Genomic DNA, 286961 nt, shown 5'->3' on the forward strand with positions numbered 1-286961 from the left:
CAAGGCTCATTTCTCACATGGGGAAATGGAGACAGAGACAAATGCTCTTCCTGGGAGTCACATAGTGGATTAGCAGTAGAGGTGGGAAGTAGAAGTTTAAGATCAGATTTCCCAGGCCAGTGTTCTCTCTCTCTCTCTCACCTGAAGAAGAATCACATAATGTGGGGAAGGGGCCACTCTGATGTGAACTGGGGAGGTGAGTCGGTACTCCAGAATGGAGCCAGAAAGAAATCAGACAAGGCTGCTGTGCTGAGAGAGCAGAATCCCACTCCCACTACTACACTCCACCCTACCATCACCCCATCCCACCATCACACACCCCCAAGTTCCCAAACACAGCAGACAGGGCTGAGCTACTTTGAAGAGCTCTGATATGCAACGTTTGGCTGAGTGTATTATGTGGGCGAGACGATGGGGCAGGAGATGATTGGGAGCGGATTCAACTTGGACAGACGTCACCTTCTTCCACCTACCATGCCTTCTTTTGCCAATGGAAGGACGGGGCCTGAGATCCTTCCTGCTGACCCACCTTCAGGTGGACCCCAGAGCCATCGAAGGTCCACTCCTGGTACAGAGAGGGAAGTGTGACTTACCGCTGATTTGCCTGAGGCCTCGGGCCCAGCAGCCTGAAACAGTTGCAGGGTTATTTCACTTAGGCTTGTGTCCAGGCACAGGCCACCCACAGCCTCACCCCCAAGCCCTGCCCTGCCCCTAACCTGATTGGTTTACTCTTCCCTGTTCACCTTCAGCCTGACTCATTCTTCCTGACGCTTCTTAGTCTATTCTTAAAAGTCAGGGTTTTTCCGGCTTGTTTGTTTATTTTTGTTTTTGTTTTGAGCCACTCCCCTTACAATCCCTTAGGCTTCCTAAGAGAAGGGCCCCCCCACTCTGTGCTCCCAAAGCCATAAGGGACCCCTGTTGTTGGGTGTGCCTTCCAGATGTTCTTATGGACCGTGAGCTGCTTGAGAACGAAAATTATATTGTGTTTGTCCTTATCTTTTCTCTTTTTTTTAATTGAGAATAACAGTACCTACTTCAGTGAGCTGTTGTACTAAGTAAGATAACATATGTGTACTTAAACCAGTGCCCCCAAACTTTCAAAGGGATCCATAAATGTATTGTATTGTTATTATTAATAATTCTACCCTCTTCCAGGTATAAAGCCTGACACACAATAACCATTTGGTTGATGGGTATGTGTGTGTGAATTAAAAGATAGAAGGCGTTTTATAGCTGATCTGGCCTTCTGCTTGAGTGTCCCCATCCCCCCAGAAAACAAGCTTAAGCCATGAGTACAGTTGTGTGTGCTTTGAGAAGAGAGATGGTCTCCCCATCACCCGTCCCTGAAGGACAGAGGAACACAATTCCCCGGTCAGACTCGCTGTGACAAGAGTTCTGGTTTCAGAACTGGAACCCCTTAGTCAATGTCCGGAACAAGACTGGCCCCTGTGTCCTCTGCACATAGGGTCTGTGCAGAAAGGTCGGTCTCAAGAACCCAGGGTCTCCTCTCTGACTCCCCTCTTGGTGAAGCGAGCAGAGGGAGACAGCCTGGAGAAGTCTGTGTAGCATTGCTTCAACTCTGCCCGACACTGGAACCCTTGGCCCCGATCCCTGGCCTGTCTTTGAGCTTCTCTTCTGTGCTCTTTGCTTCAGTCTTTCCCTGTTTTGTTTTTGCTTTGGTTTGGATTGTCATCTGTGTGGTCCGGTGGGTGTGTTCAACGCTGTTTACTTCACACTTAGCTCCAGAAACAGAGAAGCAACCCAGCTGGGTCCAAACATAACATCGCTAGTCTAAGTAAGGCCTGGTGATCGGTCAAACAGCAGATGACCTAAGCTGAGTCGGTCGCTCTTACTGTATGCCTGTGATATGGATACTAAGACTTGGGGCCATGTCTTCTGTAGCACTCTGAGATGTATGCAACATGGGACTCTGAGAAACATGCTTCTTCAGGAGACTGGAAAACAAGTACCCAGGCTTAGAGCTGCCAGGGGTCATCTTTGCTGCCAGGTGGAGATGCTGTCTGACTCTAAAGCCCACACCAAGAGAGAAATAGTCCACAAAGAGTGATGCAAGCTTGATAAAATAACAAAAATTCAGGGCCTGGAACCAGCTGTTCCTTCCACTTTCCAGAATCTCTTATGCTAAATGAAGATGTATTGAATTTTTGCCAGTGGAGTTCATTTTCACCAAGAGCAAAGCTACAGGGGCGATCACTAAAACATGCCTGTATAGGTCTATGTTTAAACGGCAGAAAAGTCAGACTGTTCTGGCCACTGATAAGGTTGGGAAGCCAGCTATTATTCACAGACTAAAACATAGCCCTAATTAATACAAGAAGGGTGGCAAAGTGCTCTACAGACACAAAGGAAAGGCCTGGGGTTGTTAGCCTGAAAAGGGTAGACACAGTCACCATATCCAGTAAATACAGGGCTAATCTGGGCCAGAGAGACTTATTCTGGCAAAGGAGAGCCAAAGAGCTGGGGTGAGACATATTTTGTGAACTCAAACAAGGAAAATGCTGTGTGTCAGGTGGAGTTTACTTTGGTGGCTGTGGGCTCCTGTTACCAAAGTAGAGACTGGGCAATCATTGAGTGTGTTAGTGGCCTCCAGGTAAAGCAAGGAAGAAGGGTTCAGGCCATCGCATTATGTTCCTCCTATCACTCTCAGATAATCTCTAAGGTCCCCACATCCTTGCTTGTAAAATAGGAAGCTGGGCTTTGGACTAGGACCAAAGATATTTCTAGCAGTCAGCTCAGAGACGCCTGAGACGCACGCAGCACAGAAACCCAGCCAACTGCAAGGCAAGCTGCCCCAGCTAGGTCCCTTGCCAGTCTCTCCGATCTTGGCATGTTTGCGGATGCCAGCTTCATCCTTTCAGGAAAATGCCATGCTCCTCCTCCTGGTTTGGTCTGCAGCTAGTGGGAGGCAGGGGCACCTGAGACAAGAGACCCAGGCTTTAAGTCTAAAACTACTTCTGTATTCCCCTGTGAGCTTAACGGTGTCCCTACCTCTTCTAGGGCCTAAGTTTGCCCATCTGACAAGTTCAGAGTGCATCTCCCAGAAAATCAGGTTCGAGACCAGAACTCGGTGACTGTGCCCCACCGACAGCTTTAAATGTGGCAGCTGCCATTCAAAGCAATGCTAACTACGTTGCTACATCTCTTTGCCCTCCCCAGACCCCCCAGACCCTGCCAAAATAGACTGTACCTCAGGATATCCCCAAAAGGCTGTGAGGTGGACTGAGCCTATGATCATAAGAGAGTAGTCACAGTTGGAGCCACAGGACAAGCAAATGTGTCTAGAAGTCCAGAGGCCTGGAAGATGGGAGTAAGAGATAAATAAATAAATAAACAAATAAATAAATAAATAAATAAATAAATATCTGCCTCTATGGTCCAGGTTTGTGGGCTGGAAGGGAGAAGGCCCCATCACCATGGACAGAATGGCAGCCAGAGCATAGGCCCACCAAGAGTTGAGGAAGCAGGTACCCCAGTTTACCATATCTAGGGGCCAAACTATCTGGTAAGGAAGTTAGTGGGGTGGAGGCCTCTGACAGGAGAGGTGTGACATCTGAAATTTTCTGCGCATAGTCAAGAAGGATCCCTCTGAAAAATAAAAGGAAATAGTTATCCAGAGAGCCAGCGCACGGGTAGTGTGGTGTCCTAGCAAGAGCTGAGTGGAAATCCGCTTCTATTTCCTGCTTCTGTGCTTGCACGTGGGTATGAGGTATGTACAAGACCTTCTTGCGGCCATCTGTGAGGCGGTGCAGGGCAAGCAAACAATGGCCGTCACTAGACAGCAGAGTGTGTCGTGTAGAACGGGGTAAAGGAATCTGAGCCGAGCTCCAGGGTATATTTTTGGGTGAAAAGAATTATGGAACAGTAGTTAACATTTGTGCTTCCGTTGGCTGTAGCTGTTGCTGTTGTTGTTTTGTCTTTGAGACAGGCAGGGTGGTGCTATGTGACCCTGGCTGTTCTAGAACTTGCCATATACAGGCTAGCCTCACAGAGACCCATCTGCTTCTGCATCTGGGGTGCTGAGATTAAAGGTGTAAGCTACCAACCCTAGCTGTGGTGCATTTTTTTTTTTTGGCTAATATATATCTGCATTGGTTTGTATGTACAGCCAAAATACCTGGCAAGCATTCTCCTCACTGAGCGTCTCCCTAGCCCCAAGCAAGACTTTCCATGAGATGCTTTTAAATCCACCTGACTATATTACACATCCAACAACAAAAGAGACAATTGGATCATTTTAGTAAATGAGGCTCCCCAGTGTGCAGGACATTAGAATAATAAATCCACAAGTGAGTACTGGATACTTCCTATGGGACTCCACCCTGAAAATATAGCTGGGGGCTGTGTGTCCTGAAGGTAGGGCATTCTATAGCTAGGTCTAGTGGGTGCCAGTGACTGTCCCCGGGGGGGGGGGGGGGCATCAGGCAGGGAAGCAGGTGTGTCTAATTAGGACCGAGGATCTCCTGTGCTTCCCTGTTCTGTTCCCTGCTTCTGTCTTTAGCTCTCCCTTTCTCTTGGTCTAGACGGCCTTGAAAGCGGTCCTTTTTAGTTTTCTAGATCAAAGATTCCCGTGGACGGATGAAGAGGAGGCTTCTCGGGAGCAGAGCAGCTGTCCCTACTGTCTCTTTCTTCAAACCTCGACCCAGAGCCAAGCTCCTCCAGGAAGCCTGAGTCAGCCTGAGCTCCTTTCATCTCAGAAACAGAGACTGCCCGTGGTGGGGGCTGCGTCTTCCTCAAGCAAGGCCCAAGCTTCCCCCCACCCCCCCCCCATTCTCCCTAAACCCTGGAAGATGAGAGGCAGCCCAGGTCAAGGCCTTAACACATCCACCACAGGCTGCCTCATGAGGAAGACAGTAGAGCAGAAAGGACAGGGACCATGTCTTTTAGGAGTTGGTTCTCTCTTTCCACCACGAGGGTCCCAGGGATCGAACTCAGGTCATCCACACTTGGTGGCAAGTGCTTTTACCCACTGAGCCATATCAACAGCCCCACTTTTTTTTTTTTTTTTTGGACATAGGGCAGAAAACACTCAGCTGCCACTTACAGAAGTCATCACACCATGGCAGAGAGGACTGTGTGTGTGCTTCCTGTTTTCATGGGAGGCTGAGGCTGAGGCCAAGGCACAGTCTGGAGATGAGTGAGTGACCAGGTTACCTCACAGCCCCCTCATGGCGTAAAGCACTTGGCGCGCTGTATGGCTGTCTGCCGAAGTCTGGAAGTTGGGACAGTATCTGAGTTGCCTCTGAGCTCTCAGCCATGAAACAGGACCAATCTAAGAGTTTAGGGGAATTAAGACTTGCTATCAAAACCATAGAAAGTGAAAGACTTTTGACTGGGAATTTGGCCTGAGGCTAGACCTCGGGTTTTCTGCTCAGTCCTCAGTTTTCCCTCTTACAGTGTAAGGTATGCCTCTGTACCTAGAACCGCACATGCCACCAGCGTCCCCACTTCCTTGGCAGTGGAGCAGTTACCAAGCACTGCCAAGAGGAAGTGCGGAGGAAGCTGAGGATCTGGGAGGGATTCTGAGAGAACGTGGGAACTCCGGCCAATTTCCTATTCCACACCAAACGAGTGGATTTCTGGCTGGAGCAAGGATCCGATCCCCACCAGGCAAGTATGGCATCCAGGAGAATCCTGGCTTCGGTCCAAAGATTTCCTGCTCCAAATAAGTACACACAGCATGACCAACAGGTGGCACTGTTGTTCCCACGGATTTGATGGGGAAGAAAGAGGAAGGGGACTAGATAGAATCTAGGGGGGAAAGAGGAGGCAACCTAGATAGAGGAAGGAAGAAATTGAAAATGAGCCAAGAAAAGAGAAACATAAGAGCTGTCACTTGGCTTGAAACAACACTTTTCAAGACCAAACTGGGAGTGGGTACGAGAGTGGGAACTCTTGGGGTGAGCTGAGGAATGTTGCTGGTTGCTGAAGCTTTCCATCCAAACGGTCACTTCTCAGTTCTCCCTTAGGGGCAAGGCACTGGCTTTGGAGTGAAGCCGACCTGGAGCCAAGTCCCGAGCCAGCCATTCACTTTGTGGCTTGACCTGGCTAAATGACTTAGCTTTTAGAAGCCTCAATTTCATAATTTATAAAGAAGATAATCTATGACACTTATAAAAGGAAGCCAGGGCCTGGAGACACGGATCACTGATTAAAAGCGTATACTGCTCTTCCAGAGGACCTGGCTTTGAGTCCCAGAACCTTCATCAGATGGCTCACAACCACCTTGTGACTCTAACTCCAGAGGATCTGATTCCTCTTGCCTCTTTGGGCATCTACAGCCATGTACACACCACAGGGACACACACATACACACACACACACACAAATAAAATAAAAATGCCAATAAGAAAAAGCTAATAATTCTAATCAATGTTGCTGGTATTTTGTTGTGGGGATTTTGTATCTTTCATATGTAAGATTTGACCTCACATGGATATCTTTTGAGTTTAATCATTTTTAGGAGTTTTGTTACTTTGTTCTCTCTCTCTCTCTCTCTCTCTCTCTCTCTCTCTCTCTCTCTCTCTCTCTGTCTCTCTCCCTCTCTCTCCCTCTCCCTCTCCCCCCACTTTCCCGCTCATTTCCCCCTCCCTTCTCCTCCCCCTTCCCCTCTCCCTTATCTTTTCTCCCTCCCCCTCCCCTTCCCTCTCCCTCTCTCTTTGGATCTCTCTGTATAGCCTTGGCTAACTGGCCTGGAACTCACTATGTAGGCCAAGCTAGCCTTGAACTCATAGAGATCCACTACCTTTTACTGGGGTTAAAGGCATGTGCCACCACACCCAACTTTATTTGTTATTAACTCATAAAAAAAAATTTATTAACTTCATCACGTATATTGAATTGGGATACCTTCCATTCTTCTGAATTCTGGAACAATTTATATCTCTAGAAAATAGGTTTCTTGATGGTTTGACATTTTGAGGTAAACCAGGCAAGGTGCCCTCTGTGGGAGCAGCTGAGGAGCTGCCTCTGAAAGGTTTTATCTTCTGTGCTCATACATCTACAGAGCCTAGGAGCCCCATTAATCAGTCAAGCCAGACCTTAATCAAGGTTGATTATTTCTGTGGCTTTGTACATCTGCTTTTTCCCCCTCTGCACCAAGCATCCTTGTCTGTAATAGCCCTTTAAGTAATTTCCCTGTCTCACCTCAGGTCTCTTCAAGCACCATTTACATAGCTTGTGGCTACAAAAGCTCTTCTGAGCATAAGGTTGGCGATATCTTACAGATTTAAAAGTCTATATATTTTGAATTTTTATTTATTTTTGAAAGACACTATTTTTAAATATATAGTTTTCAGTTTATATAAGTCGTCTGTGATAGTAACTCTTTTTTAGCCTAACAGTTTTTTAGTTTGTTTGGTTGGTTGGTTTTGGGTTTTGTGTGTTTGTTTTTGTTTTTTGTTTTGTTGTTTTGTTTTGTTTTGTTTCCAGACAGGGTTTCTCTGTGTAGCCCTGGCTGTCCTGGACTCAGTTTGTAGACCAGGCTGGCCTCGAACTCATGATATCCACCTGAGCGCTGGCATGAGACGCATGCACCACCGCGCGCAGCCCCTAACAGTTGTTCATTTAAATTAAGTTCCCATTGCTTTGGGGACCATGGAGTTGTTTTCATTTAAAAGTATACTACATCAGCCCCTGTATCTTGCAAAATCCTCCCTGTCCCCATACTGTTAGCATCTCCCGGAGGGGTACTTTTGTATGAACTTGTATAAGCCAGGCACACCCGGGAAGGGCCCTCCATTTCGTTCATTATTCTTTCTTAAGTAAACTCAAGTTACATCCAAAGCTCTGGCAATTGCCTGGACGAACTTTTCTGTTGACACATCTGCCAGGTATTTTTGCCAAAGTTGTCAGTTTCCTATGCACTCAGTTTCCCATGCGCTTAGGATAATGTTGGCTTCTTGCGTGATCTAGATCTGCAGGCTTTCAAACTAGCTCCGCACCATCCTAAGTCCAAGGCCGCCCTTCCCCACATCCCAAGACCTCCTAGGTCAGGAAGTGTACTCTGTCTTGAGTACCTTTCCTCCCAGCTCAAGTGAGCAACATGGCTCAGTTGGTAAAGGGCTTGCCACACAAACCTGATGACCTGAGTTTGATCCCCAGATCCGGCGGTAGAAGGAGAAAACTGACTTCCAAAAATCTTCCTCTGAGCTCCACATGCACATGAAGGCTCACGCACACATCATGGCGCACCCACAATGGCGCCCATACATACACACCACACACAACAATAAAGAATTCTCAGTGGTTCATCTTCCTACCCAAACACTTACCCACATGCCGCGATAATGTCCCAGCTTCCCCAGGGGTAACATACTGAACTGAGGAGGTACCTCCCCCTCTCTCATTCCCTAGGCCCCTCCCCCAGGGAAAGCCTACAGAAACACAGCTTTGACGCAACTGCTTCACTGCCAAAGTGCATATTGAGCTTCTCATGTTGAAATAACCATCTTAATTTCAGACGTGTAGTTTCCAAAACAGTCCACCTCCCCTGGAACAAGGAAATAAACAAAGACAAAAGGAAGATACAGAATCCAGGAGGCAGAAGACACAACATAAGACAGAGATGAAGGGATGGTGAAAAGAAATTCCTGAGTGACATCTGCACAGCAGCTGCGGAGAACCACCAGTCCAGACTGGAGCTGGGGGACAGAGAAATCTGGGAGAGCTGCCCCCAAGGAGGGAAGACAGGCAGCGAAAACAACGGTGAATCTCCTCCTACACTTGGTCTTGTGAAAAATTGTACTATTGGAAAGAGAGGGGGAGATTTATCCGTAGATAGAAGCTGAGCAAATAAAAACAGAAAACCAAAGGTAGGTACAGGAAAAGTTTAAAAACTGAGCACACGAAAGTCATGAATTTTATATACTCGCGGTTTAGAAGATAACAAAACGTATATGCTGTACAAGGTAACAACATCAATGTTATTATAAAAATGAATTTAATCCAGAGTTAGTGATTGTGGGGGCAAGAGGAGGAGGAGGAGATTTCAGAGGTAAATAATCAGATGTCATAAGAGAAAGTTAACATTAGAGGTGAGGGTGTTTCCAGTGAAAAAGCACTCAATTGACATCCTCAGGGCCTAGATTTGATCCCCAGCATCACAAAAGGAAAAGAGAAAAACTTCACTTATTACTACTTCAAGAGAGAATATAAGCATAGAAATATATTCCAAAACAAACATATAAGAACTATATTTGGAGAACTGCACTGGAGTTGACGCTAGGGCTAGATGCAGAGCCTTTCAGAGCCGTGCAAGATACCACCTGTGAGCTTCTGATTACTATTTGACTTGTGACATTAAATGATTATTTCAGTTGAACAAAAAAAAATTGAGGGGAAGGGCTTAGAGACAGGGTTTCTCTGTGTATCCTTGGCTGTTCTGGATTCACTTTGTAGACCAGGCTGGCCTTGAACTCAGAGATGCACCTGCCTCTGCCTCCCAAGTGCTGGGACTACAGTTGTGCACCACCACACCTGGCCAATTGAACAATAACTTAAAAGAACTAGAGATGTCACTCAGCAGTGCAGTGCTTGACTAGGGTGTGCAAGACTCTGTTCAATCCCCAGGACCAATAAAATAAACATTAAAATGCACCTTCAGACTAAAATGGTTTCTACTTTTTTATGTGTATGAGTATTTTGTCCGCATGTAAGTGTTGCAGAATATTTGATCCTATTGTGAACCCCAAGATTGTGAACTGCACAAACCTGTTTCTAATTGTGGTGTGGCACAGTCTTTGATCCTAGAGCTTTCTGTTTACTATAAACAAATACTTGTGGTGGGCTAGCACCTAGCACACAATTTACAGAAAGCTCTGTAAACAGAATTAAATTTAACCCTTGGTCAGGAGGTGGAGCAAGAAACCAGCTGACAGGGATTAATCAGAAAAGAGGGTGTTTAAGACAGCATGGAGCTGAGGAGGAAGGTCAGCTGGGTGCTCTCTCTGCCTCTCTGGGCTAGTAGGCTTTCACCTCTGCATCTGGCTCCTGAGTCTTCACTGGTAAAATTGAATGATTGAGATTTTGTTTTAAAATATTATGTATGTATACATATCACCTGCATTCTTGGTGCCCAAAGAGGTTAGAATAGGGGATCAGATCCCCCGGAACTGGAGGATAGACGATTGTCAGCCATCACTTGGGTGCTGAGAACTGAGCCCAGGTCTTGTCTAAGAGCAGAAAGTGCTCTTAATTGCTGAACTACCTCCAGCCCCAACTTCTAATAGCCTTTTCTTTTGATTTACGTGCATGGCTGCTTTGCCTGCCTGCATGTCTGTCTACCATGTACATGCCTAGTGCCCAAGGAAGCCAGAGAAGGGCATCAGATCCCCCGGAACTGGAGTTTGAGAGAGTTGTGAGTGCTTGGCATTGAACCTGGGTCCTCTGGAGGAGCAGTCAGTGCTCTTCATCACTAAGCCGTCTCTCCAGCCCATCTACCTTGAGACAGGGTCCCCACCCCACCCCCCACCCCCGTGGAAATGGAGCTCCAGTTTCAGCTAGCCTAACTGAACAATGAGGCCCCAGGATCCACCCGGCTGCTGGGGTGAGCAAACAAAGTGACACTGGTGACCCCAGCTCAGGTCCTCCTGCTTGAATAGCAAGTACTTTGGCTGATGAGCCACCTCCTCAGCCCATCTCTAGGACTTTTTAATGAGAGAGTTGGGTTACATTCTAGTTTTCAACATCTGCCAAGATGTTAAAAAAAAAAATTTCAGGGTACTATATGACACATGGCTTTCCAGACGGTAAACTCTAGGGAGACATACAGGGTTGGTTGGTTTGTTTGTTTGTTTGTTTGTGTTTCTATTGGGCATGGCATATCCTTGATGCTGTTAAATAAAGACTTTGTCTCAAAAAACAAAAAGAAAGAAAGAAAGAGAAGAAGAAGGAAGGAAAAAGAAAGAATGAAAATAAGTCTTTCTGGGTTTCCGCATCCACACTGCTCTTGCTAGCATCCACCCTCCTGCTCACCTCCATCACCACCTTGTAGCCTCAAACACTGGTTCCTAGTGGAGGAACATCAGACACATCCCGTGAGACAATCTTGTGACATGTTATCCTCTCCTCCGCCCTTCCCCACCCCAAGTAAAGATCAGCATATGGGAAGTTGGAGCAGGAATCTTGGGAAAGGGCAGTTTGGGGGTTGGCACCACAGACCAGGACAAGGTCACAGGCCAAGTCCAAGGCAGCAACTTTGCTGCCCTGTCCTTGGTGCTGGCAGATGGTGAATCAATTCAGTCAGCACTGCTGCCCCTCTCACACAGTCCAGCAGGGGACATAAAATGAGGCTCCCAAGCAAAGCTCAGACTAGGAAGGTGGCCTGTGAATTAGCCTCATCCCTTAGAAGCAGGGCACTTTTGTCTTTTAGGCTGAGCCCCCAGCTTGGGCCCACTGCCTCCCCTTCAGCATGATATGCCCTAATCACTTGAGGTTTGGGGTAAAACGCTGAGTCAGATAATTCAACAGGTCTGTGGTGGGGCCTAAACTCCTGCCTTTCTAGCAAGGATCCAAGTGATAAAGTTCTGTGGACCTCATTTTGAGGACTGGACACTTCCCTTTGCTGAGACATGAAGATTAGATTGATGACAATTAACTGTGCTTCCTTACTCTCAGGCACTGGGATTAGTCTCAAAGATAGGCACTCACCCATCCACACCCCATTTCCTCTCTACCGTCTGTGAGGTGCGCACGGGGCAGATTTTGACAAGCCCGATTATGTGCATAGCTATGTGGAATCACTCCTTGATGGTACTTCAGAAGAATCTACCTGATGGCTCAGAAGTAGATTCACCACATGTCGAAGCCCATGGCCCACCCTCCTCCCCAGCCACTCCCCCAAGTTACCAGCCAATACAACATACCCAGAGAAAGAGTTCTTTGTTTTTAATTAAACTAGCTTTGATTGGAAAATTAGCGATAACCAGATTAATTCTGCGCTTTCCATGGGGTGGGGCAGTCACAGAGGCCCGTTAATCCCCCACCCAGTCAGGAGTCCCTGGTGCCGTGTAACCTAAAAAAGTCTGAAAAATTGTCCTCGGGACCTGGAGCAGAGCTGCCCGATGTGTCTGTGTGGGACAGGGGGTGCTCAGTAAGAAACCAAGGGCAGACAGGCAAAGCCATCGGGGTAAGGAACAAACTTGTCAAAAGTATCAGTAAATGAAGGAAGATGGTGTGGAAGCAATGAACCCAGGAGTCTGACCTCTGACAGGTTGGCAAAACATCAGAGGTGGAGGAGGTGGCTTGGCATGAAAGCTTCCACAGATTGGAACTCACCAAGGACTCTTGGGGCTGGAGTCCTCACTGGTGACCGTCCAGCTCCAGGGCTTGAGATTTGGCACTGGGAGGGTGCATAGGTGGGGTGTACAAGTAGAAGAAGGAACGAAGGCCTCATATTGGAGAGAGCTTCAGGCTGGTGGTGAGATGGTCAGAGTCTTCCTAGGGACGGAGGAGGGCAAGTAAAAGTGTAGCCCGAGGCAAGGCTAGGGGACACAGTGGTGAGCACCACGCTGCACGTCTGCGGGGGCCCCAGAGACAAGCACCCGCTGGAGGCTCCGCTAGGTGCTCCCGCCACGAAGAGCGGCTCACAGGTAGCGCTCCAGCCCGGGCGCGAAGCCAGGCTGTCTCAGGTAGGCATCCCCGGGGCTAAAAGGCCCGAGCGCGCCGACGGGTCCCGCTAAAGCCAAGAGAGGCTCGGCGGGCAGCGGCGGGGGCAGCCCCAGGCGCTCGGGAGCCGGCGAGTAGAGCGGCGGGGGCGAGGTGGCGGCAGCGCAGGGCGGGAAGGCGGCGTCGGGCGCGGCGCAGCAGGGCGGCTCCGGTGCCCCGGGCCCCGGAGGCTCAGGCTGCAAACCCAGCAGGCTGTCTAAGCGAAAGAGGCGCGCGGGTGGCGCGGGCGCGGGCGCGGGAGGGAAGGGCGCGTAGGGGAAAGGCGGTGGCGGTGGCTGGGGCGCGGGCAGCTCTGCGCGCTTGAAGCGCTTGCGGCGCCGCAGGAAACTGCCGTTGTCGAACATATCAGCGGCCGCGGGGTCGAGCGTCCAGTAGTTGCCTTTGCCTGGGTTGCCCGGCTCGCGCGGCACCTTGACGAAGCAGTCGTTGAGGGTGAGGTTGTGGCGGATGCTGTTCTGCCACTTGCGCGGACTGTCGCGGTAGAAGGCGAAGCGCTCGGTGATGAAGCGGTAGATGGCGGCCAGCGTGAGGCGGCGTCCCGGAGCGTGCGCCAGGGCCATGGCGATGAGAGCAATGTACGAGTAGGGCGGCTTCCCGCGCTGTAGCGGCCGCCGGCGCCGCCTCCCCGGGCCCGGAGTCACCGTGGGCTCCGCGTCCCCGCCGCCTGCTGCCTCCTCGGGCTCGCGCTCCGGCTCGGCTCCCGCTAGCGGCGACGGCTGCGGCCCCGACGGCGAGACCGAGGGCAGGGCCGGGAAGCCCGAGAAAGCGACGTGCGCATCCATGTGCGGGGGGGGGGGGGTCCTAGGGATGCGGAGCCCCTGCCCTCGCTCCGGGACAGCGGGAGGTCGCAAGTTCGCCTTATATAGACATGCACCCCCACCTCCCGAGGAAAGGGCCTGGACCTGCCCTATAATTTGTTTCCCCCCTTCCCGGTCTGGCAGCCCACCTCCATTAATCCCCCTCCCTTGGTCTAGTCCCTTTGGGTCAATTTTCTCAGACCCTCCCTCATCCCTGAGTCAGTCTCGGGCCCCAGCCCCATGGAGTATTTGGTGGCACTACACCCCTTACCCCGCCCCCTTTGAGTCAATCCAAATCACAAATCTACCCATTCAGCACACTCTGCTGCCCTCTCCCCATTTATGCCTTCCAGCGGTAGGATCCCCCTCCCCCCTCCCCCTCCCCCTCCCCCTCCCCCTCCCCTGAGCCTTCATTCCCTGCTGGAACTGTCTTTGATAGCCCTCAGCACCCACTGTGGCTGGTCAGGGAGGCATCAGGCTACTTTGGACAGTAGAGAACCAGAGCAAAGGTGACAGAGGACAGCGCAGCCAGGCTGCCTTTGTTGGAAACCCTAACTCACTTCCCTGCTGTACTCTCTTTCATCCTTACCATTCCCTGACTCCAGACCTTGTGGACTTGCTTTGAACCTATAAAAGGTAAAAAAGTACTCCACCTACTTAAAAATGTGTGTGCCCAAAAGGCACATCCCTCCGAACGCTTCCACACAGGAAAGCGCTGAAAGAACTGCTTTCTGAGGATGTAGAGACAGGAGGGTTTTTTGTTAAAATGCCATCCTCCACTACCACAGGGAGGAAGCCAAATGGCCAAAGCCAGCTTCAGGTTGGCCTATAGCCTAAAATGTCATAACCCAAACTCAAGCGTCGCGTTCAGCGGCTCCCCTCTTAGCTCTGTTCTCAGCTGGTAGCATCACAGCCGCCGCCACTGTTCAGCGTTTTGTACTCGGTAGATAGTTTACAGTATTTCACTGGCATTTAAGCTCCCCTAGGAGGTATTATTTATTATCTGAACTTCTTGTCTGAGGGAGCCTGGGCTCTGAGAGGCTAAATAGTACACCTTGCCTCACACAAGGTATACAATAGTGGGGCACTGCCCCATGGCCACTCTTCTAACCCCATTCCTCACAACGGAAGCTTTAGTCGAGTGTGGTGGAGTGTGCTAGCACACATATGTGATCCCAGCACCGGAGAGCCTGAGGCCTCTTAAAGGCCCACGTAGAGCTACTCCACCTGAGAACTAAGCAGGCCTGGGAAGAGGCTGGGTGAGCAAAGTACTTGACATGCAAGTGTGAAGACCTGAGTTCTGAACCCACATGAAACTGGACTCAGCAGGGCATTAATAGTCCCAGCATTCATGTGGCAAGACAGGAGGCAAAGACAAGAGAATCTCCAGACGCTTGTGGGCCGGCTAGCCTACAGTAGGCAGTGGTGAACAAGAGACCATGTCTCAAAGAAGGTGAGAACTGACACCCGAGATTGCCCTCTGACGATGACTCATATGCAACCTCAACCGCCCTATACATCGAGAGAGAGAGAGAGAGAGAGAGAGAGAGAGAGAGAGAGAGAGAATAGACTTTAGAAATAAATTACAGCAGAGTTCCTCCATTTTTCCCTTTAATTGCCAAAGTTACTTCCCAGCTTCTCTCCCGAGCTGGTCACTTCACAGCCATCACTGCACAGATGTCTCAGAACGCCTCAATTCATGTTCCTCTTCTATCAACATTCCAGATCTCGGTAAGTAGCCGTCCCTTCTTTGAGTGAGTCCTAACACCCAGGCCACTGCCACATCCTGTCAAGGCCACACAGATCCCAAATCCATCTCTCCTTCAGTTCTGGACTCGGTTCAGCTGCCTCATTCACCAGGAGTTTCCGAGCCAGGCCTTTTGCCAATGCTCAGGACGAGATAGAAATGAAACAGTCTGGTAGAGAGATGGACAATTGCCCCCCCCCCCCAGCTGAGAAAGGGATGGGGGAGAGGGGAGCTGAGGAAGCAGAAAGGAAGAAGGTGGCACTTCCAGGTCAAGAAACAATGTCCCAAACAAAACAAGGAAGACTGTTAGGACAGACCCTGCTCTCTCTACCCTCGCCAGCATTTCATCCTGTGTGGCGAGCACAGGCCACCTGGAGCACAAGACAGTGCAGTCACATCACTTAGCTCACCACAGAAGAGGGCAAGACAAGCCACCGTGGCTGCCTAGCACTGCTACCAAAGCCACGTGAGCAAGGCTTCCTCTTGTTCGAGCCTGTTTCTTCACCTGCCAAGTGGAAGCAATGACATTTCCCTATTAAAGGATGTCCTACCGAGGGCTTTGGTCAGCATTTTTACCCCTTTGTTAACCAGAAGACAGACATGCAGGCTATCTTTCCAGCTGGTACAGTGCTATCCTGCACCCGGACTCAAACGCAGAACCAGGATTGATGGAGCCTTAGCCTTTCTCCTCGTCGTCTCTTAGGGATGAAGTACCTCCAACAAATTCCCTGCTGTAGCCTCTGTGCCATACCTCCAAGGAGGAAATGGACTGTTACCACATCCTATGGCTGACTACAGGCTTTTGTTTGTTTATTTTTTGTAGATACCTTCAATTTCCCAGGCTATGTGTATAGTCTGGGGCATGATATTTGTTCAATAAATGATCCTGAATGTGTGGTTGGCTATGCTGATTCTGAGAAGAGTAGGGATGAGGAGCTGAGTCAAAGGGGGGTGAGAACCCAGATTTTGCCAGTTCTTTGTCGCTGCCTGCCCCCCTCCATTGGGCCAGCTTCCCAGAGTGGAGCAAGCTTGTGTCAGGGGGGGCGGCCCAAGGGCTAATCCGTGTTTTCAGCGTGGCTGGGCCCTCTTTTCACAGGCCCTGGGCCGGACGTGATGCGGCTGAGCATCCGGGCATAAGACGGCTAGTGAAGGTGGCCCCTTTCTCATGGGCCTGGATTCCAGGCGGCCCAGCGTCTGAGTGGAGCCCCTGGGGCGGGAGGAACACAGTAGCTGGGCTGGGCAGTCCTTTGTCTGACCACACTGGGTGGATATTCGGGCTGGCAGGAGGGATTAATGGCCAGGGATTGGCCCTGGGGCGGGCCTACCCATTGCCCTTTGGAGGCCAAAGGCCCAGGTCAGGGCACAGAACACTGATGGCTCTCCAGATAGGAGTGGAAATTCCCACCCTTGTCCAAAGCGATTTGCACTAGCCTCCAAGACCCTCTGCCCCTTCCCTAGCTTGAGATGCACCACTAGCTCAGACAGACTTGGAGGAAGGAATGGAAGGTGTAACTAGAAGTTACCAAGCACAGAGAGAGAGAGAGAGAGAGGAAGAACTGGGACTGAAAGTCATGTCAAATCCTCGCCCAAGACTCTCACCCCAAAATTGCCCACACAGCACTCTGGAAATTGCTTTATTAACCTAAAAAGATCCCAAGAGTCCAACCTGAGCTGATCCCAGACCCTCTCCTCAAGGCTTTCCAGAATGTTCCTCCCAAAGACCTCTTGTTTGAGATCTGATATTTATTTCAAAGCTCTCTATCAAAACCTGGAGATATCCCATACCTTGGGGGCAGCGGTAAGTCTAAGGCAACCTCAAACTAGCTACCCAGGTGCCTGAGGGTTCCACATTAGAGCTATGCAGGATGTGGCTCATTCCTCAGGCATCAGCCGAGCATCCAGGGGCGGGGGTGGGGGTGGGGCATCTGGAACCACACTGTATTGACACTCTTTCTGACCTGGCTGCTCCTGCACCGGGACTGAGAGCAGTATGCTAGGTGTTGCCTTAAGGCTGCTTCCTAAAGGGCTGAGCAGGCTCTGATGAGCAGCAGTGTGGACCTGCCTGGCAGGAGCACACAGGGGGGGATGAGAAGAAGATGCTTTTCTCTGTGGCTCTTCCCTCCTCAGGCTCCCACTCGATATACCCCAAGGGTACACGTCCAGGCTACCTGGATGCTGAACCCCAGTGAGAAGTCAGACGGGCATCTGCTTTCACTATGCTGAGGAAGGGGCAGCCAGGCAGATGTTCTCTGTGCTTGGTGGTCAGTATCCGAATATGGCAGAGAAGGGGTAGCAGGAACACAAAAGAGCAACCTCACCCAGCCTGGCAGAGACAGGCTTCCTGGAAGAGGTGATGCTCCAGATGGCCAGGTCAGGGAAGAATAGAGACTGGATTAGGAGGAGGTCACTTCACTTAACTGTGTCTTGTCTCCCTTACTGGGCTTTGTGTGTACAGAGGGCACATGCATGTCTCAGATCTGGGCCCTGGTAATTAGCCAAGCGCCTAGAAGAAGAAGCCGATCAATAGATGCCCGTTGGATGGTGAGACCAGGCTGAACACTGCAGTCTGGAAGCAAGAGCACATGGCCCATCCTGGGAAGGGAAAGACTTGGTGTTTTCCTGAGCATCGCAAGAGTTGCCAGACACGTCCTGTTCTTAGAGCACTGCCTGCACACTCTAGGGCTGGGTGACTACTGCCCCTTTAACTGTTATTCCCCCTGATGGCTGGTGTCCAGGGTCATGGGGCTGAGACAGAAGAGGCAGACAGGCCAGGTTGTAGCTGACTTTATTTGCCATGTGAAGGGGACTTTTGAAAAGATCCCAGCATGGTAGTGAGCAGAACTCTGGATCTCTTAGACTCGGGAGGGGATGAGCTTGAAAGGAAGGCCTGCCCTGTGGTGAGGTGTGCACCCAGGAGAGGCAGGAGGGGAGCAGCAGACACTTGGCTCCCGCTAGCTCGCTAGAGAGAGAGAGCCTGGAGCTGTCTATCTTACTTGATGGCGTATACACACCAGGTCACGCTTCCCAGAGGCCACCACCAGCCTCCACTCCTTTCCTCCCTCCTCCTACAGCCTCTTCCGCTGACTAAAATCTGTCGCTTCTGTCACTTCTCAGAGCTTTTTCTCACAAACTTCTTTCTGTGTCCTTCTCTCTCCATCTCAATTTCCGTGTTACCTCTGCCTGCCTCTGAGCGACCTTGCTGGTCTCCCTGCCCCCATTCTCTTCCCAGGAGGAGAGCCATACCTCAGCGGTGGTTGCTAGGCACCGCAGACTGCTGCACTCGTCCGATCTCCATGCCCAGTTCCCTCACAGCACACCCATTGCCACAGAGCCAGATGGAGCTCTTGTCAGTGTTGGAGCCAGGTCCCTTTCCACTCTGAGCCTTTGCCAGACAAAAACCACAACAGCCCAGTTTGGCACCTGAGATATAAGCGCAATGTCACCTGTTTTTCCAGAGAGTCCACAATCTCCTGCCTTCTTCATTGCAGCAAGTTCCATCTTTTTCCACTGAAAAACTTCACCTCTATAGTGTCAGGTCACCAACAAACAAGCCCATCAGAAACCCCCAGGGGCTTCTCACCCGAGGGCAGAGAGAAAAGAGTCACCCTTCCCTCTGCCCTCAGGCCAAGAGAGGCCCTCCTTCCCTAACCCTAACCTGCTAGCATCTTCCTTTTGTCCCCTGAGAGCTACCATCAGAAAATAAGCATTTTGTCTTCTAGAAACCATTTCCCAGGTCCTTTCTCCTTCCCCAGACAACATGCCCAACACCTCTGGCTTGTTAGTATCCAACAAGACTTCTCCACTTGTTTCCCAGGGTAGAAGGCTGCGGGGCTGGAGAGGGGCTGGGTCGTTAAATCTCCAACTGCAGGGCTGAGCAGCTCCTCGGGAAGCATCGGTGAAGCCCTTGCTGAACAAGTGAGTGAAGAAATGACCACTCACGTCCAGACAAATGAAGGGTCCCTGTTTTCCCAGCTAGAAACAGCCCTGCCCTACTGCCTCTCTGCATAGACCTCTAGCCCAAGGGCTGAGACCCCATTACACGGTCCCTGCCTTAGCAGGGTCCACACTTAGCTCGAGCTCAGGCAAAGCTGGCTCAGCCCCGAGGGTGAAAGTCCAGGCGCTCCTAAACCACACATGCAGTATCTGAGATGTGTACAGTCTGTGTCATTTGGTACTGTCAGTATTCTGACATCTACCTGGCCTCTGCAACCCCACAGCCTCAGTGGGTTCAGGCCTCCATGGTTGTCGTTTTTTGGGGGAAGTCTACCAGGCTAGCTGAGCCAGGAGAAAGAGATTGCATGCCAGATTGGAGAAAGGTGAGTTTGAGCTCCCCACCCACCCACTCATCTAATCTGTGTTCCATGCACGTCCTCCACCGTTGCAGCCAATGTCATACCCAGGCTCCCAGCACCTGGCAGACTCCGAGATGATCTAGGCCAGTGATTACCAACCTCCAGGCCCCTTCGCTTAGGGCATCTGGAAGCCACGTGGCTCTAGTACTGCCTGTAAGCTGGATACGCAGTGTGCCCCACACACCAGTACGATTGTTTTCCATATGTAGATGTTGCTGTGATGCACAAATTCAGCCGCATTTAAAAGCTTTGCAGTTGTTTTTTGTTTTGGGGGGTTTTTTTTGTCTTAATTTTAAACCCATCAGTGGATACTGAAAGCACAATGACTATCATATGGTGTAGTGAGGAGGTGGTTTTTCAACCCCCATTCTTAAACTACAACTAGAGTGCAACGTGCCTTCTTCATGATTTTGGACAGTGGGGTCCAAAAAGGGGGAAAGACTTGGCTGAAGTCTGAAAACAAGTCAATGCAAAATCAATAGGCCTAGAGCCCTCTGACCCCCAGAACCTTCTTCCTGCGTGCACATAATCGTCTTTATACAGCATCTGGCTAGTGTGGGCTAGCCTGAGCATGGGAGCAGAAGGTCCTCCCTTATCTTCAGGGGCTGCAGTGGAGTAAGGAGCGTCTAAGAATGAGCAGAAAGGCTGGACAGAGACTTCCTCCTAATCACTAAAGGAAGCAGTAAAGGCTTGCATGGGAAATGTAAGGTTTCCTTTGCACAGCAAGCCCTCGGCTGCCGTGTGGGGCACTGTCTGGAAGTGGTGATCACTTAAGATGGTCTGGCAGCATTCAGTAGGAAACACAAAGCAATTAAAGCTGTAGGGGAACGAAGGAAGAGGTCAGAAATAGGATAGATAGGGTTAGGGCTCTGTCTCAACTTGCTGTTGACGCCCTTGGCTATCTGTTGTGAGCGGGTAGGTCTCATCTTTTGGCTGACACAAGGCAGCTACACCCAGATCTGAAGCTCTTGAGTTCCAGAAGAGAGTTATCCCTTCCATGACTATTTTTCAAGAGAGGGAAAGTTCCCATTCACTGCCCTGAAATGTCTCAATTCCCACTGGTAGATACAGATCATCCTCCCCTTCTTGGACCAATCATAGCGAGGAGGAATGAACGGCTTGTTAGCTTAGGACCTTCTTACACCTGGGACTAGGGATGAGTCATTTGTTCATAAAGAAGGCTGCTGTGTGGAAGAGTAAATAGTGACAAGTGAACAAACACACACACACACACACACACACACACACACACACCTCAGGAAAGAAGAGAAGAGAAGCCCTCAGTGGTGTCTGCTACTGAGGAAGAAAGGAGGAAGCCAAAGGCCACACTAGAATTAACTCAACAGGGAGGTATCTATGGTGCACTCACACCTGTCACATGTGAGGTGTGCTTGCTGCTCTGGCTCACCTGCTTGGCTGTCAGCTTCCTCGGGGGCAAGACCAAGGATGACTACTTGTGACCCTAGGATGGATCCGTGAAGAGGAAAAGATAGCACATGCCCTCAGTAGAAAGCACCAGCTTCTGTTTGGAAAGTGTTCCGAACAGGGACCAGTGACTATGGTCCCCAGCAGTTGTCTAGCCAAGCAGTCACATAGGAACAATCACCCTGACGGTCGAGAGCCTCAGTTCTTCCTTTGGAGAATTGGAAGAGGGTGTTCATCTTGTCAACATTGACCTCTCCCAAAATGATCAAGTCTCTATCACCCTGAAGAGCCCAAAGGGCACAGGTGACAGGAAGGGCTTGGGACAAGGAGAAGGGGCAGAAAGCCAAAAGCCAGTGTGCAAGCCAGCCCCAACTGACCTTGGAGCATGTGTACGCCTGATCTGGGCTTTGCTTTTGGTGACATCATGTCGGCAGTTTGAAATGAATCGCATAGGAGTATTTACACCACAAAAATTGGCAAGGGCTATAAGGCAGGGTGCACAGTTAAAGCCCCAGCTGTTAACTCCTCCCCAGCTCACCCGCTGGCAATGGACCAACCATTAAATTAATCAAGATAAGCTTTCCCCTATCTGGCCTAGCGGGACTCCAGGAGGGAGGGGGAAAGGCTGGAGGAGGGTCCTTCTGGACATGGAGAAGTATACACCTGTCCTTTCTTTGACTGCTCAGGCTCACATTTACAGACAGAGCATATGCTTTACTCAGGATTAGATCAGAACTTTAAGTAATGACTTGAATCCTTTCAGCAGCTCTATCATTCAGGCCTGCCTCTCTTTTATGCCAAATCCTAACGGAGATCTATGACTCCGTTGGTTATGTAATTCCTCCGTACCCTACGTTTATCCTGGGCACACACTCAGTCATATGTGTCCGAGGGCAGTCATCAGTGCCAATTATCACAGAGTGAAGTCAAACCCAGTATTCTGTCATCAGGATGGATCTATCCCTTAGAACATTAGGCAAGCATTATAAAAAATCAAAATCAAAAAACCCTTCTTGCCCTGAGTAGCAGCACACTCTTTTAATTACCGCATTCATGAAGCAGATCTCTATGAGTTTGAGGCTGGCCTGGGCTATCTAGCAAGTTCCAGCTACATAGTGAGACCTTACCTCAATAACTAACAAGCAAAACCAACTACTTTTATTAGTTCTTTGAGAGGCTGTCTCATACTTGATCACATCTGCCTCCTTCTCCAGCCCTTCTAAGATCTGCCCGTGTCCTACCACCCAAATGTGTATACTTAAAAAAACAAAACAACAAAACTTCAAGACTAATTTGTGTTGCACAAGTATTCTTGGATATGCAGTGTTCATCTGGACAGGGGTCTACTTATTAGGGGCTACACTCTTAGACAAAACCGTCTCTCCCTCTCCCAGCAGCGAACAATTGCCCCAACTGCAGTGGGGTGGGGGTTTAGTCCAGCTCGGGTTTGCACAAGTCTTACGCATGATGCCACGGCAACTGTGAATTCACAGGACCGTTGTCCTGCTGTGTCTAGAAGATTCTGTTTCCTTGTAGTCACCCATTGCCTCTGGCACTTACACTCTTTCCACACTCTCTTCCCCAAAGATCCCTGAGCCTGGAACGGGCAGGGGTAATGTACGCTTCCTTTAGAGATGAGCATTCTGCTGCCCCTTGTTCTCTGCACAGTACCTAGTTATAGATCATTGTGTTAATTTCAGGATATGAGCAAATGTGTCATAATAAAACGGTACATGCTAAAAGTAAGCTATAAAAATTATATACATGACTGGAAAAAGGATGGGCAAAATACTACTATGTTTTATCTCTGGCTGATTTTAAATTTTAATTTGCTTAAGGAGTTAAAACTATGAAGAGGAGACTAGGTGTGTAGCTCAATAATACAGTGCTTGCCCAGCATCATGAGGTCCTAGGCTTGATGCCCAGCACTGGGGGGGAAAAAAATCCTCCCTCAAACTATGAACATAATTCATCAAACTGTGAATACGTGAGCAGTGCTACAAAAAGATCCAAAACGCACACACGATGGCAGATACTGAACAAACACCTTCTTCTGCAAAGAAAATGAGGTGATTATTTCACAGTCTACCGGGTGTAGTGACATATTTCTGCTGCCCCAGCCCCCACCCCCAGCCCCACCCCTGTTACTCCAGTGGCTGGGGCAGGGGGCAACCTTAAGCCTGCGAGCCAAGAGCAGCCTGAGTCCCACCGTGAGATCCTGTGTGCCAAACAAAAGGAGGAGGAGGATGAGGAGTGGGTGGGTGGGGAGCTTATCACTGCGCTGCAGTGTTTGCACACCCTGAATCTGGAGTCACGTTTAATTTATACACATTGGAAAATGGCTTGATTTAGGACTGGAGAGACAGCCCACAGTTAGGAGCACATACTGTTCTTGGAGAAGATCTGACTTCAGTCCCCTGCACCCATGTCAAGCAGGTCACAACGACCTCAAACTCCAGCTCCAAGAGATTTGACATCTTCTTCTGTCTCTGAGTTGTACCCACACGTATAACATAGGGACACACAGAGACACACAGGCACATATTTTTAAAACAATCTTTTAAAATGGCTCGTTTCCATTTCCAAAAACACAAATATTAAATACACATTAATGAATTAACCGGGAACGTGTTCGTTTCAAAAAACTATCTCTAATTTACGGATGAAAGTGGAGGTTTATGGAGCTGCAAGGAGCTGGCTAGAAACCTCCAACTAAAAAATGGTCCTGCCTCCTGGCCTGTGCAGGGGTAAGGAGACTAAGTGCATTTAGAGCTTTGACTTGGCAAATCACTGTTTCCCTAGACAATTCCCATTTGACTAACAAAGAAATAGAGAGTGCCCTAGGGTTGAGCCCACATCTTCTGGCCCCCTGGATACCCAGAGCCTTGCTTGGCTCCTGGCTTGCCAGTCAAGCACCTCTTCGACCACTGCCCCCCCTCCCCAGCTGGTCTCTACAGCAGCCCTGTAAGGCAAGGATGACCTGGATGAGATGAGGCAAGCACTTGCTCCAAGGCCTGCAGTCACAGAAGACTAGAACCCCAGGAAGAGTGCAGACGTGTGGGTGGTGAAGAGGGCCCTGCCAGAGGCTGGAGGCAGCATCTGGAACAGCTGTGCCTCCAAAGCAGACACGCAGTCATTAGCAGGGCTTTGACATGTTTTGGAGCCAATAACTGCATGTTGACTCCACCGGCCCACTGTGAGCAGCCACTGCTCAGGATGTAATGAGTGTCTTTCCCACAGGGAGGGGCATGTTCACCCTCCTGCCTGCCCTCCTGCCTGCCTGCACTGTTCTTATGCTGGCTGCTTGTCTGGTTGGCATTAGTGGTGCCTGCCTTCCTATTTTTAGACTTATTCCATAGTCTTAGAACCAGCTGTTACATGCCACTGTGGGTAAGGGTTCCTTGAATGGGATAAGGGCCAGTCTGGTGGGGGAGGGGAGGCACATTCATCCAATCCAGTGCTTTGCTGTGGCAAAACTCACTTCCTTTTCTCTCTCTAAGACTCCACGGGGGGGGGGGGGGCTATTTCTGTCTCTTTACCATCCCCCCTCCAAGAAGCTAGAAAGAAAGGAAAGAGAGCCTGACTGAATAGAGATGAACTTGCAGCATTGTCTTTCTTTCTCACTCTTCCCATCCTACCTTTTCCAGGTAGCTTTCCCAACAGGGATAAGTCTGACATCACCACAGCATCTGTGAGTCCCCCTGTCACAACTGTTGTCACACGAGGTACTGGATGCTTGCTCAGCTCCTCTCCTGCCTTACTGAGTGCATCGTCTAGCAAGAGTCCCAGTGTCCGACATTGGGCCGTGGACAGAAAGAAACAGATTAAATGCCCAACTGAATGAAGAACTTGATGAACGATAAAATAGAGTATTGGGGATTAAAAGGGGTGGGACAGGGCCCTATTGTTTCGCGGAAGCTTAGAGAGGGAACAGAAAAGGTACTGTAGTAATCACGGTTTACGAGCGACAGACACCAACTCAGAGGAACGACTTTGAAAAGTGAGATAGGCACATACATTGGCAGTCCATCAAGGCAAGGATGGAAGTGGCCTTAAGGGTGCGTGGGATGGAGCACTTGTGAGTCCTTGTGAGTCCACATCCTATCCCTTTCACTCTCTCGAGCCCCCGGCTATGAGGGACTCCCTGTTCCCATCCTATTTCTGCAGAGAGAAGAGATGAAAGAGCTGTAGCTTGGGGAAGAGCTCTGAGAGACTCTGAGAGGGACCCACAATCTCCCCTCAGTAGGTACCAAAAGAGGTGGCAGCTCCAGCCAGCTGCAAAGTAGTTCTCCAGAACGCTTGGCAACAGCATAGACACACCCTGTGGGTAGACCCACAGAGACTGGGAAGCGACCATACATGAAATCCACTAGGATCCCTAATGTTCTTCATGCATTTTGCACTCATGAGCTACTGCCAACCACAGTTTATCACAATGCTGTGAGATGGGTGTCATTTCTACCATTATACAGATGGGAAAACCTGAAGCTTAGAGGATAAATAGAAGTTTCAGAAAATTATGGGCTCCTAACAGAACATTTAGTCCCATCTTCTTTGTATATAAATTAAGAAATCACGTCCAGGACAGTCAAGGCTACACAGAGAAACCCTGTCTTGAAAAAAAAAATTAAGAAACCACAGCTTCGGCCAGGCATGGTGGTGCACGCCTTTAATCCCAGCACTCGGGAGGCAGAGGCAGGTGGATCGCTGTGAGTTCGAGGCTAGCCTGGTCTACAAAGTGAGTCCAGGACAGCCAAAGCTAACACAGAGAGACCCTGTCTCAAAAAAGAAAAACAAAAATAAAAATAAAAATAAAAGAAACCACAGCTTCAAGTGAGGTAGGTGCACGCCTGGAGTCACAGAGCAGCTCAAGAGGGTGGTTCAGGATTGGAAAGCGAATTCAGGGACATCTGATTACAGGTGTGTAATAGGTATCTTCTGAGTATCTACCCTCCTTATGACAGTTTTGCTTCTCTTGAAATCACCAACACATTTATCCACACAACTGTGAGGATAGCTGCTACAAAACTCCACCCCCCCATGTGTGTGTGTGTGTGTGTATGATCATGTATAAATAGATAGATAGATCATATATATATACATACATACATATATATACATACATACATACATACATACATACATACATACATACATACCCAGACTGCAAGTCAAGGAAAAACCGTCCCAGAGCCTAGCCGCAGGGAACCATAGTCTTGCTGTGTCGGCTACTCCCTCCCCCTGCCCCTCAGTCATTTCTACCTTGCTCCAGGGTGTTTGTCCCGGAGGCGGCAGATTGGTCAGCATCCCCATTTTGCAGACGCACCCTTGGCACTAAGTCCTGCTGCTCCTTAAGAGGCTGCAGGGGCAACCTGAGCTTCTCCAACAATTTCCTCCCAGAGCCTCATGGTCCTAAGCCCTAACTACCCTCAGCTCCAGGCCTCTCACACACAGCTTTCCAGGGACTGTGTCCCTGGCCGCAGCCAGACTCCTCTCACTGCCCCTCTTGCTCCATATTAGTCACACGTGTAGTTACCTGGTCTTGTGGGTGACTGTCCAACATCTGCTCCGCCTGTGTACTCGAACGCCCTATTGGTCCCTCCATTGGTCTATAGCCGATTGCGGCTTGCCTCCAGGAACCCCTCTGTCATAGGTGCCCCCTAAAGACGCAGACATCCTAAAGTTCAGAGGAGACACAGCTTCTGAGTCAAGATGCAAATTCTGAGCTAAAGGATGGGAACAGTGGTGAGGGACATAAAGATTTTCCCTACCTGTGTCTATTCCTGAGGCTTGTAGGGTGTGGCTTACACAGGTGTGCATGCACACGCACACACACACACACACACACACATACACACACACACAGATCATGACAAATACATAGTTCAAGGCTAGTTTGGGCTAGCCTGTGTCAAAACCTGTGTCAAAAACAAAATACAAAATAAACAAATCTACCTTTTAAATCCCCGATGTAGCTGAGCGCTGTGGCGCACACCTGTAATCTCAGCGTTTGAGAGGCAGAGGCAGGCGGATCTCTGTGAGTTTGAGGCCAACCTGGTCTACTAAGCAAGTCCAGGACAGTCAAAGCTACACAGAGAAATCCTGTTGCGAAAAAAAACCACAAACAAACAAAAAAAACCCCATAAATCCCTGATGTATATCATAAATCTTTTTTAGTCTTGAGAGAGAGAGAGAGAGAGAGAGAGAGAGAGAGAGAGATCTGTCTGTAGTGCTGGGGATTAAAGCGATGAGCTTGTGTACAGTGAGAAAATGTTCTAGCACTGAACTACATCCCAGCCCAACTGTCAATTATTTTGTAAAATGTTTTATTTTTAATAATGTTTATATGTGTATGTGGTTCCATGCATATTGGCGCAGTGCCCACGGAGGCCATGAGAGGGCGCTGGATCGTCTAGAGCTGGAGTTAACAGGTGGTTGTGAGCCACTCAGCCTGGGTGCTAGGAAACAGACTCAGGTCCTCTGCAAGGGCAGGATGTGCTCTTAACCTCTGGGCCATCTCTTCATCCTCCCAGCTTTCCAGTCTTAACACAGAGATCAGATACAGTGACTACAAGAACATCAGTTCTTTGGACTGCAATCATGTGGTCCCAGAACGGAAGGCGGCAAACCGTCCAGGGCGATTCCTGGAAGACATAAGGACCATGCCCTTTTCTACTTCCGTACCTCTGAGGTAGCTCCTCCCTCCAGCTAGAATACCTTTTCCTCACATAGTCATGTGGGCCGTTCTTGACCTGCTTTAGTACCCTCAGGGAACTCTTAAAACAAAAACCCTGCCTGCAGTTTGGAACAATATTTGGCTGGGGTCAGGCACTCTGTGGGAAGAGTCCTGGGTTTCAGGGAGGCAAAACCAAAGCAGGCCAAGAACCCTTTGCCTTAATTTGTTGCCTCTAAATTCCTCCCCGAAATGAGGCGTGTCAGTCTTCAAACTCTGGGTTTTTATGAGGTAATTATAGCGATTACTATAAATCTCCTGTGTGTTGTTTTCAAAGGGGCAATTTAGTGGAGGAACCAGGCACCATTTTCGTTTCTCATTAAGTGATTAGGTTTGTTTGGCAAATCCCGACACCAATGGCTGGAGGCAAAATCCGCTGGACTTGGCTGGGGCAATTCAGAGCCTGCACACAGCTTAGCATCCGGCAACTTCCTCACTGGAGCAGGAGGAAGTCTTTTCATTGGGCCGATGAGGAGGAAACTAAGTGCCCATTTTACACTGCGGTAGAGCCAACCTCTGCCTCTCAGAGCTCTTCTGAGGCACAGTAAACCTTGCCTTCTTTCCAATCGTTTCTCATTTGCATTTGACCCTCAACAGAAAGCTGGGCTCACACAGTGAGTTACGATGAAAGAGACCCAGTCCTCGGCCATCAGCTACTGAACCAGGCCTGGACACGCCTTCTGGCCTGCGTGGTAAGTAAATGCATAATGTCTTAGCAGATCAAGCCCATGTGAATCTGGCTTTCTGTGAAAGTTCAGAACGGGAAGCAAGCAGGATCAGAAGAGGCTCCTTGGAGGCCATGAGACTTCAAGCCGACCTTGCAAGATCATTTCTGCTTCACAGACCTTTGGCATCTGGGACTCTTTGATGCAAGCGCAATTTCAGCAGCTACTGTCACCGGTGAGCCTCTGAGCAAGTTAGCTCCCACAAACTCCTCCTCCTCCTCACAAGGGAAGTAGAACAGTACCACCTGCCTGTAGCTAGGTGGAGATGAGAGTTTATCACAAGGAGGAGATAAGTGACCTGTAACTCTATTGTTTGTTTGTTTGTTTTTAACCCTGCTGTTAATTGAGATGAGGGAGAGCACTCCATCCTACTCTATGGTCATGCTGGGATCCCTGAGGGAAAGTGTCAAGAAAACACTTTGTGAGAGACCCAGCTGCATCTATATACCTAGCTTCCCATCCGCTGGGGGTTGAAGCTGAGCTGGGTGGTGGGGTAGTGAGGAAGGCTGTAGCAGGCAGGAATAGCTGGGTTGCCTGTCCATCACAGCTCAGAGATGAGGAAGAACTAGGAGTGCACTTGTGTTTGAGGCTAGTTAACAACCTAAAAAAAAATGAGCTAGAGTAAGCAGCACCAAAGTTTGCAGGTACCAACACTCAACACTCCCTCTGTGGAAATTGGCTAAGGGTTGGAGGGACATGTCCTCTTCAGGTAGGATGACAAACGTATAGGTCTAGATTGTTCTGGCTTTAGCACTGAAGCCCTCAGACTCGGGGCAAACCAGGCTGATGGGTCTGCAGGGGATCCTTTAGGCACAGCCACCCAGGACACATAGACACCTGCTGTCCCATCCCTGTCGTGTCACCCAGCCCAGCAGATCTGTCCACGAAGCTCTGGACTCCCTCCAAGGTGGTGGACCAGCCTTTACGATCCCACAGACCAGGAACAGTAAGAACCTCTCTGAGGCTACTGGCTGTACAGCTAAGTCTGAGGAAGGAGGAAGAGCTGAGAAGCAGCCCCCTCCAGGCCCCAGGCCTCAGCCTTTGGTCAGAGCCAGGGAGGGTTACCACTGCCATAGAGGAACGGAGTGGTGCTTTACAGAAACAGTGCCCCAGGGCTGGAGACCCATCTTCCCCAAACTAAGCTCTTATCACTGACACCCCCATCATCCTTTTGTGAGGAGTGGTCGTGCTGGGATTGTGTGCCAGCTGCCTCCAGCCAACAGCAGCCTCGAGGTACAGTTCTTTCTGGAGAAGTGTTTTGTTGTTGTTTTGTTTTTGTTTTTCCAGACAGAGTTTCTCCATGTAGCCTTGGCTGTCCTGGACTTGATTATGTAGACCAGGCTGGCCTTGAACTCAGAGATCCCCCTGCCTCTGCCTCCCCAGTGCTGGGATTAAAAGTGTGCACCACCACAGCCGGCTGGAGGAGAGATTTTTAAAGGTGGTGGAGTGGTGCTTGGGGTTACTGGGAAAAAAACAAGCCTGGGATCCCGCAGTGATACCCAGAGGACCACCTGTGTGGTGATGAAGAGAGAAAAAAAAGAGCATAGATTCACATGTCACTGGATATGACACTTTCTTTTGAGGGCTTCCTAAAAAAAGATTTGAGGAATAAGAAGATATCCTGGTTAGCTTTAATTTCCAATTTAACACAATCTGTCATCTGAGAGGGAACCCTTGGTTAAGGAATTACCTCAGTCAGATTGGCCTGTGGGCATAGCAGGGATTGTTTTGATTACCAATTGATGCAGGAGAACCACACTATGGCAGCACCATCCTCAGTCAGATAGCCCTGGATGATACAAGAAGGCTAGGTGATGGATCACTCCAAAGAAACAGTGTCTCTGGGCAGTGGTGGCACATGTCTTTAATCCCAGCACTTGGGAGGCAGAGGCAGGCAGATCTCTGAGTTTGAGGCCAGCCAGGGCTACACAAAGAAACTCTGTCTCAGAGAGAGAGAGAGAGAGAGAGAGAGAGAGAGAGAGAGAGAGAGAGAGAGAAGAAAAGCAAGCACATGTGAGACATAACCGTATTGATGCACATATGAACTCACAGAGACTGTGACACCATACATAAGAACTGCACAGGTTCAAGCCACATGAGGTCCTGGCATTGAGAGGGGACAATGGACACAGTCCCACCCTAGCCAGAAGCTATCTGCAGTTGATGCTCACTAGCAAAAGGAAAAATCTGTTTTCTCCAATGGAGTCTCACTGGGTATATATCAGCCACAGTTCAGGGCAGCCCCATACCCAGGAGTAGTTGGCCAACACAAAACGAACTCAATGCGATTTTTGTCTTTGTTTGGACTTTTTTTTTTTTGTCTTATTGGTCTTTTGCCTGTTTTGATTTTCATTTTTGTCTTTGTTGCAGGGGGCTTGTTTCTGTTTCTTGGTTTTGGTTTTTGTTTTGAAAAGGGAAGAGGGAAAGAACATGAGGACGGGTGAGTAGAGAGGTGGAGAGGGTCTGGGGGAGGGGAAACATGGTCAAAATATTTTATGAAAAAATTATTAATTAAGTAAATACATAATCAGCCGGGCATGGTGGTGCATGCCTTTAATCCCAGCACTCGGGAGGCAGAGGCAGGCAGATCTCTGAGTTTGAGGCCAGCCTGGTCTACAAAGGGAGTCTAGGGCAGCCAAGGCTACACAGAGAAACCCTGCCTCAAAAAACCAAAAACCAAAAATAAAAAATAAACAAAAATAAAATAAATGCATATTCTTCTTTAAAAAGAAAGAAAGCTAAGTATGAGCTGTGAGCAGGCTAGAGAGCTGGCCAGCAAGCAGTGTTCTGTGGTTCCTGCTTGAGTTCCCACCCTGACTCCCCTCAGTGATGGCCTGTGACCTAGAAGTGTAGGCCAGATAAACCTGTTTCTTCTCCAAGTTGCTTTTGCTCAGAGTGGTTTTTTTTTTTAAAGATTTATTTATTATTTATATAATATTCTGTCCGCATGTGCACCTTCCCGCCACAAGAAGGCACTAGATCTCCTTACAGATGGTTGTGAGCCACCATGTGGTTGCTGGGAACTGAACTCCATACCTCTGGAAGAGCAGACGGTCCTCTTAACCTCTGAGCCATCTCTCCAGCCCCACCCCACCCCTGTCCCAGCTCAGAGTGTTTTATGACAGCAACAGAAAGGAAGCTAGAACAGACAGATGTAAACTTACAATGATAAAGACAGTGGGTGAGACAGCTTTAGGGGACAAGTCATTGTAAGAGATTTCAGGACCATGGCAGCAGGTGGGAGACTAGAGTCCAGTAGGAGTGCAGGGAGGTGGGGGGGGTGAGGGGGTGGGGGGTGGGGAGTAGGGGGGGGGAACCTCTGTCCCTTGGGATTGTCTGTGTCTGCTGGGCCTGGGCATGTAGAGAAATATATAGCCAAGAAAGGGTAGGATTTTTTTGTTAGCTTTGGGGTTTTTTTTTGGGGGGGGGGAGTGGTTGAGACAGGGTTTCTCTGTATATAATTACACCAGCTGTCCTGGAACTCACTCTGTAGACCAGGTTGGCCTCAAACTCCCCAAAATCCGCCTGCCTCTGTCTCCAGAGTGCTGGGATTAAAGGCCTGTGTCACCATGCCCGGCAAGAAAGGGTAGTTTACCTCCTCTTAGCAGAGCCAGAAAGTCCCAGAATGCCCGGTGAATTAAGAGTCTACCTTAGGTAGCCTGCTTTCCTGCTCTGCACAGACCACCAAAGGATCGCTATTGGCTTTCCAGCGGGGAGGATGCAGACTCCCAGGGGACATGAGTGTCACAGAAGTCCTTCTATGGACGGGAAGAGTAGAAGGAAGGTACCTGGTGGCTGACAGGTGGTGCAGCCGCCAGCTCAGACACTGTACACTTGAGTATGAACTAACAAAGGTTACCGCACATTGGAGGAATGCCTCCAAACCCAGAGTAAAACAAACACATAAAATATCCTCAGGAACCAATGAGAGAAGCAGAAAGGAAGTAAAAATGCATTTCTAAGATTCTGTTAATATACTCATAGAGGGTCAGTAAGAAACTGGAGCCATCAAATAAAACTATATGGAGTGAATCAAAGGAGAAGAAAAAGCCAAGAATACTTAAAAATACACACACAGTTTCAAATTTAATCCAATGGCTCAGTCTTGGAGCCTTGTCACAGCCTGTTCCTGCCTGGATATGGAGACCTCTCACCAGTGTCCAGATCAGCTTGGTGAGAGCTCAGGCTTGGAGCCTTTCTGCCACCTTCTCCAAAATGCCAGTTCAGGCGATAATCAAAGATTGATGTCAATAACTAATGGTGCCAGTTTCGAAGATTCCATTGCTTGGTCCAGGCAGGGTAGCTGGAGAGGAGTGGAGATTGAGGAACGTAACTGTTCTTCCTTAAAACCTGTCACGCCGGGTATGGTGGCGCACACCTGTAATCCCAGCACTCGGGAGGCAGAGGCAGGCAGGTCTCTGTGAGTTCGAGGCCAGCCTGGTCTGCAAAGTGAGTCAAGGACAGCCAGGACTACAAGAGAAATCCTGTCTCAAAACAAAACAAAACAAAACAAAACAAAACAAAAACCCTGTCACAATGAGAGTCCAGGCCCCACCCACACTCCTGCAGCTAGCACGACAGAGGCCACTGAGGGAGAAGGCTTTGGCCATATCTGCCCTACAGGACCTGCCCATGGAGATACTCCCCGGCATGTTTCAGGAGGCCTTCACCTACAGACGTACAAAGATCCTGAAGGCCGCGGTACCTGCCCGGCCCTTCCCATAGGAGCCCTGCCAAAGTCCCTCCACCTGGAGACTTTGAAGGCTCTGCTTAATGGACTAGATTCACTGATTACACAGACAGTTCACCCGAGCAGGTGCAAACGCAGAGTGCTGAGATTGACAAACCTGCACCATGACTTCTGGATCCCATGAAGGTGACTGCTCACCACAGGTCATGACACAGAAGCCACCCGTGGAGGCCTGTCCTGACTCAGGGGTGAAAAAAAAAATATTTGAAGGTGGTAAACTGACCCCAAACTCGTGTGCGGCAAGCTCGACGAATGGGCTACATGCTTGTTGCTGGGGGCCCAGCAGCGAAAAGTTTCCAATCACCTATGTTGTAGAAAGTCCCCGCAGATCTGGGACTCCCCTAACCCCGCTCTCCTGGCAATCTTCAAGACCGTAGATCCAAAGTGCATACAGGAGCTGCAGTGGAATTGTTTGTGGATAGAAAGAACACTTGGCTCCTCTTGGACCTTAACCTGGGGCACATGAAAAAATATTCACACACTCACAGGAGATGATGTCACACATGACAGCAATGTGGATGATTCTGAAGAGCAGGAAGAGAAAATGAGCACGTTGATTTCTCAATCTCCGAAACATCACTGTCTCCAGAATCTCTCTGTAAATGATGTCTCCTTTCTAGAAGGCCACCTGACAGACCACCTCAGTGCCTGGAGAAGCTCCTGGAGACCCTGTCCATCACTCACTGTGACCTCTCATAATCAGACTTGGATTGCCTACCCCATTGTCTGAGTGCTGTATTTTTTAAAAGATGTATTTATTGCATATGATTGCTTTATCTGCAGAAGAGAGCATCAGATAACATTATAGATGGTTGTGAGCCAACACGTGGTTGCTGGGAATTGAACTCAGGACCTCTGGAAGAGCAGGCGGTGCTCTTAACCACTGAGCCACTTCTCCAGCCCCGAGTGCTGTGTTTTTATGTGATTTATTCCTTGAAGTTCTCCTTGAGAGAGTTAGAGATAACCCTGCCAACCCTGGAATTGGTGTGGTGGAGGATGGGGGAACTCTCAGTTCAGGGCACCCCTGCCCACCCTGAGCCAGTGCTCCCAGCTCACCAAGGTCAGTTTCTATGATAATAAACTCTCTCAGCCTGTCCTGAAGCAACTTCCGCACCACACAGCCAAGCGGAGCCAGCTGACCCAGGAGCTGTACCCTACCCCTCTGGAGTGCTATGATGACATGGGTGAACTACTAACACAGAATGGATCAACTTTGCTCTGAGCTCCTGGATATACTCAGGGCAAAAAACACAGCCCAAGATAGTCACTTTTTTTTTTTTAAGATTTATTTATTATTATGTATACAGTGCTCTGCTTGCACGTACTCCTGCCAACCAGAAGAGGGCGCCATATCACATTACAGATGGCTATGAGCCACCATGTGGTTGCTGGGACTTGAACTCAGGACCTTTGGAAGAGCAGGCGGTGCTCTTAACCAGTGAGCCATCTCTCCAGCCCAAGAGTGTCACTTTTTGCTGCGAGCCAATGCTATAACTGTTGCAGGTCCTTTTGTCTGCGACCTGGAGGCCCAACATTGTCTTTTCCGGCACCAAATGGGGTAAGATGGATGCTGGGACTGAGAGATGGAGGCCTAGTATTGGAGACTGACGGACTTATAAGTGCATATACACGGCTGACGTGAGCATGAACATGCCAAGCGCCTCGATGCCTGAGACACACTGGAAAAGCAGGGTCCTTCCCTGAGCTGGTGAATCGATGCTGCCTCTGTGCAGGAAGGATTAACAAGCATGATTGCCTTCTGTAGGATTATCGCAGCTCGGGCCTGTGGCAACAGAAACACCCTTCCGTGAGTAGGCTGTCCCCTTCTGCCGCCTGTATACAATAAATGCTGAGTTTCTGTGTTTCAGGTGTGTCTCCATTACACTCGTTCCTGAAAAAATAAATTAAAAAAAAAGTAATACAATGTTGTGAATGCCAAATTAATCTGCCATGTGAAACTTATTTTTAAACAGATAAAGTAAAGAAGGGGAGAAAAAAGCTGTATATGGGTAATCAGAGATTGCCCTGCCCTGCCTGGTGGAGTAGTTTTCTATCGTTGCACGACAGATCGCCACCAGCTAGGAGTCCAAACAGCATTGTTTCCTTCCTCCCGGTTCTGCCCTTCAGAGTTTGGCCACACTCAGCTGGATTCTGCCTACTAGAACCCAGAGGTGGGCTTTTGTCTGGACATTCTGAGGAAGAATCCACCACCATGCTCCTCTAACTACTAGCAAAATGCAGCTCCTTGGATGTAGGAGTTTTTGTTTTGGTTTTGGTTTGGTTTTTATCTATTTTATCTGTGTTTTTATACCTCTACTTCCCATCCCCACCCTGATTCCTTCCACACTCCAGTGTCAGGTAAGGAGGCGTAGGTGTCTCAGGCTACTTCCTACTGTTTAAGGATGTAGTTCCTTAGAGGCAAGTCCAATCTTTGTCGTCAGGATATCCAGCAGTCCAGCAAACCAGCAATAGCAAACGCAGCAGCAGGGCAAACCAGCAGCCACCAGCAGCCACCAGCAGCCACCGGCAGCCACCGGCAGCCACCGGCAACCACCAGCAGCCGAGGCGGGCAGCAGCAGGGAAAGTAGCAGCTGCCCTCTTCTCTAGAGCACCCCCAGCCCCAGCCCTTCTTTGGGCTCTGGTATTTATTCCCTCTCATAGTCCCCAGAATTAAACTATCTGCAGCTGGCAAAGACCACGCCCCTCTTAGAGCCACGGGAGGCGACTAGTCTGTTGCTGTGGCCAATCTGAAGCAGCCCCATACCCTACACCTGAGATCAAAACAAAAGCATGCTTACATGACTACACTTGGAGGTACGGCCCTGCCACCCTTGCTCACCACGCCGGCTTTGCACACCACCCCTGAGTCTTTGCTGTCAACTGCCGGCCACTCTCAGCTCACCCTCGGAAAGCTCCCTCCTCTGTGGACTACAACAGGATTTAGCAGCTGCAGCTGAGATGTGGGGATATTTAGTCAAACCCAGTAAGTCACCTGAGCCATTTAAATCAAGGCTAAGATTTTTGTCCAGTCAGCAACAGATGCAAAACATGAGGAAGGTTCTGTGTCCTTTGCTGTTTTGAAGAGGGAAGGTCACACACGGAAGAGACCTAAGAGCAGCCTCCAGAGCCAAAAATGCCTGATGAAGCCAGGCGTGGTGGCGCAAACCTTTAATCCCAGCATTTGGGAGGCAGAGGTAGGCGGATGGCTGTGAGTTCGAGGCCAGCCTGGTCTACAAAGTGAGTCCAGGACAGCCAAGGCTACACAGAGAAACCCTGTCTCAAACAAAACAAAAAATGCCTGATGATCATCAGATAGTAAGGAAATGAGGCCCTCTGCCCTTCAATCATAAGGAAGCTTGGAGGTGAATTTTCTAGAAGCTCCAGGAAGAGCCTGGACCAGAGGTCATCTTGATTTCAGGCTTATGACGCTGTGGGATGGGAGGCCAGCTCACTATTCTCGGACTTCTGACCTGTTGAACTCAAGGTAGTAAGCAAGTGTTTTAAGTCACCTAATTGTGGTGACTTACTGTGAAGCCATAGAAACCAAATACCCCAGTGTGCCCTCGGCCTGTCATTCTCAAGTGCATCCTTTGTTGATGTCATAAGAGTCATTCTAGAGCCAGGTGGTGGTGGCTCAGCCTTTAATCCCAGCACTCGGGAGGCAGAGGCAGGCGGATCTCTGAGTTCGAGGCCAGCCTGGTCTACAAAGTGAGTCCAGGACAGCCAAGGCTACACAAAGAAACCCTGTCTCGAAAAACAAAAACAAAACAAAAAAGAGTCATTGTGAGGAAAAACCAAACAGGGATGTTATGCCCATTCCTCAACTTTCCCTCATTCTGTCTCCACTTCTCTAGAAAGTTCCTCACGGCCTCTCTCTATACTAGGTCTGCTGTTGCGTGTACTGAGCTGAACTAGTCATAAGTGCGCAGCAGACCCTCCATCTTTGGAAGGGCATCTGTCTTATATTTCCAGAGAGTCTCAGGCCCTGCCAGAATGGACTGTGGGAATATCTGTTGGAGAAGCTCAGCTACTTGGTGAGGAGGCAGGGATGCTCCCGCCTGAGACTCTGAAAAGCACAGGTTTCCTGACTTCTTGTCTTCCTGTCCTTACCTGTGTGGGGATTTTAAAAACTCTTTTATGTGTACATGATGTGAGTGCTGATGTGTGTGCCACAGTGAGTGTGTGGAAGATGTGTGTGCCACAGTGTGTGGAAGATGTGTGTGCCGCAGTGAGTGTGTGGAAGATGTGTGTGCCGCAGTGAGTGTGTGGAAGATGTGTGTGCCGCAGTGAGTGTGTGGAAGATGTGTGTGCCACAGTGAGTGTGTGGAAGATGTGTGTGCCTCAATGAGTGTGTGGAAGATGTGTGTGCCTCAGTGAGTGTGTGGAAGATGTGTGTGCCTCAGTGAGTGTGTGGAAGATGTGTGTGCCTCAGTGAGTGTGTGGAAGATGTGTGTGCCTCAGTGAGTGTGTGGAAGATGTGTGTGCCTCAGTGAGTGTGTGGAAGATGTGTGTGCCTCAGTGAGTGTGTGGAAGATGTGTGTGCCTCAGTGAGTGTGTGGAAGATGTGTGTGCCTCAGTGAGTGTGTGGAAGATGTGTGTGCCGCAGTGAGTGTGTGGAAGATGTGTGTGCCGCAGTGAGTGTGTGGAAGATGTGCATGCCACAGTATGTGGAAGATGTGTGTGCCGCAGTGAGTGTGTGGAGGATGTGTGTGCCGCAGTGAGTGTGTGGAAGACATGTGTGCCACGGGGAGTGTGTGGAAGTCAAGCAGGCTGAGTGTCCTTACCGTCCAGCTTGAGACAGGCTACCTTTGTTGTTCACTGCTGCCTCTGCCCTGGTCCTTGAGCTCCGGGGGATTCTTCTGTTTTGACCTCCTATCTCCCCATGGAGAGCTGGGATTACAGGTGTGCATGCTGCCTCACCAGACCCCTGTGTAGGTTCTGGGGACTCAGGTCCTCAGCTTTGCATGGTAAAATGCTTTACTTACTGAGCCGTCCCCGAGCCCCTACCTTGAGTGTAGAAACTGACATTTGTAACCGTGAAACACAAAAGGCCAGAGACCTCTTCAGCCTGATCACTGGGATGGGTGTAGGATGTGTTTTGTCTGGGCATGAGCTTGATAATTCCATCACTTTAATGTGTTCTAGTGACTCAGGCAGCTCTGCACTGGAAGAGTCTGGGATAGGCTGAAAAACTAGTGAGATTTTGCCAGCTGCTCCCAGAGAAGGGTTAGGCAGGAATCGTGTGTCTATAAAGACCTGGCAAATCCGCTTATGAAGGTGCATTGTTCAGCTGGAGGGGGCTTTGTTTCCATGATCTGTTACAGGAAGAAGATAAAAAACGAGTACAGGGGACACCGGGAAAAAGTCCAGGTTGTGCCCATAGCACTCAAGAAGAGGACGGTGCAGGCTTGTGTATGCATAGAAGTGACCAGATCTCCAGAGCAAAAGGTAAATGCAGAATGGACCCTGGGCGCCCCTTCGTGGTTACTTTGATAACTACACCTAACACAACCCAGGACACAGCCAGTGCCCAGCCAGTGCCCAGCCAGTGCGCATTGATTTCCCAATGTGAGGACCATTCACTTATTCAGGAAGAACACTTGTGTGGTTAAAGAAAAAAAAATTTGTATGAATGCATCTGTTTGGTGTTGTGTGTCTGTGTGCCTTTGTGTTTGGTGTATGCGGCTGTTCTCAAATACAAGTATGAACGTACTATTAATGTATGTACCTTGAGAGTACGTGAATTGGGTGTGCAAATATGCCCTAGGTGCTAGTATGCAAGCATGGATTTGTGTCTGCTAGTGCCAAACCCTGAATGTGTATGTTGTATCTGTTGGTATGATCTTTCGTGTGCTTATGTCTCAGTGCATGTGTTAATGTAACTTCTTGGGGCTTGGCTTTCTTTTCTGTTACACATTGAAATAGTTAAGCTCCATAATCTTATTGTTTGTTTAAAGTTTGCTCTTGGATGCAGGCCTACTCTGGAATAACTAGCAGATGCAAAAAGCATCCATTATGTATTTTTGCAATTAGCCAAAAACCCAGAAACTTTTCTTAAATAACAGACACAATTCTGTGGGTTGCTTATTGCTGGGACCCACCTCCTAGCCAGCTTGCCTTGGGCCCAGCCCCAACATAGGCCAAGCCAGAGAGGGTTTTCAAAATGTCCCAAGTGAGATGGAAAAACCCATTAAGGGTTAGAGAATAGAACTCAAGGGAGTTTACAGGGAGAAAAGGAGAGAGAGGAGGAGGAGGTGCTGGGCTGAGCAGGGAGAAGACTGGGAGGAGGAGACGCAGATAAACAGGAGGGCAGCCTCCAAAATCCAAAGTGCTTTGTGGGACTGGCTCACATAGCCTAAGAGTCACACAGCTTTCGGCTCTGTGCTCAGTCACATAACCACAGGCCGCTGTCGGCACTCAGTAACCTCTCACGAAAGGCTTTCTAGGGCACTTACCTTTTCACACAGGGGCCTTCACTCCTGCTATCAGGAGGCTCACCCACATCCTTCGTTACTGTCTTGTTTGTTTGTTTGTTTTTGTTTTTTTTAGTGCTATTTCTCTATGGAAGCACACAGTTCCTCTTCTCCATTACAAAGCTACCTCCTAACCACTAGGAGCAGTCCTCCCAGCAGCCTTTGCTGAGCAGTTGCCCCTGGAAAGCAGAAAGAGAAGCCAAAGGACCATCTCAGCATTTGGGCTCTTATAAGAAGGCACAAATCCCCCAGGATGCCCTGACCCTTCCCTCCATCTCTACGGCTAAAGAACTCCTGTGTCCTGGGTCTCAAGATGGCCTGAGAATATATCTGGGGTTCCAGGTGGACCTCAGACTCAACCACAACTCAAACATGATGGCTACTGAACCACAGAATCTCAGGGCTGGAAGACTGTTTGCATGTATCTAGGGTAGGGGACTTATGAACTTCAGAAGCCCAACTCGCTGTTGGAAACTCTTACCTTAGGTCTTCCACACACTGCTTCCCCACCCTAACTCTGCCCTCAAGCACTGCTCAACACACCTACTCCACCTCCCTTCAGAGTCTGGGGTCCTTTGCGCTCTCCCAGCCTTTCAAGGTCATATAAACTGTAAGATAAAAGGAGCCATCTGACATCCCTTTGACAACTCCTCTGAGAAGACATGGGGACCCTCTCAGAGTGCTGTCCCCTCAGTCCTGGAGCTTCTGGAATGGCAGACAAGGCAACTACTTCCTTTGTGAGCTTTCATTTTGTGCCTACCAACTATCAATCCTCTCACAGTAAGCACCTGTTCTGCACTAAGCACAGTGGATAGACTCGGTCTCTTGCCCACAAAGCTGCCCGGCTGTCAGTATCCTGGGTACTTTTAGTATAGAGTTTCTTAGAGTACCAGCATCACCTAAAAGTTTGTAAGGAATAATAATTCTAATGTGCTGGTAACCCCAGTGCCAGAGGGCACAGAGACTAGTGGATCCCTGGGCTCAGTGGTAGCCAGTCTAGCCTACTTGGTGAGTTCTAGGCCAATGGGAGAGCTCTCTCAAAAAGCAAGGTAGGCAGCACCTGAAGAGATGATGCCTGTCCTTTGTCCTTCGCACACATGCACCTGCATACACACTCATACACACATTCATACACAGAGGGAGGGAGCGGGAGAGGGAGAGACAGACAGACAGACAGACAGACAGACAGACAGACAGACAGAGTCAGAGAGAGACAGAGACAGAAAGACGAGAGAGAGAGAGAGAGAGAGGGAGGGAGAGGGAGGGAGGGAGGGAGGGAGGGAGAGAGAGAGAGGAGAGAGCGACAGACAGACAGACAGACAGACAGAGTCAGAGAGAGACAGAGACAGAAAAACGAGAGAGAGAGAAAGAGAGGGAGGGAGAGGAGGGAGGGAGGGAGAGAGAGAGAGAGAGAGAGAGAGAGAGAGAGAGAGAGAGAGAGAGAGAGGAGAGAGACAAAGTATTTTTGACCATACACTAGATTGACTGGCTCACAGGCAGGGTGGGCTGCATTCTGGGTTTGACCAGAGCTCACAAAGATTCTGTTTGGTTTCTCTTCAGATCATATAAATCTTTCGCCTTTTACAAAGATTCTGTTTGAGAACTACTGGTTGGATTCATGCAAGGAACCTTTAAAATTAAATTAGATTTCCTGGAGGTGGAGCCGGAGGCATTGGCTGTGTTTTAAGCATGGTTTAAAATACATAAATCCAATAAACGCTCATGAAGTCCTGCTGCACAGTAACGACAGTCCTGGAGCATCATGGGATGACTACTTCGCCTTTCCAAGTCCTCAACTGAATGGTGGTAGAAACAGCATGCTGATGCCAGAGGACGACTCAGGCGAGCAGAGCCCTCAGCCTAGCTCTGGTTCTGACTGTCTGGAGGGCCTTGAGGACACTTCTTTCTTCTGTTACACAGACCCTTAGTAAGATCTGTGTTGGGGGATGGTCTGATGTATTTTGATGCTAATTACTGCTTGCTATCTCTGTGACCCACCTTTTGCTTAATAAAAAAAAAACCATCCTACCTGGTCAGGGCAAATGAGATAGGTAGGGCTAAGAGAGAGGGGAATTCTGGGAAGAAGAAAGACCTGAAGGGAAGAGAGGAAGGCTGCCATGGGTTAGATGGAGGAGAAGCACATGGCAGGTTTGGATGGAGAATCCGGCCCAGATGAAGAACATTAGCAAGTTTTTGGGATTATGGACGAGAGTATTGGAAGCAGATGGCATGGGATTGAGACAAGGATCCCATGCTTGCCCCACTATGGGAAGTAGTTTAGAGGATTGATATCTGCCCTGCCCCAGGTTAACTAAGGCTATCTTAAAATATAACAGTGTCTGTGTCTTAATTGATTGCTAGCCAGGCCTACAGGTAATATAGATAATTAAAAGAGAGAGAGAGGGAGGGAGAGAGTGAGAGAGAGAGAGAGAGAGAGAGAGAGAGAGAGAGAGAGAGAGAGAGAGAGAGAGAGAGATCTGCACTTATCCCCATCCCTGTCAGTAAGAGAATATGGAAAAAATATAACTCCATCTTTTAAAGCATCTTTCCATACTCAACAAGATTTGGGGTTTTGGAGCTGGCTAAATGGCTCCACTGATAAAGTCACTAGCTGCCAACCTAACAATTTGAATTCTTTCCCTAGGACCCACACAACAGAAGTAGGGTAACAGCTCCCACAGGTTGTTCTCTGGCCACCATTGTGCATAATAGTGCTCATCCCAGCCAATAACTTATTAATTAAGTAATTTAAAGGTTTAGACAAAGAAAAGAATCACAATGCTTGGATGTTGGAGAGATGGCTCTGTGGTTAAGATGGCTCTTCCAATTGACATGAGTTCAGTTCCCAGCACCCACTTTGGGTAGCTCACAACTCTGCAACTCCAGCTCCTGGGGCTCTCACACTCTCTCTGGCCTTCTTGGGCACCTGCACACATGTAGCATACACACACACACACACACACACACACACTTTTAAATTAAAAGAAGCGCCAGCTGGACATGGTGGTGTATGCCTCTATAATCCCAATAATCAGGACACAGAGACAGGGGGATCATTGTAAGTTTGAAGCTAGCCTGGTCTACACACAAGCCCCAGACAAGCCAGGACTCCATGGCAAAATACAGTCTCAAAACAAAACAACAAAAGCAATACAAAACAAATGAAAGGACTTGAGAGAGAGCTCAGCAGCTGAAAGTACTTGCCACCAAGCCTGACGACCCGAGTTTATTCAGCAGGACCGACATAGTGAACTGACTCCCACAAGTTGCCCTCTGACCTCCACATATATACTATGGAGTGAGCATGCCCCACCCATAAATTTAGTGCAATAAAAACAACAAAAATACCACAATGTCCAACTGAAAGAGAGCGCAGACTGCATGTATGCCAGTTGATGCTCGCCTAGTTCCAATAAATATAGTCATTTTTAAAGCCCTGAGGATACACTGTAATTTTATAAGGTTTCAAGCAGATATTTTTACTAAGTGGTTTTGAATCTAAAATGTAAACCAGAACTTTGCCTTTGTATGACAGAGATTTATTTTTTCCATGTCCTAACACAACAATAGTGAAACAGAGGTACAATGGGTCAAAACAAAGCTAGGGCCAAGGAAAAGGCCACGAAAACCTGACGACCAGCATTCAATCACTAGAACCCATATAAAAGTAGAGAGAACTGACTCTACAAAGCCGTCCTGACTTCTACATGCACACTGTGACGAGCTCACAGACACACAGATACAGACACACAGACACAGACACACACAGACACACACAGACACACACACACAATATGCTTAAAAAAAAAATAAAAAGAACTAGCATGGATCTCTGCCAGAATGGAGTTTTCAGGTCATATTCCCTTTTCTTTTTAACCTCAGAGTCACATTTCAAATCTGTGTGGCATGTATGTTAAAAGCAGAGTGAGCTGGTGCTGTCCAAAGCCCCCTCCCTTTCTACCCCTACTGCCTCATGTTCAACCGCTCCCAACCTTCAGGGCCAAAGACAATAAAGGCTTCCAGGCTCTGAAGTTCAGAGACATACTTTGGAGCTACAGCACCTGCCAACGTTTTCTCTTTTCTGTGTCTTCTATCCAACATGTTTTTATTGAGGACTGACTGTGTATTTCTTTGCAACAAATACTTATTGAGAGCCCACTATGCTCTTGGGCTCTGAAAAACAAGGACTTATAAACTCATGTATGTTTAGACAGTTATTTTGTGTTTTTTGTTTTGTTTTGTTTTTAAAGATTTATTTATTATGTACGCAGTGTTCTGCCTGCATGTACACTTGCATGACAGAAGAGGGCACCAGATCTCATTGTAGATGGTTGTGAGCCACCATGTGGTTGCTGGGATTTGAACTCAGGACCTTTGGAGGAGCAGCCAGTGTTCTTAACCTCGGAGCCATTGCTCCAGTCCTGATTATTTTGGTTTTTGAGGCAAGGTCTCATCATGTAGCCTTAGCTGGCATGGAATTCACTATGTAGACCAGGCTGGCCTAGAACTCACAGAGATCCACCCACCTCTGCCTCCCTGGGGCTGGGACTAAGGCATGTACCACCATGTCTGGCCATAGAAGCTGATGGTTTTGGTTGTATAAACATATGGGATTTTCAAAGAATAAAAATGCCAGCTTAAAAAAATAAAGTGAAAGACTGGTGGCTTTATTCTTCTGGCTCTTAAATCTAGCCTAAAGTCAATAATAAGGGAAAAAAAAGGGGGGGCGGGGTTGCATCTTATTGTGAAACATAAAAAAGAAAACAATAAACTGGACCTCATCTCACAACACAAGAGATGTGAGGTCTTCTTGGGGCCAACAAGATAGCTCAGCAGGCAAAGGCAATTGTCTCCAAGAATGATCTGAGTTTAATTCCGGGATTCCAGCACAGGTTAGAAGGATACACTGGACTTCCACAGTTGTCCTCAGACTTCTACATGTGCTGTGCCATTTGTGTGTGCGTGCACCACACAATTAAATAAAAATGTAATAACTTTTGTTGATTCTTTGTGAGTTTCACACCATACACCCTAGTCCCGCTCATCTCCCTGTCCCCTAATACTTGGCTTCCACTTTCACAACCTCGCCCCAAAATAAACACATACACACACACACACCCCAAAGCATAGGAAACATCTTGTCATGGGAGTTGAGTGTGTCAGTGTGTCCCACAGTGCACCCCCTCTGTCCATACATCTTCACTTGCCAATGTTCATTGCAATGGTCTGCTTCGAGGTCTCTGGCTTCTGTGCCACCATCAATACTGGATCCTCACTAGGCCTCCACCTGGTTATCCTGCTGTTGCCATGTATCGTGGAGGTCGTGCAGCTTTGGATTAGCAGGACCAGCCCTTTCATGTGCCCCGACAGTCCATAGGTCATGTAGATTTTGAGGTGGGGCAACTTAAAGCCCTGGATCTGGGCTAGGCCATCCAATGCTGCCATCAGCAGGAAGCAGGCTCAGCTTTCTTCATCTCATGCCCTTGGGCCAGCTCACCCACTCCCTAGCCTCCATAGCCAGCTCCACAGTGCTTCCCAGCTGAAACACAAGGCCAGCTCCCCTACCCTCATTCCCTCAGGCTGGCTCACCCTGACCCCTGCCACCAGGGCCAGGGCCACTGTGCTGCTCAGGTGAGACCCAGGGGCCCTGCTCTCCTGAGTGCTGAGAGGTGGGGCCAGCTCTCCAGAGTGCCCCACCCAGTGAAGGGCAGGGCCAGCTCTGCATAGTCCCTAGATATCCACTTGGTCCTAGGCAGATGCCGAAGCCTGTCCCCATGGTCTCTGGGGTGTAATATGAGCCACAGATCAACACCTCTCCCTCTCACTGCATAGACACGGACCCAGACATGGCCCTCAGTGGCAACACAGGCCAGGACTTCACCATGGCCTCAGGCAGTGAGTGGAGCTGGCAACTCACAACAGGGTATTCTTCTCCTCCTCCCACGTGTCTCCAGCTGCGCTTCCCTTCACACTGCTCAAACTGTTCTGCCTCTCTCGCCCATCTGCCCAGCACACACTTGCACACGATAGTGGCTCCCGTTGTAGGTGGACCACACAGCTGGCAGATAACCTGCTCTGCCTGCTTCTCTGTAGAGTGGTGGCAACTAGATCTGCAGTGTAATAATAAAAGAAGAGAGGAGGAGAGAGAAGGAAGGGAAGGACAGGAAGGAAGGAAGGAAGGAAGGAAGGAAGGAAGGAAGGAAGGAAGGAAGGAACTAAGGAGCCAGCCATGGTGGCACAGGTTTATGATCCCAGCAGCACTCAGGAGGTAGAGGCAGGAGGATCAGAATGTGAAAGGCATTCTCAGTGCTACATAGGCATTTGAGGCTGGCTTTTAAAGATCCTGCCAATCAATCAATCAATGGAAAATGAAGGAAGAATCTTAGGGATATGCATTGCCTGGTTGTAGATGGACAGCAGGTAGAGAGATGGGAAGCAGCCTGGATGAGGCTCAAGGTGAAGGTACCAGGTGAACCCCAGTTCCAAACCAACTACTGCTTATAAAGCATGTTAGGCAATTAGCTTGCACTCGTTGGGCCTCGCTTTAATCATCCATGCAAAAGGAAAATACTTCCAAAGTGCCTCAGAATTGCTAGGAAAACAAAATGAGACCACAGAAATAAAAGCCTGCCAGCATTAAAAGCATATATTGGCTGCGTGTGGTGGCTTACACTTGTAAACCCAGCACACAGGAGGTTGAGGCAGGGAGGGGAACTACAGCATGTGGGGTCAGCCTGGGATACAGTGAGCTCCAGGCCAGGCGAGGCTACAGAGTAAGAGTTTTATTTTATTTTATTTTATTGTTTTTTTGAGATTGGGTTTCTCTGTGTAACACACCCCTGGATGTTCTGGACTGGCTTGCCTGCCTCTGCCTCCAGAGTGCTGGGATTAAAGGCAGGTGCCACCGTGCCCGGCTAAGAGACTTTATTTTTTAACACAAAAGGCTAGGGAGATTGGCTCAAAGATAAAGACTGAGGATGCATTCAGAGCCTTAGAACCTGTATAAAAACCAGGCATGGTGACTGCCTATACTCAGGGGACAGAGACAGATGAGATCCCTGGGGCAAGCTCTGGGTTCAGCAAGAGACCTCACCTCAGTAAGTAGATTGAGAAAAACACATCAACTTTCCACCTCCATACACGCGTGCATATACACATGTACAAGTATCCTCATACATATGAACCCATCACACATGGACATGAGTAAGCCATACACATGCATATGGGAAAAAATCATTTCACTCAAAGTGTGGTTAAGAAACCACTACCTGAGCTTCTCTGGTAAACTTGTAGTGACTGAGTAGAGTTCATGGTTGTATCTTTGTCCCGATGGCCTTTTTTTTTTTTTTTTTTTTTAAATAATGGCAGGCCGGTTTTTGTAACATGAAAATTTTGGTGCTATTACTATCCTTTGGAATCAAGCCACAGGATCGGCACCCCTGAAAATTGACTTGTGGGTGAAGCTAACTAAACTTAAAAGGGGACACCTTCCACGAATGTTATTAGGCTGTGGTAATGATTCTTATACATATGTCACTATTACTTTACCAATTAGTTTATGTACATTTGGTCACGTAAGGCAGTGACTTACCTCTAGTTAACTACTTGAAATCAAACTAAAAAATACCCATTTAAAAAAATGACTCAAAACACTAAAGAGAAATGAAGATAGATGGTGTTAAGAGGAAGTACATTCCTGAACTGATTTCTGTCAACAAAACACCCCGGGGAGGAGTGTGAATGTGGTCTGTGGTCACGAACATTCGGGATACAAGAAGAAGTGGTGTTTGATGAGTTCCGATGGAGAGAACAAGCCAGCCCCAGCAAGGGCCCTACTGTAAGTACAGTGGAGTAAAATCTCACTCATTGCCCCATGCATTCCATGGCCCAGATTCTGTATTTTTCCATTAGCACACCACAGCAACGGCCTCAACTCAAGCCCAAGGCCAGTATTTACCTTCCTTTCTGAAAGAGCATTTATCCAACCTAAGTAAGGGCTCTAAGCAGAGGAAGGGAAATACTTTGCTCAGCCATGCTGGATATGATACCCGACACATCCTGACACTACCTGAGATCTGGAGTTTTGAAGTAGCTGGTTTTTTTCTTTAGTCTGTGGCTGTATTGCTCAAGTTGTCGTCTGGGGCTCATGCGAGCTTTTCCTCTTGCCTCAGTATCCCAAGTAGCCAGGTTGATAGGCACCTGTCCTAGCCAGGCCTCTAGCAGAAGCTGCTGTTTCAATTGGTCGATGTATTACCTTAGTTCTTGTGTGCTGGAAATTGAACCCATGGCTTGATTACAGTAAACGAATGCTTCACCACAGAGCTTTGTCATTCTGAAGTGGAAATACTTTCCCCCTATCTAAAGGCTAGCTTTCTCCCTTCTAAGTCATGTAAACAGTGTGATCACTTAGACCACCGTCCCAAGTGAGGAGAGGGCAATGACAGTATCTACTACGTTCTTGGTAAGAACAGCCTGACACCATGGGGCCAACTTGCCAAGTTCTGGCAGCTTGTAAAAAACGCTTCTTTATAAAGCTTATACACAACTCAGGGTGAACCAGCGCATGGACCTTTGTGCTTTCTCTGTGTCTTTTAAATACCAATTGCTGAACCTAGCCAACAGCCTTGCCCTCTGGCCCTGAAATTCTTCAGAGCTGGGCAATTGGCAGGTTCAACTCGTCCTTACAGGGATGCAAGGGTTTAGAACTTCCAACACAATTTAACGAATTGGAAGTTCATCTTAAAGAGTCAGGTGATGGTGTACCCCTTTTGTCTCAGCACTTACTTGGGAGGCAGAGGCAGAGGCAGGCAGGTCTCTAAAATGGAGGCCAGAAGAGTATTTCCAAAGCTGACAAACATGGTTTTAAAAAAGATAATTCTTAGCTGGGCAGTGCCTTGAATCCTCACACTCGGGAGGCAGAGGTAGGCAGATCTGAGTTCAAGCGGCCAGCCTGGTCTACAGAACGCCTCTATTCACACATGGAGGACAAACCAGGCACTAGATCCCTCAGAGCGGGATTCCAAACTCATGAGCCCACTACAGGCTAGAATGTGGCAATGTATTTGATAACCTACCTAGAAAGGCGTCATGGAGTTCAGACTTAAGTGGCTCTAATGTGCCTGTCAGGCAGGAATCTGTAAAAGCCTGAGCCTGGTTAACTCTAGCCTAAAATTCAACTTGAGTTTTCCTGTCTCCCCACAACAGAAAAAGTGGTGAAATACAGGATTTGGAGAATAGCCATCATTATGACATCATCATCATAACAACTGCACCTATGTCTAACCCTGGCTTCGCAGATGAAAGAGTAAAAGGGGCGTGTGCTTAGGACTGTTGTTTCCCGTTCTCTTTGAATAAGCTTCCTTTTATTAAAAAGTACTAGAACTAAGGATTAGCTGAAGATACAGAAGTGTTAAGAGATAACTGAACTTGGCGCTGGAGAGATGGCTCAGAGGTTAAGATGGCTGCTCTTCCAAGGGTCCTGAGTTCAGTTCCCAGTGGCCACATGGTGGCTCACAGCCATCTATAATGAGATCTGGCGCCCTCTTCTGGCCTGCAGGTGTTGCACGGAGGCAGAACACTATATAAAATAGACAGACAGACAGACAGACAACTGAACTAAGGAGAGTAACTGAAGCAGCCTGGTGGTACACACCTATGATCCCAGCACAGACGAGGCTGAAGCAAGAGGAGGGTGAGTTTGAGATTAGCTTGAAGTACACAGTTAGAACCTCTCACAAAAAAACAGAAGCAAAAAAACCCCAAAATTAATTAGACGGTATCTGAAGATCCGTATCAGTAGGCAAAAAAGCAGAAGACAAAGAATATGCTGTGGGTTGTGCCACTAACACCCACTTAAAGATGAAGAGCCAAACCTTCAAGGAAGGAATGCTAACTTTGTATGACGTAATCTTCCAATACCATTATCTCCAGGTACCCGTTCAACGACAGCATACACCGAAATGATCTGGCCACAGCCGGTCCACAGGAAGCCCACATTTGGAGACATTCCCTTCCAAGAGACAAGCAAGGAACGTCACCACAGCTGGTCAAACAGGCTACATGTGCTCTGCCCAAATCAGCTCCTAAAGAAACAGGGCTGTACATGCTGTTTAGGTCCAGACGCCAGATACAAGGCAGAGCAGAAAACTCCTGTGTCTTGAACCCTGCTTTTGCTGAGGACTCGTGTGTTAAATATACAGTTTCATCTTCAGTACACTTAAAGAGAACAGAAATCAGAACCAGCAAAGACAGCAAAGGCATCGGCACATTTATTGGGATTATTTACTAAGTAATTTGTATACACCCAACATCAGCACACAGAAATGACATTAACTTTTAAGATATAGCAAAACTCAAAGTCCTTCAAGAACTGCAAAGCATCTCAGTCCTGTATCTGTGAACAATGGAATGTCTAAACTAACAAGATGAGATGCATCCCAATCCACTCCAAAGCTAAATATTGCTAACATATTTTTCTACTTAAAAAGCAAACAAGAAAGTGCTCATAATTTAGAAATTACCATTTTTTGTTTGTTTGCAAACGCCAGAGAGGTACTTTGATGAGGCAAAACACCGAGTCCCCTCAAAACCTGAAGGGTGTTCTTAGAGTCGTCAGTAACATTTACATTCTCAGCTGGCAGATTTCTTCACTTGCACGAACAACAAGTCTCACAACAGTCTGTACTTGATTCATTTCAACAAAGCTTCTGCTCCACTGATTGAAATACTACACAAAATTCCTAGAACCAGGACAGACTCAAGTAAGTTTTGGTGGCCAATACTCTATAGTGTGAAGGGAAACCTTCTTTTTTAATGACAGGTTGAAATTTGTCTCATTAAGTAAGAGAAATTTTTTTTTTTGACACTAAGAACACTTTGAAGTGTATTTTTTTCCTTTTTTTACAGTAAGTGATTTTTTGTTTTGTTTTGTTTTTTTCAAGACAGGGTTTCTCTGTTAGCTTTGGCTGTCCTGGAGTTGCTCTGTAGACCAGGCTGGCCTCGAACTCACAGTGATCCACCTGCTTCTGCCTCCCGAGTGCTGGAATTAAAGGCGTGCACTACCATACCTGGCTAGAAAGAGAATTTTTTAAGACACATAGAAATGTATTATAAGCCAGGTGGTGGTGACACACACCTTTAATCCCAACACTGGGCAGAGGCAGGAGGATCTTTGCGAGTTTGAGGCCATCCTGGTCCTCAGAGTCCGTCCAGGAAAGCCAGGGCTACACAGATAAACCCTGTCTTGGAAAAGAAAGAAAGAAAGGGAGGAAGAAAGAAAGGAAGGAAGGAAAGAGAAATGTATTATAAAAAAATCCATTAACTTGCTCTTGCTATTCTTAATAAACTTAAATATAAAATCTAATTATACAAAGCCTGTGTTCTATTTAACCCTGTGTACCATACAGTTTAAGTCCTGAACATGAGGAACATTGAAAGAAATCTCTCTATTAAGAATTGTAGGCCAGGCGTGGTGGTGCACGCCTTTAATCCCAGCACTCGGGAGGCAGAGGCAGGCGGATCGCTGTGAGTTCGAGGCCAGCCTGGTCTACAAAGTGAGTCCAGGACAGTCAAGGCTACACAGAGAGACCCTGTCTCGAAAAAACAAAAAAAAAAAAAAAAAAAAAAAAAAAAGAAGAATTGTAGATATAGGCTCAAGAGATGGCTCCCTCACAGGGGAAGAGCATTTGCTGCTCTTACAGAGCACCTGGGTTGTTCCAAGCACCTACATGGCAGCTCAGGGTTTTCTGTAACTCTAATGGCAAGGGATCTAACACCTTCTGACTTTTGTGGTACCAGGAATGCACACAGTACACAAACATATAGGCAGGCAAAACACTCACAAAGCATTTTATTTTTTTAAAAGAACCCTTGGGTACCACTCAGCTTTAGGGATAGAAGATAAATAACAAAGGAAAAAAAAAGAAAACTTTCTTTCTCTTTTTTTCTCGAGACAGAGTCTCTCTGTGTAGCCTTGGCTGTCCTGGACTCGCTTTGTAGACCAGGCTGGTCTCAAACTCACAGCGACCCACCTGCCTCTGCCTCTCTAGTGCTAGGATTAAAGGCGTGCGCCACCACACCCAGCTGAATTTTTAATTTCTTAAGATTTATTTATTTATGCATATGAATGCTCTATCTGCAGAGCACCTGTGAGACAGAAGAGGGTATGAGATCCCATTATAGATGGCTGTGAGCCCCCGTGTGGTTTCTGGGATTGAACTCAGGACCACAGGAAAAGCAGCCAGTGCTCTTAACTGCTGAGCCATCTCTCTGGCCCCAAATTTTTAATTTTTTAAAGAAAGAAAATCATTTGAACTCTCAAACTTTATTTTAAAAAAGCAGGCAGGAAGGGAATCAAACATTTATAAGATATATTTATTATTTTTCTGACCAAAGTGCAATGATTTTTAAAATCCTTTTCAACAAGTAACCATGAAAAAAAAGTATTTCAGAAAATAAAATACAAATGGGAATTTTAACCATTAGATTGCTTTTTCTAATTTATTCTAACTCTTCATTTAGTCTAAGAAACAAAACCCTTGAAGTGTAATTAAAACAAGAACTGAATCATGTTAGTATAAACTAGCGCACATGTGTCAGGGGTCTACTACTAGTAACTACTGATGACTAGCCTTATGTCACAGAGCATAGAACACAAGTCATTAGCTGTGACCCTTGCCCCACAGACTGTGCCACAAGAAAGCTGACAATCCTACCAGGCTCTGAAGGCCCTGTCCCCTGACCCAAAGCCTGGAAGCAAAGCCTATGCCCTGCCATACAACTTTGCACAAGCTGTAATAAATCAATGCCTAAGTTTTAATTTTGACAGGAAGTGGTCAGTCATTTAATAAATAGAACATTGCTAGAAATCTATGTTCCAAATTATGAGTTTGTTTACTAAACACTGTGTGCAAGTACTGACTACACATAAAGTTCCTTTAAATTTGGTCCACAAATTCACTTAGCAGGTTGGACATTTTAAATGTGTAGCAGGAGGGAATAGAACCCCAAACTCCAACACACTGCATTTACAAAAGGGATATGCACATGCATACTAAAAATGTTGCTCACAGAAGGCACAAACATAAAAGGGACAATCTTTAAATACAAACAAGAACAAGTTGATACCCTTCTTCATTTTGTGAGCACCATAATACCTAAGATAATTTAAACCTGAATTCACCGTGTACTTGTGACCACAAATTAAAAAAAAAAAAAACCCACATAATTTAATTTGTCTTACTATATATTTCTAGACATTAATTGAGATGTAATTTTGAAAGATTAAAATTGCCTTAAAAGGGGGCTGTGATAGCAGCTCTCAAAGCAATATTCAAGCATGATTCCAAAGATGTCTTCAGGGTTAGTTAGCCTTCTTTGTCAAAAATCTTCACAACTTCACCAAAAACCTGTTTAAAAAAAAAAGACAATTTTAGCCAGGTGCCCTGGCACATGCCTGCGAGGCAAAGGCAGAGGCAGGTGGATCTCTGTGAGTTCGAGGACAGCCAAGGCTATACAGAAAAACCCTGACACAAAAAAGGAAGAAGATGACAACAACAACTTTAAAAGCAGGTGTTGTTAAAACACCGTGTAGCATGTATGAGGCCCTGGGTTCAATTCCCAACACCAAAATTAAAAATAAAACAAAATACACATAAAAGATTGTACAGCTAGGTTCCTGTTTTTGAAAAATCAATTTTATATTAATTTTAAATATTATAACTTCTTAATTTCATCTATTTCACTTTATCAATAAGATAAATGAAGCACAGAAGCTTCATTTGCCTTCAATTTTATTAGTTCTTTTTGGACTAAATGTACTTCCTGATGGGCTGCTACTAGTCCAGTAAAATATAACTCAAGTGGCTAATCTCACGTTAACTCTTAAAGCCCAGGTTCTCTCATATACTCAGTGAGTGACCGCGCCTCTGGGCCCTGCTTTGGCCAGTGATTACAGGAGAAGGAAGATTGAGAGAACTAGGGAAAAGGAAAGTGGACGAACTCAGAAGCACTAGGAATAGCTGCAGACACATTTACAGACCCTGAGGTGGGCGGAGTCAGGAGCTCTGTGCTCCAATGAGAGCAGCCAGGGCCCTTGGCAGTGACAGCCACTGAGCTACAGATTTTAAAGATTTATTTATTTATTATGTATACAATGCTCTGTCTGCATGTACACCTGCAGGCCAGAAGAGGGCATCAGATCACATCATAGATGGTTGTGAGCCACCATGTGGTTGCTGGGAATTGAACTCAGGACCTCTGGAAGAGCAGACAGTGCCCTTAACCGCTGAGCCATCTCTCCAGCCCCTGAGCTACAGATTTTAACAATGAACAAGATCAAATCACTGTACTGAGAATACCAATCGTTCACTGTTTGAGGAAAGAGGTTTGGAATTAGTAAACCACCCACTTCTTGTGAAAAATAGGTCGGCAGTTGTAAAATCCATTTTAGACTTACTAAAAAAGGAAAAGAAAACAAAAAAGAAAAACAAATTTCAGTCGGTCTCAAATGTTATAGAATCTTTTTTCTCACACCTACCCCAATGAACACATTTTTGTTGTTGAAAGACAAGCCAGGTGCACTTACTTCATCAACAGACTTAGAAGCATCTATTTTCTTGACTTTCCCCATTTCTTCATATAAGTCAATAATTGGTTTTGTTGATTGAAGATAAGTCTCAATTCTGCAAGAGAAACAAATATGTCATGGTTGTAGCTTAACTGTCCTCCCTCTTCCACATTACAGAAAGGCTGACATGAGAGTCTGACCCAAATGCTTTTTCTCTTTGCATAAGCCCTGTGTCTATCTATATAAGTATGGCATTCTTTTTCTGAAAAAAAAAGAAAGGAAGAAAGAAAGAAAGAAAGAAGGAAAGAAAGAAAGAAAGAAAGAATGAAAGAACCTAACAGCAACAAAATGACGCATCGCTCCATTTCCACGCTGGGCTAAGGCAGCCAGGGTGGACACCGTAAAGTACCTCTTTTCCAAGCTCTCTCTGTTGTCATCACTCCTACCACTGCTCTTCCCCCTTTCAAGACACCGTTCAATACAAATCTGAAGAGAGACAGAAGTAAAAAGTTATGTTTAAAAAAAACTAAAAAGAAAATATTTAGAAGAAACTAAAACAAAACAAAACAAAAAAACCCAAAATATTCTGCATTAAACTCAAAGTGTCTAACTCATTAATCAACATACAAAATCTTTTTAAATTTAAACATGTGGTTCAATTTATATAAACTAGGTTAAATAAGTACAGATCATAATAAGAATTCATTCATGACTCAGTTTTTCCTGCTGTATTTTTTTTCAAACTGCAATAAAAAGAAGATCTGTGTGGGTATGGCTTCATCTCAGACATATTATTAACTCATTAGGTATAAATTATGTGCCTCAAAATTTGTGCCATTTTTGCTTACTTTACAATAATTCCATAAATATCCAAATATTTGAGTCAACATATTTGAATAAAGCATCTCTTGTTAATCGTGAATAAACATTCCTTACTTATAAAGCTGTGGTAACATTCTAAAGTTAACTTTGAAGAATAAGTGAAAACATATTTTTAAGAGTTGGGAGAAGAGAGCTACACTTTAAAACAACTCAAAGGCTGTGGCAAGCCTTTACCAGAGGCACATTTACAATTCAACCTAAGAATAGCCAACTTCCTTCAAGGCACTACTTCAGATTCAGACTTTTGGCATTAATTTAATGAAATTTATAGCATAGTGGTTGTCAAACAGTCAAGCTTTTTAATTAAATGGTTCTGAGAAATGTATTTACTTATTCAAAGGTATGTCTGGGTATGATATTAGAAGTGTCAGGGGAAAGAATTTTTTCTTGATATTTTTCAAATCATTTTGTTTTTAGAAGACAAATTCTTTAACATTTCTTTAAAATAGTAGGCTTCTCCACCTTTCCAGATCTGTATGTTCTTGTAAACACGCTGTTCTAAGTAATAAAAACCTAAGCAGTAGGGCAGCTTCATTACCTAACATTACTGTGTATGTCGATGTTTATTAAAACAAAACAACAACAACAAAAAAACCAACTTGACTCTTAGTATATTAAAAATAATGCAAGCTTTAGGGCTGATGGCAATAGCCCTCAATATTCTATTAGCAAGGCAATGTGTTCTGCTGACCCAATCTAGTCATTCACTAGAGACACACACACACACACACACACACACACACACACACACACACACTCTCTCTCTCTCTCTCTCTCTCTCTCTCTCTCTCTCTCTCTCTCTCTCTCTCTCACTGTTGCCAACAGAAAATGTAAATGAAAAAAATCCAGTTCTTCTCTAACAAATGACCATCTATCTATAGTTTGAAGCCTAAGTGGACAGATGGAGAAGATGCCCATTACCTCATTATTACAGTCAAAAAACAGAACAAAAGACACATCTGCTTTCCCATCCATGGTCTTGTTCCAACCTTGAAGGTTGTCTTGATTTCTTGGAAATCCATCAATCAAGAATTTATTCTTCTGAGCATTGGCTGCCATTGTTTGGTCCATTTCCTAAAGAAGAAAGACTAAAGCTCAATACTGTATCACAAAGGACAGTTTCTTACGCAGAATAGTAGGCACACAGCCATCTGTATTACTCCCTCAGCCACCAGAGTGGAAGGTAGTACATAGGCAAGCAGACTAGACAGAAGTGAGCCAACTTCTTGACATGGTTGTTCAGCTGGTGAGACTACAGGCATGCGCTCGCCTACTCTCATTCCCCCTTCTGTAGTGTCCATATCTTATAAAACATATCCTATAGTGTGCATGTTGCATGTCTTCTGAAGGTTCATGTGCTTGCTAAAGCTTGGCTCTGGGTAGGGCCTACCTTTAAGAGTGGCTTCATAGATCACTGGGAATACACTTCTAAAGAAGACTATAGGATCCTGGTCCTTTTCTCTTTCTGCTTTCTGTCCAAGAGGTAAGTATCTGCCTTACCCTCAGTGTCACTGCCACCTAGCATTCCTCCCTGCGGGCCAAAACCATGTGTCTCCCTAAGTAAAATGTTGGTACAGTAATCACTGAACAGCAAAGTGTGTACTCCCTTCTCACACTTATCTGCACTGACCCAGAGCTCTGCTTCACCATCTAGAGGCCCTATGCTGCCTCCGTGTTTCTCATTCAAATCACTGTGCTATAGGAGGTTGTAGCTCTGGTTTCTGTTTTTCAGTGAGGGATTCACACTATGTAACCTGAGTTGGTTTCCAACTTGAAACTGTCCCGTGTGAGTGTCTTAAGAGCCAGGGCTATGTGTGTGCACCACCACTCACTGCTGGAAGCATGGTCCTTGTACAGGTGTTCAAAATCACTAGAATTCAAATCTAACAGCGAGAAGCTGGGAGAGCGCTCTACTACTGAGCAACAAACCCAATCTTTTTATTTTTTGTTTGTTTATTTTTTGAGACAGAGTCCCACTAAGCCCCCCAGGTTGGCCTTGACCTCATCTGTAGCTCAGGTCAGCCTTCACTAAGATTCCTCTGTCCTCAGGTTCCCAAGAGCAGGCCTGTGTTACCAGGCCTGGCTAGCTGTTGGGATTATTATGATTCAATACTTTAAAAAGTAAAAAAGCTGGCCAGGTGTGTGGTGGTACAGGCCTGCTTTTTTTTTTAATGTAATTAATTTATTCAGATTACAACTCAATTGTTATCCCATCTCTTGTATCCTCCCGTTCCTTCCTCCCTCCCTCCCGCTTTCACCCTATTCCCCTCCCCGAGTTCTAAGACGGAGACCTCCTCCCCCACTATACGGACATAGGCTATCAAGTCTCATCTTGGTAGCCTGCTTATTCTTTGTTTGAGTGCCATCAGGCCTCCCCACCAACAGGAGTTGGTCAAATATGGGGCACCAGAGTTCATGTCAGAGTCAGTCCCCGCTCTCGACATACCTGTAGAGAATGTCCTGTCCATTGGCTAGATCAGAGTTGGGTTTGATGTTTACTATTGTATTGTCCTTGGTTAGTGCAGTGGTTTGAGCAGAACCCCCTGGGCCTGATTCACCCATCACAATGTTCTTCTTGTAGGTTTCTAGGACCCTCTGGGTCCTTCTATTTCCCTATTCTCCTTTTCTCCTATATTTCTCCTACCTAGAGTCCCAGTAGGATGTCCTCACATCTATCCCAATCTCCTGGTAAGTGAGGACTTCCATGGGACATGCCTTTTGGGCTAGTGCCCACTTATAAGTGAGTATATACCATGTGAGTCTTTATGCTTCTGAGTTTCTGAGTTAACTAACTCAGTATGATCATTTCTAGTTCCATCCATTTGTCCACAAATTTCAGGATTTCCTTGTTTTTAATAGCTGAGTAGTATTCCATAGTGTAAATGTAGGTGGTGCAGGCCTTTAATCTCAGTACTCAGGAGGCAGAGGCAGACAGGTCTCAGATTTTGAGACTAGCCTGATTTATACAGAGAGTTCCAGGACAGCCAGAGCTACATAAACCCTGTCTCAAAAACAAAATAAGTAATAAATAAAATAAAATAATAAAAAATTCAAACTGACTATACCTAAATGGCATTGGCTGCCCCCAAACAGACAGCACAAGGTGTAACACATTCAGAAAGACTGAAAAAACACATTTCATCATCTTTTCCCAAAGCTTGAACTTAAGCAGAGTATGGTAGTACTATGAATAGGAGATGCAATCTCTAATCTGTGCCAAGCCTCCACACATCCAGATGCACGCCTCTAACAAACGTGAGAACCTTTAGCCTAAAGCAAACAGACACGCATTGCTCTCCAGGAGCCAAGTTTCTTCGTTCCACAAGAAGAGCATTACCAGGATCTATTTTCTGTACATTAGCTTTATCTCAGAATCTAGTTGCTCTAATTTCACAAAACTTCTATGAAACAGTGTTAAGCTCCTGCCACAGCATTTCTACCCCAATTACGGTAGGAGGTCTCTGGAGAATCCACATCAAACATGTCCACTCAGTATCCATTCTTTTGAGATCTACTATCAGAGTGAGGTCGCTGCCCTTGCCCCTGAAGGGTTCACAATATAGTGCGTAATAACTACATATAACATGCTAAGTCCTAGGACAGCAAAGGATGTTCTTTTTTTTTTTTTTTTTTTTAAGATTTATATTTATTATGTATACAACATGTGTGCCTTCCCATCAGAAGAGGGCAGCAGATCTCATTACAGATAGTTATGAGCTGCCATGCGGGAACTGCTGGAAATTGAACTCAGGCCCTGAGGAAGAGCAATGCTCTTAACCTCTGAGCCATCTATCTCTCCAGGCCACAAAGGATGTTCTTAAGACAAGAAACATAAGCCAGGCGTGGTGGTGCATGCCTTTAATCCAAGCACTCAGGAGGCAGAGGCAGACAGATCTCCGTGAGTTCGAGGCCAGCCTGGTCTACAAAGTGAGTTCAGGACAGCCAAGACTACACATAGAAACCCTGTCTGGAAAAACTAAAAACAACAATAACAACAATAAAAAGACAAGAAACCAAGAAACATAAAGTCCCTAAAGACTCTGAAAAAGCTTGACTGAAGTGTTAGTAGTGGAGCAGTGTGCCGACATGGAGCACTTGAGACAGTAGGAAGCAGGGATACAAAGATCAGAAATCAGAAAGCATTAACAGCTCTGAAGCAAGCTGGTGCAAACGCACTTTAGGACATGTGCAGACAGTGCTGGGAGATAGGATAGAAAGAAAAGGTTAAAAGGTTCAAGTAATGGTAGCGATAGACAGGAGATGAACTGGAGCTCCTCTCACTAGAGTTGGGGAGTTAATCCAACCAGTGGCCAAGACAGGAAAGAAACATCATATGTTAGACGACATATTTAGCCTCTGGTGTGACTGACAGGAACATGTCTGGAGGCTAGAACAAAACTCTGTCTGTGCAGAGCTTTGGAGTCCAGCAGCACTGCTACAATGAAAACACAGGCATGGTTTAAACAACCTGGCAAGGAATACCTAAAGAAAGAGCTGAAGAGAACCAAACTCTAAGAAGCATAGTAATTTAGAAAACCTTCAAATGAAGAAAAAAAAAATCAAGAGACTGAAAAATAGCAGTTCCTGCAGTAAGAAGAGAATGAACAGAAATGGCACAATTCATTTCAAAGAGACATTTATTAATTAAGACTTAAATGCTACAGAAAAAGTAAAGACCAAAAGTATTCCTGGGTTATACAGGGAAGATTACTGATAACATGCAGGAAGAACTCTGCCTGATATCACAGCTGAGGTTGACACTGAGGCTGGAAAATTCCAAGTTCAAGGCCTACCTGGGTTACAGAGTAAGTCACAGACACCTGGGTAATCTGTTAAGAGCCTGTCTCAAGGATAGCATGTATCAAAAAGGCTGAGGATGCAAAGCATGCTCAATCTCCAGTACCACACAAAAAGAGATGCTGAGTACACTCTCATAATGCTCACCACATACGATGCAGAAGAAGGCATTAGAGCCAGAGGACAGGCGGCAGCTCTACTTACCCTGGAAAGGAGGCTGATTGTTCCAGGCTGAGGCAAGAAGCAGACTGTGGAAGAGCCTTCTACACCCCAACTGGCTCCAGTTCACTACTGAAACCCATTTATTGCTTCCTGTTTCCAACACTGCAATTCTGTTTGACTGCTTCTTTTATGTCTAAATGTCTCTAACTGACTAGTCTTAGGGACCTACAGCAAAGAACTACTTACCAAAATAGGATTTTTAAGATCTCACAGGGAAGGAGAGAACAAAGATTTTCAAGAAAAGGGAGGAGAAAAGAACAAGGAAAAGAGAGAATAACCACAAATGGAAGAGAATAACTGAATGCTGGGAAGGATGGTCAAGGGCCTGTAATCCTAACAGGCAGAAGCAGGAAAATCCTGGACTATATAACTTCCAGGACAGCCTGTGATGCATGATGCTGTTTTGAAAACAGAACAAAGTACACCTATTACATACCTTAGGCTAAACTATAGCTGGTCTTAGACTAGCACGGAGACTCCTTGCTACTGTCAATTACTTCAAAGTGAAAGCAGTTTCCAACTCTGGCATTTTCAAAGACCATAATATCTACCTAAATCAAGAAATCTAATATTCTGATTTTTGTTATTCAAATGGAGATAGAGTTAGTTTCTTATGTCCTTGGTGCTTGACAATGTTGGTATCGTGCACTTACCCTCTTTAATAAGCTGATGGTTATCTCAACTGGCACAATCTTTCCTTCTTTGATGTACTTTTCAATGAGTTCACCATACTGTGAATCTGGATTCTTCCTTTCATCACGAAGAAGCTCTCCTGCAGAAAGGTGTGTGTAGCCATATTTCTGAAACAAACAACATAGAGAAATATCAGAATTCATTCAATGCAGAATGACAGAAGCACAAATAATTTTATGTTAATTACTTTTGTAGACCAGGCTGGCCTTGAACTCAGAGATCCACCTGCCTCTGCCTCCTGAGTGCTGGGATTACAGGCATGTGCCACCTTTGTGTTTATTTCTCTATAATTTTCTACAATGAAGTAGTTTTGCTTATTGGGCAAACAGGCTTAGTCTTTCATAACCATGTTTGCACAATGAAATCATCTCAACATTTATCTAGCTAGTCGAAGCACTGACATCTCACTACATTCCTTCACAAACACAATTGAAGTTTAAATGTAAGAATGAAAACATCTACCAAAAATCTGAAACTCAAGACAAAAACGTCAACACATCTAAACTGACCTATATAACATATGGGTTTGTGCAAGCGCACGCTTAGGATATTTGAACAAACTGCCTCCTGATGCCTGTCTCCATCATTAAGTGACATGTGCTATTAGCACAAGGATAGAACAGAAATGTTGCTTAGTTAACACCATAAAGTCTAGCTATAAAAACTAAAATGACTACATGCCATTAGGTGATATGATCTTCTGAGACTACGTTGTACATGTGGCCTTACAGTTAAGCTAAATCACGGAAGACACGAAGGTCTTGCACTTCTTGAGTGTAATAAGGAGCCAGCAGAGTCTGAAGACGCTGAATAATGAAAAGCTTCAATATGAATCTACATGCCTGCTTCTATTAAAGCAGAAGAATGACACAACCCACTCTCAACTATTAAGGGTACTCATATTCACACAGTTTTTCGAGACAGGGTTTCTCTGTGTTAGCCTTGGCTGTCCTAGACTCCTTGTAGACCAGGCTGGCCTTGAACTGCCTCTGCCTCCCGAGTGCTGGGATTAAAGGCACGTGCCACCACGCCGGGCTCACCCCAAATTCTTAAAATGCTTTCAGTGAAGCCAGGGGTGGTGGGGCACGCCTTTAATCCCAGCACTTGGGAGGCAGAGGCAGGTGGATTGCTGTGAGTTTGAGGCCAGCCTGGTCTACAAAGCAAGTCCACGACAGCAAGGGTACACAGAGAGACCCTGTCTCAAAAAAGATGCCTTCAGCAAGTTTTTATCTTACATATATACTTTATAGCTTAAATGAAGGTTTAGGTATGAGGTAGCCATTACCCGACTCTTTGTTTTTGTTGTTGTTGTTTCGAGACAGGGTTTTTCTGTGTAGCCTTGGCTGTCCTAGACTTGCTTTGTTGACCAAGCCAGCCTGAAACTAACATTGGTCTGCCTGCCTCTGCCTCCCAGAGTGCTGGGATTAAAGGTGTGTGTCACCGGGCCTGGCACATTACCCCATTCTTCAAGTGTATCCCATCACTGTGGTGGTATGTATCAAGAGGCTGAGGCAGGAGAGCTCTGAGTTTAAGACCATTAAAAAACAACAACAACAACAACAACAACAACAACAACAACAACAACTCCAAATGATGAGCTTTCCACTACATCTTTATCTCCATTCTATTGGCTATATTTGTTCTTGTTCACTAAATAGTAAGGTAGCAAAGCAATAATGCTGTTAGCAAAGGAAAATAAACTCTAAAAAGATTATCTGCTGACTGAACTTGGATATAAATTTGGATGAGAATAAATAAAAACCATAGTATCATGTTGCTGTCTCATTCTTTGAAGTAGTTTTGGTAAGAGAAATGATCCCAAGTGTTAAAATTGTAATCAGTTTAAAGAACTCCCATTATTTACAGAAAAATAAAATTGACCAACTACTTCCACACTGATTGCTAAGTGCCTACTTGATCAATGAATAAATGATCCGGCAAACATCTGAAAGTTGAGTACAAAAAGAACTTTATGAAAAATGAAGTGTGACCTACTTTCCCACTTACTATGTATAATTTTCAAAAAGCATTTGCAGCTCTTGTCACAAAATTTTACAGCAGGTTCCTATCCCACTGTTTGTTTTGGCTCTTACTTGGAAGCCTCTGCTTGCAGGATGCTCTACTCTGGCCTACTACTGCTTATAGCATATGGTAATATTGAGCAAGTGCAGAGATAAACAGTCCTAATGATGGCAGTGCTCAATGAAAATACTACCAATACAGAGTGCTCTGTAATGCTGCAGTGTGAACAACACATTAAAAACCCTGGCAAGTAATTTAGATTACGATACTCACTGTTTCCTGATGTTAGAGAACTTAAATTGGCAAGATTTATATTGTCCTAAAATGGGGTTACATCACTTTTTTTGGAAAGAAGAAAACTAGTTGTAAACTAAATCTATAGACATATATAATATGCACATAAATGGCACTTGTAAAAGCAATTTTTTATTTTTAAATTCTGTGTGTGTGTGTGTGTGTGTGTGTGTGTGTTTGTGTGAGTGTTATGCCTGCAAAGAAAATGTTGGATCCTCTATAGCTGAAGAGGTGGCTGTGAGCCAAACACCTTGAGTGCTGGGAAGCAAAGTCCCCTAAAAAAGTGTAAGCACGCCAGCCAGCAAGGTAAGACAACTTTATAGCTGTCTGAACAGAGTAAGAACTATACCCAGCATAGCATATCAGCCCTGTGGGTCTGTATTTCACTTTCTCATGGACATTCTATTTCTACAGTCTATTTAGCACATTCCGTTTTCTACTAACACTCTTCATAAGGGTTTTGCTGAAACCATCCTCTACCAGAACTTCAAGGGCAGCAAAGTAACCATCATTTACATACTAGTTACCATGTGGCTGGCTTTCAAAGCATGCTGCTGTCATTAACTGGTCGGTGATGCCAGCTTTCAGGAAAGCAAGGATGGGTATTTCTAGCCCTGGCCATTTTTTTTTCTCACATTCTGTGATTTTCTAGCAACTAAAACCTAGAGGTTCTCACAGCCAACATTCATAAGCACAGCAACTTATAAATCCTATAGACTACAAGAACTGCAATTACGAGCTATTACTCAACTAAGATAGTTTTCTAGTAACAAATATCCAAACAGTGAATTGAGGGTGTCTGTCTAAACTTTCAGTTTTCTGTTTTCTTCTTTAAGAAACTGAATGGGGGCTGGAGAGATGGCTCAGACGTTAAGAGCACTTGCTGCTCTTGCAAAGGACCTGGGTTCCATTCCTGGCCCAATGTGGAAGCTCACATCTGACTCCGACTTCAGGAGTCCTCTTCTGACTCCACAGGCATTACATAATGTGTACACAGATACAACGCGCAGGCAAACCACCCATACACATAGATTTTCCTTAAATCAATTAAATGTTTTTTTTTAATTGAAAAAGCCAGATGTGGGATGAGGGTATAGCTCAGTTGGCAGAGTGCTTGCCTACCATGTATGAAGCCCCAGAGTGAAACATTTGGTGGTATACACCTTTAATCTCAGCACTTGGGAGGCAGAGGCAGGTGGATCTCTATGAGTTCACGGCCAACCTGGTCTACAGAGCAAGTTCCAGGACAGCCAGAGTTATACAGAGAAACCCTGATTTGGGGGGGAGGGGGTAGTGAGTCAGGTCTCTAATCTCAATAATCAGAATGTTGAGGCAGGAAGATCAGAAGTTCAAAGTCATGCTCAGCTACTAACAAGTTTGAGGCCAGCCTAAGGTGCATGAAACTGTCTCAAACAAACAAACAAACACAAGGTCAGTTCATGACATGGCTCAGTGGGTATAAAGGTGCAAGACCCGAGTTTATCCCAGGAGCCCTAGAAGCAGAGAGAGAGAACCAATTACCACAAGCTGTCCTCTGACCTCCACGTGTGGATAACTGCATGGGCAAAAGAGCATATGCAAACACACACACAAAATAATAGAAAAATATCATTGGGTATAGTGAGTGGCACTTGTATTTATAATCTCAGCACTGAGGAGGCAGAGGCAAGAGAACCCTCTATGTTTGAGGCCAGCATGGATATACAGCAAGACCCTGTCTTAAAAACAGTAAAGGCAGATGGAGCTCTCTGAGTTTAAGGCCAGATTGGTCTACAGAGTGAGTTCCAGGACAGCCAGGGCTACACAGAGAAATCCTGTCTTGAAAAACAAAAGAAAACAAAACAAACAAACAAAAATTAGATGAAAAGCAACATTAGCAAATCAAGCATGACAGGTTGAGAAAGATAAAAGTAAGAACGAAACACTATTCTCTTTTACCATAAGATGGCAAATGTCAATTTAAGGCATTCACTCAAACTATTGTGGTTTAGTCACTGCTCTCTTGCTGTGAAGAGACACCATGACCAAGGCAACTCTCATAAAAGAAAGCATTTAATTGGGAGCTTCTTACAGTTACAGAGAGTTAAGTCCATAAGCAGTACCTGAGAGCTCGAAGCCAACCCCCAGTGTCACACCATCCCCAACAAGGCTATACCTCCTAATCCTACCCCAGTTCACCAAGGGACTAGACATTCAAATATATGAGATTATGGAGGATATTATCATTCAGACCACCACACAATTTAATAAAAAATTTTCACTTTTTAGCACCTGCCTTTCCATCTTTTCAAATTTTAGATAATTTTGGAACCTGGAACTTCACCTGGCATGGACAAGGCTGTGGGCTCAACTCTTGATAACACACACACACACACACACACAGACACACAGACACACACACACACACACACACACACACACACTCTTCAGGTTTAAAACATAGACAATGTGGTTCTATATAAACCACAAAAAAATCAAAACAAACAAACAAAGTATCAAAGTGAAGAGAGTTGGTATACAACCGTAATCCCAGATCCCAGGAAGCAGAAGCAGGAGGATTAGGAGTTTGCAGCAAACCTTGGCTACATAAGACCCTGTCTTAAAGGGAAAAGAAAAAGCAGAGTTCAGGGCACAAATGATGTATACATTCAAGAACCCTGACAGCCAGAAGATTCAAATGCCAAGCTCCTTCTCTTTCTGTTAATGTGGGGTTTAGAAAGTACCACTGGACTGCTATGGGACCTGTCCTTAATTTCACAGAAGGAAAATATAAGTTACAAATGCAGCTTTTAAGCAACTGAGCAAATAAAATTCAATGAAGAAAGAAAGAAGCAAACAAAAAACACTTCTTGGTGGATGTGGCGGCACAACCATTTAATCCCAGCACTTGAAAGGTAGAATTGGATTGACCTCTGTGAGTTCAAAACCAGTCTGAGCTACAAAGAAAGACCCTGTCTCAGAAAACAAACAAACAAACAAACAACTCTTTTTATTCTATCTCTGTACGACAATGTGTGAAAGCTGGTTCTCTTCTCATGTACATTCTAAGGATCCAGCTCAGGCCCTGCCTGCTGGTGAGTGCCTTGCCTATTAAGCTATCACTCCGGCCCTCAAAGTCCGTACTATTCTGGGGTCTGGAGAGACGACTCAGTGAGTATATGCTTGCCTTACACGCAAGAAGACCTGAGTTCAGGTCTCAAGTACCCACATAAACATGGGGCATAACTATGCATCATCTATAATAATCCTAGCATGGGGACCAGGGGCAGTCACAGTCTAGCCAAAATGGCAAACCCCAGGTTCAATGAGAAACCATCTGAAAAATAGGCTTGCCTCATCTTTAATACAAAACTTGGGAGGCAGAGACAGGAGTAGTTCTTTGAATTCCAGCCAGCTTGGGCTACATACACAGTAAGGCCCTGTCTCAAACTAAAACCAAAACCAAACAAAATAAGTCAAACACAGGGTTCCAAAAACTGGCATCACAAGTATTTCTGAGCATAATAAAAAACAAACAAAAAACTGTAAGACTCAATGAGAATGTATTTCTCTTGTTTGTTTATATTTTCTGCTTACTCTTTTCATGGATGGATCAAGACCTTTTCAATTAACTAGCAGTGACTAATCAGAAAATATTCATTTGAAGAGGAGGACAGTAAGTTGGCTCAGTGGGCCTGACAACCTGGGTTCAATCCCCAGAACCCATGGTGGAAGGAGACAACTGATTCCCAAAAGTTATCCTTTGATCTCTAGACTCAGACCTTTGGCACCATGATGCATATGTGCACACTAGTCTCCCTACCTCTGTCACACACACACACACCCTAATAAAAGAAAATACACTTTAAAAAAGATCTCATTAAAACAGTGATAAAATGACAGGTGAGATGGCCCAGTAGGTAAAGGTGTTTGCTGCTAAGCTTGAGGAACTGAGTTCAATCCCTAGAATCCACTTGGTAGAAAGAAAGAACCAACTCCAGCAAGTTGTCCTCTGACTCTGCACACATTTTAAAATGTAATAAAAAATGGTGATAAAAACTTAAATTTAGTAATAAACCTAAAATGCAGTGTAAAAATTATATGAAGAAACAAAACTCTATATTGTACAACATAAATAAAAACCAAATTGTAAAAAGCAAGCACTCTTCAGTGGATGATCCCACACTACGTCCACATGGACAGCATCAATTATATTCAGGGGGGCTATTAAAGAGAGAGGGGATCCAGGACAGCTGGTGCTGTTACACAGAGAAACCCTGTCTCGAAAAACCAGAGAGAGAGAGACAGACAGAGACAGAGATGGACAGAGACATGAAGTTGGGAAGGAAATGTGCTGGGGGTTGGGGTGAGGGGGAACACCCCAGGGAGTTGAACGAAGAAGTCAGATACGTTGTATACATGTGTTAAAGCTTCTTTTTTCTTTCTTTTTTTTTTTCTGGTTTTTCAAGTTTTCAAAGAAAAAAAAAGTCTGTATGTTTGAAATTTTTTCTACTGAAACATTTGTTTGGTTGTTTGGTAGTAATCTATAAATTTACCTCCTACTTGGTGGAGGCAGAAGTGATGGATCACTCCAGGCCAGTGAGGACTACACAGTCAGACCCAATTAATTAAAATCTGATTAGAATTTATCTGTGTTTGTTTTGTGGGACTGAGGATCAAACCCCAAGATTCTGAGAATGGTAGGCAATCGGCTCTGCCACTGAACTAGCTACACACTGGCCATGTTTGTTTACTTAACAACAACAACAACAAAATTAACAATATAATTAACAACAAAAAAACTTAAAAATCAGTGAAAAAAATGTGGCCAGGTGTGCTGGCGCATATCTTTAATCCCAGCACCCGGGAGGCAAGGCAGGCAGATCACTGTGAGTTCCAGGCCAGCGTGGTCTATAAAGAGAGTCCCAGACAGCCAAAGCTGCACAGAGAAGCCCTGTCTCAAACAAACAAACAAACAAAACAAACAAAAATCAGTGAAGAGAGGGTGGATAAACGATACTTTTATACCATTTCTATGAATGAAATGGGTATCCATTCATAAAAAAATCAGATCCCTATCTCATCTGAGGCAAAATTCTAGATACTTAAACTCTAAAACAAAAAGCGAGCAAACCCCGACAATACTAAAGAAAAAGAATTCTGTCCAGGCATGGTGGCACATACTTTTAACTCCAGCACTCAGGAGGCAGAGGCAGGTGGATGGCTGTGAGTTTGAGGCCAGCCTGGTCTACAAAGCGAGTCCAAGACAGCCAGGGCTACACAGAGAAACCTTGTCTTGGAAAAAAAAAAAAAGAGAGAGAGAGAGAGAGAAAGAATTCTGAAATATAGACAGATGTCACTAAGCAAAGTCAAACAACTAGGGTTTATATTTGACCACATAAAACTTCTAAACAGAGAAAGGCTTCAAAACTACAAGCGAGTTGCTGGGATATAGCTTATGCATGCCTGTGATCCCAGCACTCAGAAAACTGAGGCAGACAGATTCACAACGTAAGCCAGTCTAGGCTACATAGCAATACTGTCTCAAAAAAGCACCATGAGTTTGGTGTGTTGGCTTATAACTATAATCCTAGTCCTAAGGAAGCCGAGGCAGGAGGACGGCATTTGAGTTAGAGACCAGCCTGTGCGACCTTAGTAGGCTCAAGGTAAATCTGGGCTAAAAAAAATGAAGCCTTGCCTCAAAATATAAGCAAAAAAACAAAGGACAGGCCACAGATTAGCTGGGTAGCTGTGGAGCATCTCTTTATTCCCAGCACTCAGAGGCAGAGGCAGGTGGATCTCTGAGTTTGAGGCCAGCCTGGTCTATACAGTGAGTTCCATGGTAGCCAAAGCTACACAGAGAAACCCTGTCTAAAAAAAGAAAGAAAGAAAGAAAAAGAAACTATTTTTATATACAAGATATGTTCACTATGCAGTGCACTACAAAATGTTTATTTTTAAAATTGCATAGATTTAATAAATTTATACAAAAATAGGCAAGCTGGTAATGTGCCATTCACGTACAGTCTGAAGCTGAGACAGTAAAACCACTTTAGCTCAGGATTGGAGATCAGCCTGGGTCTTTAAAAGGGGGGCTAGCATAAAAACAAATTATACATAGGAGAGTAAAAAAAAAAAAATCAAAACACAGAAGCTCCACCTTAATAGTAATCATGAAAATGCAAGTTAAGGCAAAATAATTACAGTTTCTACCTATCAGACTGGTTCAAGTATTTCAAAAGCAGCAATGGCAAGGCCACACGGACACTAACTTTGTGCAAGTGCTCAACTTGTATAGAGGGTGATTTGTCAGAAAATCTAAGTTTCAGTTCATATATCTTTTGACTCAATAATCCAACTTCTGGGCTAGTAAAATGGCTCAGCTAATAAGGCCACTTTGCCACTTGCCATCCCTAGCAATGGTATGGTAGAAAGAAAGAACCAAATCACGAAAACTATATTTTGACTTCCACATACTATACCCACATTTTAAAAAAATGTTATTTATTTGTTTTTTTGTTTTGTTTTGTTTTTTGGTTGTTTGGTTTTTTGGAGACAAGGTTTCTCTGTGTAGCCCTGGATAACCTGGAATTCACCCTATAGACCAAGCTGTCCTGGAACTCAGAAATCCACCTGCCTCCACCTTCTGAGTGCTGGGATTAAAGGGGTATGCCACCACCACCCAGCAAATAAATGTTTTTTAAAAGTTAACAATTCTAACACAGTAAACTCAGCTCACTATTGCGGCATGGTAGAGCTTACAGCCACCCTGTACCTCCCCAAACCTGATTCCAAGAGAAAAGGAAACTGAACCTGCAGAGTCAAAACTTACTTCAGTGTGAAAGCAGACCATTCAGAAAATGAGTTTCAGGGCTGGAGGGATGGCTCCTTGGTTGAGCACTGTCTGCTCTGTGGACGGCCAAGCTCACATCCTAGTCCCACGACCTTCTTTAACTCCAGTATCAGGGAATCTGACATCCTCTTCTGAATTCCACAAGCACAAGGCATGCACATGGCACACATGCATATATGCAGGTAAAACACTTACACACTTAAAATAAAAAATAAATAAATCTTAAAAGAAAATAACAGCTTTAGAGAAAGGTCTCCATGAACTTCCTCCAAAGCAAAAATCAACTCAAATGTTTAGATAAAATTTTCTCTGAAAAGTGATCCATCCCATAAACAAAGGAGAAACCAAAGTATAATACAGCAACACAGGAATACACCACATGGGCATGTAGTCAAGAGTTATAGCCAGAGACAGAAAACAGTCCAGTTTCACAGCCCAGAAACAGATGAAAATTTAGAATTCATGAGATTACCCAAAAGTTTCAAGGGAAACATATTCAATGAGGCCTGACTCCAGACACTAGAGTTCAAAATTATAAACAGAACATTTGAGAAATACCATGCGTACAGAGTGGACAACATACCCACACCATCTTAAGCTCCAAACTGACCTAGCAGAACTGTTACGCTAAACAACCTTTCTCAACAACAACAAAATAATACAGCATTGCTTATAGAAAAGAATCGTCCTCGCTTTTAGTTCAACAATCTCTCTTACCAGAAGGTATGATGAAAATCATTTGGCTTTGGGAAAGTGTGCATATTATATTTTGGTATAAAATTTACCTTCATAAATATATTTTGCTCATTCTAAAATTAAAGTCAATGGAGGAACCTATGTTTTGTTTTGACAAGGCCTCACTGGCTGGCCTGAGTTCAGAGATCCGCCTGCCTCTACTTGCAGAGTGCTGGGATTAAAGATGTCCACCACAATGCCCAGCCCAGCACCTATGTTTCTGAGTAAACGGCAATCAATCCTAATCTAGCCCAGGATCTAATGGTAAACACAAGTATCTACGTCTTCTTTTATACTGCAGAGCAAACAGTTCTTGATTGGAGTCTTCATCAAGGGAAATAAATGGCAGAAAATGTGGCAAATTCATAGAAAATGTTTTCTATAAAATGTCCTTTCCTGCCATGCTTCACACTGAGAAGACCACTGGAAACCATTTGCAAAATAGGCACCTTCTCCACCAAGCCAACCTGATGTGACTAACTAGAACCTATTCCACGTCTCTTTCCTTCTATATAACACCTATCAGTTATTGTCTCCTTTGTAGTCTCTGTATCACAAGCAAGAAAAAGCACACCATATGCTTGAACATTCAAGAATTATTACCTGGCCATTACAACTTTTTTCTTCCAAAGACATTAGCAAAAACAAAATAAAACAAAAGAGCACATGGGATGAGATTGTTTTACAATTTAAAATTTTAGGTGCAGGCCTGGAAAGATGGCTCAGTGATTAAGAATGCTGGCTGCTTTTCCAGAGGACCCCGTTCTATTACCAGCACCCGCACGGCAGCTCACTACTCCATCTCCAGGGGAACTGACATATGCTGGCTTCCCTTAGTACGGTGGAATTTTGATGCAGGTCTCCTCCTGAATTGAGGGAAAGGGGGAAGGGTATTTAGAGAGAGAGATCCCAGAAGGAAATCTTCCATATTTGAAACTAGAGTTTATGAAAACTGTATCCTTCCCGTGAGTGGATGATGCTTTTGGAGCAACTGCTAACACTGGCTTTAGCACCTAGCAATGAGTTCCCTAGACCCAGGAAAGAAATCAGGGGTGAATTAATCTCAGAGTAGTTCAGGGATTGTTCTAGAACTCCATTTTACAACTTACCTTTCCAAAGGAGTTTGCGTCCTCATCATTAGTATTGTGCTCATCCCTGTAATGCACAGAGTCGGTACCAATACAGTTAAGCCCTTAGCAATGAATTGTCTGAAAGAAGGTGATCACCTCCTAGTTGCCAATCTGTGCACATGTCTGGCTAGGTTATGGTAGAGCCATCCCCCAATCAAAGGCATAAAATAATGAAGTTTTATTTCTTTCACATGCCACATGCTAAGGATGGATAGGCTGCTACGACCTTTAACTCATAGAATCTGCACATTTAAAAAGAGATTCAAAGTCCACAGAGATGTGTAACATAGAGATGCATTCAAGAACTTCACCCCAAAGAACCAGGTGTATTTGAGCCATCTTGATCCTGCCAGATTCTGACCAGCCTCGTCTCATTTGCTTCAGTGTTATTTTTCTCTGCTTCTTAAACATTCCCGTTTCTACTCACAGTGCCCAACAGTCATCAAATGAATAACAAAGATTATCTTCCACCATCTGATTCCCAAATTAACCATTAGGTCAATTACACAATCAAATTTTTAAGTGTCTCTATGTTTCCAATTGACACCAAGATGTAGAAATCCGTGTTATTATTAAGCCGTATGTAACTATATAGGTAACTCCTGTGGGTTTAAACCCAGGTACCGTCCAGTTGCAAACACCAATGACTCACCCATGCTGGAAGCTCCAAACAGAAAGTGGTCAGGAAGCAGTCTCTCACAGCCCCCAAACGAGCAGATGTGCTTATTAGTAAGGGATATACTCTAATGGCGAATGGAACCAACAACGTACAGGTTTTTTGCGAAAGACTGACAGAAAGCAGGCACAGAGCATACGCTTCACAGGCCCTGTCCTCTCACGGTGACTGTTTCTGGGAGTAGTAAGTTACAGCCTGTGCTTTTTCCTTCATCCAACTGATGCTTTGTTAACTTTATTCATCAGGCAGAACAAAACTGTCAGCAGAGAGTCTTTCAGGCTACACCTGTTCCCTATTAACTTCTAAATGCTCTTATCACATGTTTAGTCTGTAAAAATGTTCTTGATTTGACAAGTTAAAGCAACTGAAATGTTACAGCAAATACACTTTCATGTAGCAGCTGAGCTAAGGTATTAGCTTAAAAGTAACAAGACCTGGAACATGGCATAAAAAACAAGACAGCTAGCCTCTGCATGCTCTCTTTCTAAGCCCCCGCCCCCTCCCCTCCCCTCCCACAGGCACTTGTGCATCTGGTCAAGCCTCCCTAGTGTGATTTCTTTTCCTTTTTAAAAAATTCTTTATTTTATTTCAAATGTACCAGTGGCTGCCAGCATGTGTGTACGATGTGCACCAAGTGTGTGCCTGGTGCCCACCAGAGGGCATCTGATGCCCTGGAACTGGAGTTACATGCAGATGGATGTGAGCCACCTTGGGAAATGATCCCAGGTCCTCGCAAGAGCAGCCAACACTCTTAATGCTGAGTCATCTATCCAGCCTGTGAAGTGATTTTGTTAGACGTGCTCTGATTTGAATTCAAAACCAACTGTTACAACATGTACTTGTGTGTGTCTCCCATGATCACAGTTCTAATAGCATCTGAACTGGAACATGTCTAGAGTAACCAAATATGGCCCATGAAACTTTAACCTCAAACTGTGAGCCCAAACCAACCCTCCTTTACGTTACTTTTGTCAGTTGTGTTGTAGAAATGTGAAATTAATTAGGAGTCCATGGCCTTCATGTGTGAGTCTCAGAACAGAATAACAAAACAAATTCTAGCTGTATGGTACATGTGCTCATGAGTACACATGAGTACATGTGAAATAATACGATTTCAGAGAGAATAAGGAAATAACTGATACTGATAAAAGATAGATTTAGAGCAGACTGAAAAAGAGACTAATTCTAATGGGGCTTCTTTTCTCTTCCTTTTTAAAATTTTTAATTTTAATTTTAATTTTTAAACTATTAGAACCAGACATGGTATGGCACACCTTTAATCCCAGTACTCAGGAGGCAGAGGCAGGTGGATTTGTGAGTTTAAGGCCAACCTGGTCTCCTGGTCTACAGAGTTAGTTCTAGGACAGCTAGGGCAACAACAAAGAAACCCTATCTTGGGAGTGGGGGAGGAGAAGCCGGGCAGAGAGGTTCAAACCTGTAATCCCAGCACAGTCAATAATGGAGGAAGGGCATGACAGCAGGAGGATGCCTGTGTGTTATTAAAATCCAAGGAAACAACAGGATAAAAAATAGATCAGCCCTCATCATCTCATGACCCAATCTGGTTTTGTCTTTTGGTTTTTCGAGACAGGGTTTCTCTGTGTAGCCTTGGCTGTCCTGGACTCACTTTGTAGACCAGGCTGGCCTTGAACTCACAGCAATCCACCTGCCTCTGCCTCCCAAGTGCTGGGATTAAAGGCGAGTGCCACCACACCCGGCCTCATGACCCAATCTGATGAGAGGCTTTAGAACAAAAGGGGGGGGGGGGAATCACTCTCCTAGAAAATGTAAAGTTCTGTGGTCTTTGAATTCTGAATTACACTACCATCCTTTCTGATTCTGTTTACATATGGCCTATCATGTGGCTTCTCGCCTTTATAATTATGATAGTTCACAAATAAAAACACTTATATGTTTATGTCTGTATCTATCTCTTAATAGCTCTGTACCTCTGGAAAACTCAAATGGGTTTTTTTTTGAAGTATTCAAAGTAATTAATAATCAGTTAAAATAGAATGTACATATATTCTGAGGTAGCAATCCACTTTTAAGAATCCTTTAATCAAAACATCCATATGCAAAGTTATATTCACAAGAAAGCCCATTGAAGCACAATTAACAGCAAACCCACTCCTAGAAACCACCCTGAATAGCCTCCAAATGAAATGGTACAACTATGCTATGACAATATCTATGATATTCTGCAGCTACAAATAAAAATCTACTAAATATATAGGAAAAGCCCTGAGAGAAGGAATAAACATGATTAATTTTGTTTGGGGAAAAAAAGTAAATAACCCTATTAGATGTAAAGATTTTAGATATTGTCAGATTTTGTGATATTGTGGAAGAGGAGGCTGAAGAGATGGCTCAGCTCGTTTGCTGCTGTTATAGAGGATGCCAGTTCGGTTCCAGCATCCGCATGGAGCTCACAACTTTCTCTACCTCTAGTTCCAGGAGAGCTGACACATTGTTCTGGCCTCAAAGGCAGCAAGCATGTACATAGTATATACAGGCAAACACTCACCACACATATGAAATTAAAACAAGTAAATCTCTGTCTCTCTCTCTCTCTGTCTCTGTCTCTGTCTCTGTCTCTGTCTCTGTCTCTCTCTCTCTCTCTCTCTCTCTCTCTTTTAGAGGTGAGGAAGCAGTAAATAATGGTAACCTCTAGATGAGAAGAAACTGAACTTGTCCCCACAGCCATGTTACTTTGCAACTTAAAAACAGAAAGAAAATGGAAAAAAAAAAGCATAGTAGATAATTTGAAGCTCTTCTCACCTTTTCTAAAATATCAACATTAAAAAACAAACAAACAAACAAACAAACAAAAAAACTATGTTAACTTGGGAGCCGAAGCAGACAGATCTCTGAGTTTGAGGCCAGCCTGGTCTACAAAACTAGCTCCAAGACAGCCAGGTCTGTTACACAAAGAAATCCTGTCTCCAAAAACAAACAACAACAACAAAAATCTGTTACAAGCACCCTTTAAAAAACAGTGGTTGGAGGTAGAGAGATGGGTAGCGGTTAAGAGCGCTAACTGCTCTTCCAGAAGACCCAGGTTCAATTCCCAGCACCCACATTATAGCTCACAACTGTCTGTAACTCCAAGATCTGACACCCTCACACAGACACACAAACAAACAAAACACCAATGCACATAAAATCAAATTATTTTTTAAGAAAGAAATGGTGGTTCTTCAATAGAACCAAGTTTTATTGCCTTTTATATTTGTATGGGTATTTTGCCTGCATGTATGTATGTGTACCATGTGCACACCTGGTGCCTGTCAAAGTCAAAACTGGGAATCAGATCCCCCAGAACTGAAGTTACAGATGTTGTGAGCCACTATGTGGGTGCTGGGAATCTATCTGTATTGTCTGGAAGAAGTAGCCAGTGCTCTTAGCCACACAGCTATCTCTCTATCCCCAAACAGCAAATGTTGTGTAGACCACTTCTTCTGTAGATTTTTTTAAAGCTTTTAAATTGTCTTTAAAAAAATCAAAACAAACAAACAAATCCTTTAACCACACCTTACCAAGAAGAAAAAGTCCTACCCTTAAAAGACTAGATCTGAAGGTCTACCAGACTTTTCCTATCTAGTTCCTTCTGAACGTACCTGATGAATTTTGGATTTTGAAATCAAAAGCTTTAAAAACTCTGTTCAACATAAGTACCATTCATTCACTCAGAGTAAACAAAAGCATCTGAAAGCTAGGTCTCATTCATATGTTAGGTCCAGAAAGCGACTTGGGTACCCCTCAGGGACAAAATTTTCTAAATGTATACAGCTTCAGGATACATTAATATCTTGTCATCAATATTTATTCAACACCTACTATACACTTGGTACAATGCTCAACAACAGAGACAAAAAGATAAATAAATTCAAGCTTCTGATTTTTATATGCTTAAATTCAATCTCATTCAAAACTTTTCTAAGCACAGTATGAGTCATCCATTTAGAGAGGCTCTTAAATAATAAATATGTTTTACTCATTATGTAAACAAAATGTTCACAATCTGTAAAAAAAGAAATTAAATATTCTTTCCAACCAACCCTTGCAAAATTGTGGATATTATTTTCTAAGATAAATTTACGTTACAGAACTCTAATTTATTCTGAACCAAAACAAATATAAAGCTTAATTTTTAAAAATTAATAAACGAGGCCTGATGACCTGATTTCCATTCCTAAGCTCACATAAGGTGAAAGGAGAGAACTAGCTCCACAAAGCTGTCCTCTGACCTCCACACATGCACCATAGCACATGCACACACACACATATGTACACACAACGTAAGAAATATTTTTAAAGTATGCAGCATTCCTCTGAGTTTTAGAAATACATCATTATATAATCCATTGTATATTTAATTAAAAATAAAAGTGTTACACTCACCTAGAAATGGCTAATTTTAAAAAATAGTATAAGAGGACACAGATTTAGAAATAATTAGAAAATGAAATTAAATAGAAAAGGACCACTGCAAATAAATGAGTGAAGTCAATTCCCAAAGCTTCTTCAAAACGTCTCTTCCCAGTCAGAGATACCTTAAAAAGTTTTTCATCAGACCTGCCTTTTCCTCCCCATGGAGCAATTACTAACGTGGAGTGTGACTCTAGAAAAACTACCAGCTTCCTTCCAACACACTCCCTTACCTAACTCAACACTCCAAAACAAGAGGGCAAGACACCCTCAGGTTCAGAATCCCTGAATCCAAGGTGTGCTTCTGACAGCACCTGGCAGCACACACCTGTAGTCCTAGGACTTGGAGGCAAAGGCAGGAGACTTAAGAGTTTGAGGTCGCCGGTATTAACGCACCTCAAAACAAACACACACCACAACTTCTGGCAGCCTGGGTTTGAAATCAAAATTAACTTCTCTCCAAAGAAACAATTCTATAATCAACCACATTTCAGGTACCCTGTGAACTAAATTCTCTTTGGCATGATAGTTGGAGAATTTTATATACTTTTTCCCTACAGAAAAAAAGAGTTAATTTTAAAACTTGTCATCTTTGGGGATTAAGTTCATAGCCGCCTGCATAATGAAATAGTGAGCCAAAACGCAGACTCACAAAAGGGAAAATCCCTGGCTTACCTCACCACAGACATCCCAGTTAAAGAATAGTGTTTCTTAAATTATACATTTCAAATAGCAGACTATCAGGTGAATGTTTATGGCAACTGGAATCAACAGCAAACAGCTCAAAACAATGTTTTTTCTAGATAGCTCAGTGGGGCAGGCCTATGATCACAGCTTTTAATTAAGCTGAGCCAACAGGCCTGCCCTGGTTACAGAAGGAGTGCAGGGACAACTTACTGAGGATTTTAAAGTAAAAGGTACAAAGAGGGACGTTCTGTGGTAGAGTGCATACCTTTCGTGCGTGAGAACCTGGGTTCCCCTACCAGGGCAACCAGAAAAATGAACAAAAACCGAGACAAATAATCCACAGTTTAAGCTTATATAACTGCCAAAGTCTTAAGTAATAAGTAAAAGAAAGGATCGTAAAAAAAAAAAAAAAAAAAACAAAAACTATTACTTCATGAAGCAGAAATACTAGTTTCTGAACACAGAGATGTTGAGTCCAGTGGAGTAACAGGGGTATTATAAGGTTAAGTGTGGATGTCGTCTAAGGGCACATTACAAATTCAGAAACAAAGTATTAGAACGCACTTAAAAAGTCGTAAGCCAAGTTTTAAAAAGTAACTCACCTTTAAAGTAAAAATCACCAGTTTCAGATAATACTCTTTTGCCCAGCCTGCAGCTGCCCCTTGCAGTACATTAAATAAACCTGCTGTCTTTCCACACATAAATTAAATGACCAATATAATCGAACCAGGAAGCTTAAAGGAGAAAATAGTTGCATCTATGTGCCAGGTGTCAGACCTCATTTTAATAGTCACAAATAGAAAACAGACATTTCTATTTTCTCCCTTCTTACAAAGCAACTGAAGCTAAAAGTTACTTCTCTCTGGGGCTAGAAAAGCAACAGCAGAGCAGAGCCTTGAACTGCTGTTTGACTATAAAGTCCCTGCTCCTTCCTTTACCGTGCTTTTATTTATTTATTTATTTATTTATTTATTTATTTATTTAGGTTTTTCGAGACAGGGTTTCTCTGTGTAGCCTTGGCTATCCTGGACTTGCTTTGTAGACCAGGCTGGCCTTGAACTCACAGCGATCCGCCTGCCTCTGCCTCCCAAGCGCTGGGATTAAAGGCATGCGCCACCTCGCCCGGCTACCGTGCTATTTATATTTTAATCATATTACTTATCGAATAAACTTGAAACCATCCACTTTGTCACTTGGATTTCAAAAAGTCAAAACCAACAGAAATAAAAATAAGGAGAAAAATACCATGCACTTTGTAATTGAACTGGTTTTCAAAAGTCACCTGCAATTATAAATACAACTGTAAGACACACAGCAACTTTTAGGACACATTATTCTATTTATTTGTGGGTGTTCTTTAGATGATAGAATATAGGTCAGGAGTTGAATGTATGAATGTGGAAAAAGCCCAAGTAAATATAGGCCACAGCCTAGGAAAAGAGGAATTATCAACTTCTCAGTCAAAACCCTTTACCAAGCACTCAATTTAATGTTTTAATATGTTTTACTCCAACCCTGGCTGCTTTTCATTTCTAATTATCTTGTTTGCTTTTCAAACATTGCCCTAGACTGTCCATTAAGCCTTCCTCATCCTATCATTTACAACCCCCTGGGGCTGTTAAGAGTTTTAAAATCTTTGCTTCTTTCCGTGTACACGACACTTTCTACCTCAAATACTACGAGAATGAACTGATAAACATGCCAAAACCTTTATTGTATTTATTTGTGTGGGCAAACACTTGAGCCACGCTCCAGTGTGGAAATCAGAGGACGACTCGTGGGGGTTAGTTCTATGTGGGTGTCGGGGATGGAACTTGACGGCAGGCGCTTTTTGCCTTCTGAGCCACCTCGCCAACCCTAAAGCAAACTTTTTCTTTTAAAGAGGATTTTATAGTTGGGTGGTGTTTCACTTTCTCGTTTCTTATTTGCTTAGACAACTGAGGTTGAGAGGGAGCGGGTGACTCACTCGCCCAAGAAAAAAGCGTGAGTTGGCATCTGGGCCAAAGGCTAGCGCCTGGGATCTCAACCCGGTATTTAATTACCACAAGATCCGGGTCGAGCTCCTCGAAGCAGATTAGGCAAGGAATTGACAGCCCGGAACCTAGCGAGAAGGGAAGACCCCGGTCCCGGGAGTGGAAGCAAGGGCGCACGGGAACAAAGCGAGCAACGCCGCGCGCATCCGCAGACTCGACGCCCCTCGGCCCGGGCGCGCGGTGGCCGTCGGGACTCGTAGTCCCCTGCCCACGACGGGGGGCGCGGCCGCCAACGCGACGGCTCCCGCTGGCCAGGGCCCGCTCAGCCCCGAAGCTCTCGGTTGCCCTCCCGCACGACCTCACCTCGACAATGCGCGCGCACTGGGTCCCCTTGCCCGCACCGGGCCCGCCCAAAACGAACACGACCAACGGCTTCATGGGATGGAGAGGGCAGAGCCGCAGTCCGCGGATCAGCGGCGGGAAGCTCGGGACCAGGACGTGCAGCAGCCGGCGACGACAGCTGCTCAGCATACAACGCGCCTCTGACAGCGGCCGGCGAGGTGGCGCGGGCGGGGCGGCAGGGAGGAGGCGGGCTGAGCGGGCGCCGGGCCCCGCCGCCAGCTGCGGGCCGCCGCGACAGGAAGGGGCGGGGCCTTCATGCGCGGCGCCAGCTTCCGCCCGCGGTTCCGGTTCTTAGCCAGTCTGGAATCTCAAGGCTTTTCGGTCTTAGGACGTGGGTCCATGCTTAGCCAGGCTGTGGTTCAGTAGTCCGGATTTCCCATTTCCCACGGGAAGAGACCGAACTGAATAGGCAAACACAGGAACCAATAGGAGCAACGGCACAGTTGAGAAGGAAAACAAGAACAGTTTGGTTGAGGTTTGCAGAGAAGGCCTCTGAAGAGGTGACCTTGGAACCAAGACTTTAGAGACAGGGATGTCGTGGCTCATCAATAAAGGAGGGCATCTTGGAAGGTTAGGGCTGGATAAGGGAATGAAAAGTGTAGAGAGTTGAGCCGGTTATGGAAAAACACTTAGATTATATTCTAACCGGAGGGAAAGCATTTTAGGACTAGCTCTGTTAGCCTGACCCGGGCCATTAGGGAAACATCTTAAGAGAAGAAAAAGGGTCTAATGACTAAGCCTGGATGAACAGAAACCTTTGAAAGTTGGAGACAAAAAGTTGGTGGCATTTACGTGGAGTTTTTATAGTAACAGGACAGAGTTATGAATCAAGGCAATTTTTTAAAGATAAGTTAGTCCAATGGTTGATAGCAAAACTGAAAATCTCTACTATTGGCCCCAGATGCTATATGATGACATTCTTAGCCTTTGTCACAAGAATGTGAGGTCACACACAGAGGTGGGCAATAAATGGTTGGTTAGTGGCTAAGGTAGCCTAAGATGATTTGGCTCTGGACCTGCAGTAATTCCAGCTCCCCAAATCACTGAAGTTCTAATCAGTTAGCCTTGTAGACTGTTACACAGAAATGCCTCTTTTTCTTCAAACTTCTCTTGGCAGGCAGGAGAGAAATCTGGAGAATGTGGTGTGTCCCATAGAGCTCGTTGGGGCACAGAGACCATGGATTTCAACTAATGGAGGGCATTTGGGTTTTCCAGAGTAGGCAGAGAAAGCAAATGGCTGTGTTCTCTTTAGGGTTGAGTTTTCAAGGTGAGCACAATAGAGAGATCTAGAGAGTTGAGGATGCTTATGATGATGTTTAACCAAAACGATACAGGATAGCAAGTAATGGCATATGTGGAATGATGCTGGAAGATGGCGGGGAAAGGAACCGGGATACTTGACCATTGACTAGGAAGTGGACACACTGACAGGCATATGATCAAGTGAGCTCTCAGCACAGATGCGGGTGGTCTGTATGGGATATCGGGAAATGAAATTTCCGGGGTAGTTTGTGTGATGCCCATCAAGGAAGGTGTGACTGTGAATAAGACTGTAAGAACAGAAGGCTTGGAGTTGGGCGGAGGCAAAGGCAGGTGGATCGATGTGAGTTCAAGGCCAGCCTTGTCTACAAAGTGAGTCCAGGACAGCCAGGGCTAAGCAGAGATACCCTGTCTCAAAAAAACAAAACAGAAGGCTAAGGAAGAATGCATGCCCCTGGCTTTAGAACTGAGTGGCCAGGTAGGCATTAGTTTTATTGTCCAAGTGAAAGATGAAGTCAGTTTTCATTGTGGTAAAGAGACTTTGAGAAAGAAACTGAGCTTTTGAGACTGACCAGAGGCTTAAATAGTAGCTAAGAGACATTAGGAATGTGGCGATCTAGCCCTCTGATTACCCAAGCTCACTCTTTTTCCTTCTGTTAATGCTTTTCTTACTTTACCTTACATTCCCTGGCCTCCTCCAAGTCTCATGCCGACTTTCTCTCCCTGGTCTGCTTTCTGTGTTTTGCTTTTATTCCCTTCCCTCTCCTCCTATTCTCTTGGCGGGCTTTACCCTTGGACACACCATGGATACCTTGAGATAGACTGGGTGGAGCCATTGTGGGCCTGGAATTCAGGAAGCGGGCCTGGGGACTCCACCTGGACTATTAGCACAGGTTGGCAGAGAGGAGAGAGCAGCAGCAGGTTCAGACTGGGCCTGAGCGCACATGGATCAGCGGAACAGGCCGGACCAGCACGCAGGCCAGAGACACCTAGGGACCCATCCCATGGAACGGATACCTGAAGGTTCACTCTTTTTTCCTTTTAACCTTTTTTCCCTCTTGTGTAAGCTAGTTGGGCTGTATAATAAAGTTTAATTGTTAAGAAACAGAGCCTACACTATTCCCATTGGTAACTTCGGGGCGGGGGGTGGGGGGGTGGGGACATTGGTCATGACAGGGTTTCTCTGTGTAGCCTTGGCTGTCCTGGGCTCACTTAGTAGACCAGGCTGGCCTCGAATTCAAAAAGATCCGCCTGCCTCTGCCTCTCAAGTGCTGGGATTAAAGGCGTGCGCCACCATGCCTGGCTCCCATTGGTAACTTTATTACAGTCTCCCTGTCAACTTCTCTTTTCCCATATTTCATTTCACCTTCTTGTTTCTTTGCCTTTTGTGGGGAGGAGAGGAACAGAATATGATCTTTATTGAGCTTACCCAAAGGCAATAATGTCTGTATCCAAGCCAATGTTTGTTACTATAACTTCTACATCACAATTAAAATCCAAAATTTTTAAAAAGTCAACTCAGTTAAAAATTATTACAGAATCAATAGCTTTAATGACACAGCAACATCTAAATATGTTAAGTACTCAAATATAGAATTTAGCTGGTTAGAAAGCTAAGTAAACTCCCAGCTTTCTCAGATAGAATTTCCAAAAGACAAAATTTGTAGGGTTTGTGGAGATGCTCGAATCATTGGAATCCAAAGTTAGACAGCTGTGGGGAGCAATCCTGAGGTGATAAGGTATCCAGGTAGCCTCCCAACAGGCAGTCGGCTGTGCTCCCTGCTTCTCTTCTTTGTGCTTCCTTTATTTCCACAATGTCTGTGTTTTCCTTCCAGCAAGGAAGGAGGAATGGGATATTTCCAATTATTGCCACAGAAGAAATCTAATTAGCAATTTATTTTTAATATTCCTCCAACATATTTCATATAGTGCTTGTTTATTGGGTTCTGTCATAGCTACAGTCTCACGTATAGCAACATAATTGTTAGGTAAGCTTATTTTGCAGAAGAAACCTGAAGTCTGAGGCTAAAGCAGAGGATAATGAGTTTGAGGCCCGGCTCTAGGCCCAGCACTTGGGAAGCAGGGGCAGGTGGATCTCCAAATTTGAGGCCACCCTGTAATGGTCTACACTCTTACCTTCCAGACCAGCCTGAGCTACATAGTGAGAACCCATCTCTAAAACAAAACCCAAACAGCTTGATACACAGTTGTAATTGTAGTAGCTGGGAGGTGGTTTAAGAAAAGAACTTCAAAGTTAATAGAGATAAGATATGATAGATACTGATTTTCATTCAGAAATTTAGACCCAACAAGATAGGAACAATGTTGACTTCAAGTTTGACAAATACAAATAGCCAAATCACTATGAATGTACCATTAATATAACTCATGATTGTCTCATGGTTCTTCCTGCTGTCTGTACTTTATTTTATTCATGTGTAATAATATGTGTATATGTTAAAAGAAATAAAATAAAAATTTTTAAATGAATTTAAAAAAAAAAAAAAAGAAAGAAAGAAAAGAACTTCCGGACCAGCTTCAGCTGTATAGCAAGTTCCAAATTAGCTTGGGCTACATGAGACCCTGCATTAAATTAAAAAAAAAAAGCCCAAACCAATATCTGCTGAAGGATACATAGCAATAAGAATCCAGGAGCTCTGAAGTCTGTCTTAGCTCATGGAAAATCAGAGTACATGAAATTTTAAAGAAAAAGCTAGTCCAGATCCTTCGTGTTACCAATAGGAAGTAAGCGCTTGTCTGGGGCATAGCCCACTTTGTACTGATCGTAGGCCAGCGGGGATAACCGTTGAGAACGCATCCAGGGGCCTTTCTTCAAGCGTCATTGCTACTAATCATTCACCCCAGCCTTAGAAAACTTTTAAACTAGAAAAAGAGTAAAATGAAAACTTGCCTAAAGCCATCAAGAAGAAGGCTCATGGGTAATCAGGCAGTGGTGTCGCCTGTATTGAATCCCAGGAGGCAGAAGCAAGTGGATCTCTGAAACAGGCTAGCCTGGTCTGCAGAGCACGTTCCAGTCAGGGCTACTCAGAGAAACCCTGTCTTGAAAAGCCAAAAGCGCCAGGCGGTGGCAATGGTGGCGCACGCCTTTAGTCCCAGCACTTGGGAAGTAGAGGCAGGTGGATCTCCATGAATTTGAGGCCAGCCTGGTCTACAGAGTGAGTTCCAGGACAGCCAGAGCTGTTACACAGAGAAACCTTGTCTCAAAAAAACAGAAAACAAAACAAAACCAAAACGGGAAAAAAAAAAAAAAGAAAAAGAAAAAGAAAGAAAAGCCAAAAGAAAAAAAAAAGGAAGTAAAAATAATTCTTATCTTGTTGGTTATAGTTTGCTGATCACCTATGACCCGGAACACCAAGTGGTAAAGTTCAACCCAAGCTCAAAAGGTTCCCAACCCTGTGACCAAGACAGCGACATCTGAGACTAAGGACAAGCAGTCTAATTAGGTAGAGGCAGCAGGAATATAAAATAGGCCGTATTGGTGTGGGCATGGTGAGCCATGCTTGTAGTCCCAGAACTCAGTGGGTAGAGACAGAAGAGTCAAAGTTTGAGGGCAGCCTGAGCTATATGTGACTCTTAAAGGCTTGCAAATGGCCTTGTGGATAAGAGTACTTAACCATGCAAGCGTGACAGCTTGAACTCAATCCCTGTGGAACCCACAGTGGAAAGAAAAAAAGTTTCAAAGGTTGCCCTCTGACCTCCTCTTGTATGTTATGTCTTACACACACACACACACACACACACACACACACACACACACACAAAATATAGTGGCTATAGCCCTAGCTGGCCTAGAACTTGCTATATAAATTAGGCTGACCTCTAACTCACAGAGATCTGCCTGGCTCTGTCTGTGGGTTGTCATCACCTCCACTGCTCCCCCACAGGGTTTCTCTGTATAGCCTTGGCTGTCCTGGACTCACTTTGTAGACCAGGCTGACCTCAGACGCAGAGATCTGCCTGCCTCTGCATCTGCTGGGATTACAGGCTTTTACCACTGGGCCTGGCTCTGGGTTGTCACTTTTAAAAGGCATGGTTTTTTTTTTTAGGGCCAGAGAGTGTTTCAACAAGTTGTTACTTGCTGCCAAAACTGGTGGCCTGAGTTTAATCTCTGGAGGCCACGTGGTGGAAACACACATAATTAGAAGTTTTAAATAATATTTAAACTAGAAATTAAAAGATCTTATCAAAGTAAGTGTGCCCTGTTTTCTTTTGTGCATATTCCCCTAGGTGACTACATCTCTGGCAAGCGATAAGATCTTAAGGGTGCAAGGTCAGCGGAAAGAGTCCAGGATGCTCTTGGCTAACTTTTAAGGAAGGCCTCGAGTCAAACACAAAAAGATAGTCTTGCTTTCACGGTAGAGCACCACAACAAAGAGTTCCCCTCAAAGGCCTGGGTCCGAAACTTCTTTGAATATGTACATATGTCAAACTGAAGTGATTTTCTGTGTCTCCTTGGATCATGGTCCACAGTAAATTGAGTACTTACTATTTTCCATCCTGCCCATCACCTGTCAAGTATGCTAAGCAACAAAGGAAAATAATATTTTAGGTTGAAAGGCATAACAAAGAGAAACCCGGATGCCTACAACAAGGGTTTTACAAGGAGTCATTTCTAGGAAGGTTCAGGCTGGGCAAAGAAACACTTCATTTCTAGTTGGCTCTTTGAGCAACTGTGTTGTTATCTGTTGCTGTTTAGTAGAAGTTAATGAGCTAAACTACAAGGAACATTTTACTTACGATTTGGGTTACAGCTCATCTTTGTTCCATATGGTATCAGCTGACTTCTTCCAAAAAGACTCGTTCACATGACTGGTAATTTTATCTTGGCTCCAGGCCAGTTGCTCTGCTAGAACTGAGTTTCACCAAGAGTTGCTTGGATTTCTTCCTACTGTATCATGGCTGGGGCTGACAGTAAAAATTCTAAGTGGTGGGGAATTAAAACTACAAGTGTCTAAAACCTGTACTCAGAAACTATCACAGTGATATTTCTACCATATTCCAACCAACCAGGCACAGAACCCTTGAGGAGAGAGGGTACATAGGTCCTACTTGTTAATAAAACACTATCAGAGAATCTTAAACTTTATTACTCTCCCTGCGTGTGTGTGTGTGTGTGTGTGTATGTGTGTAGGCTAGAGGTTGCCATCCGGCATCTTCCTCGGTCACTCTCTACTTACCTGTTTATATTTTAGGTCCTGGATATCTTGGAATTCCTTTATAGACCAGGCTGACCTCAAACTCACAGAAATCCACTTGCTTTTTCTTATGCTACTATTAATGGTGTGTGCTACTCCACCCAGGGCTACAGTATTTTTTGAGAAAGTCTCACTAAATCCTGAGCTCACCAATTCAGCTAGAGAGGCTGGCATTGAGCCCCAGGGATCCCTACAGTGTTGGGATTAGAGGAAACTGGTTGTTTCATTTTTTTGAAAAAAAATTAAAAAGATGGGTGCCAGCAGGTGGACTCAAGTCCTCATGTGTATATAGCAAACACTTTATTACCTGGGCCATCTCCCCAGGCATGAGCTATGTTTATTAAAGCTGTACAGGCTCCAGAACTCCTCCATGGTACCCTAGCATTAGTGAGCTGTGCTGGATCATGTGCTTAGAAAGATCCCTTATATGATCAAAGCAAACTCAGAAAACCTTTCCTCCACGAAACAAGCCAGAGGCCAGGATTTATGAGACACCAGGATACACAGGTGCTTCACATTTAAAAACCTGCTTCAGAGTGAACAATTAGATGAGCAATAATATTAGCATAGATAGGTAACATAGCATAAATACAATAGATGAATATTACTTCATAAAGGGCTCTACCCTATCTAAACCCATCAAATAATCCGTAAGTTGACACAGGTACACTTGAATATTTTTTAATGGCCATTATGTGCCAGCTACTTTGCTTATGTTATTTTTGGGTGATATTAAAATAATTGGGATTCTGTCTATATTTCTTTTTTGTTTGTTTGTTTGTTTTGTTTTGTTTTTTCAAGACAGGGTTTCTCTGTGTAGCCTTGGCTGTCCTGGACTCACTTTGTAGACCAGGCTGGCCTCGAACTCACAGCGATCCACCTGCCTCTGCCTCCCTAGTGCTGGGATTAAAGGCGTGCACCAGCAGGCCCAGCTCTCTGTAGATATTTCTATGACAAAATTTTTCTCTGCCAAATGTCCTTCCATCATTGAGTCACAAAGAGGTTCAAAGTACCCAGAGTGGTGGTGCTGACTGTTGACGGAGAAGCTGTGTACCACGCAAGATGGATATATGTCTGTGCTTTAATTGTTTTGCTTTATTTTGGAGACAGGGTTTCTGTGTAGCCCTTGCTGTTTTAGAACTCACTCTGTGCCTGCCTCTGCCTCCCAAGTGCTGAGATTAAAGGCGAATGTCACCACTACCCGTCAAATTCGTCAGTTGTCTTCAAACAGCCAGTTCAGTCTTGACAGTCGTGTATTGATTTAACATAAACCTTGCTTTATACCATCTTCCTAATGCTGTGAACTTAGCATTGTCATCTCAGGGGTGAAAAAATAAATCCAGGAAACAGAAGTACTTCATTCAAGACTGCAAGATAATAGGTAAAATAAAGTTCAAGCACATGGCTTCAAAGTCTGCATCTTTCTTACATAGTGCTAACTCCATAACAAGTTCCATACCCAGCAAATTCCCTTCAGAGCAATTATGTTACAGATGAGATTTCCAATCTCAGAGAGATAGGTGACAATTCACAGCCTTAAAACCAGCCCCAAAGCCGGGCGTGGTGGCACACGCCTTTAGTCCCAGCACTCGGGAGGCAGAGGCAGGTGGATCACTGTGAGTTCGAGGCCAGCCTGGTCTACAAAGTGAGTCCAGGACAGCCAAGGTTACACAGAGAGACCCTGTCTCGAAAAAAAAAAAAAAAAAAACCAGCCCCAAACTATATTGGCAAATGCTTGTAATCTTAGCAAGTGAATACAGGAAGATTGGAAGTTCAAGGTCATCCTCCAGTGAGTAGTGAGTTCAAGGACAGCCTGGGGTACATGAGAGCCTGTCTAAGAAATATGCTTATTTAAGCACAACAGTTTAAAAAATTTTTTTATTATGTATAGTGTTATGCCTGCATGCCAGAAGAGGGCACCAGATCTCATAGTTGGTTATGAACCACCATGAGGTCGCTGGGAATTGAACTCAGGACCTTTGGAAGAACAGCCAGTGCTCTTAACCTCTGAGCCATCTCTCCAGCCCCAGCACAACAGATTTTTTTTAAGATTTATTTTCGTGTGTGTGCATGTGTTGTGTGCTGATGCCCATAGAGACCAGTAGAGGGGAAAAGTCATCAGGTGCCCTCAAGTTGAAATGAGAGGTGGTTATGAGCAGCCTAATGTAGTCCTTTGGAAGAGCATGAAGCACTCTAACAATTGAGCTATCATTCCATCCCGTTTTGGGAGCACATATTCAGAGCATAAATACTATTCTTGGGCATATCCATGTTCCTAGTGTACTCTCGCAGGGCTTAAGAAACTGTGCATTTGTCCATCTTTCTTGTAAGAATGTCTTTAGGGGCTGTACAGATGGCTTGGAGGTTAAGAGCTCTTCCAAAGGTCCTGAGTTGGAACTCAGCAACCACACAGTGGCTCACAACCATCTATGAGATCTGGTGTTCCCTTCTGGGATACAGGCAAAACACTGTATACATAATACAGTTTAATTGTCTTTTAGAGGCAAATGATTGTTCTCATTATTTTCTCCCCTCTTAGATGCCTGTGTTCTATTAATTTTTCATGATTTAGCTCAAGTTTTACCACCTTTAGGTTGAGTTCACAAGACCAGATTAGCTGTGCCTTTCTTGTGCTCCCCATTTCCCAAAATCCCTCAAGTCCCATGTTACTTCTGTTGTTCTGTTCTGCATTGAGTATCTACACACCAGACCCAAAAGCTTTTTGAAATACTATACAAGACTGAAGCAGTCACATGATAACAATGTTTCACATATATGATTATGAAAACATCTGGACAGGAGTCATATGATTACGAATGTAGGTTGCATTCTTTATAAACAGGTTTTTATAACCATCTAGTACACTGTAACATGAAATTAATGAAGCAACAATTTTTCTTTATCCCAGCTATTTCCCAAATAATTGACACAGACTATGCTTTATTTAATTAGCTTAAATGCACAGTAACTGGCAGCATTACATTATTCTAATCTAGCTCCTCCCAGTCCCAATCCCCATAACACTGCACTTACCGCCTTCTATGCACTGGCTGTAATTTTCTAGTGCCCTTTCCTCTCTCTTTGTCATGGCTGAATCTTCTCTCCTGTTGGTCTCCTCTCCTTGAGGGAATCAGAACTCCCACCCTATTCTCTCCATTGCCCAGTTACTGGCTGGCCAGCTGTTTATTGACAAGACAGAATAAATGAGCCAAAGAGCTTGGATGCATGGACTGGACCTAGGCCCCCTACACATATGTAACCGATGGGCAGTTTGACCTTCATGCAGGTCCCCTAGTAAGTTGAGTGGGTGCTGTCTATGACATGGACTCTGTTGCCTGCTTTCAAGCATTTCATCCTAACCAGGCTGCCTTGCCTGGCCTCAGTGGGTGAGGAGGAGCTCAGTCCTGATGGGACTTGATGTGCTGGGGTAGGCTGGTGAAGGGGGCTCCCCTTTCTGAGGACAAGGAGCAGGAGGAGAGGGGAAGGGGGACCAAGGGGAGAGTAGGGAGGGGACTACAATTGGGATATAAAGTGAATATGTAAATTAAAAATAAATTTAAAAATAAATAAAAGAATGAATGGTCAATAATGTTGACACAAACTTAAGACAGGAGATTCTTAGGATATGCATTGCAATTCCATGTCCGATTGAAACCAGATAGTGGGGTAAAGAAATCAGCATGTGCTCAGCTATTAAAAACAAGGAATTCCCGAAATTTGTGGACAAATGGATTGAACGAGAAATAGTGAGTTAACCCAGAGGCAGAAAGAGTCAAATGGTATATATTCACTTATATCTGGACACTAGACCAAGGGACATGTCCCATGAAATTCTTCACTTACCAAGAAAGTGGGACAAAGGGGAGGACAGGGACTCTGGGTGAGAGAAGCATGGGAAAATGAGGAAACAGAAGGATCCAGAGGGTCCTAGAAACCTACAAGAAGAACATTATGGCAGGCAGATCTGAGCCCAGGGGTCCTGCTCAAACTATGGCACCAGCCAACGACAATACGTGCAGTAAACTTTGAACCCCTACTCAGATCTAGCCAATGGACAGGGCATTCTCTACAGCTGAGTGGAGAGTGCGGACTGACTTTCACAGGAACTCTGGTGCCCCATAATTGACCACTTCCCCTGGGTGGGGAGGCCTGGTGTCACTCAGAGGAAGGATAGCAGGCTACCAAGAAGAGACTTGATACCCTATGAGCATATACAGGGGGAGGACGTCCCCCTCAGTCACAGTCATAGGGGAGGGGAGTAAGGGGAAAGTGGGAGAGAGGGAGGAATGGGAGGATACAAGGGATGAGATAACAATTGAGATGTAATATGAATAAATTAATAAAATATATATAAGAAATCAGCATATGAATAATACAAGGGTAAGTTTTACACAGTGTACATTAACATTATGCCAACGGTACTCTGCACACTATTTCTTGGAGGTGTTGCTGGATGAATTTCTGTTGTAGGTATAACTGGTCTCACGGGTTTCTTCTTACCACACTCTAAAAGAATAAGCTGCAAGGCCAAACGTTAATAAAGGACACTGTGTTTATTACAGCTATGGGCAGAACTGGGGTTAGAACAGTTGCTAATTTCTCTCCATCATTCCTGTGGCAGCCTTGCAATTTATAGAAACCACTGTACAATAGGCAGGAAGTGAGACAGCTTCGTCTGTATTTTCCAGGGAGGGCAACTCAGTGCTAATATCCCAGGCTGCCTCCATCTCCGACAGGCAGCTTCCATCCTGCAGCCTGCTGCAGAGGAAGGCTCATTAACCCATTGCATGGTCTCAGCAGAGAACTCCAGAGGTGGTGGACCTGAAAGTCAGAGCCCTAGCGGATTTGGTATCTGGTGAGGGCCTTCAACCTGTCTCAGAGTTCCTGTTCCTTACACTTCCTGGCTATTGCTGAAGGTTTCTTTTGTTTTAAATTTTGACACTTTTTAGAATTCCATGAGGCTGGAGAGATGGCTCAGAGGCTAAGATCACTTGCTATTAATGCAGAGGACCCAGGTTCAAGCCCCAGCATCCACATGATGGCTCACAACCACCTATAACTCCAGTTCCAGCGACTTTGACACCCTCTTCTGGCAGGAACACATGTAATATGCAGACAAAATACTCATACATATAACCTTTTTTTTTTCCTGAGACAGGGTCTCTCTGCATAGCCTTGGCTGTCCTGAACTCACTTTGTAGACCAGGCTGGCCTCGAACTCACAGTGATCTGCCTGCCTCTGCCTCCCGAGTGCTGGGATTAAAGGGGTGCGCCACCACGCCTGGCCTAAAAGAACATTTGTTAAAAAGAATTTTATACATGGGTCCTATATTTATATAATTTCACCCCTCCTTCTCTACACTCTAGTTCCCTTCATTTCCTACTTACTTTCAAATTCATGACCCCTTCTTATTGTTACACACACACACACACACACACACACTCACACACACAAATACAGCCTGCTGCATTCACTTAGTGTTGCGTATATATGTGTGTTTAGGGCTGACCACCCTGGGACTGGAGAAGCTTATCAGAGGGCTTGTCACCGAAGAAGACCGAGTCTCCCCCTCTCAGCAGCCATTAATTGCCTGTAGCTCTTTGTCTTAGTCAGTGATCTAGTGTTGTGAGGACACAGCGTGATCATAGCAATTTTTACAAAGGAAAGCATTTAATTGGAGCTTCCTTACAGTTTCCTTACAGTCCATTATCATAATGACAGGAAGCATGGGCAGAAATGGTGTGGGAGAAGTAGCTGGGGGTTCTACATCCGGGTCTCAGATAGCAGGAAGATAACCAGCCTCTAGGCCTTGTTTGGGTTTCTGAAACCTCAAAGCACACCCCTAGTGACACACTTCTGTCAACAAGGCGCAGTGTAATCCCTAATCTTTCCCATGTTGTGCCATTCCCTGATGACTAAGCATTCAAACATTGAGCCTATGGGGTCCTTTTTCATTCAAACCAACACACTCTTCATCTAGGGATGGGGCCCTGTGAGGTTTCTAATCTGTGTTGGCGTATATATCAGCTGGTGTCACCACTGCGCAGCTCTCGCTTAGATGACCATATTTTTGAGATTGCCTTGGTGCATCTCACAGGACACTTGTCTCATAGCAGACATCCTGGTCTTCCGGCTTTTGCAATCTGGCCCTGGCCCTGCTTCTGTGATGTGCTGAGTCTTGTGTGAGGGTTGTGTTGCAGGTGTTATCAGTCAGTGGTGAGCACCTCAGTCAGTTTTCTCTGTGTGTTGACCAGTTAGGGATTCCTGTAAAGGTCTCTGTCTCTTAAGAAAAGCTTTCTTGATGAGGGGTGAGATCTACGCTTATATGTGGGTATAATAAAAAGCATTTAGGATGGAGTTAGAAAATATATTGGCTTGTGAAAGAACCTCCTATTCCTGAAAGGTCTTATCAGAGATTCTGAGTCAGGTGATGCAGCAGGTGCCTGGAATCCCAGCACTTGGGAGGTGGAGGCAGGAGGATGACGAGATCAGGCCAAGCTAGGAAGACAGACTCATAAAATCTTTTAAAACAGCAACATAGCAGTTGCTTTTACTTTATTTTTTTTATTTCTTTATCCTCTCTCTCTCTCTCTCTCTCTCTCTCTCTCTCTCTCTCTCTCTCTCTCTCTTTCTCCTGTCCTAATTTGCTTCTCTATTGTTGTAATAAACACCAGGACCAAAAGCAAATTTGGGAGGAAAGATTAAACATGGTGGCACATGCTTTCGACCCAACAAAGCAGAGCAGGTGGATATCTATGAGTTCCATGCCAGCCAGGGATACACAGTAAGACCCTGCTTTTTAAATAAATAAATAAACGAATTAATGAATGAATAAATAAAAAATAGACAGACTCTGCTTTTAAAATGAGTAAGTGGATTTCAGGGCTTACAGGATTTCTGTGGTATACAGGATACATCTCATGATCAAGTGAAACCAGAGGAAGAACTCAAGACAGGAGACAATTGGGCTGGAGAGATGGATGGCTCAGAGGTTAAGGGCACTGACTGCTCCTCCAGAGGCCCTGAGTTCAATTCCCAGCAACCACTTGGTGGCTCACAACCGTCTGTAACGTGATCTGATGCCCTCTTCTGGTCTGTGGTGTACGTGCAGGCAGCACTGCATACATAATGATAAATCTTAAAAACAAACAAACAAAAAGACAGGTGCCGTGGAGGAATGCTTCTTATGGAAGGCTGCTTACTGATTTGTTCAGCTACCGCTCAGCCCAGGGCAATTTCCTAGGGACGTTCTACCTTAATTAGGGGCTTCCTACCTTAACTAGGAATTAGTAAAATTCCTTACAGACATGGCCTCTGGGCAAATTGATCTAGACAATTATTTGAGCTCTCCTCTTTCTAGGGGCCTCGTTTTGGGTCAGGTTAATAGATGAAGCTAACTACGTCAGGAAGAAAAGAGAATGCACGGTGGCATGTGATTCTCCCCCACCCCCTCCCCCAGACAGGGTTTCTCCTTGTAGCCCTGGCTGTCCTGGACTCTCTTTTTACACTAGGTTGGCCTTGCATTTACAGAGATCCTCCTGCCTCTGCCTCCTGAGTGCTGGGATGACAGGCCTGTGCCACCACGCCTGGAAACTGGGTAGATTTTAAATGACAAACATTTTTCATAGTTAATAAGGTGATAAAATCTAAGGTGAAGGCCAGTTCAGTATCAGGTACGGGCCAACTTCCATGTGCTTGTGACTTCACAGAGTAGGAAGGAGAAAGTAGTCTGGAGATCTTTCGTAAGAGCAGGACTCCTACTCACAGGCACTGTCATTGACAGTCTTCTCATGTAATTATCCACTTTACAATCACATTGGAAGGGAAGGTTTCAATACACCTTTCATCCCAGCACTTGGGATGGTGAGGCAGGCAGCTATCTGTGAGTTTCAGGTCAGCCAGGGCTACATAATGAGACTCTGCTAAAAAAAAAAAAAAAAGAAGAAGCTTTTTATAACGGCATGAATTTTGGCTGGGACACAGTTACAGTAGTTAGGATATAGAGTTATAGATGAATTTTTCCTTTTATAATTAGCCTTGTACATTGTGTAGTTGTAATACACATGTAACAGATTTATGCAATGTAAACAATTCTAAATTGCATTTTGTTTTTCATTTTTATCTGGGGCTTCAGCATTTCTGGCCTCATGCATGCCAAGCAAGTACTATACCACTAAACTATAACCACAGTCTAAAACAGTCCTTTTTTTTTTTTTTTTTTTTTTAAGGATGATACACTTGAAGTGGTTCTCTGTGAAACAAATTAAAGCATGGCGTCAGTCTTTCTCTGTAAAGGTCAGTACCCATAGGAATTCCAGTGTGTTGATGTACAATATAACAATATATAAAAATAAGAATCAAAGAACAGCACAGGATGAAGTCAGTCTATTTAACCTGGCAGGCAACCTACCAATAATTCATATTGGTTTGCGATAATTACATCTTATTACCGAGCCTATAAAACAGTACTTTCTTTGTTTAATGCTTGCCCTATTGTTTAAACTTCCCCTGTCCTTTCACACAAAGCTTAGTGTGTAACACGTCCTTGGTAGCATTTCTAGCTCTTATTTCATTAAACTTCCGCCTTTCCACCAGGCATGGTGGCACACACCTTTAATGCCCGAACTCAGGAGGCAGAGGCAGCCAAGGCTTCACAGAAAACCCTGTCTGGAAAAACCAAAACCAACCAAGCAAAAAAACCAAACCAAAACAACAACAACAACAAAAAACCCAAACAAACAAACAAACAAACAAAAAACCCCACTTCCACCTTTTCTGACTTAACAACTCAATTCCCTTAATTTGTTGAAATATAGGATGGTGTTGCTCCTTTATTAATAATGTTAACTATAGTATACCTATAGGATCAATATTTGGCAGCCTTTTAACTAACTGACACACACTCTTTCATGATAGTGTACAATATCTAGATAAGGAAAATGAATTTCAGAGAGACTAAATGACAAAATTGGGGCTTGCTGTACTTTAAAATACATGAAAGTACAAGCTTTCCTAAAAGTAAGCCAAGTCATTCCAATTCTAAAATAAAGCCCTTCCGTTTTCATTTTTCAGAAGCCTTTTATTAGGCTAATGCTGCAACACTAGGGGGCAGCACGGAAGAGTGTCCTCCCAGCTGATACAAAAACTGAGGGAATGAGGGAATGATGTGGTTATAAAGCAAGGAATCGTGGGGGGCGAGACAGAGAGAGAGAGAGAGAGAGAGAGAGAGAGAGAGAGAGAGAGAGAGAGAGAGAGAGAGAGAGAGAGAGAGAGTCAGAGACGGAGAGACAGAGACGGAGAGACAGAGACAGAGAGACAGAGACACAGAGATATGCAAATGAAGAATTTCTAGTTCCACCAATCACAGGCCTCACTGTGTACCAATACTGAGCTTTCTGCTGAGCCCTAGGGGAAGTGCCTACCCATATGGCCTAGGCGAGCCAGGTCATCCGGTGTTCTCTGAGGTTTGTCCAGGACTGGTACAGGTTCCCTGGTGCAGTCACGCTGGAGATAAGTTCTCTGTGGAGTGTTGTTCAGAGTTGCAGTAAAGAATCCAAAGGCTGGGGCAGTTGGGCATGATGGAATATGCCTGGAACCCTAGCTACTCAGGAGGCTGGGGCGAGACTGCAAGTTCCTGCCAACCTATTTACCCAGACCTTGACTCAAAGAAAAAAAGGGGTGGGGTTTGGGGGCTGAGGATGTAGCTTAGTAGCAGAGAGTTTACTTAACATGTAGCGGGGTGGGGGGGTGGAGGTGTGTGTGGGGGTGGGGGGGTGTTCTGAGGTCAATCTCCAGTACTGCAAAGAAAAGCAAGAAAAACAAGTAAATAAACTGGGTGCAGTGGCGCATGCCTGTAATCCCAGCATTTGGGAGGCAGAGGCAGGTGGATCCCTGTGAGTTCGAGGCCAGCCTGGTCTACAAAGCAAGTCCAGGACTGTCAAGGGTACACAAAGAAAGCCTGTCTCGAAAGCCAAAAGAAAAAAGAAAAAAAGAAAAAAAAAAAAGAAAGAAAAAAAGAAAAAAAAGAAAAAAAGAAAAAAGAAAAGAAAAAGAAGGAAAAAGAAAAACAAGTGAATAAAAGTAAGCAGGCAGCCCGCCTTCGGGCAGTCTCCTTGTTTGCCAAGGGTGATCATTTTTTCATTTTGGTCCAAACGTATTTATGCACGGGGGCTGGGGATGTAGATCAGGGGGCAGAATGCTTACATAATACACACAATCACCTGGGTTCCACTCCCAGAATGGAATAAACAAGGCATAGGGACCCATACCCATAAGCCCCACACTTGAGAGGTAGAGGCAGGAGGATCTGGGCCCTCCTTGACTACATAGTAAGTTCAAGATCAACCTGGACTATATGAGGCTATTTATGCATAGCATTAAATACACATTCTGCTTAGGAGTCTGTCAATAAAACGTTTAATTCACAACCTGCTGGCATTTGAGTTGTCATGCTGTGTTAGCTGTTCGAAAGATAATATATGCTTCAGATTTTTCCTTTGCTTTCCCCCCACCCCCCTTTTCCTGACCTCTTTTGGGTGAGTGTTTTGTTTTTGGGAGACAGGGTTTTTCTGTGTAGCCTTGGCTGTCCTTGAACTAGCTCTGTAGACCAGGCTGGCCTCAAACTCAGATACCTGCCTGCGTCTGCTTCCCTGGGAGTAAAGGCGTGGCCACTACTGCTGAGATTCCTGACTTTAGAAAAAAAATTTATTCCTGTGTTATTCAAGCATGGCAAGTGAGGGGTAGGTTGTGCCCAAGGAGGCCAGAAGGCGGCACTGGATTTCCTGGAGCTAGAGGTAAAGACAACTGTGATCTATCCAACCAGGGTGCTGACAGCCCAGCTCAGGTCATCATCTACAGAGCAGCAAGAGCGCTTCACCACTAAGCTAGCTCTATAGCCCCAGATTTTACTTTTTAAAGTATTTACTTATCATGTGGTGCTAATGACTCAGCCCAGGATCCTACATGTGCTGGGCAGGTGCACTACCACTAAGATGCACACTAGACTCCCGGAACAGTCTCAGATTTACAGAAGAAATGGGGACACAGCACCTCCTACCCACTTTCCCTAATTTTTAACATCCTATATTAAATTAATATGTACATTTGTCTCAATTAATCCAATACTGATACATTATTGTCTTTAATACATTTAGTTTTTACCTGCCTTTTAAAAAATACACAAATCTAAAGTTTAATGTAACACGAACTAATAGTAAGTACGTGTTTGCTACCTTCCCCTAACATTATAGACGTGCTTTCTTTTTCATTAAAAAAAATTTTTTTTATTACAATGTCAGGTCATTTCTTAAAGACACTCTATAGACTCTTGGCTGCACGTCTTACAAATCACATACAACTGTCTCCAATATTAGCACTGGAAATAAGTATAAATGGCTACAGGTTTTTTTTTTTTTCAACGAGAAAGAATTTCCCCAAATTGTAAGATCCTACTTAGGAACCAAACTTGGTACAAATTTAACCTCTTCTATGTCTGTCCATTGAAGCAACGGTTTTGAAAACTCCCCCCTTTCCCCCGACCAGGTTCTTGAACTTGCTACTAGCTTAGAAGCCCTTTAACTGCCGATCTTTCTGCCTCCACCCATCTCTTGAAGGTCGGTGCACCACCACACCCGACTCTAGTATTTTTTGAGTCAGGGTCTCTAAACAATCCCAGACTGTTTAGAACTCGCGGCGACCTGCCTCAGAAGAGCGCTGGACAGTCAGGCCACTATCAGTGCTTGGGGCACTTCCGGCTAGTCAGCTGGGATTTTTGTGCGTGTGCAAGCATTTGGCCAACCCCATCCCGGAAGTTAACCGTTGACGAAAAGAAGGTTTAAATCCTCCGAGTAGCGATCCGGCGCTTTGGTGGCGCCTCGGTTCTCTAAAGAGCCTTGGGATAGGGCGAGCGCTAATCCCAGGCCGGGCTCCGATTGGTTGTCACAGGAGAATGCCGCGGAGACGGTGCGTGACGCTCTTAGTCCCGCCCCTGAAGCGGGACTGGCCGGGCTTCTGACCAATCAGCAAGCGCGGCGCGCCCTTCGGTTTCCTCCGACCGGCGCTTGCCGCCTCTGTTCCCGCGACCACAACGTCCCAGAGGCGGGGCCGCAGTTATTTGAGATGCTGCTTTGGAGTCTTCTTCTGCGTGCCCAACAAACAAACCCCTGCTTGGCGGCGGCCGGGACAATAGCGACGGTGATCTTCGTGCTCCTGGTTCTCCGAGGCGCCCTCCGGGCCCGGGAAGCACGGTGAGTAACCTGCGGCCGGCGTGGGTCGGAGCTAGCGCGCTGGGATGGAGGACCACAGGGCCGCCAGGGGAGAAAGCAAGCGGACCTCAGAACCTTGCCTGTTCGCTAAAGAGTGTGGAGGTCTACGTTTGTGACGTCCCGCAGATTGCTTTCACTGTACACGTTTCTTCGGGACTGAAATCCTGATCATCGTTCTTGCATTCTCTGCGATATCTGGCCCAGACCGTGTAAGGGATCTGTTTGTAGTCGGTGGTGTACAGGAAGTGGACAGACCTCTGTCAAAAGTGAGGAAGAGTGAACGGACTGTGTCTGAACACAAAGGCAGAAGTGATGTTACCCTGAGAGATTCCATATTCGAGTTGGAGGTTGCATGATAGGGTTTAGTAGGAAATTCAAAGCCTGTGCGGTCCTATTGGGGATTGCAGATAATTGATTTAGGGATGGAGGATGAATGATTAGGGGCTTATGGTTGCAGGAATTGGGTAGGACCTTAACTACGAAGATTTTTTTATTCTGTATATGAAGAAAAGCTATTGACTTCCTAAGAAGGAGAAAACTTGTTTATAGGGACATTTGTGTCTGCATTGGAGGGGCTTGTCAGTAAATCCGGCAGAGCTGATGAGGTCAGCCAAAGTGGGAAGATGGAAGGAACTTTTATGGGTAAGAGGGAGAAGAGGTGAAGATGACCTGATAGTTCTCGTTTGCTACCCAATGAAGGCAACCGAGGAGAGTGATTTTTTGCTAGGTATATGTTTTGTACAGTTTTGACCATTAGCTTTTTGTAATACTGTTAAGACAAACTATCAAATCTCATTTGGTTGTTTTCAAGTAAGAAAGGCATGAAAGAAAAAGCAGAAAGACGAGACAGACATTTAAAAACACTCCTTTTGGTGAAGAAAAATGACACTTTATGTGGAGGCAGAGCTAGCAATGTGATTACTGTTACCATGACAACCAAGTGCTAAACAAAGGCTTGTATTTCAAGAAGTCCTGTATCTCTATGGGGAATTTTTAGTTGATCCTTAAAGGTTACCGATATATTCAGGAGAATTTTGTTCTCTCAAATATTTCAGCCTTGGACTATATAGGAAAAGTCTCTTTTAAATGACTTATTCCTTAGTTAGTATTCCTTTATCTCTAGTCAGATAATTCCTTTTTAAAATCTTTATTAGGGTTTAAGATTAATTTATTGTGAGTGCACATGTGGAGGCCTGATGATAACTTGTAGGGGTTGGTTCTCCTTCTGCCAGGAGGTCCTAGAACTCAAACTCCAGTTGCTAGTTTTGACAGCAAGCATCTTTATCCTCTGAGCCATCTCATTGGCCCTAGATTTTTTAGCTGTTGTTATCATTACTGTTGTGATACGTGTATGGGAGAGCAGGAGTTCTTGTCCCACTGAGTGCATGTGGAGGTCAGAGGACAGCTTTCCAGAGGCTGTTGTTCTTTGTTTCCACCTTGCATCCTGGGACTTGAACTCAGGCCACTAGCCCTGCAATAGCAAGTGCTAAGATGCCTGGTCTACCTCAGACAATATCTTTTTGCTAAAATTGAAAACAATGCTCATAAGGTGAAAAATTAAGACTTAAAAAAGTAAATAGCTGGACACAGTGGTGCACACCTGTAAACCCAGTACTTAGGGAGCCTGAGGTAGGTGGATCTCGGTGAGTTTAAGGCCAGCCTGATCTACAAAGTGAGTCCAGGACAGCCAAGGCTACGCAGGGAAATCTGTCTTGAAAAACAAAACAACAACAAAACCCAGTAAATGCTGGCAGGGGTTGGTGGTGCACATCTGTATCCCAGCACCTGGGCGCAGGGAAGGGGGGGTTGGGTAAGCCTCATAATTCCCAGAAAGCCACACACACAAATATCAAACCAAAAATTTTACAATACAGTTGATAAACGACTATAATGAACACATTCACCAACAAACTCACTCTTGTAGCAATGAACAGGAAAGTCTCTGTCCCCGCAAAATGGCCTGTGAAGTAATCTGTGTTCATGGTGCAGACCCATAGCCATATTTGCTGGCTAGTCTCGCTGTTCTGTGTACTCCCCTATACAGCAAACATTCAGCTTCCACCTCGCTTGAGTTTTAAATCTATGTCTAATTTCCTGCTGCATACTTTGAGTCAATACCAATGAGGCAAAGTGCAGACTATATAGTCTTTTCTCTACAGGTCAGCATTCACTGTTTTTTGTTTTGTTTTGTTTCGTTTTTTGAGACAGGGTCTCTCTCTCTCTCTATAGTACCTTGATCTCACTGTGTACACTAACCTACCCTCAGATTCACAGAGTTCTATCTGCTTTCCAAATGCTGGGGTTAAAGGCGAGTACCACCATACCTAAATCACTAAATTGAATTCAAGACTAAGATTTGGGGGCAGTCATCTGTGGTGCTGCATGGGAAGCAGAGGAAGGTGGATCTGTGTGAATTCCAGGCCAGCCAGGACTATATAATGAGAACTTGTCGTGTGTGTGTGTATGTGTGTGTGTGTGTGTGTGTGTGTGTGTGTGAGAGAGAGAGAGAGAGAGTGAGTGTGGGGGGGGGGGGAAGAGACACTGTCTCACTAAGTAGTCCTGGTTGTCCTGGAACTCACTGTGTAGGCTAGCCTCAAAGTCACAGAAATCCATCTGCCTCTTTGCTGGCATTAAAATCCTGTGCCATGAGACCTTGAATTTAGAAAAATATTTTGGGGTAAAATATGTTCTTCCTTTAGTGAATAGATATTCTTGTTACTAAATTAAATATTAAGGTTAATTTATAGGCTGAATGACTCTGGAATATGAAAGCAATCAAAATCTATTGACATTTAATCTTGTATTTTTCTCTGCATTGGACATTGAACATAGTAGGCAAGTTTGATACATCCTCAGATTTGTAAGCATTTAATCTTATTAATCTGTAGTTACATTTCATATAAGCAACATATTTTGCCAATAATTTTGTTATTATGTGGTTAAGTGATGTTTCTTCTGTGTTTAACAACATTTCTTTATTTCTGTAGGGTACTGAGGATTAGAAATTGAATAAATCACTCACCAATTATAGAGCCTGTAGCTCCTCTAGAAAAAGTTCCAGATGAATACCAGGTACAGAAACTTTATTTTATTGAGCATATATTTAGATTTTTAAAAAAAAATTCATGTGCAGGAGTGTTTTGCCTGTATGTATGTGTGTATATATTCACACCATATACATGGGAGAAGGGATTTGATGCCTTGGAACTGGAGCTGTAGGTAGTTGTGAGCTGCTGTGCAGGTGCTGAGCCGCCTCTCCGGACCCGCTCTTACTGTTCCGAGTTAAGGTCTTGCAGTGTAGCCCTGACTAGCCTCACATGCACGCGCTCCTTCCGCCTCATCCTTCCAGGGGCTGCGAGAGTAGGCCTGTGCCAGTGTGCTGCCTGCTTGTTTAGTTATTCGAGGTGGAGGTCTTGCTGTGTGTTGCTGAGGCTGATCTCGAAACACTGCACTCATTTAGATAACTGTCTCCTCGGCCTCTCAAACTTTGTGGCCGCAGACACCTGCCGCCATGTCTGGCTTCAAAATATTCTCATGCGGCGTTTTGTTACAGCTATCCACATTAACTTGAGAAGGACTCTGGCTCCACATTCAATTAGGTGGACCCTTCTATCTGGTTCACTCACTAAGCCCCAGTCCTCACTGTAAGAGGAGTGCTTTCTAATTGATTACCATTATTAAGAATGGTAAGGGTGAGAATGCTTATTAAGGGATGGAGAGGTGGCTCAGAGGTTAAGAACACTGACTGTCCTCCCAGAGGTCCTGAGTTCAATTCCCAGCAACTACATGGTGTACATGTAGACCACTGTATACAGAATAAGTAAACAAACCTTTTTAAAAAAGGATGCTTATTTAAAAAGCTGGGCATGGCGGCACACACCTTTAATCCCAACACTGGGGAGGCAGAGGCAGGAGGATCTCTGTAAATTTGAGTCCAGCCTGGTCTACAAAGCAAGTCTAGGGGTGGGCAAAGCTACACAGAGAAACCCTGTCTGGAATAACAAAAAACAAAAAAACAAAAAAAACCACAAAAAAACAAAAACAAAACTTATTAAACTAAAGGAGAAGCATTTAGTAAATACTAGCTCCCTTTCCCTTTCCCCTTACACTTAGTGACACAGATGTTCATGTTGGTGAGACATTAACCGAGGCTGTAAGTTAGAAGATTGCTAACTACCACCCTAGAGGGATGGAAAGTTTTGGGGTTTCTCCTTTCTAAGCTTCTCTCTTGGCCCATCCCATGTTTCTCCATGGTCCCCTAAGCCTTTCCTTTTATGTGGAGTAGAAGGGAGGAGCTGGCCACCTGTGCCTGCTTTTCCTGGTCTGTTATTCCATGGAGGACCTGGCACCCTGGCTTGGATGATTTAGGGTTTTTTGGACGATTTTTTACCCTAGAGAATAACAATTAATGCTGGCATATGGATTTTTTTTCTTCTTCTCAGCTACAGTTATACCCATGGGGAGATTTTATATTCTCTGTTGTTTCCATTGTGCCAGATGTTTTTGATGAAGACAATAGGAAATGTGACCCAGGGAGGCTATCGTATTCCTTTTCCTTTAATTTGGACCCTTCTGCTGCATCACACTGCTGCAGTATTTATTTTATTTTCATTTATTAATTAATCTATTTTGAGACAGAGTCTCCTTGTAAAACCCTGGCTGTCTTGGAACTCACTATGTAGACAAGGCTGGCCTCTGCCTCCCAAGTGTTGGGATTAAAGGGGTATGCCACCATACCTGGCTCCATGCAGTATTTTTTTAAATGAATAAAGTACAGCATACAGGTATTGATCAATTTACTGTCATATAGTTAATAAGTGGCATAATTAGGATTTCAGCTGGCATGACTCTTTATTGTGCTGAGGAAATAAACCAAAACTATGATTGTAGATTGATCTTTAAAGGTACTATGGACTGTGGAAAATGAATGAAAAAACAAGAAATAAAACATTGAACACTTAACAATGAACTAGAAACTATTTTAAAGCATTTACATATGTGTTCAATATTCAATATTCAGGGCAGCATTGGTATTATTTTTTGTCTTATTTGAGTCCTTAGCATGACTCCTCAACTGTTTATTGGCTGGCCTGGAATTTCCAGTCATGGCCTCCAAAGGACATGGGGATACCTAGCAAAGAGACTTAACTTTGTTATAAAATGTATACTATTTGCTTTTCCTTGTACTTTACTTATTTTTATAGGTTTTGTTCAAGCAAGATGGTACCTTTCCACTTTTCCCCATCAAAACTGGCACTTTGGAACCCAATGCCAATTGGAGATTTCATATACTTGCATCTCAGTTACTACAGGTATGTTTTTCTTTTCATATCAGCCCAGTATAAGCACAAATCATAAAAGAATATGTAAAGCAGACTTGATTGTTATTGCTAATTATAAGTTGGGCTGCCTAACTCCAAAAGTCCAATGTTTTGTTGTTGTTTTTTATTTTTTTGAGACAGGGTTTCTCTGTGTAGCCTTGGTTGTCCTGGACTCACTTTGTAGACCAAGCTGGCCTCCAACTTACAGAGATCCAGCTGCCTGTGCCTCCTGGAGCCACTGCATCGAACCGTGTGTGTGTGTGTGTGTGTGTGTGTGTGTGTGTGTGTGTGCGCGCGCGCGTGTGTGTGTCCCCGCGCGCTCGTGCTCACCCATTTGTGGAAGCCAGTGGTTGGTCCAGTATCTTCCCCTATTGCTCTCCAACTTTCTTTTGAAACAGGACCTGAGTAGGTCTGGAGCTTGCCTTTGCAGTAGACTGCTAGCCAGCTTACCCCCATTCTACCAAACAAATACTGGGGTGATACAGGTGGTGCCACTTGAGGAGCCAAACTCAAGTTCTTTGCTTTCCTGGTAGGAACCATTTCCCCAGATTCTAAAATCTGAAGCTTAGACTGGCAAAATGGCTGAGTGGGTAAAGGCAGTTGGCCTCAAAATCTGAAATGTGTTGAGTATCAACAAGATACTATAAAGTATTCCATTCCATGTCTTATCCAAATAAAAAAATAGTTATATAAAAATCACTGTCAGACTATATGTATAATGTGTTTATTTTATTGTGTATAATGTGTTTATAAACATAAGTGAATTTTTTCCTTTCTTTTTTTTTTTTTTGAGACAGGGTTTCTCTGTGTAGCCTTGACTGTCCTGGACTCGCTTTGTAGACCAGGCTGGTCTCGAACTTACAGCAATCTGCCTGCCTCTGCTTCCCAAGTGCTGGGATTAAAGGTGTGTGCCACCACCGCCCGGCCTAATATAAGTGAATTTCATGTTTAGATTTGAGTTCCATTTCCAAGAATATGTATGCGCAAATATTTGCAAACCTGAACTACTTTTGGTCTCAAGTAGTTTGAGTAAGCAATTGCTCAACCTAATCATTTTTCACTAAAAGTTCCTATGGGATAAAAATCCCGTGTTTGTTAAACCTTCCTTATGCTTTTGAGAAATAATCTTAATTTCACAGTTAAACTATTTTCCCAATTTAAGGTTCTGAAAATTGTCGGAATGTGAATGCTTGTGCTTCAGCACAGTGTCTGTGGAGCCCTGAGGAGACAGCTGAGGCAGGAATGACCGAGTTAGACGGCGTGTGCTCCTCTAGGTCTGCATAGGACCTTTTGAAAGAAGTTTAGACTTTAACAGTTATCAATTGAAATGTTGTGTCTAAGGACTTAGTTGCTAAAAGGAGTATTCTGTGGAGGATAGATTATAGTGTAGAGAGCCAAGTCTGTCTAACCCTGACCCTAACCCTAACCCTAACCCTAACCCCAACCCTAACCCTAACCCTAACCCTAACCCTAAAACCCTAAAACCCTAAAACCCTAACCCTAACCCTGAGTAACCAGAGATTTTTTTTTCCCATAGTGATTTAAGGGATGCTTAACTGGAGTCAGACTGTCTGGACCCTTAAGTCCTGACACTACCAATTCTTATTTAAATGACTCCTATAAAGTAGTCAAAGATCAGTGTCCTTACTTAGAAGATAAATTTAAAAGTACGGTCATGTGTAGTTCAAGTACATGAAACTTGACATGCTAGGTAAACACTCTACCATATGGGCAACACATGATCCTTTGCAAGTACTTTTAAAATTTCTAGACAGGGGCTGAAGAGATGACTGCTCTTCCAGAGGTCCTGAGTTCAATTCCCAGCAACCACATGGTGGCTCACAGCCATCCATAATGAGATCTGGTGCCCTCTTCTGGCCTACATGTGTACATGCAGGCACAGTACTGTATACATAATAAGTAAGTCTTTTAAAAAACTTTTTTTCTGGACAAGATCTTCCTACATAGCTCTGGGTGGCCTGGAAGTTCCTGTATAGACCAGACTGGCCTTAACCTCACAGAGATCTGCTAGCCTCTGCCTTTGTTTTGTTTTGTTAATTTGAAAAAAATAATATCTGGTCTTTCTTTCTGACTTCTTGTTCTTTGTACATATTTTGTTTTCCCTCTTAATTCCTTGAAGTTTCTTTCTTTTTTTGGTGTTTTGAGACAGTGTTTCTCTTGTAGTCCTGGTTGTCCTAGACTTGCTTTGTAGACCAGGCTGGCCTTGAGCCCACAGAGATCTGCCTGCTTCTGTCTCTCAAGTGCTGGATTAAAGGCATATGCCACCGCACCTGGCCTTTTTAAACTTTGTTTTAAATAATTTATCTTTAATCATGTTAGTACAGGTGCCAGAAGAGGCCAGATCCCCTGGAACTGGAATTGTAGGTGATTGTGAGCCACCTGAAGGTGCTGGGATTGAACTCGGGTCTTCTGGAAGATCAGTATGAGCTCTTACTACTGAGCCATCTTGCCAGCCTCCACCCGCACCCACTAGCCCCCTTTTTAAGACAGGGTCCTGTACATAGCTGTGGCTGGCCTGGCCACTATGTGTATCAGTTTCGCCTGCACCTCTTGAGCTCTGAGACTAAGGGTTCATGCCACCATGACCAGCTCTTTTGTTTTAAATATGTTTCTTTATGCTTTGTATTTAAGGATGCTATGTAAGAGTAACTTTACTTTTAAATTCTGTGTTACTTTTTATAATCAGTACTTCTACAGAAGGTTTTTCTTTAATGTGAATATTTTCTTTTTCTTTTTCTTTTTCTTTTTTGAGACAGGGTTTCTCTATGTATCCCTGGCTGTCCTGGACTCATTTTGTAAACCAGGCTGGCCTCAAACTCACAAAGATCTATCTGCCTCTGCCTCCCAAGTGCTGGGATTACAGGCGTGCACCACTGCACCCAGCTAATGTAGATATTTTCTAATGTGGACATTAGGTATACCACATTCATAAAAGACTTTTCTTATTTTTCAGAAAGCCAAAGCTTGTGGTAACTGAAAAGGTCATTCGACTTGCTTATCGTCATGCTAAGCAATATAAAAAAAATGTGTCGTGCTTCTTACTTGGTTCTCTCACAGTGGATGAAGGTAACATGTTGTTAAAAAATTGTATGTATGTATGTATGTATGTATATTTTATGGAGCTTTATGTGGTGGTGCACACCTTTAATTCCAGCATTCAAGGAGGCAGAGGCAGGTGGACCTTTGAGTTTTATGCCAGCCTGGTCTACAGAGAGAGTTCTGTGACAGCCAGAGCTACATAGAGAGACTCTGTTATAGAATGTGCATCTATTTCAGCCAGCTAGTGTATGTGCTTTTGCTAATTTCTATGTTGTACACCACGGATATGAAAATGAGTAAAACTATCCATTACAGAATTCACTATAGTCACCTCATAGACTATATAAGCAAATCATTTTTTTAATGTAAGATTTTAGTATACTACTAGTATGATCAAAATACTTTGTTAAAAATGTAGTTTTGTAGGCTGGAGGGATGGCTCAGCAGTTAAGAGCACTGCCTACTCTTCCTAAAGGTCCTGAGTTTAATTCCCAGAAACCACATGGTGGCTCACAACCATCTTTAATGAGATCTGGGGCCTCTGCTGGCCTACAGTTGTACATGCAGGCAAAACATTGTATACATAATAAATAAATCTTTTTTAAAAATGTAGTTTTGCTTGGTGGATTTATGTTTTTAATTAGCATGCTGCATAATAGTTGGTATTTTGTTCTGCAGATGAAGAAGGAGTGACACTGACAGTAGAGCGCTTTGACCCTGGTCGAGAAGCACCTGAGTGCTCAGAAAGAACTCCTACTGCTTCTCTCCCTGGAGATGCTGTGATCCCCTGTAAAGTCCACATGTCAGGACTCTGCTCAAGAGATGGAATAGTTCATAACGCAGATGACTTTAGTTCAGCTTTAAAGGTGAAGTTCATTGATAACATTACTCTTTTTATAACAATTTTTATTTTTTGAAATTGTGATATAATTGCATCATCTCCCCCTTTCTTCTCTGCACCCCCTTCCATGTAAGAGCCCCTTGTGTTCTTTCAGATTTATGGCTTTTAAAAAAATTAGTATTGCAGATACTCACACATGTAACTTCAGCCTCCTCTGTGTAGTGTTACCTTAGGGCTTGATGTAGGCTAACCAGTGAATGTGCTCTTCCCCACTCTCAACATTTCCCCACTTCCTGTAGCTCTTTGTCTAAGGTTGAGGCCTCAGAACATTTCTCCCTTTCATATTAGCATATCCATTGGTGGTGTCATCATTCTTTGGGGGCTTATTTAGGCAGCCATGTTGATGAGACTTTATTTATGTAGCCTCTGTAACATTTCTAGTAGAAACAATCGCATAGCAAACATTCTATGCTCTGCTCTTGCAGCCTCTCTGTCCTACTCACCAGTGATTGCTGGGCCTTGGGTACAGGAGTTGTGTTATAGGTGGAGCGGTTGGGACTTAGCTCTCTGCAGTTCGACTGGTCGTGGTTTTTTGTAATGGTCTCCTGCTAAAAAGAGACGTTTCTTTGATGAGGAGTAAGAACTACACTTGTCTGTGTTTATAGGATAAATATGTAGAATGTACTTAGGAACTATGTAGTTTAGTAACCTTACAGTTGAAGGTTTCCTAGAATCCATAGCTTTCTTTAGCCCTGGGTAGTTGACCAGCTTTGCAGTGCCCGGCATGATTTCTCTCTTCAGTGGGTCTGAAGTCCAGTGAGAAAGCTATTGGTTACCAGTGTTGTTGCCTCAGTTACTGTGCCATGCTGTCCTTGTTTTGGTTTGTTCGTAGGTGTCATATCTGGGCAGGGCTTATGCTAGCCTCCCTTGGAAGTTTGCACGGCACCTTCTAGTGCTCTGAAAGTTAGTCCTCAGGGAGGAGGCCTTGGGTCAGATCCAACCCAGGTGCTGAGTCCTGTGTCTGAAGTATAGATGACATTATTTTTCATTACATATGAGAATCAAATTGTGTGTGGTTTGTAATATATCAAATTTGTATTTGAGAATTATTTATAATGATATGTTATTGAGTCATTGTGGACTTAAAAATCCAAAGTAGTGTGGTCTCTGAGGCTAGAGATTGTAGGTCAGGGGTGTAGGTGATATTCAGGAAAAGGAAGTGGTGTGACCGAGACAGGAGCGTTCAGGAAGTGCTCAGGGGTGCTAATGTATGTAGACTTGCTAAGGGCAGTTAGACTGGAACGTTAATGTAGTCAGATTATAGAGAGCTTTATTAGGTGAAGACATTTCTTTTGTGTATATAATTATTAGGGGTTTCTAAAAAGAAACAATTCTGTCAAATCTGACCAAGCAGGCTTACTGAAATCAGAGAGAGTGGTCTACTAGGTTGGATGTATATTACAGAGGGGTGTGTGTGTGTGTGTGTGTGTGTGTGTGTGTGTGTGTGTGTGTGTGTATGTGTGTGTGTGTATGTATGTTTGTATGTACAGAATAGAAAGGGCACAATAGATACAGGTAAATATGTAAGAAGAGCTACCCCAATTTGAGAACCAAAAAGAAATGATTGAGATTCTCTAAGACTGGGTCATAATTAACTTATATACACCCCCACCACCCCCAGTGTAGTAAAATTTATTAGGAGTGATAATTGCCCGACAAGAATTTGAAAAGCTGCTAGGACATTTCCAAGTTGGGAATTTATAAGGGAGCTTAGGACTTGCTTTGATAAAATTATTCACATAATCTTTTGATCATCTGGAAGAAATGAGAATTGAAATGTTGTGAATTAGAATTAATTTAATTTTGTTAAATGTAAGATACAGAAGTATATGTAGCGGTGTTAAATGAACTGTAAAGATATGGTTGCATTTCAAAGTCCTAAAGTAATTGTGTGATATTGGTTCCTCAGGCTTTACAACACCATGTGTGCAGCAGAGAGTTCTTGGACTGTGGAAAGCTGCTTTCCCTGCGAGCTCACATCACCGCCCAGGAGAGTTTGGACAGTGTGGATTTTGAGTTGCATTGGGCAGCAGTGACTCTAGCAAACTCTTTCAAGTGTGCACCTGTGAAGCCCATCCCCATTATCCCTACAGCACTAGCAAGGAACTTAGGTAGTAAGCTGAGTATTTCTCAAGTTCAAGGAACCTATAAACATGGGTAAGTAAAAGAGCCATTAGTCTAAGCTCGTAAGTACTGGTTGAATTAATATATTTTTCAACATAGCCACATAATACTAAATACTATAGTCAATTTACATGTCAGATATCCAGCCATTTGATATCAGTGGTCAAAGAAGATAAAAATGCTTATTTCTAAGTATTTGTTGCTGGGGATTGAACATCCGGTCTTGCACATGCTAAGCATACACTCAATTGCTGTAGTATAGCATAGCCTATTAATTTTATTGCATAGTTGTACCTCACACCTCATCCTACAAAGTAAATTGGTGGTTAAAAAAAAATAAATTAAAATAGATTTCAGGGCATGATGTCAGACACCTTTAATATTAGTACTTAGGAGACAGATTTCTGTGAGTTTGAAGCAAACCTGGTCTACATAGTGAATTCCAGAAAAAACCAGGGCTGCATAGTGACCCTACCAGAAAGAAAGAGGTGGGTGGGGAAGAAAGAAGAGAAGCTTGGCTGTAAGGCTAGATTAGTAGAGTACATGTATGTACAATTATGAATCTGAGCTTAGTCCCCACGTCTCCAGGACCACACGAAAAATACCTGCTGATACATGGTTTCAGTCTTAAAAAAAAAAAAAAGTGGAAGGCAGGCGTGGTGGCACAGGCTTTTAATCGCAGCATTCAGGAGGCAGAGGCAGGCAGATTGTTGTGAGTTAGAGGCCAGTCTGGTCTGCAAAGCAAGTCCAGGACAGTCAAGGCTACACAGAGAAACCCCGTCTTGAAAAAACCAAAAGAAAAAGTGGAGGAGAAAATACATTGTATGTTGCCTACCTTATGGGCTATTTTCTTTTTTTTAACCAAGATCTGACAGAATCTAAGAAATGCTGGAGAATTTGTTCCTAACGTGTACTGTAGCTGTTAGTAACGAGCACGAACACAAGGACAGGGAAAGGTTTTCAGTGTTCTCGCTCTCCACATTGTCAGCTGTTGAGAGTGGAGCTCCCTTTTGTAGCAGGAGCAGATCCCCTGCAGCTCACTGTCCCTCAGCCTCTCAGGCCAAGGTGTATGCTTTCCAACCCTCGCCGGGCTGCTTGCCTCAGTCCTCGCTTTCTTTACACCTACTGAGCAGGGTTAGAGAGGAAGTACCCTTGTTGACAGCGTGAGGAGCAATGGCTGTAAACGTTAGACTTTTTAGAGTTTCCTTTCCCACTGGCTCCACTGCAGTTCCTGGTAGGTCTCTCAAGCCAAAAATGTTTGCCAGGGTAGACTTAACTCCGGCCCAGAGAGAGACCGAGAGACTTTTTCTTTGTAATAGCCAGGAAATCCCATTTTTATTTTCACATTCTGATCAGAGTGATGCCTGCTGGTTGAAATGGTGGAGAAGGAAATGTGTTAATTATCTTACAAATGATCAAAAGCCACAATGAGCAAAAAACTACTTGAACGAACCATTTTATCTTTTGGAATAATAAAGTGCCCCTTAACTGAGGCATGAGTTATTTGTTGTTAAAATTAACCAACAAGGGGCTGGAGAGATGGCTCAGTGGTGAAGAGCGCTGCCTGCTCTTCCAAAGGTCCTGAGCTCAATTCCCAGCAACCACATGGTGGCTCATAACCATCTATAATGTGATATGGCGCCCTCTTCTGGCTTGCAGGAGTACATGCAAGCAGAGAACTGTATACATAATAATAAATAAATAAATCTTTAAAAAAAAATTAACCAACAAGTGATTTCTTTTTATTTGTACCCAAATGTTTACTTAGGCAGAGTAGATTGTCTTTTCATGATCTGTCTGGAACCCCTGAGTATTCTCCAGTAAGCATGACATGGTGGTAGCCAATATTTTAGATTTTTAAAAAATTGTCTGTGTGTGTGTCTAAGAGTGGTTTTGTACAAGTCATGCAGGTGCTTGAGGAAGCCAAAAGAAGATGCTGGATCCTCTGGAGTTGGAGTTACAGGTAGTTGTGAGCTGCCCAACATGGGTGCTGGGAACCAAACTTGGGACCTGTGCTAGAGCAGTGTGGGCTGTAAGTCTCTGAGCCATCTCCTCAGCCCTTGCCTTAGGATTGTATCCAGCCCATGGTTTTATAATGTCCTTTTAGGGAAAGTGGGTTTTAAGTTTTGTTATCATACTCTTTGGCAGCGGTTGGAGGAATATTGTATGTAGATTAATTATACCTCCCTTAATGCAGTCTCTTTCACTGAAAAGTCACATTTCTTATATCAAATTGCACACTTCCCATAACAGGAAATTCACTTTTTTCAATAACTTAATTGATTCTAAAATTGTCCTCTTTAATGTTAACACTAATTAAAAGTGACATGTAAGTAGAGGAGTAAAATATTTTATTTACTAGTAAATGGCTATTTTAATAGGTAAAAAGTTTTACATAGCTGGATGTGGTGGTGCACACCTTTAATCCCAGCACTCAGGGAAGCAGAGGCCAGCCTGATCTACAAAGCAAGTCCAGGACAGCCAAGGCTACACAGAGAAACCTTATCTTGAAAAACCAAAACAAAAAAAAAATTTTTTTTTTACATATTGTCTTTGTAGTCTTTTTTTCATTCACTACCTAAAATATGTTTCAAGACTGCCTCTTTTGGGTTAAACTTAAATTTAACTTACTTAATTTACTTCCTACTGTTAACATACTTAAAATTATTCTTACATAAGTTTTTTCTGTTTAGATATATTACCATGGATGAAACACGCAAATTGTTACTTTTGTTGGAATCTGATCCCAAAGTCTATTCTTTACCATTAGTGGGAATGTAAGTATCATCTGCTTAAGAAAACCTCTCAGCTTAGTGTGTATCAAATAAATCAGGAAAATTGAGTGTATTATGAGTGATGAGCTCATCTTCTGTTGTTGCTTTTTTGTGTTTATATTTTGGTTGCTTGTTTTTTGTTTGTTTGTTTTTATTTGAGACATGGCCTTTCTATGTAGCCCTGGCTGGCCTGGAACTCACAAAGATCCTCCTGTCTCTGCTTCCAGAGTGCTGGGATTAAAGGAATATGCCACCATATCTGGCCTGAGCTGATTTTATAAACCTACAAAAGCTGGTGGCTCTTATGCTTCTGTATTTTAGTGTTTATCAGCTACCAAAGTCTCTCTGAATCCTAGTTTAAGTTGAAGATCTTCAGCCTTCCCTCAATTTTTCTTTGTATCTTGAAGAATCCAGGGCTTAACATAATAGAATTTAAAAACTTGTTGACAGGCAGTTGTATAGAAATTCCCTTTAGTGTTAATGGTTTCTCTTTATAGTTAGTGCATTAATGACATTGAAAAAGATGATTCAGAAACTCATATTTATTCAGTATCTATTACGTGCTTTCTTTTTGCATGTTTGGTTCTGTGTTGGGGCTTAAAATCCCTTCTCAAGGAATTTATATTCAAACTGAAGTGATAAGATATTCACAAATATAAAATAATAGACAATAATAAAGTATATGACTTATCTATGAATGAACACTAAAAAATAAACACAGGGTTTGTAAAAGAAGTTATCATGGCTGGGAGTGGTGGCCTTGAGTTTAAGTACAACCTAGTGCCTTGTAAAAACAAAAATAAATAGATTAATTAATTAATTAAAAATAAAGGGTTAATTGTGGCAGTTTTGTTTGTTTGTTTTGTCTTTTGTTTTTCAAAACTGAGTTTCTCAGTGCAACCATGGCTGTCCTAGAACTTGCACTGTAGAGCAGGCTGGCCTCAAACTCAGATCTGCCTGCCTCTGCCTCCCGAGTGCTGGGATTAAAGGTGTGCGCTACAACTCCCTGGCAATTGTGGGCATTTTCTTGTCAAGTATTTCTGTAGTTTGGGCTACATATATGTATATGTTATAGCATTTTATCCTCTCCACAATTCTAATTTAGGCCACAGAGTTTGGTCTCTAATTTTGTTCATTTCCAATCCATGCTGATTTATTCTGATTACCCTTTTTTACCCCCACGAACCATTTTTCTCTCCTACGTCCAAATGAAAATGATCAAAGAACATGTACTTGTTTCTTTGATATGTAGATGTGATATATTCATGTTGCCATAGATATCTATGTAGTCCCTCTCTTAATTACCAGTGTGAGTCTTTATCTGTGAAGGTTTTAATGTACTGCTGTTGAGTTTCAAGACTCGGTCTTAGAAAGGATGTAATCCAAAGTATGTTAATTTTAAATGGCTGTGGATGTTTTCTCTTTATTTTTGTTTTTATTTTGAGGTATGATCTCCCTGTGTAGCCCATGCTACCCTAGAATTTGCCTCAGCCTCCAGGTGTTGGGCTCACAGGCGTGTGCCACCATACTTGACTGATTATGACTCCCTGTCTTTCTTTTAGTTGGCTGTCTGGAATTATACATATCTATAGCCCTCAGGTGTGGGCTTGCTGCTTGAGATACATGCTCAGCTCTTCTATTCAGGAAAGGCAAGTGATATTTCATTCTATAATATTATAGTTTGATTGTCTCCCCATTTATATTTTATTGGTTTCAGTTAAAATTCATACACTATTTTAATCTTTTACTATACTTAAGAAGGAGTAAGAAGGTAAGCTTGTGACTATCATGGGTAGATACAGGATGTGTTAGCTTCAGAGGCTCCAAGTGAAAGATCACACAGTAAGGATGATGCTGTGGCTAGACAGAAGGACAGAGAAGCAGGTCCTGAGCTCAAGACAGGTGAGTGGAAAGCCTTTGCTTGCTTTCTCTTCAGTCTTTTGAAAGGTGGTCTTAATCTGTAGCCAAGACGGCCTTGAACTCACAAGGTGGCCCAGATTGACAATGAGCTCAAGGCAGTCTTGCTGCCCCAGCCTCTTGAGTGTTGAACTGCAGGTGTGAGCTGCTTTTCTGGTCACAGAAGCCTTTGACACCTTTGCTAATCTAGTAGAGGAAGTGTGCTCTTTGCCAGTGTTTGACTTCTTCTGGGAGATGTCTTTTGCTATTTTCTCCTGCATTGTGCTTCTTTCTCAGTAATTTGTAAGGCCACACGCTTCCTCCTTTTTCTCTCCCTATTTCTCTCAGCATATTTAAATACTTAGAGCAAAACTTTTTTCCCTCAGATTATAACTCCATTTAATTTTAGTTAATAGTATTTTTCCCAGACTATTTTTTTTCCTGATGGTGCTGGGTCTCTAACCCAAAGCTTTGTACACCTCTGACCTTATGCCCCAAGCTTTTTTTGTCCCCCGATGTGCACTGTTTTGCCTGCATATATGATATATGAGGGTGTTGGATCCTGGAACTAGAGCTACAGACAGTTGTGAGCTGACATGTCCGTGCTGGGAATTGAACCCAGGTCCTCTGCAAGAGTAGCCAGTGCTCTTAACCACTGAGCCATCTCTCCACCCTGCTCCGCTTTAATTATTTTATTTTGTTGTGTTGTTTATTATTAAGTTTTAAGTGTGTTTTGCCTATATGTCTGTACACTATTTGCATACTTGGTGCCCACAGAGGCCAGAAGAGAGCATTGTACCCCCAGAACTGGAGTTACAGGTGGTTCTAAATTACCGACAGGTGCTGGAATCAAGCCCACGTCCTGTAGAAGAACAGCAAGTGCTCTTAGCTGCTGAGCCATCTCTCTAGCCCCAACCTCAAGGTTATTTTTTTTTGTTTGCTTTAGTTTATGGGGTTTTGTTGTTGTTGTTTTGGATTTTGGTTTTTGTGGGGGGCTTTTTGGTTTTTGGGGTTTTTTTTTTTGTTAAATTTATCTTTTTTTTTTTCTTACTTAGGCTCTTCACATTTTAGGAGTATTACTAAATTAAAAGAACCCTTGTATTTTTTTCAAATGCCTTTATAGTTACACTTTTTATATTTTAGTGAACTTTTCAAATGAATTTTATGTATTTGTACTAAAAAAAATCAGACATAATGAGGCTCGCCTTACCTGTGATGCTAGCACTGCAAGCCTAAGGCAGAAGGACCAGTTTGAGACCAGTCTGGGCTACAAAACAAATTCCAAGCCAGCCTAAGATATGCAAGTCCGTGTCCCAAAAACAAACAAAAAGAGAAGGGTGCTAAGTGCTTTCTTTGTTTTAAAATTTTTATTATTATTTATTTTATGTGTATGGATGTTTCATCTACATCTATGTCTGTGTATGATATGCATTCTGGTGTTCATAGAGGCTAGAAGAGGGCATCCAGTCCCATGGGACTGCAGTTAGGATGGTTGTGAATCACTATGTGGGTATTGAACCCAGTCCTCTGAAAGAGGAGTGAGGGCTCTTAATCACGGAGCCGTCCCTTCAGCCCCAAGGTGCTAAGTGTTAAATTGTTGGTTCTTTTCTATGATTTAGAACAGTTAAATTTTATTATCAATTATCTTGTTTTAAGTTTTTATAGACAATAGATGTTCAGTAAAAACTCAGATGGGTGTTGAACTGCTGGATTCAAGTGATCCTTTCACACTTTCAAGTAGCCACAGGTACATGACATTGTGTGCATATTCTTGAAGTGCATGCACGTGCACACACACACACACACACACACTCACACACTCACACACACAAACTCAAGGTTGAGTGGGGCAGTTTTCATTTTGCATTTTATGTACTCCTGTGTTATTTGATATTTTACAAAGACTTTATGTATTTTATTATAGAATGTATTTTTTAAATTCAAAAATTAATATTCGGGCTAGAGAGATGGCTCAGTGGCTAAGGGCACAGACTCTACTTGCGGAGGATCCTGGTTTGATTCCTAGTACTGGCTTTGTGCCTCCACAGGTACCAGACATGTACACTGTACAGGTACATAGAGGCAGACAAACAGGTACATAAAATAAAAATAAATATTTTGCACTTGGGAGGCAGAGGCAGGCAGACAGCTGTGAGTTTGAGGCCAGCTTGGTGTACAAAAGTGAGTCAGGATAGCCAGGACAACTACACAGAGAAAACCTGTCTCAAAAAACCAAAAAAAAAAAAAAAAAAAAAAATTTTTTTTTTAAAAATTAATACCATTAAACTGTAAGCATGCATACGTTAAACAATCTGTTGCCTGGACTGGGAAACTTAGCTAGGAGATCTTACCTAGGAGATCTTTCAGTATAATCTTTCGAGACAGAGTTTCTCTATGTAGTCCTGGCTGCCCGGCACAAGCTTTGTAGACCAGGCTGGCCTCAAATTCAGAGATCCTCCTGCCTCTGCCGCCCCAGTGCTGGGATTAAAGGCGTGTGCCACCACATCTAGGCAGTATAATCTTGTTATCATTAAATTTTAATTTGGTGCTCATTTTTCTTTAGGGTTTTTTCCGAATCTGGAAATTTTATCATAGTTCTTTATTCGCTGACACATAAGGAACCTGAATTTTATGAGTGCCTTCCCTGTGACGGTAGGACACCTGACCTTCAGCTCCAGTTACTAACCAACAAGGAGACCTTCCGCCTTTTCAGTGTAAGTACTTAAGCTCACCTGTGTGTGTGTCATTTTTCCCATCACTCTGACCAAACTATCAGAGATAAGCAAGGAGGGAGAGATTCCTTCCAGCCCCTAGTGTAAGAGAGTTCAGTCCATGGCTGGCTGGCCTCCTGTGCTGGAGCAGACCAGCATGGTAGTAGGACTGTGTGGTGGAAGAGAGCTCCTCATTCATAGCTACCCTGGAGGCAGGGCCGCAGGAGTACAGACACCCTACTGTCTTCTCCCCTTGACTCAGTCAGGGCTTCAGCACATGCAGGGCCCCACCCACGTTCTTGGTGTGTCTTCACCGGGTAATCCTCTCTAAAAGCACTTCACCACTGACATGCGGAGATGCCTCATCCATGTAACTGAGTCAGAGTCTAGTCTAGTTGGTAGTGAAGATTTGCCATCATTTCTTTTCTTAGTCATTTTTTTCAGGAGCTTATGCATTGTAGCGTTTTGTACTATTGAGCTATTGAGGATTGATTTTTGATGTTAGTGTTTTCCTTGTCATCACTTGTTGTTTTGAGACAGGCTTTCTCTGTATACCCCTGGCTGTCCTGGAACTCACTCTGTAGACCAGGCTGGCCTCAAACTCAGAGATTCACCTGCCTCTGCCTCCTGTGTGCTGGGATTAAAGATATGTGCCACCACTGCCCGCCATCATAACTTATTTTTTTTTTTTAATATGTAGGTATAATTAACAATCTTTAAAATTTTTTTCTTGGGTGCTGGAGACATGACTCAGTAGTTAAGAGCACTGGTTGCTTTTCTAGAGGACCTGGGTTCAGTTCCTAGCACCCTTGTGGTGGCTTATAACAACCTATAACTCTAGTCCTAGGAGATCCAACAAAGAACATAAAAGTGCATCTAGGAGCCAGGCCTACTGGCATAGGCATTTAATCCCAGTCCTCAGTAGGCAGAGGGAGGTGGAGCTCTGTGAGTTCAAAGGCTAGCCTGGTCTACATAGTGATGTCCAGGAGAGCCAGGTATGCGTTTTAAGACCTTGTCTTTAGAAATAAAATGCATGTAGGTAGTCATCACAGAGAAAGTCAGTCTTTGAAACTATTATATGAAAACTGAATTTAAAGGAAGAGCCAGGCAGTGGTGGTACATGCCTTTGATCTCAGCCCTTCAGAAGTAGAAGCAGACAGATTTCTATGAGTTTCAGGCCATTCTGGTCTATATAGTGAATTTAACGTAGCCAGGGCTACGTTGAGGAGCCTTGTCTCAGAAAAACAAAGCTAAGGAAAGAAGGATAATGTCTTCTTTTTGCCTAAGCTGGCTTCAAATTCTTTGGCTCAAATAACTGAGACTCCTTGAGTACCTAGGACTACATGTGTCTACTATTCTGGCTTAAATACTACTTTTTTAAAAAAATTAAATTACTGTTTATCTTACATCTCAAAATAAGTAATAAAAATATACTCATTATATAAATAACCATGTGGTTCCACTCAACTCATCTTGTTTTCTTTGTATTTATTTATGGGTTGTACCATTTCATGAATACATTTTTATATTTTTGTATTATTGTTTTATTCACTGTATCCCTGGTAACAGTGAGTTTTATAACACAGGGTTAGGTTTTCATCTCCCTTACAAAGCAGGAGGCCAGGCATTCTACAGAAGCAGGTTACAGAACTCAGAAGTGCTTTTGTCAGTGATCCAGAGTTACTGTTCAAATAAATAGAGTTCTTTGGTATTTTAAGTCAAATCTCAAAAGTGTGACTTCCTTCATTTCAGAATGTTGACCCTTCTGACAAAAATCCAATCCATTTTGAACTCAGTGCCGAGAGTCAAGATGCAGAAGCAGAGGCTGAGTTTCTTAGCAAGATTTCCAAGAATCTTTCAGTTAAGAGGTAAAAGATAATCTTTATTACCATGTATATTTTCTTTACTAGTTACTAGTTTTCATTGAGTAGTTAAAACATTCTGGGGGCAGTAAGATGGCTCAGTGGGTAAGGTTGCTTGCTATTGAGCCCATGGACCTGAATTTGATCTAGAACCCAAGTACAGGCGGGTGGAAGGAGAGAGGCATGTATTCCCTCACCCCGAAGTACGGAAGCATATATACTTTTTAAGACCTCCAATTATTTCTGGTAAAGTTATTTGATAAATCCAGTTCAAAGCTGCTTTTGAATGCTAGGGTTTTGTTTGTTTACTTATTTGTTTAAAGAAATCTTAGTTTGCCTTTTGCCTCTTAAGTTAGGAACTATTTTTAGTTTAAGTCTTGCAGTTTAGTTTAAGTCTAGCAGTTGTCTTGTCTGTTTCTCAGGGTTGGTTTTTTGTTGTTGTTGTTTTGTTTTTTTGTTTAGTAGAAGTATAAAATAATGAGGTTTTTATTATGATGTTTTTACTTATATTTGCATACTTTCTTCCTCCTTTCCCTCTTACTCTTAAGTAGTTCCCACTTGGTTTTCAGGCACATATATGTAGTCAAATCTATCCAAATACAGAAAAAAATATCACATTAATCATTTTGAATCTGGTTTATTTCAGTTAAATTATTCTCAATCCATCCATTTTCCTGTGAATGTCATTACTCCACTCTTTGTAGCTGAGGAAATTCATTTTCTTTATTCATTCTTCTGTTGATAGGCATTTAAGTTGGTTCATATCTTTGCTATTGTTAATAGTGCTACAATGAGTTTTGTTTTATATTATTTATTATTGTTATTATTATATTTTTCAGTGCCAGGGATCAAAGCCTGGGCCTCTTAGTCTACTATTGAGTTGCATCCCTGAGCCATTTTTTAATGTTTTATTTTAATTTACATGATTTATTTATTGTATGTGTATAAGTGTTTTGTCTGCATGTATTTATACTGTTGAAATGATTATTAATCTTTAGTTTTGATTTATAATTTTAGTAAAATCAGCAGTTACTGCTTAACCAGTTTTATACCCAAATAACCATACCGGGTCTAGGATATGTTTAATTAGCCTAAAGCACAGTACTGAGCAATAATTGCTCCATCCTAAACCTCCAAGCTAGTATACCTTCCTCCCATTCAAATTTTCCACATTATACTTGGTTTTCACTCATATCCTAGGTCTTGCTCATTCCTCCTGGTGCATCCTCATTCTCTTCATGTGTATCCACTCCCCTTCCTGTCCTTTCTCTTCCCCTCATTGGACCAGGATGTCCCACCCTATTCTCTGTTATTGCTCAGCATGGGCTAGTTGGTTTTTATTGACAATACAGAGAACAAATGGTGACATGTTTACACAAACGTGAGACAGGAGATACTTAGACTAAACACCACAAGGCCATGTCTGGATTGAAACCAGAGAGTTGGATAGAGAAATCAGCATTTGAATGAATAAGGGTGTACTGTACACAGTCCACAGGAATATTATGCTAACAGTGCACCATGGGCATACAGTGCCTTCAGAGGTCATAAGATGGCATCAGAGCTCCTGCAGCTGGAGTTGTAATGGTTGGGAGCTGCCATGTGAGTACTAGGAGTCAAATGAGCCCTCTGCAAAGTAACTCTGGAGCCCTCAGTGCAGCTCCTTAGCTTTTAACAATGTAACCTGAGCCTGCCTTTCAGTTCTTCTTAACATTATATGTTTAATATATTACAAGAGAAATAAGCAGATACAAATAATCTTTTCATTGATTATTGGAATGCTTTGGTTTTATTGAGAAAATGACTGGTATCAGATATATCAATGTTCAAATCTTTATTCTGGGGGGTCAGACATTAAAACCAGTGTTTGGATCTCAAAACCAAAATATTGGCAGTCTGTATTCATTCTGGAGTTTTTGGTTTGTTTTGCTTCTTTTAGCTTCAGAAACCATCTGTATTCATTGTCTCAAAGCTCCTTACACTATTTTCAAAGCCAAAAGCATGTTCTCTTCAAGTTGCCCCTTTTCCTTCTCTTCTCTGACCTGTGCTTCTATCTTCACATCTTCTCTCCCTGACCCTTAAGATTGTGTTGGGTCAGTGGGTGATGGTGGGCATGCCTTCAGTCGCAGTACTCAGGAGGCAGAAGCAGGCGGATCTCCAGGTTTGAGGGCAGCCTAGTTCTACAGAGTGGGATCCAGGACAGCCAGAGCTATGCAGAGAAATGCTGTCTGGGGCTGGGATGGGAGGGATTGTGTTGGGTCTACTTGAGGAACCCTAAATAACCACTCTTCCTGAAGAGCCTTAGTCACATCCACAGCTTCCTTTACATGCGTAGATCCTGAGAGGCACTAGGGCTAGAGAGGCATCTGAGGTGCTTCCTCCCATCTGTGTGGACATTAAAGTTATCCTCAAACGCTTAGGGCACCAGAAACTAGTGCTTCTAGTCTGTCGCAGGTACAACTTAACTTTCTAAATTCTAAGCCTTTGTCTTACCATTTTATTGAATATTTATGAATGAAAAGGCCTAGTTAAGGAAACAGAATGCTTAATATTAAGGGGCTAGTGTGTGGCTTAGTGGCAGAGTGCTAGCCTAGCATCTGCAGAGCCCTGGGTTTAATCCAACACCACCAAAGAGCAGCAGGGTTGTTGAAACCTTTGTTTTCAGCTCTCAATGAACCTTAATGAGGAATGCTGCTTTAGATTATAGTAAATTTTGCCTAAAAGACTAAGATAACAATTAATTTTTCCCCTTTTTGCTTAGGGTGTTTAAAAAAAAAGCTGAGTTTGCTGTTTGACATCAGCTGAGTGGGGGGGGGGCGCAGGAGGAGGCGGTGTTTAAGATATGTAGCAATAAAATCTGCCATGACAGGGTAAGCAAGTCCTTAATAGCTCCTGCTTCACAAATATGTCTGTCAGATATAATGGCCAGAAGGCTAAAGATGATGCTCCAGCAGTATAGAGAGTTTTGTGTGACTGTCTAGGCAGTGGACTATCTCTGTCATTTTCTCATTTTGGAAGCTGCTAACATGTACTTCCTGTTTATTCAAATAATTAATTTTAATTCCTTCTCAATTCTCTGATGGGGTTGAAGACCAGATAGTTTAGTTTTACAATTAAGCGTAGTTGTTTAGGGGTTAAGATGTTTTTAGGTCTAGATAGAAGTTTTTAGGTTGATAGAGATGAGATACGATAGATACCGATTTACATTCAGAGTTGTAGACTCACCAAGATAGGAAAGATGTTTTCTCCAAGGTTGCCAAATACAAATAGGCAAAACACGATGAGTGTAGCATTTATACATTCCTAATTGTTTTGTGGTCTTTCTTGCTGTAGGTAGTTTATTGGATATATGTGTAATAATATAAATGTATATGTAAAAGTAAAAACATAATTAAAAATTGGAAAGAAAAGAAATGTAGCAGGAACCAGTATTTCACAAAATAACTCAGGTGTGCATAGTAGTGTACCCCCCATAATTGAACTGAGTGTCTACCTTAAGCCTCTGTTCTGCTTGTTCTTTTATTCTGTTCAGTTTACAGTCAATTCACCATCTTTTTATCCCCTCTCCGGTGAGGTCTTATGTAGTGGGGATTAATAGTATATCATTACTGGTAATAAAAAAGGAGCATGATTTTCATCTGTCTGTACTGCTGTCTGCTGAGATGTCCCTTTGTATCTAATCTTTGACAAGTTGATGCAAATTCTTTGAGCCTTCTGTCTTGAGTAGCCTGTACTGAGCACATGCGATAGCATTGTGTAGTCCACATGTCCGTGTATGTTGGGGGAGCGATGAGTGGGACTGCTACAGACCCTGCCTATCGACTAAAAAACTTTATGCAGATTTTATCATTGCTTTATTATAGTGCTTTGCACAGAAAGACCTTTATAACTGTTTTCTTCTCTAGACCACCAGGATTTTGGGAGGTCTCATCTTCAAATCTTCTTAGGAGTTTCTTATTCTTTTTCTCTGCTAAGAAAAGTTTGGCTTATATAAAACAGGATATAGGATGCATTTGTAGGAACTTCACTAATTAATTCTAAGCTCTCTTAGCTTCCCTTATTGCTTCCCTTTTCCCTAAAGCATCCTGAGACTTTATCTGTTTACTGAGATGAACCAAACAACAACAAAAGACCTTTATGCACATAATATTCCCAGTCTTTAGTCTCTCCTCCACATAGATTTTTTTTTTTTACCTTAAACCTTAGTTTTAGCTTTTGAAACTCAGTACCAGCATTAAAATTATTTTCTTCCTTCTCATCGGTGCTGGGGATTGAACCCAGGGCTTTGCATGTACTAATCAACTACTAACCTATATCCCCAACTTTGTCAAAGAGTCTTGTTTTCAGTGGAGCGTGCTATCTGGGATACAATGACTACAGCTGACTAAATGTGAGGTATCCTCCATTCCTAAGTATGCTCCCACTGTAGACATAAGTACATAGAAAAGGGGCATGAATAAGAATGGCATAGTAACACAACTATATGAAAATGCTATAGTGAAACCCGGCACTTTATATGCTAACTTACAAAAGTAATTTTAAAAAGAACTTAGGAGCCAGCTGCATGGATCAGTGGGTGAAGCACTTGATGATGTGAGTCTCATCTCCAGGACCCACATGGTGTAAAAGAAAACCAATTTCTGAAGCCAGCCGTGGTGGCTCATGCCTGTAATCCCAGCACTCGGGGAGGCAGAGGCAGGTGGATCTCTGTGAGTTCTAGGCCAACCTGGTCTACAAAGTGAATCCAGGACAGCCAAGGCTTCATAGAGAAACTGTGTCTCAGAAAAAGACAAAAAAGAAAGAAAACCAATTTCTGAAAGTTCTTTGACCTCTGTGTGTCACACACACATGCATACACACACACAGATACATGGACAGACGGATGATGGGCAAGTGAGCAGGCCGACAGGTGATTGCGCACCAAATAGGTTTTTTTTTTTTTAATATTTTTTAATTTAGTTTTAATCTATGTGCATTGGTGTGAAAGTGTCAGATCTTGGAGTTACTGACAGTTGTAAGCTGCCATGTGGGGTGCTGGGAATTGAACCCGGGTCCTTTGGAAGAGCAGACAGTGCTCTTAACCACTGAGCCATCTCTCCAGCCCCAACCAAATAGATTTTTTAAAGATAATAAAACTCTTCTTTTTTCTTGAGACAAGGCCTTAACTAGGTAGCTCTGGCTGGCCTGGAAGTCACTGTGTAGAGCATAGAGATCTGCCTGCTGTGCTGGGATTAAAGACATGTACCACCACACCCAGCCATGTTTTATGTACATAGAAAAATATAATTCTTTAGTAGTTTTCCTTTTTATCACAGTAGGTATTTAGTACAATGTGTTGAGTATTGTTGGTGTGTATCTTAGTTACTTGTTACTCTCTAACAATATAGCTGATGAAAGGTTATTTTGGCTTGCTGTGTCAGAGGGATTTCAGGTCTTGGGTAGGAAGGTATAGTGACAGAAGCAGCTCCACACACAGCAGTGGACTTGAATGACGGTAGCTTCACATGGTGGGGGCCAGGAGACATGAAGCAGGATGGACTCAGAAGCAAGATTCAGCGATCCACCCTACTGCTTCCAACAGCCAGGCCCTACCTGCCTGCTGGGGGGCCCATGACCTTCATAATGCCACTGCAAGCTGGGGCCCAAATGTTCAAAACCTGAGCCTTCAAACCATCGCAGGATGTGTACCTGTCGTACCATAATGCACATTTAGAGTAAGTGCTAAGTTTTCTTGCTACATTGTTGAATGTGGTCAACCAGGTGTTCAGTGACTATTGGTGTATTGTATGTAGTAGTTAATAAAGTAGGGCTAAACATTCAGTGATTGCGTAAATGGGGTAGGTAATTACTAAACCTGAGGAAACCACCTTTCCTGGTAAACACTGACCTAAGAAAACCACTGGTAGCTGTCAGGTGCTAAATTGTTTCAGTATTTACTAAATGACATCGTCACATTTCAAAAAGGAAAGAACACCCCTGGTTTGTTGAAAGTTTTTCTTCTCTTCTACTCTTTAGATCTTCCCAAAAACTATCTCCTGGGAAAATACCAATAAATAAACGTGACGCTGACCTTGAAGATGAAGATTTTTCTCCAAGACCGAGTCCCAGTCCTCACCCAGTGAGTCAGAAGGTAGTGTCCTTAAATGAGCTCACTTCAGCTTATGTTCCTATAGTAAAGCACTTACGTACCACCTCATCCTTGTAGAAGGGTCATTCTGGCCCTTAGAAGATGTGTAGGGATATGTGTATATATCTCACAGGTGCATGCAGTTAAATAATACTACATATATATGTTCACATATAGGCAATAATGTATATGTAAGTATAGGAAAACTGAGGTTTCATTTGGCTGGCACTCCATGATCACACACCTAATAAGTAATAAAACTGGAATTCCAATTCTGGGGCTTTGGCTTCAGAATTTGGTGCTTTTAGAGGCAGCATAGACTTGGCATTCTTTGTCACCAGTGCCTGGCATCAGTTTTGTTACTGTGCTCAGAAAAAACATACTACTTGCATTTAGAGGTTGCCATTAACCCTTGCTGGTCATTTATTTTTTTAATTACTACCAACTAGTGACCTATTTTTAGAAATATTTACCCTAGTTGAACTTAACTAAAAGGAAATGAAATGGAACAGATTTTTAAAAAAATAATATGGTTGGTGAGTCTTCCTTAAGAAGTCTACACTATTGAGTGTCTTAAATTTCCTCCAAGCATCTCTTTCTCTTAACCCTCGTGGTTAAAATCTGTATTAAAATCTCCAACACTGCTTTAAAAAAAAATTATAGTATAACAGATTTTATGTTCTCTCCTATCTCTTTTATTTAATATTAATAGAAGAGATAACTTAGTGACTTTAATAGGGAATACTCTGAAGTACTTATTGGAGTGTTATTTCTTTAAGGAATAGTAACATGGGCTATTGTATTTGTTGAAGCATTCTGCCTGTAGTAATTTTTTTATAGAATGAAGGTAAGAAACTCCAGTATAATAAATACACTTCCTTTTTTTTTTTGTCCCATAATCTAGATAATTTTAATCAGTATCATAATAAAAGTTCCACTTAAAGTAAGTCTAGGAGCTGGGGTGGTTGTGGACACACTGTTAATCCTACCACTTGGGAGGCAGAGGCAGATGGATTTCTGAGTTCAAGACCAGCCTGGTCTACAGAGTGAGTTTCAGGTCTGCCAGGGCTGTAGAGAGAGACCTGGTCTCAAAAAACTAAATCAGTCAGGGGAATATTTATGTCTATGTGAAGGCAACAACCATGTTTCTTGTGCTCACAGTTGCATTTTTACTGCTTGCCATGTACCCAGAACATATTGGTTGGTGGTCTAAATAATGAGCAAATCTTAATATGTAATTGGATATTATTTGGCAAATGCTTGCCTAAGGAAAAAGAGCAAATAAATTTCCTAAGAGTTTTCTCTCTGCTTTCACGTATAGATTTCTAAGATCCAGCCATCTGTTCCTGAACTTTCACTTGTGTTAGACAGCAACTTCACAGAGTCAAGCAGTCAGCCTAACCCGGTGGAGACGGTGAATCCGGAAAATCCTTTGCTGAGGAGGCCATCGCAGCCTGAGCTTCGCGATGACAAACACAGCTCAGAAGCTGATGCTGGGGAGCCTTCCTTGAAGGGAATGCCAAGTCAGTTAGGCCAGGACACTGCTTTGAGACAGTGTAGAGGGAAGCAATCGTCTTGTAAGAAAGAGAGCCCCCAGCTCAGGAGTGCTTACGCTGACCCGTCTCCCAGTGTGCTGTCTCCTGATGTATCTGAGAGACTTCAGGCAGTTTCTGCTGTGAGCCTGCAAAAGGAAGGCTGTCCGACGAGACCTTCTACACAGAATGCTAGGCGGCCCTCTCGTGCTCCACAAGCCCAGCCACACAATTTTGTTTTTTCACCCCATAATTCGACAAGACCAATGGACCTTCAAGTACCCACTCCTTCACTACCACCTTACTATTCCACCAACATCTGCAGCTGTTGTCAACACCATGGTCATATTCAGTATAGTACGATAAATTCTTGGCAGGGAAATACAATAGGGTCCATTCAGGACCTCCGCTCTGAAGCCCTTCCAAAACATGCATTATTTCACTCAAGTGGGTGCCCATCTCTGTTTCATAATGCCATCTACTCTTCGAGTAGCCCTGTGGCCACAAAACCTCAGGGAGGCATGGACAGCTATTCTCCCCACAACCCTGAAGATCCATCCCCTGTGGCAGGACCTTCACATGTGGACTCCTGTGTGCCACAGCCTTGTGCCATGTGCATGCACACACCCAGTACAGCACCAGATAATGGCATGATGGGACTATCTCCTGATGCATATCGCTTTGTCACAGAGCAAGACAGACAGCTGAGACTACTTCAGGCACAGGTTTGTGTGGAACTTTCTTGGTGCTCTTAAATTTGTAACATATTTCCTTAGTATCTGGCAACTCTACAGTGATTATGTTTATAGAACTGTACAATATTAGAACCAGAAAGACCTTAAGGCTAAATTCTAGTCCCTCTTGTTTTACAGATAAGTGAGGTGTAAAAGTTACTTTTATTCTCCTGGTTTAATTGTTGTCTTGGAGGCTTACTGCCTCCTGCTAACCTAGTCCTAGAAGCTTCTAGCCTCTGTACAATCTAATGTAGGCCTAGAATGTTCTCAGCCTCTGAGACTCACTGCTTAGTAAGCTCGCCCTTACTTGTTCTTTCTGAGCTCTGGGCTGCCTGGTTCAACTCAGCTGTTTGGGTTCAAACTCTTCTCCCCGCTGACTTATTTAATCTGGCTTCTCTCTTGACCCTAAATTGCTCTGCTTGGCCTCAAACTAACTTAACAATTTGCTCTGATCTTCTGGCTCCTTCTCGTGTTCTGGCTTGTCTGTCTTCAGTGAGGATTAGAGAGAGTAAGTCAACCCCGCTCTGTATTGTTAGTTGGTAGGACTAGGGCCAGAGAGCAAGCCTTCTTTCCATCTCTGTATCCTAACTTAGAACATAATTGCATTTTCTTTCAGTTTTTTCTCTAAGCCTTTATTATACAACTAAATCCAAAGGCTGGCGTGCCTTTAGTTTTACTCACCGTAGCCAGTGAGTCTTTAGGACCTTCCTTGCTACTGTATTGGAGACCAGTTACCGATGAGAAACCAGTTAAGACCCTCTGTGTTTCTGCTTGTTTTTATTTGTTTGGTTTGGTTTCTTTTGAGACATGGATTCTTGAGGCCTTGGTCTTGAACCTTTGATCTAAGAACGTAGGACTTGAACATTTGTTCCTCCTGCTTCCACCTACCAGGTACTGGATTACAGATGTGCACCACCGCATTTTGCCATCCATGTCTATATAAGGCTTGCTCCACTCCTTTTACTCGGCAGTATTCCCTGTCTTCAGGGCTTTTATTACAAGGGTCTTAGTCTTTTAGTTTAACCTTACCCAAAGCTTAGTCTGAGTTTGCCTTTTTCCCTTATTTCTCATCAACACCCTTTTTTTTTTAAAGAATTATTTATTTATTTTGTGTATATGAGTACTCCATTTGCATGTACACCTGCATGACAGAAGAGAGTATTAGATCAAACTACGGATGGCTGTGAGCCACCATGTGGTTGCTGGGAATTGAACTCAGGACCTCTGCAAGAGCAGACAGTGCTCTTAACCGCTGCGCCATCTCTCCAGCCCCAACACCCGTCTTTTACATACATATCTCAAACCAGTTCTTCTCTTTCCAACCAGTGCTAGTGAAAATAACTTGAAATGCATGTTTCATATTTTTTGGCTCTATAACTATACAAATATGTGACTACTCTACATAATGTGTTATTTAGAAAAATATTTTAAAGATCATCCTAGGCTCTACAAGAAGCTATCTTTTAAAAGGGGTTGGGGTTGGGTGGAGAGATGGCTCAGTGGTTAAAATAAAGTTAAATAATATTTTAAAAATCTTTTATAAAATTGCATTTTACAAGAAAAGACAAAGGTCTTCAAATTCTGCTTAAAATTCTTCAGATAGAAACACCTGAGAAAAATGATACTTTTTTTTTTTTTTTTTTTTTTTAGTTTTTCGAGACAGGGTTTCTCTGTGTAGCCTTGGCTGTCCTGGACTCGATCTTGTAGACCAGGCTGTCCTCGAACTCACAGCGATCCACCTGCCTCTGCCTCCCAAGTGCTGGGATTAAAGGCGTGCGCCACCACTGCCCGACCTTATTTTATTTTTAAATAACTTTATTTGCTTGGGAGGCAGAGGCAGGCAGGTCGCTGTGAGTTCGAGGCCAGCCTGGTCTACAAAATAAGTCCAAAACAGCCTAGGCTAACACAGAGAAACCCTGTCTCCGCAAACCAAAAACCAAAACCAAACCTTTTTATTTAAGTATATGTGTGTAAAACTTCATGCCTTTATGTGCGCCTGTCTCAGAGGAGACAGAAGGCTTACATACATGTATCCTCTAGAGTTACAGGTGGTTGTGCCCCCCGATGCAGGTGCTGGGAGCAATCTCTCCAGCCCCAGCTTTTCTTTCTTTTTTTTAAAAATATTTATTTATTCGGGTCAAAGCCATGGCAAATCCAAGTCCAGTCAATCTGGTGGTCTTTTTTGATGGCACATTGGTGGCCAGGAAGTTGGTTGCATCAAGACTGAGCTGTTTGCAGACATGGTGCCTAAGACACCAGAGAAGTTTAGGCAGTTCTGCCCTGGGGAGTTCAGAAAAGGTGGTGTTCCCATAGGATGCAAAGGGTCGGAAAGGATTTCATGGTTCAGGGTGGAGATTTTGTTAATGATGATGGTACTGAAGTCACTGGTATTTACCGGGGTCCATTTGTAGATGGACATTTTCAACTGAGACACTCGTTCCAGGCCTGCTTTCCATGGCCAGCAGTGGTCCCAGTACAAATGGCTGCCAGTTCTTTCCCACGTGTTCTAAGTGTGATTGGCTGGATGGGAAGCATGTAGTGTTTGGAAAAATCATTGATGGACTTCTAGTGATGAGGAAGATCGAATGCTCCCATAGGCCCCATCAATAAGCCCAAACTGACAATGGTGATCTCACAGTGTGGGGAAATGTCATCTAGACTGAGACTGAGCCAGGTCTGCCGTTTGGGGTGACATTCTCCCCTGAGTCCAACAAGCTGGACTGCCTCTGTGTTTGCTTCCCTGCCTCCACAGGTGTGATCCAGGACCTGGAAGTGTCACAGATCACAACTAAGAGCCTGTTTAAATTGTGAAATGTAAATAAAGTATGTTTTTAATGTTAAAAAAAAAAAGATTTATTCACTCATTTATTTATTATAGTGCATGTATGCCTGCACGCCAGAAGAGGGCACCAGATCTCATTAAAGATGCTTGTGAGCCACCATGTGGTTGCTGGGAATTGAACTCAGGCCTTTGGAAAAAGAGCCAGTGCTCTTAACCTCTGTCCCATCTCTCCAGCCTAGCTTTTCTGTTTTTTAAATAGAGGTAAATTCTTTGAGATTTACAAAAATTTGAATGTTAATAAAACATTAAAGACTAAAAATGTTAATATAGTTAAATAATTAATGTTTTCACATTGAAAAAGATTATCATTTATTTTCTGTCTTGCTTTAAAAAAGACTAATAAGACTTAAAGAGAAGAGACTGGAGAGATGGCTCAGTGGTTAAAAGCACTGGTTATTTTTCCAGAGGTCCTGAGTTCAGTTCCTACCAACCCCATGGTGGCTCGCAACCATCTATAATAGGATCTGATGCCCTCTTCTGGTATGCAGACATATAGGAAGACAGAACACTCATACATAAATAAATAAGTCTTAAAATCTAAAGAGATCCATTAAGCTATTTAGAAACCTTAGCTACTTACAATGTATAGTTATAGACTGTATGCTCTCATTTAAATTATCATTACATGAAATATAACATAAAATTTTTTTCTATAAATATACAATATTTTCTTCATGAGTCCCCCCCCCCTTTTTTAAAGAAACTTTGGGTGTGGGTGCACATGTGTGTGCCTACACATGGAGGCCTAGGGTCAGCCTTATATGTTGTTCCCTCAGGAACTGTCCACCTTATATTTACTGTTGTTATTATTATTACTGAGAACAGCAGTTATCTTGTGGATGATAGCAATTTCAGAGTAATACACAGTATGAATGGATTGAAGTTTTATACAGCATCTAACTATGAATTGAAGGAGCAGGAGGAATACAGAGCAAACAGGGAACTACTGATAGCAGTTGATCCATCTGAAAAGGATAATGAGAAGGGCGATAAGTACATTTTGATGTTGCTGATACATTATTCATACATCACACAATTTACCTATTTAAAGTGGACAACCCGCTGGTTCTTTGTGCTTGTAGGTGTTTTGGGGAGTCTCTCGGTGGGACCTGGGGCTTAGCTAGGCTGACTAGTCAGTCTGAGGGTGTGCTGTTTCCACCTTCTCAGTACTCCCATTGCAGGTGCACATCACACCTGGCTTGTACTTGGTGCTGGGGAACAGACTCAAGTCCTCATGTTTGCATGGCAAGCGCTTCATTAGCTAAGCTGTTTTCCCAGCCCCGGGGGACTTTTAGACATTTCCATGTGAGTGGAAATGAAGAAGTTTATTGCTTTGGGTCATTTTCTAAGCGTACACATGGGCTTTCCAATTTGTTTCATTTTGTTAACAGTTTGAACTTTAGTCTATTGCAGCTAGTATACCAGTGGATATCCTTATGCCTATAGCTTATTTTCAGTGTGTTTATTTTTATGTATTTTTTATTTATTATTTATTTACGTCTTTCAATTGTGAGCCTTTAGACTTTAGCAGCTGAGCCATCTTTTCAGCCCACTTTATTTGCATCATTTATTTATATTTTTAGATATATATGTGCTAACATCACTGTGCCATAGATCCCTGCAAGTAAACTTAAATGTTTTAATTCTGGTTGTGTGTATGTGTGTGCGTGTTTATGTGTTAATGTTGACCATGGTGTGCATGTGGACAGACAAGAGTCAAGGAGTCAGTTATTTCCTTTCAACACATGGGCCCTGGGGAACTGTCTGAGGTATATCAGGATTGGCAGCAAGTGCTTTACTTAACCTACTGAGCCATCTCACTGGCCCTCCAGAAGCAAACTGTGAAGTCAAAGGAAAAAAAATTTTTTTTTAAATTGAGAGATATCAGACTGGTATCTGGGGGCTATAGCTCACTGGTGGAGCACTTGCCTGGAAATACAAAAAAATATTCAAACTTGCTCCTCTCCTGGCATTCACAGGCTGTTTTTGCATAATACTTAATGGAGTGGGCAAATGAATTGAACAAATAGATTCCTTAGATTCTAATTCAGTTTACAGCCGATATAGATGCTATATAGCCTTGGAAAAGCAACCTTATTGATAACTATAGTAGTCCACTAAAATTAATTAAACTAGTTAATCATAATAGTATCATTTAAAGGAAAATACAAAATCAAAATATTAAAAAAATCTGCAACAAAGCAAATAAAGGATGATGTTCCTCACTGTAGTATATATTCAAGAAAAATTGAAAACCTTTTGTACCTAAGCTGCTGTGGTGGTGCACCCAGGAGATGGAGGAAGCAGACATCTGGGAGGCCAGCCTGAGCAACAAGAGCAAGGTTTTAGGTCGGCTGCGACTACTTAGCAAGATCCTACCTTAAAACAACAAAATAAAATCAAAATAAAACAAAAACCCCTGGATACAAATATTCATAGCAACATCAGAGGCCAAATTAACTATAAGCAGCCTGGTTGTCCCTCAAGTTTTGATAAACTTGGTAAGCATATCTGCACAGTGGAGTATTCAGCAGTCAGAATGGTTAATGTGGTTAATCTTGAAAGCTCTATGCAAAGAGAAAGGAGCCAGGCACACAGCTCAGCTCTGTATACGAAATGTCCAGAATCAGCAGTGGCCGTGATCTAGAAAGTGTGTAAAGAATGACACAGACTGGTGGATATAGGGGCTTTTAGAGTTTGAAAATGCTCTGGAATTAGTGGTGATTGTTGCTTTACATTTTCTGAATATGCTATAAACTTCAGAATTGGTGAATTCTAAGGTATGTAAATTACATCTCCATTTGAAAAAGAGGAGGGAAGGCTCTTGGTGTTGGGACCTCAGTTTTACTACTTGTCATACAATCTCAACAGGTAACTAATGTTTCAAGCTTCTCACCTTAAAATGCATTTTCATAGTATACTCTTCATGGAATTGCAAAACTCACACATCAAATCTGTTGTATTAGGGCTAGAGACATGGCACCGTGGCTAAGAGCACTGGTTGCTTTCCAGAGGACCTGGATTCAACTTGTAGTATCCACATGGTGGCTCACAGCTGCTTGTCACTCAAGCCCCAGTGGATCTGATGCTCTTTCTGGCCTCCATGGATACTAGGCATGTAGGTGATGCAGACACCATGCACCTAAAATAAGTAATTTGTGGTACAAGAAAGAACCAATCAATGTTAGCTGCTGTTTGTTAGTATTTTGGTTTAGTGTGGCCATACAATGTTGACTAAACTTTATAAAATGTATCTTGTATAACATGCTTAATGCTTGGTACACGAAGCTCAGGGTATGTATGCCTCCATCTCCATTCTTACTTGATTTATAATTGAAATAGCAATAAAATATACCAGTTTGGACCGGGTATGGTGGCACACGCCTTTAATCCCAGCACTCAGGGAGGCAGAGGCAGGGGCCACCCTCATTTACAAAGTGAGTCCAGGAGATCCAGGGCTATACAGAAAAACCCTGTATTGGGGGAAAAAAAATACTGGTTTGAAGTCTTTGAATAAAAATTATGACTTGGCTACACGTGGTGACGCATGCCTTGGGAGGCAGAGGCAGGCGTATCTTTGTGAGTTCAAAGCCAGCCTGGTCAACCAAAAAGTCCAGGATAGTTAAGGCTCGAAAAACTTAAAAAAACAAACAAACCAAAAAACAATGGTTTGAAGCCATTGATACTTTCTCCATAAGTGTCGATTTATGAATGTTAATCTAACTACTTGTGTGTTTCACTTTTAGATTTATACTTAGTGAAACTGGGTCTTAGTAGCCAGAGATAATGGCTTTCTGCACTAAGTCTCATGGTATGATTTAATTGTATTGTGAGAAAACACAGTTAAAAGTCAGCTTTGTAATGACTAGAGTATGTGTAATTTGTTACTAAACTGTGCTGCCAGTTCTGTTGATTGCTGCATCGCCTGTTATTAATTGACACAGATTCAGCGCTTATTGGAAGCACAGTCTCTAGATCCTGGCCCCCCTAAGACGGTAGCCACTGTGGAAGACACCGTGAAAGCGACAAGACAAATGGAACTGGTTTCCATGGGAGCACAGTCTTCACCTGGCTTGCACATGAGAAAAAGTGTAAGCATTGCTGTGAGCACAGGTAATTTTGTTTTCAACTGTAAGAAATTAGTTTTTAGTGCTTCTTGCATTTGCCCTTTGAAGGAAAGGAGCAGAGGAAGGAGATGAGGAGACGGCTTAGTGTGGTGCCTGCCACACAAGCCTGAGAGGGTCTGAGTTCAGGCCTTCAGTACCCATGTAAAAAGCCAGGTGTGAGCCTGTAATCCCAGTACTCGGGAGGCAGAGGCAGCTGGATTGCTGTGAGTTTGAGGCCAGCCTGGTCTACAAAGCGAGTCCAGGACAGCCAGGGCTACACAGAGAAACCCTGTCTTGAAAAGCAACAACAAAGCTAGGTGTGGTACTGCTCACCTATGATCCTGGCGCTGGGAAGGCTGCATCGAGAGGATGCCTGGAGCTCCATGGCCAGCGAGTCTTGCCTAGTGAGCTCAAGTTGAGTTCTCAAAAAATAGGATGGAGAGTGGTAGAGAAGGACACCTAACATTGACCTCTGGTATCCATATACGTTTGTACATGTGTGCTCACACTTGCACACATGCACACCCATAGAACACACCCAAAGAAAGAAAAAAATTAGTAGTATTTTTCTGTCTTGTAAAATTCTGTATTCACTACACTGTAGTTTCTTATTGTTTTGTTTTTGTTGGTTGGGTGTTTTGTTTTGTTTTTTTAGGGGGTAGGGGAAGAGTTGTTCAAGATAGGGTTTTTCTGTGTAGCCCTGGCTATGGTGGAACTCATTCTGTAGACCAGTCTGTCCACCTGCCTCTGCTGACCAAGTGTGGGTTTAAAGATGTGTGCCACCACTGCCTGGCTATTGTTTCTTATCTATGTCAATCACTAGATCAACTTCTTTGGATCTAGAAACGGCTTATCCACTTTTGTATCTTTTATCATACATTGAAACTTAATATCACTTATTTAAAATGACAAGTTTGCACATTTTGGGGTTTTGTTCTGTTTTGTTTGATTTGGTTTTTTGAGATAGGATCTCTCTATATAGCCCTGTCTACACAGGGACCTGCTCTGTAGCCCAGGCTATCCTGGAGCTCCCAGAGATCTTCCTACCTCTGCTTCCCAAGTGCTAAAATTAAAAGCCTGTTTCACCATACTCAGTTCCAAAACAAATTATTAATAGTCATTTTAACTAAGAGACTTTTAGAAGTATATTTACTTTACATATACTTAGCTTTCTCTAAAGGTATAGAATAAGAAAGACTGTGACTTTTCAAAATTTTTTTCTAAAAAAAATAAATATGTCAGGTGTGGTGGTGCATATCTTTAATCCCAGCACTCGGGAGGCAGAGGCAGGCGGATTGCTGTGAGTTAGAGGCCAGCCTGGTCTACAAAGTGAGTCCTGGATAGCCAAGGCTACACAGAAAAACCCTGTCTCAAAAAAACCAAGAAAAAAAAAAGTAAAGTTAAATCTTAATGTTACTGATTCATTTTCATAAGATCATTCAAAGTAGAGCATGTTTTCATGATGATGCGTGCCTGTCGTCCAAATGCTCTGGAGTGTCTGGAATTTATGGCCAGGTTGGTCTCTGTACCTTGTTTCAAAAACAAAATAAAAGATAAAAGAAAAAGAGAGAAACCATTTCAACTTAAATGTTTTACTTCTTCAAACCAGTGCATTAACAGTGTTTCCCAGGTTGGAAAATGTAAATAGGTCATGGTGCAAGAGATTATTTGAGGTGGTGTACAGATAAGTGTCTTAATTTTATAAATCTATTTTTCTTTTTGGATTTATTTTTTTAATGTTGATGAGCATTTTGCTGCATATATGTATGTATGTTCTAGTATCTGAACTAATTTATCCCCCAGGTGCTAGCCTGTTTTGGAATGCAGCGGGTGATGATCAAGAGCCCAACTCACAGCTGAAGCAAGATGATACCAAGATTTCCAGTGAGGACATGAATTTTTCTGTTGATATTAATAATGAAGCAACAAGTCCTCCAGGTAGCGCATCTTCATTAAAAGCAGTTGACATTCCCAGTTTTGAAGAAAGCAACCTTGCTGTAGAAGAATATAATCAGCCTCTCTCAGAGTCCAAGTAAGAACCTTCCATTGACTGTTTCACAGTACCTTTTTTTTTTTTTTAACATTTTCTTTCTTTGCAGTGCTAAGGATTTAGTATATTTTATTTATGGGGGCTGTTTTTGTTTTGTTTTGGGAGTTTTGTTTATTTGAGACAGGGCTTTTTTTTTTTTTTAAGTTTTTTTGAGACAGGGTTTCTCTGTGTAGCCTCAGCTGCCCTAGACTCATTTTGTAGACCAGACTGACCTTGAACTCACAGCGATCCCACCCCTCCAAGTGCTGGGATTAAAGGGGTGCACCACCACGCCTGCCTCTTAATTTTTACTTTTATATACATAATAAAAAAATAATTAAATTTGGCGTTCAAAATATGACCTCATATACTTTTTGTGGTAAAAACATTTAAAATCTGCTCTGCAATTCTGAAAGGCACCATGCACTATTGTTTATTAGAGGCACCGAGATGTACATTTTCTTCCTCTTTGAGACATTGATGTACTTACTACATTTTCATTGACGTTTTACATAGTAAGTGTCAGTGTAACAGAATCTCAAAGAGAACTTTCTTCAACTATTCCCACCTGTCAGATGTTGGATTTGTTAATCTGAGTGAATTGCAGCATCTAAAGAGAGTTTTGGGGGCTGGAGAGATGGCTCAGAGGTTAAGAGCACTGGCTGCTCTTCCAGAGGTCCTGAGTTTGATTCCCAGCAACCACAAGGTGGTTCACAACCATCTATAGTGAGATCTAGTGCCCTCTTCTGGCCTGCAGGCACATAGGCAGGCAGAATACTGTATAAATAATAAATACATGACTCCAAAAAAAGAAAGAAAGCGTCAGCATTCTGTGTGCTCAGACCTCACTTTTAGAGACCCTAATAATACAGAATTCCAAATGACTGTACAACTATTTGAAAGACACAACTAAATATTTACATATAAAATACAATTTTAAAATAATAGAAGATGTTTGTTTCAAAATAATAGAAGATGAACTGGCCACATATAGAAACAAAGCTGGGCAGTGGTGGTGCACACCTTTAATCCCACGGTTTGGGAGGCAGAGGCCAGCCTAGTCTACAGAGTTCTAGGACAGCCAGGGCTATACAGAGAAACCCTGAGTCAAAGTGAAAAAGAAACAAACAACACAAAATTGACAAAGAGGTAATTTTTATTTTTATTTGTTTGTTTATTTGTTTTTTGAGACTGGGTTTCTATGTGTAGCCTTGGTTGTCCTGGACTCTCTTTGTAGACCAGGCTGACCTCGAACTCACAGCGACCGGCCAGATTCTGCCTTCCGAGTGCTGGGACAAAGAGGTAATTTTTTTTTTTCCCGAGACGGGGTTTCTCTGTGTAGCATTGGCTGTCCTAGACTCGCTTTTGTAGTCCAGGCTGGCCTCGAACTCACAGCGATCCGCCTGCCTCTGCCTCCCGAGTGCTGGGATTAAAGGCGTGCGCCACCACGCTCAGCTAAAGAGGTAATTTTTAAAACAGATTATATGTGGTATTTTGTTAAACAGTTTTTACTTGAGTTAGGAGTTTTCCTATTATGAAATTTTCTATTGAAGTAATGATTCCAAAGTAATTTAAATTTTCAGTAAATTTGGCAAAATTTAGCAAGAGTTTTATAAACTTTCAGCATGTGCTACACCACACTTGGCACTTAGTGATCAAGCAGTGAGTAAAACAGCTCCCAATTGTATGAGTTTAACACATAAGCAGTAAAAATGAGATTGTTTCATGTAGTGACCATTTCTTAAAAAAATAAACTAGGGTGGTCAGGTGGTGTAAGCTGAGATGGGAGTGGGTGTAGTCAGCAGGTGGCACAGCACAGCTCTGAGCCTAGCATTTGAGCAGTGGTCTGACGATGATGAGCCGCTCATGACATTGTCTCTGAGAAGAATGCTCTGGTTGAAGGCAATGGCAAGTATACAGACCCTAGGGTATATGAGAGCTTGGGGTGCCTAGACACAAGCCATCTACCAGCAAGGCTGGGTGTGGTGACTGAGCAGGAGACAGTAGAAAATAAGGTTGGAAACAGAGAAGGGATCCAAATTGGGTAGAACTTCGTGGGTTTTGGATTTTTTTTTTTCATGTTCTTTAAAATAAAGGAAGGTGTTAGGCAGTGGAGCTCTGTAGTACCTCAGGCAGTGTCCTGTGAACTTACCTTGGTAAGAGAACTTAGATGTGAAGGAGCATGGGACAGGCAGACTTTGGTTTTTTTCCAAATTAAAAGACTTCTGATACCAGTTAATATCGATTTATAGTTAAAACAGCAAACATGTACCCCAAAAGCTAAAGAAAGAAAACACATTCCTTTTTGTTTCATAATACTGTTTTAATCACAGATTCAATTAAATGTTATTTGTATACCAGTTTATTCAAAAACCTTTTGTGTACATGTGTACATCTCCCCAGGTACACTGAGTTCCTGGACAGGGTGGTGATCATTCTCTATCTTTGGCACAGTACCTCCCATGTGAGCTCATTCATTCATTTAGACAGTCTGGCTGTCCTAGAACTTGTTATGTAACACAGGTTGGCTTTGACCTTGCGATCCTCCTGCGGGCTAGGATGACAGGTATGCTCATATCCAGCTCATGTTAGCTTCTAAATGTTTACTGACAGAAAAAGCCTCGAGTCTGTATGTATATTATTTGGAATAATAACAGAAATTCCTTGACTTAATTCACTTTTTAAATTAATTCATTTTTGTGTATATTTTACTTGCTGTATATCTGTGCACCATGGGCTTGCCTGTCGCTTGCAGAGGTCAGAGAGGACATATAATCCCTTGGAACCAAAGTTACAGATAGTTGTGAGCTGCCAGGTCCCTTGGAAGAGCAACTAGTGAGTGCTCTTAACCACTGAGTCATCTCTTCAGTCCCTTCCTTGACCGAATTCTGTATACTACAGAGTACTTTCTAGCATTGTTTAGGTTTTCAAATCTCTGAAAATCCCCAATCCTTTGGTAGTTAGAAACTTCAGAAAAGGACCTAATTTAACTGGTGGAATGAAACTAATTGCTTTTTCAGGACATTTAATCATCTCCATTGGTTGTAATACATAACAAAATGTATATCTAGTCCCCTTTTTTCAGCATATAATATATTGATTTAGAATCAATACTCTCTGTAGGCCAGATGTGCTGGGCCTTAGAATATAGGGGCAAGACCGTCATGAGTATGTGGCCAGCACAAACTGCATAGAAACTGTTCTAAAAAGCATTTTCAGAGCTGTCCGTGGCGGCCTTGGTGCTTCTCCACAGCACCTGGTCTGACTCATGCTCTCACTGCTGCGTATTCTCTTTGGTGTCACTTAGCTCCCGGGCTCCAGTCCCCTGGACACCTGCTAGTTAAAGCTTTGTGGTGTTGGAGCAGTCTCCGAAGATAAGTTTATTGGCTGTGCAGCTTAATTGGTTATTGATGGCTTTTCCTAATGGAAAGTGGTGGTATAAGGCATCTATAGAGACATTGTTTAAAACAATTTCTAAAGAAGCATGCTTTGGAAGTATTGGCACATTTGGAATCATCCTTTAAATTTTTGTTTTAATCTTAAGTTTTTTGAGGTTTAAAGTCTTTCGTGTCATCTTTTTCAGCTTTTGTTATTATTTACTAGTTTAGACATCCAGATAAATTGTGTGTGTGTGTGTGTGTGTGTTTTCGAGACAGGGTTTCTCTGTGTAACATCCTGGAACTAACTTTGTAGACCAGGCTTGCCATGAACTCACAGAGATCCACCTGCCTCTGTTGCCCAAGTGCTGGGATCAAAGGCATGTGCCACCACCGCCAGCTATATATCTTTGTTTTGTTTTGTTTTGTTTTGTTTTTTGTTTTTAAATTCTTGAGCACATGGTATAGCCCAGTGATTAGGAGCACACTCTCTGGCGGGAGCTTCTGATTTGAGTCATGGCAGTATGGCCACGGCCTGCTCTCATGATCGCCATCTGATGGTTTTCTCACCTCTAAGATGGGAATAATAAAGGCACCTATTTCTGATCACTGTGAGAATGAAATGTTTGTATGTAAAACAGTCAGCGTCTGCAGCTGGGTAGCCAGCGTTTCGTCGATCATGAATACTGAGGAACTGTTAGAGCAGAGTATGTGGCTCACAGTTTCATCTTTAACATGTTAAGAAGTTGAGTGTTTGGATTTTAAATGATCAGTGCTGATAACACTAGTGCACATAAATGTATAATACGAAATGAGAGATATATTTAGGGTCATTTCAAAGTAGTATTCTAACACAGTACAATTCAAAAATAGACTAATTTAATACTTACATGTTGAAGAAGGATAATAAGAAAATATTAAAAGTCTTTGTTTAAACACTATGTTTCTATCAGAGCAAAAACTTGGTGTATTTAATATGAACAATGACATTCATAACACAGTAATCTCGAATCAGAGTCACAGCGTTTCCAACAGCTTTCGCTGAAGTATGAAGGTGTGATGAGCGTGCACAATACAAAGTGTGTTGTTGTGTGTTCACAACAAGGGTAGCAGTGAACTCGTGATGTGGTATGGACAAACACTGCCAGAAACAACTTGGACTTTATCTTGGGGTGGTTGTTAGCAGCCTGAAACTCAGCACTGTCCTGCTTCTCATTGGGTTGGAGAGATGGTTGAGTGGTTAAGAATGCTTAGTGCTTCCTAGAGGATCTGAATTTGGTTCCAAGCACTCGTGTCAGATGGCTCACAGCTGCTGTAACTCCAGCCACAGGAGGACCCAGTGTCTCTGACCTCCACAGGTCCCCACACACATATACACGTAAAATAGATCTTTGGAGGCCAGAGAAATGCCTTAGGGGTTAAAAAGCACTAACTGTTCTTGCAGAGAACCCTGGTTCTGTTCCGAGCTTGGATATTTTTAACAGTCACGTGGAACTGGAGTTCTAGGGGCCCGTGCATGCACACGGCGCACATAAGCTTAGACACAGGCACGCAAGCGCATAAGTGGTGAAAGAGTCCAGCCACGCAGCCATACCAGCTACTTCCTGCCAGAGCCACGGATGAGTAACGAGAAATGTACTTACAATGTTGCTTCTCCCAGGCATTATACTTTTTAAATTTTGAAAGTAATAAATATTCCAAACAAAGTTGAAAAAACAAAAACATAAAGAAATACCACTAACTAAATTAATGTGATTAATAATTATGCCTTATTGAACCTTGAATTGACAAGGATCTTTTCTATTTGAAAACTTGAAGTAAGCAAATATATATATTTAAAATGTTTAGATATCCTAAAGGGTTTTGCTGCATCAAATGTAGATGTTATCAGTAGCATGTTTCTAGCCTTCAGTGAAAGCCACCTTAAATGGGACAATAGATAATTTAAAATTATCTATTTTGCGTACAGCCTGTCAAGATGGCATTGCACCTTACTAAGAGTTGATACACAAACAGGGTACTTCCTGGGCATTACCACTTTCTTCCCAAATTACTGGACTTCAAATGTATGTTAAAAGTGTTTTGATAACTGTTAACCCTGTGTGTCCTTTCAAGCAGCTCGTCAGAGCAGAGAAAAGAACCTGATGTGCCTGTGTTCTTCCCAAATGCTTTGCTGGCTGAGAGTGTGGACATGTGCTTACAGACTGCACCAACAGAGGGAGCCAGTAACAGCACGGAATCACCAGGGGAACCAAAAGTTGAGCCTTGCTGGCCATCATCAGATAACCAGAAAATTTACCAGGACTTGTTGGTAAGTATAGACCATTTTATCCTTTGTGAGGTGGTTATTTAAAACAGGAGATACTAGTTAAGGGTTCCCTAGATTTAAACTGGTTGAGACTTTGAAATAGAATCACTTTTGATTATTTAACAATGTGTAATTATTCAGCTTTTCATACGTTTTGATAACTGAAATTGTAAGCTTTCAAGTTACCAGATTCTAGGTACAAGAACAATTGTTATTTTAAAAATACAAATGTTACTATTCTGCCAGATTCATGCTATAGTTGGAACCAGGGCGAGAAAACACAAGCAACTTGAATTTGTGAGGAATTTGAAAATAATGAAATATTTATAATATTAGTAGCTGATTTCAGTTCAGGTAAGGCAGATAATTTAATAAGCATTTAGCTTAATCTAAAAAAAAGACTAAGCTAAGTAGATAAACTCACAGTGACAATGGTAGTCTGTACCTTTGAGAACCGAGGAGAAATTCTTTTTTTCTTTTTTTTCTTTTTCTTTCTTTCTTTCTTTCTTTTTTTATTTTTTGTTTTAGTTTTTCAAGACAGGGTTTCCCTGTGTATCCTTGGGTGTCCTGGAGTCACTTTGTAGACCAGGCTGGCCTCGAACTCACAGCAATCCGCCTGCCTCTGCCTCCCGAGTGCGCCACCACACCCGGCTCCAAGGAGACATTCTAACACAGGGACAGCAGTGACAAATGTGACAGGGTGAGAAGTATAGTAAAGCAAAAAACATAGAATGAATAGACTGGGTCTCCTTGGCTAACTTAGACTGTGAATGTGTGCCTAAGGCTCACTTCCATCCGGGAAACTTGGGGTGTTTTGTTTCCCTGTTTGCAGTTGATGATTAGTTAAATATGTATCAGTGGAGTTCTGCGCATTCATCAGCAAACAGTATTTGTTATTTGCCTGCTGGTCCTAGACTAGTGCCAGCTTGTATGTTCAGGAAGGGATACGTTGTTAAATGTCTCACTCTGAAGAAGCATATTGCCAGCTTGCAAGTGAGTGACTTAAATATTAGTAACTTTTTCTTATGCTTTTTGTTTTTATTGTAATGTATGAGGCCAGAGGACAGGGTTTTACTATGTACTTCAAGCTGGCCTTGAACTGACAACTCCTGTCTCAGCCTCCTTAGGGCTGAGATTATAGGCGTGTGCTTCCAGACCTGTTGTTTGCTAATAATAATATTTTCTATTTAAGAATTTTATACAAACCAAGTGTGGTCACACATTCCTTTAATCCCAGCACTTTGGAGGCAGAGGCAGGCAGATCTCTGAGTTTGAAGCCAGCTTGGTCTACATAGTGAGTTCCAGGACAACTATGTAGCATAGTTGTATGAAAAAACCAAAATAAATAAATAAGTAGATAAAGAACTTCATATAGATTTATATTCATCCCTTATTCCATTCTTCACCTGTTGGCTTTTTAAATATTCTTACTCCTGTAGAGTCTGATGGAATCAGTAGGATGGGCTTCCACTTAAACACAAACGGTAGCCGGGCAGTGGTGGCACATGCACTTGAGAGACAGAGGCAGGCAGAGCTCTGAGACTGAGGCCAATCTGGTCTATAGAGCAAGTTCCAGTAGAGCCAAGATACGTAAAGAAATCCTGTCTCAAAAACCAAAAAAAAAAAAAGAAAAGAAAAGAAAGAAAGAAAGCCAGCTGTCATGACTCATTTTTCTAATCATAGCACTCAATAGGCAGTGAAAAGTAGATCTCTGAGTTCAAAGCCAGCCTTGACATTTTGTTTCTAAAATAATAAACAAACTTGTATAATTGAAAGTCATTAGGCTTTATGGAATTTGACAAAATAATATTGAGCCTTTCTGTGGCTTTATCCTAAAATCTTAAGGTTGAGGGCTAGAGAGGGGGCTGGACAGTTGACAGAGCTTGCTCACTATTGGAAGATTGGCTCACAACCACTCCAGCTTTGAAGGCACCCACATGCACACAGACATACACATAAAGAAACAATGAGTAAATCTTTATTTAAGCAAAGATCTTAAGATTGTTAATGATTTTAAATGCATTCTTTTTCTTTCCATAGGGTCAAGTGAACCACCTACTAAGTAACTCCTCCCAAGAAATAGATGAACCACCTAGCAAAGAGATAGTTATCAACCATGAGTGCACCAAAACTCAAACTACTCACCATGCAAGGAAAAGCAAACACAGCCCAGGACTGCCAGACAAAGATTGTGTACTCAGTGCAACTATTAAACAGCTAAGGAGCCTGGGAGTGAAAATTGATTCTCCCACTAAAGTGAAGAAAAATGCCCAGAAAGTGGATCATGCCAGGTAATTTTAAGTTTTGTTTTAGAAGATGAATAAATATTAGGTATGTTGTAGCACTCCTGAAAAGTGTGTGCCTGTACCTCGGGTCCAGTGATTCACCATTTATTGAGAGCCTGCTATATATGGAATGAAAATATCTTTATATTTTCCAGTCTTCTAGTGGGAGAAGAATACATAGAGGGCAGTTGTTCTATTGATTTATTCTTTTATTGGTATCTCTCTTGCTAACAAAATACTGGAAAAGAGAAATGAGTTTTATTGGCAGTGTCTGAAAGTTTCCCTGAAGCGGTGGAGTGACACACCCACTCCCAGTGTCAGGCACACACTCTCTTTTTTTGTTTGTTTGGTTTTTTTTGTTGTTGTTTTTTTCGAGACAGGGTCTCTCTGTAGCCTTGGCTGTCCTGGACTCACTTTGTAGACCAGGCTGGCCTCGAACTCACAGCGATCCGCCCGCCTCTGCCTCCCGAGTGCTGAGATTAAAGGCGTGCGCCACCACGCCACTCTCTTGTTAGAAAGCACGGGCGTTTGTTTTAGCAGTGTGTAGCCAACTATTAGACCCTGCTGTTTAGATTCCTTTCTACCAAAGACAACCTCAGCATATATACACATGTTAAAAAGGGGATCAAATCCGGAAATTATATTATTAAGCTAGTAAGTTTTCTGAGAATTGTTTTTTGTTATTTGAAAACTAACAAAATTTTCTAGATTAACAAATAATATGGGGCAATTCAAGATAAAATATAAAACTCTTCAATCGAATTCATGGTTACTTTAAGCATTTCCTTCATATTCTCCTAGAAATGTTATTTGGGTGGGTCCTGGGAACTGAACTGGGTCCCTGGAAGAGCAGCAAATGCTCTTGACCACTGAGCTGGCTTCCCAGGCCCTTTCTCATACTTTTAAATTTATTTATTTATTCTTTTTAAGTGTAGCAGTGCTCTGTCTGCATGCCAGCAGAGGGCGTCAGATCCCTTTATAGATCATGAGCCACCATGTGGTTGCTGGGAATTGAACTCAGGTTCTCTGGAAGAGCATCCAGTGCTCTTAACTGCTGAGCCGTCAGCCTCACTCATGCTTTTAATAGCTGTCCTCTGTTTTGTTGTACCCATGCACTAGGATGTGTTGAACCCTAATCCTCTCTCACTGAACTTTTGTATATTATTTAAATCAATGCTTAGTAAGTGTCATTCTGCAATTACTTGTTCAAATTAAAGTTATGACTAGGTGTTTTAGCATTGCCTACCAAATATTATGCTCATTTTCATCTTTACCAGTAGTACAGGAATAAGGTGAACATTTTGTGTGTGTGTGTGTGTGTGTGTGAGAGACATGGGGGAGGGGAAGAGGAAGAGAGAGCGAGTGGGATCTCAGGGTACAACTTGGAGACAGTTATGTACTTCCACCATGTGGTCATTAGGCTCAGCAAACAAATGTCTTTACCCACTGAGCCATCTCAAAGGCCATGAAAGATAGAGACTCAGGCATATGTGACCTCCTGGTGGTTTCTCCGGTTCCAGGGCATCCAGGGCTCTCTTCTGGCCTTCGGGTACCAAGCACATACATGATGCACATTTGTACACACAGGCAAAACATTGGTACACATAAAATTAAAATAATTCTTTAAGGAAAAAAGCATGAGAAAGAACTACATAGACCTTTTGGAATCCACAAGTTCTATGGAGAGCTGTGTTTGTGTGAGCAACCCATTATATGGGCCGGGTTCTTTGTTCTCCTGCCTTGACCTCTTCCTGACGGCAGGCATGGTTAAGACTCCCGTTAGCTTAGTTGACTCTGTGGGTCTTCTTGCAGCATTCTTGTCCCCTCCAGGTCCTTCCCAACTAACCTAGACCCATGGGGGCTTACACTGACAGAAGCACCAACCAAAGAGCACGCACAGACTGGGCCTAGGCCCCCTACACATATGTAACTGGTGGGCAGTTTGATCTTCATGCGGGTCCCCTAGTAAGTTGAGCAGGTGCTGTCTATGACATGGACTCTGTTGCCTGCTTTTGATCACTGCGCCCTAAACCAGGTTGCCTTGCCTGGCCTCAGTGGATGAGGAGGAGCTCAGTGGTGATGCAGCTTGATGTGCTGGGGTGGGTTGGGGGTGGTTCTCCTTGTCTGAGGATGGGGGAAGAGGGTGGACTGTCTCCTGCTTATAGTGTGCACCCTGAGTGTGTCTGCACCATAAGGACTTAAGTCTGAGTAGTCAGTTAAAAAGCCCAGTAATCTTAAAGCCGAAACCTTTATTATTTCTGCAGAATGAAGCTCTTACTGCTTAGAATAAGGTAAAGGCTGCCTTTCTTTCTTGTGTCTTCCAGTGTTCTGGCATGCATCAGCCCAGAAGCAGTGATCTCTGGACTAAACTGCATGTCGTTTGCTAATGTTGGCATGAGCGGCTCAAGCCCCACTGGTGTGGATTTGAGCATGGAGGCGAATGCCATAGCTCTGAAATACTTGAACGAACATCAGCTGTCACAACTGTCGCTCGCTCGATCCAACCAAAATCACTGTGACTCATCTTTTGGCCTTCTACATATTAATTCAGACAGAAATACACTGGGGCTTAGCCTAGTTTCACCAAGCAACATGTCATTTGCAACAAAAAAATACATGAAGAGATATGGACTCTTACAAAGCAATGACAGTAGTGAGGATGAAGAGGAGCCTCCCAGCCATGCAGGTAGTGGGAGTGACCACGTGTTGGACAGAACCCCAGTGTGCAGACCTGCGCAGTTCAGTCATCAGAAAGAGCCTTCTCGGAGTGCTAGTGAAACAGCTCGGTGTTGTAGCTATGGCTCTGAGGACGCAGGCACAGATACGCCAGTATTGAGAAACATCACAAACGAAACTGTGCGGCCAAGAGCGACCGAGCACCTGCAAGAAGACGCCACTGCTTCATTAAGGAATCCTAGACCAAGCCTTGCAGCCACCCTCCGAACTGGAAAAGCTGAGTTTACTCGGCACCCTGAGAAAGAAAATGAAAGGGACATTGCAGCTTTTCCTCCTGCGACTTTAAAGCAAATGGACAGCATGAGTTCTGTGGGCACCTTCCTAGATGTAAAGCGCCTCAGACAGTTACCGAAGCTGTTTTAACTCTTTGCTCCTCCTTTGTGGTGTGAGGACTAGGTGTGTATTGATGGAACTTACGGAAGCTAGATCTTTGGGATTCTTGTTTGTTTTTCAAGACAGGGTTTCTCTTTGTAACCCTGGCTTTCCTGGAATTCACTCCATGGACCAGGGTGCCCTCGAACTCACAAGGATCCACCTGCCTCTGCCTCCTGAGTGCTAGGTAGGCTTAAGGGGTGTGCCACCATTGCCTGGCCATGACCTTTGGGGTTTCTTATAGCTGTAAGAATCTGTTTCCTATTAGTAGGTAATGACAGTAACAGTGGTCAGCAGGTGACCCAGTTGTGAAATGGCCAGTTAGTGGGAAAGCTGGCTTGATTCAGTACCACTGAACCTAAAACAGAAGCGAAACAGCCCTAAGATGAGGTACCTCGGCCAATCAAGTTCATAAGTACCCCAGGACCTTGCATGTGCTGATGGGCTCTGAGCTGCATCCTTAACTAAGTTTTTGGAGACAGGGTCTCAGTATGTAGCCTAGCCTGGCTTCAAGCTTAGAATTCCTCTGCCTTCTGCATCTGGCTCAGATAAGCACTTTACCCAGTTTCCAAACCAAGAAATTACACAACCCTGAATAAAGTGCAGAACTTTTCGTTGCCTTTGGCTGTTACTTGGTACAAAGAGGCAGTGCTTCTTACATCAGTGCTCTAGTACTGAACTTTATACCTCAGTCCATGAGGCGTTACATATACTCATTGATTCACTTTTTTTGTGTATAGGTGCATGAAAGTACATCACATAGCTCCCACTAACCTAAGGCACATCCTCCCCCCAGTCCCTACCCTGATAGCCCATGGTCTTTTTTATTATCACCAGAATGCTTTTATCATTTTAAAAATGTTTCATAAACAGAATTGTACTTTAAAAATTTTTTTTAGCATTATACTTTTTTAAATGTTTTGTCTGACTTGGAATTTTGTCCTGAGATCTAACCGTGTGTTGAATATGTCAGTATTCTTTACTTATTCTTTTTTTCCACTCCCCCCCACCCCAAGTAGTTTCGAATTGTTATTTCTAAAGAAAAAAAGAAGAGAAAATCCTCGTTTACTTGAAAGATGGTTTCTGGAGCTGGGCATGGTGGCACACGTCTTTAATCCCAGCACTTAAGAGGCAGAGCCAGGTGGATCGCTGTGAGTTCGAGGCCAGCCTGGTCTACAAAGCAAGTCCAGGACAGCCAAGGCTACACAGAGAAACCCTGTCTCGGAAAACCAAAAAAAAAAAAAAAAAAAAAAAAAAAAAAAAAGAAAAGAAAAAAGAAAGAAAGATGGTTTCTGCTGAGGTTAAAATGTGATTGCCTTGTATTAAAGTTCAGCTCATAGATGGAAAGAAACAGACTTCTGACCCCTGGAATTTTTTTTTTTTCCCCTTGAGACAGGGTTTCTCTGTTTAGCCCTTGGCTGTCCTGGAACTCACTCTGTAGACCAGGCTGGCCTCGAACTAAGAGATCCCCTTGCCTCTGTGTCCCGAGTGCAGTGATTAAAGTGTGTGCCACCTAAGACAATTACTAATGTTGGTTACCAAGGCTATGGAGCCCAGGATCAATTAGCACCCCTTTCCTTACATTGAAAGTCACAATTAAGACATAAGTGGCAAGGGTGTGTCTATGTTTCTGCTTGAATTTCCAGTAAGTAGTAGAATTATCAGTGCCACTTAGAGATATGCTCTTTTTAAATTTAGCCCTCCGAGTTTCACCCAGAAAGTGAGTATGGGTGCCATTTGCATTATTGAAAACAGAATATTAAGTCAGGTATAGTGGCACACACCTTTAATCCCAGCATTTGGGAGACAAAGGCAGGCGGATCTCTATAGGTTCTAAGCCAGCTTAATCTACGTACCCAGTCCCAGGACAGGCAAGAGCTACAAAGATAGGCTTTGTCTCAAAACAAAAGGAAAAAAGTGTTAGTGGATTAGCCAGCAGCCGCAGCAACTGTCTTCCATGTGCTGTAGTCCTCAAACTTCTGTGCTGAGCAAGAAGCTGTTTATCTGGACAATACAAAGAACCCGAGGAAGAAAGGGTTCTACCGCATCTGAATGAATACTAATGATAGGGTGTTTAAACAGTTTTCAAAACTGAGTTTAGACCACAGGTTAGTTCATCAAAACATGTCTTTCTCTATCTTTGTATATAGTGCTTGCTAAGAGGACCATCAATAAAGCCTAGTCTAGAAAGTTCTGTAAGAAGCACTTTAACTGCCAGATGTGGTGGCACACGTCTTTAATCCCAGCAGAGAGGCTGGTGGATCTCTGAGTTCAAGGCCAGCCTGGTCTACAAAGTGAATCCAGGACAGCCAAGGCTACACAGAGAAACCCTGTCTCGAGAAAAAAAAGAAGCACTTTAGTATGGGAAGTTAACTGCCCTTAGGTGTCTTTGGCAGAAGTGTTAGTACAGGGGAAATTGGATTACAAGACTTCAGATGTTTGCCCCTCAAGTGCCATTCCTCAGAATTTCTTTCTCCTAGTCCCTTACTGTTCATAAGATCATGGCTGCTGTTTTAGTTAGAATATGAAAATGGCAGAATTTATATTATCCAGCTTCTGGGAAATAACCCCTATTCTGGGTTCTTGCCAATTGGCACATTGTTTTTCCTTCAAATGCCCCTCCCTCAATCCCCCTTTTTAAAAGGTTTTTTGAGACAGGATTTCTCTGTGTAACAGCCTTGGCTGTTCTAGCCTGGTTTGTAGACAAGGGTGGCCTTAAACTCCCGGAGATTCACCTGCTTCTGCCATTAAAGGCGTGCACCACCAAGCCCGACTATCCCCCAAACTCTCAAGAGCCCTGCTTATCAGCTGTTTGCTTGTCTGCTTTGTCACCCTATCCAGTGCTCAGTCCCATGGAAGTAGGTGTAGACATGCTAAGTAAGCCTTGTAAAAGCTGCAACTATTCTAAAGAGAAGCATTCTGTCATCAGAGTATATCATGAGAAGCCACTGTGGCCGCTTCTGTCTTCTTACGACTACCTGTGTGCTCAGGGCACCACATCAGCACTTAGGACTACCTGTGTGCTCAGGGCACCGCATCAGCACTTAGCACACACTAGTTTTTTGAAGCTTCCTGATCAGTCCCTGTTGTTACTTTCTAGAATGAGATAACCACACTCATCCATATTAATCATTGTCAGAGCTCTAGGTGTCCTGAAGCCATTGAAAAAGAAAGGCAGTGGCGCACACCTGTAATCCCAGCACTAGGAGGCAGAGGCAGGTACAACTCTGAGTTCAAGGCCAGCCTGGTCTACATAGTGGGTCCAGGACAGCCGAGGCTACACAGAGAAACCTTGTCTTCAGGGGAAAGACGAAAAGAACGGAAGAGGAAGAAAGAAGACCTCCCTGGGCCCAGAGATCCGGGAAGAATTAGCTTCCTAATGAACCTGGATCCGGATTCAAATACTACTGACTGGTACTGCAGTGTTCAAGCTGTACCACTCTGCTTCTGGAAGGAGTTCTTGTCCTTTAGCCAAGAGCTGGAACCACCACTTCCTGAGTACCCTGAAGCAGGCACCACCACTAGTGTTGAGCTAGCACTGAGTCTGCTGCAAGGGCCCCAGACTAACACATAGTCTGTGCTGTATCCCTGCTCTCCCAGTGTCACAAGGGCAGGACCTTTACCAGCCTCCCAGATTGAGGGCCCTTTATGTCTGCACAGTAAATCTCAGGATAATGCCTTGTACTTGCAGACTTTCTGCTTTCAAAGTGTTTTCCCAGGTATCCCTCCTCCCTGCTCCCATAGTCTTAAAAGCCTTACCAAAACCTATACAGCAGGCATATTAACTTTTCTCTACAGAACATAGGATGTGCCAACTAGAACTGAGCCAAAGTCAGTAGCCACAGCCTCTGGCCCAGTAGCAACCACCCCCTCTACCCTCCTCTACACCCACACCCTGTTGATCCTGCTAGGTACTGACCAAGATGTTGAGCTTAATGATGAACAAGGCAGCCATGCTTTGTGAGAGCTCTGGCCAGGAAAGGAGGCAAATGTTAGCAATGCAGTCCGATAAATGCTTACAGCTAAACTAGTAAGATGTTAGCACATTAGAGAAACAGAAGGAAGGTTGTGCTCACAGTATTCTAGGAAAGTTACATTTTTCTGGAGTCTTTTGGTGTTGATAAGAAAGAGAGGGGAAAGTAGAATATTTTCTGTGTCGAAGCCTGGGGAAATGAGCAGACAGTGCTTTGGAAGAGGGGACTTTGAGCAGAGAGCCAACAGAAGGAAAGAAGAACACAAAGACTGCATTGGGAGTCATCAGCTACTGGGTTCTGTCATCCCTGTTCCCCAGGTAGGTAGGGACACTAGGTAGGTAGCTTAGAGGCTTTAGCTCTCCAGTTTTGGAGATGACAAGATAACCCTGTGTGGCATCCTGTGCATGACATGTTGGTGCAGAAATAGACATGAGCCAGGCTTGATGGTGCAGAGGCCTGGGGATTTCTGTGAGTTCAAAGCCAGCCTAGTCCACCTAGAGCGTTCCAGGACGGCCAGAGCTACTTACTAGACAGACCTGTCTCAAAAACCGAAAGGAGGGAGGAGGAGAAAGACCTGAACAGAGCTGTGAAAGTCCAGAGAGAGGAAGGCTTGCAGTTGGAGAGCGCTGGTGTCCAGCCTCACCTTGCAAGATCCTGAAGAACTTCCCAGGTGTAGGTAAGGGAAGGTTCCCCTCTATTTTTTTTTTTAACAAGTAATATACTTCATAGTTTAAAACAAAACAAAAACAGCTATTCCCCCACCCCCCAAACAAACAAACAAAAAAACCAAACAAAACCTGCGGAGGAAAGCTGGCTGGAAGGAGATCATTAAGTTGTTTTACCTCTGACTTACACATTACCCTCCTTTTAAGTAAGAGAAAGCCCCACTAGAAGGTGCCTGGGAGTGTGGAGGCCTAGGTGATCTCCCCCACGCTCCCCCACCCCCCATCCCCTCTAACCGGAGCAGCCGTCTGGGTCATGGGGGAACATTCTCAGAGGAAATCCTGTTTTCCCATTTCCTGGCCAGGGGCTGAACACCAGGAAAAGGATGGATTTGGGGAGAGCTGTGTCCTGCCTCTTCGTGGGAGGTCTGGGGCCAGGGGAAGGGTTTAAAAACAGCGGGAAGGATGCTATCAAGTGTCAAAGGGACTCAGATGTGGGATCCTAAAAAGCCACTTGGCCTTCATTGTACACCTGAGGACACAGCCAGAGGAGAGAAGGGACTTGGTCTGACTCATCGTGCAGGGTGCACCAGCTGAGACTGGAACTCGGAGTAGGAGCCCCACAGCATGTCATCATCTGTCTCAGTCAAAGCCAGGTCCTCGGACTGCAGCCTGACATTCCAGAAACAGAAAAGAGCAGTACGTGTACACACACACACACACACACACACACACACACACACACACACACACACACCCTTCAAACCCCAGCTTAGATGCTCCTCTCAAATCCTCCCCTCCATCCTGCAGATCTGGAGGCCTCATGTGGGAGTGCTGGTTTTCCTTTGCTGAAACTCCATAGTCCTTGCTCTGATCCTCTTGTCCTCTTCAACCATCTTGCATGTGTACCCATGGCTTTGTGCACTCTCTGGTGTATGACTCCCTTGCTCCTGAGGTAGGCATGGACTTAGGGTCCCTAAAGCTCATGCCTTATCTTGATAAGGTGGCATCTGGTCTTAACTGGGGTTGGGGGTGTGCCACAGTTGAGTCACTCCTGATGAGTGACTCCAGATTTCCCATCCCTGACTGAGGGGTTGTACTACTTGCCCTGCCCCCACCAACACACACCGACTGCCTGGAGCTAGGGGACTCTATGGAAACCTGCATTTATTTCCCAGATGCACCTGATCTGTTTCTCAGTCTTCCCAGGCCAGAGGATGCCCTCTGGCTGGTTTTAGAGCCAAGGCAACTAGACAGTTCCATTCCTCCAAGTGAAGCCCAGGTCGCAACTGGATGTTTGCTCTCCATTTCTCTCGGCAGCTTTGTCAGTCTCCCTCTGGTTTCTTCAGTATGTGGTCTGTGACACACTGGCTAAAGAAAAGCCACAGACGCCATTCTGTCCTTGGAGGGTCTTTGTACCCAGCACCGTGCTGGTGATGACCAAGGGACACAGGGATTTCTGTTCTGCAGAGTGTCACAGGGCAGCCTCACTTCTGCTGCTCATCGTCTGTCCCAGAAAATTTGCTTTGTGCTCACCATCCTCTTCCTGCCTCCACCCCCAGTTCAGCAGGGCTGATTCCCTCAAGGCCTGGGGAAACAAGATAATGATGGGATAGCCTGGGAGAAGCAAGATGCCCAATCATAGATCACTAATTCCCTTTAGCTTGCACTAGGCAGAAACAAAAATGATTCCCTGAGAACAGATGGACTTAGTCCTCTCATACAGAAAGCCCACACTACTGCTCAAAATGACCCAACAAACAGAAGCTGTGCCCACTGTGCAGATGAGACAGGGTCAGAGCTTGCCCTCCTATACCACTGGTGTCAAGATCTCCCCCCCACCCCACCCCCACCCCACCCCACCCCCCATCTCCCTCTCCTTTTCCCTCTCCCTCTCTTTTTTCAGGCTGGCCTCAAATCCACATTTAGCTGAGAACAACCTTGAGCTTCTGAGCCTCTTGACTTCACTTTCCTGGTGTTAGCATCAGAAGGTGTTCTATTTTTCTTAGTTTAAAGGCTGCTGGGGATCAAGGCCAGGGATCCAGCATGCCAGGTACTCTACGGACTGAGTTATTTCCCAGCCCCAAGCAGGGATTTCTTAACTCCCAACACAGCCTGCTACCTCAGAAAGAGGAACTTTCATCTCTGATACCCAGGCACCCAGGATAGTGTCTGGCACAAACTAGGCCCATAGAAAATGGAAAAAAAATCAGGCCAGGTATGGTGGTGTATGCCTTTAATCCCAGCACTCTGAAGGCAGAAACAAGCAGATGGCTGTGAGTTCGAGGCCAGCCTGGTCTACAAAGCCAGTCCAGGACAGCCAGGACTACAAGAGAAACCCTGCCTCAAAAAACCAGAAAATGTTAAAAAAAAAAAAAATCAGTGACCAAAGCTGGGTTTGCCTGCTTCATCCAGGCTCACCATCCTCACAGACCCACTTTGTACCACAGACCCACAGTGCCACAGTCTCACTGAGTTTCTCACCATCCGCAATGTGCCTTCCCTTCCTACTGCTGGGTCTTTCCTCTTGTTTCTGATCTTTCCTTCTCTGTCCCTATCACCAAAGCAAAGGGTAGCAGTGTAAAGCCCTGTCTGATAACAGCTTCTCTTGGATCCCCAAAGCTTTCTAACGTCTCTCTTTAGCAGAACACACACTAGATTACACGGTAACTCTTTGCTTCTGCTTTTGTGTCCTCCATGGAAGTGTCTCTACACCTAAAAACAGGGTCTGGACAGAGTAAGGCTCCAAACAAACAACAACAACAGAAAACCTAACCGTTCTTCCTTAAATGCCCTTAATTCCTTAAATGGTGCTTTCTGCACAAGTGTCAATCAGTCTTTTCAGCAACCCTGTGAATAGTGATGTTTTTACAAATGAAGAGATTGAGGCACAGAGTATTTGAGGGGAGTCTCTTCTAGCTCAGAGCGTCCTGGTGATCACTTATTCACCCTTAACTGTGCTAAGAGGTCATGTCCTGGGGTGTAGGTTCAGGGCCAGGTATCCAGAGCTATGTAGAGGAGATAGCTGTCTTCTGTCACAGCTTTTCCTGGTGACCCAAGGCTGCCTGGCGGAGTCCAGTCAGTCTAACACCTATGAGCCCCCTTAAAGTTACTTTTAAAAGCCTCATCCTTCTACACACCTTCCGTTTCCTCCTCTTCCCCACCCCGTCCAGCTGAGGACCGCTTTCACAGGTGCCTCTGCAGAATGGGAGCTCTCACTGAGAGAGAGCCTGAGCAGAAGCTACGGAGGAAGGAAGCAGAGGTGACAGATTAAAGATGCACACAGAGACAGGAAAGAGGAGCAGATTCAGAGTTTGCCCAAGCCTAAGCTGGAGACTGGAGAAATGAGAGGCAGAGCGAGTGAGATAAGAAAGAGATGAAAGGCATGGGCCCTGGGGTTCCTCCACTGCATCCTAGTTACAGATAGGAAGACTGAAGGTCAGAGGAAGGAGTGGCCCTACTTCCTACGGATGTGCCAGTCACTCTCCCAAACACTATTGGATCAGGTCCTCTCTAATCTCCAGGGCTTTCCTCTTGTCCTTGCGCACTAGGACTGAGCAATACAAATGATTCTTGGTGGAAGGCTCCTGGACAAGTTAACCAGGAAGAGGGAGAAGACAGTACGGACAGAGCAGGTTAGCAGGTTTTCTGGACTAGGTAGGCTTGAGGAGGGGCACAAAGGATGTTTGTAAACAGTTGTATTAAGGCATAATTTATGTGCAGTAAGATGTACCATTTCTAAGATGTATCCAGCCGACTGAGGCTGGACAAGCACATACACTCATATAGGCATTACCACAATCAGCATATAGATGTGTCTTTGATGGACTGTTCCTTTGTGTCTCTTTGAAGTTGTACCCCCTCCACTGTTGCTTTTCACCCTTTTGAGCTTGCATCATTGATTTGATTTGCTTTTTCTAGAGTTTCAAGTAAACGTAACCAGCTACTGACCTCTTTCCTTCAGCATGCAGTGGGGGTGTGGAGGAGCTATGTTTTTACCTATGTTTAAACTTATTTTTGTTGCTCAGCAGTGTTCAGTTGCACAGCTGTATCAAATTATGTGCCCGTCTGTTGATATACTTTTTAATTATTTCTACATTTGTTTGTTTGTTTTTCTTTCTTTCTTCTTCTTCTTCTTCTTTTTTTTTTTTTTTTTGAGACCGGGTTTCTCTGTGTAGCCTTGGCTGTTCTGGACTCGATTTGTAGACCAGGCTAGCCTTGAGCTCACGTTGATCTGCATGCCTCTGTCTCCTGAGTGCTAGGATTAAAGGTGTATGCCTGTGAGCCACCACGTCTGGCTGGCCTTTTTTTTTTTTTTTTAAATAGGCTCTCACTATATATCTCTGCCTGTCCTGGAACTCACAATATAAGCTAGGCTGGCATTGAATTCACAGAGAGCCGCCTGTTTCTGCCTCCCTCCCAAGTGCTGGAATTAAAGGTGTGCACTTTACACCCAGTTTATTCCTATTTTGACGCTGTGAATAAGACTCCACGTGCATATGTTCCTGTGGAAATGCTTTTCCTTCTCTCGGTAAGTATGTATGTACTAACCATGTGTTTAAAGGGGCTACCAAAGTTCTCCAAGACAGATGAGTAATGATTGTACTCCCTTCAACATACAAGAATCCTAGTTAACCTCCATCCCAATCAACACATGGTGTTGTCAGTCTTTCACATTGTAGCCCCTTGAATGGACTTGTCATGGTAGCTAATTGTAGTTTTAATCTCCATTTCTGTGGTGTAACTTTGTTTCTCATGAAAGTTTTGTCTTCTAAGTTCACAATGAGTTTACACTTGGACACATTACAATGATACTCAGTATTTAACTGAAGATTTTAAAGTAGTTCTCACACAGGAAGAGATGTCATATAGCCAACAGGAGTGGAGACACTAGGCCATGCTGTTCTAGGTACATAGACCAAGGGTGAGCCTGCTTTCTCAGCTCCAAAGTAGCACGGCAGGGTCATCATGTACATTTGGATGACAGGTGGAGACATGTGTAGAAGACGCACACAACAGTATGTGCGCAATGCACACATTCTTAGTGCCTGGAGTCACAGCCACCTTCTTGACGGGTGTCACGAGCCTGGGCACTGTGAGCAACTATTTACCACAGAGTGTTGGTGGTTGTGCATATATTGTCCCTCTAATGTCTCGAGAAGAAAAACCATTGGTGGCAGAATGTTCTATCCTGAGGACAGATGAGCTTGGGTACCCAAGTTGAGGGCTAGAAACATTGAGAGTCCACTGGCTTCTGCATCCACTCACTCATTTTGCTTTGAACTTTTTTTTTTTTCTTAAACAAACGGTGGAGGATTAAGCTGTGTGCTGCAGGCATCACCCTGGAGGCTGGTGAAACACTCCTGGCCTCACTTCCAGAGGAATCTTGGGTCCTCTTCTAGAACTAACCTTTTTTTTAATAAGCTCATGGTGACACCAGCCCCTCCTCTGAAAGTCATACATTAGAACAAAGCTGTTTCCATCCCTGCAAATGCTGACGGAGGCTGGGATACTAGGGTGGAAATGATTTCATCCAAGGTTCTGGGCTCAGGCCTGCAAACTGGCATGGCAGGGCTTCTTCCCTAGCAAAGGACAAAGGCGAAGTTGAGTACTGTTTTCGGAAATAAAAGAGGGGGGGCATTTTACCATCGACAATTTTTAAAAGATTTTATTTATTGCATATGAGTGCTTTTTCTGCAGAAGAGGGTTATCAGATCACATCATGTGGTCCCTGGGAATTTGAACCCAGGAAGAGCTGGTGGCATTTTTAACCATTGAGCCATGTCTCCAGCCCCCCTTTCCCCCCTCCCCATCAACAATTTTTATAAAGCTCAGTGTTAGGTATGGACAATTATACCTCCTCTTTACAGAGAAGGAAATGAAGGAGGCTGCCTTGCCTAATGCAGCCAACCAATGAGAAGACAGGAATGAGGGCTCCGGCAATGCTGCCCAATGGTTCTGCTCTATTGCCTGGAGAAGCCGGACTGTCCTTGGTGAGAATTTTGCCTCCATCATTTACCAGGTGGGCATTCACTCCAAGTTGCTCAGATGGTCTGCGCTGTCTACCAAATGAAAGTCCTAGACCTCGTTGAGCTGTTGTTAGAACGAACGGAATTGATACTACCAAGTGTTTAGGCCCAGCACGATACAAATTTGTTGGAGATAAACCAGCTGCCTGTCAGAGTACTGGCACACCGCATTCATCCAGGGGTGGAAGTGTCCCCAGATGGTACAGCATCCAGATACAGCATCCAGATCCTGACAACACTGCAAACCCTGGGCTCTGGAGTGAGAACAACCTAGGCCCTGGCACAGGAGGAGTCTGTCCCCTTGCTCTTGCGGGACTCCCGACTCCGGACAGGACTCCAGAATCACTCCCTGGGTCCACACCTCCCCAGCCCCGCGCCACCCCCACGGAGGAGCTCTAGGAGTTTCCTGCCCGACTGCCGGGCCGGGCTTGGCGCGGGTGGAGGAGGGCTGGCATTTCCGGGCCGCCCGAGTCACTGGCTCAGGGGCGCTCGGACAAAGCGCTGACCGACAGGACCAGATGCTATTTCGGGCGGCGCCCGGCTTAAAGCGCAGTTTCCGTTTTTCCACTGTCGGAAACAGGGAGCGCGGAGCCTGAGGGCGTCACAAGCCCCCAGCCTCAGGCGGGGGTCCAGGCCCAGGAGGGACAAGGCCTAGGTGTTAGAAACGGGGGAATGGGCAGACCCTCCCCCTGCCCCCGCCCCCCCTCCCCCGCACCTTCTATCCAACCCTACTCCTTAACCGACCTTGGAAGCACCGAGAGAAGGCTATTTCACACACAGGAAAAGGATCCAGCCGGCATGTTTGACATCAGGACAAAATGAATAACCTCCCCAAGCCCCTGGACCTCTAGACATCCCTGCCCCACCCCCACCCCCCGCCAACTCCCTCTCCTAAAGTAACCAAACTGCCCCAGACATCCAGAAACCTAAGATTTCCTGGATTCTTCGATTTACCTTATTCTCTAACCCAGTTCTTCCAAACTCAATCTTATATAGTACCAAACATCCACCCACACACCTTCTCTTCCACCCCCTCTCAGGAGGATTAGAGCAAGGCCTAACTCCCCTTCCTTAGTCCCAGAACACCCAGCCTTCACCTCCCTTGCCCACCCCCCATCTCCGTCCTCCCCCCCCCCGCACCCCCCTCCGACACTTCAAGGGTTTACTAAAAAAGCAATCTGATCTTAAATAGAATACCAAGCCCTTATGTAAACAAGCAAAAGGGTAAAAACAAAGCCTTTAGTTCCTCCCTCCCATGCTGTACTGGCTTTCTGTTTCCTATTTCTTACACGAACTCTCACCTTTTCTACTTCAGCCCTTGGTCCAGCCCTGGTTTTCTCAGGAAGCATACCCAGCTAGGCTCACATACAATACAGGAAAAGCTGTCCTCTTTTTGCAGGGATTAGGAGATGCCCGGGTCACTTGTCCGTGTAGCTCAGGCAGAGAGGGTTCAATCTCACAGCCACAAGCTTTTCACTCTCTCTAAACCATGCAAAGGCAAGGACTTTGTGCGGAGAGGGCAATGGGTCTTTTTCTCGGGACTCACTGACCGGTTCACTAGGAGATCCCATGGAAGTTGCTGTACAGGGACTTTCCGACAGGTGTACTGAGCTACACCCCATTTCCTGTATTGGTCCTGAAATCTAGGAAGGAAAGAACTCAAACAGAAACCACACTTTGGGATCAGCCCTTGACTGGGTCTCAGTCTGTGACCAGACTAGGGGCTGTTACTTTCAAAGCTACCGGAAGGACAAGGCCGTCTGGTTTGCTGAGTAGGGCTATGAATTGGAAATAGGACAACAGAGCTTAGGTGCTGGCTTTTCTCTAGCTGTGAATTTGGTCAAGTCACAGCTCTCTGTCGTCTAATTTCCTCTAATGTCTGTGACGTCCCTTATTTTCTGTACAACAACCATACGCGTGCATATGACGTCTTAGCTCCCTAGCACCCACTTTTTAAGATATTATTTTTATGAAGCTATGCATATAACTTTGGAATTAAAAAATATTTATTCGTTTATTTAGGTTTTTTGAGAAAGGATTTCTCTATGTAGCCTTGGCTGTCCTGAAACTCCTCCATATGTAGATTAGTCCTGCCTGCCTCTGTGAGTGTTGGGATTAAAGATGTGGGCCTTTTATTTTTTGGGAATTGTATACGATGGATGTATTTTGATCATATTCACCTCCATTACTTCTCCACCTGTTTGTTTGTTTGTTTGTTTTACTATATTGAAAAGCTAGAGAGATGTTTCAGTGGTTAATAGCACTGGCTGCTTTTCTGGAGGACCAGGATTTGATTTCCAGTGTCTCTCTACGTTGGCTAATAACTACTTATAATTCCTATGTCAGGGGAGTCAATCCCCCTCTTCCGGTCTCTGTATACAGCACACAGACATGCATGCAGGAAAAACACTCTTGCACATAAAATCCGCTGAGACCAACTTTTGCCCATTAACTCACGGGTGTGAAGCTGTCCACTGGAGGATGCTCTAGTTACCAGGGGATACACCCTTAAGAGCAAATCCTCCTGCTTGAGAAGTGCTCAGCTGTCAATAGATGTTCAGTTAGTTTCGCTCTGAGCCCTCACAACTCTCCATGCCAGAATCTTGACTGGCTTGTTCCCATCCAGGCAGCCACAGTTGTGGGTCCAGCTCAGACTAGAAGACACTGTTTCACTCTGATGCTGTTTCCCTGATTTTTTTTTTTTTTTACAATGCTTTTCTTTTGTTTCTTCCCCTCTGCTTCAAGGCAGGGTCTCATTGGCTGATCTGGAACTCTATATGTAGACTAGGATGCTCTTGAACTCAGGGATAATTGCCTGCCTCTGCCTCTGCCTCTGCCTCCCAAGCACCACCACAACCAGCATTATTCTCTGTTTCTATTTTTTTTTTTTTTTTTTTTTTTTTGAGACAGGCTCTCACTCACACAGCCCAAACTGGCCAAGGATTCCTTAAGTTGTTGAGAACGACCTTAAACCTCTGACACTTTTGCCTTTCCCTCCTGGGTGCTAGGATTACAGCAGCAGTTTCCACCACCATGAAAAGATAAACCCAGATACTCTTCAGCCATTGGGTTCCTGCCGTGCCTATGAGCTTCAACGCCAAACTTCCTTCACATCAGGCTCTGTCATCCTCTAGAAATTTAACATTGAGTTACTTTAACACAGCCCTGCCACTCCCTGCCCCACACTCAGTTTTCTTCCCTGTGAGAGCACCAATTCGGGGGAGGTAGTTGAAGGGAAGGAGTATCATTGAAGCACACTTCGTTCAAAGGTGCCATAACGATATCTAATTGTATGACAATTAAAAAAGAATAAAAGCAACACAAAGCCGGGCGTGGTTGCACACACCTTTAGTCCCAGCACTCTGGAGGCAGAGATAGCCTGGTCTACAGGACAGCCACAGCCACACAGAGAAACCCCATCTTGAAAACAAAAAAACAAAAGAAAAGGAAAGGAAGGTAAGAATGAAGGTCTGAAGGAAGGAAGAAAAGAAGAAAGAAAGCCAGTTTAGAATTCACTAATTCATGCACTTGGTTATTTCTATGTTTGCAGTGCTGGGGAATCTAACCCTTGGCCTTCCACAGAATAGTTAAGTCCTCACGCTCCGAGGACGCATCTCCAGTCCTTACCTTAGGGGTATTAATGAGAACTAGATAGTGTGTGTAGAGTGTAGAGAAACAATGCTTCAGTACCAAGATTACAGAGTGTGTTAAGCAACAGGGAGTGGTGATGGGGGTGGGAGGCTTCATAATTCTGCTTATCCTGAAAGCAGTCCTTCATCTTTCTATTGACACGTGTTCTGTCCCAAATAGAGCTCCTTGGCTTTGAGCAGTTTCAGTTTAGAGCAATCAGGGGCTAACGCTGAAGAGGGTCAGTGAGGAGCTGGGGGTTAGGATATGGGACTACGAGAAACAGGAGAAACAGACCGTAGCTATCTTGGTTTGGAGGACACGGGAGAAAGAATGAATGGAGAAGCGAAGGTTGGAAGGGATGGTTCGGGCAGCCACGGTGGTCTTAAGAGGCTAGACAGCGGCCAAAGCTGCTAGAGGGGCATCTGGAAGGCGGAGACTTGAGTGCGGTTGTTTGTGGGGAGCGGGGAATCCCGAGAGGCCGGGGGTAGGGTGGGGTGGGGCGGGTAGGTGTGTGTGAGAAATGGGACTGGACCTGGCGGGCCCAGCGTGAGCATTCAGCTCTTTCCACAGCCCATTCCCCGAGCTAGCCCAGCGTCGCAACCCGTCCCGGCTCCCTCCGGAGAAATTGCCAAATTAAAATGAATCATTTGGCCCATAATGGCCGAGGCGCTTATCGGGGCGGGCGGGCCCGCGGCGGCGCCTTATCTCCTCGGCGCACACGGCCAGCGCTAACGACGCAGCGGGCGGGAGCGGGATTAGAGCGCTTGGCGGGGCGAGGGAGGGGGTGGCCCAACATGGCCACGCGCGCACCCCAGGGGGCAAAAAATGTGAGCATCCCGGCCTTCTTCCCAGGAACAGGTTACAGCCGCCTCTGGTGGAACTGCCCGACCGTTTCCTTCTGTCCTTCCCCGTGCGGCGCCGTAGCCTCGGCTCCCTCTCCCCGTGCTCTTCCCGGGGGGCACTTTCCACGACGCCCCTCCGCCGCCCCTCCCGCTGGGGAGACTCTCTTCCTTCCTTCCCCCTTTCCCCTTGCGCAATAGACAGAAAAGCGCAAGGCGCTGGCAGCTTCCATTGCTTCTGGGCGGTTGTGTGCGGGCGGCCGAGTTGAGAGTGCTTGCGTGAGCGGCAGGCCGCGGTGGCTACTACCCGCGTGGGCTTTTGGCTATAGGTCGTGTGCGGGAGTGTGAAACCCTACACTGTTTGGGTGTGGGGATTCCGACCTTCCTCAGGCCTTCTTCGTTTTATTCGTTGTATGTAAATTACCCCGTTTCCTTTCTCAACAAGGTCGGTCCTGTGTGTGTCGCGGTGTGTGACTTTGGACAAAGTGTTCGGCTGGCTTCGTTATGCCGGGCGGGTGTGATCTCCACCCTGTGAGGCTGTGTGTCTGTGAGCGATTGCATGTGACTGATGTCGCTGTGTCATGTTGGACAGTGTGCTGGTCTGCCTACACCAGCTTGTGGGACAGAGCTGGCTTGTGCTCATCTGCTTTCCTCCTCTGGGGCTGGACCATGTGTGGTCCTGTCCACCGAGAGTCCTGTGCCTGTGTGCCTGTGTCCTTTAGAGGTGCGTTTGCAAATCGCTGGGGGCGGGAGTGGGAGGAGGGCGAAGTAGAGACCGCGGCGCTGGTGGGGGCGTCCGCATGGGGGCGGGGAGCGGGATTTCACATTTTATTCCAAATTATGATGTATTCGGGAGCCAGAGTCGGCTCGGGTGGTCAGACAGAGCCCAGTGGGCGGCAGCTCTGTCCGAAGGCCGCCTGTGCCCTGCTGTTGGGGGGTCCGCTGGTTGGGGCGGGGAGGGCGGGCTCTTCTAAGCTGGAGGCTGAACAGAGCTCGCCGAGGCCAGCGTCTTACCGCCCGCAGCACCGGGCCTGGATTCGCGCTGCGCCCGGGTATCGTCTATTTCTGGTCAGTTTCGCGGGTGCGTCCGCAGCGGTTGGGAGACAGGCCAGGAAGGACAATGGGCACATTTTCCAGGTCTGGGACCATGGGTGGAGGAGGTTCTCGGGATCATCCCGGGGGACATTTTCTCAGTCTCTGCCCCATCCCGTTTGGGTCAGACCTCTGGCGCGCCCTCAGTCTCTGCTTTCTTTGGAGGGATCTCGTCAGTGCCACCCTAGCTGTACTCTTTACTGTGATTGTTAATATTTTTGTCATCACACCATCACCATTAACGCCCCCTTTTAATTAAAAGAATCGAACAAAAAGCTCGCCAGCTCGTCCCTTCAGCTTCTCTGGAGGGAGAACAAAGCAGTCCCGTCGTCGCCCCTCCCTAGCTCTGTTTTTTAAGTTGCCAGGTTTGGGGTAGGGGAAGAAAATGGAGAGGGGCTTGAACGGAGATTCAGCCATAACGCAAACACTAACCTCAAGTAACACCGGGGAGGGGTGGACTGCCCGCTTCTCCCCTCCATTTTATTTTATTTTATTGGATTAGAATGGAGAAAGAAAACCTCCCGCACTGAATTGAAACCCAGAGAGGAGGCAGTCCTGAAGCCGCAGCAGAAAGAAGGAAGCCTCCGCAATTAAACCAAGACTTCGACGTGCCACTGGAAGGTGGACGTCTTGGGCAAAACACATGTTAAAACCTGAGAGGAAAAATAAAAGCAAACTAAATCCAGCTCCCTTACTTGGAAGCGGCGTCGGGTCTCTTTTGACCCACCTTCCCTTTTTTGCCTTGTTCATCGCTACAAAACAGTATAAGAGTTTCTCTCACCTGCCAGTCAAAATCCCAGGAAATCGAAAATCGGTTTTTGCAAAGGTGGTGGAGGAAGAGGGGTAAAAAAATGCCCTCCTTTATATCCCTCCCCTCATTAGAAAAAACAAAAAACAAAACAAGGAGCCTGACTATACCAGATATTGCCTCTCCTTTCCATCCGTGCTGGGAAATGGGGCCTTTGGAAGCGGGTTCTGCCTTCGTTCCGGGCAGGAGGTTAGTAGTAGCCGGCCATGAAGAGAAAGGCCGAGGGCTCCCAGATTCTGACCCAGAGACCAGGGCTCGAAGACTGCTGTCTTTTCCATCACATCCTCTCCACCCTCGTCAGATGGGGAATTACACCTTAGCGCTGTGGCGGCAACCGGAGTCTGGCTCAGGTTGTGGAGCAAACCGCATAGATGCGTCCATGGTTAGAAAACAAATTCGGCCATACTGACTGAATCAGACAGATCCGTTAGAAGGTTCGAAAATGTTCTGGGCAGCTTGCCGGGAGAGGCTGTTGTTGGACTAAGTAGTTATTCCTGATTGGTCAGGTGTAGGGTTCTTTTTTTTTTTTTTTTAAATCTGGATGTGTTTGGGGGAGGGGGCCTCCAAACACCTGCAAGTTGGAGGCGGAAAACCCTTTGCTATTCTTTGGGCTGGCGGGGCACATGAGGTAAATCCCAGCCACTGACCCCCCATTTTCTCTCTCGCCCTCCCTCTTTCTCTCCACCCCCATCTTTCCTGGAAACTCGCTTTGGGCGCGGCAGACCGCGCAGGACCTCACGGCTAGCTAAGTAACTGCTGGCCTCTCAGCGAGAGCCTGGAAAGCACAGCTCTGGGGTCCTACCTTAACCCGTCTCCAGAGGAGTGGTGGAGGTCCTAACCAGACGGCCCGGTCTCTCTAAATATGCCCCAGGTGAGTTGCAGTCGTAGTCTGTGGGTAGGGGTGGGAGGGGGCAATGCCTGCTCAGTGTTCAGTGTTGTGGACTAGGGTGGGGGAGGCTCAGAACAGAGAAGATTGGCAAGGGGTGGGGGTGGGGTTGGCGGAGGCGACGACTAACCTACGCTTAGAACCTAGGATCTTACTGTCACTAAGCTGCCTCAGGCTTCCAGCAGAGCCCTTTCCTTTTTCCGGCCTTGTATTAAACGAGCTGGTTGGATCATGTCCCCCAGGCCGCTCCCATGATCCCGGTTCCGAGCACATTTCACAAGGCCGGTAACTTTATTGTGTCTATATCCGGGTGGCGCAGGCTGAGCTCGGAGCTCCGGGCAGGAAAAAGGCCAAGGCTATCCCGGCAAAGGCCTGAGGCCTAAGAAACCGGGCAAGGTTAGGTTGAGGTGCAGGCTTTGTGTTTCTCTACCGTGTCTTGCACATATGGCAGAACAAGCCTAAAGGCGACGCTATACCTTTTTAAAAATAAGTGAGTTAAAAAAAAAACAAAACTCCGAGCTAGAATTTGTGGCATTATGATTTTCTGGAGAAGACACAGTGCCACCCCGGAAAGCTTTCTGGTCCCCTTGTTGGGGCACATATTGTCACACGCCTGGCACTGGGACAACTGGAAGGTGAAGATGGGGGTTGAGGCTGCAACCTGGGTCTCAGCAGCACAAAGAGCTGTAATGGTCCAGCGTTCCAATCTAGTCCTGAGCCCCCTCCCTTTTCCATCTTGCCTTAATAAAAACACGCACGCAAGCCATTTAGTGTTAACCCCTGGTCTGCTGGAGGTGATCCAGGCCTTAGGAGGTTTCCATGAGGTCTAGGAGCTGAGCATGGAGAGTTCCACTGGAAACCTTAAATATTTATAGTATCTAGAGAAGCATTGCGGGCCAGGGTCAACTTATCTAGAATGTGCGTCCCCCTTTGGCCCTTGGGAACCTGCTTCTGTCATTGCAGCAGAATTAATTAATCAGGGAGCCAGAGTGGAGCTGGGTCTCACTTAGTGCAGTGCGTTTTGTCACTTAGAAGCTTGGAACCAATGCACTGGCCATTGAAAGCACACAGATGGTGGTGGCAATGAGGGAGGGGGACAGCATCTCTGGTTTGTATATTTCACCACAGGGGCTGGTTTGTTTCTGGTACACTTCACCATCAGGGAGGGAAGCCAGGGTGACTACTATACTTCGGGTTCATTTCCGGTGGTTGTGGTATTCTCTGTATATAGACCCTTTGTCTCCGCTTTTATTGTGCTTTTATTGTGAATTCAGTGTCGGTGAAGCACCACCAACTCATTGCTGGCTTTGCAACGTGTGTGTGTGTGTGTGTGTGTGTGTGTGTGTGTGTGTGTAACAAGTCTTGGGGAGTTTGTTAGGCCAGACTGGGCTAACCAAGGACAGCCAGTGTGACCTGAATTGCAGTCCTTGGTCCCCATTTGTGTCTGACTGTAGAACTGAGTTTTGGAGGAGGCTGAAGAAGGCCCAGTTTCTTTCTCTTCATAAGAGAAACCATTTCCCAGGATGACGCTGGTTCTGGTATTGCAACGGTCAAATGGGAGCTCCATGTCTGCCATCAGTGATTTTCATGGACTCTTATTTGGAACAGACTTGGACATTTTTAAAATTTATTTTCTGTTTTATTTATTTATTTTTGGTTTTTCGAGACAGAGTCTCTCTGTGTAGCCTTGGCTGTCCTGGACTCACTTTGTAGACCAGACTGGCCTCGAACTCACAGTGATCCACTTGCCTCTGCCTCCTGAGTGCTGGGATTAAAGGCGTGCGCCACCACGCCTGGCTATTTTCTGTTTTAAAATACCCCAATTTTGGCCAGTGAGCTGACTCAGTGGGTTAGGGTGTGGGGGTGTCAAGCTTGATGACTTGAGTTTGTCCCCCAGGACCCCCAGTGAAAGGAAAGAAGTGACTCCTGAAAATTGCCCTCTGAATTCCACATTAGTGGCTGTGGCATGTGCACCCTCATACACAAAGAAGTAAACACAACAACACTTAAAACAAAATAAATAGCCTATCTAATCCTGGGAACAGAAATCTGACTTTGGACAATTTATAAAGCCTGCCAAGGTGTTTATATATGTGTCTGTCGGAGTATACATATGCACCCATAAATATGTACACTGAGGAGATGGGACCAAGTGTAGCCTTAAGCTAACATCAAATTCAGGATTCTTCAGCATCCTTCTCAGGGCTGGGGTTACAAGCATGTGCCACCAACATCTGCTGATTTCATTGTATTTTTGTTTTTGTTTTTTAAATTAAAACAACTCATATGTACCCTCCAACTTTGGATCCCAAGTCTTAAAGGTTGTGTGTCTGGCCCGTTGCTGGGCCAGGTGGCATCTGAAGGGGACTGGGTGATGCAAGACCCCCTCAAACTGGTGGGAAAGAGAATGGCTATGCTCATCTTGGGGGCCTGGTTGGAGCCAAGGAAGTTTCTGGGCTCCAGGGTTTATGTATATGAGAGGGCAATACACAGCGAGATCTGACTTCCATGTTAAGCATCAAGGTGTGTGCACAGGGGGCTTCACTGGAACACTTCAAGGGCCTTCTTGATATTGTCTCCATCAGGAGGGGACTGCAGGAATACCGGTCCAGTGTCTGGGCTCCTGCCCTCACTTTTGAGTACAGCTGAGCAGAACGGAGTGTGAAGGATGGTAGGACCAGAATCCAGGGTTGGCTCCGTTCCTTGATTCCTTACATTGTGGTAGGGTAGCTGCTTGTGGAATACAGCATGGGTTTGTTTAATGTAGTCAACCTTCCTTTTGGCCCGGAGAATATTGGTGGAAAGTGGCTGGTTCCTCTGGAATATTTTTTGACATCTGTAGCTGAACAGAGCCCAGTTCTTGCAGTCTCCACCGGCCTTACATCGCCATAATGTATCTGGGTGTGTGTGTGCAGCACGTGTGTGTACCAGTAGACCCAGGAGAGGTTCCGAGGGCAACTTGCTCGGGCCTGACAGATTCCCCGCCAAAACCAAAAGGGGGGCGGGAAGGACGTGCTTGCTGGGGGATTTGTTCCCTCCCCTTCCCCTGTGGCCTAAGAAGGAGGGACCGGGTGATCTTTCTCTCCTCTGTTCATTTCCTTCCTCCTTTTTCCCTTCGATTTTTGTTTCACTGGCTGTATTCTTTTTCTTTTAATGTTTCTGCCATCTTTCCTCAGCTCTATTCCTACCTTGAACCTTGTGCCTTCTGGGCTCGCCTCACCTTCTTCTCCCAATCCAGAGACACCCCCCACTTCGCTCCAGGCGCAGGCCCACGGGCTCTTCACGCCACAGGGTCGGGCTGTGCGTCCACGTGGCACTAAGTTTTTGTCCGCTTTTCAGGTTTCAGTGAGTGATTTCCTCTCTGCCCCTTACCCGGTTACAGGATGACGGAGCGGCCGCCGAGCGAGGCGGCACGCAGTGACCCTCAGCTAGAGGGACAGGACGCGGCCGAGGCCCGAATGGCCCCCCCGCACCTAGTCCTGCTCAACGGCGTCGCCAAGGAGACGAGCCGCACAGCTTCGGCGGAGCCCCCTGTCATCGAGCTAGGCGCGCGCAGCGGCGCGGGGGGCGGCCCCGCCAGTGGGGGCGGTGCCGCGAGGGACTTAAAGGGCCGCGACGCGGTGGCAGCAGCCGAAGTGCGCCATCGGGTGCCCACCACTGAGCTGTGCAGACCTCCCGGACCCGCCCCGGCGCCCGCGCCCGCCTCGGCCCCAGCAGAACTTCCCGGAGACGGCCGCATGGTGCAGCTGAGCCCGCCCGCGCTGGCAGCCCCCGCCGGCCCCGGGCGAGCGCTGCTCTACAGCCTCAGTCAGCCGCTGGCCTCGCTAGGCAGGTGAGCGGCCCGGTTCCCTCCTGCGTTCCGAGTCCGGGAAGCGCTCAGGGAGAGAAGAGATGACTAAAGACTCCGGGACGAAAGGGTCCAGAGACTAGAGTCTCCCACCCCTCGCGCTAATGGGCAAGGGGTCACCTGTGATGACCGATGGGACCTAGGGAGCCCACAATAGTGTCGAAACTGGGTGTGTATTGGAGGCACGGGGGCGGGGGGGGGTTGCCCGCCTGAGCCTTTGAGGATGCGGGCATGTGGGTGTGTGTAAAAAAAGCCGCGGAGGTTGCAGAGAACTGTGTGAGGTAGGAGGGATTTCTTTGAGTATGGGTTCCTGGCCAGTGTCTGGACGCAGTGTCTAGATGCAGCAGAGGTGAGGTTTGCTGCAAAGGGTGAATTCTAGAAACTGCAGCGGTGGGTGGACAGGCTGGAGGGAAGGATCTACAGACAGTTGCTGAGGCCAGCTCTTCCCAACCTCTGCTGGGATGCGGGGAGCAACACTGTTGTTATCCGTTCCTGGTCCTTCTGCCCCTTACCTGCGTTGTTGAGGCCACCCGGGTATAGTTGGTGTGAGAACGTAGACTTCCTTGCTCGGCCCCTGTGGTGAGGGAAGGTGAGGTAGAGAGTAGGGCAGGGTGGGAAAAAATCTAGGAGAAGGCGTGATAGCAGAGCAGCGGGGAGCCCTGACAACGGTTGGTGAGCCAGAGTTTTCCGGTCCCCGCTCCATCCAGAAGCAGTCAAAGAGTGACTGGTGGCGGTGATGATGGTGGGAGGGGACCCTGGGTGGGAGGGGACCCCGTGAGACTCTTTGTGCTGTTGCAATTGCCTACCATCACTGTGTGTGTAGGCACTTGTTCCTGAGCGAAGGTCTGCAGGGTTGTATGATTGCATCTGAGTATGAGGGGAGCGTGTGTTTGTGCTCTCCCTCCCTCCCTCTCCCCCTTCGCCCCCACCTCCCGGGGTGGGGGTGGGGTGGTGTACGCGCGCGCTTGCGTGCGCTTGAGCACCCAAACGGCCCCCACCCCATTTATGTTTTGTTCTGTTTGTTCACTCTCTTTGAGATTCTGTAAATGCATGCATACTCATGTGAATTCAATCTTCAATTTAGTGGGAGGGGACTGGAGTCACACAGGGAGACTCCTCTTTGTCTTTTACTTCCTTGTGATCTGCCTGCGCTTTCCACAGCGGGTTCTTCGGGGAGCCAGATGCCTTCCCTATGTTCACCAACAACAGCAGGGTGAAGAGGAGACCCTCACCATATGAGATGGAGATTACTGATGGTGAGTCTACACTCAGCCCTCACCCTGGTTAGAGTCACGTGCAAAGGGGAGCACGGACAATGCAAGTTATCTCACAGAGTTGAGGATGCCACCTTAGAAGCCCAAACTGCCAGAACTCTTCACCCTGGGAGCTGTGCACCGAAGCCACACTTGTAGGGTCACCCACATGTAGTTCCTACTCAAGGCTTGATCCCACTCAAGGCAAGGATCCAGGAATGCTACAAACACTTCATGTCACCAACTCCAATCCCTGATCCTTAGAGAGTCCCCGAACTGCATCTTGAATCCACTTTGAATTCTTTGACTAGAATTGTGCCCTTTATGAGTTTCTTCCCAGGTTTATTATGAATTCCCCCATACCCCCCCCCCCCGCCCATCTGGGCTTATAGTGCTGTTGAATATATATATATATATATATATATATATATATATATATATATATATATATATATATATATATTCAGGGAGACTTGGCACTGCTGGGAACTCTCTGAATATTCTCTGACCTGGGTGGATGAAGATTTGGAGCCCTACTCATCCTAATGTTGACCTGACTATACTGGGCAGGAAAGTGGTCTCTCTGCAAGGTTAGGGACTCTGGCCAATGGCAGGGATTCTCAGTGCTGTTCTGTCTGGGGCCCCAGTAGGAAGTGTGTTGAGGCAAAGAGCTGAGACCAAGGCTGGGAACCTGTAGAGGGTGTGTGTGTGTGTGTGTGTGTGTGTGTGTAGAACATGAGCTTCTAGAGAAGGTTCTAGAGAAGAGTCTGACACTACAGAAGAGACACCAGAAAACACAACAGCCCAGGATACAGACATACAGAACCAAGGGGAAGAGTGGCAGGTGCTCCTGATAGGTTCTGTGGCCATGTGGGTGGCCCTGGCTCCTCTTTCCCTACCTGTCAGAAAGCTGTCAGGGGAGAGTGGAGTTGTGTCCACCCAGCACTGGAATCCCCTCCACTGAGGAGTTCTGTGTGTCTCATCCACAGCTTGACTCCCAGCACCAACACATTGCAAAAAGCCACCAGTCATCCCAAGGGTGTGGAGTAAGGTGGTGACAGCTGTCATTGCTGCCATTTGTGTGGTCACCTATTGAATGTATGAGACTTTTTTTTTTTAAAGTCTGGTCTTTGTTAACCCCATGAGGTTAATTTTGCTTCTACTTTACAGATGAAGAAATTGAATTTCAGAGAGGTTTAATCAGCCTGCTCAAAGCCATAGAGCCGAGTCCTAGACCGTAATTACAACAGTGGACTTAAGCTTTGGAATAAGTTCTGATTCCTCCTTGTCTGGCTTTCATTGTGACCTCATAATGCCCCCTGTGGGCACAGGCTCCCCCCACCCCCCACCGTCTACCTAGGAGCTTCCACAAGCTCAAGAGCATTAGCAAAGGATTAGTCCTCCTATGTCACAGCTGAGAGACCCCCTCTTTGGCCTAGAGGTCTAGGGACACCAGGTTGCTTTCTCTGAGGCAGTCCAGTGTCGGTCTGCCCAGTAGGGCTGTGGTGTTTTCCCCAGTTCTGGATCTGATCCCTAAAAAGTTTCAGGGAACTGTAGGGAGAGCAAAGGCTGAAACGTGGAGTGTGATTATAGGTACCCACAAATGAGAGGCAGGGACCATCAAGACCTAGGTGTCCACTTGCTCAAGTAAGTCCCAGACTGAGCGCTGCCTCCACCCTAGCCACAAAGTGACCAGTGGACTCAGATGGCCTCTTGTCCCTTTCCTTCTCCCTGCCTCCCCCTCCCCCCATCCCAGGTTTCCAATCTGAGCCCTGGACAGAGAGGTTCCTGGAAGAGGATAGCCAGGATCCTCAGTCTGGGCTGTCCCTTCTGTACGCTGAACTTCCTGAAGGTTGCCATAGGGCCTGTGGCTTGTGGTGGCAGGGAAGCATGGACCTTAGCCCAGGACTCAGGAATGCTGGTGGAAACTCTTGTGTCCCTTCTGGCTCTGAGAATCCCAGGTCATGCTTGAATACTTGCCTCAGCGGCTCTGCACACCTTAGGTGCTGCACACAGGCCCCTTGGTGTCACGCACTGCCTGGCAGTCCTCAGTCTCAGTGTGACAATGATGACTGGGGGCCACAGGCAGCCCTCAAGAAGCCTTTCCTGGACTCAGGCATGGGTGTGCATGGTTGGAGTTCTATTCTTTTTCTGGGATTGGGGACCTAGAGGTCTTTCCTTTCCCTTCTGCTCTCCATCCTCCCTTCCAGTCTCCCACCCGCCACTATGAAAGGCCACTTAAGAAACATAAACTAAGAGGCAGGTGGATCTCTGTGAATTCGAGGCCAGCCTGGTCTACAAAGCGAGTCCAGGACAGCCAAGGCTACACAGAGAAACCCTGTCTAGAAAAAACAAAAAAAAAAAAAGAAAGAAAAAGAATCATAAACTAAGCCTGTGCTTTGTGGTCTTCTGTCACCCCTAGAACTCCATTTCTGCTCTTCTTACCGCAAGGACCTATGAGAGATGGACGCTGCCACCTCTCCTCTTACACCCACCACTCCAGTCAGGCTTGCTTTCCCTCCTGTGTCTGGATGGCTTTGTTTCAACCTGAAGTTTTGTTTTTTATTTTTGTTTGTTTGTTTTGTTTTGTTTTGCTTTTAACATAAACGCTGCTGCTGAGAAGTCTTTGTCAGCTACCTTAGCTAAGTCCAGGAGCTTAGTTACATCTTTTACTTGCCAGTCTGCCCTTCGGTTGTGTTTTTCATTTGTTTGCTCCTTGCTCATCATCTCCCGTCTCCATTAAAATGTAAACTCCAAGTGGGTAAGGACGCTGGCCTGAGCCAGGTGGTGGCCGCACATGCCTTTAATTCTAACACTCAGAGGTAGAGGCAGGCAGGTCTCTTTGTTCCAGACCAGTGTGGCCTACAGAGTTAATTTCAGGACAGCCAAGGCTACACAAAGAAACTTTATTTTGAAGGAAAAAAAAAAAACAAAGCCCAAAACAAAAACTCCAAACAACAACCCTCCCAAACAAAATAAAACACCCAGCAACAAAAAGCCCACCTGTCTTATTCCTTGTTTAATGCCTACCATGGTAGTAGTTGTTAGTGAAAAACTGGTGAACGGGTAGTAAGCACTGCCTCTCACTTAGTGAAGGCTGAAGCTGAAGCCGTGATTGTAGACACTTTACACCTGTGCGACGCGTCAGCACAGAGACCATCTGTGGCCCGAAGTACTGGTAAAATTCCCAGCATGCAGATAAAGATGCTGAGGCAGTAAGCTCTGGTCAGGAACTGAACCCAGATAGTCTGGCTTCAATCATCTTTTAGTGTCTGAGGCCTCTTGGCATAAATGACTGAGTGGAAGGACTATGGTCATTGTCTAGCCGGGCATAGTGGAGCAGACTTTTAATCCCAGCATGTGGGAGGCAGAGGCAGGTGGGTCTCTGTGAGTTCAAGGCCAGCCTGGTCTACAAAGTGAGTTGCAGGACATCTAGAGCTACATAGTGAGAATTTGTCTGAGAGAGAGAGAGAGAGAGAGAGAGAGAGAGAGAGAGAGAGAGAGATGCGCAGAGATGGAGAGAGAGGAAATATTAGATGCTGCACAGCCGTGGAAGGGGCTCAGCACAGTCAGACACACATGTCATCTATGGAAGGTCATGGAAAAGGAGAGGTAGGGTTGTGAGGTTGGCGTGACAGGGCTGGAGGGCTGGAGATCGCACAGATGATGTGTCAACGGGACTTCTGGGATGAAATGAGTACTCCTTCTCCTTGCTTTCAGCTTCCGAGCTTCTCGGTAGAGGAGCCCTTTGAAGGTCTCTACCTACTTCTAACCCACGTCCTTCCACCCTCAGGTCCTCACACCAAGGTAGTGCGGCGCATCTTCACCAACAGCCGGGAGCGATGGCGGCAGCAGAATGTGAACGGGGCATTTGCTGAGCTCCGCAAGCTGATCCCCACCCACCCACCCGACAAAAAGCTAAGCAAGAACGAGATCCTGCGCCTCGCCATGAAGTACATCAATTTCCTGGCCAAGCTGCTCAATGACCAGGAGGAGGAAGGATCCCAGCGTGCCAAGCCTGGCAAGGACCCTGTGGTGGGAGCTGGTGGGGGTGGGGCAGGGGCTGGCATGCCCCCTGAAGACCTTCTACAGGACGTGCTTTCCCCCAATTCCAGCTGTGGCAGCTCCCTGGATGGGGCAGCCAGCCCGGACAGTTATACAGAGGAGCCAACTCCCAAGCACACTGCGCGCAGCCTCCATCCTTCTCTGCTGCCTGCAGCGGATGGGGCTGGCCCTCGGTGATGCTGCGTCTGGGGCTGCCCAGGGCCGGCAAGCAGGGGACTTTAGGCCCCTGGATTGCAGGGCTTCAGGGCAGGTAGGATGAGAAGGAGGACAAAGGACTTGATGAACTTCCCTTACAGACTGAGCTTTGGGAAGTCCCAACTGACCCTGGGCTGGCGTTTCTGTTTCCTGCCTGGAAACGGAAGAAAATGGAGCGAAGCAGTAGGTACTTTATCTGAAGATGGCACGGTCTTTTCCCTTTCCCATCCCCCACGACCTCCCAATTATGAGGCTCAAGTTGTCAATGTTTTTGGTCTAGAGTCTGTGAGCCTTGTTTTGGACAAGATCTGGCCTCTGCCTTGCCTTTAGCCCATCCCGAGCTGGCTGGGGTGGCTTTTGTGGCAGCTTCTGTTCAAATATATAGGTACCCAAGAGCTGCCCATTTCTTCTTGAGCCTCATCTTCACCTACGTCCGTGTTTGATCCATCCAGCTTGCCAGCTGCTGCGGAGAGTCAAGCCTCGAGGTGCCTTCTTCAGGGCCTGGTTGGAAAAGATGGCCAGTGAACAGACAGCCCGCTCTCAACCAGCTGGGCGAGAAAAACCTAACAGCTCTCCTTGCTTGGGAAAATCAGAGCTCTGGTTTTCCCCCCACTGAGACTTGCCTTCCTATCCTGTGGCTGTGAGGATCAAGTCAGCAGCCTTGAGCTCGCTCTGTTGGGCTGTGCGCAGGCACAGAGAGGGAAAGTGACATTAGGGTGAAATAAAGCAAGAGTGTGTGGGGGCGCTGGGTTTCAAAGGCTGCACATCTCACTGTGCAGGAGAGCAAATGTTAGCGAGCTGATGCATTGCATGTTGGTGCTGGGGCTATGGAGCCCATAGGCTGCCCCAGGAAGCTTAAAGAGAAGCTTCCTTTTCAAGGTCTCGACTTCCAAATAGAGTACAAATTGTCCTGTAAATACTCTATTTGGGATTTTGCCCGACTAGTTGTTGGTGGCAACTCTAGGCCGTGATACAACCCAAGGTGCAGCCTGCTGCTAGGGCAAGGAGTCCAGTCAGAGGCAAGGTCCTGGCTGAGACCTGAGCATGTGTGTTGGCTCAGCTTAACTTTACGCCCCTGTCACGCAACTGCAGGCCCTATGTGTATGCATGGTAGGTTGGTCTAATGCAACGTGAGCGCCCCCGCCCTCCTTTAAGAGCTGTACATGAATTTTTTGTAAAGCAAATCCTTTTTCTCCATCTTTTAAAGAAATAAGCCCTGCAAGTCGTTTTGTTACGTGGAGGACTCTTTTTGTTAGACGGACAACTTCCCCGTTGTTTCATCCCTGTGTCGACCCAGGTGGTGTGACCTGTTTTTCCTAAAGCTAGGCCTTGCCTACAATGAAGTACAAGCTCATGGAACCAACTGCACAGGAGCCCTGTGTCTCTGTCATTGTATCAGTGTCCCTCAGCTCTCACTCCCTTTTTCTAGGCTTTGCCTTTGAGCCAGAGAGAAAACATCCAAGGGCCCCATCATGTAACGCAAGATCACGTGACTTTTCTGTTTGAATTTCAGCACAAGGCTTGTACCCACCATGATGGGCCCCGAGTACAGACTTAGTCAGAGATTGATCCTGCTCCCCTCCCCTCTCCTCCCCTGCCCTTCCCTCCCTTACCCTCCCCTCCCTTTCCTTCCTCTTCCTATTAAGTACCGAGGTTCCTCAGGCATGGGAAGAATATGATCAGCTACTAAGGCACTGTGATTCTTTGTCTCATTTAGCATTCTGTTGTCACATGCTGTGCCATGAGCATTAAGGTTGGTTCCTACCCATTGCTTGGGAGTCATTCCAAGGATTCTGACCCAGGAGAGACATGGAACATCTGTCCTGGCCTCTAGGCCTGTGCTTGCTTCTCAGTGGCGTGATGACTTGGGAAGGAAAAATGTGGCTCTGTAGGTGGTGTAGGCAGTGGTGCGGACAGACTGCAGTGATGACCTTGGAAGCACACCGAGTCTGTCAAGAGTTGCTGTTGTGCACTGAGGGTGCAGCGCAGCAGGAGAGGAGCACACACACGGGGGCTCTGGGTTCGAGGCCTCGCACAGACAGAAACGAACCTTCCTTTACCCTAATGCTGACCCTGCTGTGAGGCTCCAGGCAGAGTTTAGGCCTGCCGGGGCAATTGAGTTTTGTGTAATTTAGGTGATAAAATACTTTTGCTTCAGCTATCTAAGTCCTCATTTCCCAAGATTAATCTTATTTTCTCCCTGATTCCAAGGCAAGAGACAGGAGTGAGAAAGGGAGAGAGACGGGGGCACATGGACAGTGCCTCCAGGCTGTGCTAAAGTTTTTAAAGGGGCTGGACAGGTAAAGCCAGGTGTTTGGTCTTTGAAAGATCTAAGGAAGACCCTGAATTCCGTTTCCATACTCCATACCCCATAGCTTTCTTCCTTCGCCTCCACCTCACCCTACTAGAGATGGCAACATCCCAATAATAATACCCAGACGAAGGGGGAAGATGTAACTGTGAGAAAACATTTGAGGGGGGAAAAAAAGATGAACATGGCTACTAGAGAGAATCCTACCTTTCAAGAACAATTCATGTTTATTTGTGGTGGCAAGTGACAAGATGGTACAACCTTTATCCTTTTCCAGAAACAAAAAGGGCACAGCAACTGTAGTGAGCTGACATCTATTTTGGCCTTTTGGGTGGGTCTAGCCGTACTTGGGATCACAGTGGTACATGACCCTCTGCTGAAGGCTTGCCCCAGCCTGTGTACATAGCACGCCACGTCTGTGGGCAAGCCCCGCACTTTCTGTCAGTGTCGTACTGTATGTGATGAACTGTGTTGGTCTCTGACTTCTTCTGCAGAAGAGGAGTAAATGCTCCGGGTACCTTGATGTTTGTACAGCCTAGAGGCCAACACTGTGGGCGTGTGACTCTTTATTGGAAACAAAACAGAACAAAACAAAAAATACCAGTGTGGTGATGATGGTGTGTGTGTAAATATATATAAGGTTATATGGGGGAAGATTTCTAAATAAAAGTTTTACAAAGGGACCTGGACTTTGTGCTTGCACTTTGCTCTCCTAGAGCCGGAGAATGGGGCCATGAAATGGAAAAGCCTGGCAAGGCTTGCCTGCACTACTCTTGGGAATTGGGGTCTAGCTTCTCAGAACAAGCCTGTGGCGAGGAAGGGGGCTTCCCTCTGGTGGGTTCCTCTTTTTCCTCCTGCGAGGCTTCACGGGGCTTCAGTAGCCTGTCCTTGTGTTTTCAGCCATGGACAGCCCAGCAGATAGCCCTCTCTGTTGGGTCTGTTTCCTCCTTCCTGTTAGATCAGTGTCCCTGGTTGGGGCCATTGCTCCCAAAGAGGGCGTAGGACAGACAAATGAGGCTGTAACCCACCATTGGTGCCCTCGGGCTCCCTGATGACTTCGTGGAGGCTGCAGGTTTTTCACCTGGCCTTCTTTTCTTTTTTAACGACTAAAAAAATTTTTTTTTTATGTGATTGATGTTTTGCCTGTATACATGGTTGCACCAAATGTGTGCAGTGCCCACAGAGGCCAGAAGAGGTCCGTCAGATTCCTGGGAACCAGAGTTAAAGACAGTTGTGAGCTGCCCTGTAGGTGCTGGGGTTTTATCAACGGAATTTGAGGCAGAGATTGTTGGTCTTCTGGAGGCTGTTGCACATGGATGTTTGATCTCTTGGGGGGTGGGTGGGGTTTGTAGGATGGGCACTCTTCTGTTTTCTCATTTAACAAGCATTTGCTGAGCACCTGCTCTGGGCAGATACTGTTCTATTCAGCACTGAGCAAAACAAACATGGACGCTCTCCACTGCAGCTTATATTCTAGCAGGGAGCTGGTGAGCGCACAACACACACACACACACACACACACACACACACACACAGAGAGAGAGAGAGAGAGAGAGAGAGAGAGAGAGAGAGAGAGAGAGACAGACAGACAGACAGACAGACAGACAGACAGACAGACAGACACAGAGAGACAGAGGGAGACAGAGACAGACACACACACAAACACACACACAAAACATACACACACACACACACACAGAGAGAGAAAGAGAGAGAGACAGAGACAGACAGAGACAGAGACAGAGACAGACAGACAGACAGACAGAAGGCAATATTAATCCACAGTGAGTTCCAGGCCAGCCTGGGCTATATGAGACTGTCTCAAAAACCAGAACCAGAAGGAGTGATAAGGAAGAAAAGAGGGTAATTCAGGGAGGACCCTAGGGGGCCATATTTTCCATTCAGAGGATTCCTGGCATCAGGGACAGTATTGTCCTAGGGCTAGGATTGGGTCTGTCTACATGTGACATTGGCTAAGAGGCTGGGGATAGGCTTTTTTCTTCCTTCCTCCCTGGGCCTCAGTACCCATCCTCGAACCTAGGGTCGTGGACACTAGCTCAGATTCAACAGTGGGGAATTCAACGGCCTCACAGTTAATTCCCATCCTCCCTCGAGTCTCAGCAGCACTTGTCCTCTTGGCTTCTATCCATCTCCTAGAAGGGGAGGGTAGGATTCAGTCTGCCAATATCTGAGTCAGCCTACTGGGGAAGTTCCCTAGACATGGCTCTCTGTGGCTCAGGGCAAGGTTAGTATGATTTGGTCCTGGGGTGGGGAGAAAAAATGGCTCTTAGGTTTCACAGACCTGAAAGGCAGGGTGAAGGGACTACCATGATAGGAGAGAGAAAAAGACGGTAAGGGAGGAAGAATAGTATTTGGGTTGGATGAAGTGGCCATGCATGTTCAGTACAACTGAGGGGTCGAGCAAGAAAAGGCTGGGTTAAATTGGTTTTAGCAACATGGAGGCAGTCGATGGCTGGGAGAGTACAGCAGCAGAGAGGAGCAGAGGGAGCAGCTTGAACACCCTGGGGTGGCCATCCCCATCTCACAAGGATTTTTCCTCAGGAGAAACAAGCCTTTCCATGTGATGGGGACAGAGAGAGCCTGTGGACTCCGGCCACCAAAAGAACAACAGGCTCCTAGGGGTCATCTGTGGGGACAGAGACTCACAGAGAAACTGCCTTTCCAAGCCTTGTATCCCATAATGATGAGTAGGCAGGCCCAGTGCTCCTGTCTTCCCTGAGACAGTGTTGTCCCTGACGCCCAGAGGCCCTCACTCCACAAGGAAAGAAAATTACCCTTAGACCTTGCCTGAAGTATTTGGCCGATCTGTTCTCTTTTATTTCTTAATACCCTATTTTTTGTGTGTTTTTGTTTGTTTTTCTAAGACAGGGTCTCACTGTAGGCCAGGTTGGCCTCTAACTCACTAAGTAGCTGAGGTCAACCTTGAACTTCCAACCTTCTTGCCTCCATCTCAGGAGTCCTGGGGTTACAGGTGTATGCTACCATACCAGGTTTATTTAGTGACAGGCACTACACCCAGGGCTTTGTGCATGCCGGGCAAACATTGTACTAGCTGGGTCACGTCTCTATCCGACCCCACCTCTCACTCTTTTGCACCTATTGTACCGCCTTCCTTTCCGTTCTGTTTTTGTTGTTTTTTGACCTTTCAGTTGTTGGTTTTATTTTTTTTTTATAAAACAGCCTATTATCCTCTCTGCCCACTCTCATTTGGTTGAATTGTCCTTGAAGTCCACTTGGCTGGCTCCTTTGTGTCCCCATAGGATTCCCTGTGCGTTGGCCCTTCTCACTCTAACGTTCTCTCCTAAGCTTATGCATTAAAACCAAACCCCTCAGAGCTGGAGTCAAGCCTGACTAAGCCCTCTGCTCAGCACCTTAGGGTACAAAGAGTCAGCTTCCTTTCCTGCTGACAATGAACAACCTCTTCTGCCCTTGCAGGTTTTCTCTCTTTCTCTCTGGGCCTCCTGCCTGACAGCAGTGAGGACGGGGGTGGGGGGTGGGGGGGGAGGGGAAAGCGGGTATGGAGTGGTAAAGATCAGGGGTGGGGGCTCCGCATCCAGTCCATTCCCAGCTGCCTGACCTCCTCGTGTGGGTCCCCCACTTGACTCCCTTGCTAGAAAACAAGTATGTGTTCCTCAGAAGTCATCACCCCCACTGCCTAGGTAAGCTGGGCACCAGGTGTGCTCAGTCCCAGAGCTCAACTACCGTGTCTCCGAGTAAAGGAAGGCATATCTGGACCACTCAGGGGAGGACGCGATGCCCAGAGCTGGAAGGGGCTTGAGCAAGGCGAACTAGATGTAAATTCAGATAGCTACACCCAGAGCTATCGAGAGTGAGCTCCAGACCACTTAGGATGACCAGGAAAGTGATGAGACGGGCAGTACACAGCTAGAGCTATTAGAGGAGATGGCTCTGCTTTCCCTATGGACAAGATGGCTGCAGATTAAGGAGCAGGACCAGAAATGATCTGTGTGGCGGTAGTAAAGACCTTGTGGATGGAGGACAGGCCCAGTGGCAGACTGCGAAGACAGTGAATGAAGACAGCTGGTGTGGCACAGTTGGTGAAGGGAGTAACCAGGGCCTGGGTAGAAGTGGGCAGAAAAAGTAGGGCCCTGGAAGAGCCTGGCCTGGGGTCAGAGTCACTGGGGTGGTGGTGGTGGTGGATAACTGGGTGTGCTTGTGACTTCGGGTGAGTCACTCACTATCACCCTGAGGTTTGGTTTCTTTATCTGTTAAACAGAGATGCTAACGCTCATATACAAGGACATCATGGGACTTCAAAATAATATACGAAAGTGTCTGTGCTTCATAAAGAAGAGATGAAGGAAAGGGTGTGAGTATGAAGGAATATTAAGCATCCCTCATCATCATCATCATCATCATCATCATCATTATCATCATCACCATCATCATCAGCAGCAGCAGCAGGACCTTCTGTGGGCCTGTGCCTGTGTCAGGTAAGGCTGTATAGCCACTAAGAACCACTCATCCTGGCTTCAGAGGCTCATGAGCTGAGTGGAAGCGGGTATAAGGAAGAACCCTAGAGGCAAGTGCTATAGGAGAAGCCTAGGGAGCGGTGCGGGCAGGCTAGCTCTAACACTAGGGACCCTGAGCGAGTGTGTGCTGGACTAACAGGACCTAAGGGGAAGGTTGGCATGTCTCTGGGAGGAGGTTGCCCTCCCTGTCCTGACTGTTACCTAGCTTCCTCAGTAGTAGAGCAGGCTGGTTCAGGAACGCTGGCTTCCTTTGGGTCCCCTACACCTTGCCCAGGCTACCAGGGGTGAGGCAAGGCTCCTGGAGCTACCCACTTTACCTCACACTTTGTGAGGCCTCCCAGCTCCTCCTTGCTCTCTCCCACTGGCTTGGGCTGAGCCCTGCCCCTCCCCAGCTCCTGGGCTTTTCTCTCCACACAATAACAGGATGTGATCTTCTCGAAGAGAGGAAGTGGGGGAGGACTGCTGTGCTGATAGCAGGGAGGGAGGGGGGGCTTCTCACTCTCCCGTCTCTAGCCCTCCCTTGCTCTGTGGGCCAGCCCCTGTAGCTCCTTTCCCCCTAAGCCCTACCCTAAGCTTCTATCTGAGACCAGTAGGGATGGAGGACTGTTTGCCTAAGGAGAGACATGTCTTGGCCACACCTTCTGCAGGACCTGCCTTCTGGAGAGGCTTGCTGGCCTAGCTTTAGATGCTGGGCTATTTCCTGCCCTGGAGCTTCTGGAGTCTAAGGGTAGGCTAGCTGGTTGCTCAGCAGGGCTCCATCTGTCCTGTACTTGGCTTCCCAAGTCCACACAAGCATAATTCAGTGCAGTGGGCGATAGACTCCATCCAAGAGCCCTTGTCAAATGCTGGCTTGGTCTTGTACAATGTGTGGGCCAGGCTGCAAAAATAGAAAATGGAAGTCAGAAAGACAAGGGGCATGGAGTGGAAGCTAGGCTGAGCTGGAACCCAGCACTAGGTTCAGTGGCTTACCCACCTCTTTAGGCCAGGGCTGTCCTTAGAACGCCCGAAGCCAAGGGGACGGTCTTATATCTTCGCTGTGTTATTTCACAAGCCGATTTGTTGCATGGCATCACACTTATATATTACAACACCCTGCCCGATATGACAGCCATGAGAGACATGTAGCTCTTCAGTATTTGAAGGATGACTAACATACACCTGGTAACTGAGTTTGTCATTTTGAGTTAACTTAGATGCAAAGGGCCATGTGTACTGACCAGCAAAGCTGTAGATCTTCACCCGTTGGATTATTGTCACTTACTAGCTCTTTTGCTGAACTAGGCCATGCTGGGGACACAGATCAGTTGGGCAGTTGGTGCCATGCATTAAGGACTGTCCAGCCCCTAAGAGGGGCTGGAGAGATGGCTCAGTGGTTAAGAGCACCGCCCGCTCTTCCAAAGGTCCTGAGTTCAATTCCCAGCAACCGCATGGTGGTTTACAACCATCTGTAATATCATGTGATGCCCTCTTCTGGCCTGCAGGTGTGCATGCAGGCAGAACACTGTATACATAATAAATAAATCTTAAAAAAAAAAAAAAAAAGGACTGTCCTAGAGGCCAACCAGGAGAAGAGTGGGGCTCACTTAGTGGGCACGGAAGGTTTCTCAGAGGATTCTAGCTCTGGAGGGGATGGGTAGGAATTGATCAGGGGTGCTGAGAGGAATGGAAGTCGGGTGGCAGATGCAAGTGGAGCTGTAGCACCAGGAAGAATGGGATATGCCATGTGTATATATGGTTGGGTCAGAGAAGCCTGGGGATCTGGTCCCCAGAAATCTGAAGTTCCTTGAGAGTAACCCACAATGAGGGTTGTGAGCAGGTAGGGGGGGGCTGTTCAGAACATGTCTTGGGGACTTTGTAAGTAGTCATGGTGGAGGGCGGCTCCTGGCAGGCCGCACAAGTAAGAAGTCTGAGAGCCACAGCATCCGTAGCACGATGACCTGCTGGACTCAGGCTGAGATGAGCCTTCTGTCATCACTGGGACCTGGATGTGATGGTGACAAGGCTATGGTTGCAGGACCCTGGAACTTGGAAGTGGAATCTAGACTCCTATGGGACCAATCTCCAAGCAGCGTTTATAAGTAATTTTTAGCTCTCTTGTGAGTATGATGTAGTTATACTTCCCTCTTTTTCTCCCGCCAACTCCTCCCTTGTACCTCTTTCCTTTGATCTTTTTTCAAATGCATGGCCTCTTTTTCTTTAATTGTTTATACACACATGCATACATCCCAAAGTATATGAATACAACCTGCTCAGTCCATATAATGTTACTCGAATGTGTGTTTTCCAGGTTGACCATTTGGTATTGGAACCCATTCAGTTGGGATTGACTATTTCTCATGCTCTTCAGCACTCTTTAGTTGCCCTTTGGTTCTTTGTCTAGGGTTGAGGCCTTTTGGGCTTTCTTCCTTCCGTGTTAGCATGCCTGTTGGTGTTGTACCTGTGGGTATAAGGATAAATATTTAAGCCGGGCGTGGTGGCACACATCTTTAATCCCAGCACATGGAAGGCAAAGGCAAGAGGATCTCTGAGAGTTCGAGGCCAGCCTGGTCTACAAAGAGGGTTCCAGGACAGCCAGGGGTATTACACAAAGAAACCCTGTCTCAGAATCAACAAATATTTAGAATGCAGTTAGGTGTTATTCTGGTTCGGTAGAATGGCAGCTGTAGGTTCTCCTCCAAGGCTCCTGATTTCACTAGCCCTGAGCAGTTGCTTAGGTTTCCAGTAACAGGCGTGATGCACCTCTTGTTAAGCGGGCCTTAATTCCAATTAGGGAACTGTTGGTTCCCGCCGAGGCAGGAGTATTACTGTTACACCCTTAGGGTGGCTGCCCCGTGCTTGTAGTTCGAATGGTTCACAGCTGGGGTAGCGCCAAACTGATCCTTCATTCCAACGTATTTCGCCTGCACTGTCTATTCAAACTGCATTCTGTAGACATGCCTGTCCCCCGCTAGACAGTGACACCAAGGTGCTGATGGGTCAGAGTGAGCTGACTGGGAAGAACACGTTTTTTTTTTTTGACATGACACCCCAGATCCCAAGGTTGGGGAGCACAGAAAAAGGACAGAAGTTCCCAGGGGGTGTTTACCCTCTCAAGAACCCAGGACAGGGAAATGCACTTTCATTTTACAGAAGTCAGAGAGGCTAAATGGTTCAGAGAGAAGCTACAGGGAAGCAGTCTCTCATCCCAAAGCAAAGCAACCCTATGGTGTTTTGATTACCACAAAGGGTCCCCCCCAACAGGGGAAGTTAAAGATATGCATACAGGTTATTTCATGAGTCTCCCGATTTGGGAGGGGCTCCATGTGTCCACGTTCAGTTTCCATTCTGCAGATGGTAGTCGTCTGACAATAGCATCACCTACCCCTGCGTACCCCCTTTGCCACCCTGTGACAAAGTCTTTCAAGACCCTTGCCCTTCCGGGATCTAGGAGAGCTATGAGACTAGGCTAGAAAATCTTTTCCCACCCGATGCCTGTGACAACTTTGCCAGCTGAGCCCCCGGCAAGTCAGGGTCTTCAGACCTTCCCAGCTCATGGCTCACCCAGCTGCAGCCTGGGACCTTCAGTGCTCCTGGGTCCCAGGCTCCGGGGGGGATCTCAGGGGGCTGGGCCTTCTGCCCTCTGGCTGTTCCCACACAGGCTAAGGGAGGTTTGTTTCTCAGAGCTCCCCGCCCCTCTCTCTAGCAATCCCCACGGGGGGCGTTGCATTCAATGGGCTATCAGGCTTGCCCATCACTCTCACCCCCCACTCTGTTGCCCCTGAATAGGTGGGATCCAGATAGCTACAGGCACTCCCATCCCCAAGCCCCTGGCCAGTCTCTCGGAGGACCCGTCTGGTACCTCATAGCTCAGACGTGCTACCTGCCTTAGCGCGCTGAGAACTGCCTAGCTTGCATGGCTGGCGCTAGCTGCCTGTCCTATTGTCTGCGAGTGCCCTAAAGCTTCGTTCTCAGCTGGGCACCTAAGCGCTGAGCGCGACTGATCTGTGTTGTTGCGATTGTGTCCCGTGAGTCTAGACAGAGGTAACCGTTACAATCTCGGGGTGTTTAGCTCTTGGAGACAGGTGCCTCCTTTGGGTACTGTACGCTTCCCCCTCCCCTCTGCTTTGGTTGCCGCTGTGACAACGTAAACAGGCCCTGCGCTGGCAGACAGGCAAACAGGACAAGATGGTGGCCTGCCTTCCTTGCTTGGTTGGGTGGGTGGGTGTGGGTGTGCGAGTTGGCTGTAGGCCCTTCAGGGTCCACATCTGTCAGGTTGGGGCTGTGCCAAAGGCGCTGGCCTGTCTGTCCAGTTGCCTAGCTGTGCTGCGCTGGCCGAGCTGCAGGAAGCATGTAGCTTGCTGGCAGGCTCCCATGATGCTAATGAGAGTAGTCAGGGGCCAGGGGGAGGGGAGCCTTTGTCCTGCTGCTCTTGTCTTTGCTGGAGAGTCCTCAGAGAGACACAAGGAGCCCTCCACAGACCCAAGTACACATGATTAGCCTGCCATCACTCACATTGATGGCACTCAGTGCTCTGGACAGAGATGGGGGAACAAGAGAAAAAAAAAAGCCGCTTGCACTTTCCAGGCGTTGTAGCCTAGAGCAACACCTCAAGATCCACATAGAGAAAACACTGTTCATGCCCTCTCTTTTCTTTCTTTTCCCAGGCTACCCCTTTGCTGTACCCAAGATACCCTTTGAAGACTCCTACCATCAGCAACAATGTCAGGCTCCCGTTAGAGTATCTCTGATGATCTGTTCCTGTACTTGTTTCTGAACTCCCAGCATCTCTCAAGCCATGTCCTGGGTGGCTGACATGAGTCCCTGTGTATGTCCTGTCTCCTCTCCTTACAGTCAGTGATCCGCTGAGCTGCAGCAGATCAGTGCTAAAATGATGTATCATCAGTGATCCACACCTTGCAGAGTAGTGGTCCTACCTCGCAGGTGTTAAGTAAACACCTGAAAACTCATCAGCCTCCAGAGAGGGTGCACAATAGACCAGTGCTTCCAGGGTGTGTGACTGATACAAAGGGGTGACTGGTTTGATCACCTCCAGATCAGCCCTCTAAAACTTGGGTCCAGAGACACCTAAAATGTTGGAGAAGAGAATTCAACAGAACACAGACACGAATGGGACAAATATTACGTCTTTATTTCAGTGGCTTTGACTGAGGCAGCTTTCCATCTTTTGTTGACCCAGAGAGCACCATAGCAGGACACCAGCTTTTTTTTTTTTTTAAGATTCATTTAATATGTATACAGTGCACCTTAGATCACATTATAGATGGCTGTGAGCCACCATGTGATTGCTGGAAATTGAACTAAGGCCTTTTTTTTTTGAGACAGGGTTTGTGTAATCCTGGCTATCCTGGAATTCACTATGTAGACCAGGCTGGCCTCAAACTCATAGAAATCCTCCTGCCTCTGCCTCCTGAGTGCTGGGATTAAAGAAGTGCTTGGTGCTGGCTTAGCATCTGGAACTTTTGTCCCCAATGGAATCATGTGGCAGCTGTATATGAGATGTTATTTATAATTATTCACATCTTGAAACTATTTTACTTATTTGTTTATTATTGTTATTAATATTTAGTATTATTGTGGTTCATATTACCCAGTATCTCCCATTGCCAGGCCGGGCTGGAATAGTGATCAAGGCATTTTCCTGGCAGAGAAATGGGAAATAGTAGGTAAGTTAAATAAATGGTGGATTCCATCTGAACCAATGCCAAGGAGCAAAATGAAACTAGAAAAGGAAATGGGTGGGGTTTATAGGGGGCTGAATTTGAAGTTTCGAAGGTCTAAATTGGAGCACTTCAGTGATTAGATGGCCTTGGAGTCAATACTCAAGGGAGACGAGAAAAAGCTATGGAGACATCTGGGCGGGAGTATCATAGGGAAAGCACAGGCAGTGCAAAGGCCCTGGGGTCCAAGTGGGCCTGCAGCAGACAGGAAACAGCAGAAGGCAGGTGTGGCTGGAGTAAGGGAAAGGGGAGAGGGAGACAAGTTAGAGAGGCATCAAGTAGAGAAGCTGGCATCCTGAAGACTCGGCCTTCTGTTTTCAGACCTAGGTCACGAATATGGTTTTAACGTGAATTTCTGCCTGCCATGCTGAGACCAGACTGAACGGAAGATAAGCAGGAGCAAGGAGACCAGGCAGTGGGATAGTGCGATGCCACAATAAGCCTATAGCAGGGGACATGGGACAAGCATCCAAAGGGAGGGGTCAGGGGATTGGAGTGGATTGACTAGTGCCTTGATGTGGCATGTTTGAGAGAGAGGGAGAGAGGGAGAGAGGGAGAGAGAGAGAGAGAGAGAGAGAGAGAGAGGTATTAAAGGCAAACCCGCAAGGAGGATGGGATACTATACAGAGAGAGACGGGGGAGGGGGAATAAGTAGGATAAAGGGGGAGGGGCCAGAGACAAGATGCATGGTACTTATAGGTGTGCACCCAGGGACCTACTTCATCTAAACAGGTCACACCTCTTTGCACCTCCTCCTAAAATGGTACTGTGAATTTTCTGAGGGACTGATCAATCAATCTTCTGAGACCTCAGGATCAAACCATCTCCCCAAGCCTCACTGGCTGGCATCACACGAGCCCATGGGGGAGATGCTTCATAGTCAAACCTCAGCACCACTGGGCTTCCTCTGCTTGTTTCCTGGCCGACCCTGCTACGCCTCAACTCCACAAGGGCAGAAGAACTGTCTCGCTCTGTAGTCGATTGGTGCCACAGGAGGCTCGTCACACTTTCTGTTATCTTTTCCTAATCTTCCGGACTAGAGGGTACACAGTGCCCACAAACCTGCTTTAAGACATCTAATGAGACTGACACTTTTAAGAAAAGGTAAATTTTAATTTCAATGTTGTATACGTATGTCTGTGCGGATATGTTCATGTGATAGGTGTAGGTGCCTGCAGAGGCTGAAAGAGGGTGTCAGATCTCCTAAAGCCAGAGTGACAGGTGGTTGTGAGCCACCTGATGTGGGTGCTAGGAGCTACTGTCAGGTCTTTTCAAAAAGGAGTAAGCGTATGTAACCACTGAAGCAATCTTTCTAGGTGCCCCCTCCTTTTTTGGTCATAAAGTCTCACTCTGTAGTTCAGACCGACATAGAATTCACTATGAAGCCTGAACTGGCAGTGATCCCCCTATTTCAGGAAGATTATTGCATGTGCTGCCTTGCCCCGCTGGCCTGATGCAGTTTCACAGCTGTGCATTATAATCTGGGTCTTTTTATACCCAGTCCCCTAGTAGGCATCAAACATGTGGTAAATAAATAAATGAATGCACAGTGGGGTACAGTTGGGCAAAGCGAGTAGTAAGCCAGTGCTGGGGAGCAGGGCTGAGCCCTGGGGTGGACACAGGACTGCCTGGGATTAGTCATATCTCCCCTGATTGACTGTGTAGCCTTTGCATAGAAACTCGCAGGGTCATATTTTCCCCTGCTGAAAAATGAGGAGCAAAATGGCATCACTCAGGGTGAACCCGTAGGCCAGGGGAGGCTACTTCCAGAAGCTTGGCTCCTAGCTTGGCCCATTACTGGCCTGGAGCCCTGATAGGCAGCAGAGCTGTAGGAAGCCAGTGGGAGAGATTTTGGCCTTGGGCCTTCTGTGGCAAGAGGATCCAAGCCTGGCCCCCTCTTTACTCTCTTGGCTGAGTGAGGAGGCAGCAGGAGGATTTGATTGATCTTCTCTTCTGGGGGGTCCTCTCCATAAATCTCCTTGGCCCACTGGGGTCTCCTAGGACTCGGGAGCAACAGCCAGTGCATTCCTCGGCTCTGTGAGTTCCAGGCTGGTACCTTTTGCCTCTTTCAGTTCCTAGCTCTGGGGCAAACTGTGAGGCCAAACACTTGTCTGCCCTGATCATAGTCTTTCTCTAGGTGCCAGAAAGCCTCTGTGCAGGGAGTCATCAGCCTTTCTCCAAGTCTGACCTTACGCTCACATGGCCTCGAGCAGACCTGCCCCAGGATTCAAAGAGTTAGGACTCCCTAACCTTTTTGTATCATGGACTCCTTGTGTGGTCTGGTGAAGCCTTCAGCTTCGTTCTTTATTTTACAAATTATTACCATTTATTATTGTTATTGTGGGGTGTGTGTGTGTACGCATGTGCACGAGTGCACTCGCTCACGTTCATGCACATGTGTGAATGCATGCATACCACTGTGCACATATTAAGGTCAAAGGCCAACTTTGTGGGGTTGGTTCTCTCCTCCTTCCTTTACGTGGGCTCCAGGGACAGAAGTCAGATCATCAGGCTTGCACAGCAAGTGCAGTGCCAGAGAAACCATTCTCTGTTTCTGTGGACTGTTGCTCAACAAAACGTTTTTTAGAAGCATATAGTAAAATGTACAGAACTGGACAGCAAGTTAATTGTATAGAAACACAGTTATCAAGATATTAAAGGTATGTCTGCGATAGAGTGATTTAAGTGTGTCTTCCTAATGTGTGTTTGTGATAGTGATTTAAATGTCTTGCTAATGGAGCTGGCTGGATTTGTAGAAACTTCATTGCTACTGTGGTTACCCATGAACCGTGTCCACATGCCTGTTGCAGTTGTGGGGCAAGAGGAAAGCGCCAGAGGGCCGTGGTTCGTCATCTTCATTCATAATGGAAGGAGCTTGCAAATTTCATTTGCAGATTAAGGAAAGAGAGATGTACTATCTATCCCCTGTCCAAGCTCATGACCAGTCAGAAGGGTGTGCTAACTGAAGGGCAGCCGAGTGGGGAGTGGAGGGAGCCTCCACAGTCCTGACCAGCCCTCTTCTGACACTCTGGTCTTTTGCACTTTTGCACTTTTGTATAGGGATAGTTCAGCTCCCCTTCTGGAACACTCTCCCCCTAGGATTGGACAGCTCCAAGGGGCTCTCACTAATCTATGGAGACTCTGTGGACCCACTCAGTGCCTGCCTCACAGTAGGGAAAGATAAAGGGCCCACTTGGAGCTGATCACTTTACCCATCCTCTCTCACTCTCTGACCTTACTCTCTGCCAGGCCAGGCACTGCATATGCTGAGATTTAATTTTATAAGATATATGCGTGTGCTTGTGCACGCGCATGCGCGTGTGTGCAGTCACTGTGCTCAATGCTGTGTGCTTGAGGTTTAAAAAAGTGTTGTGTATATGTGTGAGTGGGGGAAGGGTCTGTCCTTGGAGGTAATCGGTAGTAAATGCACAGAGACGTAAGTCAACATGGCATTGCAATTTGTGGGACTAGCTGGGAACAGAACAGGGGTGACTCAGGGAAGAAGAGGTGAAAGCAAGTCAAAGAAATCTTCCTGGAGAAAGGGGCATTTAAAGAAGCCGTGGAAGGTCATTTCCCTAGGCGGGGGGACTTAAAGAGAGTATTTCAGGCAGATGCTAGATACAATGGGGATCAGGGCAGGAAACCTGGCCTTGGGGCTGGTGAGGCTGAGGAGGAGGGCTGACTGTGCTGCCCCTCAGGCACCTGAAGCAGAAGTTTGAATATTATTTAAGGGACCAAGAGTAACTCAAACAAGGAATTAGCATGCTTGCAGCAAGGATTAACAGGGGGGATTTTACAAGAGTGAATGAAGAGGTTTTTACCACTGTACTCTGAACATCCAGCTTGAGGGCCGGGATGTAGCTCAGTGGTCGACTGCTATTCCACTCTTGGTACCACAGAGGAAACACAACAACAGAAATGAAAGAAATTAAACACCCTTCTTGAATGTGTCACCCCTGCTTTTTCTCAGGCTGAGCTCTCGGCCTTCCTGTGCGGCATCACACAACCCAGCATCACCAGCGAGAAGCCTCCCTTAGTGATTCAGTCATCTTGTGTTACATCAGAGCTCTGCTACATCATGCGCCGTGCTCCCATCGCCACTGACTAATCCAGTCAGTGCTGGTGTTCATTTTCCTTTCTTGTAGCCGACCCTAGAAAGAGGGTGGGAGTCGGGCGGCTCGAGAGAGGAAAGTTCTGGGACTGTGAACTATGGCCTGCACCCTAGCCTGGGATTGGAGCCACACAGTGCCACCTCCTGGCAGTAGCTAGAATGGCAGTCAAGATGTTGCAGAGGGGAGGGAGGGGTGGGGAAAGGAGGGAGAGGGAGCGATATTGGGCAGTCTTGAATGAGGAAAAGCACTACAGCTCCAGTCTGGTGGAAGGTTTGTCTAGGGGACAGATGTTTACAGATGAGAGCTGGGTAAGAGGCAGGAGAGAAGACCTGACCGTGAATGGAAATCAGCTGCCTGAGGTGAGGACCCCGGGGTCGAGCCCTAAAGGATGATGAGCCTCATCCAGACTTTGGGATACAGCAGGGGACTTCTTTGTTTATAAGGCTGGGGAGACAAGCCTTTCCTTGTGTGAGAACTTCCCGGGATCCAGGGCCTAGCTTTAAAGCCAAGTGTCCACCCATTCTACCCGTCCTCCCGCCCCCCTCAACTTTCCGGAACAACTTGTTTTTGCTTTTAAGCCTGGGACTTTGACCTGGGAGCTGTTTCCTCGATTTGGTCACCTGGTGTCCTTCCTGTTCATCCTCCTCCCTTACTGTGCCCAAAGTATAGTGCTGGGGGGGGTCTCTGCTTTCCTTTGGAGTTTTAGGAAAGTTAGGAGGTGCTTGGGGAAAGAGACTGCAGTTCTCCGGCTGGTGGCAGAGGCTGGGGTATTCCCCAAGAGCCTGGACTCAAGGGAGTGGGTACTGTCATGACTACAGGAGCTTCTCTGCACACTTCTCTTGGACTCTACCTGTGCCTACTGTGATATCCCACTAGTCTGGCAATTCACTTTCCTGCCTTATCCTACCTCCTCCTTTTTTTGGAAATACCTGTATTGGCCCTGTATTTGATCCTTCTGTTTAACACACACACACACACACACACACACACACACGCACGCACACGCACACGCACACAGACACACACACACACACATACACACTGCATCCCGGGGAAGCCATGTCTCCCACCTTGAGCCATTGCCACTCACCCAGTTGCCCAAGTCCTAAACTTAACCCGAGAGTCACCCACTAGCTAGTCACTCATCCAGAAACCATGCCCTGGTTTTCCTACTTCCCAAACTGAAAAGCCTTCTTCTCCACAGCAGCCCAGTCAGTGGCTGCGCGTCTCGCAAGCCGCACTCTCGAGTCCGCCGCTCCCATCTCTGATGAACTTTTCATTTTCTCAAATGGAGATTTGACCTTGGTCGCCCGCAGCCTGCTTAAAACCGAGGAGGAGGAGGAGGAGGAGGAGGAGGAGGAGGAGGAGGAAGGCACAGTGGGTATTTGTTAACTTCTGCCCCATTCCTTTCATTCCAGCCAATGGCTCCCTGGCTGTTCATTAACATCCAGCCAGACCGCTCCTCAGCGCTTCTGAAGACTCTCAGCTCATGTCAAGATCAGGTTACATATGTGTGGGTGGTATCACGCAGCCCCATGAAGAGTTTCCTTACAGCCCCCTGGAGAATAACCCACTGTCATGGTCATGTGGTCACAGGCCCGCTGCAATGTGAATGGAAGTAGGTGTGCACACACATGCCAGAGAGGAAGCAGGCTCAGGGCTCTCCCTTGCACAACAGCCGTGCAATAGCAAGAGCTGTCTCAGAACAGCAGTTTGGTCATCATTGTCTCTGGACCTCTCTTGGTCTGCCAGCATTTCCTTCCTTCCTTCCTTCCTTCCTTCCTTCCTTCTTTTTCCCCCTCTTTTCTTTGATTTTGTTGTCTTTTTCTTTTGGACAGGAACTGGGACCTGCTGGCAAATGTGACTGTGGACAAGCAGCGCAGTGGAAACCCTCACGAGTAAAGTCCCAGCACCACCCTCAGTACCGGGCCTTACTGCCACAGCCACCTGTTCTTAGCTGCCTTATAGCCAAACTCACCCTTCTTAAACCTGGTCAAGCCAGCTTGCTATTGGCTCTTCTGGGACTTGAACTTAGTCTTGTGTGGGATCTGGATCACAGACTCCCCGTGTTCTGTACACTTGGGCATTATTCTGTACAATTGGGCATTAACGGCTGTGCCCCGGGGCTTTCCAAAGGCATCTGAGTACCTGCCTGGAGCCAAGACCGCATGAGGTCTCTTATCTGAGTGTACCCTGGGAAGGGCTGTGTGCAGTGTTGTTCTAGGAATCCACGCAAGCAACAGGGACTGCCAAGAAATCCTCTCCCCCATTTTCCTTAGGAAAGGGGTTTAGTCTGCTTTCACATCTCAACTCTTTTATTCTGGGATGGATGGATGGGTAAAGAGGCCTCCCCGCCCACCCCATGGCCTTAAGCCCCAGACTTCAGTAGGTACTTGGGCCGTTCTTAGTGTCTGGAAGGTCAGGCGAATGCAATGCATCCTGTGGGGGTGGGAAGTGGGCTCCTGTGGAGTCTGGCTCTGGGTTGTCAGTGATGTCTGGGGACAGTTGCACTTCCTCCTGGCTACTCCTGGCTACAGACTGGGCCCAGGCATTTGGAACCGTACTTCCTTCTGCTAGACCTTTTGTCTTCTATGATGGATGGTGGATCTAAAGGTAGGTGCTGAGGCTACTGACCAAGTCGATGTTGAGGGGGGCTATGAGACAGCTGAACTGGTCAAGGCTGGGGACTGTGAAGGGAGGCTGTGTCTTAGGGCTGGGATCCCAGGGTCGGGCTTGGTGGGACAGAAAGGCGAGGAGAGGGCAGAATACAGGACAGGTTCTTGGGGAAATTGAGTGGCTGAGTCTTTTGGTCACTGATGGTTTCCCTTTGGCTCCCAGAGCCAGCCAGCAAGTGTCTTAATCCCACTGTCAGTCTTCCAAGAAGCCCCACCCACTGGGCCCATTCAAGGCGGTACTGAAAAATGTGTCACACCTTTCCCTGGGAGCCCAGCCCACTGCCAGGAAAGGTGAGCTCAAAGGAAGACTTCTGAGGCTGCTTGGGTCTTGGGAGAGGCTGGGACTTCCCCTTTAGTCCTCCGTCCCAAAGACCAACTCCTTAACAGGGAGTACCTTAAATGCCAATTTGTCGGGCTGGGCATCAGCCAGGCCTGGCAGCTCATTTCCAGGGGAGGAAGGGCAGTTTCTCTCTACCAGCCTGCCAGTCTTTCCTCTCCGCCCTCTCTCCATTTCTGCTTAACCCAATTGCGCCACTCCTTTAGAGCCAGACTGCTCCCCAGCTGATCTCATACAAACACCCCCAGACCTCCAGCAGCTCCAGGAGACCAAAAGCCAGCACTGGACCAAGGCAGCACAGCTTCCTGCAGCCATGTTGGCTCTCAGCCTGCTTGTGCTGGGTCTACTCACCGCAGTGGCACCTGCCAGCTGTCAACAAGGTAGCACAGGGCAGGGGCACCTGGGCTACAGGGAGGAGGGGGCTGGTTGGAATACAGTGACCCAGGACGGAGTGGGGACCTGTGACGGTGTTTTGGAGGGGGAACAGACACTGGGCCAGTCGCAGACCCCTGACTTAGGCTCTGTAATTTGCTTTCCTTCAGTGGGAGGTGAGGCAGCAGGGGACATGTTGGCTTGGGGGTTTAGGGGAGAAACAGGAGTTGAGATCCAATATTCACAGCAACAATTGCCTCGGAGATGGCTGGGTCCTGAGGGCAGGAGCTAAAAAAGCCGAGCCTGGGAGTGGTCCCAAGGCACTCTCAAATGCTTGCTCTGGGTTTGGAGAGGGTGTGGGATTAAAGGCATGAGCCTCTGGACAGAATGGCCTGGGTCTTCTTTTTCTCACCTTCTCCAGAGTAGCCCCACCATGGTATACTTTTCACCAGGTGTGCTGGCATATTTTCTGCCTTGCTATGCCACCATGAGGAAATTACTGGCTCACTCGGAGTCTCAGTTTTTTTCATTCATTCTCAGTAAACCTTACCCTGACCACCTCTCAGGTTGCTGCTGGGTTGATGGTGTGGAAGGGCTTTGTTCCCAGTAGTCTGGTGTCCAGAGGGGGCTGCCAAAGCTGCTCATGTATATCTGCTTCCCCTCGGAGTCCCATGTCTTGGAGAGGCCCTCTGAGAGGCCAAAGTACCAGAGAGGTCCAGTAACTTATAATGGGCTCAGGAAGGAACAGATCCAGAGCCATTTTTCTTCTGCTTCTGACTCTGCCCCTTGCTCTATAGGCTGCCTACAGAGCCACAAGAGGAGGAGGAGGAGGAGACTATGGCCCCTGGAATCTGGGTGGGTGGGGGTAAGAGAGTTATCTGTAAGATCTAAAGGAGAAGAAAATGGGGAGAGGGCCTCCCATGGTTGTTCCAAATACCTGAGCATCATTGGCCAGAAAAAGTCATGGGCCCAAGTTTCTTGGCCAGGATGGGAAGGGATGTATCCAAAACATCGGCCCTTGCAGGGCAGTCAGGCTGTGCATTTTCTGCTTCCTAAGGGAGTTAGGGGAGTTGCTAACCTAGGCTTGGTATAGCTATAGCCCCGGAGAGTCCCATGATCCTCTCTTTTCCCAACGCCCGTCAGCCTTAGAGGCAGCACTAAGGGTAGGCAAGCCACTGCTGCAGCAGTCCAGTTCCCAGGTGGACCCTAAGAAGGACTTTGGAGTGGGAGTGAGGCAAGCTGAGGCCTTTTGCTGCCCAGCCTCTCACAATGTAGGGCGGCTCTCGTCATACAGTCCTGTCTGAAGGCAGGCTCTCTCCCAAGTCTCCTGTTGTCTTCTCTTTCCTCCTGAGACTCCTAGCTGCTGGGTTTTGTGCCTTTGGAGGGTGAGATCCTTAGTCTAACGGGGGAAAATTGTTTTCCCTGGGGATGTCAGCAGCCTGAGGAGAATTCCTGGCAAGTTTTAAGGGTTGGAGTTGACACCACGGGTAAAACAGTGGACGGGGTACATGGGGAGACCGTAACCTGGCCTCTGAGCTTTGTGCCCTGGCCACGCTGCTGGAGAGGATGCAGGGGCTCCAATCTGGAACCCGCCCACCATCTTTAAGTCTCTACACCCCAGCTGAGCAGCCCTGGGCAGACTTCAACCCCTCCCAATCCTCCCAGAGAAGCTTTGTGCTTTAGAACTGGATCTTCCAGATGCCAGCCTAGGCCTGGCAGCCCTGGGCCAGTGGGGGAGGAGAAAGGGCCACTCCCAGCTGACAGGGAAAGGCCTAGGCCAGCCATTGGGGTTGCCCTTTGGTCCCTGTTTTCTTGCACTTCCTAGGGGGCCCTGCATGTGACTGTAGGGGGTGTGTGCAGGAAGGAGCCTCTGGGAGCCTGAGCCTCTGAGAAAATGCTGAGGCCTGCTCCCTGTCTGGCTGTTCACGTTTTCTTCAAACTTTAGTAGGCTCCAAGCCTCCATCCTTCCTCATTTTCAGGAGAGTGGACAGGCCTTCGTTAGGCCTACTCCAGCCACTCAGATGTCTCCCTTGGCCTTCCAGAAGCTATTGGCCCTGGACACAGTCCTCAGACTGCTGTGTACCTGCTGATCCTCTTCCTTTTCCAGGTCTAGGGAGCCTTCAGCCCTGGATGCAAGGCCTTATTGCCGTGGCCGTGTTTCTCGTCCTCGTTGCAGTCGCCTTCGCAGTCAACCACTTCTGGTGCCAGGATGAGCCGTGAGCATCATGTGAAGGCCTATAGTGGCCAGGGTGGCCCTAGAATCCATTGCTTTGACTCTAATGGGGGGGGGGGGTGACCTCAGGAGCTCTAGCTGAAGTCTTGTGGCCATGAGGAAGGGAAACCGGGCTCAAGTTCCCAGCAGGAGTTCGTGACAGAACCAGCTCAGAGCCTTTCTGGCTTCTAGGCCCTTCTATCTGTTGGCCTCATAGATCTTCTCCTGTCCCTCTGCATGACTCCAGCTCCTCCCCCCCACCCCCCCACCCCCCCAGCCCTGCAACATCTCCCCCACTGCCCCCTGCCCCAGGCATGAACTTGGGAGCAATGTCTTCTCTCTGCTGTCTCAGTTTTTGTTTCTACTCCTGGAGTTGGGATAGGAGCCTGGTCTTCTTCCAGAAACAGCCAGCCCCACCCTTTTGGAGGGTCAGCTACATAGGCTACAGAGGACCCCACAGGCACACAGGCTTGGATAAGCAATTCCAACCAAATGTAGCGGAAGGAAAGTACAGAGTGCAGGACACCGCCTGAACTGGCTTGGGCTGGGAGGGGGGTTTGTTAGGAAGACTTCATTGATTGCACATTCACCCCAGAACCTGACATACAGGAAGTTAGTCAGAGGATGGGGTGGTGTGGAAGAAGGGACACTTGAGTCCCAAGTTTGGGGCCTGGCACTAAGGCCAGCTGCCAGGCATGAATGTACAAATGCAACACCCCACCCCCACCCCGACCCAGTGAAGCTATGCTGTCTTAGGGGATCTTTTCCCAGATCTCGCCAAAGTGGCCTGGTAGCCAGGGGCTCAGGAGCGGCCTTGCATGGCTTGCAGAAGGAGCTCAGGTGTGGAGAACAAGAGAGTTGAGTGTGAGGCTGGTGAGGTCGGCGGGACTGTCTGGCAGCACCATGGACCTAGAGTAGGGGGCTTTATGTCAGTGCAGCTGAAATCAGTGGATGTCCTGCACTCTGTACTTTTCCTTCAGCTGCATTTGACCTGAGTTGCTTTTGCAGTCTGGATGCCTGTGAGGCCCTCTGCATCCCAAGAGGCCGACCTTAACAGCCTTCTGTCTGCTCCATGTGGGTGCATGCTACACAGAGTCGGCAAGTTTAGAGACACCTGAGGCTGGACAGTCTGGACTTAGAGGGGACAGAGGGGATGGGACAGAAAAGGGATGGACATAGGAGCCATTTGAAAGGGAACCTGGGAGTTGATGGAGGGAGACAGTAGGGAGCGTCAGAGGAGGAAGGGCAGGGATGGTTCTAGAAGCATCCTTGAGGCAGGGGACACTGAGATCAAGCTGCGTTGACTTGGGTGGGCCGTGTCTGGTGTGACGTGCCTGTGGGGATGCCTGGGGACAGCTGAGCAGATACAAGGGCTCCTCACAAAAGCAGTTTCAATGATGGAGTGAAGGAGCTCTCTGCCAGAAATGCTTTGTTAGCCTTATCTCTGCCTTCTGTGGCCCCTAGCCACATCTCCTAATTTGGGATGTACTCTGAGTCCTGCTGGGTCTATGATGGGGGCTGAGGGTGTGTGTGTGTGTGTGTGTGTGTGTGTGTGTGTGTGTGTGTGTCGTCAGTGAAAAGAGACCTGGGGCCCACGACGAGCATCTTACAAATGCCCCGTGTTCCTCCATTTTCCTTGTCGATCAAGGAGGAGAGTGTGAAGTCTGATGCTGGGAGCTGGTGTCCGCAGGGCCCAGGGGACAGAGGTGCTTTCTGATCTGGGGGTGCTCCCTGCCTTGGACTTTGAGAACCAGGTTCCAGAATAGAGTCTTCTTGGATGGGATGGAGTGGACAGTCATTGATGAGCCCTCCTGATAAGCTTCTTTTCCAGGGAGCCTGGGAGCATGGTCATGATGGTTGGAAACAAGGCAGATGGGGTCCTGGTGGGGATGGACGGCAGATACTCCTCGATGGCATCTGGTTTTCGGTGAGATGCTGCTGGGGGACGTGGGAAAAGTGGCGGAGCCAAGGGAAAGGGCTGATGAAGAGAAGGCCTAGTGGAGTGAAGAGGGCTGGATGAAGATGGAGAAGGCTCAGTTGGGGGGGGCAGGATCTTTGTAAGGCAGTGGGCATCATGGGAAGGAGGGAAAAGAGGAGTCATTGAAATGGCCAGTGAGTGGAGGACATGTAAAAAAGGAATTCTTTGGGAGGCTCAATGGGGGACATAGTAGAGGCTGAACAGGGGATTGGGTGGGTGGGTGGGGGTGTTTCAGGCACACAGGTCCAGATATGTTCAGAGGAAGGCCTTCCCTCTCCACTCCCTCTCAGAGGCTAATTCTGGAGGGAAAGCTGATGCAGGAGGGTCAAGTGGGAAAGAAATGGGGGGAAGGGAAGTCAATGACCCAGTAAGCCCTACCTCCTTTTTCAGGTCCAGCGAGCACAAGAATGCTTTTGAGAATGTTCTGGAGGAAGAGGGCAGGGTCCGCAGCACACCCATGTGACAAGCCCATCTAGGGGGGGGGCAGCCCTTAGGCTACAGGGAATATGGAGTTGATGCCTACCATTTCACCTGGCCACTGCTTGGCAGTAATCTGGTCAAGCAAGCGGACCCTCTCAGCTCTCTTGAATCACTGCCATCTCAGGCAAAGGGCTCAGACCAACCTGAGCATGGGGTGCACTGTGGCCCTGGGGTCTTCCACACAATCCTGAAGAGATGCCCAGCTCAGGCCCTCTCTTATCTCCTCCCCGCCTCCTGCAACTATGGAAGTGGCTCTTATTTCTGTGAAATAAAGACTTTTTATACTTCTGGGGTGGTGACTCTGACCCAGCTTCCAGGCTCCAAGCAAGGCCTCACCCATTTCTTTTCAGTTATAACTCCCTTCTAGGATCCATTGCCATGGTGGGGTCACATGCACATCTCTAGGGGCATAGAAGCCCAGCTGGAGAGGCCGAGTCTATGTCTAGGAGAGGGGGTGGGTGGGGTGGGTGGGGCAGTGTCCTCTGGTGTCTGGGTATGTGTGGGAACTCTGTGGGTGTGAACATTTGTGGGAGAGTTGAATTCATCCCCGTCTGTGTGTGGCTCTTGTCTCTCACAACTAAACCCATCCTTCGCCTCGAGCAGGCAGGAGATCTTCTCAGGAGAGGAAGACCCTGATGAGACCTGGGTATCATGGACACCCCCAGCCCTGGCCCATTTCAAAATGCATCCTTCATGTGTGGAGGGCAGGAAGAGGCTGAGGAGCTTTTTACTCTGCCCTTGTTTAAGGCTGGGCCTTTCGGCAGGGATATCCCTCTTTGCAGTTCTTCATGGGCCTTCTGGATTTTTCTATACAGCACCACCCACTATGCACAGCTCTCCCCTTCCCAGGGCTTCAGAGTGTCGGGCTACCACATGGGACATGTTGGGAAAGAAAACTGGGGCTGAGACTGAGGAAGCCCAAATTTGTGTCATCAGTCAACCTACTATGTGACCTTGGGAGAGCTACTGTCACTCCAAGCTCCCTGATACTGTGCGGAGGATTGGGCTAATAGTGTCTGGAGGAGCTAGCACAGAATCAAGTCCTCTCCAGCTTCCCAGCTCTCAGCCCTGGATGACATGGGAGTCAGGGAACCCAGTTTGGCAGAGGGGAAAAGAGGCAAGCAACCTGCCTGGCCCAGCTCCTCCTCGGTGTCTGTGTCTCACTGAGCGTCATCTGCCCCTCTGTCTGTGGTAATAACCCCAAACAGACTCATTTCCAGATCCAGAGGCCTGTGTGGAAAGGCTGGCCAGAGCTCCCTCACCATTCCACAGCATTCTTGTCCCAGTCACAGTGGTTACTTTGTGGTCTAAGGGCTTGCCTGACGGTCTCAAGGAGTACCCACAAATCACCTCCCTGGGGTTTAGGAGCCAGCCTGCAGCAGAGGTAGAGTTCTGAGCAAAGAAGGGCAAGTAGTGTTTCTGTTCCAGGTCTCCCTGGCCTGCTGTGTGATCTTGGGCACTCTCTGTTCCTCTCTGATCTTCAGCGTTATGAACATTGATCTCTGCTTCTGACGACTCCTCTAGGCAATCGCCTTCTGTGGTGTTCTGTAGCTCGTGCCACCTCACCAACGGCTGCCAGTTTGAAGTGTGCCTAGTCTTTCCTCTTTTCCTTCAGGAATGATATTCCTTGATAAAAAAAAGCAGGGAGCCAGATTGCCCGGCTTTTTTTTTTCTCACGGAAGTAGACAGAGGGTGGTAGAGACTGGGTCTCCCGCTAAGGCACACATAGTCTGCTTTGATCGAGCCAGATCTGATGCCCTTGCAGGTGGCCACATTCCTTCCCATCTCCGCCCCAAAGTTGTTCCTGGGAAGTGTTAGGTGGGATTAAATCAGCCCCCAGTCTGCCAGGGCCAGGATAGAACCACCTATGAGGTGTTGCTAGGAGAGACCTGTCCCTCCCCTTTCCCCCCAACCCCCACCCCGCGCCCCGCAACTCCGCCCTTGTCAGTCTGCAACTGTGAGGATGCCCCGTCCTGCTCTTAGAGCCTTGGTAGCCACCCGGCAGGGGCTAGGCTAATAATGACCTACAGTCCTGCTCCCCCCCACTCATGTTCCATCCTGACCAGGGGCTGGGAGTAAGCAGCGCCCGCCCCAGAACCGTCAAGACCCCCGTGCTTATCGCCAGCTCCCACCTGCCGGCCTGGTCGGATCAGGAGGGAAGGAGGCTGGGCTAGGGCCAGGCCGCTGCTTAATGACCCTCGCGGGGCCTAATCTCAGACTGTCAGCCGCTCGGTGGCGCGGGCCCGCTGCTGGAGGAGACTGATAACGCACCAGCTGGGCCCCTCACCATCTACTGGGCTGAAGCACCAGTCCCTAGGGGTGGCCTTTGAGGGCCTGGGGGCGGGGTTGGAAGGCGAGCGCCCCACCCCTGCCGCGGAAGAAAAGCAAAACTCCCGAGTGACCAGGGGCGGGGCCGCACCGACTCACCCCTCTCTCTGATCACGCCCCATTCTTCGCTTTCCAAGTAAGACCTCTCAGCTGTCCAGTTTCTCTTTGTCTCTTAGCTTCTTAAGAACGTTTTAGTTTTTGTCTCTGTAGTATCCAGTCCAGCCTCCCAACTGCTCCCCCTCCCCCCAGGCTTGATTCGGTTGCCAGCTCCCTCGCCGGTCTCTTCTGCTTCCTGCTGGTTCTCCCCGGTGCTTCCTCAGTCCAAGCTTCCTTAAGGTCTGTGCTTGGCTTGCAAGTCTCACGCATCAGCCAGAATCTCTCAGTTCTATGTGTCTTCTCACCTGCCGCTGGTCCCTACCACCCGCTCTGTAACAAGCAAACTGTCGCCCCCCAGCTAGCTCTTTCTGATTCCTGGCATAGGGCTTGTAACCTTCCATCCCTTATTCCCACCCGCAGCGTGTGGATTTCACAGGGTGACAGGGTCACACCGAAGTCAGGCAGGAAGGGAAACAGCTACCCAGACTGCACAGGTGGAGAGAGTTTAAAGCACTGCTAACCAGTTAGTGTTGAAGGGGAACTTGACCTCTGCGGCTGCTTTCGATAAAAGCTGTGGAGTTCTAGCTACAGAGTGGTCCATGACGTGGGATGGAGAGTCAGGGGGAGATGAGTTTCAAGGTTACCTCCCTCATACTCAGGGTAATTATGCAAGAAATAGCTCATGCTTCAAGGACTATTACATCAGGAAACTTGTAGGCGGAGCTTCCTCCCCGAGCCTAGGGGAAAGAGGAGTGTGGGGCCAAGTCACCAGCCTCAAAACAAGCCACAGGGCTGGAGACACCAGAGTGTTCCTTGGGGCCCAGGCAGGAGGCACCTGCTTTCTGGCCGAGCTGCCTGGGGTGTCTCAGCTCTACAGCTCACCCACCTTCTCAGTTTCAGCTGCTGCCAGTACACGGGAGCCAAATCCCAGCTCCAAGCAGGTCTGTCTCTGGGATCCTTACACTTCCGGATTATCCAGTTCCTGCCTGGAGAAACTGGCGCTGTAACAGTTTCCCTGTAGGTGTACTGGGAGGAAACCAGGGTAGCTTAGGTGTTGACATACCTCCCAAGACTTGCCAGAAAGTAAGACACCTGGGAAGGTGAGGTCTCTTCCTCCCGTGCTCCTCCTATACCAGCCTCCAGGCAGTTCCATCCTGCCTGCCCCACTGTGCCATTACGTCACTTCTCTGTGTCCGGCTCTAGGGGCCCCACCAGAGCAGGAAGGAAACCACTCTTCTTACATTGCTGGTACTGTGACAAGGATGGATAAAGCTAAGGGCAGCAGGAGGAAGGAGAAAAGATGCCAAGGAAGGGAACTAAACTCCAGCAGTCTGTCCACATGTCTGTCTGTCTGTCTGTTTCCACCCACATGGATGTGGATGCAAATGCGCATGCACACCCCTCTCCCAAGAGAGTTGAAGGTCAGTGTTAGGTTTTTCCTTAACATGAGTGGTCATCGGATACTCAGTTTTGGAAGCTGGTAGCTCTGCTGCCATCTAGTGGCTGTACACTCTGTGGGAAAGACTAATCAGCAGTTTTTAGGTTTTTGTTGTTTTTCGAGACAGGGTTTCTCTGTGTAGCCTTGGCTGTCCTGGACTCACTTTGTAGACCAGACTGGCCTTGAACTCACAGCCTCTGCCTCCTGAGTAGTTTTTGTTTTTTAATTAAAACATTTATAGCTGGGCATGGTGGCGCAAACCTTTAATCTCATCACTCTGGGAGGCCGAGGTAGACGGATTGCTGTGAGTTCGAGGCCAGCCTGGTCTACAAGGTGAGTCCAGTACAGACAAGGCTACACAAAGAAACCTTGCCTTGAAAAAACAAAACAAAACCAAAAACCAACAAAGCTCTGGGTTTCTGGTAGGGATCTCTTCTTTAAGTGCCCAGACTCAAACCCTGCCACGTCTGGGTCCATGGTCTTACTGTGGCCTGGTCTGCATTGATGTCTGTGGCCTGTGCTACTACCGAAGGCCAAACTGATATCTGTGGTCTGTGGGGCAGCCTGACACCATGTTGCTATCTGTGGGCAATGCTGCCACAGGAGTCCAGGCTGATGTGGGTGGCCTGTGCTGCTTCCTGGGGCCGTGGTGATGTCTGAACCTTTGATGCTGCTGAGGGCATGTCTGCATCCATGGACATACTGTGTCTGGATCTGTGATGATTATGTGTAGCCCACGTTGCTGCTGAAGGCTGGGTGGATGTTCGTGACCTATGCTGCGGCCGGAAGCCATGTTGATATCAGTGATTCCCAGCGGCAGCGGCGGGCCTTATCTGGATTTGTGGCCTTACTGCAACTGGGATCCCTGTTTGTGGTCTGTGCTGATGGCAGAAACCATGTGGAAACCCAGGACCACATTCCTGAAGACCGCAAATTGCAAATAAGCTAATTTGGCAATGATATCAATTTAGGCAGACAAATGAGAAAGAGGGACATGGAAGACTTCTGTGACAACTTACTGCTACTCCCCTCAAAAAACCAAAACAAAATGAAACAACAGTTTAAACAGGAAGCCATAGAAAAGAACTCATATATATATATATTATTTATACAGTATTCTGCCCCTATGTGCGCCTGCCCACCAGATCTCATTACAGGTGGTGGTGAGCCACCATGTGGTTGCTGGGAATTGAACCCGGGACCTTTGGAAGAGCTCTTAACCTCTGAGCCATATCTCCAGCCCTAGAAGAGACCTCTTAAGAGCTGTCATAGGATGCTGAAGTGTAGCTCCCCACAATAGGTGGCTTCCTGCAGGGGTGCGGGAGGGGGAAAGACTCAGCTCTAACTAAGGGGCAGGCCACCACTGAGAGTTTGACCATGATTCAGTGAGAATATATAGATAACAGAAGTTGGGCTTTTTTTTTCTGGAGGGGGGGAGCGGGTCACAAGGGCAGAGCTGGGTAGACAGGGAAGGACTGGGAAGCGAATGCGGTAGGGGTATATGATGTCAAATCCGCAAAGAATCCATAAAAGCGTTATGTTGGAAAACAAACAGCAGACATATGCCCAGAGAAAGCGTTTTGAGACAAGAGATCTGCCAAAGTGCCACCGAGTTCATTTTACGTCGGCTGTTCTACTGCTGGGCATGAGCCTCCCTGGAGCGTGGTTTGTATCTCAATGAGACCCCCCTTGAAGACTCGATTTTCCCTTTTCAAGTGGTTGTGAACTGGAGATGGGTTCTGAGTGAAGGACGGGAGCTTATTTCTATTTATTCTTTGATCACTGGGGGCCCATCTGGCTTGTATCTGTGCAGGCTCCATGTCTCCTGCCAGAGTCTTTGTGAGGTGATGTGCTCATCACTCTTGCATTTGCAAGACACTTTCCTTGGTGTCCTGCATCCCCTCTGGCTCTTACAAGCTTTCGGTGCCTCCTCTGCTGCACAGCTCCCTGAGCACTGATGGGAGGGGTTTGATGAAGACGTCCCACTTAGGACTTAGCGTCCCAAGGTCTCTCAGTCTCTGCATATTGCCCAGTTGTGGGTCTCCGTGTTAGCTCTGCAGGAGGACGCTTCTCTCGTGGCTGCTGAGCAACGCCTGATCCAGGGGTGTACTTGAATATAATAGGAACCATTATATTACCATGTTCGTTTAACAGTGCAACTCATGCGACATGGTGACTCAGGTGACAGGGAAAGACTTGCCTGCTGTGAATTCCCCTATAAACTTTGTATGCTTCATATACTTTGTAAACTTTTAAATCCTCAAGGTTGGAAAGGTGCCGGGCCCCTGCCTGAGGTACTCCAGCAGCCACGCTCCTCTCCCGGACCTCTCTGTCATAACATCAATTCCAGCCTCTGTAACTGTCACAAAGGTCATCTCCACAAAGGGCCCTCAACAGGACTTTCCCCAGATCATGCTAAATTTAGGAGAAAGGTCTGAACAAAAACCTACCAACCCCTGGACAGGAAGACCCATCAATCCCTGAACTTCTCCAAGCTCAGGTCTTGAAATCTCGCCAGTCCTCACCCTGGAAATCTCTGCCCGAGAAAGCTCCACTCCCTAAGAAATCCTATATAAAGGCTGTGTCTGATCGGTTCCCTGCTGTCCTCTCCTGGGAGCAGGGGCAGCCAACCCTGGGTTCATCTCTCCATGCCCTGGACTCTTCCAATAAGTCTCTTTTATGAGATTTTTCTGCCTGGTGTGATGCTATCATCCAAAGAAGGCAAGAAGCAATGAAATGGGGCTGGGGCTACTGAGCTCCTGAGCTGAGCTGGGGATACCTTCCCCTGGGAGCTGTAGCACCTCTGCTGAGGAGGCCTCCCCTCGGAGCTGTGTGGTTCCTGGGCTTCTGAGTCCTGGGACACCTTTCTATATGAGACCAACAAGCAGTATTTGCTTTTCCTCTAGGTCCACGGCTTGTCTCAGGTTCTTTGCCACTCAAGCAGTGTCAGGCATGGGATCCATTTTAGGGAGTGGGCCTTAAACCCAGTCAGATAGTGGTGGGTTACTCTTACAACTTTTGGTGGCACATACCTTGAATCCCAGCATTCAGGAGGCAGAGGCAGAGGCAGAGGCAGGAAGATCTCTGTGAGTTTGAGGACAGCTTGGTCCACATAGCAAGATAGTAACTTAGTAAGTTACATGTCAGCCAGGGCTACATAATGAGACCTTGTCTAAAAAAAAAAAAAAGAAAGAAAGAAAGAAAGAAAAGAAAGAAAGAAAAACATTGCATACGAAATCCATAATAGGACCTAGCACACAGTGTACAGCATGTTAATTATTTTCAAATTAATTCCATCTTTATATAATGAACTGAATTAGATACAAGACCTAGTCAGATTCTTAGAATCACAGCCCAGTTGATTAATAGGACATCTCACAAGGGGCAGTGCCTGTCCAGGGTCACAGGTGGAGGTGGATAAGATGCAGGCTGGAGGGCTTCATCACCCCAAGTACAGCTGATAGGTAGGGCCCAGCTGCTTTCCAGAATCACACCTGCAGAGGCATCTTAGAGCTGGTTCTATAAAATCACTCTATATTACTGAAACCATTACAGGTATTCAGTGGACTCCATCAATAAATAACCAGGCCTTTCCTTCAGGTCCTCAGGAACTGCCAGGTTAGAACGAGCTTAGCCTTTCTCCTGCCTGTGTGTGGGGGACACAGATGGGAGGGTGACGATGATGATGATGTCACAGCCAGCAGAGGTGAACCACACACTGCCCAAGTCCCACCCAGCTCTATAACTTTCCCTCTGGAGGAGACCTGCCTGTCCCAGGAACATCCAGCTTAGACCCCCACCCAGCCTCTCTCCTGCTACTGGGCCAACTAGGACACAGCCAGCAGAGGAAAACCCAGGCCTGCAGGTCCACAAGAACACCCAGCCAGCAGAAGCAAGCAGTCTGTTATTTCCTGTTATTTCAGGCACAAGGCTCTGTTAGCCTATCAGCATTAGGAACATCTAGCCAAGACCAGGTCAACCAGATAGCTATAGGCCAGCATAAGAAACTAGAGCCAGGGCACTATGGCATCACCAGAGCCTATCTATCCTATTACAGCAAGGCCTGGACACCCTGACACAGATGAAGCAAAAGAAAACGACCTTGAATCCAACCTTATAAAGATGACAGAGGCCTTAAAAGAGGATATGAATAAATCCTTAAAGAAACACAGGAAAATTCAATCAAACAGGTGAATGAAATGAATAATTCTGTGTAGGAAATATGGGAAGATGCAAACAAATAGGTGAGGGAAGTGAGTGAAACTGTCCAATACCTGAAACTGAAAATAGAAGAAAAACAAAAGCACAAAAACCAACCAAAGAAAAACAACTCACAAACTGAGAGAATTCTGGAGACAAAAAACCTAGGGAAGAAAACGGGAACTACAGATGCAACCATCACTAATGAAGTACAACAGGTGGAAGAGAGCATCTCAGGTGTAGCATCACTAACGAAGTACAACAGGTGGAAGAGAGCATCTCAGGTGTAGCATCACTAACTAAGTACAACAGGTGGAAGAGAGCATCTCAGGTGTAGCATCACTAGCGAAGTACAACAGGTGGAAGAGAGCATCTCAGGTGTAGCATCACTAGCGAAGTACAACAGGTGGAAGAGAGCATCTCAGGTGTAGAAGATACAGTTGAAGAAATCCATACATTGGTCAAATGAAATGCTAAATCTAAAAAGTTCCTGACCCAGAACATCCAAGAACTCTGGAGCACTATGAAAAGACCAAACCTAATAATAATAGGAACAGAAGAAGGAGAATACTTCCAGCTCCAGGGCCCAGAAAATATTTTAAACAAAGGCTGGGCAGTGGTGGTGCACACCTTTAATGCCAGCACTTGGAAGGCAGAGTCAGGTGGATCTCTGTGAGTTTGAGGCCAGCCTAGTCTACGAAGCGAGTTCCAGGACAGCCAGAACTGTTATACAGAGTAACCCTGTTTTAAACAAACAAACAAACAAACAAACAAAAAACAAAATCAAAGAAGAAAACTTCCCCAACCTAAAGAAAAAGATTCCTATAAACACACAAGAGGCTTACAGAACACCAAATAGATTGGACCAAGAAGAAAACCGCCTGCCACATAATAACCAAAACATTAAAAGTACAGAACAAAGAAAAATATTAAAAGCTGCAAGGGGAAAAGGCCAAGTTATATATAAAGGCAGACCTATCAGAAGTACACCTGACTTATCAAAAGAGACTCTTAAAAGCAAGAAGGGCCTAGACAGATGTCTTACAGACACTTAGAGACCACGGATATCAGGCAAGAATACGATACCCAGCAAAACTTTCAACCACCATAGCTGCAGAAAACAAGATATTCCACGACAAAAGCAATATCTATCCACAAATCCAGCCATACAGAAGACACTAGAAGGAAAACTCAAACCCAAGGATGTTAACTACGCCCAGGAAAACACAGGAAATAAATAACCCCATATCAGCAAAACCAAAAGAAAGGAAGCATCTCTGTCTCTCTGTCTCTCTGTCTCTGCCTCTGCCTCTCTCTCTCTCTCTCTCTCTCTCTCTCTCTCTCTCTCTCTCTCTCTCTCTCTCTCTCTCACACACACACACACACACACACACACACACACACACACACACACTACCACCACCAACATCAATATAACAGAAATTAACAATCATTGGTCATTAATATCTCTCAATGTTAATGGGCTCAATTCCTAATAAAAAGACCCAGGCTAACAGAATGGATGCAAAAACAAGATCCAACATTCTGCTGCATATAAGAAACACACCTCAGTGACAAAAATAGATATTATATCAGAAAAAGGGCTGGAAAAGGTTTTCCAAGAGAACAGACCCAAGAAACAAGCTGGATTAGCTATTTCACTATAATAAAATAGACTTTCAACCAAAATTAATCAAAAGAGATCAGGAAGGACATTTTATACTCATCAAAGAAAAAATCCTCCAAGATGACATCTCAATTCTGAACATCTATGACCCAAATGCAAAGACCCTTTCATTCATAAAAGAAAGATTACTAAAGTTTAAATCACACATAGAAACCTACACATTAATAGTAGAAGACTTCAACACCCCACTCTCACCAACAGACAGGGCATCGAGACAAAAGGTAAACAGAGAAATAATGAAACTAACAGATGTCATGAATCAAATGGACCTAATAGCTATCTACAGAACATTTCACCCAAACACAAAAGAATATACATTCTTCTCAGCACCTCATAAAACCTTCTCTAAAATTGACCATGTAATTGGTCACAAAGCAAGCCTCAACAGATACAAAAAATTGAAATAAGCCCTTGTATCTTATCAGACCACCATGGATTAAAGCTGGATTTCAAGAACAGAAACAAGTGAAAACCTATAAACTCATGGAAAGTGAATAACTCTCCGCTCAATGACCTATGGATCAGAGAAGAAATAAGAAAGAAATTAAAGACTCTCTAGAATTAAATGAAAATGAAGCCACACATACCCAAACCTATGGGACACAATGAAAGCAGTGCTAAGAGGAACGTTTATATCACTAAGTGGCTTCATAAAGAAACTGGAGAATAACTGAGCATGGTGGTAGAACCCACCTTTAATCCCAGCATTCAGGAGGCAGAGGCAGGTGGATCTCTGTGAGTTTGAGGCCAGCCTGGTGAACAAAGCGAGTCCAGGTCAGCCAGGGCTGTTACACAGAGAAACTCTGCCTCAAAAAACCAAATCAAACAACAGGCAAAAATGGAGAATTTAAAAGCACAGCTGGAATCTCTAGAACAAATAGAAGCCAACACAACCCAAGAGGAGTAGAAGGCCGGAAATAATCAAACGCAGGGCTGAAATCTCTAACTTGGAAACAAAGATAACAACACAAAGAATCAATGAAATGAAGAGCTGTTTCTTTGAGAAAATGCACAAGATAGACAAACCCTTAGTCAAACTAACTAAAAGGTAGTATTCAAATTAACAAGATCAGAAATGAAAAGGGGGATAAAACAATAGACACTGAGGAAATCCAAAGAATCATTAGGCCTTACTTCAAAAGCCTATATTCCATGAAAATCTAAATGAAGTGGATGATTTTCTTGATCGATTTCACTTACCAAAGTTAAATCAAGATCTGGCACTAAGACATCTAAAGGAGATCAAAGGGATACAAATTGGGAAGGAAGAAGTCAAACTTTCCCTATTTGCAGATCATGTGATAGTATACCTAAGTGATGCCCCCAAATGTACAGAACTCCTACAGCTGATAAACACCTTCAGCAAAGTGGATGGATACAAAATTAACTAAACAAACAAACAAACAAAAAACAGTAGCCCTCCTTTATACAAACAATAAATGAGCTAAGAAAGAAATCAGGGAAACAACACCCTTCACAATAGCCACAAGTTATATAAAATATCTTGGTGTAACTCTAACCAAGCAAGTGAAAGGCCTGTATGACAAGAACTTTAAGTCTCTATAGAAAGAAATTGAAGAAGATATCAGAAGATGGAAAGATCTCCCATGATCATGTATTGGTAAGATTAACATAGTAAAAATGGCCATCTTACCAAAAACAATCTACAGTTTCAGTGCAATTCCCATCAAAATTCCAACACAATTCTTTACAGACCTTGAAAGAGCAATTCTCCCCTTCGTATGGAAAAACAAAAAACCCAGGATAGCGAAAATAACCTTGTACACTAAAAGAACTTCTGACGTATGGCCATCAGGTATCACCATCCACGATTTCGAGTTGTACTACATAGATATAGTAACAAAACCACATGGTACTGGCATAAAAACAGACAGGTCAACCAGGGGATTGAATCAAAGACCCAGAAACAAACCCACATACCCGCAGACACTTAATTTTGACAATGAAGCCAAAGCCACACAATGGAAAAAAGAAAAAAAGCATCTTCAATAAATAGTGCTGGTCTAACTGGATGTCAGGATGTAGAAGAATGCAAGTAGATTCATATTTGTCATCCTGAACAAAACTTAAGTCCAAGTGGATCAAAGACCTCAAAATCAGACACATTAAATCTAATAGAAGAGAAAATGGGGAATAGCCTTGAGTCCTTGGTGTAGGAGACAACTTCCTGAAGAAAACACCAAGAGCTCAGACACTAAGACCAACAATTAATAAATGGGACCTCCTGAAACTGAAAAGCTTCTATAAGGCAATAGGACAAAACAACAGCCTACAGAATGGGAAAAGATCTTCACCAATCCTACATCCGATAGAGGGCTATTATCCAAAATGTATAAAAACCTCAAGAAATTAAACACCAACAAACCAAATAACCCAATTAAAAATGCGGTGAAGAGTAAACAGTTCTCAACAGAGGAATCTCGAGTGGCTGAGAAGCGCTTAAAGAAATGCTCAATGTCCTTAGTCACCAGGGAAATGAAATAAAAACAACCCTGAGACTCCATCTTACATCTATCAGAATGGCTAAGGTCAAAAACTCAAGTGACAGCACATGCTGGCAAGGATGTAGAGCAAAGGGAACACTCCCCCATTGCTAGTGGAAGTGAAAACTTGTACAACTCCTTTGGAAATCAACCTGGCAGCTGCTCAGAAAACTGGGAATAATTTACCTCAAAACCCATCTATACCATTCCTTGGCATATTCTCAAAAGATGCTCCACCATACCACAAGGACATTTACTCAACTATGTTCATGGCAGCTTTATTTATAATAGCCAGAAACTGGAAAAAAAAAACCCCAGAAGTCCCTCAAGTGAAGAGTGGATAAAGAAACTGGTGCATTTACATAATGGAAAACTACTCAGCTATTAGAAACAAGGACATCATGAAATTTGCAGGCAAATGGATGGAGCTGGAAAAGATCTTCCTGAGGTAACCCAGACCCAGAAGGACACACATGGTATTTACTCACTCTTAAGAGGATATTAGCCATATGATATAGGATAGCCATGCTACAACCCACAGACTCAAAGAAACTAAGTAAAAAGGAGAGCTCAAGGGAGGATGCTTAATCCCACTAAGATAGATAGATATCACAGACACCAGAAGTGGAGGGAGAGAGGGAACTGTGTGAGAGAGGGGTACAGAGGGGAAATGGTGGTGGAATCAGGTGTGGAGAGAGGGGGTATAGGGGGTGAAAGGGCTCGGAAAGAGAAGGGAAATTGGTGTTGAGGCATCTCTGGGACAAGTTGGAGACCTGGGACGGAGGAGGCTCCTGGGAAGATGTGGGGTGACCTTAGCCTAGCAGTGGGAGATACTGAGACTGAAGTGGCTACATCATGTGGCCAGGTAGGACTTCCATGAGAGTGAAGGGGGCACCAACCCACCCACAAAATCCTCAACCCAGAACTTGTCCTGCCTACAAGATGTGCTAGGATAGAAGATGGAACAGAAATTGAGGGAATGGCCAACCAATGACTGGCCCAACTTGAGACCCACCCCAGAGGAGAGCCCCAATCCCTGACACTATTAGTGATACCCTGCTATCCGTGCAGACAGGAGCCTAGCATAATTTTCCTCTGAGATTTTTTTTTTCATCCAGAAGATATGGAAACGGATGCAGAGACCCACAGCCAACCAGAAGGCAAAACTCACGGAGTCTTGTGGAAGAGTTAGGGAAAGGTGCAGGGGAGCTGGAGATGTCAAGGACACCACAAGAAGACTTACATAGCCAAATGACCTGGGCCCATGGGGGCTCAGAGAGACTGAACCACCAACCAATGGACATTCATGGACTGGTCCTGGGACCCCTACACATATGAAGCTGATGAGTCAGTCGCCTAACAATTGGAGTTGGGGCTGTCTCTGACTCAGACTCTATCATCTCCCTCTGGATCCTGATCCCTAGCAGGGCTGCCTTGTCTTGCCTCAATGAAAGGGGAGGAGGCTCTTAGTCCTGTTGTGACTTGATGTGCCAGGATGAGTTGGTATCTAGGGGCGGGAGGTGGTGAGGGGGGGGGGAAGGGGTCATAGAGGAAGAGGGTGGGAAGGTGGGACTGGGAGGAGAGGAGGGAGTGGGGTTGGGGTAGGGATATAAAATGAACAAATAAATTAACGAGAAACCTCTCCCCCGCCCCCCTGCCTTTGGATAACCCCAGCACTGGGCTGGGTAGTATAGAGTGAGGGATGGGGAGGCTGGGCTCGGCACTAGGGAAAATGGTCACAGAGCAGCAGGGAGAGGAAGGGAAAGGGGTGGGAAGGGCTAGAGGAGGGTTTTCAGATCCCTAGGGCTAGGGAACTAGAGCAAGAAGAGGCTGAGAAGGGACTGTCCTCAAATCCAAACCTAGTGATGGCGATGGTGTTTTTTGACACAATATTTGAGAACTATCGTGTGTGTGTGTGTGTGTGTGTGTGTGTGTGTGTGTGTGTGTGTGTGTGTAGGACACTTTCTGAGTGTCAACTGGATATTCCCAGGACTGGATTACTGTTGGAGGAAAAAATTCCACAGGCAGCATGGGACATTGAACCTTGTTGTTTTGACTTCAAATTCACTCTTTAAAAAAATTTTTATTTACTATTTATACAGTATTCTGCCCACACGTGTGCCTGCCCACCACAAGAAGACACCGGATCTCATTACAGGTGGTTGTGAGCCACCATGTGATTGCTGGGACTTGAACCCGGGACCTTTGGAAGAGCAGAAGGTGCTCTTAACCTCTGAGCCATCTCTCCAGCCCTCAAATTCATTCTTAACTCTGTCCTAGAGAAGGGCTCCCAGCATGGTGCGCTGGTGAAGTGGGGAACTGAAGAAGAAAGGCATTGGCATCGCAGAGCTCGTAGTCCCTTTGGGGAGGCACGTCTGGGAGGATGGCCAGAATCCCCTCAATAAGTTAAGAAAGTCTGATTCCCACTTGCAGTTTCCACCTCACCTGCGTCTCTTTCACTCATTCCTTGAGCCTGCTCTCTCACCAAGGATGCTCTTTTTCCACATTCTTGCTACAAGGTACGGTGGTGTGGTCACAAAGTCTTCCGTGTTTAGGGAAATATGATAACAGCCATTTTCTTCTTTGGACCTATTCCTGGTTGTTGCCTTGGCTACTCAGTGCCAGTCCAGGTTGGTGGGTTACCCCTACACATGTGGGTGGGGCGCTGTTGTTTACCAGCCAGGAAACAGAGTACATCTGTCTGTAACATTCAAGTGCCCAACAATGTCCTGTTAGGCAGTTTGTTGAGTGGCTGACATGGTGACCTTATCTATTCTGTTCATTTTTAGGAAGTATCAATCAATAGATAAATTATCCTATCTTCAGAAAGCCTACAGTCAATACTTACTGAATGCTAACAACTGCCCCCCTTCCCCCCCCCCCCCCGCCCCACCCCCGTTTGCTTAGGGATATTTTCTGCAATTCCCAGAATGGCCACTAGATGGCCACACAGCAATTCAATCTCCCTTGGCAGTTGCATGATTTAAAGATAAAGAATAAAAGAGGACATGATTTGCCTCTTAGCTGGGCGTGCTAATCGTCATGGGAAAACCAAGACCAGTGCTTAAGAGAATCAGTTTTTGCTTGTGTATTGTCTTCAGGTTGGGTGGGGGTGGAGAGCAATGTGTTTTGTTCAGGCCTATGTGGCTCTTTTAAGATGCCTGTTTCCTTATGCCATTCCTGGTTTGGGGGTGGCTGGTTGGTTGTGGAAATCACTCTATCCTTTTCTAGTGTTCATTTTTAACACCAAAGTTTTGACAAATAATTGGACATTTTAAATAGGTTTGAAGCAGAGAGTAGAGATCTTGGTTATCTGGAGAGATATAAAGAAAAGCATTGTTCACATAAATAATGGCCTACTATAACAATAAGGTCTCAGGACAATCTAATTCTTTCACATAGAAGCTTTGAGGAGGCAGGTGGCTTAGCGCTAGTGGGTGATTTGTTCTATGGGCTGTCCAAACCTTTGTCTATCTTATTGTGTCTTTTCAATACACAACTTTAAGGTAGTAATATAAGTTACTGGCTGTAGGTTCTGTCACCACATCTACCATCAAGTAAGGTGATAAACAGGAGGTGGAGGACACACACCTTTCCTTTAGAAGGTACCAGCCCTTCTGTTCATAGCTCTGCACAAAATTTAAAAGCATCACGTGAGTCACTGAAAGACTGGGCTGGAGAGATGGCCTGGCTGGTAAAGTGCTTGCTGCTGAGTTTGAGTCCACAGCACCCATGTAAAAAAGCTAGTGCATCTGTAATCCCAGTGCTGCAGGGGCAGAGACAGGACAAACCCTGTGGTGTTCTGATTAATCTAGCTAAATCGGTAAGCTCTGAATCAGTGACAGATCCTGTCTCCAAAAATAAGGTGGAGAGTGATTGAAAAAGATACTCAGTGTTGGTCTTTGGCTAACACCCCCCCACACACACACACACAGAGAGAGAGAGAGAGAGAGAGAGAGAGAGAGAGAGAGACAGAGACAGAGACAGAGACAGAGACAGAGACAGAGACAGAGACAGAGACAGAGAGACAGAGACAGAGACAGAGACAGAGACAGACAGAAACAGAGACAGACAGAGACAGAGACAGACCAACTGACAGACCGACAGACAGACAGACAGACAGACAGAATATACTCAGTAGCTGGCAACCATGTGCTCAGCTAAGGATTCTATCTAAGTGGGAATGGACAAAGGATGCGGGGAAGGATGCTGAGGCATCTCTGGTATAAGCAGACTGTAATGTAAGCAGGGACTATGACAGATCCTTTAAAATAGAAACAGTATCTGGGGCAGTGCTGATTATGCATGAGTCACAGCATGTAGGACTCAACAATCAAGTACGACCCAAGTTTCCACCAGGCAACAGGTTAACTGACAAAAGAAGCATCTGGGCTCTTCCCTGTTGTATGTTACGGAGTTACTCAAACACTCATTCCGTAGCTGCTGTGGTTATCCCGTTCAGCCTTACTTGGTTAAGTATCAACTACACAGTAAAGCAAGATGATCAGTCCCCAGGGGGCTGGTAGGTCCCTGCAAGTGTGCCTATGGGCATGGAGGAGACAAGCGGAAAGCAGGGGCTGCGTACAGCCTTGTGAACCTGCCAGAGAGGTGTGTCTGTGTCTACAGAAAGCATTTGATAACATTGCATTGGGAGGCTAAATTCTCTTTATCTCTTCATATCCTATTGATAAGATATGGGTTTTATTAATCCTGAGATGGTGGATTTTCTGTCTGGTTAAGGGAGCTGCTGCCTCCACACGTCATCCCTCCTTGCACCATGCTTTCATGTTTGTTATCACCTTCGCTGCTACCATAGGCTTTCCCCTTTCCCCGTAGTTAAAATGTCCAGAGATGCAAAGGACTGACAGGCACCTGGTGAGAGGCTGTTAGTTCCAAGTATTCTCTGAAACCTTCCCAAGATTGGATAGGATGACCTTGGTCACCCTCTCAAATCTCAGATTCTGTCTCTTCAGTCATCCGTCTCTCACAGTCCACTGCCACCACCCTTAGCAAGCACCGCCTACTTTATCCAGGGGAGAACATGGATGTAGTCCCCAGCTACCACAGGTCATGTTTCTCACATTTAGGGAGCTCTCAGGGGTCAGCAGCTGGAGTGCAGTGGGCGAGCTTTGCCCTGGGAAAACTACCTTCAGGACCGTGATGCGTCTTCCTCCAGGTGAACATCTACTCTTATCAGTGTCCTAGGTTTCTACTTGTGTCCTTTTCTTCTGGGTTCTACTTTTACCACCTTCCAACCTACCACTAATCTGTTTATTATCCATGCGACATATACAAAACTCCCTCTCTGTCTCTCTCTCTCTCTCACACACACACATACACACATATACATACACACACATACATATACATACACACACATACACACATACATACATACACACACATATACACACACACACACGCACACGCTGGTCTTGAACTCACGATTCTTTAGCTTCTCATGTGCTGGGGTTATAGGTATGCTCAGAAAAACTTCCTTAAAGTGCAGTTGGCTCTAGTTGTACCTCTGGTTGAAGGCCCTTCAAAGGGTGCCCTCTATACCTAAAAACAATCTAGATTTCTGACTAGGTTCCAGTGAAATCATTAAGCAGTTCCCATTTAGGCTTCATAAGAGTTGTTAACACCAGAAATGTAAGTAGAATGTTTTTGTAATATTTTAAGTTTAGATTTCCTTAGTCAAGATTCAAAACCTATTGGCCAATGGGTTCATTGACCAAAGGCCAATGAACACTATAACTAATCTAACTATTCAAAAGTAGAAATACTTTAAAACTCATAGGCCACCCATGTTTCAGAAAAGCACAACCTTATGATAAGGATTAGGAGGGATTTATTTTTATTAAGTGAGAAAGATCAAGACCAATTCAGATATGATTCCATGTCTAAGAGCACACATAGACATTATATACGAAATATGCAGGAAAAAGTCAGGAAGAGTACACACCAAATTACCCTTTTTAGGAAAAGCAGTAGGCTCTGTCAGGGCGGCGCCCCAGGTGAGGTGGGATTATATCCACACCTCCTAGTGCTGGAGAAGTTTTGCCTTCAGCACACATCCATTCTCCTGTTACTTGCATAATTCCAAAAACTGTTTAAAAAAAAAACCAGAAAATATATAGATGTAACCTAGTGATAGGCTCAGTAATAATCACTAGAAAATAGCTCCAAGTCATATGTATCCAGGGTCACCTGGACTACCTGAAAATGTCTTGGGGGGGGACAAGGGGGCATGGGGGGAGGGGGAGGAATGTGCTGCTGGAGAGAGGCTCCAGCTGGCTATCTTCCAGCTGTCCTGCCAGACTCAGACTCCCTTCCATTTGCCTGGACCACTGCCTGTGAATTTAACTTAACAACAGGAAGACCAGTAGTCATGTCCCCTTGTCTCTAACACTCAGGGAGTTTCTTCAAGTGCAAATAGATTCCATGCTTGGGTCTGAGGACTGTGTGGCTGGAGAAGGCGGGAGGCCTGGTGAGGTCCGGGGCTACTTGGAAGCGGAGCAGAATCAACGCAATAGCCACCTTTAACTCCAGCATGGCGAACTGTTGCCCAATGCAGTTCCTGCAGACACAGGGGAAGAAAAGGGGGTAACAAGTCTGGAGGCCACAGCGGCTTAGCGGTTTCCTCTCATAGGAAGAACATTCTCTGCAGGAGGGAGAGAGGGAAGAGACTCATGCAACTGCACATGCCTGGACAAGCTCTCACTTGGGAGATTCATGCGGGACCCCTCCCCAGAGCTATAGAGGAAGTAAAGAGCTGCTGGGGAGCACACTGACCAGCCGTGTTACCCAGAGTCCCCACAGGCCAGTCCAGATGCCTGCGAGTTGTGCAGAAAGCTTCAGGCTTGGACTTTTTGGTGATGGCAGCGTGTGGTGGTTTGAATGAGAGTGCCCCTCCCCCCAATAGGCACATATATTCGAATGTTTGGCCCACAGTTGATGGAACCGTATGGGAAGCATTAGGAGCTGTGTCTTGTTGAAGGATGTGTGTGTCTCTGGGAGGTGGGATTTGAGGTTTCGGAAGTCCAGCCTTTCCCAGATGGCTTTCTGTCTCTGCCTGGTGCTTGTGGACCAGATGTAAGCTCTCAGCTACTGCTCCAGGGCCATGCCTGCCTGCTGCCTTGCTTGCTCCCCCATCCCCCACCAAAAGCGTCATGGATTCACCCTCCGACTCTGTAAGCCCCCGGTAAACTCTTAGTTCCGTAAGTTGTCTTGGTTATGGTGTCTCTTCACAGCAGCAGCAAAGTAACTCAGACATAGGTGCTTTAGAGTCATCCTGTGCCCTCAAGCAACCCTTTGCTTCCGTTGCTGACCCCAACAAAACTCAGTGGTTCACCAAGCCAGACTCTAACACATTCATTATTTTGGCCTGTTGGGGGTACTCTTTCTAGGTTGAGTAGATGTGTTTATATTACTTCTTCCCAGAAAAAGTATTTTTAATCTTTAAATATTTATTTATTTATTTATTTATTTATTTTATGTATATGAGTGCTCTTTCTTCAAACACACCAGAAGAAGCAATCATATTATAGACGGTTGTGAGCCACCATGTGGTTGCTGGGAATTGAACTCAGGACCTCTGGAAGAGCAGCCAGTGCTCTTAACCTCTGAACCATCTCTCCAGTCTGGGAAAAAAAAGCCTCTTATACAACAAGAGTAAAGTAGAGTTTTCACACCAATATCATTGAAACTTTGAATCATTCCCTGCAAGAATGTGGATTTGGAGGTTCCAGTGTGATACCCTCCCTGAAGAAGGTGACTGTTGGAGTCACCCACAAAATGTTTCTTCTGCAAGAGGAGGTGACATTGAGCCTGTGAGCAATACTTACCCTGCAGCAGTGCTTTCTAAGGCACGACTCACATGCTGTGATATAAAGTACTATTGTCCTTTGTGAAGAGATGGATTCTGGGAATAAATTGACGGAGCTGAAGGACTACTGGGTGTAAGTAAGCCTTTTTTATGCAAATTTTCAACAGCTTCAAGTTGGCCTCACCTTGGACCACTGGAGAACGGTAGGAAAGCGCAGGGGTGTCTCTGATCAGAATTCTCCTTAGTGAATCTCAAGGGGTCAAAGACCTGAAATGAGAGGACAACTTCATTATCAGCATCGTGCCAGCAGCACAGTTTTTAAGGTGCTACTGAGTGAACAGCAGAAACATACCCCGCACGAACTTATTTAAAAAATTCTGCTGGCCACACATGCTAAGAAGACAACAATTTTATTTTATTTTTTGAGACAAGATTTCTCTGTGTAGCCTGGCTGTCCTAGAACTTTGTAGACCAGGCTGGCCTTGACCTCACCGAGATCCACGTGCTTCTGCCTACCGAGTGCATGAGATATAACATCCTGGCTTCTTATTCTGCAGAGTAGATCTAAAGCCCCAGGGGTTATACCGAAGAGACCACTAGCACTCTGAATACTGAATTAACTCAGGCTTACCACACATCTCCTTACCTGTCCGGGTCCCGCTTTCTCTCTTTCTGAGCCTATTCTGGGCTGCAGACAGCTTACCCACATGGTTTCCCACTGGATTGCAACAATCAATACAAAGCATCGATGGGGATCTGAAGAGTGGGTGCAGAGAGTTTGGGGTGCTGAGTGTTTATTGGCTCCTCCCTGTTGACTGTGTTAGGTTGGCAGTAGGTCTTCAGCACAGGCCTATTTCCTAGCTCCTTACTCCCTCCCCCCACCCCCAGGTTCTGTAACTTCCCCCTTCCAGGGCCCATCAGGTTCAGAAAAGATAAATGATCCTGAAAGCTACCCACTCTGCATTTGCTTTCCCTAAACTCTGCCCATATCTTCACAAGCGCTTCCTTTATGTAGCACTGGAACTGAGCAACTTGAGTGTGCTGTCAGTATCGCCAGGATCCTGATCGTTTCACACAATAAAAGAGAGGCTGAGCTGCCCAATTTGCTCTATTGACCAGGCAGAGCCCCGCAGATACCAAACACTCTGCAGGTGTTTGGAAAAGCGTGATGGGCCCATGACTGAAAAAGGGCTTAACAGTTGGGCGCAGCTTGTGGGACTAAGGCTGTTCAGATCACCATAAAGATAAAGGATGTGAGGTGAGGACAAGATCGTGATCGTTAGTGGGCGAGTTTCACGCATTTTTGACTTTTATGTTTGTTTGCTCAGTGTCGTTTACTTTCACAGCACAGCCACTTGCATGCTTAGCTGTCCACACATGAATCACTCAGCATCACTCTCTGAAGCATGTCCACTGAAGACAGTCTTACCTTTGGGTCTTTCCAGACAGCAGGGTTGTGGTGGAGACCCCAGACACTAAGAACCACAGTCATTCCTGAGGCAGGAGGGAAACAGAGCAAACCGTTGGCTGCTGTAGTGTGTTCTTCCACAAGACTTTCCTTCTTCCCGGAGAAAAGAGCTAGCTCCCGCTGACCTGTGTGCCAACGCTCCACCAGGGAGGATGCCGGGGAAGGTGGGCTTGGGTTTAAGCTTTAGTTTTCAAAGCAGCTACATACTTAATTCATGATTTTATCCTAAGGAGTTGGTGGTATCCGACCAAAGTGTAAACCAAGGTTAAGTTTTCTGCCTCGTTTGGAAATTACTTAAGTATCTGTTAACAGCTAGACAGAACTTCGTAGAGGCAGTTCTGTTATCCTACCTTGAAGATCCTGGGGTTAATTTCTCTTGGTACTGTTTATCTATAAAAGGAGGAGAATCTGGGCAAATATTCATATTTGGTTGGTGATGTTAAAAAAAGATGAAAAAGAGAGGGAATTGGAGCATCATTTTCTTATCGAAAATAATTCTGGTTCTGTCAAGAAAATTACAGAGGTCGAGGGTCTTGGCCTCAGCTCTCCTGTTGACTTGTTGACACTGAAAGTGGAGAAGTGAAGGGCTGTCTCGTTCGAGCCTACTGCCACCTACAGGCCCCGCCCAGAAACAAGCACGCTTCAAGTACAGGATCTTCATGAATTCTAGCTTTGCTTCACATCCATTAACCTTATGTGCATATTGGGGTTCCCCAGTGGGTTTTTTGGAGACATCAAAATGTTTAAAATTGTTTGCAAACTGCAGAGTATTGAAAACATGTCTGTTAAGAGCACATTCCAAGGGGAAAATGAGACAAAGCATTTCAAAGTTTTATATAGACCAAGATTGTTTCCTTCTAAGTTGCTATGGTGATAGACTCCCTTTCTCATTTCCCGCATTAACAGAATGATGCTCATCTCCTGTAAAGACCCATGTGGATCTCACACTCAGTCTCACAAATAGTATCTTAGAGACAATGTCCCACAAACGGGCAAAATCCTTGGCCAGGATTCTCAAAACGAGGCTGAAACCTAACGGCTCTAATTGCCTACATGGCTTAGAAAGGTCGATAAAGCTCAAATATGATGGAGGAATTATCCTCCGAGTTTTCAGTAGCTGCTTAATTCCAATCCAGGGGTCCCCCAGAGCCCCGAATCCCACTAATCAGCATCACCGTGACCTTCAGGATCTCATGCTTAGGGGAAAAGAGTGAAGACCTGCAGGCAGCGAGTGTCCATCCGGGAGGGTCAGGGGCTTGCTGAGTTCTCTGGAGATGGTTGGGATGGGAGGGATCAAGCGGAGTGTCTCCTTGATACACATTGTGGTGTACGGCATCTCATCCAGCTGATCCCTGTGAGGACAAAGGAGGGACGGAGGGGCTTAGACTCCAAATCCATTTGTCTTAGATTGCTCTCTGTTTGATCTCTCTTCCTAGTAAGCATCACTGTTGGAGTAAAGTGATTTTTGTCTGGGTTTATAGAGCACATTGTTAAAATTCAACTTTTTCTGCCTTTGTGTCGGCCGAAGTCCCAAAGTTGGCAGACACACAGACGCAACATGCCTAACAAGGCTTGTGAAAAGCAGTGTTGCAACTTAACTCTTCACATAAAGCAAGAATGTGTAAGGCATAGCTAAAGACTGAGGAAGGAGCTAAATACGTTTAAGAGAGGGGAAAAATCATTTAAAGAGAATTGGTGAAATGCTGAAGTACCTTGGGAGATGGAGTGGGATGCTACTCATCATAAACAAGGAGAGACTTAACCCGGGTCACTTAGAGGATCTGCCGTGTGCTTCCTGGAGTCTGGAGAGCACAGAACCAGGACAGAGCAGACAGATCAGCAGAGGAGAGTAGCTGAAGCAAGGTAGGGATGCACAGGTGTGTTGGGTGGAGGAGGAGGAGGGAGACCAGCTGGAGCTGCACTGTGTCCAGAGTTTCCCCCATCCCATGAACCACCACTAGAAAGTCCCAGGGAGAGAGTCTCCAAAATACCTGCATAGGTATTGGCTGAAAGGGAGGAGGAACACAAAGTCTCCGCAAAACCCTTGGTATGACCACGATAGTTCCAGCTGCTTTCCCCTTCATACTTGAGTCGTTTCTGACTGGGTCAGGGCCTCAGGGCAGGGGAGAAGCTGGTCAATTAGGCAAGCCAACAGCAACTCCCTCTCACGCTACTGGCTTCCAGGCCAAAGAAAGGCCAAGGGAGGGATAGGAGGGCGAGGCACCAAGTGGATGAGCCTGTGGATCGTGGTTTGCTATGGCTCTGGGCTACACAAGCTAGTTGCCTGCATGAGAGTGGTCTGTGATTTGACGGGACTCTATGGGACTCCTTAAGATTTGCCTACAAGATGAAAAGAACCATGGAGCAAGCCTGAAGTGAGAGCAGGAAAAGAACGGAGTGCTTTATTTTTATACTGGCTAGTCAAAGGAGGTCAAGGAAATGGCTGCATTTTGCCCAATCGCATTTCTATTTCCTTTTTTAAAATGGCTTACTTAAATGTAGGCGTTAGCTTCTTAAAAACATAGCATTTTAGTTCTGAATATAAAAGGGCGATTGTGTCAACTCTGACACTTGCATAATTAAGAAAAACAGTTTTGCTCATATCAATGCAAAAGGAAAGAAGAATTTCAGTTTTTGTTTTGAGACAGGGTTTCACTATGTAGCCCTTAATGGCCCGGAACTCTTTGAACACATCAGTCTGGCCTTGAACCTCCATAAACCTTCCTAAGAAAATAATGTTAAACTAACACAGAAAGGAGACAAAGAAAGAAATTGCTTAAAATTTTCTGAATGCCACATATAAATTTTATTAATAAAAACAATGGGTATGTTATAGAGTTAAAAAAAAAACGTGTTCTGGCCTGGGGCGGTGGTGCATACCTGTAATTCCAGCACTTAGGGAGGCAGAGACTGGCAGATCTCTGTGAGCTTGAGGCCAGTCTAGTCTACAAAAAGAGTCCAGGACAACTAAGGCTATACAGAGAAACTCTGTCTCAAAAAACCAAAACCCCAAAACCAAAACCAAAACAACTAAACCAAACCAAACAAAGCAAAACCAAACCAAACCAAAAAACAACCTAAACCCCCGAAAACAAAAACCAAAACAAACCAAAAATGTGTTCTGGGAGTAGAGATGGCTCATCAGTTAAGGGTCCTTGCTGCAGCTTTAGTCATAATAGCCAGAAACTGTAAACAACCTAGATGCCCCTCAACCAAAGAATGGATAAAGAAAGTGTGGTACATTAACACAATGGAATACTGCTAAGCTATTAAAAACAAGATCATGAAATTTGAAAGCAAATGGGTGGAACTATAAAATATCTTTCTGAATGACGTAACCCAGACCCAGAAGACACACGTGGTATGTACTCACTTATAAGTGGATATCAGCCACAAAGTATAGGATAACTATGCTACAATCCAGAGTCCCAAAGAAGTTAATTAACAAGGACAACCCAAGGGAGGATGCTTGAATTTCACTGAGAGGGGGAAATAAAATATATGGATGGAGGGAACTTGGGTGGGGGAGGAGGGTGGGGAGGGGAACAGGAGGGATCAAGTGTGGGGATGACAGAGGGGAGAGAATTGGGAGTGGTGGGGGTGAGATATCTCTGGGATAAGCTAGAAACTTAGGACAAGGGAAACTCCAAGGAATCTATGAAGGTGACCCTAGCTAAGACTCCTTGCAATAAGGAGAACCTACAAGGCCACTTTCTGTAACCAGGCAAAACTTCCAACGGAGGGATGGGGACACCAACCCACTCACAAAACCTTCAACTCACAATTTGCCCTGCCTACCAGATGTGCAGGGATAAAGATGGAGCAGAAATTGAGGGAACAGCCAACCAATGACTGGCCTAACTTGAGACCCATGCCATGAGAGAGAGCCCACCCTTGACACTATTAATGATATTCTCCTATACTTGCATACAGAAGCCTAGCATAACCGTCCTCTGAGAGGCTTCAGCAGCTGATGGAAACAGATAGACACAGAGACCCACAGCCATTTTCCAGAGCTCAGAGAATCTTGTGGAAAAGGGGTAGGAAGGATTGAAGGAGCCAGAAGGGTCAAGGACACCACAAGAAAACCTACAGAATCAACTAACCTGGGCCCATAGGGGCTCACAGAAACTGAGCCACCAACCAAAGAGCATGCACGGACTGGACATAGGCCATAGGAGAAGAGAGAGGGGAAACTGACAGGGATGTAAAGTAAATAAATGAATTAAAAAAAAAAGAGCACTTGTTGCTCTTTCAAAGGACCCGAGTTCAGCTTCCAGTGCTGTGTCAGGTGGCTTAAAACCACTCCAGCTCTGGGGGATCTGACACTCTCTTCTGGACTCTATGGCACCTGCCCTCATGTGCATATACTCCCCCCCCCCGCCCCAAACACATAATTAAAGAGTAAATCTTTTTAAAAAAAAGTGTTCTATGAGGTATTTTTCCCTTTCTTTCATTAAAAGAGAGGACAGTTAACAGATCATATGGACTTCTTCTTCCTCTTCTTCTTCTTCTTCTTCTTCTTCTTCTTCTTCTTCTTCTTCTTCTTCTTCTTCTTCTTCTTCTTCTTCTTCTTCTTCTTCTTCTTCTTCTTCTTCTTCTTCTTCTTCTTCTTCTTCTTCTTCCTCTTCTTCTTCCTCTTCTTCTTCTTCTTCCTGGCCAGGACTCAATTGTTGTTTTCAAATTTAGATCAATCAAGAATGAGAAAGGTCAATGTTGGGAATACGCAAAACAAACGTGTTCTAAGTACTGCCCTTTTGTTTTCAGGCTCCACTTAATCAACGGGGAAAACTAAGTTCAAGGTCCCAGGCCCTAGGGGTGCTGGGGGCTTCCCACCAGCTGAACAGCTTCTGTTGTAAGGAGACAGTTGCCATCTCAGCCATCTCAGGGACAACGTCTCCATCCTGTTAGCGGGGTCAAACTAAGTTCATGTTGCCAGGCCCAGGAACCAGCTCCTATCCTTGCTTAACCCCTTATATTAAAATATGGTGGGACAATGCTACAGCCCACCTCACATCCCTTTGCTTTATGAGTTCATCCTTTATATATGATGAACAACTTTCCTTCAAGGTCTCAGTTCAGCTCCTGGGTCTGTTCTGTAGCCCTGACTTGTAGTGGCTTGATTACAATAAATTTTTTGTCATCTGCATTGACCTGGTGTTTGAGTTATGTTGGATCTAAGTGGACCTCATAATGTTAACACACAAGGTTCTTTCTTTCTCCTCCTCCTCCTCCTTCTTGTTTGTTTTATTTTATTTATTTTGCTTTTTTGAGACAGGGTCTCACAATGTAGCTCTGGCTGTCCTGGAACTCACTAATGTAAACTGTAGTGGTCTCACATTGACAAAGACCTGCATACCCCTGATGGGGTTAAAGGTGTGCATCACCGTACCCAGCCTTATTTGTTTCTTAAGTAACTACAACAGACAAGATAAAGCATTGAATTCATGCCCGAAACAGACACAACAATCTTCTAAGTTTAGCGAAGAAATAAAAATGGACTGGACTAGTTAGTGAGCTGATAGGGTAGGAGGTTTCCCACTTGGACCCCTCCATCCCACCAGAAGCAATGATTTCACAGACCAAAGTGCCTTGTGTGAGACAATGCTTAGTCTGGCAAATGTACTGTGAAGCTGTGGTAATAAAAAACAAATGGAACAGGTGGAGAGCCTGGACTCATCTTCGTCTTTATCTACACACACACTTAGGGACCATCTTCAGCAAAGGTGCCAAGAGGACAACGGGGAAAGGATATTCGGTTCAGTGGCTGATGTTGAGAAAGCTGGATATACACATCAAGAGTAAAATGAGATCCTTAGCCTATATACAAAACTCACCCCAGAATTGAATACTTATAAATACTATCTGATTGCAAAACTACTACAGAAACCAATGACTGAGAGATGCTCGCTGACATGGGTCATTGCAAAGATATTTTGTTTTGTTTTTTTTTTTTCTCTTGAAAGCATAAACAACAAAAACAAAAAACCAGAGGAGTTTATATTAAGTGAAAAAATTCCTCATGTATGACAAGGAAGCAACAGAGTGATGACCTACAAAATGGGGGAAACATTTGCGAGCCACGTGTATGATAAGGAATTAACATTTAAAATATATAAAGAACTCAAATAACTCAATACAACACAAACATTAAAATACATGAAAAAGGCTTAAATAGGCAATTTCTCAAAAGCTGACCTACAAATACTTGAGAGGCATGTGGAAAAATTCTCAACATCCCAGATCATTAGAGAGAGAGAGAGAGAGAGAGAGAGAGAGAGAGAGAGAGAGAGAGAGAGAACCAACAATGAACTATCACTTCACACTTGTTAGAGAAAAGAGAGACAAACAAATGTTGGTGAGTATTTGGAGAAACAGGATTCTTGCACACCGTCGGTATTAACATGGATTGATACATCCAAATGGAAAGCAGCATGGACGTTCCTAAAACACTACAAGGGGAAGCACTGCATGATGCAGGAATTTCATCACTGTTAGCAACAGCAGCTTTGTTCACGATAGTTCAGATATGGAATCAACCTACGTGTCATTACCAGAAGAATGGATAAAAAGCACGCACATACACACAACACAATGCCGTGGACCACCCGTTTGCCAGCTCATGAGTGAGCCTGGAGGACATTAGACAAAACAACATGAGGCCGACTCAGAGAGACAAACACTCCATGAACCCAGTCACACATGGCTGTATAGAAGCTGAAGTCATAGAAGCAGAGAGTATGGCAGTGTCGAGCAGGGGCGTGATGACAGGAAGTGCAGAATCCCACACAGATACGGAGGAGATACGTTGTTGCATATTTGGAAATTGCTCAGTGAGTATATTTTAGATGTCCTTACCACCAAATAGTTACATAGTTAATGGATGTGCCTATTGGTTTAGTTATTTCAAAAATGCATGCGTGCATGGATGAAAACAGTATATGGTATACTATAACTTATATATGCATATAAGCATGCATACTTTTGTCAGAGTCATTACTTAACATTGTATTTTATGCAGTGTAGATGACTCTCTCTCTCTCTCTCTCTCTCTCTCTCTCTCTCTCTCTCTCTCTCTCTCTCTCTCTGTGTGTGTGTGTGTGTGTGTGTGTGTGTAGGTCAGAGGCAACGTTGTGGAGTCAGTTTTTTCTTCTACCTTTAAGTGGATTATGGGGTTTAAATTCAGAATAGGCTTCCATGACATCTTGCTGGTACTCTGCCCGTTTGTCTTTCTTTCTTTCTTTCTTTCTTTCTTTCTTTCTTTCTTTCTTTCATGTGGGTGCTAGGGATCAAACTCAGGTCCTCACGCGTGTGCACCAAGCACATTAGTGGCTGCTATCCACCTCCCAAGCTCTTAGATGAAGCTTTGAACTTCTGCTAGGAAATGACTCTTGGTTCCTTATGAAAGGAAATCTCTACTGCCTTTAGAACTTCAGGTTTTGTTTTCTGAGCTGCCCTTTGCTTGTGACATGTGGCTCAGTGGTCTTTAGTATTTTTTATCTTCTGTCCCTCTGACTAGAGCAGTGGGAATGACTTTACATTATTTCCTTGCAGGCAGCATGTCTGAGGGCATACCCAGCATCTAGCTTATTAAAAGCAAGAGACATTAAGTCTGGTGAAGCCGAGTTGAGGCCTTCTTCCGGTTTACTCTACCTTTCCTAGACATACCGGTTCCTCAAGGGGGGTGGGGTGGGGGGTGGGGCGGAGTCTCACTCTTGGTCAAGGGTGTGAATCTGTCTTCTAAATCTGGGGGCCAGCAAATATCTTGAACTCACAGAGATCCACCTGCCTCTGCCTCCTGAGTGCTGGGGTTAAAGGCATGTGCCACCATGGCCATCAGTCTACATTTTCTAAACTCAGAAACAGAATGTAACTATTTAATATCACGTGTAAAGTCCAGAGTCTACCCTATCCCAAAGTATATGACACTAGTGACCTGGGGATGGCCTAGGGTATCTACATTGGCCTTAATGATGCAGTTACTTCTTCAATCTTCTCAACAGGGAGTCCCTGTGGAGTCTTGCCTTTGAAGCCCCACACGCATGCCTCAGGCCAATTCCTCACTTCAAACGTACCACAGCTTGGGTGAAAGAAACAAATGCAAATTGTATAGAAAAAGATAGTGATGGATGTTTTATGGATACTGAAAGTCTTTTGCAGAAGACAGGCTTTACTCAGGCTCATTTTAGGAAGAAGAGACAAGTGGTCTTCTTCCTCTGTTTTGGTGCACACATACCCTGGGACACTGTAGTCACTAAGGCATCAGGGTAAGAGATGAGCAAAATCCCAAGAAGAGAGCTAAGATGTTGTACTTAGGGCAGCAGATCTTACCAGGTGATGGAAGACCCGTCTCTCAGGATGCTCCTGATCTCTGTCCTGCATCTGTCTTGATGCTCAGGGTTCAGAGCCAGGCAGTAGAGGAGCCAGGAGATGCTGGCTGCAGAGGCATCGTGTCCAGACCACATGAAAGTGTTCACCTCAGACCGCAGGTCAGCATCTGAGAAGGCTCTCTCATCTTCAGCCTATAGCACGTGGCAAAGATAGCTGAATGAAACATTGTTTCACAGATGTTTGGAGACACCATCAAAATGATATTCTACAGAAATACTAGTGTTTCAAAGAAAGGTTTCAGTTTTAGTTTAGTCTGCCCAAATTCATGCTACAAATCCCACTTTTCCCAGAGCACAAAGGAGAACCAAAATTAGCTTTTGCTTAAGCACTTGGAAAATTTCTTTACTCTTTCGGATGTACTTAATTTCTCAACATTTCCTTATAAAGTGCTTGTTTGTGCTTCTAACTCCTCTGCAGGTTTCTAAGCTCCAGCTCTCTGTATGGAGCTTAGAGTTCCATCTGTATGGAGCTATCTGCACGGCAAACAGGTAACGTCGTGTTCGCCCACTCCTAGTGAGTTGCAGCTCTCAGTCTTTCCACCAAGAGCCAAGCGCTCACAGCCGTGCACTGCTTGGATTTGGCTGAAGAGGTTGCATCTGTCTTCCTGCCCTGACTCCACTTTCTCATCCACCTTCCCACGTGGTTAGCAGCCGTTTGAGCAGGTCTAGACTTTTGGTGCATTTATTTACCTGGGCAGAAAGTACGATATCCAGAAAATCTTGAGACTTTTGAGTGTCATCCTGTTTTACTCCATCCTTGCGGATTTTCTTTCTGTCCTGGATTATCTTTTCTGCGTAGAATAGAGGTGTTAGTTACTGAAGGGACAGCTAGGGTAGTCAAAGGCAGATGCATCATAAAGCAAGGTAGAGCCCACACAGGGTGTCATGAATTGCCTGCTTTTGGAGGGCGGAGTGGGTATAGTACATCCAAACACACTAAACTTGTACAAAGGGTTTCTTTTCCGTCAACAGACAACCTTTAACAAAAATTTCAAATAGAAGACACCAAAAATTAGTTTCTCTCAGTAAACAAACAAAATGACCAACATGGTTGCAAAGTTAGATGCAAGTGGCCAATCACTGTTTTCCTCCTTTAGTCTGAAATCTTGTTTTCATGGAAATTACCCAATGAAATAAATAGCCAGCAGAGAAAGCCCCCAACATGTATAACTAAAGGGGTGGAAGGGGAGTAAGCGAACAGACTAAAACAGGACATGGGACAGACTACGCACAGCTACCTTCTACAGAAACTACTTTGTTTTCTCTTTTAATTGGGGTCAGTTTTATTTGAATCATCATTCCATATAAATTTTAAGTGAACTTGGATAGAAGTAAGCAGACTAGTATGTTTTGATTTTCAGAAAGGTTTTCTGTATGTCATGAGTGTAGCTTCTCATCCGCGCTTATGGAAGCAAAACTCATCAAGCTCAGCAAGTTACAAAAAAAAAAAAAAAAAAGACATGAAGGTAGGAGGGACAGGAGCTGGAAAAAGGGGGTTCAGCAAGAGAGGGAGGGGACACGAGAAGGCAATGCGGGAATGAAGATGATCAACGTGTACTTGTATGAAGGTGTGAGCAAGGTTACTACTGGAGATGGACCAATAGCTCAGTAGTTCAGAGCACTGCCTACTTCTCTGGAGGACCCAGATTCAATTCCCAACATTCACATGACAAAAATTCCAGGCTGTCCTGGAACTCATGTGTAGACCAGGTTAGCCTTGAACTCACAGTGACGGCCTGCCTCAGCCTCCTGAGTGCTGGGATTAAAGACGTGCACCGTACCCAGCTTTTGGGTGTCTTTTGGACACATACTCCCATCTACATTTTCCTCCATGTCCATGCTGTGCAAGCATTTTAGCATGTAGTTGTTATGTAATTTACTGCACAAGAAAGCCTCATGCCATGCACATCTTGAAATCTTAAATGCTCCTTGTTATAGATGCATTAGGAATAACTGCATATAATAAATCTGTATAGTACATGATAATGAGGGAGTAAACTTAATTTGTTTTTGAGATAGGGTTTCTCTGTGTAGCCTTGGCTGTCCTGGACTCACTTTGTAGACCAGGCTGGCCTCGAACTCACAGCAATCCGCCTGCCTCTGCCTCCCGAGTGCTGGGATTAAAGGCGTGCGCCACCACCGCCCGGCAAGTAACCTTAATTTAAAAGGCTGAAATTATAATTATTTGAGCAGTGACAATATTAAGGCTCCAATAAGAAAAAGAATTCTTTTCTTGCTTACTGTGGGGCTTATGCTTCTACACAGATGACAGGCATGATGGTGCGTAGACTTGGGTAACCCACATGCAAGAAAGGCCTGCGTTCTTACCTGTGCACTGATGTATCACTTTGCCCAACTCCTGGAAGGAGTGGCCCTTAGGGCTGAACTTGAAAATTATGTCATGATGATGCCAGAAATTGTGCAAGCGAGAAGAAATGATTTCGTCAAGTTCAAATGTTGCCTTCACATAGGGCTCATAGGTGCTAGGAGAAACAGTTGGAACAATGGGTTAATAGTTGACTGAGGTCACAGTGAATTTGTTTACTGTCCCCTCACTAACCTGTTTATCTGGCAGTTGGTCTCCTGGCCAAAAGCACATTTCATGATTATGTCCAGGGCCATCAAGTTGATGTGTTCAAAGACCTCTATGGTTGTTTCCTGAGCGGTCCACATCTTCTCCCACTTATCCTGCCAGGGGAAGCCAAGATCAATATCGTCACCATCATCAAATGGCCTTTATTTGCCTGTTTTCCCCCAACCCTTCCCTTATCATCTCAGGGACAAAGGCCTGACCTTACAGGAACTGAAGGCCAGGAGTGAATAACTCTTGTGTTTATTCAGGACACGAGGGTGGGAAACACACACCAAGCAAGCGAGAAAGAGCGTGACGCACACACTTCACATCAGGCAAATGGTCCTTCAGTGATTGTCTCGGCTCTGTGCCAAACAGTATAGAGTTCCACACATGGCGTCTCCCCAGGGTTTCCTCCACCTTTCACCCCCAACTCGCTAGGTACCCCATCGCTACTCTCAACCACTTAAAATAAATTCAAAGCATTTTTCAAAAACATTTTAGATTCAGCAATTGATAATACCAGTAGACATGCTAACGTAGAAAGGGGGAAATCCTGGGCCCCAATCGTAGACGAGGAGCTCTAGGCAATTAGTGATTGAGGAGAGGGGGAGAATGGCGAGACCCCCTAAATGGTTATTCAGTGCCACTGGTCAGCCCTGAATACACACACACACACGCACACACACACACACACACACACACACACACAAACACACACAAACACACACACACACACACACACACAAACACACACACACACACACGCACACACACACACACACACACACAAACACACACACACACACACAAACACACACACACACACACACACAAACACACACAAACACACACACACACACAAACACACACACACACAAACACACACACACACACACAAACACACACACACACACAAACACACACACACACACACACAAACACACACAAACACACACACACACACACACAAACACACACAAACACACACACACACACAAACACACACACACACAAACACACACACACACACAAACACACACACACACACACACACAAACACACACAAACACACACACACACAAACACACACACACAAACACACACACACACACACACAAACACACACACACACACAAACACACACACACACACACAAACACACATACACACAAACACACACACACAAACACACACACACACACACACACAAACACACACACACACACACAAACACACATACACACAAACACACACACACAAACACACACACACACACACAAACACACACACACACACACACACAAACACACACACACACACACACACAAACACACACAAACACACACACACACACAAACACACACACACACAAACACACATACACACAAACACACACACACAAACACACACACACACACACAAACACACACACACACACACACACAAACACACACACACACACACACACACAAACACACACAAACACACACACACACACAAACACACACACACACACACAAACACATACAAACACACACACACACACAAACACACACACACACACACAAACACACACACACACACGCACACACACACACACACACACACACACACCACTAAATGATTGTATTTAATATTTGTACATTTATATATATACATGTAACAACAATTAATAAAGAAAAATAAGTCATAAAATTGAGAGGAAACAAGGTGGGATGTAAAAGGAGTTGGTGGGAAGAGAAGAGGGGATAACTATATTTAACTTAAAACTTTCAAATAAAAAAAATAAAATTTCTGATTCAATCGTTGAGAGCAGAAGGAGATCTGTAGGAGTTGCTGCAGGGAGCTGCCTCTCGCCTCCCCACAGAAAGATGCTTACCTACTCACACAGCCTGAAATGTGGTGTCAGTTGGCTAACCTGTCGGAAAGTGGCCACACCCCGGTGATAAAAGTACTCACCACAGCGAGCACTTTTTTGTGTGTAAAAATGCAAATAAATGGAAACGTTTAAATTTAGTTCAATTTCTGTTTGTTGTGCTCCTCCTACGGGTGTCAACTTAGTTGCTGGATGCTGAGATCCTGAACCCTTGGAGACCGAATAAAAAGCAGAATTTGAGAGCCTTTCACGTAAGAGTCTATTATTTGGTCAGATGGCTTGCAGCTAAATTGGCTAACCTTTCTAAAGAATTAGTTTTTTGATGAGCGTATGTTATTGTACCTATTACTAGAATTCAGTGTGATGTTTCGGCTCAGGCGTTTGAGGAGCACTGATGAGCCTAAGCTGGTAGCTTTGGAGGAAATGAGAGGAGGACAGGCCTCTGAGCTGCTCTGGAAGCCTTAGAAATGCAGCAGAGACCTTGCAAGCTGCATCACTTGTGTGTCAGTAGGTGGCAGAGAGGAGAGAGTCTGTGTCTAAGCTCAGTGTTCTGGCCTGTGAACATCTGAGTGATTAGTAGCCTAACATTGCCTGCAAACTGTGCACCAGACACGACCACCAGCCCAGCACCACTGTGCAGGCCTAGACTGGCTCCCACGGTGGGGAGCAAGTGGAGACAGACAAACCCTTCCTAAGGCCATGGGGCCTGGCAGGAGGGAGCCAGAGACTAGAAGAAACCAGCTTGAGACCTCGGCTAGGGCTGCAGTAAGCCCAGATACCTTCCCCCCCCATCACCCACACCCCTAGCCTCTCCACATGGGGCCACATGGGGCTACATGGGCAGGCCTTCCTGAGCAAGGAGCAAGCCCAAGTCCTGCACCATTGGTCCCGGACAAGGAGCTAGCCTGAGATGCTCACCAGTCCAGCACACTGCATGGGCGGAGCAGAGCACTCCGGAGATGACCTCAGACACTCAGAGACCCTGGGCAGCACTAAGAGGAGCAAGTAAGTGGTGGAGAAATGGAAGAGAAAGAGAAACAGAAGAATGTGGGCACAGTAAAGAGAGTCAGACCTGGAGACTCCAGGCTAGTGAGGAACAGCTTGATGTGAGTAGCCGGTGCTCCCACCTCGGCCCATGGGACAGTCCTGGCCTGGGCTGCCACTGAGGCCAGATCTGCGTCCATGGTCCTGCAGCAGCAGAGGTCTGTTACCACCAAAGGCCAGGCAGACATCCCTGGTCTGAGCTGCCACCCAGGGAAATGTTGATGCCTGAGGGCTGTGCAGCACTGGCCACACCCTCACCTGCACATGGTGGGAGAGCTGGCTCTTGGGGCATGAGAGCTGACCCTGCCCTAGCCAGCTGCAGCACTTGGGAGAGCAGACCCCACATATCACCCAGAAACCACAGTAGACCAGCCCCTGGTTGCAGGAGCTGAGGATGGGATATGGCATGGAAAAGCTGTCCCTGCCCCTCCCCAGCTGCAGCACCTGGGAGAGTAGGCCCTGCACCTCACCTGGGCAGCACAATTGATAAATAAATATAATAAACATTTTAAGTAATAGTGTAATCTACAGAAAATTCACCTAACCTGTATTATAAAATGGCCCCTGAAACGTCCAACATTCTCTAATTTATACAGAGATTATTTCACCTTGACTACATTTACCGACATTAGGTTGGTTAAGAACTCTCAAGAGACAGAAGTTAGGAGCAAGACATGAAAGGTTGTGATACAAACTCTTAACTTTAGGGAATTTAATTGCAATATAACTCTTTAATTTTTAATCTAATTTTTGCTTTTTTGTTGTTGCTTATTTTGGAGAGAGAGAGAGAGAGAGAGAGAGAGAGAGAGAGAGAGAGAGAGAGAGAGAGAGAGAGAGAGAGAGAGACAGAGGACACAAATGGCTGTGAGAAACAGAGCAGCTGAAATGGTCACTGGTGAAGCTGAGCTGTGCTGGACACTGAGCAGCACTGAGGGCGATACCACTCCCCCGCCCCAGCCCCGTCCCCTCGCCACCTTCCTTGAGCCTGGTGCTCTCCCAGTCTTTGCCTTGAAGGGCTCCTACTCAGATTCCTGTAGAAGTTTGGCTGAATGCTCAGCCACAAGGTGGTAACAACTGTTTTTTGGGGAATAGAGTATGAACTTGCATGTACGGAGGGAAATTTGGCTTTGTGGCATTTGAAGTTTATGAAGAAACTGTGTTAATTATTTGTTTGCTTTTTAAATTTTTTTAAAAAATTGTCTGTTTTTAAGATAAATACATTAAAACTGTGAAAACCTCTACAACTCATCTTTACATCAGAAGCTACCCAACAAGGATGCCCCTCCTCCACAGCAGTGCCCCGCCTCTTTAGGAGGTGCCACTCACAGAAAGATCCCCCACCACCTACGAGGGGCACCGATGCTTTGCTGGGTCCTTCTCGCTCATACCAAGACCACTTCAGCCTTTGGCTCACCCCACTCCGCCTAGGGGTGTCATGTTCTTAATACTGACATGTGCAAATCAGCTTATATTCCTGGCCAATCTGGATCACCTCTGAAGTCTGAAGCCGGTTAGCTGCTCGTGGCTTCCTTCCCACAGCACCTGCTATCTGTGTTTTACCACCATAGAATGCAAGACAATCTAAGACAGAGGACCACCAGCTCTTCCCTTTTAAATCACTCAGATAATTCACTAAAGGCTTACATGGCCATCACTATTCAGTGGGCACTTGTATTCTGATTAATTTCTTTAAATCAGCTTTTAAAATCAGATTTTCCCCCCTCAGTCCACTACATGAATGTCTAATCTAGTGTTTCACTTACCAGCATCACGTTCACAGACTGGGCCATCACATCCACACATGGCGTCAGGATGTCATGATGGAATGCAGGGGACAGGAGGCAGCGGTGTTGGAACCACCTGGGTCCTTCTAGGTTCAGGAGTCCTCTGCCTTGAAAATGAAAAAGTGCAAAACCTCATGCATTTAATTAAGCAAGGAGAGAACATAGCCTGATGTGGCTGACTTACAAGTAGCCATGAAGTAGTAGTGACCAGCAAGGAGCTGACAGATGAGGACCATGATGAGCCCCGACGCCCACACCTGAGGTGAAGATGTTTAACACTGTGAGAAAGTGTTCCAAGGCCTGAAAGGCTTTGACACCCGATGGGGCATAGTTTCTGAACAATGGACCGTGGTAATCTGTGTTGTGCATTCACGAGGGCACACACATACACAAGGCACTCAGCTCGGTACCTCCGTAACTCATGGCAGAAACATTACTCATCTCCTCTTGGCTATAGACCCGTCTGTAACATTACTGTGAACTCAGACTCGTCAGAAAGAAGGCAAGGTGTCCATCTGATCCCAGGTACCCTCACCTCAAGCACTGGTTTGTGAAAATCCTTATCTAGGCTGGTACTTCACAATCTTCTATTGCCAAAAGTGTGCTGCCATTAAGGTTTGGCTTTCAGAGGCTGGAGAGATAGCTCAGTGGTTTAGAATATTTGCTGTTCTTGCCAAGAATGGACGTTCAGCTGCCAGCACCCACACTGAGTGGTTCATAAACCATCTGTAACTACAGATCCGGAAATCCAAGCCCCCTTTCTGGCATCCATGGGAAACTACACACATGTGCACAGACACACGGATACATAAGCATATATACAAGTAAAAATAAAATAAATCTTAAAACATATTTTGAAGGACTAAGTTTGAATAACACCCTTTAAATTTTTAAATATTTTTTCATACAATATATTTGATCATATGCTTTTGCTTCCCCAGACTTCATCCAGATCCTTTCCGCCTCTTTGCCAGCTCAACTTCATGCTTTTCCACTTTCTCCCGAAAGAGAAAAACAAAACAAGAAAAATCAAAACAGACTAACAAACAAAATAAAATAAATAAGACAAAACCAAACTGAAACAAAGTGCACAATAAACCATGAAGTCTATATTTTGTTGGCCAGCTCCTCCCAGGCACAGGCCTGGCCTGAAATGTGGTTAATATACACAGCGATACTCCATCTGGGAAAACTGACTTTCCCTTTCCCAGCAGGTACTCATTGCAAATAACTTCTTGGTTAGTGGTGGGACTGTGTTCATTTCCCTTTCTCAGTGCTGGGATTTTGTGAATGACGTCCCTTCTTGAGTGTTTACAAAATGCCAGATTTGTGAGGCTTGGTTTGAATGCTGGCTTTTAAAGTGCTGGGAATACAACGCTCACCTCTGTCAGCAGCCACAGCACTGACTCTCAGTCACGCTATCACACTCCTTTCTTTCTTTCTTTCTTTCTTTGTTTGATTTTTTTAAAAGATTTATTTCATGTATGAGAGCTCTATTTGCATGTACACCTGCAGGCCAGAAGAAGGCATCAGATCTCATTATAGATGGTTGTGAGCCACCGTGTGGGTGCTGGGAATTGAACTCGGGAACCTCTGGAAGAGCAGTCAGTGCTCTTAACCTCTGAGCCATCTCTCCAACCTGTCTCATGCTCATCTCAAAGAGGAGGAAAATGAGTCATAGAGAGACTAAAGTGCGCCTCTAAGATCACGCTCAGGCAGTCTATCAGAGTGAACAGCAGCATGAGAATCTAAGGGGCTGTGAATCCAAAGTCTAGATGCTTTCATTTAACCTCTTCCTGGTCTAAAATAAACACTAATGGTATGAGAAAGCAGCTTAATTTATCTGCTCACAGGATAAAGCCAAACTGCACGTCAGAGAAAGACCTTACTGAGATACAAACAAAAACAAAGAAAGGAAAATATAAGAAAACAAGAGAGAAGAAAGGATTAAATCCTCCCTTAGCGAAGCTAAGATTTTGAAGAAATCGCACACATGCTGTCCTAAAAAAGGGACTTTGAGGAGAGAAACAGACGAGGGTGCTTTCTGTGAACTGCTGTTGGGTTGACCTTTGACTTCCCCTTTGACCCTCTTCTAGATAACTCTCCTCATAGACCTTACTCTTTAGAAACGTCATGTGTTCATGTGTCTTCCACTGTTTGTTTCCTTGTTTGTTTTGTTTCATTAAATTGAGATAGGGTCTCTCACCAGCTTGGAACTCACCGATAGGTTCGGCCTGCTGGGCAGCCCAGAGACCTGCCTGCTCCTGCCTTCCCAGTGCTGGGACTACCATGTCACTCGTGGGTAATGGGAGTTGAGCCCAGGTCTGCAGATTCCACTTTCAAACTTTAAAAATTATATATTTAGGTGAGAATAATATAAAACCCTGTTTTGCATCATGGCATTTTCTTAATTACCTGTCGTCACGGGTTTTTGTTTGTTTGTTTGTTTTCATTGGTCTCCTCCCTCTGCTGCCACCCCCATGTCCCTTGGGTCCCCTGCCTCCCTCTGGAATGCTCTCTTCCTTCTCCCAGATGGTTCCCACTCCGCATTCACGCCATGTGTGTCTGAAGGCCCAGATTCGAGTCTCCGTGGGATGCTCTGCTATGGGGAAGTGGCTTGGAGTGAGAGCGGGTGGCACACACGTACCGATGCACGGAGTCATGAACTGGTGCAGATACTGGGTCTTCGGGTCTGCAGAACCAAGCAGAGGAAACGAAAGGCAGCGTTAGGGAAAACACTCATGACTATATTAAACCGGGGAAGGCTTCCTTCGTTTGCCTGCACTCAGCGCACACGGTGGGCAGGAGGGAATCCCAGCTCACTTTCTACAGCCTCGGAGGCTGGGAAAACCCAGGTCTTGATTCAGTTCCAGGCAAGAACAAGTCCCGGGACCTAAGCTCATATTCTTTCTTCATGTATCCCCCTCAGCATTCCTGGTTCACGTGAGGAGGGACAAGTTTCCAGAATGAGTGTTGGGGCACGTATGCTTGTTGGAAAACATCAGACGCTGAGGTACAAAGGCCTCTCTGACGTTCTTGTGACTCTAATGTAAATATATTTTACCACTCCGGTTCTGAGGAGGTGAACTCTAGACAGATCAGGGGGGACAGAGGAACACAGAGATGCTCAGAGGAAGTTTTGTTTTGCTTAGGTTTTGTTAAGAGTGAGGAATTCGCAACACGGGAAAGGTTAGACTGCAAGACACTCACGAAGCTGGCAGAGCTCAAACCGGCCACTCTAGTTTTGTGCTATGAGAAAATCCATAAGAGGAATCATGCCAAGGGATTGCATGGGTGGGTAAGTGGGCTGGGGGAGTGAGCCATGCTCTCCAAAGGAACCGAATAATTAGGACTGCTACCAAGAGTCTGGGCTGTAAGTGAATGATTGCTCGACCATCTTCGCTTCTGTTCAGACCCACAGAAGCCGGTTTCTGACCTCCCCTGGAGACCTCCCCTGGAGACGTGCTCATGATGCAGTGCACGTAGGAAGCTATTGACTCAAAAGTCCTAACGCCAAGGAGGCAAAGAAAGCCCCTGGCCAGGCTGGTGGTGGCAGCTGAGACTTATGGAGCCCTGGAGCCAAAACAAGACAAGGAACTGGGGAGCAGATGGGGAACCCCGTTACCGGGGCAGACCTGTCCCCTCTCCATACTTTCTCAGGATCTCTCCCAGTCCCAGGGCGAATCTTTGTTTCAGGTTGGGCAACTCACTCCTACCTAGCAGGCTTAGGATTCTGAGTTTTGTCCCATCTCTTACCTGTTCTGCTCAGGAATATCTTTGCATAGTCCGGATCATAGATGTAGAAAAATGCCTGAAAGGGCCCTACCCAGCAGGGGAAGGCACAAGGGTACTTTCTGACAACCTCATCAAGCGTCTCCATATTATCCTCCTGAAGAAACTACAGTGAAAAAGAGTGGGACATTAAAGAGTCAGTCGGGCTGGCCTTGTCTTACAGACACAGGGTGATTTCAGGGCTCTACATAGCAGAGGGACCTGAATCCTTTTTTTTATTTTTATTTTTTTTATTTTTAAAGATTTATTTATTATGTATACAATATCCTGCATGTATGCCTATCCACCAGAAGAGGGCACCAGATATCACCATAGATGACCACACGGTTGCTGGGAATTGAACTCAGGACCTCTGGAAGAGCAGACAGTGCTCTTAACCCCTGAGCCATCTCTCCAGCCCCCCCGGGATCTGGCTCCTTTCTGAAAAAAGGGAAACATTCTTTCTCTTAGGTGGCTAAGTTGGGGATAATGTCCTAGACAAGGCTTGTGTGTTTGTTTCTCCGGTATAAATACATGTTTCGCCATCGGAGTAAATCCTTGTTGAGCGACACATCCTTAGCTCTTCCCGGCAGAGGGTGAGGTGAGGTAAGTCTCACTCTTCCATCTGAGGCCATCACAGGGCTAGAGAAGAGGTAGGGCTGTGTGGCTGCAGAGTTTGTTTTCCTATGCTGCAAGCTACTCAAAGCTTTCTGTTGGCAAACTGAACAGGGCCATCGTCTAGCGCATCGTTCCTTCTCCCCTTTCTTGTCTCCAACTACTACTGATCTTTGACTCTTTCCCACGACTTAACAACAGACATCCCTCCACAAGCCTGCCAACTCCTTCTACGAATACGTCCAGTTCCTTCCCCGTAATAGCTGAGTGCTCATTTCTATAGGCTCCTGGAATTAGAAGCAAACATATAGACAAACTCTCAGCTTCCGGGACTTATTGCATTTCCTATTTTGGAGATAGAGTCTCATGATGTAGCCCAGGCTGGCCTTGAAATCACACCAGTCCCTGCCATGGACTCTGTTGCCTGCACTTTGATGACTTCCCCCCCCCCCCGGAGGCGTGGCCTTGCCAGGCCACAGAGGAAGAAGATGCAGGCAGCCCTGATGAGACTTGATAGGCTGGGGTCAGTTGGTAGGGGAGAAGGTCTCTACTTCTCTGAAGACTAGGAAAGGGTCATAGAGGGGATGGCGAGGGGGAAAGGTGGATCCAGGAGGAAGTGAGGGAGAGGGCTACGATTGGGAGGAGTGAACAAAAATTTAAAAATAAAAATTAAAAAAAAAAAGAAAGAAATCACACTTAGTGAAATGAAGCATTAAGTTCCCTATGACCACTCCAGAGTCAACAAGAACCTTCTTGGCTTCAGGCTTTTGAGTGCAGGGTTATACGTGTGAGCTCTCATACACAGTCCGCTTCCAACATTTATAATGCAAAGTGCGAACACATTGCCAGAGAGGGACCGTTGCTTCTTTCTCTTTTCTTTTTCATATATCTCTTTATGTGTGATATGTATGCACGTGTACATGCATGTTTGAATGTGTATGGAGGTGCACATACATATGTGTGCCTATGCATGAGGAGGCCTGAGGCTGATGCTGTGACTCAATCACTCTTTCTTTTTATTCTTTAGTTTCTTTTTAAAGATTTATTTGTGTGCATACCTGTTTTGTCTGCATGCATGTATGTGTACCACATACATGCCCGGTGCCTGCAGAGGCCAAAAGAGAATATTGAGACTCCTGGAATTTGAATTACAGATGGCTGTGAGCCACCATGTGGGTACTGGGAATTGAACCTGGGTCCTCTGCAAGAGCAACAAGAGCTCTAAATTGTGCAGCTATCACTCCATCCCCTTCATTCTTATTTGTTGAGGGAAGAAGGTCTCTAAACAAAACCCAGAGCTCACTGCCTGCCTGGCATCTACGTAGCTTCTGAGCATCTGGATTCTAATCCTCTTGCTTTCAAGGAAAGCGCTTTAGCCATTGAGCCATCTCCCTCACCCCAACCTTTCACTTTTAGGATAAGAGAGCTAGTGGCTTAAGTAGTTCCTATAAATTACTGAAAATAAGATTTCCTTGCATATACTTATGGTACATGTGTGTGTGTGTGTGTGTGTGTGTGTGTGTGTGTGTGTGTGTGTGTGTTTGGGATTCCTGTACACATTTGAGCACAATCACGGGGGTTTCCACCTTGGAGGAAATCTAAGGATATTGGAATTCTTCCTTGTGTGATGTCACACCAGTTGCCGTGTGATTGTTCTAATCCTCAGAAGAGGTAGAAAACAGCGTTCCAAATCTGTGTGTTGTCAGTCAACCGCTCTCATCTGTGAGCTGGTCTCTGGATATTTAGGTCCACTAAAGGGTTAAGATCCTGAGACCTAGGTCCTGAAACGATGCTGATGCCCTCATCATGAAGCCACTATGAGGTTTTCTAACCATGTAAATATATTTATTTATTCACAAGCAGCGAGCACTTATGGCGGGCCTGTGACATACTAGGTGATGACTATTCAGGAGCAACTTAAGAGGGGAATCAATTTTGGTCCGCAGTTTCAGGGGATACAGCTCATACAGCAGGGAAGACATGGGATACACCTCTCTGTTTGACAGCAGGAGCATATGGGTTGTTTAAATCATGGTGAGCCACAGGGCAGACAATAGGACTGGGAGCAAGCCTGGGCTAGATGTCTCCAAGGCTCTCCTCTGGTGACTTATGTCACCATGCCAACCTCTCCAAACTGCCACTGGTTGGGTATTAGGTGTTTAGACACGTGATCCTACAGAGACATTTCCTATCCAAACCTCATGAAGCCGAGAAGGTTCTTGTTGACTCTGGAGTGGTCACAGAGGAACTTAATGCCTCATTTCACTAAGTGTCTGACAGGTTTTCAGTTAACATTAAGTAAGTTTAACTCTCGAACAAACCAATTATATGTTACATTGCAGTGAACTAAGGTTTTCAACCAAAAGACAAATATTGTCAGAGTGCATAGAAAACTATATATGTGTTGATAGAAGAAAAATTTTAAAAGTCCCCATATGGCTGGAAAATTCTAACATTGATATTACCAAGGAAAGCTAGTGTAACTTCACTAATGTGAGATAAAGTAGGCTTTAAGGCAAAGATTCTCATTTAATAAAAGAGACATTTCATAATAACAAATTAGCCTACTAAAAGGCAGAACAGTTAATAGTGTGTATGCAACTATATAATAACTTGAACTAAAGCAAAAACAGATGATAGAATAAAAACCCCAAAAATTCATAATCCAAGCAGCAGACCTAAACCATAACATTATGCAAGGCCCCACAGGCAGTGTTCAATGAGACAGTCACAGAAATCAAGGGTAAGTGTTTAGAAGGTTTATGGCAATACAACTTGTGATTTCTTGAAGATTTTTATTGAGAGTAAAAACAGAATAGAGATAAGCTGTTTCTTTGCCTTTTGGGAGAATCACCTCTTTAACGGTTCATTCTCAGTAGTTGGTAGAAAAGATCTGTGGGACAATTTTCAGGGTTTTCCAGCTTTCACTTGAGAACTTCTTCTTAATTAAGTTCTAGAAAGCATGGAGTTGAAAATGAACTCTAACAAGAAACAGAGTAATAGAAGTTGAGGACTGAGAAGGTTAGGGAAAGTGAATTAGGTTGAGTGAAAAAAGTTAAACGTAAAGCATTAGCATAAAGAAGAGGTGGGTTATGGAAAGAGACCTAGCTGTACCTCAGCTTTCTCTTCCCTCAAGCAGTGTTCACTTCAGCTGCCTCAAGGAACTTAGGGAGAAGAGTTTTGCTTTTTGACACAAACCGAGCCAGAGAAACTTTGAGGTTTTAAGACACGAGGCCTTGCGGAAGTTAAAAGCAAGACAATGAGCTACAACAAGAGCCTAGGGAAAGACTGTCTAACAAGTCAGATGTCGGTTGGGTGTGGTGGCACATGGCTTTAACCCCAGAACTTGGGAGGCAGAGGCAGGCAGATCACTGTGAGTTCGAGGCCAGCCTGGTCTACAAAGCAAGTCCAGGATAGTCAAGGCTACACAGAGAAACTCTGTCTCAAAAAAGCCAACAAAACAAAACAAAACAAACCAGATGTCCTATCTTCCTGCCTTCTTACTCCCAGAATGCCAAGTCATTGAGAATCCTCCCAAGTAGAAAAACGGAAATTTCTTCTTCGTATAACTATAAGGAGAAATGTAGATACTGATGGTTCTGTTCCTCCAACAGTGGTTCTAACATATCGCTCTTTAGGAAAGTTCTCTGTGAGTACAGAAGACTTCCAAACCTCTGTAGTGCCTCATAGGATAAGAAACTACAGCCTCAAACCATGTGACATTTGAAGACAGCCTGTATCATGGGAAACACAAAGCTAAATGTGCGGTGGTACCCACCAACAAGATGGCCCCCAAGATCCCACCTCTGTGCTGTCCTCTCTCACAGTGCTTCAAGATGGCAGAAAAGTTTCAACTGCCTCCTTCTTGACTTTCCATCTTGATCTCTTATCATGCATGGGGTAAGCAAGCTGCCTTTTGGACAATAGGATGGTTAAATTTTCCAGCTTGTTTGGGATAGAAGGGTTTCCAGGATGCAGGGCTTTTGGTGGTAAAACCAAGAAACAATTAAGTATCCTGGGATAAATGGAAATTTAGCCGTTCATGCCAGAGTCTGGGAAGCTGAGGAGCTTTAACAAAGCCAGCCCACCGATTCCTGAAGGGCTGGTGCAGCCCCTTGGGCATCCTCGGAGGAGGCACTGTCATCCCTCCTTACCCAGGATTTTTATTTTCTCTTTGCGGCTCAAGTCTGTATCTCACTTGGGACTTTCGAGGGCAAAGACCCATTTTCTTTTCATAGCCTGAGGACTTAGCACACAACGGCTACTTCCAATGGTCTGAAAGAATTTAAGAGTCTGGGTTGGGAGTGGATTTGGAAAACAGGTAAGACAGAACAAGTGATTTTCACTCAGCAAATCTTCCTTAATTAGTGTCCTCAGAGCAGTGGGGTGGGACTGCTCCCGGCTTTACAGGGCTCTTAAAAAAACATTTATTTATTTATTTATTTATTTATTTATTTATTTATTTCTGGTCAGAATGTACCAACTATTGGGTTCACTTTTGCACATTTTCTATAACTTATAAGTATGATTCAGACCAGCATACTGAGTTTAAAACAATACACGCCGAAGACATCCCCAGTCGACTGGAGGCTGAGCTGACACCTAGCGTTCTTTTATAACATTCAGGCGTTCCAAATAACGCCCCTCTCTAGCGACCCTTCCTTGAGGGGATGCGAGAGACCCTAGTATTTCAGAGGAGCGCCGCCGCCCCCGCCCCGCCCCTCCCCCGCGCCCTCCCCCCCCCCCCCGCCCGCCCCCTTGGCTGGGAGGTTCAAGAATAACCCAGAACACCAAGGGAGAGAAGGAAGCAGACGCTAGGCTTGGGGCTTCCTCCGCAGCATCCTGCGGCGCCCCTCCCTCCATCTACCTTCTGGTGTCCCAGGAGCCAGTGGGCAGGCGGCCCCGGGAAGGGGCGCAGGTCTCGCAGCAGCCGCTGTCTCCGCAGGTAGAGCTTGATGACCTGCATCAGTCCCAGAGCCAGACAAAACACCAAAGCCAGGTGCAAGGGCCGCGCCCAGCGATTCTCCAGCCAAGAGGCCTCCATCACTCTGCTCTTGCTACCGCGCGGGTAGTGGGTGGGTGGGTGGGTGGAGGATGTGGTGGTCGTGGTGGTGGCAAGCCGGTGGCTTTCTCCAGCTGGGAGCTGGCGAGGATCACCCAGCCCTCTCCCCAGTGAGCCCAGAGTGTAGCTGCGGTGGGGGAGGGGCAGCTCCTGCCTGGGAAGAAGAGGCCAACCCACGTTTTCCCACTCTCTGATGCTCGCCTGGGTTCATGCAGACTTCTTGTACCTTCCTGGGGTGTCTTATTTTAGGTGTGACAGTTTCCAATCGCGGAAGATCTGAATTTAGATTTTGAAATAATGCTCAGGCCGAGGTAATTATTTCTCTTCCTTGTCACTAACAAAAATAAACTGCCAGGCGAAAAGACCGGCTTTCCCACTCCGGAATTTTATGAACAGCCAGAGGAATAGGTGGGCGCTGAAGAGGGTGTGGCCGGTATGCATGTGCTGTGTGGCCTGCCAAACTATGCTTGTGAATATTTGGTCCTTGTTCCTCATCTTGATTTCTGGCGTGCACCAGTGACACCATGGCTCCTTTTCACGGCTGTGTGCGGCCACTAGACCCTGACTTGGGAAGGGACAGACAGTGCTGCGCCCCTGGAGAGTGTTTCTACTATTCAGGTCCAATCAGGGCGGCCATATAATTTATAGATCCAACTGCAAAATAAAAATGTGGGCTAAGGGCTAGCGACTGGCTCGGGAGTAAGGATGAACCCACATGGTGGAAAGAGAGAACAGAGGGCTGCGGACTGCTCAATAAGTAAATGTACAAACCTTAAACACTAATTAGTTTTAAGATTGCAATAGCAGACCGTTAAGCCATATTAGACCAAGTGTATGCCTTTCTGAGTTAGAGCCATTTCACCGTTCCGGTCCCGGCTATAAAGCCAGCCTTGGATACAGACAACGTAACAGTAAAATGTAGGGGAATAAAGTCAGTGCTCCACAGAATGGGCTTGTTACATAGTAATTAAAGAAACAGCTGGATAACTATTTTAAAATGCGTTTACCAGACACCGCCTATCATCTTTCCTTATCTTCTCTAGGGTTCTAGACAGATACCATGTGTTCTCATACGCTTTGGAACAGTTTGTCACATGACAATTTGTTTCAAAAGAACTGGTCACCTAGGGCGTATGAGTCACTGTTCTCAAAGCTGAAGAAATAAGCATGTTATATGCAAATACTATGTCACCTCATATAAGGGCCTTGGGCATCTATGGATTTTCTAAATTTACTTTTAGTTTTATTTATTTTGTTGTATATGCATAAGTACTTTGCTTGCGTGTATGCCTGTATAACACACGTGTGCCTGGGGCCTGCAGAGGTCAGAAAAGGGCAAAGGATCCATGAGCCGCTATATAGATGCTGGGAACTGAACTGGGTCCTCTGAAAGAACAAGTGCTCTTAACCACTGGGCCATCTCTCCAACCCATCTATACACTATACCTGTAGGACCAATGCCTCATGGATACTGAAAACGTCATATTTAAGCTGGGTGTGGTGATGCATTTCTGGAATTACAGTGCTGGGGGAAGTAAGCCAGGAGGATTCCTGGGCCAGCCATTTTAGCCAATTTGGTGAGCTCCAGATTCAGAAAGAAACCTCAGCTCACATGATAAGGTGGAGGGCGATTGAGGAAGATAAACAGTGTTGATCTCTGGCTTCCACAAATGCGTATAGATATTGCACACTCAAACATACACACACATACTCACACACATATGAGCATGTGTATACACACACACACACACACACACACCCACACAGCGGGGTGGGGAGAGAAGGTGATGCATTTTTAGCATTTAGTGGACAGGATCTAACAGGCCTGGCTTCCCCCAAGCTTCTGCCTTCTTTATGGTATGGTCTGTCACTCGTTTGTTCGTGCATTTGTGCTAAGGCAGACGAATGGTAGTGTTGGAGTTACGGTCCTGAGCAACAGACTCAATCTCGGTTACAAACTCCCTATGTCCCTCCTTGTCAACGCCTCCACTCGTGAGTCTTCCACTTCCAGCCCCAGCCTCTGAAGCTAGGCTTTTTTATTTGGCAGGAAGGAGCCACCACAGACTCCAGGGGGAGGTGGCTTCATCTGGACCATGTGCTGATGTTTTACACTTTCCATTGTGCCGTATCAGTAAGCGTTTCAACGGCATCCTCCTGCCTCTGCTGTCTCAGAACCCTCTGCGGAACAGTTTCTGCTGGTAACTTCTAGCACCTTCATTTGTCAGGTTCTTCCTGAGTCATGACAGATGGACATTGTCTCTTACTTGAAACATGTGGTAATGACCCTGACGCTCTTGCTCCATCCTCTGGGCCTGACGACGACTCTCATGTTCATGTCTTGTCTGTTCTGGTCTCTGCTTCCCTTGTGCTGCTGACAAATAAAAGGGTGAGGGTTTGGGTTGCTCCTGTGACCACTGAGCAATGACATAAGCCAGGACAGTAATGGTGAGGGGAGGACCATTTCCTTTAAAAATTTTAAAAAAATAATTTCTAACTTGGCAATGACTGCCTCAGTCATTATTGATCTTGTATGTTTTCCCATTTCAATCAACCAAGCCTTACACACCTTTGTTATAATGATCCTGGAGCTTTTTTAGAAAAATAATTTTTATTACTTATACAGTATTCTGCTTGCATGTGTAACTGCAGGCCAGAAGAAGGCACCAGATCTCATTATAGATGGTTATAAACCACCATGTGGTTGTTAGGAATTGAACTCAGGACCTTTGGAAGAGCAGTCAGTGCTCTTAATCTCTGAGGCGTCTCTCCAGTGCCCAAATATGAATTTCTTTAACTTATGAAATAAATATAGAAATGGTCTCTTTTGTTTGTTTGTTTTTGAGACAGGGTTTCTTTGTGCAGCCCTGAATATCCCGGACTCACTTTTGTAGATCAGTCTGGCCTTGAACTCACAGAGATCCGTCTACCTTTGCCTCCCTAGTGCTGGGATTAAAGGTGTGCACCAGCATGCCCAGCAAGAAATGTTCTTAAAATAATTACCCTCTACTATACTATTTGGGAAAGTGCTTTTTTTTTTTTTGTTTGTTTTGGGTTTTTTTGTTTGTGTTTTTTTTTTTGGTTTTTTTTTTTTGGTTTTTTTTTTTTTTTTTTGCTAACGTGGCTTAAATCTGAGATTTTCCATGTTTTTGTAGAGTGAGAATAAACATATATTCTGTGGTAATAATCTTTAAATTATTTTAAGGAGTTTAAAAATGTTTATTATTGTTCATGTGTGTGTATGTTTGCACATGGAGGGCAGAGGACAACTTCCTAGGAACCGGGTCTCTCCTTCCACTTATCGAGGCCTTATGTTATGTTTGTTGTTCTGTATATGTTTCAGGGTGATTCTCTTGTCCACACTCCACCACCATTTTGCTTGGGGTTACAGATGCTTGTGGCTCAGGGATTAGAACTCCAGCCATCAGGCTTGTACAGCAAGCCTTTTTACCCGCTGAGCCATCTTGTTGGCACTAAATTATTCTTTTAAAAATAATACTTTATTGAAAAGTGATCCAATTTGTATTGCCTAGATCCTTACTGGAGCATGGTCAAACTTCCAGTGTCCAGCTCTTTAAGGAAACGGAGTCTTTCCTCACATGCACCCCTGCCAGAAGCCATCACTTGTGGAGCTACATTTCAGCATCCACATCACAATTTTTAAGGATTTTATCCAATGGTTTCCTGTCTAGGCTGTTGCTTTTTTGGGGTGAGAGGTGAGGTAGGGTGGGGTAGAGGTAGTCACTGAAGCCTTCTATGTTCCTTTTCTCATGTGAGTCAGCAAGAGCATGGGTTATGGACTTCCACGTGGTCTCGGGTGCTAGCATGGACCATGGGAACGCACATGGGTCTCCGGTGTCAGCATGTGTCATGAACCTTAGCGTGATTTCTGGTGGCAGTACAGATCATGGACATCAACTTGGCCCTTTGTTATAGCACAGGCCACAGTTACCACCGTAGCTCTCAATGGCAGCACAGGCCGAGGACATCAACATGGCCTCCAGGGCAGCATGGACAGAGGACACTAAAATTGTCCCCAGCAGCCTGGCCCATGGACATCAACATGGCTTCAAGCAGCAGCATAGACCATGAACATCTGCTTAGCCTTCAGTGGCAGCACACGGCCTTCTCTCACACTTGTCATCGCCGTTGAGTCTCTAGTTTTTCTCTCTTCACACACCCACTTCTCCTTTCCTCCATCTTTCTCACCTCTCCGTCATCCATATTTGTTTTGTCATAGTGGCATTGGAAGCTGCCGAGTGTCACCTGTATATTCTTTTACCCAAACAGCTTTACATGCAAATATATTCACTGAAATGAGTTGCTGGTCTGGTTCAAGGTTTTTCAGTTCTGACGTAACATAAATACTGGACCATTGCTGGAACTCTTCTCAGATATCCTGCTGTTGCCCAGGGTCAGGGTAATCTTACAGGTAGGCAGGGAGGGCATCAGAGGCAGGTTCTGTGCAAGTTCCATGCTGCCGCACACTTCCCCACCATCGATGTCGGCCTCCCTGAGGGTCACTGGCTCTACCTATGTGTGTGTAGCTGGCAGACAGCACCACTGTACATCCTCCACCCTCACAGCCACCTTCAGCACATTCATGGCAAATTGCTTCCCAATGCAGTTCCTGGGTGAGAAAAAAACAGAACAAACAAAACAGCAGCAGCAACAAAACGGTCTCGTGTCCTGTGCAGAGCTGGACTGCTTTTCCATCGTCCATACATCCCTCTCTGCCCCTGTGTTTTGACAAGACCTCCCATTCCCTCAGGGTTAAGTCTGACCCAGTCCTGACTTCAGAGGCGGGAAATCTGTTAGAACCGAGGACACTCTAACAACATTTAGCATCATACACTCGGTGTTTGGGTGGTTCACTTCTTCCACTGAGAGTGTCAGGTTCCCCAGTAACCACCAGTGGTCAAGGCTATAAAGGGAGAGGCAGAGCACACTTCCAAGGGATAACGCAGTATGAGGACAAAGGATTGACAGCTGTCAGAGGGGGAGTCAGATGTTGACAGAGACTGTTCCCCCACCTGTCTCCACTCAGTGGTCAGACTCAGTTCTTCCCTTAGCCCAACAACACCTGTCATTCCGAACTCTTCCCTAGGAATGTCCCTTCTTGCAAACTTTATTATTTTCTCCCAATATTCTCTGGTATCCATAACTCTCCCCTCCTAAATGACCCTCCCATGCCTTCCTTCAGGTAGGACAGTGTCCAAGAAGCCATGGACGTGGCCTTGTGCTCTCCGGCTACCATCTTATGCAGTCCTACTTCCGACCTTAGATTCTGTTACTGAGTTTGCTGAAAACAGTTTCTCTCACTCTCTGCCTGAAAGTTCTAAAGGCTAACCAACGGCCTTCCTGGTCTACCAGCTGTCTCTTTCTCAACTCAGACATCCAATACAGCGTTAAGTCCTTTATTAGAGGCCACATGAGTGGGGATGTAGGACAGTGTTTAGAACGAGCACTATTTCACAGACTCCTCAACGAGCAACAGAGGTGTGAAAGAGTGAGGAACTGATGTGTGTGCCTCAAGCGTCAGTGTTTGATTCTGTGTAACATAAATGTGGCCTCATTGAATCAGGGGAAGACCTATTTTTCTGAGTCCCACTCTTAGGACAAAACTTGGCATAAAGGGCAGAGAAATAAGACCTTTGTGGTTGTGTTAAGCAGAAAAAGTAATGCACACAAGAAGGAGGTCAAAGCGCATTTTACTTTCCCCTGAGGACTGACCTGCCTGAACTTTACAGCCCTTTGTTTTTAGCATCCCATTTTCCACCAGTGTCTGGAAGGAAGGACATGGCTCTAGCATGAAACCAATACTGGGAGCAGTCTACAATGGGTAATTTGTTTAAAGATTGTTCTGGGGAGGTTGGCCCAGCATTTTAAGGACTCACATCATTATTGTAATAATCCTACTCTCTACTAATATTTTTAAGTTTTTTGAGATTTGTGTGCCACATGGAATTCTCATGCCATGATGCCAGTAGATGCTTCAACTCCTTCAGCTAAATTTAGACTTTACCACGTTCCTGGAAATTTTCAAATGTTATGCTTTGGCTCAAAATAGATTTTTCCCTTCACATCCAATTTACTTTCACCTGATATATACGTGTGTGTGTGTGTGTGCGTGTGTGTGTGTGTGTGTTTGTGTTTGGAGTATATAAGTGTACTTTCAACATATATAGATCTTATTTTCCCTGTCAAGTTTTGACAACTAGGAAACTTGCAAATGGGATATGGATACTAACCTACAGTTGAGTATTACGTTCAAGAGAGTGCTGACATGGACATTTTGTTCAAAGACTTTCCTAGAAGCATCACTGTGGCTTTTCAAGCATTATGCTGCACATAGCAAATATCTGGAAAGCAAACCCTGGCAAATCAATCATTTGCTGCAGTATTCCAGAATTAGAGAATTATTCAGGAAGGCTTCTGGCTGGGTCAAGAAGATGTAGATAGAGGAGTCCTAGCAACTGAAAAGCCCAGAACCTAAATTAAATTCACATTAGCTCTGCCTTTAATGGGGAAGGACATACCAGCATATACTGAGGTGGGGGAAATATGCTGACACTGATAACTGGCTGGCTTTCAGGAAGGAACTTGGTTAACACTTCCCAGAGTGCTCTGAGATGTTGCCCGTTTTTTTGTGCACACTCACACCCCGACGTAGGCTTTCTCAAACACCAGCAAACAGAAACTTACCTAACTCTGGCACAGATAAATCTAAGGGCTCCCATACATCACGTATGTGACCAAGGACAATTCATCACCACCCCAATACCTACACTGAATGCCTCACCTTGATCCTCCTGACAGGGGCAGGAAAGCATGGCTGTGTTGCACAGAATCCCTTGCAAACTGGCAAGAATCAAACACCTGCAGAGAGAATATTAAGGACAAAGCAGGCAATGACCACACACTTGTTCTTAACCTGTGAGGGGACAGAGCTCTCAGGAGAGACTGGCAAGAGGCACTGCCCTTGGGTTATGTTTCTCTTTGTACTCCAGTGATGCCTACCTTTGGATCTGGCCACACTTTTGGGCTGTGGTGAAGAACATAAAAGCGGAGCTGCACTGTGGTACCTGTGGGGCAGGTGGGGGGACAGAGAAAATACATGGAACATTCAAATACTTGGTCTGATGGACTGCAGGGTCCTTGTATACATGAAAGACCTGGTTCCATAAGTCATAACTTTGGTCAACATAATCTTGCTGGAAAGGTGAAGAACAGATGATGATGATTGTGGAATAAAACATAGGAAAGTATTGGAGACCCATTGTCAAGTCACTCCAAGTGATCACTCCTGTTTATCAAATAACTTCCATACACTGGAGAACATGTCATCAACCTGGTCTCTATCAACAGTCTGAGGATACCTCAGACCATAGCACATAGAATTCATGACACAGAACTTTCTGGACCCTCCTCTTGCTGTCACCCATCTAAAGAACCACCCCACCCCCACCTCTACTTCATCACCTTTCCATCCTTTGCTTTCAGGAAGTGAGACTTTTATATATAGCTCTAGTCATGAATCCACTTCAAGAGGTTATGGGTGTTGAGTCCACATGGAAAAGACCCTGAGATTGAGCCATCACTGTGTAAATGAATATGTTTTCTAAGCTTTCCATCCCAACGGAACCACCCCACACATTCTATCCACAGTGAAGAATGCTCTTAAGAGTGTACAGCTAAGAAAGAAGTGGTCACTTTGTGTTATCAGGAATCAGTGCAGGATGCTGGAGTCAAAAAATATTATGGAGGGCCTGGAGAGATGGCTCAGTGGTTAAGAGTATAAGCCACTCTTCTAGAGGACCTGGGATCAGTTTTCAGCATCCTCATGGCATCTAACCGCAGTTTGTATCTCTGGTTTCAGAGTATCCAACACCCTCTTCTGGCCCTCAGTGGCACTACAAAGATGGTACACAGACATAAAACGCAGGCAAACCACCTATGCACATTAAGAAAATAAATAAAGGAGTGAGTCATCAAATCTCATAGGGAAAAATGCATGGAATCTGAATAAAGGGACCTGTTGTCATGAAATTGTGGGTTTCAAATTATTGGAAATTGATGATGCCATTCTAATTAAATGCAAATATGGCTGTCATTTTCCCCATGAAACCTGCATAGATTTACTTACAAGGAGAAGAAGACCGAATGAATTCAGAGCTCTTGAAGCACACATAGACTCCTGATCCTCCCTTTTTCCCAGAGAAAACTTAAGTCTTTGAAGATGGGAGCTCATACTTTTGGGTAAAGAGCGCCCATCTGGGAGGGTGATGGGTGTGCTGAGCGCTCTGCCTACAGCTGGTACTGGCAGGTAGATCTTCATGGCCTCCTTGATGCACATGGTGGTGTAGGGCATATGGTACAGGTGGCCCCTGAAATGAAACCCATCCTGAAGAGCAAGCTGACCTTGAAAGAACCAGGGACTCCCTTTAGCAGAAGGCAGAGTTTCCTTTTCCCTTGAGCTCCCATTCACCATGTGAAGGCTGCTCCATCCCCTAGAAGGCTTTGCACCCCCTCTCTGCATCTCTGCTGGTGCTCAGGATGTGTGGGACAAAGCATAGAAGACCCAGAAGATACCACTGGCTGGCGTACCATGGACCCCCCAAACATAGTGAGTCTATCTCAGCATGCAGCTCTTCATCAGACAAGCGGCTCTCATCCTGCATCTGGGGAGTCCACAGGTGAGAGGGCAGTCTTTGTTAATCAGTTTAATCCTGGGCAAAGTCTCAGGCCTCAGCCCTATCCAATCATTCTGGAAAATAGAAGGATGTCCAGGAAATCCAAGCACCTCTCTCCTCTGAGCTTCTCCAGCAACCCCTCATCCTGCAGCTGAGCCTTTCTTAGCTTGACCACTCGGTCTGTCCCATGAAAATGGTTAAGTGACAGGGATGATAACTGCAACGACCCCAGGAGCCCTATGATCCTCCAGTCCAAACCGAGTGCTCTGTGAAGTTCAGGAAACACGTGGAGGTAGGAGGGTTGAGAATCCAAAACTATCAGAAGGATGTTTAGTCTTCCCTTCTGGACCATGGCTCGTGCAGTCTCTGCTTGAGTTGCTGTAATGGGCATCAAACAGCATTGCTTGAATAGTAGCAGGGATAATCACTCTCAGGTCTCCAGACAACCTACCATCTCTGTTACCAACACTTGTACTAGGGAAATATCCAGGACGCATGCGTCATAAGCCTTTTAGGGACACTAGAGGCAACAGGCCTAGCTGAGATGTCATGGATAACGGAGAAAATGAAACCCACGTGCTCATGGACAATCTGACAGGCACAGTTGGCCCGCCTGCCATCAGAAGTGAGATTGTAGTAAAGTTGTTCTGGAGGAAGACACTCTTCATACGGGAAGTCACGTTGCTCAGGTCACCAGCAGCCTGGAGGTCATTCATCAAAGTCAGAGGAGAACAAAGCACTGGGGGCTCAGATGAAGTTTCATGTGGGAGGGGAAAGTACAACAGATTTGCCCACGAGAATGAAGTTCTGGCTTCTATTTCACAGTCTAGTCACTCTAGTCAGAACAGAAGTAGTAGATCACAAGACTGAAAAGGAGTAAGTGACACTCTTGGATGTCTGTCCTGCCGCTGAAGCCACCACTGACTAACAAGCAAGGGAAAGTCATCATGATGTCTAAGTGAACTGACTGCTCTAGGCCACGCAGAAGCTTGGAAGTGGAAAGCGGGTGTCTCCTCTTGGATAATGAGAAAATTGTGTACAGGTGTGTGTAGGGGTGTGTGTGGGGAGGGGGAAGAAGAGGGGAAGGAGAAAGGGAGAGACTCACTAGCATCACTTGTACAGAGTCTGCCGTGACCCCCACATAGGGCTTCAGGACATTACAATGGAAAGCTGGGGTCAATATCCGACGATGCTGGAACCACTTATATCCATTAAAAGACAACAGACCATGTACTGGGCAAGAGTTGGTTGGTTGTGTTAACCCAGGTATTAATGGGACCAGAAGAAAGAATTAGGACAATCTGTGGGGGGATAGATAGTGGAAGTCCTGAGGTAGAAAAAATGGAATAAGAAGAAAATCCTGAACTATTCCCCTAAGATTGGAATGGATTGTTGACATCTATAATAGAGAATAGGTCCACAGTTGCAAAGGTTAACATGGTGGAGGGCAGAAGCTGCAAATATTGAACAGTGGAACTGAATACCTTGGCCAGTGACCGGAAAAACATTTAGTTCACTGAAAATGTCTCTGTTTATAATTTTCTGCTACACCCATCATAATTAATGGCTTAAAGCAGAAGGGGGTAAATGTAGTGGCAGTTTTGGAATTTTTATTTTTTCATTTTTTATTTCATTTTTAAAAAAAATCACAGAAATATTATAAGAATATGGTTTTGTTTTAATCCCAGGTGTGAGGATCTGGGGCCGTTTCACAACAGTTGGCTATGATTTGCCTTGTGTTCTAGCTGAGGTATGATTTTTGCAAGCTGAGGATGGTTTTGGTGATTGTGTCATGTTTGGAATTCTGGAAACTTTTCAGAGGGTATATAAATGCTAGAGGCCCGATCGGTGGTTTGGGTGGGTTTTGGTCACTCAGGGGGATTGTTGGTTGGTCAGTGGTTGTCGTTGATTGCAGTTTGTTTAGTTGCCATGCGCAAAGAAGAAATTAGATATCCTGACAGTGAAGATCAAAATTTCCCCAAGGAACTGGACATCCCTACTCAGCAGGAAGCTGTCTAACGATAACATCGCCCCCTTTCCGACCTCTGACTTTATTCAAGGATCTCTTTCCTTTCCTCTCTTTTTTCCCCACCTCTTGTCTAGTGTTAGGGGGGTTAAAAGGGTGGAAGAAAAGGTGTAGAGGCAGATGGAAGAAAGAAGAACCCACAAGGTAGTAAAAGCCCAGTTACAAAGTTCTGTTTGCTAAAGATAAAGTAACCTTAACTATCCCTTGTTGGTGCTGTTCTTGTATCAATCAGGGGCAGAGAAGATGGCAGTCCTGTGTTCATCCTAGTTTGGTTAATGCCTGGCTTTGTGGCCAAAGCAGTCTTATGTCTAAGACTCATAAAAATCAAATTAAATCTAATCTAATCTAGGCAGCACAGCATGGGAGGAGGGAGACAGAGACCTGAGGACTGTCCTGTCCTGCCACAGACCTGTCCTCTAGTACACAGCACAAGCAGGCTGTAGACATCAGCTTGCAGCCACACTACGCAGCGTGGATGGAGGAGTCATCCAGGGGGTCGGCCAACTACATGGCCGGCCTATAGTGAGAGCATGGGAGAGCTGGCCCACAATGTGCGAGTATGTGGTGGAAAGATGGGCGAGAAAGAAGAGAAGTGGAGCAGCTTGAGCATTTTGAAGATGGACTTGAGGGCGCAGAGGAGTAGCCTGTTGTTGAGTAGCCGGCCCTACCACCTGGGGCCATGGTGAGGTCCCAGCCCACACTGCTGTTGAAGGCCATATTTGGATCTATGGCTATGCAGCAACACCAAGAGTCTGTGTCCATGTCTATGGCTCATATTACCAATAGAGAACATGGGGACGTCCCTGGTTGGGGCAGCTGCTGGGGACCACATGGATGTTCGGGAGCTGTGGATAACTGACCCTATCTCTCACTGGATATGGGACTCTGGAGAGCTGGGCCCATCCCTCTCCAGGGGCAGCACTCAGGAGAGCAGGCCCTGTGTCTCACCAAGGCAGCACAGGAGCTGGCCCTGGTGACAGGGGTGTGGGTGAACCGGCCTCGAGAGCATGAGTGTGGGAAAGTTGACCCCACTACTCCACTTCTGTGGGGTGGCACGAGCATGGAGGTGACCCCCTCCCACCCCTCACCACCTCTGGCTGTCAGAAAAGCTGCCCACAGGGTCATAAGCTCTAGAGAGCTATCCCTGCTCCTCACCAGATGCAGCAGTTAGGATACTGGGCCCTGCTCCTTGCCTGGGCAGCACAGCAGAGCTGACTCTGGTAACGGGGGACATATATGAGAGCATAGGAGAGCTGACCCACCACTCCATTTGTCTGTCATGAGGTGTCTTGCCCCTCAGCACCTACAGCAGTCAGGTAAGCTGGCTCCAAGGGCATGGGAACTGGTGAGCTGGCCCTGCCCCTCACTCAGGCAGCACAGCAGAGCTGGCCCTGATGGAAAAGGTGCAGGTGAACAGTCCCAGAAGTCAAGAGCATGGGAGAGCTGACCCTGCCACTCCTCTGCTGAGAGGTGGCCTGGACAGGGAGGGGGGGTGATGCCCTCTACCCCCTTGCCCCTCACCACCTGTGGCAGTCAAGAGAACTGGTCATGCGGTTATGAGAGTAGTCAGCTGGCTCTGTGTCCTTTGCTGGCTGCAGTACTCAGGAGAGCAGGCCCTGGACCTTGTCTGAGTAGCTCACTAGAGCTGGTCCTGGTGGAGAGGGATGCAGGTGAGCCAGCCTGAAGGGTGAGTGGGTGTGAGATAGTTTCTTGATTTGAAACACTGTCACCTTTGTTTGACACAGTTTTCACCAGCTAAACGACCTTTTTTTTTTTTCTGAGCGAGAAGTTGACAAAGACAACTAACCTATTCACTATTAATATAATAGAATTATATTATTAATTAATATGTTAATTAATATATAATACATTAGAATTATATAATGTTAAATTATATACTATATTGATATATTAATTAAATTAATATAATAATCTATGTTATCAGACTTTGGCTAATGGGTTTTGTATATTTTTCAAAGTTTCCCTATGCTGATAATCATTTGGCCTCCTAGAAACAATGGACTACTTCCAGAATCCCTATTTGTAGTATCTTAAGATAAAAGCAGTTGAACTGACTATTTAGATTTTAGGCCGTTTGTCTCTAGGTTACCCCATGGATCTGTAACTGACTCTGTGCTGGGTACTGAGATACATGAGTGGATGATGCACTGGAGTCTTCCCATGGGAGAGAAATAGATCTTATTTAATGAGGGAGGTTCAAAAACACCTGTGCCACTCAACCAAAGAACATCAGGTTGCCCTCTCCTTGTGTGTTCCTGCCCCAAATCCTAATTTTTGGGAAACTTCATGTCTATTGGTCGTTACTCCTGACACCATGAAGCTATTGCAGTGGAATGAATTGTTTTCTTGAGCTCTGCCACCTCCCGATGTCCTTTTTTGTTGTCATCATACCCAGTAAACCTAATAGGGCAAAGATGCCACCTCACTGATATTTGTGCTCCCAGGAAGGTTCTTGTTAGGCAGAGGGGACGGCAACGAGAGACTACGTAGTGAACTGTCTAGAAGCCTGGCTCTTTGAAAATATCTACAGTTCTGGAGGAGTTCAGACTGAAGGGGAGGCTTGGGTAAATTATTTCCGAAGAAAGTTACTACTGTTTATCCCGTGAAATAAAAATGCTTGCAGTGGGAAAGACAGTTGGAAGCTCATGCATGGAAAAATGTTCCGGCAGGAGCTCCAGCCAGCTGCCTCAACGCTGCTTCTCTACTTGGCTGCTGCTGGATATTTGTAAGCTCCTAATCTGATCTTCTCAGTCAGGCTACTGCAATCACTCCTGGTGGGTGCTGTCAACTTCTGATTTGATGATGTCTTGCCATCTGCTGCTTCTATCTACCTTCTACTTTTTACTTGTCATATTACAATTGTTCACTGCATACTTAAGCTTATTCATTCAGATCTAAGGTATGACTACCATAGGTCTCTCTGTGCACACAGAGCATCCTTATGCTTTCCTACCCACCTTTCTCACTACTCTCCAAAAGAGTAAATCCAAACAGAGGGGAAAGCACACACAATAAGAGCAAAATAACAGGAATGAAAACTGCTGCTCGTTGGTAAGTCTCAACATCATCAGTCTCAGTTCTCCCATAAGAAAGATACAGACACAGACTAACAGATCTCATTAGAAGGCAAGATCCATTTTTTCTGCTACACCTTCAAGTATAAAAGGATGGAAAAAGGTATTCTAAGTAAATCAACCCAAGAAGCAAGTAGGTGTAGCCATTTTAATACCTGACAAAATAGAATTCAAAACAAAACTAGCCAGAAGAGCTAAGGAAGGACGACACTACATTCTCATCAAGAGAAGTCCGACAAGAGGATACTGTAATCCCAAACACAAGAGGGCACCCAAGTTCATAAAAGAAACAAAACATTACGTATTGACCATCACACATTGACAGTGGGAGACTTCAATATTCAATTTTCACCTAGACAAAACTGAACAGAGGAATGCTAGAGTTAATTAACTTCTTAAATCAAATGGACAGCTGCTGATAGAACATTTCATAAGAAAATCTTTCTGATGGATGTCAGCAACAACACAAACAACAGAAAGCTTACACACTCATGGAAACTGAACAACTCACTAATGAATGAAAAATGAGTCAGGATGGAAATTAAGAAATTAAAGAATTTCTAGAATTGAATAAGAATAAAAACACAGCATACCCAAACCTACGGAACATGATGAAGGCAGTCCTAAGAGGCAAGTTCATAGCACTAAGTGCCTACATAAAAATTTGGAGACATCTCATATTAATAGCTTAGTGGAACATCTGAAAATTCAAGAATAAAAGGAAGAAATAACACTCAAAAGAAGTAGGCAGAGAAAAATAATCAAACTCAGGGCTGAAATCAATGAAATATAAACAATAAAAAATTATAAAGAATAAATAAAATGAAGAATTAGTTTTTTTGAGAAAACCAATAAGATTGCCAAGCTCTTAACTAAATTAACTAAATTATTGAGAAAGAAGATCTAAAATAATAAAATTATAGATTAAAAAGGGGGCATTACCATACACAGTGAGGAAATTTAGAGACTCATAAAAACATACTTTTTCTTTAGTTTTTCGAGACAGGGTCTCTCTGTGTAGTCTTGGATGTCTTGGACTCACTTTGTAGACCAGGCTAGCCTGGAACTCACAGCAATCTGCTTGGCTCTGCCTCCCGAGTGCTGGGATTAAAGGCGTGTGCCACCACTGCCTAGCTATAAAAACATACTTTAAAAATCCGTACTCCACAAAACTGAAACTGAAAAGATATGGGTGAATTTCTTGATACCAAAATTAAATCACAATCAAATAAGAAATTTAAATGGACCCAACTCCCTAGCCAATTAGAAGCAGTAATTAAAAGCCCAAGGCCAGATGGATACAGTGTAGAATTCTACCATACCTTCAAAGAAGAATTAACACCAATATTCTTCAAAATACTGTGCAAAATATAAACTGATGGAAATTTTCTAAATTTTTATGAGCCCTGATATCAAACTACACAAAGGTTCAACAAAAAGATGAGAAAATTATAGATCAGTATCCCTTATAAACAAAGAAACAAAAATCCCAATAAAATACTTCCAAGCTGAATCCAAGACAATATCAAAAATTATTATTTATCATGATCAAGTTGGCTTCACCCAAGAGATGCAGCGATAGGTCAACATATAAATCAATAAGCATAATCCATGACAAGCAGACTAAAAGACAAAACCACATGATCATCTATTTAGATGCAGAAATGACCTTTGGCAAAATTCATCATCCTTTCATGATAAAAGTCCTAGAAAGATTAGGGATACAAGGGTCATACCTGAACATAATAAAGGCAGTTTACAGCAAACTCATAGCCAGCATCAATTTAAATGAAGAGAAACTCAAAGCAATTTCACTAAAATCAGGAAAAAGACAGATTTTCCACTCTCCAAAACTATTCAATATAATACTTGAAGTCTTAGCTACAGCCATAAGACAAGTGAAGGGATCAAAAGAACACAAATAGGAAAGGAAGAAGTCAAAATATCTCATTTGTTGGTTATATGATTTTATATATGAATTTACCAAAAGTTGCAAACTATTCTTTAAATAAAATCTGTTCAGGGACATGGGCAACCCTTTTTATTTGTCAGTAATTTTTTTAAATGACTTTTTCTTTAACATCTGTTTTAATGTGGTAGTTGCTAAAGTTGAACTTTCCACAAATCCTTCCTCCAGAAGCAACAATATAGTCTAAAGTGAAGTGCTTTTGGTCAACGGCGCCATGCATCTTGCTTTGTTGCCTGCCTAGACAACCATAAGCCCTTGTGGTTTGACTGGTTATTATCTCCGCTGCTTGTAATGTGATGACGTGTTTAGCAGGTAAATGGGAATGCAGCATCTTCAAGACTCTCTGCTTATGCAGTTGGACTATAATAGTGAACATTATATGAATTATATGAGTATTACATGAATGAAAAAAAAAAAAAAAAAAGGAAAGGCATGACTGCTCTGAGGGATAGTGGAGGAAGTTTACTGTAGATAAAAGGGAGGGCATACCCAGAGGAGGAGACAACTGGGAGATTCCAGGGTGAACAGACCCTGAGCCAGGGCATGTGAGGAGAGGAGAGAGGAGCCACCCTAAGAAGGGTGCTCTGGGACAAATGACTGGGAGGGTGAAAGGGTAGGCTAAAGGCTGGTAACCAAAGGTAACCAAAATGGCTGGAATATATACGGAAGGATATCTGAATAACAGGCAGCCCAGCCCTTAGGCTGGAGACATTTAGGGTAGGGAGTAGGGTATCCCAGCTCTATCCTATAACAGGTAGGAACCGAGGAATGCTGGGAGAACCTGGTAGCCAGGTCCACTTGGATATGTTAAGTAGGTGCCTCAGTTAGCCCTTTCTCCTCGGTTTGGGACCTAACAAATACTACATTCCTACCTTAGGGTTTCTATTGCTGTGAAAAAATACTATGACCATGGAAAGCCCTGAAAAGGAAAACATTTAATGGGTGGCTGGCTTGCAGTTCCGGGGTTGCTCTCATGGCAGGAAGCACGGCAGCATAAGCAAGCTAGCAATAGCATTTGTGGTCCGGTCTCTAAACGTTGAGAAATTTCATGCTTAACAGAAGTCCTGTTTGGAACAGTCTGAAATGCTGGACCAATTGAGATCGGCTGCTTTCTTCTTTTCATTTAGGTTTTTCAAGACAGGGCTTCTCTATGTTATTGTGGCTGTTTTGGACTCGCTTTTTAGACCAGGTTGGATTTGAACTCACGTAGATGCCTCCGGAGTGCTGGCACTAAAGGCATGCACCACCATGCCGGGCTTTCTTCAAAGCTCTCGTAGGAGCAGGCTTTGGTGAGCAGCAGCGAGGCTGGAACATGCATGATGCTAGGGCAGATGTGTCAGTGTCTCAGCATGCTAGAGATGACTCCTGTCAGGTCTGATCCAGCATCACCAGTGTCAGGTTCTTTTGTTCTGTACATATATAACATCACAAGCATTATACAGGCCTTAAATTATAAATCCACAGATCAGTTAAAGACAGTTTTCTCCTCTTTGTGAGAGCAGAAGAAAGGCATTTGTTTCCATGTTCTGACTATTATGAATAAGGCTGCTATGAACATGGTTGAGCAAATTTTCTTGCTGTGTGCTGGAGCATCTTCTGGGTATATTCCAAGGAGTGGGATAGCTGGGTCTTGAGGAAGCCCTATTCCCATTTTTCTTAGATAGCACCAGATAGATTTCCAAAGTGGTTGTACTAGTTTGCATTCCCACCAGCAATGAAGGAGTGTTCCTCTCTCCCCACATCCTCGCCAGCATGTGGTGTCGCTTGAATTTTTGATCTTAGCCATCCTGATGGGTGTAAGATGGAATCTCAGCGTTGTTTTGTCCCTCAATAGAAGAATGGATAAAGAAACTGTGGTACATATACACTATGGAATACTATTCAGCTATTAAAAACAAGGAATTCCTGAAATTTGTGGATAAATGGATTGAGCTAGAAATGATCATAATGAGTGAGTTAACCCAGAAGCAGAAAGACTCAAATGGTATATACCCACTTATATCTGCATATTAGCCCAACGAGCATGTCCCACGAAAGCCTTCACTTACCAGGAAACTGCGACAGAGGAGAGGACATTCTAGTGGGACTCTAGATGAGAGAATCATGGGAGAAAGACAAAGTAGAAGGACCCAGAGGGTCCTAGAAGCCTACAAGTAGAACATTATGAGAGGCAGATTTGGGCACAGGGGTCCCGCTCAAACTAAGGCACCAGCCAAGGACAATAGAGGCGGTAAACCTTAAGCCCCTACCCAGATCTAGCCAATGGACAGAACACTCTCCACAGTAGAGTGGAGAGTAGGATATTACTTTCTCACATACTCTGGTGCCTCACCTTTGACCATGTCCCCTGGACGGGAAGACCTGGTAGCAATCAGAGGAAGGACAGCAGGTTACCAAGAAGAGACTTGAAACCCTATGAACATATACAGGCAGAGGTAATCCCCCTCAGGAACAGTCATAGGGGAGGGGAATAAGGGGAAATTGGGAGGGAGGGAAGAATGGGAGGATACAAGGGATGGGATAACCATTGAGATGTAACAAGAATAAATTAATAAAGGAGGGGAAAAAAAAGAAAGAAAGGCATTTGTAAATCCTCACTCATGCCATATGAAGAATGGCATCTAATAATAACTCATGGGCATTCTGTAACCAACCAGAAGCATTGCCTATGCATACACATTCATGTCTCAGCCAGTCTCAGAGCTATTTCCATGTAGTGGGGTTAACAATATAAGCTACTTGTTTGTTCTGCAGTTTGGATTCATGTAAGTGTAGACTGACTTATGTTAGCAGTCTCTCCTTTATCTAGGTCTGTTTCATTTTGCACTCTTCCAAAGAGGATATATAATGTCACCATTACCAACGAACATACAATCATTATCATATTGAAATCAAAAATAAGATTGTATAGTTCTAAGTGTCCTTCTCTAGGCTCTCTGGCACCTGATGGTTAGGCCAGGCCGCTACCTGTTTCCCAAGAGAATGCTTCCCGTTTTAGAGACAGGTCGGTTGCCCTGAGCAATAGAAAAGGCATTATGTTTTAAATAAACTTCATATGAACTCCCATTTAATTTATAGAGTTTAAGTATACCTTAGGCATCTTGTATCTGGGCTTTTACATATGTTGCACTATTTTCATCTCATCTCTTCCTTCCAATGGGATGGCTGTTTCTGCCTTTTAAACATATGAATTGCAGCCATTGAGCTTCTGGGACCTAATTAGGCTGGCTTGTACTTTGTCACCTGTAAGTCCCCTGTGCCTCTTTGCATGGAGCATGAGCACCACCCGTTCCCCATGAAAATGTCTCACATTTAGAAGGATAAGCCAGCTGCCGCAGCATGTGACACCTCAATTCAGTCAGCATACAAAAGCTTTTCAACATGGGAGGCATGCAGCTTGTCTCTCTTCCCAAGCTTGGGTCCTTACATTGACCAACAGAACATATCTCTTAGGCCAAATTGCCCTTTGGCACTAGCTCTTCGGTGGAAGACCCACTTTCAAGCAGATTGGCTGACCTTTTTAGAGCAATGTGATATCATTTCTCCTTACATAAACCTAAGATTGATGTGTATCCATCTTTTAGACAAGTAAGGAAATATAATCCATTATTAAGAAAAAGCAATTTACATAGTAATTTTGAGGAATATTTTGTCGTTTTGAATCCTAGACTGTCTTTGTAAATTGCTTATATTATCAACAGGAGTCAAGTCCTGACTTACTGGGCCCTTCCCAGAAAGACTTGGTGAACATCTCACAGCTATGGAACTCTGAATTCCAGCCGCTATAAACTCTTTTGAGAAGAGCTCTGGTCCTTCCTTCCTTCTTATTGCTTGTAACTTAACCTTACATCTCTCAGCTTTCTCCCTACTTTCTCCCTGAACTTTCTTAGAGAAGGTTGGAGAAAGAGTGATCACCATTAGGTATATTGCAGACAAGTCCAAACAGTAACAGCCAAAACAAAGCCAGAAAAGATCCAAGAGCCCTCTGCCATGGTGCTTTGGAAAAAGACTATAGCAATCTATTTTTTTTAAATGTGGACAGTTAACTCCATTCCACTGCTCAGTTTAGAAGACTGCCAGCTTCCTAGTGTTGCCATTCTAACCTACCATGTCACTGCTGGTCCAGCAGATGATGAAAGACATTCTGGCCCTACAATTTTTCCATGAAATATTAATATTTACAGTTGCTACTTTCTCAGCCAACAAAATTCTCTATGTCAAGAGGGATTTTAGATTACAGCATGTGGTCTATGTAATCCTAGACAGGGGAAAATGTAGAGTGAGAGTACTGAAACACTAGAGGAAGGAAACTCATTATTTAGTTATAACATGAACATGAGTTCTCGTGTTGCCCTTCCTCCCTCTTAGGTGAGTTCTTTCGGTTGGTAAGGACAAGGACACTGGGGGTCAAGGGTTTTCACTAACCTGTCCCTTGGCACGCACAACAAACATCCAACATGAAACAGCTGCTGAGTCAAGTAAGCATAGTCCAAAGAGCTCCTGTGAAAATCCACAAGACCTGAAGAGCTGATGGTTATGAATTTCTATAAACTCATGGGTAGTTACAGGAAATATTTTTTCTGAGAAACTGTTTAAATTCTACAACGACTAACCAAACAGAACAAGCTTTTCTGGAAACCAGTTTCATCAAAAACCCGTGGTTGAGCGCTCTTAGAAAATTGCTATACATCAACTTCTAGCTAGAAATTATTGCCATCCATTGATTAGACTGAATTTCATCTTACTATAGTTTAAAGTGAAATTGTCATTGCATGATTAACATATTTGAAAACTGCAAAGTCTTGTGCTGAGATGGGGACACAGGAATGCAGGATTACGCCCGTTGTTCAATGACAAAACCAGACACATATAAAGAAAGATATTATTCTTCATTTTTCTCAGCCTCTTGTTATCTCATTGCTCAGTTTGTAGTAAATACTACTTTCCTGACATTGTCTTAGGCCTTGAATAAAGCATTTGTATGACTCAGAGGAGAGAGAGGGAGAGAGAGAGAGAGAGAGAGAGAGAGAGAGAGAGAGAGAGAGAGACAGACAGACAGACAGACAGACAGACACAGACAGACAGACAGACAGACAGACAGACACAGACAGACAGACAGACACAGACAGACAGACAGACAGAGACAGAGACAGACAGACAGACAGACAGACAGACAGACAGACAGAGACAGTGACAGACAGGGAGAGATGAAGAGATAGAGAATGAAAGAGAGAGGCCAGCTGACCTGTGGCCGGAGACTTGAGGATATATAGGAAGATGTGGAGGGAAAGTGTTGTCAAACAACCTCAGTCACTTCAATAGTGTGAGCTGAGGTAGAAAGTGGCCTGGGCAAGTAAGAAGCAGCCGCTAATGTGAGCAAAGCTAAAGCATGTAGATGCTGTACTGTCTGGTGGGATTATCGAGAATGGAGGAATCTGGGAAGAGACATAAAGTTGACATACAGGGACATTTCTGGAGTTAAACTAGAGGGACCAGATGCCGACAGCATGAGGGGAATGGCAAAGCAGTTGGCTCATCACTGAGTTACAAGCATATGATCAATGCAATGACTAGTTTGTTCATGTAGTCAAGTCCTGTCCCTCAGAGCACTGGTCTAGCACTAGGAAATTATTCGTGCTTGCAAACATGTCAGTAGCAGGGATGAGAGTGGGGCAGGAAATCACGAACCAAGGACTTGTTAAAAGAGTTGTGTTTGGCTCCTGATAGAAGACACTAAGTGCCCAGCTCTGGGCCAGGGGTCAGGTGCCAATTCCTGTCTGACTCTAAGAGGGCTTGTGATGACTGTTCTTGCAGTCACCTTGACTACATCTGGAATTAACTGAAAGACAAAAATAGAGGGCACACACGTGAGGCACTTTTGCTTAATTTGACATTGGACGATCCACTTCTAATCTGGATCTTTGAGGTAGGAAGACACACCTTTACTCCAGATCTTTTGAGCTTGGGAAAAACATGCTTTTAATAGATATAATTTGAGCTGTGAAAACCTATCTCTGACCTGGGCCACATCTTCTTCCAGAAGCCTATTTAAGGACACGGAGCTTTTGTTCTTTGCCAGCTTGCTCTCGTCTTGCTAGCAAGTCCATTCCTTCACTGGCATCAGAGACTTTAAAAAAAATTCTAGCATGTACTAGAGACCATCTGAGACATTCAGCCTCATAGACGAAGAAACTACTGGATTCTTGAACCTTCTGTTTAGAGGCAGCCATTATTAGATTAGCTGGGCCACAGCCTGTAAATCATTCCAATAAATATCCTTAACATACTTACATATGTACACACACACACACACACACACACACACACACACACACACACACCCTTCAGAATAGCTGGTCCAGGTGCTGCTTGCTTCCGGATGAGAACATATGGACCTTGAGATCAAAGGTCCCATTTCTCAGGAATGGCTAGAGCACTTTAGGGAGAAGCTAATGTGCTAGATGACGTTTCAGGTCTCACAGTCGGGTGGGGTGGGGAGTTGGGGAGAGATGGAAAATGAGTTTTCCACCAAGTGTTACAGTTAGCTCTTTTAGAATGAGATTGCTGGTATCAGACAGCAATGGAGACTTGGGAGTTCCACAAGCCCGCGATGATGCCAAAAGTGTAACAGCCCTTTGTCAAGCTGCTGTGCTAAGCACTGTAGAGGAAGTAGGTGGATGTGTGAAACCAGCTGTTAGGCAGGTCCAGTGAAACACAATGCTTCCCTGGCAGTCAGCACTGAACTAGAGGTTAGCATGGAGCTAGCAATGATGGATGGGGTTTAGCAGCTGCCAAGGCAGCTCTGCCGTCACTGCCTGACCATAGGCAGTCAAGCCCCAGGCATCCAGCAGCGATTCTCCACCGGAATAAGTGATGAGGCTCAGATGGTCATGGCCGCAGCATGGACCGAGAGGGCCGACCAGTCAGCCTATATGGTGAATTTAAAAACTTTAGGCACTGAGGGCTTGAGTCTTGTGCAGGGTGATAAATATGGATCTACTTGCATTTTCTACATGTAGACAGGCAGGTAGACCATCAACATTGTTGAATATACCATCTTTTTTCCAATATGTGCACTTGGCTTCTTTGTAAAAAATCAAGTGTTTATAGATGTGTGGTGGTTTCATTGATCAACCTGTCAGTTTTTGTGCCAATATCATGTGGTTTTTGTTACTACTGCTATGTAGTACAGCTGAAAATCAGGGATGGTGATCCCTCCAGAAGTTCTTTTATTGTACAGGACTGTTTTAGCTGTTGTGGGGTTTTTTTTTGTTTGTTTGTTTTTGTTTTTCCATGTGAAGTTGAGTCTTCTTATTTCAAGGTCTGTAAAGAATTGGGTTGTTATTTTGATGGGAATTTTATTGACTCTGTAGATGGCTTTTGGTAAGATGACCATTTTTACCATGTTAATCCTACTGATGCATGAGCATGGGAGAGCATTCTATCTTCTGTCATCTTCCTCAAATTCTGTCTTCAAAGATTTCAAGTTCTTGTTGTACAAGTCTTCCACTTGTTTGGTTATAGTTCCACGAAGATATTTTATATTATCTCCGGCTATTCTAAAGGGTGTTTCTCTAATTTTTTTTCAGCCCATATGTTGCTTTTTTGGAGTTAATTTTGTAACCAGCCAGTTTGCTGAAGGTGTTTATCAGCTGTAGGAGTTCTCTGAATGTGGCAAACCAGCCACCGGGCAAAATGTCTTCATTTCTGCCACAGACAGAATTCTGCCTAAAAATGGGCAAGTTTGGATGCAGGCAGAGTCAACAGCCAAACTGTGCCAAGACAGGGTAAGCAATCCTCAATAGTTCCTGCCTCACAAATATGTCTGTCATTTGTATTGGGCCAGAAGGCTGAAGATGATGCCTCTATGTTATAGAGAGTTTTCGGTTCAGGCAGAGAACTATCTCTGTCATTTTTTCATTTTGGAAACTGCTAACCTGCACTTTCGGTTTACTCAGGTAATTAAGTTTTATTCCTTCTCAAGTCTCTGATGGGGTTGAAAACCAGATAGTTTAGTCTTACAATTAAGCTTAGTTGTTTAGGAGTTAAGATGTTTTTAGATCTAGATAGATGTTTTAAGTTAATAGAGATGAGCCGTGTTAGATATTGATCTTCATCCAGAATTTTAGACTCAACAAAGAGGAACCATATTTACTTCAAGTTTACCAAATACAAATAGCCAAATCACTATGAATGTAACATTTATACAATTTCTGATCATGTTGTGGTTTTTGATGTATGTAGCTTATCTTATTCATGTGTAACAATATAAATGTATATGTTAAAAAGAAATACAATAAAAATAGAAAAAAAGAAAGAAATATCAGAGAAGCTACACTCATTAAGTTTTATCTACAACCAGAACAAAGATGACACCAATAGATACGCTACAATGGTGTTCGAGGAGGGGGTGCTGTTCGAGTTGAGCCCAAGCAAAGACTGCACAGCCCACACCACAAGCCTCATAGACCTCCTCTCACGGCTGGGGCCATGCTCAGTGCCGAGAGCTGGATCGTGCAGAGGTGGATACTACTCAACAAAGACTTTGAGGGGACCTCCACTTGCCACCTGCATGATGGCCCACAGGATCCAATACCCACAGGAGTAGGAGGCCATCCAAGCCTTGACAGCCAGCAAAAATCTGGCGAATTGAATGGGAGCTGGCCCTTAGGACACAGGAGCAGGTGAGCTAGCCCTGGGGACATGGGAGCATGAACACTGGCCCTGCTTCGAGGACACAGGAGACGGAGAGCTAGCCCTGCCCTGAGGACACAGAAGTGGGAGAACCGGCCCCACCCCAAGGACATAGGAGCAGGAAAGCCAGCCCTGCCATAATGACATAGGAGCAGGAGAGTGGGCCCTGTCCTGAGGACATGGGAGCAGGAGAACCGCCCTGCCATGATAACAGCTGGCCCTGCCATGATCATACGGGAGCAGGAGTGTGGGCCCTGCCCTGAGGACACAGGAATGGGTGAGCAGGCCCTGCCCTGATGACATGGGAGCAAAAGAGCAGGCCCTGCACTGAGGACAAGGGAGTGGGCCCTGATCCAGGGCTCTGATTGAACCTCACCCCAACATCTACCCCATGTATGACCTGCTGGAACACATGAAGGGGCTGGACCTGCAGATTCAAAGATTAAGAATCTCCTTGACACACAGCAACAATGGGATATCTGACAGCAGTCCCCAGTGAGGATCCAGTAATAGTGCAGGCCTCCAGCCAGACCCATGACACATAGCAATGAACATTTGAAAGTAAACATATGTGAACAAAAGGCTTTACACTACAGATTCTGTGACAATAATTTTTGTTTGTCTGCTTGTTTTATTTTACTGAGGGGAGGAGAGGTATTTTTGGTGCATGACATGTAAATCACAGACATTCAATAAAAGCAAAAGAAAAAAAAATAGGAACTAGTATTTCCTAAGTCCTGTAAACTAGACTTTCGATGCCGATATCCTGCCCAAATTTCTTGCCTTGTATGTGAGTGTCACAGAAAGTTAACCAAACTGCCTTATGCTACAGCCAGGGAAATTTAAATTGTAGGATGAAAACTGATATCAAAACAAGAGTCCATGTTTGCAGTATCAGGCATGGATTTCTTCTTGTGGAACAGGACCCAGTTGCGAAAAGGAAGTGGTCAGTTGTACCCATAACATCTGTGCCACTATTGTACCCATGGGCCACACCAGTAGTCACTTTAATTCACAGGGTTTACAGCTGGACAAACTATTGGTAATGCGACTCCAGATTATAGTCTGACTGCAAAGATTCAGCTTACCCTACAGATCTCTATGCCCACATCCAGCAGGAAGTAGTCTAATGACAATGTCACCCCCTTTCCCAGCCCTGACTGCTCATCATAGTAAATGAAAAAGGAAGGGATGCTGGCTAGTTGACTCCCTTTGTTAACTTTGAATACTTTGCAGTTAATCATCCCAGCCCCTGCCTGAAGAGCTTCAGCAGCCAGGCCAGGCCGTAGAGCTTCCATCACTGCACAGGCAGTGAGGAGATAGCAGCCCATCACAGCGGCCATGCAGGCCTGCCCCTCCAAGCTGAGGCAGCCCATGGCTCCAAGCCACCCCATTGCCAGCGCCCCAGCCACAAAGGATCGGAGTACCCCCAAGATCACTTAAAGTTTAAGTGGCCTGCTGCCAGCCCCTCCATCCTGCCTCAGCACTGCCAGCTCCTCCTTCCTACCTCAGGGCTATCAGCACCTCCTCAGCAGGAGCTTTCCCTGCCTCAGCCTGCTGCTATGATGGAGCAACACTTTTCCTGCCTCAGACTGCCTACTGCTGCAAGGGAACTGCCCACAATGGCAACACCCCTCTCCAGTCTCTGTCAGCTAGTCATGTTGCAGGGAAAGGCTTCCCTGCCATGGACCCCTCATAAATTTTGTAAACTTTATAACCATTCAAGGAAAGCTCCAGCAGCCCAGCGCCTTCCCCAGACCTCTGTAACTGTCATATCCAGTCCCTCAGTAGGACTTATCTCAGATTATGCTAGTTTGAGGTGAAAAGTCTTGGGAGGAAGCCCACCAATCCCTGAGCAAGAGAACTGACAAATTCCTGAGCTTCCCATTAAAACCCATCAATCCCTGAGGAGGGGGAACCAACCAATCCCCGAACAAGGAAGCCCACCAATCCCTGAACTCCTCAAGCTCAGGATCTGATATCCCACCAATCTGAACTCTAGAATCTCTGCCCTAGAAAGCTCCACCCCTGTCCCCCCAACCCTATATAAGGGCTGTTTGCTCAGTTCTCTGCTGTCTTTTCCTGGGAGCAGAGACAGACACTACTAGGTTCATGCTTCCTCTCCTAGATTCATCCTTCCAATAAATCTCTTTTCAGCTATTTACTGCCTGGTGTGATTATCTCATTGAAAGAAGAAAAGAAGAGAAGATGCTGGAGGAGAAGCCGGGCCTCAGTTCCTCAGGGGTTGGGGTAACCCTCCCCCAGGAGCTGCAATGTCTCTGCAGAGAAGTCCTCCTCTCAGATCTGTGTCGTCCCTGGCCTCCTATAGCTCAAGGTACCCTTGGGGACACTGTCCCACCCCAGAGCTGTGTGGTTCCTGGCCTTCTGAGTCCCAGCATACCCGTCCCTCTGACTACCAGAAAGGCAAACCAAACCACAACATTTGGTGCCATTGCTCAGATAACCTTCCCTTGGGACACTGTCCCAAGTCAGAGCTGGGATACCTTTCCAGATGTGGGCTTCCTGGAGACCTTTCCACCAGGTCAGATCAGAACAACAACAGTACAGGGCATTTCAAGTTTTGCCTCTGGGTTCCACCTACATCTTTACCTGGTTCAACTCCCCTTGGGGCCACCCCCAATGGACACTGAAAGAGGTGCTTGGATCTTCAGGCTGTGCTGCTGGTCTCTCTACACCTCTGTAGAGCAACACCTCAAGAATCCAGAGTGGCTGAGGTCCACAGCCCGGGGACCTGAGATCAGATGCCTGGAGAAACTGAGAAGCTGAAGCTACAGAGACAGCAGAAGCACCTAAAGCCTCAGCTACGGCTGCTGATGACAGGGAACACAGGGGGAGGGAGGTGTATCCAACTGGAAGGAGTCTGTGAGTTCCCTCACCATCTCTGTGGCAACAACATATAAACTAGCCATGTTCCCAAAGCAGGAAGCTTTACATGGTTTGGCACTGTCAGCCAGGGACAAGGACCAGGACCAGAAATCTGACCCCTTAGTGTAAATTCATAGTTTAGTTAAGTAAACTTTTTTGTTTGGCTTAAAGTTTAAGTCTCTGTAAACCTCTTGAAGCATGAGTTAACAGGCCCCTCCTCCACCCCTCTTTAATTGTCATATGGCAGCTCCAGTCTCTAACTGTCACAAAGACCATCTCCAGCCCCTCAGTGGGACTCCTCCCAGATTTATGCTAATTTTATGTAAAAGGGTCTAAACAAAAATCCACCAACCCCTAAGCTCCCCCAAAGCTCAGGACTTGAAATCTCACCAACCCTTTCTCTGGAAATCTCTGCCCCAGAAAGTCCCTCCCCCTCCCCCAATAAAGGCTGTCTCTGCTCAGTTCTCTGCTGTCTTTTCCTCGGAGCAGAGGCAGCTACTCTTAGATTCATCACTCCCCTCATGGATTCATCCCTCCAATAAATTTCTTTTAGGAGATTTGCTGCCTGGTGTGACCCACTCATTGGAAGAAGCCAAGAAGCTGAGAAGGGAAGGGAAGAGAAAAGAAGAGAAGAGAAGAGAAGAGAAGAGAAGAGAAGAGAAGAGAAGAGAAAAGAAGAGAAGAGAAGAAAAGTGAAGGAGCAAGGCGTAAGCTCCTGAGCTCCTCAGGTCTTCTGGGATTGGAAAAATTCTCCCTCATGAGCTGCAATGGCTGGAGATGGAGTAGGGCTTAAGCTCCTGAACTCCTCAGCTTCACTGGGCTTGGGAAAACCCACCCTTGGGAGCTGCAGTGCCTCTGCTGAGGAGGCCTCCTCTCAAAGCTGTGTGGTTCCTGGGTGCCTGTGTCTCAGGTTTTCTTTCCCTTGGAACACTGTCCTACCTCAGAGCTATGAGGTTCCCAAGCTTCAGAGTTGTGGGTTTCCTGGACATTTCCCTATCCAAACAGGAAAGCCAACAGGTGATTTCCCCACATCCCCAGCAGCCTGTATAGCACATTCCAGGACAATGAAAACTAGCCAGCAGAGAGGAAGCTTCCTGGTCAGTACGTATTTGATTTATCCACGTGCTGTGATTAATGTGTGCGGCATCTTCAGTAATAAGGTCTTTCTTTCTTTCCTTCCTTCCTTCTTTCTTTCTTTCTTTCTTTCTTTCTTTCTTTCTTTCTTTCTTTCTTTCTTTTTTGTTTTTTCAAGACAGGGTTTCTCTGTATAGCCCTGGCTGTCCTAGACTCACATTGTAGACCAGGCTGGCCTTGAACTCATAGCAATCCACCTGCCTTTCTGTCAAGCTCTGGTAGGCAACCAAGAACAATGGCAATAGTCTGTATTGTTTGTCTCCACGACAACTATGACCAACAAGTTGAAGGAGGAAGTATCACACTCCTGGTGCTGGGTTTTTTATTTGGCAACCTAAGGCATCTGGAATGATCATAAACATCTATGTAGGGTAGCTCCAATTAAACACACACAGAGGGAGGGAGGGAGGGAGGGAGGGGGGAGGGAGGGAGGGAGGGAGGGAGGGAGAGAGAGAGAGAGAGAGAGAGAGAGAGAGAGAGAGAGAGAGAGAATGTTTCTCAGTTATTAGTCCTCCCCATTCATATCACTTGTATTCTATTCCTCCTCCCTTAAAATCTTTCTTTCCTTTCCCCATCAATTGTCCTGTTTCAGTTTCCTGGATTCTACAGTAGCTCCAAATTAAACACACAAATATGAATAGTCAATGCCAGAATCTTCATATGAATAAAAACATGTAATATTTGTCCTTCTGGGCTTGCCATTCTTTATAACATTCTTCATCTCTATTTACTTATCTGGAAGTTTTATTTATTTATTTTTATAGCTGGATAACACTCCATTGTGTATAGTTACTACACTTTAATAATCCATTCATTAACTAATGGATACTTAGTCTGTTTCCATGTTCTAGCCATTATGAATAGAACAGCTACAGCACAGCATGGTGATATGTCCAGAAGGAGGGGCAGAAATGCCCTGGCCACCAAGAGCATATCAACTTCATCAGAGCAGGGAGTATTTATGTTAATTCATGTTTATGTAGCCAGCTTCTAGAGGCCTGAATGAATGTTTTCACGAGAAATTAATACATTGATGTAATTAAGAAATGAGAGACTCAGAGGCCCAAGAGCTCAGAGACCATATCCTGTGTTTTGTATACTTATCCTGGATACTTCCTGTCCTTGGGTTTTATGGGGCTTCCCCTGTCCACAGTATTCTTTCCTTCTTTTCTGTTTTTTTAATAGCTCATGATTATATATGCTTATATGTAACAAAAATGATAATGAAGACTCATCCATTCACTTTCCCATAATGAGCTCCTGCCCTTTTCTTTAAAAATAAGACTTAAATCCTATGAGTTGTCAGTAATGGTAAGCTCTAAAAACCACCAAATCACAGATTTTTGAAGCTAAGTTTCCCAGCATAGCATAAAGGCTTACTTGGAAACTCTGGGAATTCAGAGAGAAGGACACGATGGGGTCAACAGGGCTGGGTTTAATAAATCACGTGACTATATTATCTAACAGTAGTTTTGGTTTCCTCATTCTTCTTGAAGTAGATTAAGTAGATTAATCCTTCCCTGACCACAGCATTGCTTACAGAGTTATATAATTGTACTGGTTAATAGGGTTGCCACACCGAAGAACCATAGCTAAAACAATAGGAATATCTTGTTCCTCAGTGTGGAGACTGGAAGTTCCAGGCCACCTGATTATGTGGGTGGTTTCCTTTGTGGGCTCTGAGGAGGTGTCTGCTGTAGACCTGTCACTGTAGTTTGTTAATGGACATAATATTAAAATATATACTACATCTTGTCGTATCTCCATGCATGTTATTGCATACAGAACTCTTTTCATGAAAATATCATAGTGAGTTGGAGTCCACTCTCAGGACACACCTCTATGAAGTATCTAACTATTGATAATGCCACATTCTGAGGTATTAATGACTAGTATTTTAATAGGTGAATTTATATGGATACATATGTCTTCCTAACTAACCCCTTACTCTAATATAAGCAAAACATTTGTGGCCTGTGCAGTCCACCCATGGACACGGATCAGATATTTACTATGTATAAAGTTCTGAGGAGAGGTATTGAGTAAAGATTTATTGGTGGCCCAACAAAGAGACAGATACTGACATAAGATCCTAGCAGGCATCTGCACTACAACACGGGTCCTCACAATCTGTGAGTCTCTGAGCTACATATGTAGCTCTAGCATCATAATCCATGTAGCGGTTCAGCCCTTCATGCCTAAGACGAACTGAACTGAAAAGAAAGACAATATTATTTTATCTACCCTGTGACTTCCCCAGAAGTACTGAGAAGTATACAAGCTGCCGAGAGCCTGTTCATGCTGGGCTGTAGGGGATAAACCCTTATTGGTAGTCCATGACGCTGACTCAGTGAAAGTGATACTGGGGAGAGCAAGTAAGAGAAAACACCAACTACAGAGACTCTTCTCATTTGGCAGTATGTCTTATAATCTGAAAAAATGCTGAGTGGTAGTTGAAATGTGATTGTTAACCTCCACTTTGCTCCCCACTCCCCAAAAGCTATAATCTAAGACCAAGAAATAATATTTATTGAATCCTGAATATAGATTATGGTGTAGAAGAATTTCAGTTCAACAACATGGATGCTCTGGTAGGGGGTAACATCCAAAGCCCTTTGTCTGTATGATCCAGCTGGAATACAGACACCTTTAATCCCAAACGATGATGTCAAATTAAGGGACAGACAAAGTGAAGAATCAGAGAAAGACTTGATAAAATGAGTCAGAGGTAGGTTATGCCTAACTCTCATGAAGACAGACAGGAAAGAAAAGCTATTTAGGCATTGCACAGAGAAAAAGTGAGAGGAAGGAAGAGAGGAGAGTACAGTACAGGAATATAGTAGGGTTCATGCAGTCAATACAGTATAGTTCAGTGCAGTTCAGTTCAAGGAGTTCAGAGACAGTTTTTTTCCCAAGCATAGCAATTCAGTGAGAAGCTGAGAGAAGCCGATTTGAATCAGTCAGCTTAGAGAGGAGTTTTGAGCCAGAGCAGCTGAGTTGAACCAGTCAGCCAGAGTTCAGAAAGAACTGGAAAGAGTGAATTTATTCAGCAGTAAGTCTCTGAGGCTGAAAACGTTCTATATCTAGACCCACAGACAGGCTGAAAGGTGAAGCCTTCAAGATCCAGGCTGGCAGAAGATTAGATTGTACAGAGGCTAATGTGGGTCAGGTGAGCCTTGTGACCAGGGGAGCCATCCCAGAGCAAGAGTGAAGTCAAGGTGTGTCCAAACCCTGTAAATCTCTCCCTGTCCTGGGCCTGCATGCCCCAGTATGCATAGTTTTGTGACCTCCACCTCTGTCATGCAGCCTGGTGGCCAGGTTTCAGGTTAAAACTTCCTATTTCCTTATAAGGACATGTCCAGCCAGCACTTGGAATTCATCTTCATGCAAATGAAGCATTCCCAGCACCTTGGACCCAGCCCAAAAGCCCCTACCCACTCCCCCAAGCTTTACATAGCTTTTATTTCACCCAATAAAGGAGAGCTATTTCACTGAAAACCATCTTGGAGAAGGCTGTTTCTCCCTGTACTCACTGCTGACCAAGGTCTTATATAACCCACCTGCCTGGCTAAGCTTCATTTCTTAGAATCCAGCCCAGGGTGCAATGGTGTCTGGACACCCCAAGGGCAGAAGCAGACCCAGAATAGCAGCTGGAAGCTTCCAGGCTTAGATAGTAACGTTCTGGATTCAACCCAAACCATGTATTAGAAAAGCTTGGCTATTGCTCTCATCTCATGTCATTATCTGAGGAAATTAAAAAAAATTATATTATGACTACGTAGATCTGAATTAACTTCCTTCTTCTTGTTTTACATGAGGTGATCTCTTATGCAAACCACTCCAAATACGGAAAAAAACACATCATGTTCACATTGACTGATGCGACACTTCTAATTATTTGCTGTTCCGGGCCACGGACTGAGCAGTTTACTTTCCACAGCAGAAGCTAGGAATTTTTCTTACTGTTTATCATTGAAGACACAGTGTATGTATCTCAACTAGTCCTCATTGTGTCCTGCGATGTTTGGATTTTTGTGCACAGAGCCTTTCCTCCTGAGGCAGGTTGTCTATAAGGACAGAAACCCAAGGATGGCAGGCAGTGGGAGGTGACATGGGACAGTCTGCCCACAGACAGTTATCCAGAATTTACAGCAGCCCGTGGCCTTAGCCAGTTCATTGGCAGTGATTAAAGCCAGTCTCCCCTAAAGCCTTCTTCTTTTCTTTCATACACCACATTGAATGACGCCTGTAGGATCTTGCCTCCCTGGATTGTTATGTGCAGTGGTTTGAATGAGGGTAATCCCCATAGGTAGTTATGTTTGAATGCTCGGTCCCCAGTTAGGGAAACTGTTTGGAAGGATTAGGAGGTGTGGCCTTGTTGAAATAGGTGTGGCTTTGTCAGAGGAGGTATGTCACTGGGGGTGGTCTTTGAGGCTCCAAAAGCCCATGCTAAGTTCTCTCTCTCTCTCTCTCTCTCTCTCTCTCTCTCTCTCTCTCTCTCTCTCTCTCTCTCCCTCCCTCCCTCTCCCTTTTGCCTGCCTGTGGATCAGGATGTATGCTCTCAATACCATCCTGTCACCACATTCCCTGCCACAGTGGCCATAGACTAACCCTCTGAAACTGTAAGCAAGCTGGCTGCCAGTTAAACTCTTTTTTGTAAGTGCCTTGGCCATGGGGTTTTATCACAGCGATAGTTTTGTCACAGCAACAGAACAATAACATGTTTGCCTAAACATGGTTATTTCTCGGTCAGGGTTAACATGTCACATCTCCAAAGATTTGATGGCTCATCAGCATAGTGACCTACTCCTAAAATGAAGCCTCATTTCTCTTCTAACCAGATTTTTACCTCTATTTCATGGTAGTGCAAGCCACCGCCGCCTGGTTAGGATGAGGAGAAAGGGGAATACTCCTCCACTGCTGGTGGGAGTGCAAACTTGTACAACTACTTTGGAAATCAGTCTGGTGCTTTCTCAGAAAATTGTGACTAGGTCTACTCCAGACCCAGCTATACCACTCCTGCATAGACCCAAAAGATGCTCACCATACAGCAAAGACATTTGCTCAAGTATCTTCATAGCAGCTTTATTCGTAATAGCTAGAATCTGAAAACAATCTAGATGCCCATCAACCAAAGAATGGATAAAGAAACTGTGGTACATTTACACAATGGAATACTCAGTAATTAAAAACAAGGAAATCTTGAAATTTGCAGGGAAATGGATGTAACTAGAAATGGTCATCCTGAGTCAGGTAACCTAGATTCAGAAAGAGGCTCGTGTTATATATACTCACTTATAAGTGGATATTAGGCCAGCATAGATGTCCTCTGAAGGACTCCATCCAAGGTGGGATCGGGACAGATACTGGGACTCGTGGCTGGACTCTGGGTGGAGTGCTGAGAGTGGTATGGAAGAGTTGGAGGATGAAAAGTCTCAGAGGGCTCAGAAGCCCCAGAAGGAGACCATCAAGTCTGGTAGATATCTGGACCCAGGGGGGCCTGCACAAACTATTGCACCAACCAAGAACAATGCATGCAGTGAATCTAGACTTCTGTTCAGATCTAGCCAATGGACAGCTCCTTGTCCATGGTTGTTGGGGGAGCAGGGACCGCCTCTGACATGAACTCTTGTGCCCCTGATTTGATCACTTCCCTTTGGTGGGGAGGCCCTACAGGCACACAGAGGAAGGAGATGCAGGCTCTCCAGATGAGACCTGATAGGCTGTGGTCATATGGTGGGGGATGAGGTCCCTTCTGTCAGAGGCCTAGGGGAGGGGAATAGGGTGGAAGAGGCATTGAGGGTGGGAATGGGAAGATAAAATTGAAGGGATAACAATCTGGATGTAATGTGAATAAACTATAATAAATTTTTTCAAAAGTTACATTCTGCCTCTGTAGACATAATGCTCCCCCAGTGTAAGTTTATGAGCTTCTGTTACCTCAGGTGAGGTCCTCCCTGGCTGTCTAGCCTAACTCAATGGTCAGAACCACAGAAGTGGCCCTGATCTCCTCCCTTACCCTAACACAAACTCCATTGGTTTTTGTTTTTTGGGTTTTTTTTTTGAGGTAACAAAACATAGCTCTCAAAGTAACTTCTTAAGCTCAAAGCAATGGCTCGTCTGAGAAAACTAGAGAATGTAAGTTTGTGAGAAAACACTGTCACTTTCTAAGCACCTCCTTTAAGCTTAACATAAGTCTGTTTTATGAAATGAGGAATCCCATAGGAATATGAAGAGACCCAGAAGTGAGCAAAGCCCTAATAGCACAGGACTTCTAGAGGAATTGACGTGGCCAGTGTTCTTCTACCACAGAACAAATGGGAGTAATGTATCAGTGACTCTCTGGAGATTTTTCCAGCATGCCAGTTTGATGGTGCTGCCCCCCATCATGAAGGGAGCCTTTATACAGAAGGACAGTGTTTTCCTGAACAGGTCAGTGACTACCCAGAGGTGAGTGGGGCAACTCATCTCCACAAAACATTTGATTTTGATCCGAGCACCAGGCTACACTCGAATTCCAGACCAGACCCAAATTTCTTTGAGGTCCACACCCTTGATTTCTAGCACAAGTTGAAGCCAAGACATTTGCATCAGTTTTCTCAGGATCTGGGGGCCTCTCAGAACATAACACAAAACTGGTGTATGCTTTGATGTTGTATGTCTCTAGCATACAAGGAATATCCACAAAGGAACCACACTCTTTGTAAATAAGACCATTCCTTGCCCAGTTTGTTATGCATCTCCTTCAGGAGTGTTCCCAGACCTACATCCAGGTGGTTGGGAACCTGAATAACCTGGAGGTACTGAATGCCCTTCACCAGCGTGACATACTCCATAGGATGACTGCTGATAGCCACAGAGCCAGCCATGCATTCCAAGTCACCCATAAACATATACATTTTGTTTCCACTTTGTGTTTCTATTCCTTTAAGATAAAGCCAAAGTGACCTGGACCTCCAATGTTCTGCCTGGCAACCAGTGTCTTCGATACACTAAGTGATCCTGGATGGCGCTGCTGGAGAAGACCGAGAAGAGACAGTTAATTCCCGGACATCTTTCTTTTTACCAGAGTGAGCGTATGTTGGGGAGTCTTGAGACAGGATTTCTTTTCTGGATACGTAGCACCATGTGCAAGCATTCATTTTGACATTGGCCATTCCCGAAATTGTACGCCCATGTACACCCATGTACACCCACCCCCACAGGCAGTGGCCAAGCCTCTTCTGAGAAAGGTGCATGAGTGTAATGCAGATGGCTCTCCTTATGACAAGGCCTGAGGAGTTGGGAACCCACATGGCAAGGATCTGTGGGGATATCCGTGCAGAATCTCCCAGCCTTTCCTGAGGGAACGCTTGGTTATATTTTGCCTTGCATTTTTTGGCTTTGTTATTAGAAGTTTTTCCTTTCACTTTGTCTGTGACAGATGTTTCCCCCAGAATCAGACAAAGAAAGTTGAGGCCATGATTAGTTCTTGTTTGTCTCAGAGGGTTGTGGGAATGGAACAGATCTCTTCTGTTAATAATGATGATGTGGTTGAGTCAACACAACAGCCTGGTCTGGGTACATCAGCTAACCTCTGGATGTTCTTTCCCAATGGGAACATCATTCTGCCAATAATTTGCTCACTGAACTGTTCCAAACAACAGCTAGATGATTATCAAAAGACTAGGAAGATCTTTATGGATCATGAGTTCCAAGACTTGATAGGAACATTCAGAGATGAGCCGAGCAAGGATGAGGAATTGACTCAGGTTACTTATTTGCTGAGAGGCCAGGGTGTTAGAAGGATTATACCTTCTGATTAGGATATAGGGAGATGCTGGATGTCAATAATTAAATCATAACTCCTGGGAATGTAGTCTATCACCTCTATACTGCCACTGCAATTGCTGCCAACCATGGCCACTTGGTTATGTCCTAGTGTGCTGAGTTAGAAATTAACTGCTTACTGAAGCTGTGTTTCCTCTTTCTTTTTCTTTTCCACTTATTCATTTATTTAATAACTTTACAGCCTGATTGCAGCCCCCTCTGTCTTCTCCTCTCAGGCCTGCCCTCAAGACCCCCTTCCCCCACACTCCCCTTCCTTGCTACTCAGAGAAAATGAGCCACCCCCACCCATGGGTACCAACTCACCCTGGTACATCAAGTTGCAGCAGGACTAAGGGCATCCTCTCCACAGGCAAGACAGGCCAGCTAGAGGAAACAGATCCAAAGGCAGTCAAAAAGTCAGAGGAAGCCCCACTCTAATTGTTAGGCGACAATCTGATACATATGTGTAGGGGCCCTAGGTTCATCCCATGCATGCTCCTTGGCTGGTGGTTTAGTCTGTGAGCCCCCAAGGCCTCAGTTTAGTTTACTTTGTTGTGTTCTTGTGGTGTCCTTGACCCCTCTGGCTCTGCCAATCCTTTCCCCAACTCTTTCACCAGATTCTCTAAGCTCCACCTATTGCTTGGCTGTGGGTCTCTGCATCTGTTTCTATCAGCTTCTGGATGAAGCCTCTCATAAGACAGTTATGCTAGGCTCCTGTCTGCAAGCATAGCAGAGTATCATTAATAGTGTCAGGGACTGGCTCTCTCTCATGGGGTGGGTCTCAAGTTGGGCCAGTCATAGCTTGGCCTTTCTATCAACCTTTGCTCCATCTTTATCCCTCTACTTCTTGTAGGCTGGACAAATTTTGGGTCAAAGGTTTTATGGGTGGACTGGGGTCCTTCTCCCTTTACTGGAGGTCCCATCTGGCTATAGGAGGTGGATACTTCAGGTTCCATATCCTCATGTTAGGAGTCTCATCTAGGGACACCAGCATAGACTCCAGGGAACCTCTCCCTTCCCAGAGATGCCCCACCCCACAAATTTCCATTCTCTCTTCCAGTCCTCCACTCTACCCCACTCTCCCTGCATCTGATCTCCACCCCTGCTCCCCTCCATACTCCTTCCCCCACTCAGTTCCCTCCCTCCATTTACTTCCCCTTCTGAGTGAGATTCAAGAATCCTCCCTTAGGCCATCCTTTGTTGCTTACCTTCTTTGGGTCTGTGGATTGTAACATGGTTATCCTGTACTTTATGGTTAATATCCACTTATAAGTGAGTACATACCATGTGTGTCTTTCTGGGTCTGGGTTACCTAACTCAAGATGATATTTTTTAGTTCCATCAATCTGCCTGCAAATTTCAGGGTGTCTTTGTTTTTAATAACTGAGCAATGCACCACCACAATTTCTTGATCCATTCTTCAGCTGAGGGATATCTACATTATTTCCAGTTTCTGGCTTTTATGAATAAAACTGCTTTGAACATAGTTGAGCAAGTGTCCTTGTGGTATGGTGGAACATCTTTTAGGTATATGCCCAGGAGTGGTATAGCTGGGTGTTGAGGTAGACCGATCACCAATTTTCTAAGAAACCTCCAGATTGATTTCCAAAGTAGTTGTACAAGTTTGCACTCCTACCAGCAATGGAGTAGGGTTCCTGTTGTTCCACAACCTTGCTAATATGAGTTGTCATTTGAGTTTTTTATTATATCCACTATGGTGGGTGTAAGTCATTTTGATTTTCATTTCCCTAATGACTAAGGCACTGAACATTTCTTTAAGTGATTCTCAGTCATAAGAGTTTTCTCTGTTGAGAATTCTCTGTTTAGCTCTGTATCTAATTTTTTTAATTGGGTTATTTGGTAGTTTGGTGTTAATTTTTTGAGTTCCTTATATATTTTGGATGTTAGCCATCTGTCAGAGATAGGGTTGGTGAAGATCTTTTCCCAATCTGTAGGCTGCCATTTTCTCCTATTGATGGTGTCTTTTGCCTTCCAGAAGCTTCTCAGTTTCAGGAGGTCCCACTTATTCGTTGTTGATATTAGTTCCTGAGCTGTTGGTGTTTTGTTTAGGAGATTGTTTACTGTGCCAATGAATTCTCCCACTTTATCTTCTATTAGATTTAATGTATCTGGGTTTTTTGTTGAGGTTTTCCACTTGAATTTGGGTTTTGTGCAGGGTGATAAATACAGATCTATTTGCAGTCTTTTACATGCAGACATCCAGTTAGATAAGCACCTTTTTTTCACTGTATGCTTTTGGATTCTTAGTCAATAATCAAGTGTCCATGGGTGTGTAGGTTTATTTTTGAGTTTTCAGTTCAATTCCATTCACCAAACTGTCTGATTTTATGCCAATACCATGCAGTTTTTTAAAAAATTACTATTGCTCTGGAGTACAGCGTGAAATCAGAGGTGGTGATGCCTTCAGAAGTTCTATTATTGTACAGGATTGTTTTAGATATCCTGGGTATTTTTTTTTCCATATGAAGTTGGAGATTCCTCTTTCAAGATTTGTAAAGAATTGTGTACGGATTTTGATGAAAATGGCATTGAATCTGTAAATTAATTTGGCAAATGTTGTTTTAAATGAAAATCCCAAACATAATATTTTACCAGTAAAGATTCAGGAGCAAGATACTGGGGTGACAACCTGCTAGCTCAGAAAGGCAGAGAAAAGGCATCCAGCTGACTTTCCTACTCAGCTCATGTCCTGATGGAAAAGGCCCCAAAAGGCTCACTAGCTCAGCTGACAGCCGACAAGGAAAAGTCCAAAAAACTCAAGGCCAAAAACTTGCTAGCTCAAAGCCAAAGGACAAGGAGCTGATGAGCTAAAAAGCTAAAAGTCTAAGAACTGCTTCTACTTCTACACGCTGTCTTAAATAGCCCTCAACTCAAAGCCCCTCCTACTCTTTAATCCCTGTTAGCTGGTTTCTTGCTCTGCTTCTTGACCTAGGGTTAACTTTATTAAATCCAGTGGTGTACAGAAAGCTCTATGATTAAATGTGTATGCTAGGACTGACTGAACCACACCTTAATCATCTGTTTACAGTAAACCGAATTCTTGGATTAAAAGTGTGTTAAGGCTCAGGCACACTAAACAAAAGACAGGATTTTACAGTTTACAATCTTAGGGATCACAATGGGATCAAATATCCTGCCACAGGTAAGATGGCCATTTTCACTATGTTAATCCTATCAATTCATGAGCATGGGAGATCTTTCCATTTCTGATAACTTCTTCAATTTCATTCTTCAAAGACTTCATGTTCTGGTTGTACAGGTTTTTCACTTGCTTGGTTAGATTTACCCCAAAATATTTTGTATTATTTCTGACTATTGTGAAGGGTGTTGTTTTCCTGATTTTTTCCGGGCTAGTAAATATCTTTACAAAGGAGGGCTACTGTTTCTTTTAGGTTAATTTTGTATCCAGCCACTTTCCTGAAGGTGTTTATAAGTCAAAAGAATTCTCTGGTAGAATTTTGGGGTCACTTATGTATATTATCATATCATCTTCAAATAGCCATACTTTGACTTCTTCCTTTCCAATTTGTATCCCTTTGATCTCCTTTAGTTGTCTTATTGCTCTAGCTAAAATGTCAAGTACTATATTTAATAGATATGGAGAGATTGGGCAGCCTTGTCTTGTCTCTGATTTCAGTGGAATTGCTTTATGTTTCTCTCCATTTAATTTGATGTTGGCTATTGGCTTGCTATATATTTCCTTTATTGTGTTTAGGTATGTGCCTTGTATCTCTAATATCTCCAAGACTTTCAACGTAAAAGGGTGTGGGATTTTGTCAAATGATTTTTCAGCATCTAATGAAGATGATCATGTGTTTTTTTACTTCCAGTTTGTTTATATGGTGGATATTTGTATATTGAACTATTCCTGCATCCCTAGGATGAAACCTATTTGATAATGGTGGTTGATGTTTTTGATGTGTTTTGGATTCAGTTTGCAAGTATTTTATTCAGTATTTTTGTATCAATGTTCATAAAGGAAATTGGTCAGAAATTCTTTCTTTGCTGAGTCTTTGTGTAATTTATTTTCAGGGTGACTATGGCTTCATAGAATGAGTTTGGCAATGTTCCTTCTCTTTCTATTTTGTGGAATAGTTTGAGAACTATTGGTATTAGCT

The 286961-nt window shown here is 45.3% G+C and overlaps 6 protein-coding genes, 3 long non-coding RNA genes and 1 pseudogene across 20 annotated transcripts; 6 read left to right on the plus strand and 4 right to left on the minus strand.

The window, feature by feature from the left end:
- Positions 1-11950: 11950 nt before the first annotated feature.
- On the minus strand, positions 11951-13778 carry FOXE3 (forkhead box E3). Its single transcript, XM_084785653.1, has one exon. The coding sequence runs from the start codon at positions 13464-13466 to the stop codon at positions 12603-12605; it is 864 nt and encodes a 287-aa protein (XP_084641779.1). The 5' UTR covers positions 13467-13778; the 3' UTR covers positions 11951-12602.
- An 18728-nt stretch (positions 13779-32506) lies between these two features.
- On the minus strand, positions 32507-48887 carry LOC311599292. The gene is made up of 3 exons (XR_014779855.1): positions 48761-48887; positions 47755-47955; positions 32507-35104 (listed from the first exon to the last, which is right to left on the minus strand). It is a non-coding gene; the product is annotated as an uncharacterized lncRNA (long non-coding RNA).
- LOC311599291 lies at positions 36764-41998 on the plus strand. Of its 3 annotated transcripts, none has more exons than XR_014779852.1 (4): positions 36764-36921; positions 38538-38661; positions 39763-40466; positions 41247-41998. It is a non-coding gene; the product is annotated as an uncharacterized lncRNA (long non-coding RNA). The 3 variants fall into 3 exon arrangements; XR_014779853.1 differs by lacking the exon at positions 36764-36921 and adding an exon at positions 36950-37247; XR_014779854.1 differs by lacking the exon at positions 36764-36921 and adding an exon at positions 36951-37247 and having other exon boundaries at positions 39763-40423.
- A 452-nt stretch (positions 48888-49339) lies between the features above and the next one.
- On the plus strand, positions 49340-51972 carry LOC311600116. The gene is made up of 2 exons (XR_014780153.1): positions 49340-51146; positions 51330-51972. It is a non-coding gene; the product is annotated as an uncharacterized lncRNA (long non-coding RNA).
- A 68-nt stretch (positions 51973-52040) lies between these two features.
- On the minus strand, positions 52041-80274 carry CMPK1 (cytidine/uridine monophosphate kinase 1). Its single transcript, XM_084786413.1, has 6 exons — positions 79990-80274; positions 60807-60953; positions 56056-56208; positions 54662-54738; positions 54271-54367; positions 52041-53092 (listed from the first exon to the last, which is right to left on the minus strand). The coding sequence occupies exons 1-6, from the start codon at positions 80155-80157 to the stop codon at positions 53051-53053; spliced, it is 684 nt and encodes a 227-aa protein (XP_084642539.1). The 5' UTR covers positions 80158-80274; the 3' UTR covers positions 52041-53050.
- Positions 80275-97195: 16921 nt separating this feature from the next.
- STIL (STIL centriolar assembly protein) lies at positions 97196-148479 on the plus strand. Of its 5 annotated transcripts, none has more exons than XM_084787823.1 (17): positions 97196-98750; positions 101756-101840; positions 103973-104080; positions 107064-107176; positions 107828-108015; positions 109960-110207; positions 112868-112951; positions 114511-114597; positions 117408-117558; positions 119308-119423; positions 125433-125535; positions 126866-127801; positions 134597-134765; positions 136562-136790; positions 142280-142475; positions 144513-144763; positions 147082-148479. In XM_084787823.1, exons 2-17 carry the CDS (start codon positions 101830-101832, stop codon positions 147854-147856), a joined length of 3765 nt encoding a protein of 1254 aa, XP_084643949.1. In that variant the 5' UTR covers positions 97196-98750; positions 101756-101829; the 3' UTR covers positions 147857-148479. The 5 variants fall into 5 exon arrangements, with proteins under 5 accessions (XP_084643949.1, XP_084643947.1, XP_084643950.1 ...); XM_084787821.1 differs by having other exon boundaries at positions 97197-98750; positions 125433-125547; XM_084787822.1 differs by having other exon boundaries at positions 97198-98750; positions 125433-125547; positions 142283-142475.
- LOC311600789 (peptidyl-prolyl cis-trans isomerase H-like) lies at positions 129726-130647 on the plus strand (annotated as a pseudogene). The gene has a single exon. The product of its transcript is annotated as a peptidyl-prolyl cis-trans isomerase H-like (transcript).
- Positions 148480-163246: 14767 nt separating the features above from the next.
- On the plus strand, positions 163247-176508 carry TAL1 (TAL bHLH transcription factor 1, erythroid differentiation factor). 3 transcript variants are annotated; one of them, XM_084784625.1, is made up of 5 exons: positions 163247-163723; positions 165622-165770; positions 169168-169617; positions 170794-170888; positions 174679-176508. In XM_084784625.1, exons 3-5 carry the CDS (start codon positions 169169-169171, stop codon positions 175125-175127), a joined length of 993 nt encoding a protein of 330 aa, XP_084640751.1. In that variant the 5' UTR covers positions 163247-163723; positions 165622-165770; position 169168; the 3' UTR covers positions 175128-176508. The 3 variants fall into 3 exon arrangements, with proteins under 3 accessions (XP_084640751.1, XP_084640752.1, XP_084640753.1); XM_084784626.1 differs by lacking the exon at positions 163247-163723 and adding an exon at positions 163873-164067; XM_084784627.1 differs by lacking the exons at positions 163247-163723; positions 169168-169617 and having other exon boundaries at positions 164075-165770.
- Positions 176509-194746: 18238 nt separating this feature from the next.
- PDZK1IP1 (PDZK1 interacting protein 1) lies at positions 194747-200145 on the plus strand. The gene is made up of 5 exons (XM_084786676.1): positions 194747-194765; positions 195018-195191; positions 197291-197399; positions 199227-199322; positions 199764-200145. The coding sequence occupies exons 2-5, from the start codon at positions 195125-195127 to the stop codon at positions 199834-199836; spliced, it is 345 nt and encodes a 114-aa protein (XP_084642802.1). The 5' UTR covers positions 194747-194765; positions 195018-195124; the 3' UTR covers positions 199837-200145.
- Positions 200146-218224: 18079 nt separating this feature from the next.
- On the minus strand, positions 218225-246884 carry CYP4X1 (cytochrome P450 family 4 subfamily X member 1). Of its 3 annotated transcripts, none has more exons than XM_084786592.1 (12): positions 246325-246884; positions 240828-240969; positions 239719-239763; positions 237051-237178; positions 232353-232480; positions 232121-232275; positions 230483-230583; positions 229734-229924; positions 222621-222754; positions 221364-221428; positions 220119-220201; positions 218225-218686 (listed from the first exon to the last, which is right to left on the minus strand). In XM_084786592.1, the coding sequence occupies exons 1-12, from the start codon at positions 246499-246501 to the stop codon at positions 218512-218514; spliced, it is 1524 nt and encodes a 507-aa protein (XP_084642718.1). In that variant the 5' UTR covers positions 246502-246884; the 3' UTR covers positions 218225-218511. The 3 variants fall into 3 exon arrangements, with proteins under 3 accessions (XP_084642718.1, XP_084642720.1, XP_084642719.1); XM_084786594.1 differs by lacking the exon at positions 218225-218686 and adding an exon at positions 219658-219749; XM_084786593.1 differs by lacking the exon at positions 218225-218686 and adding an exon at positions 219943-220030.
- Positions 246885-286961: the final 40077 nt, after the last annotated feature.

This window comes from Acomys minous, assembly GCF_964271855.1.
Source record: "Acomys minous genome assembly, chromosome: 6".
Classification (NCBI taxonomy): Eukaryota; Metazoa; Chordata; class Mammalia; order Rodentia; family Muridae; genus Acomys; species Acomys minous.

Bases quoted from the DNA above. Each gene is read 5' to 3' on its own strand.
- PDZK1IP1 (XM_084786676.1), top strand. From the start codon at position 195,125: ATGTTGGCTCTCAGCCTGCTTGTGCTGGGTCTACTCACCGCAGTGGCA. The intron at 195,192-197,290 runs GTAGCACAGGGC...TTCCTTTTCCAG, and splicing joins ACCTGCCAGCTGTCAACAAG to GTCTAGGGAGCCTTCAGCCC. The intron at 199,323-199,763 runs GTGAGATGCTGC...CTCCTTTTTCAG, and splicing joins TCGATGGCATCTGGTTTTCG to GTCCAGCGAGCACAAGAATG.
- TAL1 (XM_084784625.1), top strand. From the start codon at position 169,169: ATGACGGAGCGGCCGCCGAGCGAGGCGGCACGCAGTGACCCTCAGCTA. The intron at 169,618-170,793 runs GTGAGCGGCCCG...CGCTTTCCACAG, and splicing joins CCGCTGGCCTCGCTAGGCAG to CGGGTTCTTCGGGGAGCCAG. The intron at 170,889-174,678 runs GTGAGTCTACAC...TTCCACCCTCAG, and splicing joins TGAGATGGAGATTACTGATG to GTCCTCACACCAAGGTAGTG.
- FOXE3 (XM_084785653.1), bottom strand. From the start codon at position 13,466: ATGGATGCGCACGTCGCTTTCTCGGGCTTCCCGGCCCTGCCCTCGGTC.
- CMPK1 (XM_084786413.1), bottom strand. From the start codon at position 80,157: ATGCTGAGCAGCTGTCGTCGCCGGCTGCTGCACGTCCTGGTCCCGAGC. The intron at 60,954-79,989 runs GTGAGGTCGTGC...TGTTTGTTTCAG, and splicing joins AGTGCGCGCGCATTGTCGAG to AAATATGGCTACACACACCT. The intron at 53,093-54,270 runs GTAAGTGCACCT...TTTTTTAAACAG, and splicing joins CTTCTAAGTCTGTTGATGAA to GTTTTTGGTGAAGTTGTGAA.
- STIL (XM_084787821.1), top strand. The intron at 110,208-112,867 runs GTAAGTAAAAGA...TTTTCTGTTTAG, and splicing joins CAAGGAACCTATAAACATGG to ATATATTACCATGGATGAAA. The intron at 136,791-142,279 runs GTAAGAACCTTC...TGTCCTTTCAAG, and splicing joins CAGCCTCTCTCAGAGTCCAA to CAGCTCGTCAGAGCAGAGAA.
- CYP4X1 (XM_084786592.1), bottom strand. From the start codon at position 246,501: ATGGAGGCCTCTTGGCTGGAGAATCGCTGGGCGCGGCCCTTGCACCTG. The intron at 240,970-246,324 runs GTAGATGGAGGG...TTTTCACTGTAG, and splicing joins GGCTCCTGGGACACCAGAAG to TTTCTTCAGGAGGATAATAT. The intron at 237,179-239,718 runs GTACGTGTGTGC...TTCATTTTCAAG, and splicing joins GTTCATGACTCCGTGCATCG to GCAGAGGACTCCTGAACCTA.